The sequence below is a fragment of the Grampus griseus genome, assembly GCF_964374135.1.
Source record: "Grampus griseus genome assembly, chromosome: 3".
Classification (NCBI taxonomy): Eukaryota; Metazoa; Chordata; class Mammalia; order Artiodactyla; family Delphinidae; genus Grampus; species Grampus griseus.
The window spans coordinates 124,674,704-124,899,575 of record NC_139019.1 but is presented as its reverse complement, the minus strand read 5'-3'; the positions used below and the strand labels follow the sequence as shown (position 1 = coordinate 124,899,575).

Below are 224,872 nucleotides of genomic sequence, written 5' to 3'. Positions count from 1 at the left end.
GTTTTCCTGGCCTGGGACTATTTCCTCCATTGCTTTGATGGGCAAGTTGAAATTAGCCCTGGCTTCGCCAGATTGCATCAGTAGTTTGTTTAGTATATGTGTGTATGAGCACAGAGGAAATACGGTGTAGTGAAAAAACAGCGGGATTGGAGTCTGAAAACTTGTGTGTGATCTCTTGCTCTTCTAATTACTAAGTGTACAACTTTAAGCCTTTGAGGTTTGCTTGCTCATCTGTGCTGTGGGAAACCTCATACTGACCTCATAAGGCTGTTAGGAGGGCAAATGAAATGATGGTACAAACCCACTTTGTAATCCTTAAATAGCTGTGAGCCGTTATTGTTTGCCAATTCCTCTTTGTTCCTGCCCACTTTTCCAATTTGAAAAGGTCAGTTTAAATTCTAAAGCAGACAACCAACGATTTACAAGTGGGTTAACTTCTAAAAGTTCACTGTTTGAATTCTGAAACACTTGGAAACAAGGCTATAAATTGTAGTCAAGTTTCCAGGCTAGCCCATTTATACTTTAAAAAGCATAATATTTCACTTGAAGTAAATTTTAAAAATATGTAAAACATAACTGTTGCAAGAACAGATGGAGGCTTTGAACTTTTAGAAACTTTAAGAAACTTTCAGACTCTGGATGTTTAGAAGAGAATTGGAACAGAAAAATCAAAAAAGCTAAAGGGAATTTATATGCACCTATGGAAGAATTTTTGGAGTGGAATTAACTGAGCTGTGGTCTAGGAAAGATGTAAAAATGGGATTAACTGAGCTGTGGTCTAGGAAAGATGTAAAAATGGGAGAACACAGTCTGTGCACAGTTTTCCTAAGGATTAACAAAAAGAAGTCACTCTGAAGGTGTAGTGGTTCTGGTTTAATAATTACCCATAATGCCCACTAGGTGGCACTGTTGACTAAATTGACTACAGCTTGGTTGCTGTTAGGAAACTGGGTGAGGTGGATGAGGAGGCTGTGGGTTTGGGACAAGGAATAACTATATATTTTTTTCTGTACTTTTCCTTTACTTAGGCCTATAGTCACCATAAAAACTATCCCCACTTTTCATCAGTCCACTTAGGAACATTTGTTACATTCTGTGCCAATTTCTATTGGGAGAACTAATGCTAAGTAGAAATGATCTCCATCCTTAAGGAACCTACAATCTAGTAGAGGAGATAAATATGTACAAAATAATTTAATTAAAAATTATTATGTGAAAAGTGCCAGAGGAGAGATAAAGTGTTCTTGGAATTCATTCAGACAAAGCAAGAATATCTTACTGATCATGGAGACAGTAATGGATGACAGACACTTGGGTGAGCCTGCAATGAGAAGATAACGTTACAGGCAGCGAAAACAGTGAGAGCAAAGACATAGAGATAGAAAACTGCAGGATGTGTCTGTAAAGAAGTTTGGTCTGGCTAGATTGTAGGGTATCAGGTGGGAAGTGCTGGAATGAGAATGGGGATGGAAGTTGTGGATGCCAATGCCTGGTTTCTCCTCCCTTTTCCACTTCCCTGTATGAATGCAATTCTCTGGAAAGGATTTTTAGGATCTGCCTCATATCTTCCCTTTTCTTATTGTTGTACTAAGTTTTCTAGGTTTGCCTGGTACTTGTCTAAAGGAGTCTGTGTGGAGAGCTCCAGCTCTGTAAAAAGATATCAAATTTGGTCCCAGTGAACAATTCCAGGAAAAAAGCTTTCAGCTCCCACATGCTCCTAGTCTTGTGAAAACAAATGATACTCCCCATTCTCATTCTTAGCTTATCAGGTACAACTGGGAAGCCCTGGGAAAGAAAAATTTGGAGGCTAAATGTTCTTTGTCCTAGTGAGAGAAGCATACTTTAGCCTTCTAACCTGTCACTTTGCCTCCAGGTCTGCTTCCATCGTGGCTGCTACAGTGACGGTTCCATGGTTCCAATCAGATCCCCCTTAAAAATACTTGATGGCTCTCCTTTGCCCTCAATGTAGAGTTCAAATTCCTTACTATAGTATTTGGGGTGCCTTCCTCACTAAGCTCCAACCCGCCATTCCTCAGAGCAGACAAGCAGTGATCTCAGGAGACCCTGGGAAGAGTAAGAAAAAACATCGATTGGGGACTCAGATCTGGGTTCTTGAACTGACTCTGTTACTGTGTCACTCTCAGTTCTTCCACTGGGTCATCAATGTATAATTTCCTACTTAGGTCTCTCCTTACCTCTTCATGGCCCCCCAGATTGCAAGTACTATGAGAGTGGGTGCTGTGTCTTACTTGTTGCGAGGTCCCTAGGGCCTAGCACAGTGCCCGGAACCTAGTAAGTAGTAGCAAGTATTGTGGGGTGAGTCAGTGAATAAATGCTCAAGGACTCAACGAGGTTTCTATTAATGCAGGTATTTTTGGGGTGGTCTCCTTTATCCTCTGGGATTGTTTATTTGCTTATCTATTTGCAGAAGAAAATGAGATTGCAATGATGTGTTCTGGGAGCAATGCCTCTGTGTTTCCCAGCCCCACTGCCTGCTGCTGCGGACATGCAGCCCAACCCATGGGGCTTCTTCTTGGCTCAGGGCCCTGCTCCCAAACTCCTTTGTGCAGGGTGAGCCCCAGAGCCCCTTGCTCGAGTGTCTGCCCAATGCTGGTCGCTGGATGAAAACCTCTCTTTTTCCACTCAGCACAATGTCCCCATTATAGCCCCTATCCAGGGAAATGACACATGCCTGCTGGTCCACCCTGGGCCCCGGAAAGCAGATAGAGATCTGAGTGGCGGCTGCTGGGAGAAGGAGAGTTTCATGGCTGGATGAAAACCTCTCCTTTTGTTGTACCTTCAGGTTTCGGTTCCAAGGTACCTGGCTCCTACCTGCACCCAGGCCACAGGTTCACCTTCAACTGTCACAGAGCCCGGAGCACTGTTGTGTCTGGAGGAAAAGGAGCTTTTATTCTTGTGCCCCAATGCTGCACATCCCTTCCCCTCAGGTCCTTCCTCAAGAAAAGAGCACTCTTGGCTCCTTAAGTGAGGCTCACAGGCCGAAGTGCCCACAGGACCAGTCAGGGGAGGTCTTTGTGTGAGCTGACCACCTGGCAAAGCAGAGCACTCTTGTTCCAGCTGAAAGGCCAGGAGCCAGCAACTCAGGGAAGTGTGGCCAGGGGGAATATGGGCCTGGAGTGGCCAGATCTTAAGACTTTTCAGAACAACCCGGGAGTCCAGATTTCAGCTTTTGATTTTAAAATGTTGGTAACTAAGTTCAACTGTTTTAAAACATTGCAAGCGCCAACTAAAATACCCCTGTGGGCTTAAGCTGGCATACAGCCTATGCCTTTGGAACCCTGAGAAAAACTGTGGGTCCATGAAGACTTCTAGAGAGTCTGTCCAGCTGGGTGCCTCTACCTGGGAGCCAAGGTGATACCCAACCCTTAACACTGCAGCAGGGACTAACTCTCTTTTGTCTTTTTTTTTTACGATACACGGCCTCTCACTGTTGTGGCCTCTCCTGTTGCGGAGCACAGGCTCCAGACGCGCAGACCCAGCGACCATGGCTCATGGGCCCAGCCGCTCCGCGGCATGTGGGATCTTCCCGGACCGGGGCACGAACCCGTGTCCCCTGCATCGGCAGGCGGACTCCCAACCACTGTGCCACTAGGGAAGCCCCCAAGGGACGAACTCTCTTTTGAAAGGCTGTGCTGCATTCTCCCTGTTCATTTCTAGGCTGCAGGCTGACGCCAGGGTGCAGAGTCCAAAGCGAATTTCTTAAACCTGGAACTAGAAAAACTTTAGAGCTGAGAGGAGCCTGAGAGATAAGCCAGTCTGATTGCTTCGTTTGTCCGATGAGGAAACTGAGGCCAAGAGAGGGGAAGAAAGCTTGCCTGAAATCACACAAGATCTTAGAGACAGAACCGGGAGTGGTGTCCAGGGCGCTAGACTTGATGTCAGGTTCTGCCACATACAGCTGTGAAACCTTGAATGAATTACTTATCAAAGACTCAACCATGAATGAATTACTTATCAAGTGCTCAATTTCCTCATCTGTAAAATGAGGATGAAAGTTGTACCCAGAGGATTAAGTGAGATCTGTAAAGTGCTTAGTGTAAAAATGCAAGTTATTGTAATCAAGTGGGTTTCCTCTGGAGACATTGTCAGATGCTTATGGAAATACTAAGGAACACTGAAATCTCAGCCACACATCCAGGCTGCCCCCTGCAGGGAGTTTTGTGTAAACCAGACCATTGGAAATGTGATAGATTCTGCCAGCTTCCTCCTTCCCTGTAGGAACATCTGATACCCTTAGATACGAGGACTATGGAGCTTCTAGCTCCTGTTACCCACAGAGCCTGAGAAGGGGTGGCATTTTGTAGGTATATTTTAAAAAATTAAGTAGTGCTGTTATTTTGTCAGAAGGACAAATTGACAGTTTCTCCTGATCCAGGTGGGCAAGACCCTCTGTGCTAGGCAGTCCCATTTCTCTTGTATGACAATGAATTCTTTATCTACAAGAGAGCTTTGGGAGCAAACAAGGCTTTTGGTGCAGGCCCTACAAGCACTTTCTATGACTGACCGAGGCACATTTTGACCTCTTCACATGTGCTCACTAGGCTTCCCTAGTGAGTCCCATGGCCCGTCGGTGGCTCTGGCGGGGACAGATGCCTGCACTACTAAAACTGGGATCGCGTGATCTCCCTCACACAGAGAGCAAAGCTGACAATATTAATTCACCCTGGGGGCCACTGTGTTTGTCACAGCTGTGTTAGTGGCAAGTGACATAATCACAACTCAAACCAGCTAAAACCAAAAAGGCAATTTATTAGCTCAGAAGGTAACCGGGGATTTGAAGGGTGAAGTTGGATTTAAGGTAAGCTTAGATCCAGGAACACAAACAGAGTGGTTACTTTCTTTCCATCTCCTGACTCCACCCTCCTCTGTTTAGTCTTCAGGTGGTGTCTCAATCTGTAGCAAGGAAGGCCACAAGGCTCCAGGCCTGCACACCTTTACTGGTGGAAATTAAGGTGAGAAAGGCTTGCCTTTCATCCTGTAGTTCCAGCACCGGCCCAGAGGGGGCACTGATTGGGTGAAGCACCTGATCTAAGAATGGGGGACATGATGAGCAAACACACCTCCCCTGCAGCCAGGTGCTCTGCCTGAAGCACATCATTCAGTCCTTACCAGCTAATGAAATAAGTGCTGTTATTCCTGTTTTGCAAGTCTAATTTCATGTGGTGTATTAGTTTGCTAGGGTTGTTGTAACAAAATACCACAGACTGGACTTCCCTGGTGGTGCAGTGGTTAAGAATCTGCCTGCCAATGCAGGGGGCATGGGTTCGATTCCTGGTCCAGGAAGATCCCACATGCCACGGAGCATCTAAGCCCGTGCACCACAACTACTGAGCCTGTGCTCTAGAGCCTGTGTGCCACAACTGCTGAGCCTGCGCTCTAGAGCTCGCAAGCCACAACTACTGAAGCCCGCGCACCTAGAGCCCGTGCTCTGCAACAAGAGAAACCACTGCAATGAGAAGCCTGTGCACCACAATGAAGGGTAGCCCCCACTCGCCGCAACTAGAGAAAGCCTGCACACAGCAACGAAGACCCAATGCAGCCAAAAATAAAACAAACAAAAAAAAACCCCCAAAACATATTAGTACCACAGACTGGGTGGCTTAAACAATGGAAATTTATTTTCTCCTGGTTCTAGAGACTGGAAGTCCACAAGCCAGGTGTTAGCAGAGTTGGTTTCCTCTGTGGCTTCTGTCTTTGGCTTGCAGATGGTAGCCTTCCTGCTGCCTCATCTCCTGGTCTTTCCTCTGTGCACCTACATCCCTGGCGTCTCTCCCTGTGTCCTACGCTCCTCTTCTTATAAGGATATCAGTCAAATTGGAATAGGGCTCATCCTCACAGCCTCATTTTAACTTATCACCTCTTTAAAGGCCCTGTCTCAAATACAGCCACATTCTGAGGAAATGGGGGTTAGGGCTTCAACATATGAATTTGGGGGGGACACAGTTTAGCCCATAACCCTTCCTAGTAAATGGTGAGCCTGAGATTTGTACTCAGAGAGGCTGAGTCTAGCCATGGTGCTGTCATGTTTCTGCCACAGCTCAGGGTAGTGCCCACATAGGCAAAGTGTTTACAACCCAGACCAGCAGTGGGAGGGATGGTATTCAATGAAAACCTTAGCAAACAGGAAGTCCCTGGTGGAATATGAGAGTTTTGGCTCCCTGGGTTGACTGGGGCTGACCAGGTCCTGCCTGATTGTCAAAGTACTTGTGTTTTCTTCCCTGAAGCATCTTCAGTTTGTTTTCCTTTAGCTTCTCGAAGACCAGTCCTCGTGAAGAAAGTGAGGGAATACTCATCCTTACTTCCCTCCCACTTCTGTCAGAGGGAACAATATTTCCCAAAGTGTGGAATTCAGACTAGTGCTGAATATGTAAGGTAAGTGTAGATGTGACTCAGGCCAACATATTTGAAGAGTTATGAATTTATTTGAATTTGCATTAACAGCATAAAATCGGTCCTTATTTGATATTGATAAACAGAAGAGTTAGGAACGAGTCAATTGAAAGAAAAGTATCACATAAATAGCATTATGTAAATAAATAATCTGATGAAACTTGTAGAGGTGGTGTTTGAGTGACTGAAATTTGGGAAACACTAGGATAGTTTACCCCCGAGGAGGAAACCCTTTTGGTCATGGGCATAGATGTCCACCTTACTTTTTTGACCTGATTTATCTGTACACTTGGCCCTTATTTGCCCTGAGGACTAGCCATGGGGGCAACTGCAGGCCTTTGGTGTCTCTGCCCGTGCACCTGTGCCAATCACATTGGAGGCCAGGTGAAGAGGCAAGTGGACGCTTGGGTGATAGTGAGATGCCAGCCCTTGTCGTCATGGCTTCTGGGTTTTATTTATTTAGAGTCTTGCTCTAGGGCTTCTAAATAGCTTGGCAGTGGCCCACAGCTCTGTATGTAAAAGCAGGTATTTATCACTGTGAGATCAAGAGTTTTGGCAACTTGAAGTCTGATGTGGAATAAAGTATTTAAAATTTAGAGGGCTTCCCTGGTGGCGCAGTGGTTGAGAGTCCGCCTGCCGATGCAGGGAACACGGGTTCGTGCCCCGATCCGGGAAGATCCCACATGCCGTGGAGCGGCTGGGCCCGTGAGCCATGGCCGCTGAGCCTGCGCGTCCGGAGCCTGTGCTCCGCAACAGGAGAGGCCACAACAGTGAGAGGCCCGCATACCGGAAAAAAAAAAAAAAAAATTCAATTACACATGGGGCATTAACAGAATTGGCATAACTCTGCAAACTCAATTCATAATCTCTGAATTTTAGCCGTGCTTTGTTACCCTTAAATTCCAAGCCCTTCTGCTCTACATTTGGCTCTGTTCAGTGACCAGCTGCAGCTGCTGACACCGTCCACAGCCAGATCCCATGTTTCCACACCAGGTGCCTTGTGAGGACGAGCAGCTCTGGATGCAGGAGAACTGGCTGCTTGTCCTGATCTGCTCAAATGCTCAGTGGGCCTGTTCTGTGGCTGCAAAATGCAACCATTGTATTGGCTTTAAGCTCTAACCTTCTGTGATTTCTGTGGCCCTCCAGGTTGTGTTCTGCTTTATTAACATAAGGTTGCCCTCCAGTGTCCAGAGAGGTCATGTGCACAGGTAAAGGGATCCCTTCTAGAACTTCAGAGAGTCAGACACAAAATGTTGTTATGTCTGTCCAAAAAAAGAAAGATGGTTTATAGCAGCAATTCTCAAACTTCACTGTGTGTGAATCACCTGGGAATCTTATTAAAATATGGGTTCGGGGCTTCCCTGGTGGCGCAGTGGTCGAGAGTCTGCCTGCCGACGCAGGGGACACGGGTTCGTGCCCCGGTCCGGGAAGATCCCACATGCCACGGAGCGGCTGGGCCCGTGAGCCATGGCCGCTGAGCCTGTGCGTCCGGAGCCTGTGCTCCGCAACGGGAGAGACCACAGCAGTGAGAGGCCCGCGTACCGCAAAAAAAAAAAAAAAAAAGGGAAAATGGGTTCGGACTGAGTAGGTTGAGAGGGAGCCTGAGATTCTACATTCCTCACAAGCTCCCTGGTGTCTCCAGTGCTGCTGGTTGGGGACCACACTTTGAGTGGCTAGACTTAGAGCAATTCTCCCCTGCTTCTGGTAGGTTAACAACCATAGTGCGAGCCAGACAGTCTCCACGAAGCCTGCATCAATGAGAGGTGTCCTCCCATTCCCCCTGCATGTTCTGGTCTCTGCCTGCCTTCTCACCTCTTGTTATGTCACTCTCCCCTTCCTTTGCTTTGCCCCAATGCATTTTAGTTCCTCAGGTACATCAAGCTTTTACTCATCTCAGTGCCTTTGCATACGCTGTTCTCTGTGCCCAGAATGCTCCCATCCCCACTTTTCCCTTGGTACTTTGTTGTCATCCTTCAGTAAGGGCATGAAGTGAGTTTCTTTCTGCTCCTCTTTTTTGGTGCCCTATTTGTGTCTCTGTGGCAGTTAACTTTGTGAGCCATCTCTTTTTCTGTTTACTTATTTACAATCTGTTTCCTCTTTTAGACCAGAGCTACATGAGAGCTCACACCTGCCTTGCACACACAGTTGTATCCTCAGTGCTCCTGCTTCACAGCAGATGCTCAATAAGTAAATATTTGCTGGGCCTGTGTGTAGCCAGGGAGCAGCGGAACATTCTTGAGTCTACTTTTGCAAATTTGAGCCACCTGTTTCAAGGGGCTGTGGTGGGGATGATACTAGAAGAATCATAGAATGAAAGGTCAGAAAAGGAGCTCCCTTTAAGCCACATCTCATCATCAGAGATGTCAAAATGTGAAAAAAGTATATATCTTAGAATGGATGAAATAAAGTAAGTGTAACGTTTCTTAAACAGTTATGTCAAAATTTGCAACATTAAATTAAACAAAGAACTTCATAGGACTTTTGGCAATGTGCTTGTGATTCTCTGAGGGGAGGGACAGTGGCTGTGGCCAAGACTCTGATTCATTTACCCAGTGGCCATTCCCTGTCTGCCCCATTTCTCTTCTTTGCCAATGGGGCACCTGCCTCCAACTATTGAGGCTGAAAATGCCAATTACTCAATTTCCCATCTGTTTTTGTAGCAAGGGCATGAGCCTCTTCCGCAGTTCTGCCAGCAGAACCTGCAGAGAAGCCTACTGAGGACTTCTGGGAAGGTTTTTCTGCTTAAAAGAGACACTCAAAGGGAAATTTCTTTCCTGTTTTTCGATGTGATTGTGTGAGGACATGATGCCTAGAGCCACAGCAGGCTCTTGTAAACCTGAGGAGTCACACCTGAGAATGGTGGAGGGGAGCAATGGAAAGAACCTGGGCAAGGATGGAATAAAGAGGTGCCAAGAATCTGGGCTCCCGACAGCATCACTGAGCTGCTCAATCACTGAGCTGCTGAATCGACTAGCCCTGCACCTTGGACCTCTCTCTGGTTGTGGAAGATGATATGTGTTCTCCTTGTTTAAGCCACTTTTTTTTTTTTTTTTTTTTTTTTGCGTTACACGGGCCTCTCACTGGCGTGGCCACTCCCATTGCGGAGCACAGGCTCCGGACGCGCAGACTCAGCGGCCACGGCCCACGGGCCCAGCCGCTCCGTGGCATGTGGGATCTTCCCGGACCGGGGCACAAACCCATGTCCCCTGCATCGGCAGGCGGACTCTCAACCACTGTGCCACCAGGGAAGCCCTAAGACACTTCTTTTTTTTTTTTGCGGTACGCGGGCCTCTCACTGTTGTGACCTCTCCCGTTGCGGAGCACAGGCTCCGGACGCGCAGGCTCAGCGGCTATGGCCCACGGGCCCAGCCGCTCTGCGGCATATGGGATCTTCCCGGACCGGGGCACAAACCCGTGTCCCCTCCATCGGCAGGCGGACACTCAACCACTGCGCCACCAGGGAAGCCCCTAAGCCACTTTTAAGAGGCACTCTTTACTTGCAGCTGAAAGCATCCTGACCGATAAGAGTGGTTAAACTGGTTTCTTCAGTCAGTGAGGAGGGAATTGGCTCCTGGCTCCACCACAGGAATTATATGCCCTCTTCAAAGCTGCTTCCTCCTCTGAGACGCAGGTAAGAAGAATGGCTACCTCTTGGGTTGTTACAGAGGCTTAAACGAGATGATGGGTGGAAAATTCTCAGCACAGAACTTGGCACATTGTCGGTACTTAATAATGAGGAACGGTTATTATTACTATTATTTTAAAATTGAAGTATAGTTGGTTTACAATTTTGTGTTAGTTTTGTGTATACAGCAAAGTGATTCAGTTACATATATATGTATTATTTTTTATTCAGATTATTTTTCATTATAGGTTATTACAAGATATTGAATATTGTTCCCTGTGTCATACAGTAAATCTTTGTTGCTTATCTATTTTGTATAGAATAGTGTGTGTCTGTTAATCCCAAACTCCTAATTTATCCTTCCCCCCGACTCCCTTTCCGTTTTGGTAACCATAAGCTTGTTTTTTATGTCTGTGACTCTGTTTCTGATTTGTAAACAGATTCATTTGTATTATTTTCTATATTCCATATATAAGTGATATCATATAATATTTGCTTTCTCTGTCTGACTTCACTTATTGTGATATTCTCTAGGTCCATCCATGTTGCTGCAAATGGGCAATATTTCATTCTTTTTTATAACTAATATTCCATTGTATATATATACCACATCTTCTTTATCCATTCATCTGTTGATGGACATTTAAGTTGTTTCCATGTCTTGACGATTGTTCATAATGCTGCAGTGAACATTGGGGTGCATGTATCTTTTCGAATTAGGAGTTAGGGTTTTGTGTTTTTTGCATGTATGCCCAGAAGTGGGATTGCTGGATCATATGGTAGCTCTATTTTTATTTTTTTTTCTACTTTTAGTTTTTTAAGGAACCTTCATACTGTTTGTTCTCCATAGTGACTGCACCAATTTACATTCCCACCAACAGTGAAGGAGGGTTCCCTTTTTTCCACATCCTGTCCAACATTTATTATTTACAGACATTAAAAAATTTTTTTTAATTTATTCATTTATTTTGGCCACACCATGTGGCATGCAGGATCCTAGCTCCCCGACCAGGGACTGAACCTGCGTCCCCTGCAGTGGAAATTCAGAGTCCCAACCACTGAACTGCCAGGGAAGTCCTATTTGCAGACTTTTTGATGATAGCCATCCTGACTTGTGTAAGGTGATACCTCATTGTGGTTTTTATTTGCATTTTTCTAATAATTAGCAATGTTGAGCATCCTTTCATGTGCCTGTTGGCTGTCTTTATGTCTTCTTTGGAGAAATGTCTATTTAGGTCTTCTGCCTGTCTTTTGATTGAGTTGTTTGTTTTTTTTATATTGAATTGTATGAGCTGTTTGTATATTTTGGAAATTAACCCCTTGTTGGTTGCATCATTTGCAAACATTTTCTCCCATTCCATAAGGTTGTCTTTTTGTTTTGTGGAAAAGCTTTTAAGCTTGATTAGGTCCCATTTGTTTATTTTTACTTTTATTTCTTTTCCTTTGGGTGATTGATCTAAGAAAATATTCTACGATTTATGTCAGGGACTGTATTGCCTGTGTTCTCTTCTAGGAATCTTATGATATCATGTCTTATATTTAAGTCTTTAAACCATTTTGAGTTTATTTTTGTATATGGCTTGAGGACGTGTTCTAATTTCTTGATTTACATGAGGCTGTCCAGCTTTCCCAACACCACTTGATGAAGAGACTTTTTCCCATTTTATATTCTTGCCTTCTTTGTCAAAGATGAGTTGACTATAGGTGTGTAGGTTTATTTCTGGGCTCTCTAGTCTGTTCCGTTGATCTGTATGTTTTTGTACCAATACCACACTGTTTTGATTACGGGAGCTTTGTAGTATTGTCTGAAGTCTGGGAGGGTTATGCCTCCTACTTGTTTTTTTTTTTTTTTCCTCAGGATTGCTTTGGCAATTCTGGGTCTTTTATGGTTCCATATAAATTTTGGGATTATTTGTTATGGTTCTGTGAAAAATGTTATGGGTAATTTGATAGGGATCGCATTAAACCTGTAGTTTGCTTTAGGTAGTATTGCCATTTTAACAATATTAATTCTTCCTATCCAAGAGCATGGGATATCTTTCCATCTCTTTGAATCATCTTCAGTTTCCTTTAACAGTGTTTTATTTTTTAAAATATATTTTACAACTTTATTGAAGTATAATTAACATATAATAAGCAGCACATATTTAAAATGTACTATTTGATGAATTTTGATATATGAATACACCCATGAAATCATCAACCCCCAAAGTTCCTCCTCCCCCTTTGTAAAGTAATCCTCTCTATTCCCCACTCCCATCCCCAAGCAATCCTGATCTGCTTTTTTTTAATTGAAGTATAGTTGGTTTACAGTGTTGTGTTAATTTCTGCTACACAGCAAAGTGACTCAGTTATATGGTTTATCTCAGGATACTGGATATAGTTCCCTGTGCTATACAGTAGGACCTTGTTGTTAATCCATTCTGTATGTAATAGTTTGCATCTACTAACCCCAAACTCCCAGTCCATCCCTCCCCTACCTTCCTCCCCCTTGGCAACCACAAGTCTGTTCTCTATGTCTGTGAGTCTGTTTCTGTTTTGTACATACATTCATTTGTGCCATATTTTAGATTCCATATGTAAGTGATATCATGTGGTATTTGTCTTTCTCTTTTTGACTTATTTTACTTAGTATGATAATCTCTGGTTGCATCCATGTTGCTGTAAATAGTATTATTCATTCTTTTTTATGGCTGAGTAGTATTCCATTGTATATATGTACCACATCTTTATCCATTCATCTGTCAGTGGACATTTAGGTTGTTTCCATGTTTTGGCTGTTGTGAACAGTGCTGCTATGAACATAGGGGTGCATGTATCTTTTTGAATTATATTTTTGTCTGGGTATATTCCCAGGAGTGGGATTGCTGGATCATATGGTAATTCTATTTTTAGTTGTCTGAGGAACCTCCATACTGTTTTCCATAGTGGCTGTACCAATTTACATTCCCACCAACAGTGTAGGAGGTTTCCCTTTTCTCCACATCCTCTTAGCATTTGTTATTTGTAGACTTTTTAATGATGGCCATTCTGATCAGTGTGAGGTGGTACCTCATTGTAGTTTTGATTTGCATTTCTCTAATAGTGATGTTGAGCATCTTTTCATGTGCCTATTGGCCATATGTATGTCTTCTTTGGAAAAAACGTCTATTTAGGTCTTCTGCTCACTTAAAAAAAAATTAATTTTTGGCTGGGTTGACTCTTCATTGCTGCGCGTGGGCTTTCTCTAGTTGCGGCGAGCGGGGGCTACTCTTCGTTGTGGTGTGCAGGCTTCTCACTGCGGTGGCTTCTCTTGTTGCTGAGCACAGGCTCTAGGCACGCAGGCTTCAGTAGTTGTGGCGTGCGGGCTCAGTAGTTGTGGCTTGCTGGCTCTAGAGCGCAGGCAGGCTCAGTAGTTTCAGCACATGGGCTTAGTTGCTCCACTGCATGTGGGATCTTCCCAGACCAGGGCTCGAACCCGTGTCCCCTGCATTGGCAGGCGGATTCTTAACCACTGCTCCACCAGGGAAGCCCTTTCTGCCCATTTTTTGATTGGGTTATTTTGTTTTTGTTGAGTTGTATGAGCTGTTTGTATATTTTGGAGATTAAGCCCTTGTCAGCCACATCATTTGCAAATATTTTCTACCATTCCATAGCTTGTCTTTTTGTTTTGTTTCGGGTTTCCTTTGCTGTGCAAAAGCTTGTAAGTTTGATTAGGTCCCATTTGTTTATTTTTGTTTCTGTTTCTATTACCTTGGGAGACAGACCTAAGAAAACATTGGTATGATTTATGTCAGAGAATGTTTTGCCTGTGCTCTCTTCTAGGAATTTTATGGTGTCATGTCTTATGTTTTAAGTCTTTAAGCCATTTTGAGTTTATTTTTGTGCATGATGTGAGGCTGTGTTCTAACTTCATTGATTTACATGCAGCTGTCCAACTTTCCTAGCACCACTTGCTGAAGAGACTTTTTCCCATTTTATATTCTTGCCCCCTTCGTTGAAGATTAATTGACTATAGGTGTGTGGGTTTATTTCTGGGCTCTCTAGTCTGTTCCATTGATCCGTATGTCTGTTTTTGTACCAATACCACACTGTTCCGATTATAGGAAATTTGTAGTATTGTCTAAAGTCTGGGAAGGTTATGCCTCCTGCTTTTTTTCTTCCCTCAGGATTGCTTTCACAATTATGGGTCTTATATGGTTCCATATAAATTTTAGGGTTGTTATAGTTCTGTGAAAAATGTCATGAGTAATTTGATACAGATCACATTAAATCTGTAGATTGCTTTGGATAGTATTGCCATTTTAACAATACTAATTCTTCTAATCCAAGAGCATGGCATGTCTTTCCATTTCTTTGAGTCATCTTTAATTTCCTTTATTAATGTTTTATAGCTCTCAGTGTATAAGTCTTTCAACTCCTTGGTCAGGTTTATTCCTAGGTACTTTCTTTGGTGTGATTTTACAAGATACGGTTTTTTTTTGTTTTTTTTTTTACATTACCTTACTGATATTTCATTGTTAGTGTAAAGAAATGCAGTCCATTTCTGAGTGTTAATCTTGTATCCTGATATTTTGCTGAATTCATTTATCAGTTCTAGTAGTTTTTGTGTGGAGTCTTTAGGGTTTTCTATATATAGTATCATATCATCTGCATATAGTGACAATTTTACCTTCCAATTTGGATATATTTTATTTCTTTTTCTTGTCTGATTGCTGTTGCTAGGACTTCCAATACTGGGTTGAATAGAAGTGGTGCGAGTCGGCATCCTTATCTTGATCCAGAATTTAGTTTTTCACCATTGAGTATATTATGTTGGCTGTGGGTTTGTCATAAATGGCTTTTATTATGTTGAGATATGTTCCCTCTGTATCCACTTTGCTAAGAGTTTTTATCATGAATGGATGCTGAATTTTATCAAATGCTTTCTCTGGATCTATTGAGATGATCATGTAGTTTTTGTTTTTTCTTCTATTAATGTGGTGTATCACAGTGGTTGAACCATCCTTGTGAACTTGGGATGAAACCCCACTTGGTTGTGGTGTATGATCTTTTTTATGTGTTGTTGGAGTCAGTTTGCTAATATTTTGTTGAGAATTTTTGCATCTATATTCATCAAAGATGAATTTTGTAATTTTCTTTTTTGGTGATATCTTTGTCTGGTTTTGATATCAGGGTAATGGTGGCTTCATAGGATGTCTTTGGGAGTGTTCCCTCCTCTTCAGTCTTTCGGAAGGATTTGAGAAGGATTGGTATAAGTTCTTTGTATGTTTGGTAGAATTTTCCTGTGAAGCCATCTGTTTCTAGACTTTCATTTGTAGGGAATTTTTTGGTTTTTTTAAATTTTATTACAGATTCTATTTCACTTCTAGTGATTAGTTTGTTCAAATTATCTATTTCTTGATTCAGTTTTGGTGGACTGTATGTTTCTAGAATGTTGTCCATTTCTTCTATGTTGTCAAATTTGTTGGCATATAATTGTTCATATTATAGTATTATTTTATGATTTTTTGCACTTATGTGGTATTGAGATTTCTCCTTTCTTATTTTGTTGATTTGGGTTCTCTTTTCTTCTTGGTGAGCCTAACTACAGGTTTGTCAATTTTGTTTACCCTTTCAAAGAACCAGCTCTTGGTTTTATTGACTATTTTTCTATCTTTTAAATCTCTATTTTATTTATTTCCTCTCTGAGCTTTATTATGTCCTTCCTTCTGCTGACTTTAGGTTTTGTTTGTCCTTCTTTTTCTAATTCTTTTAGGAGGTAGGTTAGGTTGTTTACTTGAGACTTTTCTTGTTTTTTGAGGAAGGCCTGTATCACTATGAACTTCCCTCTAAGATCTGCTCTTGCTGAATCCCATAGATTTTGTATGGCTGTGTTTTCATTGTAATTTGTCTCAAGGTATTTTTTATTTTCCTTTGTGATTTCCTTGTCTCGACCCATTGGTTTTTTAGTAGCATGTTGTTTAGTCTCCATGTAATCGATTTTTTTTTCTCATTTCTTTTCCTGTGGTTGATTTCTAGTTTCATGCCATTGTGGTCAGAGAATATGCTTGAAATAATTTCTGTACTCTTGAATTTGTTGAGGTTTGTTTTGTGCCCTAGTATGTGGTCATTCCTAGAGAATCTTCCATGTGCACTTGAAAAGAATGTGTATTCTGGGTTTTTTTGGATGTAATATCCTGGAAATATAAATTAAGTCTAACTGTTCTATTGTATCATTTAGGACCTCTGTTGCCTTATTGATTTTCTGTCTGGAAGATCTGTCCATTGATGTGAGTGAGGTGATAAAGTCTCCTACTATTACTGTATTCCCATCAATTTCTCCCTTTATGTCTGTTAGTATTTGTTTTATGTATTTGGGTGCTCCTATATTGGGTACATATATGTTGATGAGTGTAAAATCCTCTTCTTTTATTGAGCGTTTTATCATTATATTGTGTCCTTCTTTGTCTTCCTTTATGGCCTTTGTTTTAAAGTTTATTTTGTCTGGTATGAGTATTGCGACTCCTGCTTTCTTGTCATTTCCGCTTGCCTGAAATATATTTTTCCATTCCCTCACTTTCAATCTATGTGTATCCTTTGCTGTAAAGTGAGTCTCTTGTAGGCAGCATATTGTAGGCTCTTGTTTTTTAATCCAGTCTGCCACTCTATGTCTTTTGATTAGAGCATTTAGTCCATTGACATTGAAGGTAATTATTGATAAATATGTATTTATTGCCATTTTAAACCTTGTTTTCCAGTTGATTCTATGTTTCTTCTTGTTCCGTTTTCTTTTTGTGGTTTGATGATTTCTTTTATCTTATGCTTGTGTTCTTTTTGGTTTTTGTGGATCTACTGTATGTGTTTGATTTGTGGCTACTCTGCTTTTCAAGTATGTTAACCCTTTCCTATATCTGCTTGCTTTAGACTGATAGTCATATAGGCTCAAACACATTCTAAAAAAAAGATGTCCTCTTTTACATCTTCATGTTTATCCTTTTGCTCTTCCTGTGTTTATCATCACTTTCCAAATAGGTTTTTTTTTTTTCTTTTTGATCTGTATACTGGCTTATTTAAGTGATTTACTTTCCAATTGTAATTTTCTCTTTCCTATGTCTTCTTGCTTCTTTTCTATTTAGAGAAGACCTTTCAGTATTTCTTTTAGGATAGGTTTAGTATTGCTGTATTCTTTTAGTTTTTGCTTGTCTGAGAAATTATCTCTCCTCCTATTTAGTTTTTATTTTTTAAAGATTTTTTTGATGTGGACCATTTTTAAAGTCTTTATTGAATTTGTTAGAGTATTGCTGTTTTTTGTTTTGGTTTTTTGGCCACGAGGCATGTGGGATCTTGGCTCCCTGACCAGGCATCGAACCTGCACCCCCTGCATTGGAAGGCGAAGTCTTAACCACTGGACCCCTAGGGAAGTCCCTCTCCTTCTATTATTTTTTAAAAATTAATTAATTAATTATTTTGGCTACATTGGGTCTTTGTTGCTGTGCGTGGGCTTTCTCTAGTTGCGGCGAGTGGGGGCTACTCTTCGTTGCAGTATGCAGGCTTCTCACCGTGGTGGCTTCTCTTGCTGCAGAGCATGGGCTCTAGGCGCGCGGGCTTCAATAGCCGTGGCATGCGGCCTCAGTAGTTTTGACTCACAGGCTCTAGAGTGCAGGCTCATTAGTTGTGGCACATGGGCTTAGTTGCTCCTCAGCATGTGGGATCTTCCCGGACCAGGGCTCAAACGCATGTCCCCTGCATTGGCAAGCGGATTCTTAACCACTGTGCCACCAGGGAAGTCCCTCCTCCTATTTTAAATGATAATCTTGCTGGGTAGAATATTGTAGGTTGCAGATTTTTCCCTTTCAAGACTTTGAATAATATTTTGCCACTCCCTTCTGGCCTGCATCGTTTCTATAGAGAAATCAGCCTTATGGGGGTTCCCTTTTAATTAACTCTTTGTTTTTTTCTTGCTGCTTTTAGAATCCCTCTTTAACTTTTGCCATTTTTATTATAATATTTCTTGGTGTAGGTCTGCTTGTTCATCTTATTTGGGACCCTCTGTGCTTCTTGTATCTGGATATCTATTTCCTTCTTTAGGTTTGGGAAGTTTTCAGCCATAATTTCTTCACATACATTTTCAATCCCCTTTTCTCTTTCATCTCCTTCTGGAATCCCTATTATGTGTGGATTGGCACACTTTGGTAGTGTAGACCCATATGTCTACGCTACGGTAGTGTGGTCTACACTACTATGCTAGGCCCATAGGTCTCTTATATTGCTTTCTTTTTTGTTTCATTTGGCTTTCTGTCTGCTGTTCTGATTGGGTAATTTCTATAATTCTCTCTTCCAGATCACTTTTTCTTTCTTCTCCATTATTCGTTCTGCTGTACATTACCTTTTCAGCTTTCGTCTTGGCAAATGAATTTTCTAATTTTTCTTGGCTGCTCCTCATAGTTTCTAGTTCCTTTTTACAGTAATCTACATTTCTGTCAATTGCCTTTCTTAATTCCTGCAGGATTTTCATTACCTCCTTTTTTTTAAAACAAATTTTTTAAAAATTAATTAATTAATTTAGTTTTGGCTGCACTGGCTCTTTGTTGCTGCACCTGGGCTTTCTCTAGTTGTGGTGAGCAGGGGCTACTCTTCGTTGTGGTGTGTGGATTTCTCATTGCAGTGGCTTCTCTTGTTGCAGAGCATGGGTTCTAGGCATGTGGGCTCAGTAGTTGTGGCTCATGGGCTTAGTTGCTCCACGGCATGTGGGACCTTCCCAGACCAGGGCTCGAACCCATGTCCCCTGCATTGGCAGGCGGATTCTTAACCATTGTGCCACCAGGGAAGTGCCATTACCTCCTTTTTGAATTCGGTGTCTATTAGCTTGAAGAGGTCTGTTTCATTGTTTCTTCCTTCAGGGGAAATCTCTTGGTCTTTTAACTGGGAGTGGTTTCTCTGCTTCTTCATTTTACTTATATTTCTCTTACTCTGTGAGTTTAGGAGAAACAGTTATCTATTATAGTCTTAGAGGACTATTTATATGTGGGAGCGTCCCTGTGTAGCTTGTGTGGGTTTAATAATTTTTTGGCATGCGGGCTGCTTTCATTTGGATGCTTGCCATCTATTTCCTCAGTGTGTGCTGGCCGTTATCCCCTTGATAGGGGGTGTGTAGGTGCGTGGTCTATATGTGCTCCCAGGAAGTTGGGTGCAGTGATCGGCGCATGCTCATAGGACTCTCGGCGGCAGCAGTGGCCCACGCCCACCTTTGGAGCCTGAGATGGCAGTGGTGCCTCCCGCCTGCCCCCAGAGCTCGTGTAGGCGGTGTCCTGTTGCCTGAGAGCGTGTGTGCAGAGAAGAAAGCTCCTATGGTGGTCCTGCCCCTCTCCTTGCCTGCCCCCCAACAATGGTACCTTGTCTTTCTAGCAGGCCCAGGCTGTTTCCTGTACACCCTCTGTTATGGTGTACAACATCCTAGCCCTTTCAGGGGGCTCCTCCTTGCAGCCAGTTCCAGTCTTCTCCCCAGGTCTGATGTCCGAAGCCCAAGCCTCAGCACCCAAACCCCTCCCGCACCAGCAGACCAGCATCTCAAGCTGGGGAGTGCAGGGCAGTGGCACTGACTGTCTGTGCATGTCTCTCTCTGCTTTGCCTTCTGTATACTAGTTGCTGCACTCTCCTCCAAGGCTCCGAAGCTCCACCCTCTCCCTGCTGATCTCCCCACCAGCGAGGGGATTTCCCAGCGTGTCAGGACCTTTACTCTTTCACAGCTCCCTCCCAGTGGCACAGGTCCCATCCATATTCCTTTCTCTCTCTCTCTTTTTTTTTGTCCTATCCAGTTACCTGGAGATTTTTTTGCCCTTTTGAGAGTCTGAGGTCTTCTGACAGCATTCAGTAGATGTTCTGTGAGAACTGTTCCACATTTATTTTTGATGTATTTATGGGAGGATGGGAGCTCCATGTCCTACTCCTTAGATCTTGATCCGATCTCCTAACAAAGTTTTATAGTTCTTAGGGTCTAGGTCTTCCATCTCTTTGGCTAGGTTTTTTCCTAGGTATTTTTTTTTTTGAAGCAATTTTAAACAGGATTGTTTTCTTACTCTCTTTTTCTATTTTATTGTTAGTGAAAAGAAATGCAACAGATTTCTGTATGTTAATCTTGTATCCTGCTACTTGGCTGAACTCATTTATTCTAATACTTTTTGTGTGGAGGGTTTTCTATATAGAGTATCATATCATTTGCATGTAATGACAGTTCTACATTTTCCCTTCCAATTTGTATACCTTTTATTTCTTTTTCTTGTCTGATTGCTGTCGCTAGGAATTCCAATACTATGTTGAATAGAAGTGGTGAGAGTGGGCATCCTGTCTTGATCCAGAATTTAGCAGGAAGGCTTTCAGCTTTTCACCATTGAGTATTACGTTGGCTGTGGGTTTGTCATAAATAGCTTTTATTATGTTGAGATAAGTTCCCTCTGTACCCACTCTGGTGAGTTTTTTTATTTATTTTTTTATCATGAATGGATGCTGAATTTTTTTCTGAATTTTTGAGATGATCACGTGGTTTTTGTCTTTTCTTTTGTTAATGTGGTGTATCACATTGATTTATTTGCATATGTTGAACCATCCTTGTGACCCTGAATGAATTCAGCTTGATCATGGTGTATGATCCTTTTCATATATTGTTGGGTTAGGTTTGCTAATGCTTTGTTGAGGATTTCTGCATCTATATTCATCAAAAATATTGGTCTGTAATTTTTCTATAGTGTCCTTGGTTTTGGTATCAGGGTGATGGTGGCTTCATAGAATTACTTGGGGAGTGTTCCCTCCTCTTCAGTCTTCTGAAATATTTTGAGAAGGCTAGGTATAACTTCTTTGATGTTTGTAGATGATTGAATCCCCCAGTGAAGCCATCTGGCCCTGGACTTTTGTCTGTAGGGAATTTTGAAATTATAGGTTCTATTCCACTTTTAGTGATCAGTCTCTTCAAATTATCTGTTTCTTCTTCACTCAGTTTTGGAAGGCTGTATGTTTCTGGAAACTTGTCCATTTCTTCTAGGTTGTCCAATTTGTTGGCATATAACTGTTCATAACATTTTCTTAAATTTTTTTCCTGCGGTATGGGTTGTTATTTGTCCTCTTTCATTTCTTATTTTGCTTATTTGGGTCCTCTTTATCTTCTTGGTGAGCCTGGCTAGAGATTTGTCAATTTTGTTTATCCTTTCAAAAAACCAGCTCTTGGCTTATTGATCTTTTCTGTGGTTTTTTTTTTATCTCTATTTTATTTATTTCCTTTCTGATATTTTTTATTTCCTTCTGCTGACTTTAGATTTTGTTTGTTCTTCTTTTTCTAATTCTTTTAGGTGGTAGGTTAGGTTGTTTATTTGAGGTTTTTCTTGTTTCTTAGGGAAGACCTGTATTGCTATGAACTTCGCTCTTAGAACTGCTTTTGCTACATCCCATAGATTGTGTATGGTTGTTTTTTTGCATTATCATTTCTCGTGAGGTATTTTCTGGTTTCCTCTTTGATTTCATCATTGACTCATTGGTTTTTTTAGTAGCATATTGTTAGTCTCCATGTGACAGTTTTTTTCCATTTTCCTTTCTGTGGTTGATTTCTAGTTTCATACTGTGGTCAGAAAAGATGCTTGAAATAATTTCTATCCTATTAAATTGTTGTGGTTTGTTTTGTGTGTTAGTATGTGGTCTATCCTAGAGACTGTTCCTTGCATGCTTCAGAAGAATGTGCATTCTGGTTTTTTTTTTTTTTTTTTTGGATGTAGTGTCCTATAGATATCAATTAAATCCAGCTGGTGTTGCGTCATTTAGTATCTCTGTTGCCTTATTGATTTTCTGCCTGGAAGATGTGTCCATTGATCTTGTTGAAGTCTCCTACTATTATTGTATTCCTGTCAGCTTCTCCCTTTATCTCTCTTAGTATTTGTTTTGTATATTTAGGTGCTCCTATATTAGGTGCATATATTTTAACGAGTGTAATGTCCTCCTCCTGTATTGATCCCTTTATCATTATATAATGTCCTTCTTTGTCTTTCTTTATGGACTTGGTTTTCAAGTTTATTTTGTCTGATATGGGTATTACTATCCCTGCTTTCTTCTCATTTCCGTTTGTGAAGTATCTTTTGTATCTTCTCACTTTCAATCTGTGTATGTCTTTTGCCCTAAAGTGAGTCTCTTGTGGGCAGCACATTGTAGGGTATTGTTTTTTTATCCAATCGGCCACTCTATGTTTTTTGACTGGAGCAGTTAGTCCATTGACATTTAAAGTAATTGTTTCATTTATTTATTTTTTAACATCTTTATTGGAGTATACTTGCTTTACAATGGTGTGTTAGTTTCTGCTTTATAACAAAGTGAATCAGCTATACATATACATATATCCCCATATCTCCTCCCTCTTGCGTCTCCCTCCCACCCTCCCTATCCCACCCCTCTAGGTGGTCACAAAGCACTGAGCTGATCTCCCTGTGCTATGTGGCTGCTTCCCACTAGCTATCTATTTTACATTTGGTAGTATATATATATGCATGCCACTCTCTCACTTCGTCCCAGCTTACCTTTCCCCCTCCCTGTGTCCTCAAGTCCAATCTCTACGTCTGCATCTTTATTCCTGTCATGCCCCTAGGTTCTTCATAACCTTTTTTTTTTTTTTTAGATTCCATATATATGTGTTAGCATATGGTATTTCTTTTTCTCTTTCTGACTTACTTCACTCTGTAAGACAGACTCTAGGCCCATCCGCCTCACTACAAATAACTCAATTTCCTTTCTTTTTATGGCTGAGTAATATTCCATTGTATATATGTGCTACATCTTCTTTATCCATTCAATTGTTGATGGACACTTAGGTTGCTTCCATGTCCTGGCTATTGTAAATAGTGCTGCATTGAACATTGTGGTACATGACTCTTTTTTTTTTAACATCTTTATTGGGGTATAATTGCTTTACAATGGTGTGTTAGTTTCTGCTTTATAACAAAGTGAATCAGTTATACATATACATATGTTCCCATATCTCTTCCCTCTTGCGTCTCCCTCCCTCCCTCCCTCCCTATCCCACCCCTCCAGGCAGTCACAAAGCACCGAGCCGATATCCCTGTGCCATGCGGCTGCTTCCCACTAGCTATCTACCTTACGTTTGTTACTGTGTATATGTCCATGACTCTCTCTCGCCCTGTCACAGCTCACCCTTCCCCCTCCCCATATCCTCAAGTCCGTTCTCCAGTAGGTCTGTGTCTTTATTCCTGTCTTACCCTTAGGTTCTTCATGACATTTTTTTCCCTTAAATTCCATATATATGTGTTAGCATACGGTATTTGTCTTTTTCTTTCTGACTTACTTCACTCTGTATGACAGACTCTAGGTCTATCCACCTCATTACAAATAGCTCAATTTCGTTTCTTTTTATGGCTGAGTAATATTCCATTGTATATATGTGCCACATCTTCTTTATCCATTCATCCGATGATGGGTACTTAGGTTGTTTCCATCTCCTGGCTATTGTAAATAGAGCTGCAATGAACATTTTGGTACATGACTCGTTTTGAATTTTGGTTTTCTCAGGGTATATGCCCAGTAGTGGGATTGCTGGGTCGTATGGTAGTTCTATTTTTATTTTTTTAAGGAACCTCCATACTATTCCCCATAGTGGCTGTATCAATTTACATTCCCACCAACAGTGTAAGAGGGTTCCCTTTTCTCCACATCCTCTCCAGCATATATAGTTTGTAGATTTTTTGGTGATGGCCATTCTGAGTGGTGTGAGGTGATACCTCATTATAGTTTTGATTTGAATTTCTCTAATGACTAGTGATGTTGAGCATTCTTTCATGTGTTTGTTGGCAATCTGTATGTTTTCTTTGGAGAAATGTCTGTTTAGGTCTTCTTCCCATTTTTGGATTGGATTGTTTGTTTTTTTGATATTGAGCTGCATGAACTGCTTGTAAATTTTGGAGATGAGTCCTTTGTCAGTTGCTTCATTTGCAAATATTTTCTCCCATTCTGAGGGTTGTCTTTTGGTCTTGTTTATGGTTTCCTTTGCTGGGCAAAAGCTTTTAAGTTTCATTAGGTGCCATTTGTTTATTTTTGTTTTTATTTCCATTTCTCTAGGAGGTGGGTCAAAAAGGATCTTGCTGTGATTTATGTCATAGAGTGTTCTGCGTATGTTTTCCTCTAAGAGTTTTATAGTGTCTGGCCTTACATTTAGGTCTTTAATCCATTTTGAGTTTATTTTTGTGTATGGTGTTAGGGAGTGTTCTAATTTCATTCTTTTATATGCAGCTGTCCAGTTTTCCCAGCACCACTTGTTGAAGGGGCTGTCTTTTCTCCATTGTATATTCTTGCCTCCTTTATCAAAAATAAGGTGACCATATGTGTGTGGGTTTACCTCTGGGCTTTCTATCCTGTTCCCTTGATCTATGTTTCTGTTTTTGTGTCAGTACCATACTGTCTTGATTACTGTAGCTTTGTAGTATAGTCTGAAGTCTGGGAGCCTGATTCCTCCAGCTGCGTTTTTCTTTCTCAAAATTGCTTTGGCTATTCGGGGTCTTTAGTGTTTCCATACAAATTGTGAAATTTTTTGTTCTAGTTCTGTGAAAAATGCCATTGGTAGTTTGATAGGGATTGCACTGAATCTGTAGATTGCTTTGGGTAGTATAGTCATTTTCACAATATTGATTCTTCCAATCCAAGAACATGGTATATCTCTCCATCTGTTCATATCGTCTTTAATTTCTTTCATCAGTGTCTTATAGTTTTCTGCCTACAGGTTTTTTGTCTCCCTAGGTAGAATTATTCCTAGGTATTTTATTCTTTTTGTTGCAATGGTAAATGAGAGTGTTTCCTTAATTTCTCTTTCAGATTTTTCATCATTAGTGTATAGGAATTCAAGAGATTTCTGTGCATTAATTTTGTATCCTGCTACTTTACCAAATTCATTGATTAGCTCTAGTAGTTTTCTGGTAGTGTCTTTAGGATTCTCTTTGTATAGTATCATGTCATCTGCAAACAGTGACAGCTCTACTTCTTCTTTTCCAACTTGGATTTCTTTTATTTCTTTTTGTTCTCTGATTGCTTGGCTAAAACTTCCAAAACTATGTTGAATATTAGTGGTGAGAGTGGGCAACCTTGTCTTGTTCCTGATCTTAGTGGAAATGGTTTCAGTTTTTCACCATTGAGAACGGTGTTGGCTGTGGGTTTGTCATATATGGCCTTTATTATGTTGAGGTAAGTTCGCTCTATGCCTACTTTCTGGAGGGTTTTTATCATAAATGGGTGTTGAATTTTGTCAAAAGCTTTTTCTGCATCTATCGAGATGATCATATGGTATTTCTCCTTCAATTTGTTAATATGGTGTATCACATTGGTTGATTTGCATATATTGAAGAATCCTTGCATTCCTGGGATAAGGCCCACTTGATCATGGTGTATGATCCTTTTAATGTGCTGTTGGATTCTGTTCGCTAGTATTTTGTTGAGGATTTTTGCCTCTATGTTCATCAGTGATATTGGCCTGTAGTTTCCTTTCTTTGCGACATCTTTGGTTTTGGTATCAGGGTGACGGTAGCCTCATAGAATGAGTTTGGGAGTGTTCCTTCCTCTGCTATATTTTGGAAGAGTTTGAGAAGGATAGGAGTTGGCTCTTCTCTAAATGTTTGATAGAATTCGCCTGTGAAGCCATCTGGTCCTGGGCATTTGTTTGTTGGAATATTTTTAATCACAATCTCAATTTCAGTGCTTGTGACTGGTCTGTTTATATTTTCTATGTCTTCCTGGTTCAGTCTCAGAAGGTTGTGCTTTTCTAAGAATGTGTCCGTTTCTTCCAGGTTGTCCATTTTATTGGCATATGGTTGCTTGTAGTAATCTCTCATGATCCTTTGTATTTCTGCAGTGTCAGTTGTTACTTCTCCTTTTTCATTTCTAATTCTGTTGATTTGAGTCTTCTCCCTTTTTTTCTTGATAAGTCTGGCTAATGGTTTATCAATTTTGTTTATCTTCTCAAAGAACCAACTTTTAGTTTTATTGATCTTTGCTATTGTGTCCTTCATTTCTTTTTCATTTATTTCTGATCTGATCTTTATGATTTCTTTCTGTCTCCTAACTTTGGGGTTTTTTTGTTCTTGTTTCTCTAATTGCTTTAGGTGTAAGGTTAGTTTGTTTACTTGAGATATTTCTTGTTTCTTGAGGTAGGATTGTAGTGGTATAAACTTCCATCTTAGAACTTCTTTTGCTGCATCCCATAGGTTTTGGGTCATCGTGTTTTCATTGTCATTTGTCTCTAGGTATTTTTTTTTTTTTTTTTTTTTTTTTTGCGGTACGTGGGCCTCTCACTGCTGTGGCCTCTCCCGTTGCAGAGCACAGGCTTCAGATGCACAGGCTCAGCAGCCATGGCTCACGGGCCCAGCTGCTCCGCGGCATGTGGGATCCTCCCAGACCGGGGCATGAACCCGTGTCCCCTGCATTGGCAGGCGGACTCCCAACCACTACGCCACCGGGGAAGCCTGGCGATTTGAATATTCTTAAATTTACCAAGGCTTGCTTTGTGACCCAAGATATGATCTATCCTGGAGAATGTTCCATGAGCACTTGAGAAGAAAGTGTATTCTGTTGTTTTGGATGGAATGTCCTATAAATATCAATTAAGTTCATCTTCTTTAATGTATCATTTAAAGCTTGTGTTTCCTTGTTTAGTTTCATTTTGGATGATCTGTCCATTGGTGAAAGTGGGGTGTGAAGTCCCCTACTATGATTGTGTTACTGTCGATTACCCCTTTTATGGCTGTTAGCATTTGCCTTTTGTGTTGAGGTGCTCCTATGTTGGGTGCATAAATATTAACAATTGTTATATCTTCTTCTTGGATTGATCCCTTGATCATTATGTAGTGTCCTTCTTCGTCTCTTGTAATAGTCTTTAAAGTCTTTTTTGTCTGATATGAGAATTTAAAGTAATTATTGATAAGTTTGTGTTTACTGCCATTTTAAACCTTGTTTTCCAGTTGATTTGGTAATTCTTTGTTCCTTTCTCCCTTTTTGTTTTTCCTTTTGTGGTTTGATGGTTTACTTTTGTACTATGCTTGAGTTCCTTTTGTTTTGGTTTTTGTGAATCTATTGTACGTTTTGGACTTGTGGTTACTCTGGTTTTCAAGTATGTTAACCCATACCTGTATCTACTTGCTTTAGACGAACAGTCATATAAGTTCAAACAGGTTCTAAAAGTTCTAACTCAGACTTCCCTGGTGGCACAGTGGTTAAGAATCCACCTGCCAGTGCAGGGGACGGGTTTGATCCCTGGTCTGGGAAGATCCCACATGCTGTGGAGCAACTAAGCCTGTGTGCCACAACTACTGAGCCTGTGCGCTAGAGCCCGCAAGCCACAACTACTGAGGCTCCATGCCACAACTACTTTCTGATCTTTTGTTGTTAGTGTATATAGGAGTGCAAGAGATTTCTGGGTATTAATTTTGTATCCTGCAGCTTGACTGAATTCACTGATGAGCTACTCTAGTAGTTTTCTGGTAGCATCTTTAGGGTTTTCTAGGTATAGTATTATGTCATCTGGAAACAGTGATAGTTTTACTTCTTTTCCATTTTGGATTCATTTTATTTCTTTTTCTACTCTGATTGCTGTGACTAGGACTTCCAAAACCATGTTGAATAAAAGTGGCAAGAGTGGATATCCTTGTCTTGTTCCTGATTTTAGAGGAAATGCTTTCAGTTTTTCACTGTTGAGGATGATGTTAGCTGTGGGTTTTATCATATATGGCCTTTATTATGATGAGGTAGGTTCCCTCTGTGACCACTTTCTGGAGAGTTTTTAATCATAAATTGGTGTTGAATTTTGTCAAAAGCTTTTTCTGCATCTTTTGAGATGATCGTATATTTTTTAAAATATTTATTTATTTATTTTATTCATTTTTGGCTGCATCAGGTCTTAGTTGCGGCACGCGGGATCTTCGTTGCAGCATGCGAGATCTTTCATTGCAACGCACGGGCTCTTCACTGAGGCGCTTCGGCTTCTCTCTAGTTGTGGCGTGTGAGTTTTCTGTTCTCTAGTTGTGGCGCATGGGTTCCAGAGCGTGTGGCTCTGCAGTTTGTGGCACGCAGGCTCTCTAGTTGAGGCGCACAGGCTCTCTAGTTGAGGCGCACAAGCTCAGTAGTTGTGGTGCGCAGGCTTAGTTGCCCTGAGGCATGTGGGATCCTAGTTCCCCACCCAGGGATCGAACCCGTGTCGCCTGCATCGTAAGGTGGATTCTTTACCACTGGACCACCAGGGAAGTCCCCCATATGGTTTTTTAAAAATATATTTATTTATTTATTTTGGGGGGCTGCGTCAGGTCTTAGTTGCAGCACACAGGATCTTCATTGTGGCATGTGGGATCTTTCGTTGCGGTGTGCAGGCTTCTGTCTAGTTGTGGCACGTGGGCTCTAGAGTGCATGGGCTCAGTAGTTGCAGCACATGGGCTCTCTGGTTGTGGCGCTTGGGCTCTAGAGTGTGCAGGCTTAGTTGCCCTGAAGCATGTGGGATCTTAGTTCCCCAACCAGGGATCGAACCCATGTCCCCTGCATTGGGAGGCGGATTCTTAACCACTGGACCACCAGGGAAGTCCTGATCATATGGTTTTAAATTCTTCAGTTTGTTAATGTGGTGATCACACTGATTGATTTGCGTATATTGAAGAATATTTGCATGCCTGGGACATATCCCAGTTGATCATGGTGTATGATCCTTTTAACGTGTTGTTGGATTCGGTTTGCTAGTATTGTATTAATGATTTTTGCGTCCATGTTCATCAGTGATATTGGCCTGTGATTTTCTTTTTTTGTAGTATCTTTGTCTTATTCATTGATTTTAGCTTGGTTTTTATCTTGGCAATTCAGTTGTCTAGTTTTGATTGGTTCCTCTTCATAGTTTCTAGTTCCTTGTTACAGTGATCTGCATTTCTGTCGATAACCTTTCTTAATTCCTTTAGCATTTTTATTACCTCCTTTTTGAACTTGGTGTCTAGCAGACTAGAGAGATTTTACTGTTTGTTCTTTCAGGGGATTTCTGTTGTTCTTTCAGTTGGAGTAGCTCCTCTGCTTTTTCATTTTACTTAAATTTCTCTGTTTCTGTGAATTTAGGAGAAACGCTTATCTACTGTGGTCTTGAAGGGCTGTTTTTTGTTTTGGTTTTTTTAGTCCACACTCTGTGGCATGTGGGATCCTAGTTCCCCAACCAGGGATTGAACCCACACCCCCTGCAGTGGAAGGGCAGAGTCTTAACCACTGGACTGCCAGGGAAGTCCCATTGAAGGGCTGTTTTTAATGTATGAGTGTCCCTATGTAGACTGTGTGAATCCAGTAGTTTTGGTATGGATGTCAGCCATGTCTTTCCTCAGAGTGGAAATTATCCCCTTGATGGGGGGTGTGATTGGTGTTGTGGTAATCTGAGTCTGCACTGGAAGTTGGGTGGGACCTCCTCTTTCCCCTGTGGCTGTCACAGCCCTGTCAGGGGTGGGGTCTGCTCCCCAGTTGTTGAAGTAGAAGCCCTGAGGGTCGGGTTTAGTAAGGCTGCATTGCCCTTAAGTGTGTGCTCTGTCCCCAAGGAGGTGAGTGCTGAAGGAAGTGAGGCCTGTGTGGTCACAGAGAACCTTGTGCAGGCATCCCTGGTTTTGCCCAGAAGCAGCCCAAGGTTATGTCCCTTTCTCCATAGTGTTTGTCCGAGACCTAGTGTCAGGCAGGCACTGGGGGCCGGGGCATTGTGGCTGCAGGAATCAAGGTGGTTGTGCTGCCACTTGGCACCTGGGGTGCCTCTATGATAGGGCTCTCCCAGGGCTTGTTTGCCCCAGATATGACTGCAAGCTGTGGTGTGAAGTAGGCAGGACTGGAGTGTCCCTGCTGGGAAAGGAACCACTGCAAACTCCTCCTCAGGGGCTGTCGCAGGGGATTTGTGATTCTGTGATGGCTATGCCACCTGGTGTGTGCAGCAACATGGTCCATTGTTGCTGGACCTGTTCTTGGACCCGCCCCCGCTATGGGAGCCCTGATAATTGGCTCTGATGTCAGCCCCACTCCTGACATGTGTGGACTCACAAAGTCCACCACCACTGGTGCTGCATCCCTCCGTGAGCACGCTGACAGTGGGGCTCTTATGGTAGACCCATGTCCTGCCCTGCGCATGCTGTAATTGGGGCTCCTATGGTGGACTGTGCCCCTGTGGCATGCGGTAACAGTGGTGGCCCAGACCACACTCCAGGCCCTTCTGGTTATCTCTGCACAGCTAGATTGAGTCCTCTCCCAGGGTCCCTCTCCTGAAGGCCGAGTTTCAGTGCCTAGCTGTTGTGCCTATTAGCAGGCCCTCCTTGACTGCATTTTGGGTTGAGAAGTGTGACGACGTGGCAGCCGTCAAGCGCTGGTCTCTCTCTGCCCTGATTGTTAGCAAGCCAGCACACACACACTCCTCATGAGTAGAGACCAGGCCCTTTCAGCTCCCTATCTGTCCCGGCGGACCTCCCAGCTGGCAACGGGGGTTCCCAGGGTGAGCGAACCTCTCTTCTTTCATAACTCCCTCCCAGGGGTACTGGTCCCTTCCTGATGCCTTATTTTCTTTTTTGTCCTACCTGGTTACAAGGGGATCTTACTTGCAGCTTTGGTTGTATAAGAGATCTTCTGCTAGTTTTCAATCGGTTTTCTGTGAGAATTGTTCCACATTTAGATGTATTTTTGATGTGTGCGTGTGGGGGAGGTGAGTTCCATGTCCTTCTACTCTTGATCTCCCTCCTCTTGTTTGTCAAATAACTACAACACTGAATCAGATGAGGTCAAATGCAGAGGCTGGGTGGTTTACTGACCATGAGTACTCTGACACTCACCATGCCTCCCTACCTCCAGGTTCACTACCTCTCGGAAGTCGCCAGCTCACCTGGGTTTTATTATTATTTTCTGATCATCAAACCTTATTTGTTATTGGAACATCCTCTTCCATCCTGCAGGACCCTGTGTTCTGCAGGAAACAATTTGGGTAATGCTTACCTGGTCAAACTTTATTACAGAAGGAGAAACTGAGGCCAAGGGAGGGCTGCTCTCTGACACTTTTATTTTGAAAAATGTGCATGGTTCAGTCTCTCCCCACGTCACTCATCTTCACTCACACTAGAAACAACAGAAGGACACGAGTCTGGGTTGAAATTATGTGCATTTATGGGAAAAAAATATCCAACAATAACAAAAGCCCTTCAATCTCGCCAAGTTCTCAACCAGTGATAATGAGGCAGTTTCAATGAATGTGTCTGGCTGGGGACATTTCCAAAGGGGTCAGGACAGTTGAAAGATATTGGCCAAAAAGAAAAGATGCAGAGAGGGCTGACATTTTAAATGAGAGCATATTAGACCTCCCTTATGGCCCCTAATCCTATCACCCTTTCAAGTTAGTCTCCTCCCAGTTTACAAAGATCCTTCCTGAACTCCGCTCAAATGCAGTCTCTTCCAGAAAGCTTTCCTTGGTCTGCACCAGCTGCATATGCCTTCTTAGTAATGTCACATTTTCTCGTGCTGTCTCCTATCACTTTCTGCCTCACATCCATCATGTTTGGGTACCTGCCTTACGGTACCCATTGTTGGTAGGCATGCCCCTGAAGTCGGGCCCCATGTTGCTCATCCCAGTATTTCCGTCTCCCTCCCCCATCCAGTGCTCAGTATACAGCAGGTGCTCAGTATACAGCAGGTGCTCAGTGAGGGCTTGTTGAGTTGAAGTCAGTTCTACATTTGCCACCACACATAACCTCTTGAGAGTGATAACTGCCATCTCTACTTCTTCATTCTTCCTCCACGACCTCAGTGGTCTGACTCCAGCCATCTCCAGGAAGGAACAGACCCCACCAGATATCACCAACTCGTGGTTGCAGGTTTGGGGTGGGGAGAAGGTTAAGCTTTCACCCCTGTTCCAGAAGCCAAGGAGGCAGGAAAGGCAGCCACTGGGGAAATCAGTATGACCATGAGTGGTGTTGGCCAATGCTCCATTTTGGAATCTCATAAGTAGTCATTCTTCAAAAGTTTCCCCCATGAACCATGGCCAACTTTGCAATGCAAGCCGAGGACTGGTGGGGGTCTGGTTGGGTTGCTCTGCCAGCCCAGGGACCAGAAGACATAGGCCGGGAAACTTTCTATAGGACATGGCCTATATTACCTTTGGGCGGGGAGTGTTAGAGGTTGTCTGTCTAGTTGTTCGGTTGGAGCTGTGGTGGGAACATTAGCCCTGTGGTGAGTTGTCAGGCACATAGATTGTAGTAAGGCTGAAAAATACAAGCTTCAATAATGGGCCTCTCCTCCAAAGGGGGAAGGGTCAGGAGGTTCTGGGAGCAATGAGGGAGGGTCCCAAGAGGTCCTGCAGCTCCAGTGCTAACGGGTGTCCTGCTCTGTCTCCTGCTTCCAGCTCCCGCTCCCTCCCTCTGGTTCTCCACATAGGGGCCAGGCAGGGGGCCATTGGAAGTAATAGTGCAAGGAAGGGAAGTGCTTTTTCTTTTCCTACCATGAGGCATAGATTTGGACTAGAGAGAGGTGAGGATCAAGGATAGGAGGAGCATTGAAGAGGAGAGGAGAGGCCAGGGCCCTATCCACTTGTTTACTTCTGTAACGAGTAGACATGAAACCCACATTTCTAGCTGCATCACCCCCAGACAGCATTGAGGTCCTAGTCGGGGTGATGAGAAAATTCTTCAGAGCTCTCAAAGGTACTCAGTGACTTGGGGAGAATGCTGTGGATCCTCCCATGAGAGGGCCCCTCTGGGGCCAATAAGGTATGAAAACTGCAGCATCCTCCCTGGAGACTGGGGAAAAGAGCCGAGAAGCAGAGAGAAGAGAGACTCCTTCAGGCACCTCCTTTAGCAAAGAGAGTTGGACCTTAGGGGACTCAAGTCAGGAGAGATGTTTCAGTATAAAAAGGCTTCCCAGTAAAAGGATGGGAGTCCCCACGAACCCCTTCCCAAATCCCATTGCACTTAGAAAAGAGAAAGGAAGGAGCATAAAAATATCTTGAAGATGTGGGCTTGCCTGACAATACAGAAAAGCAAGTCTCATGGCAGGCAGTGTGTCCCATTACACGAGAGGATTATACCGAGCTTCAGTATAGAGACTTTACATATATCTTTATATAAATGCATATATATTTATAGAGCTTCTGCCTAGAACAGCCGGGCTTGCTTCTTCAGTTCATTCCTCTTCCAGAGGGCCAGCCGGTCAAACTCGGAGATGGTCATGCCGAAGACTTGGTAGAACTCTTCCTGGGACAGGTGGCGCTGCAAGGAGGTGGGAGGAGACAGAGGGAACAGCTTGAGGATGTGAGGTGCAGGCTGGGGGCAGGTGGAGGCAGGAGTGGTTCCTGTACGTTTCCTCTGGGTACACTGTGCCTGGCAGTGTCTGACCCATGGAAGGTGTATGATGAATATCTGTTGAATGGATCAGTGTGTGAGTGGTTGTTTCCTGGGAGGGACCTCTGTAGCTGGTCTGGCTGGAAAGGCCTCCCCCGCCCAGTACTCAGGTGGGACTTCTGCTTCACCGAAGTGCCTCTTGATGCATCCCAGTTGACCTCCCCTTTCTGCAGTCCCTGCTCCATGCGTTGTGTCCAGGAGTGTGTATGGATTAATGTTATGGCTCTTTGCTTTGGAAGAAAAAGGAGGCATGCCCAAGATTTTAGGGCGTATTTCCTCTGACTAATTATTTTACAAATGATCTGGAAGGTTGTTCCTTAGGCCAGTCAATGAAAAAAAGTTACTGTCCAGATTTTTCCAACCCCCACTCCCTGAAATGTCCTTTCATCTCTTTCTTATTTGAAAACAAGTATGCCATATAATGAAACATTGTTCTGCATGCCTTGGCAGGTTTTTTAACCCCTTTCTGCCTGCCCTCTCTCCTGCCCCTTCCCATCAGCCTTGAAAGTTGATACATTATCCTAAGCTTTTAGAGTTAGAAATATATGGCACTTAAAATGTGGCAAAATGTGAAAAATTGGTACATTTAGGTGAAGGGTAGATGGATACTCATTTTACAGTTCTTGCAGCTTTTCTGGAGGTCTGAAATTTTATTTTTCAAAATAAAATTTACAATTACGTTTAAAGATAGAAATAGATGGCATATATCCTGCCTGTAAACTTCCTGCATTCACTTGCTGTCGGTAGCAATTATATTAGCTAATTGAGTATTGAGGGAGATTGAATGAGAATCATGTATACAGCCACGTAACAATTAGACAATTCTCTGGCCTATTGTCCCTGTGAATTAATGTTTTCGCCACATTTCCAGAACTTTAGGTAAAAGTAACTTTGATACTTTTTTTAGATATCATTGGCTGCCGATGACTCTTGAGTTGATTTTTTAGTACTTAATATTTAACACTACCACCAATTCCTTGTATTGCGTTTGTATTATGCTCAGTAGTTCATAAATGTACATTCACCCTCATTTTTCTCCTTTAATTCTTCTGACCTGATTTTCTTCTGAAAACCAGGAATTATTTCTACCCAACTGAAAGATGAGAAAAGCAAAAGTCAGAGAATTAAAATGACTTGCCCAAGAGGGAGGGAGGAGAGGAGACTAGGTAAATAGCAGAGCTGAGACCAAAGTCCAGGGCTTCTGATTCCAAATGCAGTGTACTCTCACTGCCCCTCTTGGTCAATCCCATTAAGAATTTCATAAATATGTCTTTCTTTTATGAAAAATTTCAAAAATACACAAAAGAGAGAAAGTGCACACCCATGCCCATCATCCAGATTCAAAGAGTTTTACCACATTTGCTTCACCTGTTTCCTTTGCTGAAGTGTCTTAAAGCAGACACTGTCTGTTCACTCCTACATACAGCGGTTTGCATCTCAAAACATACTGGCTATTTTCTTACATAATCACAACAGCATGGGCAAGGAAAAAATGACAGTAATTCCACAGAATTACCTAATACCTGTCTACAATAAAATTCCCCTAATTGTCTCAAAGTGTTTTTTTTATAGTTGGTTTGTTTGAATAAGGATTCAGACAGCATCCACACATCACATTTGGTTGTTAGACTCCACCAGTCTAGACAGTGCCCCTCTTCTTTTGTTCATGCTATTGACTCGCCCAAATCTGTTTTACTTGCACTCGAGTGCTGAAAACTGTGTGGATATGAGAGCATTCTCTGCTCCTTCCATAGTAAAGACTGAGGGGAACTGTCTCATTTGTTCTTTTTGTTGTTGTTGTTATTAGAGAGTGATGGTTACTACTGATTCTCTAGCTGGCTTTCTCCACTGTGTTTAAAAATTTTTTTTTTTTTTTTAAATAAGACTCAATTTAAAGGAATGGCAGACTAAACTACTCAAGTAAACACTGTAGGACACACTGAGGGAGTCTGAGGCTTTTCTTCTCTCCTCCTGTTAAGGGCCACGTGGAGCCTCCTTTCTCCTCTGAGTTCTCAGAGCACACAATGGCAGCCCTGTCCATTTGACATTCACCGCAGATTTTAAAGCATAAAGGTTAAGTGCATAGGCTTTACAGCCAGGCAGATAGGAGCGTGTGACCTTGGACATGGTAACCTCACTGAGCCTCAATGTCCTCTTCTGAGAGTGGCAGCATCCCAGTACCTACCTCACGGATATTGTGAGGGTGACTGAGATGATGCGGGTCACATGCTTGGCACAGTGGCTGGCACTCAATCACCGGCACTCTCATTAGTGCAGTGATCTCTTCATGTGTCTGTCACATAGCATGGCCTGGTCTCTGTTTCCTTTGATTTCATCTCCTCATCCTCTCTTCTGGGCTCACGTGGCCCCAGCCACACTCACCTCCTGCCGTCCTCCAACACACCAGACTCACTCCTGCATCATGGCCTTGTCAGCGGCTGTTCCCTTGGCCCAGAATGCTCTTCCTTCCTATATAAGCATGGCTAACTCCCTCACCTACTTGAAGTCTTTGCTCAGATGTCATGTTTTCAATGAGATCTACTCTGACCACCCTACTGAAAACTGCAACTCACCCCTCCAACTCCCAACCCCCCTCACTCTGTTCTCCTCTTACCCTTTCCCTCAGCCCGGTTACTTCCCAACATACTATATCCTTTATTTATTGTGTCATTTACTGTCTGTCTCCTCACATGAGAACGTCAGCCCCAAGAGGGCAGGGGTCCTTGTTTTGTTCACTGATATGTTGTAGGCACCTAGAACAGTACCTGGTGTATATAATAGGTTACAATAAATATTTATTGAGTGAACAAGTATCTATACTCCGAGCTCCTTGAGGAGAGAGTCAGGGGTTTCCTTCTCCCGTGCCCTTCCTGAACTGCTGCAGACAGCTAGGACAGTGTCTCTAGCCCAGTGGTCTCAGCTCAGGCTATATGTTAGACATCCCTGGGAGCCTCTGAAAAATACCGATGCCTGAGCTCCTTCCCCAGATTGTGATTTAATTGGACTCAGATGGGGCCCTGTATTGGTATTTTAAAAAAAGCTCCCTAAGTGATTCTGATGCTTAGAGAAGGTTGCGTTTTCCTGGTCTGAGCTTCTGGGTGTCCTGGAGGATGTAGGAGAGCAGTTGGTCCTCCATTACGAACCAGGTTCGTGAACATTTCCACCCCTAAGTGCTGGCTCCAGTGAGCTGCCGTCGGAGCTGTCCCCTTCAGCACCGGCAGACACTCACTGCTAGACTGTGAAACGAAGCCCTTGTTATAAATGTGGGGAGAATCATCTGCTTCCTTCCCTGCTACCCCAGCATGCTAGAGCTGAAAGGACTCACAGAGCTTCCTGACCCACTCACATCTCCCTCCTGCAGCTCCAACCCTCTACTCTGGGCAAATTCATCAGCCGTCAGGTCAGGGGTGGTCCCAAGAAGTGCTGAGCCTCCTCTCTTACAAGCCTGCATTCAATTCCACAGACATCTCCTGACACCTCCCCTAGTCCAGGCAGAGGAAATGGATGGCTTGATGGTCTGATGCAAAGGAGAAAGAAAGGTATTGGATCTGTGCTCTGGACGCAGGGCTGGGGAGGCTGGAGGAAGAGGTTAGCGACACATCCTGAAGAAGGCTTAGGGGAGGCTTTGGGGCACAGGCATCACTAGAATGGGGCCCTGATGAATGAGGAGGCTGGCAAGATGGAAAGGGTGTTCCAGGGAGAGGCACTGGGGTGAAAAGGGCAGCGTGTGCTCCTGGAACTAATGTAACCAGGGACCGGGACTCCATGCCAAGTGGACTGGATGGCTTGAGAGCCCAGTGCCACGGTCAGGCCATGTCTGTGCCTTATTTATGCTGTTCCCACTGCTCATGTTGCTCTCCTGCCTCTCCATCCATCTAAACCTGCCCATCTCCAAAAGTCCATCCAAATCCTTCCTCTTCCTGGAAGCCTGTATCACCCCACCCAGCTTTAGTGGTCTTCTCTGAGTAACAGCAATGAAACACTTATGAAGAATTTTCTACTCAGTACACTGCCAGATTCTGTGTGAAGGGCTCTATGTGTATTGTCTCATGTATGTCATTTGGCAACCTGAGGGAAGCATGACAGTCACCCCATTTTACAGAGGAGAAAACTACGGTTTGGAGAGGTTGTCATGTGGCCAAGCTGTCCAGTTGGGCATGGCAGCATCAGGGTTGGAACCTAGGGAGTCTTGCTTGAGACTTGCTTATATGTTTACCCTCTGCACAGAGCTGTCCCCCATCCTTCCCTGTCACAGGCACTGGTTTTCTATACAATCCTGCATAACACCAGTGCTGTGTTTCTTCTTATCGGACAGACTGCAGGCTCTTGGAGGGCAGGAACCAAATCTAGCCCTTCTCTTATGTCTGCAGAAGCATCAGCCCCATTTGGAGACATGCTGTAGCTGTGCACCACAGATGCTAACTGAATTGAGGAGGCTGCATAGAACAGCAGGGAACAGTCTTGGGCTAAGGAAACCAGGTTGGAATCTCTGCTTTTTTAACCAGCTGTGTGACCTTTACGCCATTCATTCTGCCTGCTCTTCCCAAGCTGGGTTAGACCAGGCAATTTCTGGAATCACTTCAAACCCAAAGGTGCCTGCTCAGTTTTCTACACATACCTCTAAACGCGTCCGATCCACATCCTTGGGCAGTCGGTTTCTCCCTCTTGTGGTCACCAGGAGCAGTTCATAAGGGTAGATCTAAGAAGAGAGGAGGGGGGATATTTGTAGGTTGGGTGAGGGTGGTGGGCTTGTACCTTCAGACATATTTTGTGTCTGGCTGGGGCTCCCTCCTCTGTCCAGAAAGAGCCAGAGATTAAAGTCTGGAGGAAGGGCTGAGTATGTCCTTTTTCGGGCTTCCTGGCAGCCTCAAGGCACCTTCTCCCAAAAGGCAAGGCCCTGGAGTCCTTGAATACTGCCAGGGATGAGCTTGGTTGCATTTGGCCTTAATGTGAGCACAAGGGCTCCTGAGTGTAAATGTCTCATATCTGTGATTGGCAAGCCTCTAGAGAGTCTCCGAGGCCCGGGGGAACTGTCTGGTTTCAGGAGGCAAGAGATGTAGGGCAGGATTCAGGGAAACTGGGCCAAGGAGGCACTTGAAATGCTAGTCTTGAGAGGACCCTTGGGGTTATTTATCGATGTTCCCTTCCCTGCATAGACAGTGCTGTCATCTTCCTGCTGGTCCCCAGTGTAGCAACATGCAGGGTCCCGGAGACCCCCAGGGTCTGTGTATCTTTACCTTGTACTCTGTAGAGAGAAAAGAGACACACACAAAGTAGAAACCATCAGTCTTTGCTCTGCATCACTACACTGGCCTCTGTCATAGAGACACTGTCCTTATTGAATTCATCCCAAATCAAGGATGATTTGAACACAATGGAGAAAGGGGTTGGGCTGATCCAGAGATAGGTTTTTAGGGGGAAAATGACATTTCAGATATTTAGAATAGAAATAAGAAGAGTCTGGGACCATGAAGCACATGGGTGAGATCCTTCATCTTCTGGGGGGAACCCTCCAGGGTTTGATGTGGGCCTGCCTTCCTGCCTGAGCCTGCTTGTAGGAGCTGGAAGAGGCTGGTGGGAGAGCATCACTGGAAGAGAGCATGAGGCTCATGGAATTTTTTCTTGGAAGAATGTGCATTTGGCTCTGAGTATTTCCCTCCACCCGGGGCTGGCAGGCAACTCTAGCTCAGCAGTACTGGGAGAACAGCAAGCACTCTGTGATGGCTCTGGGAATCCAGATGGGACAGATGGCCTGGAGATCACCCAAGGCCAGGGACTTGAGAGGATGAGAGAAGAGCAGGGGAAAAGGGAGGGAATGGGAAGTGAAAGGGAACTCGGGGTTTGCACAGAGCCCAGCGTGGGACGAGAATCGTCTGTCAAACGGGCTATTATGAGCAGTGCATTATAATGAGGTCCCTGTGAAGTCCCAGGAGAGGCCGGCACTCACCTCGCATGCCCCAGTTGACAGCGTTCATGCTGTCGTAATGGAATAGGTCTGCGCTGGGTGTCTGCAGGGGAGACAGAACCAGGGCTGGCCTGAGGCACACTCACCTCTGCCTCCCTGAAGTACTCACCCATCTCCAGAAAATGCACTGGGGCTGGTGAGACACGGGGCCCTCTCAGAAGCCTCGGTCTCAAGGTGGAGTGATTTACTTCACTGCCATATGCCTAGTGCCTAGGCCTGGCACATAGTAGGCACTCAGTAAATATTCATTTATTAGTGAATTACAGCTCATGCTTTCTTTTATTACTCAAGTATCATTTTTTCTGAGATCTGCCCTGACAACTCTATCTAAAATTGCAAATCGCCCCTTCCCCAACTCCCAACCTCCCTCATCCTGCTCAATTTCCCCCTCTTTTTCCATAGCACTTACTACCTTCTACATTGTGTATAAGGTGACTTGTGTACTATTTACTGCTTGCTTTCAATTTCTCCCTATAAGAATATAAGCTCCAAGCCCAGGGGTCTTTGTTTTGTTCGGTCACTGAGGTATTCTAAGCACTCAGAGCAGTGCCTGACATACATAAAAGGCTTTCAATAAACATCTGTCTGTTCATGAACAAATGTCTAGGCTTTGGGCGTGCTGAGGACAGGGTCTGTCTCTTCCCTGCTTGGAGGGGGTGGGGCCCCAACACCAGCCGTGGCTCTACTATGGACCTCTGATCCCTTTTGTGTGCTTAACCCTAGAATTGTCTCTTAACAAGTCTACCACTTCTGTCCCTCTGCAGTCTCTTCTCTACACAGGAGGGATCCCATTAAAAATCTGAGTTGGGGGCTTCCCTGGTGGCGCAGTGGTTGAGAGTCCGCCTCAACCACATGATGCAGGGGACACGGGTTCGTGCCCCGGTCTGGGAAGATCCCACATGCCGCGGAGCGGCTGGGCCCGTGAGCCATGGCCGCTGAGCCTGCGCGTCCAGAGCCTGTGCTCCGCAACGGGAGAGGCCACGACAGTAAGAGGCCCGTGTACCGCAAAAAAAAAAAAAAAAAAAAAAAATCTGAGTTGGATGGTGCAGCACACCTACCGGAACCCTTCTGAGTCCTTACCAGCACACAGGGCCCTAATGACATCTCCGTCTGGCTTCATCTCCACGCTCACTCCATCCCAGCCACACATCCTCCCCACCCAGGGACTCTGACACTGTGCTTCCCTCTATTAGGGTGGCTCTTGCTGGTCTTGGAGAGGTGAGGTCCCTCCCTGCACTCAGGCCTTTGTTTAAATTCACTCTCTGACCTTCTCTCTCTTTGCCTCCTTGCTTTGTCTTCCATCTGAGCACTTATGACTGCTGACTTCAAGTCACACATGCACTTATTGGTTGTCTGTCTCCCCAGCTAGAATGTGAGCTCCACAGGAGCAGCGAATTTATTCACTGCAGGACTTCCAGCACTCAGAACAGTGCCTGACACTTAGTAGGTGCTCAGTAAATAAATGTCTATCTTAGTGTCCTTCCCCTTTCCCCCATCACTTGTCTATTCACAGAGCCTCTCCTTTTGCCAACAAGACATATTTTTCATCCCCTTTTTAGTCCTTAAACGACCTCACAGCTTCCATGAAGGTTTTACGCCGCAGGACATCTAAGAGCTCAGAAGGCTCCAAGCCACAACGGGTGAGTGGAACCCAGCAGTCAGGTGTGGGCTGTCGGGGGCAGCTGGCCCAGGCTCGAATCCTGGCTCAGCACTTACTAGGAATGAGAGCTCAAGCAGGTCACTGAGCCCCTCTGTGCCTCCATCTTCATCCACAAAATAGAGTTATTAAAAATAGTAACTACCTTGCAGGGTTATAATGAGTGAGTGCTTGTAAAGTGCTCAGCATGGAGTAATTGTGCCAGAGATACTAGGTGCTCCCAGCCCCTCTCACAGGGGGCTCTTTTGTTAATGCACCTCTAGCCCCAAGGCCTCTGTCCAAGTTTCACCCGTAAGTCATCACTCCTGAGCTAACACAGGAATTGTGAACCTCTTGGGGATAATGTCCCTGGAACAGCCTCTCTTACCCTGTGCAGCCCGTTTCTTCTGTAGGCAGGCAGGGAGGCAGATTTGGAGATGAGGGGGTCTGAAAAGAAGGAGCCAAGACAATTACCAGGGGCCCCAAGCCAGGGTTTCCTCTCCCTGAGGTCATCTGGCTACAAATGGCCAATGTTACTTGTGGGAAGGGTGACAGACAGGGACCACCAGCTCCTTCCACTGCTCTCCAGGCTTACAACTAACAGTCTTAGGGGTGCCTCACCCTGGCAGAATTCTAGGCCCACCCCAAGTACCCACTCACAGAGTCTTCTGGTGTTAACCTGCACACATCTATCCTCCTATGATGGACCCATGTGTCCTGGAATTGGGGTCGAGCTGGAACTCAGACAGGCAGGCTCCCACGTGGGTGGAAGAGGTATGTGCTCTTTCTTTCTCTCTGGGAGCTGTTGGGCATGGCAACACTGGTTCCAGGACCAAAGATTAAGACCCACTATCTGACAAACACATGGGGTGGACTATTTCAGATGGGGACTGTGCTGGGACATCCACGTTGTATGGTCATCACAACTAAGGGGGACCTGCCGCTGACTCAGCTCTGGCCCTCACAGAACATGATGGGCTGAAGGAAGGGCAGGCAGAACATACCGCTGTCAGCCAGGTAGTGGGACCGAGGGGCTGCAAGAGAGGGAAGCCAGAGATCAGCGTTCATGGAGACAGACAGAAATTGCTCCCATACCTGGGCCACCCTGGCCGGTGGGGAGGAGAGCCCTCCTTCAGTACCTCCTTTCCCACTGGTCAGTTTCTAACTGTTGCACCTGCACCCGATCCTCCCTCCCCCACCCAGCTTGTAGCCCAGCACCTGGCACAGTGCAGGTGCTCTGTGATATTTGTTGCACAAATGCCATTGAATGGAGCTGAATTTTGAGCAGTACTGGTGCAGTGTACAGAGCCAGGGGTTGAAAACAGTGCCTCTCAGTGGTGAAACAGGGAAACAGCCCATCAGTTCATCCTGGCTTGGCCATTAATAGATACCCAATTTCAGATAAGTAAATCATGCTTTGTTTTCTTATCTGTAAAATGGGAGGGATAGTGTCTCCTTTATAGGGTTATTGTGAAGAATATAGGACACAATATAGTAAGGTGCTTAGCACAGTGCCTGACAGATAAAAACCCTCAATAAAACTGGCTTTATCATCATCACCACCACCACCACTGTCATGTTTGAGCTCACCTAGAATCAAGGTGCAGTACAGCAAAGAGGGAAAAGCTTATGGCCTTGAAGTCACTCTATGCTGGGCCTGATCCTGGCTCAGTCACTTACTGGCTTTCTGACCTTGGGCAAGAGGGTTAACCTCAGGTCTCATCTATAAAGTGGGTGATAATAATCCCTCTACATTGTGGGTCTTTGTGAGGACCAAGGGTGATAATGTATCTATAAATGCCCAGCACACAGGATTGCAATAAATGGTACCTTTTATTATCCATCAAGTATTGACCTGAGATAGGATTTCCTGGCAGGACTGAATCCCACAGGGGTAAGTAAGAGAGGAGGCAGGAAGAGGATGTGTGAGTCCAGGAACAGGGAGGAGCTTACAGTGAAAGACTCTCAGGGCAAAGTGCTTGAACCAAGCCTCTGCTTGTATACCTCCAGTGATGGGAGGCTTGCTACCTCAAGAGGCATCCTGTTTTATCTTCAGACTATTAGAAGAGTTTTTTCTTTACATGGAAACTGATTGGAAGTCATGGCTTCAGATGACCCGAAGAAGCAGAAGTGACTGCTCAGGACGGAGCATGGTCTTATTTAGTCTGTATTCTAGACCCTGGTGAGGCCATAGAAGGTTAGATTCACTAATGGAAGAACTGATGGGGAAGAGAGTGCCCCCACCCCGGCAGGTTACAGGGCAGTGCTTACAGCCATTTAGGGACATATCATAGCCAGCTGTGTGCAGGGCCTCTCGGCTGCTGGTGGAGCTCCGGGGTGGGGTCCAGGGATCCGCGTAGGAACTGGACCGGGCCTTCATCTCTTCCTTCAGAATTAGTCGGCCAATTCCACTCTGGAGCTGGGGGTGGGGGAGAAACAAGATGAAGTTAGAAGGAAGCAAAGAACACTGAGATGGAACAGGCTTAGGAAAGGCTGAGGGACCAGATTCTCTATAGTGAACCTCTGGCACTTTTTGCCTTTTCAATGTCCCTCTTTCCTTGCAGCACCCATATTTTCCTTTGTGGGACTTCATTTCTCTTCCACAAGTAGTCCTGTGGTCAGGGTGGGGCTCTGGTGGTACGTACCAGAGCCCATATACAATATGTGGGCTTTGTGTGTGTGGCTTCTTTCACTAAGCATAATGTTGTCAAGGTTCATACACATTGTAGCATGTATTAGCGCTTCATTCCCTTTTATAGCTGAATAATAGTCTGTCATATGGATATGCCACATTTTGTTTATTCGTTTGTGAGTTGATGGACATTTGGGCTGCTTCCGTCTTTCGGCTCTTGTGAGTAGTACTGCTAGGAACCTGCGTGTACATGTATTCGTTTGAGTACCAGTTTTCAGTTCTTCTGGGTATATACCTAGGAGTGGAACTGATGGGTCTGTAAACAGAGAACGTCACCTAACATGGGTCAGTAAACAAAGGATGTTGCAGCCATCCAGCCATCAGCCTCTGCAGCCACCACCAACAGTATACCCTGAGAGGATTCAGAATGGAGTAAAGCAGGATACTGGGCCTAGGTAGTTAAGGTGCATATCACAGGAATGATTTCAGTGCATCTTCCCGTACACAGAAAAGGGCTAAATTCATTAACGTGAGATGTCTGTTTTTTTCTTTAATTAGAATCTTTTGACGGACGTTTGACTATCTGCTTTGTTTTGTTTTGTTTTTGCAAAAATTCCTTTATATCCTGGTTCCTCCCTTACCTCTTCAGAACTGTCCCTCAGAGCTATCTGAGAGGCTGTCTCCCGGGCTTAGGTCCTTAGTATGTCTGCTGAATAAAACATAATTCTCAACTTTTAGGTTATGCAGTCAACAGTTTTGACAGCTACAAAGGGACCCAGAGCAGACTTTTCTCCTTTGCCTGAACTCTCCAAGGATCCAGAGCCTAGGTACCAGCAGAGGATTCTTGGGCCCATCTGCCACCTCAGAGAGTCTGGATGAATTTGGGTGAGTCTCTCCTGATTCTCAGATCTCCTGTTATTGGCTGATGATCGTAAGTTTTATTCAGTGATGTTAAACTCCTCACTGGAAGAGTAGTAGGTTATCCTTGAAACTTAGTTTCAAGAAGAGGTACCTGGGTTATGCTCAGTTGAAAGACACTGAGTAAGGTTGGACTGGGTAATTAGGTGGAAGACTGGCCTGTCGTTTTTCCTTGAATTGGCTACTTTAATAGAATTTGTCAAAATAAAAGTGAAGGTATCTCATGAGAGCTTTCAGCTCAGAAGGAACATCACCTCCTGGCTGGCAACAGCTTCCTCAGGCTGTTCAGTGTCCCTGAACACAAACTTGTGGGAGCGGTAGAGGCAAGTCCTCATACTGTGCAGCTGTCCCTAAAGGGAAACCCACATTTTCAATTAAACACTTGCCTGCCAGGGACATGCGTAAGAGCCGGCCACTCCATAATCCGAGTACCCATGGTGGTTGTAGGCTACTGAAGGGAGAAACCAAGACTCATAAAAGGGCTAAAATGAATCTAGGGTAAAATCTAGAGGAGTTAAGCTCACAACAGCACATTGGCTCACCACACGATCATCACTAGCGATTTTATCTCCACAAACTGGCTCTGGAATGGGGAACAAAGCTTTCAAAACAAAAAGAAAAAGGAACGACAGATTGCCAGCTTCTAACTAATACCCCAGCCAGACATATATGTACAACACGTATACTTACAAGTACTTACTTAATTGGGAATTAAAGGAAATCTCGCCCTGAAAATGACTAAGATGAGGCTCTTCTATTGCATACGCAGTTAAGTTAGAGAAAGCCTGCTTGATAAAACATCTTTTCAGAATTCTGACCTTAAAGAAACAAAAGCCCTTCTAGGGGGAACTTGCATTTCTCTCCCTGTGTCTTTGAGATGTAAATGTTCTACCTGATTTTCTTAGGCATTTTGTGTGTATGTATGTGTATATGTCTGTTTCTGTGTTTTGAGTACTTGGTCTTTGCCACCTGGAAGGTACACATATGGTATACAATTCGGCAGCCAACCGAATAGACTGGGATTCTGAGCAGTCTTTTGTCTGACTGTGCCAACTCTCAGGGGCTTTTGCCCTCTTAACCTTCCTTGCATTGGCCTGTGCAAGGAAGCCCTTTACTTTCTTAGGCTATTTTGGGGAGTAAACTTTCTAGGTTTTGTGAAGGCTACATCTTCATACTCTGTTGTGGGGACTTCTCTGGTGTCTTACTGGTTTGCATCAATAAGATACATCTTATTAATGGCCACATGATGAATCCTTTATATTGGAGAAACTTCTAAGTTGGCAAATTTTAAAAGAGCTGTGTTACTGGTACTTATAAGAAAAAAACTTAGAAGGTGGAAAACATATATTCGGTTAACCTAAGAACTTCCTTAATTGAAAACAACAACAACAAAAAACTGGTTTGGGAAGCCTTATTTGTGGTCTCTGCTTCCCCTCAGTGAGTCTTACAGATGCTAATAAAAACATTAGGATAATTCATGTTAATTAGGTTGATTAACAGGGAAGTAAACTGAAGAGAAAGTTTAGAGACTTCTTCCCAAAAAGGTGGAAATTTTAAAGGGACTTATCCCAAAACGATAAAGAAATCTTTAGATGATACTTTAAAAATGGGATAAATAAAATGGATGTTAATGGGATTAAAACAAAGGTTTGATAGAACATCACGTAAGGCTGGATGGAACAAAGGGGCCCTCTATAGGTCCCCAACATTAAAGGGCCCCAAACAAGTCCACTCTATTTACCCCACTTAAAAAATATATATATTTAGGGACTTCCCTGGTGGTCCAGTGGGTAAGACTCCGTGTTCCCAATGCAGGGGGCCCAGGTTCGATCCCTGGTTGGGGAACTAGATCCCACATGCATGCCACAACTAAGAGTCTGTGTGCTGCAACTAAGAAGCCCACATGCCACAACTAAAACCCAGCGCAGGCAAAATAAATATTTTAAAATATACATATATATTTAAGTGGCTGGAAGTAAATTACACTGAGATACCTGGCCAAAAATTACTTGGGGCAACAGTTAGGCCGATTAATCAAGTAAAAGATTGACAAAAGGGCCTGAGTCCCTTGGCTCAACCCCTCACTGGGGACCCCAGAGCCTTTTATTAAAAATAGATAAAAGAGTCAGAGAATAAAAAGAAAGGAAAGCTTCTAGAACTCCTTGAAAGACCAAGGCTTGATGATTGGGTCCTAATGGAAGATAAAGGTAAAGGTATAAAAGTTGATAGAATTGAGATGCAAGTTTATAAAAATTGGTATACCTAAATGGGCTTTATATAAGATGGTTATTTCTCTTTTGTTTAATTATATTGTGTGATATACATGTTTCACTGGGGAATGCTTCATAAGACAGGGAGTATGAATCTGCCCCTCAGGAAATATTATTAAACATACAAAAGGAAACCAGTAGGGTTACCTGAGCCTGTATAATATAATGTAAAAACTGGGAGCAATATTCAGGGGCTAATAAAAATAATAATAGAGATTTTGCTCTGGGTCTCACCTGTGCACTCAGAAAAAGGACCTTTGTTGAATGCCTTATGCAAGCTTTTGAAAGCATGATAAATTAAACCCTAAAATTCTAGAACATAGAACTCTTGAATTTTGGCTAAGTCAGAAATCTTCTCACTGATATAAAAAAGCAAATTAAACAAAGTACAGTTGGGCAAATCAATCTTTTAATATCATTTAGGCAGCAGACCAGTTTTTCTGAGAATTAAAAGCAACTGTCTTTGTTTTGCAAATCTCTGCAAATAAGAAATGTAAATACAGCCCACATTGATCTGAGACTGAGCCTAATTAGCTCAATCAGGTAAAACCTGAAACCAAGGAGGAAAAAAAAAAGCAAAAAAGTCCTTTTAAACTCAAACTGCTGGAAAGGCTCCCTCACCCCAAATCTAATTCATAGCCTCCTTAAGGGTTTATCAAGGATAAATACAAATCTTAAAAGTCTTTTCCGCAAATAGCAAAGCCTTAGTCATCTGAGCAAGCAAATTTAACTTATTCCAACTGTTATTTATAAACTAGTAAGTTTATACTGTAATACCTGATTCATAACTAAGTTTTTAAGGTGAAGCTATGAGATCTCTAGTTAGGTCTGTTTATATGTCTGTGTACATATTATACATATGAGATGTCTCTACCTCCGGAAAATACTGTTAAAATTAAATTTATAAAAGAGTTCCATTTAATTGACTTAAAAGTAAGTGCTTACAAATTAAATACTTCTAAACATAAAAGAAACTGGCCAGAATGAATTTCAGGTTCATGTATCTAGGAAATATTCAATATTAAATTAATATCTGGTATTAAAGCTAGCTTCAGCTTGCTGGTTTAATCAGTCAATACAGACATATTTTACTTGGTACACCTTCAGTGTACCAAGGTTCACTGAAGGTTAATAAGTTCATGTTATTTCTGTTGCAGTTTGTCAGCAAAAAAATTAACTTGGTATGATGATATTTTCATAAATTATAAAGGAAAATAAGAGTTTTCAGGTGAACTCTTTAGGAATAATTATGCTTTGGGTATATTGATTTAAAACAGTTTGTCCAGATTTTTGGTAACTTAAAACTTTAGAGTTTTTCCTATTTATTTTTAATTTTTATTTTATATTGGAGTATAGGTGATTTACAATGTTGTGTTAGTTTCAAGTATACAGCTAAATGATTCGGTTATACCTATACATATATCTGTTCTTTTTCAGATTCTTTTCCCGAGAGGTTATTATAGAATATTGAGTAGATTCCCTGTGCTATACAGTAGGTAGTTGTTGATTATCTGTTTTATATATAATACTGTGTATATGTTAATCCCAAACTCCTCATTTATCCCTCCCCCCCGCCACCACGTTTCCCCTTTGGTAACCTAAGTTTATTTTGAATGGCTGTGAGTCTGTTTCTCTTTGGTAAATAAGTTCATTTGTATCATTTTTTTGGGTTCCACATATAAGTGATATCATATGATATTTGTATTTCTCTGTCTGACTTACTTCACTTAGTATGATAATCTCTGGGTCCATCCATGTTGCTGCAAATGGCATTATTACATTTTTTTATGGCTAATATTCCGTTGTAGATATGTACCACATCTTCTTTATCCATTCCTCTGTAGATGGACATTTAGGTTGCTTCCATGTCTTGGGTATTGTAAATAGTGCTGCAATGAAGATTGGGATGCATGTATCTTTTCGAATTATGGTTTTCTCTGTATATATACCCAGGTGTGGGACTGCTGGATCATATGGTAGTTCTATTTTTAGTTTTTTAAGGAACCTCCATACTGTTCTCCGTAACAGTTGTACCAATTTACATTCCCACCAACAGTGTACGAGGGTTCCCTTTTCTCCACATCCTCTCCAGCATTTATTGTTTGTAGACTTTTTTTTTTTTTGTGGTACGCAGGCCTCTCACTGCTGTGGCCTCTCCCGTTGCGGAGCATAGGCTCCGGATGCACAGGCTCAGCGGCCATGGCTCATGGGCCCAGCTGCTCCGCGGCATGTGGGATCTTCCCGGACCAGGGCACGAACCCGTATCCCCTGCATTGGCAGGCGGATTCTCAACCACTGCGCCACCAGCGAAGCCCTGTTTGTAGACTTTTTGATGATGGCCATTCTGACTGGTGTGAGGTGATGCCTCATGGTGGTTTTGATTTGCATTTCTCTGATAATTAGTGATGTTGAGCATCTTTTCATGTGCTTTTTGGCCATCTGTATGTCTTCTTTGGAGAAATGTATATTTAGATCTTCTGCCCATATTTTGATTGCATTGTTTGTTTTTTTGATATAGAACTGCATGAGCTGTTTGTATATTTTGGAGATTAATCCCTTGTCAGCCACTTGATTTGCAAATATTTTCTTCCATTGTGTGGGTTGTCTTTTCATTTTGTTCATGGTTTCCTTTGCTGTGCAAAAGCTTTTAAGTTTAATTAGGTTCCACTTGTTTATTTTTGTTTTCATGTTCATTACTCCACGTGTTTGTGTTTTTTACAGGATTTTTTCCTGTAACTGATTTCTAGTCTCATAGTGTTGTAGTCAGAAAAGATGCTTGATATGATTTCAGTTTTCTTAAATTTACTGAGGCTTGATTTCTGGCCCAGGATATGATCTATCCTGGAGAATGTTCCATGAGCACTTGAGAAGAATGTATACTCTGCTGCTTTTGGATGGAATGTTCTATAAATATCAGTTAAGTCCATCTGGTCTAGTGTGTCATTTAAGGCTGTGTTTCCTTACTGATTTTCTGTCTGGATGAGCTGTCCATTGATGTAAGTGGAGTGTTAAAATTCCTCACTATTATTTTGTTACTGTCAATTTCTCCTTTTATGCCTGTTAGCGTTTGCCTTATATATTGAAGTGCTCCTATGTTGGGTGCATATATATTTTCAGTTATTATATCTTCCTCTTGGATTGATTCATTGATCATTATGTGGCATACTTCTTTGTCTCTTACAGCAGTCTTTATTTTAAAGTCTGTGTTGTCTGAGTATCACGACTTCAGCTCTCTTTTGATTTCTATTTGCATGGAATACCTTTTTCCATCCCCTCACTTTCAGTCTATATGTGTCCTGAGGTCTGAAGTGGGTCTCTTGTAGATGTATATATGTGGGTCTTGTTTTTGTATCAGTTCAGCCAGCCTATGTCTTTTGGCTGGAGCATTTAATCCATTTACATTTAAGGTAACTATCGATATGTATGCTCTTACTGCCATTTTGTTAATTGTTTTGTGTATTTTTTTTAAACATCTTTATTGGAGTATAATTTTTTTACAACCGTGTGTTAGTTTCTGCTTTATACCAAAGTGAATCAGCTATACATATACATATATCCCCATATCTCCTCCCTCTTGCGTTTCCCTCCCACCCTCCCTTTCCCACCCCTCTAGGTGGTCACAAAGCACTGAGCTGATCTATCTGTGCTATGTGGCTGCTTTTGGGTTTGTTTTTGTAGGTCTTTTTTCTTCCCTTCCTCTTTTGTTCTCTTTTGTGATTTGATGACTCTCTTTAGTGTTGTGTTTGGATTCCTTTTCATTTTTTATTTGTATATCTATTGTAGATTTTTGGTTTGCAGCTCCCATGAGGTTTTGATGTAGCAGTCTATATACATATACAAGATTTTTTAAGTGGCTGGTCTCTTAATTTGAAATGAATTTCCAATATCCTGCAGTTGTACTCTCCTCAAGATTGCTGGTTTTGATATCATATTTGTGTGTGGCTGATTTCCTACCTTTAGTGTATGTTTGCCTTTATTGATGAGTTTTCCCATTCATAAGTTGCTTGTTTCTAGTTTTGGCCTCTTCTTTTCTGCCTAGAGAAGTTCCTTTAGCATTTGTTGTAAAGCTGGTTTCATGGTGCTGAATTCTCTTAGCTTTTGCTTCTCTGTAAAGCTTTTGATTTCTCCATCGAATCTGAATGGGAGCCTTGCTGGGTAGAGTAATCTTGGTTATAGGTTTTCCCCTTTCATCACTTTAAATATATCATGCCACTCCCTTCTGGCCTGCAGAGTTTCTGCTGAAAAATCAGCTGTTAACCTTATGGGGATTCCCTTGTATGTTATTTGTTGCTTTTCCCTTGTTGTTTTTTCTATTTTCTCTTTGTCTTTAACTTTTGTCAGTTTGATTAATATGTGTCTCGGCGTGTTCCTCCTTGAGTTTATCCTGTATGGGACTCTCTGCATTTCCTGGACTTCATTGAGTGTTTCCTTCCCCATGTTAGGGAAGTTTTCAGTGATGATCTCTTCCAATATTTTCTCAGGCACTTTCTCTCTCTCTTCCCCTCTGGGACCCCTATAATGTGAATGTTTGTGCATTTAATGTTGTCCCAGAGGTGTCTGAGACTATCCTCATTTCTTTTCATTCTTTTTTCTTTATTCTGTTCCACAGCAATGACTTCCACCACTCTCTCTTCCACTTATTCATTCTTCTGCCTTGTTTATTCTGCTTCTGATTCCTTCTTGTATGTTTTTCATTTCAGTTATTGTATTGTTCATCTCTGTTTCTTTGTTCTTTAGATCTTCTAGCTCTTTTTTAAACATTTCTTGTATTCTCAGTCTGTGCCTCCATTCTTTTTCCGAGATATTGGATCATCTTTACTATCATTACTCTGAATTCTTTTCCAGGCAGACTGCCTATCTCCACTTCACTTTGTCGTTCTTCTGGGTTTTTATCTTGTTCCTTCGTCTGGAACATATTTCTCTGCCATATCATTTTTTCTAAATTTCTGTGTTTGTGGTCTCCTTTCCACATGCTGCAGGATTGTATTTCCTCTTGCTTCTGGTGTCTGCCCCCTGGCGGGTGAGGTTGGTCCAGGGGCTTGTGCAGGCTTCCTGGTGGGAGGAACTGGTGCTTGCCCACTGGTGGGTGGATCTGGGTCTTGTCTCTCTGGTGGGCAGGGCCATGTCAAGGCGTATGTTTAGAGGTGGCTGTGAGCTCAGTACAGCTTTAGGCAGCCTGTCTGTTGATTGGTGGGGCTGTGTCCCCCGCCCTGCTTGTTGTTGTTTAGCCTGAGGTGTTCCAGGACTGGAGCCTACAGGCTGTTGGGTGGGGCCAGGTCTCGGTGCCAAAATTGTGCCCTCCCTGAGAACTCATGCCAATCAGTATTCCCTGGGGCCTTTGCCGCCAGTGTCCCTGCCCCCACAGTGAGCCACAGCTGACCTCCACCTTCCCTGGAGACCCTCCAAGATCCACAAGTAGTCCAGGCTCCTGTGGAGTCACTGCTTTGTGCTGGGTCCCTCCAAGAGTGGAATCTGCTTCCCCTTGTCCGTGGAGCTCCTGCACTCAAGAACTGCTGGCCTTCAAAGCCAAATGCTCTGGGGGCTCCTCCTCCCAATGCCAGACCCTCAGGGTGGGGACCCTGACGTTGGGCTCAGAACTCTCACTCCTGTGGGAGAACCTCTGCAATACAATTATTTTCCAGTCTGTAGATCACCCACCCGGTGATGTGGCATGGGATTGTTTGTGGCATGGGATTTGATTATATCGCAAAAACGCCCCTCCTACCATCTCATTGTGGCCTCTTCTTTCTCTTTGGGTGTAAAATACCTTTTTTGGTAGGTTCCAATCTTTTTTGTCAGTGGTTGTTCAGAAGTTAGTTGTGATTTTGGTGTTTTTGTGAGAGGAGGTGAGCTCAAGTCCTTCTACTCCACCATCTTGTCCGGAATTGAGATGCTTTTAGTTTGGATGCTTTCTGCCTCTTTCCTTAGTGTGTGCTGGCCATTATTCCTTTCAAATGGTGTGTGGATGTGTGGCAGCCTGTGCACACTCCTGGTATGGCAGGAGCAGCAATTGGCGCCTATTTGCGGGTCTCCCAGCAGCGGCAGTGGCCCATGTGCCCCCAGGCCGGTAGGCACAGAGATTGTTGTCTGCTCCTGTGTCTCTTAGCAGCAGTGATGGCCCACGCACTCCCGGGACAGCAGGGACCATGACGGGTGCCTGCTCGCTGCCTGTGCGTACTCTCTGGATGGTGGGGGTGGGACTGGCGCCTGCTCCCGGATCTCTTAGTAGCAGTGGTGGCCCGCACACTCCCAGGACAGCAGGGGCGGTGACTGGAGCTTGCTCATGGCCTGTGCGTGCTCCCCAGACATTGGGTGCAGTGAGTAGTACCTGCTCGTGGGTCTCTTAATGGTGGCAGTGGCCCCCACACTCCCGATAGCAGGGACAGTGCTTGCTGGCTGCTTGCGGGTCTCGTATTTGCGGTGGTGGCCTGTGCACTCCTGCAACAGCGGGGACAGCACTTGGCACCTGCTCACGGTTCTCTTATCGATGGTGGCTGCCCGTGCCTGCCTCTGGAGCCACGATGGCAGTGGTGGCTTGCGCCCGCCCCTGGAGCTCATGTAGGTGGTGTCCTGTTGCCTGAGAACGTGCGCACAGGGAAAGAAGCTCCTATGGTGGTCCCACCGCTCTCTTTGCATGGCCCCCAACAATGGTACCTTGCCTCCATAGCGGTCCCAGGCTTCTTCCAAATGCACCCTCAGTTGCCACACTCCACCCTCTTCAGGCTGTCTCCGCATAGCCAATCCTGGTCCTCTCTCTGGGTCTGACCTCCAAAGCCCAGGCTTCAGCACCCAGCCCCTGCCCATGTGGGTGGATGAGGGTCTCAGGCTGGGGAGCACAGGGCGGCAGTACTGACCATCTGTGCAGGTCACTGTCCGTTTTGCCTTCCAAAGACTGGTTGCTGCACTCTCCTCCGAGGCTCTGAAGCTCCCCCTCTGTCCAGGCTGATCTCCCCACAGGTGAGGGAACCTCCCAGGGTGTGGGAACCTTTCCTCTTTCACAGCTCCCTCCCTGGGGCGCAGGTCCTGTCCTGATTCCTTTCTTTCTTTTTCTTTTGTCTTATCTGGTTATGTGGAGGTTTTCTTGCCCTTTCAGAAGTCTGAGGCCAGTGGTGTTTAGATTTTCTGTGCAAATTGTTCCACCTGTAGATGTATTTTTGATGTATCTGTGGGAAGAGGTGAGCTCCATGTCCTGTTCCTCTGCCATCCTGATTCCTCAGCCCTTGCTAAATTAACTTAAGTAATGGGAATCCACTGACTATCCAGGTCACTTCAAATAAGATAAAATACTCAAACATTATTTGCTAAACAGGTCTATATTTACCTACTTTTGTCTCCTTACAAGAAGGAAACTAAAGATGTTTGGGTTTACTAGACACAACTCTTGTACCACATTGAGGAAAGAAATTATGCTATGAGAAGATGTATGTTTCTAGAGGTTAAGTGATATGCCCATCAGGAATGCTGGTATGACAGACAGTTCACAATTACTTGCTACTTGTCAATTTTCACTAGAGATTAACGTTTTTAAGGGTTAAAATTATAATATGTAATTAAAGCTACTAAAGATAATAAGGGAAACATTTCAGTATGCAAGGAAAGTAGGGTGTGTTTTTTTCAGCAAAAGAAGGTATGAAGAATGGAAGTGCATTTTGTTAAGTGGAAAGAATGATTTTGTCCTAGAGCTGGTTGTTTCTGGATGGAAAAATAAGGGACAGAGTAACAGGAACAGAGAAAGTTGTGGAAGGTTCGTACAAAGGGAGCCCTGAAAAGGAGTTTTGTACATGGTCAGGCTGGGATTGGATTAAATTTAATTAGGTAAGTGGATATTACTATTAAAAGTAGGCTGGTGAAAGACTGGATTTGGTTCCTCTGTTAAGAGAACAAAGTTATCTTGAAATACTGCTTTTGAAAACAGATTTTGTAAGTCATCTTTGTTTTTGAAATCTTTTTTTTTTCTTCTCGGTATGCGGGCCTCTCACTGTTGTGGCCTCTCCTGTTGCAGAGCACAGGCTCCAGACGCACAGGCTCAGCAGCCATGGCTCACGGGCCTAGCCGCTCCGCGGCATGTGGGATCTTCCCGGACCGGGGCACGAACCTGTGTCCCCTGCATCGGCAGGTGGACTCTCAACCACTGCACCACCAGGGAAGCCCGAAATCTTTTGTCACTTTAAGTGAATAAGTATTGTTTCACAGTGACCTATGATCCTATTTGACCAAGTGTTTTGAAACCTTTTTGATATTTTTGACAAAACTTCCCAAATAACAAATTCTAACTGAAGTTCTTTTGACTTCCAGATAACTCTGGGATGCTTCAAAGAAACCCTGCGACATCTCAGAGAGAAACGTTAAGCTAATTAGGCTAATTTGGTATGTTAAATTACTTGAGAAGCACTGTCAAGTGATTGGAGATAAACCTTCTTAGGTTATATGGTATGGGTAAATGTCATTAATACAGATATTCCAAAATTATACGGAATTCCTAAAAATCTGGTATGTCCTGGTATAAGGTTATCAGTCATAATTCTAGATGTTATCTTAGGATGTTGTATGTCACAGAAATATCCAAGTTTCTTGTCAATTACATTATAATCAATCAGATCTTTAACCATGCCACTTTAAGTCTTGTTGTTTATACACAATCATTTTACTCTGATGCTTTTATATATGAAGATCTTAGTGAAGATTCATAAAAAGCACTTTTGATAAATACAAGTTTTTGATAACTTTTAGATCTTACTCCTGAACTGGGTAAGAAATTTTAAAAGACTAATGGAAAACCTGACAACTTCATCTAGATGAACAGGAATTAATTACAGGGACTGAATGAATTGATGAACATGACTTATAATTTTATGACTTTTTTCTGAAATATACTGGTTTTTAATCTCTGTTTTCCAGAAAACCTTCCCTCTTACGCTAACTATGACCTTCAACAAGTTGATAAAGTATACCTTTGTAAACGAAGATGAAACATTTATCTTTTTCTCTCTACCTGATCCCTCCAGAATTTGGCTTCTCCAGTTGGCTCCCCTGTGGACTTGATGGCTTATTTTGACCAGATTACAACTAGTTATACTGTTAAACTGTTACACTGTTTTAGTTTGTTCTCGGCATTTTCAAATTACTTATGCCTTGTGCCTCTCTCTGCTGCACTATCAGTTTATTAATGTTACTAGCTGTATTACTTATGTCCTGTCTGTTTTATGAGATTGTTATCTCTTACATTACCAAAGTGTAACCAAGCCTCCAGCAAAATTAATGACATCTTGAGTTAGTTGATCATGTACATAACTCTACATAGAATAATTGTAGTAGTGCAATTCTAGATCTGGGAAGAAGCAACGAGGGAAAACATTTCCTGGATCACAACAGACTAATAAGACAGGTGATCCAGAGAATTTTAGATTATCAACAGGGTCTAATCCACAACAAATCAGCACATTGAGTGGCCTAGCAACAGAATCTTCCCGTGATCAAGGGATGAGCCTTCCTAGCCCTGAGGGACAAAATTGGTCATGAAATGCCTCCCAAATACTGGTTGAATTTATGGCCAAGAGGAAGCACTGTGAGCAAAGACTGTCACCTGCCGTATCAGTAAACAAGCCATGAAGCCATCAACCTCTGCAGCCCCCACCAATGGTGCAGCCTGAGGGGATTCAGAATGGAGAAAAACACGATACTGGCCCTAGACAGTTAAGGTGCATATTAAAGGAATGATTTCAATGAGCCAAGGGCCTTGCATCTTCCCATACATAGAAAAGCACTAAATTCATTAACTGTAGATGTCTGTTTTTTCATTAATTAGCAGCAATCTTGTGATGTTCGACTTCCTGATTTTATTTTTGCAAAAACTCCTACGTATTCCTGGCTCCTCCCTTACCTCTTTGGAACACTCTCTCAGAGCTATCTGAGAGGCTGTCTCCTGGGCTGAGGTCCTCAGTATGTCTGCTGAATAAAACATAGTTCTCAACTTCTGGGTTGTGTGGTTGGTTTGTTATTTTCAGTCGACAGTTTCTATGGTAGTTCTATGTGGTAACTTTTTGCGGGACCACAAACTCTTTCTCAGCAGCTGCACCACCTTCCATCCCCAGCAGTGATGCATAAGTCACTGGCATCCACTGACCACAACGTGAGAAGAACATGCTTGAGCATGAGGCCAATGCAGAGGCAATCCAGCGTAAGAGCAGAGAGAGAGAATTTCCCTGTGGCAATTTGTTTAGCAGCTGGATCAAGTTGTACCTGCAGCTAATCCTACCAGTTGACTTTCCAGTTTTGCCAAGTTTTGCATTTCTCTTTTCTATCATGAGTGAGTTTGGATTTGGTTTCTGTCCCTCACAAATGAAAAAATCCTCAGTAACATACCATCTAAGCATCTCATTCAGTGGTGTGGCCTGCTTACCTTGTGCATGCTGCGGTCAAAATCGTCCTCCTCTCCTCCAGACGAGAACCTTCTGGCTCGGGGCACTGCCAAAAGACAGCTAGGATCAGCTCCCGCCCATGCTTCCCACTCAGCCTGCTCAGGCGAGAGGGCATGAGGGGCAGTACAGCCTTGACAGGTGGGGGGCCTCTTGGCTCCACCAGTTTCTAGCTGAGTGACCCCGCACAAGTGCACTTTGGTGAACTGCCTCCACCATGGGTCTCCCTATACTGAGATGGCCAGCATCCCTTCCCATTCTTGGGCTGGAAAGTGCAGGTGAAGCTGACTGCCCAGACAGATCTAATAAACCTCAACGTTGGGACTTTTCCTGCCGCTGGTAGGAGAAAAAGCCCTCTTTCTGCCAAGGATGGGAGGTAATCTGGACCTGCCAGAACTCGTCTTCCCATGATAAGGGCAGAATCAGCCTGAGACTGGAGCCACCCAACCCACAGGACAGGTCAAGTCCTGATGATGTTCAGCTACCTCTAGATCCAGCTATGCCTCAAAAACTTTCAGTCACATGACCCAGAAATCCCTGTTTTGGCTTAAGGCTTTTGGAGGTGGTTTTTCTTTTTTTTTGTTTCTTTGTGTGTGTGTGTGTGTGATTGAAACAGTCTCATCTAAGATCCCCCTCTCCCCCCTCATGCCTGTTGGGTCTGGTCTCTCTTGCCTGTGCAGCCTCTGAACACTATCTCCCATGGGCACTGATGACTGTCCACTTTGGGTTATAGTTGTGCTTGTGTCTTATCCCTTTTCTAAGTGGAGAATTCTTTGAGGGCGGCACAGGGTCATCTCTGAGCTCCCATGAAGCTTCGTTCAAAATGGACATTCATTACTAAAGGTATGTGTTGAATCAAAGTGGCACCTGCTGACAACTCCTCCACATACTTAAAAGAAACAGCCTGGGATGTCTGGTTAGGTGGGATGGCACCTTGAGGACCATTAGGACCCCTTGCCAGGGTGCCCGTGAGAGACTTCCATCTCCCAACATCCTCTCTCTTCTGTTCTCCAAACCATTTGCCACCTACAGCCAAACTGGTCTCTTAAAAACACAAATCTGATCATGTCACCACTTTAAACAACTTCCTCCTATTTTGGATAAAGACCAAAATCCTGACCTCAACCCACAAGGCCCTGTGGGATCTGGCCTCTCATCCCCCACCCCCTCCCCTCCCTCTCTGAGCTCAAGGTTGAGCTGACAGCCATTCCTTTGCTCCAGTGGAGCCTACCCTCCCATCTTGGGTCTTTGCAGGTGCATTTCAACACTCTGCTGGCTTACCTGCTCCTCACCCTTCCTGTGGTAGCTGAGGCTCTGCATCTGAGCAGCTTTTGTCATCTTCCAGACTGGACAGCATGCCCCTACCATCAGTGCTTCTACCTCCTGTACCTCACCTCCCTCTTCAGTTGGGGCCGATGTCTCATACACAAGGGCAAGGACCTGATCTGGTTTGCTTCCTAGTATCTCCCTAGGGCCCATGGCTGCCCTTAGTACCTGTTTGCTGAATGAATAAATGAACTATCGTGTGAAGGAGTGGGCAACTGTCTGTGCTGGCCCTGTGTCCCTGGCGCAGGTGATGGGGCTCTGGTCCTGGCTCCCCTGTGAGGGGTGATACCTTTGGGGGACCCGTGGTAGGTCCAGTACTCAGACTCCGCAGCATAGTAGGGGTCTGGCGAGTAGGCTGGACTGTACTTGGAGGCCTGACTGATGTCTTCACTTGTTTTGCTCTTGGTTGCTGTCGACAAATCACCTGTAAAGGACCCAAAGAGAGAGCTTCAGGGAGGCAGTATGTCCTAGAAGAGTGTACTGGACATACTCTCCCTTGTCTCAGCCAGGCTCCAGCCCTGGGGAGTGAGGCCATGTCCAGGCCAGGGTCTGGGACACGGAGCATCAGAGCTGGAAAAGCACTGAGGCCAAGCCTCTCATTTTACGGTTGGGAATCTGAACACCTGAGAGGGGAAGGGTCTTGCTCAGACCACACAGCAAGTTAGACCAGAACTGGATCAGACCCCAGCTCAGGGCTCCTTCTACCAATTCCACAGACTCTCCTAAGTGAACACTAAGGCCGTGGCTCCTTTAAGTAAGATTAGACAGGTCCCAGGTGAGTCCTTCCTCACCCTCTAGAAGCCAGCCTTGTGGATTCGAGCCACATCTTGGGTGGGATCGCCAAGCAGGGCCTGCTGTATGTTGAGTCAGGTCACCTTTCTCCTCATACTGAAATGACACATCCTGCTTGGGGGAGACTAGATGGCCTGAGGGAAGGAGCACTGGCCAGGGAGTCAGCAACGCTGGGTTCTGGTTCCAGTTCTGCCACTTAACTCAGCTGTAGCACTGGGCAAATCGTGCTCCTCTCCACCTCAGTTTCCTTGTCTGTATCAGAACTGGTCTGCTGGCTGAGGTGTCATCCAGCTCTAAGCTTCCCCCTGAAGTCCACAACATGGGGGTGACCATCAAACCCACCATAGGCACAAAACCTTCCAAGGCAATGACTGTCACGCCCAAGACTGGTGAGAAACTGACCAGGTCAGAGAGAGGGCTGGGGAAAGGAGATGGGGCCGCTGATCATTTCTCAGGAGGGAGAAGCTACAGTGACAAGCCCTAGGCTCCGTGGAGCCAGAGCAGCAGAGGGTCCTGGGATGGCTCTCAGCCAGCCAGCAGCACTTGCTCCCAAAGCTTGCAAATCCTCTTTGATGTGGGTCCTGTGCAGCCCCTCCCACTCCAGCCGTTTCATCCACCCTCTTACCTGCACAATCCACCTCTAGCCCAGACTCCTCCTGAGCCTGCTTTGGTGCTGCCCCTCAGTCCCACCTACAAAATCCCACAGTCCTGAGGGGCTTGGGACCTGGGGGCCTTTTCTGGATGTAAATCTAAACTACCTTTGTCAGGGTTGGTGCCTTTCTGTGACCACTGGGGTACATGGCGTGTCCTCCGCAGCCACAGGTAGATGTGCACTGCTCAGGACTCACCTGGACCCCAGCCCAGTCCGCTCTGAAGTCGAGGATGTTTATCTAAATTGTCAGATCGTAAGCACCCAGAGCCACTGTTTATACTCGTACCACCTCCTCCATCATCCCGGTGAGTTTAGATCCCAGTACAGGGCTGCTTCTGCCTGTCTCCATGCTCGTCCAATTCTGTGTTCCCCCTGTGATCCCACAGGCACCCATAGGTACCTAAGGGTGATACAGGGTGGCAGCTGCGCCTCTGCATCCTCAGAGGAAGGGGAGTGCTCATTCAACTGAGTGCTTTTGCAAGAACGAACAAGTCTCAGTGGTGGCTCCCACAGGGAGCACAGGTAGGAACTGTGAATGGAACTGGTTACAGGGCAGATGCGTAGGGCAAACTCTTAGTATTTCTAATTAAGGAAGTCTAGGGCAGGGGAGGGGGCCAAGGTATCTGTTTTTTAAATAAATCTCTTGGGTGCAGTTGGCCCACAGACAGTTCTGTAAGAAACACTATATGGATGAATGAATGAAGGCGCCCTCAGCTCCTTTCTCATCCGTATCCCCTCTCCAGGCCTCCGTCTACTCTCAGGACATGGTGACTGAGAACAGTTTAGAGCAGTGGTTCCCAAGCTGGGCTGGACATTAGAATCACCTGGAGAAACTAACAAATACAAAATTTGGATTCATTAAGTCTGGGGTGGGCCCAGGAATCTGTGTGCATTCCACATGATTCTAACGAACGTCCAAGTTTGAGTACCAGCACCTTGGAGTGTCATTCTCCCAGGGCTACATGCATTTGACAAGGGTTTCTCTGACCATGGGCTTTAGGATAGCAGACAGCAGGGCAAGGGGGGTAGTGAGGAGATGGTGGGAAAGGATGTAGGGGATACAAGGACTTCCTTGCCGTTTTGAAATGACACCAACCCCCTCCCCAAGGCCACCTTGAGTGACTGGGGGGCAGCCGACAAGAAGGACTGAGTTGCAGCCTTGTCTGTGTCCCTCTGGTGGCCCTACAGAGCCATCTGCACAGATGATTAACTGCCCCTCCCCCTGCCTGGCCAAGCCCTCTCTGCCCCCGACCATACCATGCCGTTTGTAGATCGGGGGTTTCCGGTAGATGTTACTTTCTCCAGCTGCCAGTCAGACCGGGAAGGGACAGTGGGGAGGAGAGAGAAAGACAGGAGAAAAGGAGACAGCCAGTTGGTCAGTGGGTCCCAGAAGAGAGAGGTGGTTAGCAACTTCTCCCAAGGCTCTCCCATCTTTCCCCCAGTGGACTTCCTCTTCCAAAGGTGAGCTTCCAACCTCATCCCATCAGGTTCCAAGAAAGGTGAGGGGAAAGGAATGGATGGATTCAAATGGGGCTGAGGCAGGGGCTTGGGGCTTGGATGGTGGGCATGAAGGCATAAGGCAGGCGCGTGCTCAGCAAGACCCCATGCGGGAAGGTGCCCACCCAGCAGCCATGCCTCATTCCACGTGGGCGTCCCCAGAACCTCACAGCCACAGTTAGCACTCTCACCCCCTCCTCCCCAGTAGGCTGGATGGGACCTTTCTGGGGCAACCTCATGCTCACCACCTCCAGCCATGCTGGCCAGCTGCAGGCTCAGTGTTTCAGGGCCTTTGGACTTGCTGTTCCCTCTGCCCAGGATGTTTTTCCCTAGGGTCTCTTTTGGCTTCATTGTCACCTCCTCCAAGAAGCCCTCCCTGACCACCTCACATAGCCCAGCCTCCCCCATGCCATCACTCTATTGCAGTGCCCTGTTTTATTATGTTTAGCACCTATATCTCCTGAAATTATCCTTTTACTTATTTGTTTACTCATTTATTAGCTCTCTCCCCACATTAGAACTTAAACACCCTGAAGGATCTGGGCTGGTTTGAGCACAGTTGCACTTTCAGGACCCAGAACAGTGCCTGGCTGTCCAGAAGGAACAACATAGGCTCAAGGAAGCTAAGTAGCTGGTCTGAGGTCACAAGCTTATAAGCAGCAGAATCAAGGATTCAATCCCAAAAGCCCATGACCTTCAGCACAGTTACTGCCATGTTCCATCACAGCCCTTGGACATTCAAGGCACTTCCCTGGGCTGCTTCCTGGTGGTCCTAATCAAGGCTGGTTCTGTCTAGGGAGTGGGCTAAGGCCAGTGGGTGTGTCGGAGCTGGAGGCCAGTTAGTGCGGGTGACTGGTTAGGGAGGGTCCCCAGCACCCAGTTTCTCCTCGGTGCCGGTGTAGGGCGCCCAGCGACCCCACAGAGCATGCACCCATGCCAGGAATTCCGGGCTGGCAGCCTACCTGGGATGTGAAAGTGCTTGGGAGCCTGGTAAGAGGTCGGAGTGGAGGACCTCACATCTAACTGGCTATGGTATGGAGAGCTCCGGCCACTCTCGGGCCCTGGAGCACGCAGGCAGTGGTCCCCAGAGAGAGCAGAGGCACAGAGAAAACAGGCATTAATGCAGTGGCGGTGGTTACGGCAGCAGTGAGGTGATGACAGCAGGGATGGGGGCTGTGCTCTCATGCACCGGGTCTGCAGAAACAGGCTTGACCCTGTTGTCTTGCTTCACCCCAAAGTCAGATTTTGTGGGTTGTAAGAGTCAACAGCACTGAGCTTCAGGAAGGCATCCTTGCTCCTCTTAGCTCCCCACCTGGGCCCCTCCCTTAATTGCTCTGCCTGCTTCATCCCTAACCTCAGGGTGGCCCTCAGGTGAAGGCCAGGACACTTCCCCATTTCTGATCCTCTGGTTCTGCCTTCTGGATGGGACAGGACAAAGGATGAGGATGGAGACGTTTTCTACCAGCCAGGATGGCTGGGCTTCCTGCCACTCCCCTCCCCGCAGCAGCACGCCACCCACCTTCTTGCTGCATCTCAGTACCATGTACCCTTCTTCTTCCCCTGCCAGTGGCATCTGCAGGGACTCAGTGAGGCCTGGGTGGCCATGAGCCTCCAGAGGACCAAGTTGTAATGGAGATAACCCAGGGAAGCCCCATGCTGTCTCAGCAGCTGGGGACATCTAGGCACTGTGTTGTCACCCCTGGCTCTTCCTGTCCCTTTGGGAGCTTCCCCCTTCCTTACCGGAGCGGTAATAGTGATGAGGAGAGCGGGAGAAGGTGGGGGACATGCCCTGCCGGCTGTAGGTGGGGGAGTCGATGTATCCTGGGCTGGAGGCCCGTCTCTGCCGGAGGTCCAGGTTCTCATAGATGTCCTGGGAGAGGAAGCAGGGCCATAAGCAAGATCTGCAATTAGGGGGGCCTATAGCCCAAGGGTCCAGCAGTCAGGTGGGGAAGTGACATGGAATCTGGGATCCCAGGGGCTGAAGCACCATTTTGCCCTTCTGAATACAGAGACCCCCTCCCTGGGTTACATGCACAGCCTGAGGAAGGCTGCAGAGACTTTCCAGGGCCTTCACCCATCACTCACATGCCCTTGAATGGAACCCGTGGGTCAGGACCCTGGAATCCTGGCCAAGGATCACAGAAGCATCAGGGAGGCCATCTCTGGGTAGAAAGGTTCGCTCCCAGCCATCTCTATACCCTTTAAGCCACTGCCACTTCCTCCAGGTCATGCTTCTAAGTCTCCCTGTCTCTGCTTGCATTGGGGGAGCACCTTCAGGGGCTTCAGTGGGTGGGGGGTGGAAATTGGGGGTCTGCTTGGTCAGCATAAAGGACACAACTATAGAAAAGGTCTCCTGGAACCAGTTTAATTACCTGGGAGTAGGGAGATAAGGTCCCCAGCGACTTGGAAGCGAAGTTTGAAGGCAGCCATGGAAGGAGTGAAAGGAGAGAGGAGGGCAAGAGGGAGGGACAGAGAGTGGTTACAGGGAGCAGAGAGAAGCCTGCAGCTGCCCCTTGTCCCCCACCCCAGAGAACGGCCTCAGCTCCCCAGAATATCAGCAGTGCTCACGGGTGGGAGGAAACCTTGAGACTATGCTCTTTTTACAAATGGAAAAAACCACAGCCCAGAGAGGGGATGAGATGGCTCGGGGGCCCTCAGGGAAGAAGCGGTAGGGTCTTCACCTGGGCCCAGGCTTCCCCACCGCAAGCTCAGAGCCAGTTCATGGCCCTTCCCTGTGCCTCTACCAGTTCACGCCCTTCTGTGGCTCATAAGGACAGGACCCAGGGCAAGGCTCCCAAATGCAGGGCCAAGGAAGGGCCAGGCTGATGCCATCAATGCAGGAGTTGGGCCTGTGGTGGGGGGCAAGCTGGGGATGGAAGGCACTGCCTGCAGAGGGGATGGCGCTCAGCTCCAGGGCACCCAGGCAAGGCTGGACCGTCCATCCCATGCTAACACAGCTTCTTAAGTTTCCAAGACAAGGCAGAAGTGCAGACTCTTCTGTGAAATCTCCTAATGTTTAAACGTTGACAACTCATTTACATTTTAAAAAGACACTCTGTGAGTGAAACAAAACAAACCTGGGGGCTGGCTGTGGCCCCAGTTTGCCATCTCTGGCTTCAGGAGAATCAGCTTCTACCAAACGCTTGGCCCCCTTTTCGTGGTCCATTTCAGAAGCCAGAACTTAAGAGAATCTCAGCATTAGGCTCTTAAACCAAATGGAACCCCATTCTCCTTAGAGAGGAAGGGGATAGTGGTGAAGTACGCATGAGGCCAGGGCTCCTTCTGAAGCCCCAAATGATCTCAGCTCAGGGGCCTGGGGTGGGGTGAGAAAACCTCCTGGGATGTAACCTGTCAGGACCTCCAGGGTAACAGCCACCCTGCCTTCCCCAGGAAACACTTTCTCTTGTCCAGCAACCATTTAATGATTTCAAAAGCCTTCTGATGTGTACTTTTTATGAGTGTCTCTTGCTCTGAGCACAGGGGCTTAAGGCCAGGGGCAGCACACAGAGAACCTACCTAACTGGGGGTTATAAACCTAAGTGGCCACTGAGCACAGCTGGGGATGAGAGCCGTAGGCTATGTATAAAATCTCTCCACTGTAAGAGAAACAACACCTCAGGTGATAAGTGGTCACAGGTTCTTGGCTTTTATGTTGGGGTTCTCAGAGAGTAGTGGAGATCAGGGAGAACTGGGGAGCCCATGTCCTGCCTATAGAGGGAGCTGCTCCCCATCTCTAGGTGGTGGAAAACACTGGTGTAGTGTTCCCAGCTCCGATTTTTCAAGAGAAGCCAGATTTTGGATGAAATTACTTGATGTTTAAGTGTCGACTGTAAATACCAGTTTAAAAGAGTCTGGGGGCCAACACTATGGAGGCTGAAGTCTCTGTGATGGAGGGGCCTGGGGACCCTGAGGGCCCTCCTCTCCTCCAATAGCCCCAGAGAGAGGGCGAGATGCCGTACCTCTCCATAGCCACACCTCTCCAGCATCTCGTCGGACGTGTATCTGGAATGAGGCTCGTAGGAAATGAGGTCGGGGCGTTGTACCTCGTAGATGGACTTAACCTTGGGGAGAGCTGCCAGGTCTTTGTAATTAAGGATCTCATTATCCACTTTAGCCTGAGGAAGAGGGAAATGGACAGGAAAGAAGCAGAAAGATAAGTGGAAAAGGGGAGAGGAAACAAAAGCCAGGCACAGAGGGGTATGAGCTTCTCCAGCTAGGATGGAAGACTCGCAGAATGTGAGAATAAGACAGGTCATTCATTCCACCTGGGCTCACGCTGACACCACATTGACAGAACATATGTGTGAGGTCCTGTGCTGTATAGGAATGATCTCCTCCAAATGTCAGGATGCCTCTGTGTAGTAAGTGTCAATATTATTCTTATTTTTTAGGACAGAAAAATTTTTAAATTTGTATGGAAACACAAAAGACTCCAAATAGCCAAAACAATTATGAGAAAGAAAAATGGAGCTGGAGGAATCAGGCTCCCTGACTTCAGACTATATTACAAAGCTATGGTCAGCAAAACAGTATGGTACTGGCACAAAGACAGAAATATAGATCAATGGGACAGGAGAGAAATGCCAGAAATAAACCCACACACCTATGGTCAATTAATCTATTGACAAAGGAGGCAAGAATATACAATGGAGAAAAGACAGTCTCTTCAATGAGTGGTGCTGGGAAAACTGGACACCTACATGTAAAACAATGAAATTCAAAAGAATCTAAATATACATTTCTCCAAAGAAGACATACAGGTGGCCAAAAAGCACATGAAAAGGTGCTCAACATCACTAATTATCAGAGAAACATAAATCAAAACTATAATGAGGTATCACCTTGTACCAGTCAGAATGGCCATCATCAAAAAGTCTACAAACAATAAATGCTGGAAAAGGTGTGGAGAAAAGGGAACCCTCCTACACTGTTGGTGGGAATGTAAATTGGTACAGCCACTATGGAGAACAGTATGGAGGTTCCTCAGAAAACTAAAAATAGAGCTACCATATGATCCAGCAATCCTACTCCTGAGCATATATCTGGAGAAAACCATAATTCGAAAAGATACATGCACCCCAATGTTCATAGCAGCACTATTTACAAGAGCCAAGACATGGAAGCAACCTAAATGTCCATCGACAGAGGAATGGATAAAGAAGATGAGGTACATATATACAATGGAATTATTACTCAGCCATAAAAAAGAGTGAAATAATGCTATTTGCAGCAACATGGATGGACCTGGAGATTGTCATGCTGGGTGAAGTAAGTCAGACAGAGAAAGACAAATATCATATGATATCACTTATATGTGTAATCTAGAAGGATGATACAGATGAATTTATTTGCAGAATAGAAATGGACTCACAGACTTAGAAAGCAGACTTATGGCTGCCAAGGGGGAAAGGTGGGAGCGGGGAGGAATAGACTGGGAGTTTGGGATTGACATATACACACTACTATACATGGAATGGACAGTCAACAGGGACCTGCTGTATAGCACAGAGAACTCTACTCAATATTCTGTAATAACCTATATGGGAAAAGAATCTGAAAAAGGATGGAGATATGTGTCTGTATAGCTAAGTCACTTTAGCTAACTTAGCTACAGTACACCTGTACACCTGAAGCTGACACAACATTGTAAATCAACTATACTCCAACATAAAATAAAAAGTAAATTAAAAAAATATGATTCCTGTTTTCCAGATGAGGAAACTGAGGCTCAAAAGATTCTGCAACTTGTACCGCTTAGCCAGTAGGGCTGAATCCAGCCTTCCAAACCCCACACAGTGAGGGCATCTTCATTCACAGCATCCTTGAAGAAGATGATGAAGGTTGTAAAGACAGAATTAATCACGGCAGTAAAACACTAGCTAACACTTGATGACCACTTATTGTGAGCCAGACTCCATCCTAAGTCCCTCATATGGTTTAACTCCGTTAATCCATACAACCACCAACTCTAATAGTACATACGAATATTATCCTCGTTTTTGCATAAGGAAACAGGCACAGAGACATCAGTGAACTCGCCCAAGGTCACAGCTAATAAGTAGCTGTACCAGAATTCAAACCCAGGCAGTCTAGCCTGGGAGCCTGCCCCCTCCACTGGCCTCTCCTGGCTTCCCAGGATGGCGAGTTCACCGTCTTAACAACTGGCAGAGGGCTGCACTCAGAGAGCTGCTCCTCGCATCGAACTGAAGTGAGCCTCTACCTACCACCTGCCTTGGCCTGAGTGCAACCCTCTAGAACCACAAGGACTTAGACAGCTTCCCCTGCTCAGGACAGCTTCCATCTCGTGGCTCCTGAAGCCACGTCCTTTCCACATCTGCGTCCTCCAGCCATTCCCTCTGTTTCTGGTCACCCGGTTTCTGCTATGGTCAGTCAGGATCTGCCCCCCAAAACCACTGTGTCTTACAAGGTCCTGAGATGAGGGAGATTAAGAGAGAATCCAAGAAGACTGTATTATCCTATAACGTTCTCCCAGTGTCTGGGCGGCCAGGTAAGTCTCAGGGCCAAGACTGCCATAGAGAGAGCAACTTTCATAAAGACCTTGGGACTGTTGATGTTTTAAACACTTCCCAAGGCCCTTCCACTCCTTCATCCCCATCCCATCCTACTGCTGTCTGGACACCGTGCTGTTCATTGTCTGCTCACCTGAGACCCACTGCCCACTCCTCCTGGCCCTGGTCTGAGCTCTGAGGTCCCACGGACTGTGTCACAGGCTCCCTGGCTTTCAGCTGGGTTTGGCTAATGAGGGGCACCTGCAGGCTGAGGCTGAGTGGAGAGAGGGGCTGTGTACATGTCTCCCTTGCACCCGCCCTGCCCGGCCGTGATGGACTTGGCTCCCGTCCTGGCTGCTCTGCCACAGATGCAGCTCTGGCCAGCCCTTCCCTTTAGGCTTAGGGTGGTGACAGCCTCCTGCTGTTGCTGACTCTGGATGCCGCACTAGGTCTTGTGGGTCCCCTGACCCTGCCCACAATTCTGTACACACTCCCTCCACACTTAAACCCTTTGAGGTGTGCCATCTCATTTCTGCCAGAGACTGCCCAGCCCAGACACCCACAACTGTACCAATTCGGCAGGGTGTGGGTAGAGCGAACCTTATTAGGAGAGTCCACTTGCTGAATTGACTGCTGCCTTTTATCATGGGATGTTAGATTTTGACCTTGAGAGCTCTTGGCATCTTACAAACTTGTCAATATTTACCTGGGCACTTTACTCCAAACCTCAAAAATACTAAATTTATATTTCTTCCTATACTTCCTTGTTTACTGGGTTATAAATGAGCCTTAGGTCTGGAGGCACAGTGAGGGAACAGGGGCATCCTAACATAATTAGCCAGGAAGGAAGGAAGAGAACCCATTGGGCTGGAGATGATTCTAGCAGTCAGTGGGGAGTGGAGCAAAGTTTGAAAGAACTTGCCCCCTCCAGGTTCACTGATCATTCTATTTTAATACCAAACCTCCGTATTTATGAACGCTGAACCAATACTGGATCTCTCTGCCTGTTACTAAATGTCCCAAAAGTGGTTGGATGGATTCTTCCCTGAATTTGGAAACCATGTGTGGAACGGTCTGACTTAAAACGTGGCTCACATGACAAGGGCAGCCATTCCCCAGAGCAGCTGGAGGGGAGAGCAGAATATGGGAGGGGAGACACAGGCCAATGCTGGGATATGCCAGGGGTAACTGGTCTCAGTGGATAAGCCCCCATTTGAAGGGCACAACGGCAGGTGTCTCCAGCTGCTGCTGTTCACCTGTAGCGGGGCTGCTTCTCACAGGGGCAACTCTACGAGCTTCCTCCAGAATGCCAGGGTGAACGTCATCTGGGCCTAACTTAATTCACAAAATTTAAGGCGGCTTCCCAGAAGCACAGGGAGGCCAGCTGGGGGGTAGTGGCATTCTATGCAGCTGGGTGTGTCTGGTAACGCTCTTCTGGAGACATGCGCATGTTTGTCAGTAACCTTCTCACCCTGCGGGCTCTGAAACTAAGCTCATTAATCCTACTGTGGTCTGGCCCCATTCACAGCACCAGGGGAGCTATCATCTCTCTTGTTCTGGACTGGAATCTTCAATGAGGACAGCCTGTGATCAAAGTCTCTTCTCTTTTGTGGGAGCCACATGGCCGTGCTGACCCATATTGAAGTTGCAGTCAATGATAACTCTTACGTCTTTTTTTCATTTGAACAGAGGAAGAAAGGAAAGGAAATAGTCTCATCGATGGGCATTATCCAGGGATCGAGGACGAAACTGAATGTGGATCTGGAGTGAAATAATGATGAAGCAATGGTGGGCAGGGCCTACTCAGGGCTGGCTTGTTTGGGGACTGTCTCTAGAGCTTCTCATGAGGAGTGGGTTTCCTGCTCTGCACCACTTCCCTCCTTTCTGGTCTTCATGGCCCTTTGACATGAGAAAGGCTGCAAGAGGTTTGCTGACTGCCAGGCCCCTCCCCTGCTCACTGCAGTCCTCTCCGGCTCTGCGTTCCTCACCTCCGTTACCTAACTTCTGTTTATCTCTCGGGCGTGGGCTTAACTGTTTCTTCCTCAGGACTCTTCTCCCAACTGGTCCTAGACTGTCAGGTCCCTCTGTCCATCTGCAGCATCATCAGAGCACCCTGCACTTTTTCTCCCTGGCACTTATTAGAATGGCATCTGATTATCCATGGACTTATGGGGTCAACGTCATGAGGACAGGCAGGTGCAGCTCGCCAGAGCCCAGCACTTAGCCCAGAGGAGACATTCAAGGATGCATTTGCTTAATGAATGAATGAATAAATTACATATCCAAGGGACCTGTGAGGTCATCTGACTTAACTCTCGTCCGTTCTGCCGCATCCCTGCAAATGAGGAGTGTCTCTGTGTTTCAATGCCTCTGGGCCTGGGAACTCAGACACATGTGCGTAGTTTGCTCCATCCCTGGACTTCTCACACGACTAGAAAGCTCTTCTTTACGTTTGCAAACCCTTTATAGTCATGTTTCCACATTCATATGGCTTCTTCCTCCTGTCTGCCTCTTTATCACACGCCACTATCTCCACATCAACATCCCCCCCAAGACCCACTCCAAACACCACTCTGACCCAAATTTCACTTTGCCCTGGTCTCAAGGACTCAGGGGGAAGAGGCACATCATTATTGGTTTCAGAGCTTCTACTGAACTTGATGTTATCCCCGTAACTATTCACAAGGCTGTGGGTTCCGTGAGGGTCCATGGCTTCCCTGTCCCCGACTGCATCCTCAGGACCTAGCACGGAGTCTAGCACATGACGGGCACACACTAGACATTGGCTGGATGGAAACCTGACTGCTGTCTTTGGCTGTCCTTAGAGACTCTTTAATTAACAGACCTGGGGATGAGCAAGGCTGTTCGGTGGAGGAAAAGTGATACATACGCAGATGACTCGGTTGGGTGACCCGATGCTAGATCCAGGGGGTGAGATGGAAGTTTCAGACGTCCGCCTATGCTGTGGGAGAGATGAAGACAGAGGGTGAGAGACGGCATGTCCAACCTTGTGGGGAGGGGGGAGATGCGGCTATAAGAACGCAGTTCTTCGGGGAACATTAGCAATACTGCTGAAAGCACTCTCTGGCTGTTTCTGTACTGTCTCTTTATTTTCTGCCTTTTTAATCAATGTCTGATTGTGAATGAAATTGGAAATGCACAGGCCTTTATGCTGTTGAACAGGATTTTTTTTAACATATTTTTACTTGGCCTTTTAGATAGGAAGCTACTCATAAAACTCTTCATTTTGGCTTATCCCAGTCAATAATGGATTTACTTTAAAGGAATAAAACTGGTTAGCATCATTCCTTAGCAGTTTGTTTATACAAAACATAAAGGTAGGTTAAACGTCATGTAATTGCACAACATACTGATTCTTTTTGTAGTGTATCCATTGCAAAATGACATCAACCTAAGTGAGAAACTTAAAAAATCTTTCTCTGGACAATGGCAATGATGGACTCATGGCTCCTTTAACAGAACAGCACGAAGTTTATCTTGCTGCATCTAAGAGCATGATGTGGTTAAAAAGTAAACAGATTGGAAATCAAGGACCACCGGTAAACTATGCGATGTTAGGGATCCTGAATTCCTGATCTGTGAAATGCAGGGGCTGGTCTCAAGGACTGCTACATTCCCTCCCAGACCTCTCATCCTGCAACTTAAAGCATTCTAAGTTGGACTATATAGCACTGTTTCCCAAACTGTAGACTGTGAGCTAGTGTGGCTCTGGGGAGATGAATTTTGGCAGAAAATTTGATAATACTGAGTCACAGAGCGAGAGAATAAAATGTAAAATTCTACTTCAGTCCCCTTGGTTAGATCAAGGAGGAAGTCTTAATTTGGTCCTAATACATTTCAATAACAATTGCTAATTCCACCTTCCACACCTCACCCACCCCTCCTTTTTTTTTTAAATAAAGAGAGTTCAGGTAACATGATTTAGCTAGAATTTCTAAGAGTTATTGTTATGAAATATTTCATTTTCAATGAATTTATTTTAGGGTTAACCTTCTATTTATAAAAAATAATACTGGTTTTCCACTGGGTGATATAAAGTTTTATTTTAAAATAAGTTTGATGAAGTAAAAAGTAGTGAGTTGATGTAAAGAAAAAAATGAAGCATATAATAATACGGGTGATACACAGATACAGCAAAAAGCATCGGGGTTGTAGAGGGATAACTGAAATTTGAGAAATGCCAACAAAGAGAAGGAAACTGTGGAAGAAAAGGACAATAAGGTTTTCTTAGACCTTAAAAGGGAGAGGCCTTGGAAGAAACAGGGGAAAAAACTCACAGCTCAAAAAAAATATGCTAGACCAGCTCTTTCACAAATGAAACAGACGAGATGGCAAAGGGGATAATGTTTAACCAGCTGGTCAGAAATTGTACACATGTGTTTTTAGTTGAGATTCTAGCAGGTAACTTTAATAGCATCCCAAGGGCCAAGTTGATATCTGGGGGCCAGAGTGTAGAGACACCCCAGCACACAACCCAGGTCTCCCTTCCATACCATCAAAGACTCAGGAGCTGTGCCCCACCCCTCTTGCAGTCCTTGGATCAAGAACCCAGATTCACAGGACTTCCTAGTACTTGTCAGAGCACAGTCACTCAGAGGGACACAGGTCCTCAGCTGCTCTAGCGTGTGCCTGGGGACGCTGGCTGTGCTTCTGCCTGGCTGCATTACTGTGGGCAAGTCACCGCCCTCTTTAAGGCCTTGGTTTTCTCACAAGCAGAGCAAAGACACAATTCCTAACCCACCTGCCCAATGGTGTTAAATCAAATCAGACGGTGGCTGTGAAGATGCCTTGCAAACTGTCCATTTCTGTGACAATTTTAACCACTGTTATTAATGACCTTCGGCTGGGGAAAAACCATGGCCTACGTGCCTCAGAGAGGTCACCATCTTGGTAAGTAATGGGAAGGGTATAGCCTCACCCCAGAAACACTAAAAACTCACATTCATACAGTGCTTTACCGTTTTCAAAGTGCTCTCACATCCAACGTCTTAATCCCTTCAAAAACCCCATTGAGGTGGATGTTACTATTAAGGAAATCCAAGGATACAGGCACACATTTGAAAGTGTACACACTAAGGAGTGACTCTCTAGTAAAGCACAGTGCCCCCAGCCTGTGGCTAGAAGTAGCTGGTTTGGTATCACCACCAGCTTGCTTACCTTTAACTTCTTCTCTGCCCGGGCTGCCTGTTTGCAGATGGGGTGCCAAACCTCAGAGCCTAAGGGGCCAGGAAAATAACAAAGCCTCAGACCTTTCACACCTACTAGAATTTGGGATCTCTCCCCATCCTCCACCTCCGTTTACTCCCCTGCACAGCAGCCAGGAGGACCCCCTGGTTTTCAGATCTCTGCCGCCACATCGATTCAACCACCCATGCACTCTGCCTGTCCAAACCCTGCCCTTCCTCGAGGTCCACCTCTCACATGACATCCTGTGACCCTTCTTACCTGCCAGCTGGGAGTGACTTCTCTCTCCTCTATGATCCATCGTTCTTTGTCCCAGCAATATGGTCTTAAAACATAGTAGCTTGTGGATTTATCACTCCCACTAAATTAAGAGCTCCTTCTGGGTGGGAGCTGAGCTTTCTTCATTGCTGGGTCTCCCATGGCATCCAGCATGGGGCTTTGGTCTCAGCAGAGGCCCCGTACATGTTTGTGGGGTGATTACATGAGTGGACGATCGGCAGTGAGTGACACGGAGCAGGTGGTCAATAAATATTTGTTGAATGAATGAATGGCAGTGGAGGTGAAATAAAGTGACAGACTGCGGTGAACTCCAGCCTTCCTTTCTCTTCAAAGGCTTAATGACAGTCTACCAGAGCTATCACATTTAAGGGGAGGGGGTGTCATGATGTATATATTCTGCTTGAGAGCACTATCCTGACCTCCTAATTTCTAAGAGACTCCAGACTCTTCAAACTTAGCATAGTCGTCTGCCCACATTCTCTTGTGGATGGGGGTCCAGTTGGCCAGCCCCAAATCGGAGAGGCCAATTTGGAAAGGCATGAGCAACAGGTGGCTGGTCATGTGCTGAGAAGAAGCCCCAAATATTACACATTCCCCAAAGAAAGGACAGGTGTCCTGGATTAGAGGGAAAAATAGGAACATATTATCCCTCTGGTGCCACTGCTCTTGTAATCAACCCTGAAAGGAAAGGAGCCAGCAAATGGCTAGATTCCTGAGCACCCAGATGGCATCTGTCTGACTTCGTTTTTAGAATATCTTTTCCATTATGGTTTGTTGCCTGGAACCCCTAGGACTGGATACTGGCTAAGTGACAGGGGGGTGGTGTAAGGTTGAACAATGAGGCCTAAAAACATGGTGGTGAGAGGAGGGGCCCAAAGTAAGGAGCCCTGCTGGGGCTCTGCTCCGTCCCACTTGCTTCATCTGAATAACAACGAGGAGGGCTTTGGATGGTCTTGGAGATTATATCTTAAAAATCCTAATTCTAGGGCCAGTTTTGTCACTTGTGGGATGGGGCTCTGATTCTTCTTTGCTGATGTTCTTGGGTGTTCCTAATGGGTTCTGCATGAGATTACTTCCTTCGAATGTAAAGTGCAATGGCTCTCAAAGCCCAGTAGAGGGACTCTGGGTCTGCAGCTTGATTCGGCAATCTTAGGGTGTGTCCACTACCAAGTGGTGGGGTTGGGATCCTAGCTTCGGGAATTATTAGGGAGAGCATTTCTGGTCCTCTCCGAGTTGCTGCTGAATCCACCAGAAGTTGTTTATTGCAGTGGCTTTGGCAGGAAGCACGTTACAGGTCACTGTAGGAAATGGATGAGGTGGACACAGATGCCTCAGAAGGTTGTGAGATTAAGTGAAAGAGGCAGAGGCACAGGGAAGGTAAAAGGTCAGACAGAGGTTCTCAGAGGGGGAAATGGTGTGTAAAGCGAGGGCATCAGACTAGATGGTCTCTCCGTGCCATTGACGTATCTGTTCTGAAATAAGGCTGAACCACAGATGGCTTCAGCATTCTGCATACAGGAAAGCAGGTTTTTATAAGAAGTGTGTGTGGGGGGTGGATGGGTGGGGGAGGGATCAAAAGGGAGAAAGAAACTATAATTAGAAATTTTAAAAAAGCAGAAGTTTGGGTTTTGGCAGTAGATCATTTAAATTAAAGAGGGAAAGGATTTGTTGGAGGTTAGCAATAAACTTAGGTAAATGAAGGTAAGAAAAGATGATTTGTTCATGAAGACCCCTGTAAGATTAGGGTCTGCATATGTCATCAGTCAATAGCTCTCATCCTAAAAGACTACCTGATTCAGAAATGAATGAGTGACTGGTTGGATCCCATCTTCGTATTGTAGAAAAAGAGACAGACTGATATGCACCCACAGGACAACGGTAATCAGGATGGAGAGGTGACTCAAAATTAGGCCTTAAGGCAGGGTCTTCTCCATGGAGAAGAGAAGACATAACAGAATGGGGAAAAGGGTTTTTGAATATTTTAATGCCTCTCTGTGGGAAGAGAGATTAACTTGCTCATCATGTCTTATAAAGTAGAACAAGGATTAAGGGCAGGGGAGTGGGAAGTACGAAGTATTGGGTGCACTTTTTGCTTGTTAGACTCCTGATTCCACGAGTTACACGCTCATCCTCTGAGACTATCACCCACAATTCCAGATTCTGCAGTTAAAACCTCCTGTAAATGTGATAGAAGTGAAGGATTAGCTATTTCTGTATCAGCTGACTCAGAGATAGAAACCTAGATCTCCAAAACTGTCCCTCAGCCAGGCATTAAGGCTGTTTTTAATCCTTAGCGGAGTCAGCATTCAGCCTTCTCTCTCTGACTGGTTACAGCACACACCATACCTGTAACTCTGTGGATTATTTAAGGTTTGGGAACCCACCCACCTCTCTGCCAGGCCTGTAAATTCAATTTGCTAACACCATTTTTTTTTTTTTTTTCACATTAGTGGAGATTACAATACCAAAGCTGGAGCTGGTGCCACAGTCTTCCAGAAGCCCAGCCAGGCTTACAGACACAGCAGGGACTGAAACCGGCCCACCCGAAGGTTCTGTTTGGCCAACGCAGTGCTTTTTGTTTTGTTTTGTTTTGTTTTGAAGTATTTTTGAAGATGAATGCTTTCAGACCCTGCTGTCTGCCTCCTGGCCTTTCTCGCTCGTTTAAGTAGGCATTGAGTTTTCAGCTTCTGATCCCAGCCAGGTTGTTAGGTTTCTTTGGATTTCTCTTGATCGTAACAGGGTGAGGTTTCCGAGTTCTGCCTTTATGGTAGAAGCACTATCTTTCTGACACAGCCTTGCTAGGACCTTGGAAAGGCTCCTTTAAAATCCACACTCGAATAAACAAGTGTGGTGTATCCATATAATGGAATATTATTCAGCTGTAAAAAGGAAGGAAACACTGACACATGGTACAATGTGGATGCATCTGGAAAACATTACGCTAAGTCAAAGAAGATAGACACGAAAGGCCACAGCTTTATGAAATACCCAAAATATTGTCTTGACACAGAAAGCAGATTCGTGGCTGCCAGGGGCTCAGGGGAGGGGAATGGGGAACAACTGCTTAATGGCTATGGGTTTCCTTTTGGGGTGATAAAAATATTTCAGAACTAGATAGAGGTGGTGGTTGCAGAGCATTGTGAATGTACTAAAAGCTCCTGAAGTGTTCACTCTGAAATGGTTGATTTTATGTGAATATTACCTCAATTAAAAAAATTCCTCCCCACCCCCATCATTAGGGGGACTACTTCTGTGAACCATGGGGCACTCTTCTCTTCACTTGCTACTAAGTGTTCCAATCTCAGCAGGAGGAAAAGAGTGAGCCCTTTTGTTGAATTTGACACGTAATAACAACAATATCATTGCTATAATCTTGGTCACTGGGAAATCTTCACCATATATGAGGCAATTTATATATTATTTAGTGTAATATTCTTAAGACGTTCCAATCCTGGTTACATCGTTTACTAGCGGCATCGTCTAGAGCAAGTCAGTTACCTCTCTGTGCTTCAGTTTTCCCATCTAGAAGATGGGATGATTACAGTACCTGCCTTGTACATTTGTTGTGCGGATTCATGAGTTAATGTACGTAGAGCACTGAGAACAGTGTCTGCCAAGAGCAGGCGCTATGTAAGTGTAGTTGTTGTTATTACCTCCTGTCCCCTACCAAAACCCCCTGTTTGCCAAGATCTAGTTTGGGTGAGGGGAAAGGAGTAATGGAGAGACTTGAAGGTGGTGGGTGGTGTTTACTCTCCTACTCCCAGAGCAGAGGGCTGGCTGGGCAGGTGGAGTCACTGAGCAGAAGCTGGGCTTAGCTGCCGGCGCACCCTCCTGGAAGGTTGGGCTGGTGCCCAGGGATGAGGCACCACGGGAGAAGTGGAAAAGACCGGTTTGCCTGGACCTGACATGATCAAGTGGGCTTGAAGCTTAATAAAGAGCTTAAGGGAGAAAAGTGCTTGGCTACTGTGATGCTGGTTACCATGAGGATATCAGGCAGGACAAGCAAAAGAGAATGGCAGTCCCGAGATGCCCAGTAATTCACAGGATACTACTAATAACAGTTAGGACCATAATTCAAATGTATTGAGTGCTTCACCTGTGTCAGGCACTGAGTATTCTTATTATTCTTATTGTTATTATTATAACTAATATTTAGAGAGTGTCTGTGCCAGGCCTTATGCTATGTACTTTATAACAATGGTAATTGAGTAAAAAATAATAATGATCAATAACATATGCTGAGCCCTGTGCTAAGTGTTATCAATAATGATGGTAATATTGACAGTAACCAGCATTTATTAGTCATGGCTCAGGGGAATGGCCATTTCTACACGACTGGGTGTTTATCATGAGCTTGCACTGGTGGAGCTGGTGGCGCCAGGCTCTATGCTAAGCCTTTCCCATGCATTTGCTCATTCAGTCCTCACTGAGCCTGCTGACATAGGCCATGGTTATCACCGTTTTCAGAGAGGGAAACTGGGGTTCGGGGAGCTTAGATGTTTTGCTTGCTCGCCCATCGCTGTCTCCCTGCCCTGGCCTGGGTGTGGGAATGCAGCCAAAGTCAGGCTCCTTGGAGTCTCTGGGGCTTCACTGTGCCCACGGTGCCCAGGAGCTGGCCGTGCCCTCCTTCCCCTGACAGGGAGGCAGTCAGTCTGGATCAGGAGAGCATGAGGCCATGCACAAAAAGGAGCAGGGAGAAGACCCACTTGCTGCCCCCGTGGGCCCCTCAACCCGGCTGTGCTGCTCCTGGACTCTCCTAAGTTCTGTGAGCTCATCAGTCCCCTTTTACCCAATGCTGCTCGAGCTGAGTTCCTGCCACCTAAGAAGTCCAGACCAATAAAACATCTCATTGACCTAACACCCGAGCATCTGACAAGTTCCTGACTTGCCCGGCAGGCAATTTTGTTTCCCAGAAAACAGAGGAAGCAACCAGGGAAATTGCTACTCTGGACCTAATTCTGACCAACATGGACAAACTGGCTGGTGAAGTAGATGTGACATGTAACTGGTGAGAAAACTGCCACGCTGTCTTGAGTTTGTGGCGTGAGGAGCAAGTTGGAAACAGACTCTCTACATACAAACCTTAAGCTACTATGCTGTAATATTTTCTGTATGATTCAAGATGTTTGGTAACCCTAAAAATCTAAAACAAATTTGCAGCTCATCAAAAATGAAAATGCACTCTGTTTAAAATGAAATATGCTTCGAAGACTCAGACTTGAGGAAATGTCAATTTAGTTCAGTTAACAGGCTACATTCGAAGAGTCTAAAATTATGTAGCAGGATTGGGGAAACAGAAGATTTAAAGTTTTTAAGCATAACTCCTACAACCTAAGCTGTCAGTAGAGAGATCCAATTTAAAATAACAATGTTAAGCTACTAAATTATAGCACCAATATTACGTTAGTGCCTTTTAAAGTGTGGTTTGACGAGATGTGGAGATGATGACTGAGGGCTGGTGTCCACAGTCCATAATGATGGGCGGCACCTCTCTTGAACATCTGTCAGCTCAGGGCACCTCTTATGAGGTACTTGTCAGAGGGAAATGAGGCCTCAGCTAAATACCAATGGCTTCTCCACCTGAGCCAGAAAGACACACCTCCTGGTACCAGGATCTTATATCATCTAAACTGAAGAAAAAAAATATATGGTCTGAAATAGAGTCAGTTATACAAGAGAAGGCTTTGGTGTAATTATCAAAGAAGCTTTCAGGGCTCTGTTTTGGATTTGCATTAACCCAGAACTAAAGCTTTTCACTTTATTTTGGGCCATGGACAGCTCTGAAAAGTTGATAAAAGTTACAGACCCTATCCTTAGAGAAACACACCATATGCAAAATCTGGCAAGCAATGCCAGGGGGATTCATCAAATTCAGAAGGGCAATTATGAACCACAGGCTAAGAATCCTGATAATAAATGGAAAAAATTGCCTTTAACAAACCAAGCAAGACAGGCCAGCTAACCTTGGCTCAGGGATATAACCTGTCTATGAATGGCTTTTAGTTCACAGGGTTGTGAGGATAAAATGAGATACTGCATTTAAAAGTAAAGTGCTTGGCACATAGTAAATGCTCAGCATATATCAGCTGGTGGCATTTATTATTATTATTATTAGGACCTACAATTTGTTATAATACTTTTCCTTAGCAGCAAGATTTGTCCTAGGATCTCATAAATAATTTCCTGCCTGGTAGGTTTTAATTAAATATACAAATGAGAGCAGAGACTTATTCGAAAACATACAGCTTAAATCCTATGTTTCCAGTGTTATGCTCTGTCTCAGGTCCGCAGAATAGGAGTGCATTTAGTGTAGACAGAAGGAGAGAAAAAAGCCTACCTTTCCTTTTTCCCGGGTACAGGCACATTTAGAACAAGAGCAAAATCTATCTCACAAACCACATTTTGGGTTTAGAAAAATTCCCACAGATCCAGCAACTGTAACCTTTGTGATATTTGTATAAGTTTTGCCCTTAACCTGCAGCATTTTGGTTAATATGTTGCTGCATAAAATCAGTGACCTAATTTCCTGGTGAAGCCCAAATGAAGGGTTTGGACAATAAACAGATTAGAAATCTGGCAACTTTACAAAAACAGTTAAAAGACTGCACAACAGAACTTGAAACAAATAAAAGAAAACTTGCTCCTGTCTCCTGGCGCCCCGGAAATTCTTATCCAGACAGATGTCAGACTTCTCCCAATTAGAGTCCATCAGAAAGCCATTACATAGCAATTAAAACACAAACAAACTGACCAAAAGAACCTCCTGAGGCTGGTTGCCAGTTACATAGTATGTCCGGCCATGGGAATGACAAGACAGGGTTTGTAAGATTTGCAGGCTTCCTAACCCACTCTCTTGTGTGCACGTCGCTTTGTGGGGCACTTGGCATCTTCACATTCGTCCTCCCCTCTAATATTCTTGAGGCCCTTGTGGAGAACGCTTGCTCTCTGCGCAGCGGGTATGTGGGCCTGCCTCGGTTTCTCCACCGCGTTAATGCTTCCTGCCCTGTGGGCCTTCGCACCTGCTGTTCTCTCTGCTGCCACACTCTTCCCTCCCCCCCTCACGCTCCCACCTCCTACTCAATGTCAAGGTCTTGGCTTGCAATTTCCCTTCCTCGGCATAGCCCCTCGGGGCCTCCCAGACTAGATGAGGAGCCTTATAACATACTCCAGTTACTCTCAAACCTCCCCTTCACAGCGTTCATCGCAGCTTGTCACTGCGTGTTTGCACTTCTGTTTGATTAAAGTCGGTCTCCCGCTACTGAGAGTAAACTCCACCACAGAAGCAAGCACCCCTGCCTCGTTCATTTCAGGGCGCCTGGCACAAACATGCCCTCAGTTTGAGTGGATGAATGAAAGACGGTGTAATTATCCTTATTTTACAGGTGAAGGAAGAGACCTCAGAGAAAGAAGTTACTTCTCAAGGTCACAGCCCATTAGCAGAAGTGCTGGTGCTTGGACCCAGGTGTCCTCCTGGCTGGTTCTCACCACTCCTATGCTGCCTGGAAGGACAGTTTTCTTGCCATTTCTGGGGAATATAATTTTGAGTCTTGGTACCCCTGCCTGGAGAGGGTGTCCAAGGCAAACACAAGGCCAGCTCTCAGTGATAGCAGAAACCCCTGGTGGCTGCCACCCCTGAGAAGCCCACAGCCCGAGTCAGCATGACTCTAGCAGCAGATGGCCTGGACCCCCTCATTCCAGGATCACTCAGCATCCCTCGAGGCAGGTCCTTGAATGCCCTACAATTACTCCCACTCTCCCAGAAGCCCGGGTTGGGGTGGGGGGCAGGGATGGGGATAATTAAGGAGGGGGGTGACAGGCCCTTCTTTATCACCAAGAATGTCTCCACGTCCTGGAGGCATTTCTGCTGAAGGTTTGATTGTGCGTTCTCTCTCATGATGACAAAGCTACTCCATCACTTAACTCTTTCAGCATTCTGTGAAGTTCTGGTCCAAAGCAGGGCTTAGAAGATACTGATACATGAGGATGTGAGCCCCAGGAGAGCAGGGAACTTGTGGGACTTGCTCACGGCTACGTCTCTGGTTGTTAGGACAGCACTGGGCACACAGGCAGTGCTCAACAGGTATCTGCTATATGAAGGAACTAAAAGCTTTCTGTGTGTCAGGAACTTACTATATTGCTTTATTATAGGGACTGTTACTAGCCCATTTTATGGCCTAGGCAATAGGGGTTTAGAGAGTTAAGAGATTTACTCAAGGTCAAAAACTTACTAAACAGTGGAGCCAGGATTCCAAGCACTAAATGGGCGATTAGGATTGGTAATTCAGGCAGTAAGGGCAAGACCTTGATTTCTCGTGATATGAACATGAGAGCAGTTTCAACACTAGGAAATATCTTCATCAAAGAAGGGGGAGAGGAATTCATGCAACAAACTTTCAGACCAAGCGCAAAGTCCAGATTCTCAGGGTCCATGAAGATACCACACAGTTTGCTGAGACTCATGTGGGCTTCCCAGCATATAACATAGGGTCCTGCAGCAGGAACCACTCAGGGATCCAGGCACTGAGGGATCAGTGCTCATGGAAAGGGGGAGGCCTAGTCCTTCAGAGATCAGAGTAGAGGGCAGGGCTTGGGTCTCAGGAGGCAAGATGGGGAGAGCCCTGGAGTGGGAGTCATAAGGCCATGTCCCCCTTTGCCCCCTGTACCCTTGAGCTCTCATGCAAATCTCTTCGTGTCTCTGGGGCTCACTTTCCCCATCTATACAATGAGGGTTGTTACTTTACAGCCTAGAGTGACTCCTGGGATCGATTCACCTCTAATACCTGCATGACTGTACATACAAGTAAGTAGCTGTAGAGTCTCACAGCATCTTAGAAATGGTCATCTCGCTCAGTCCAACAAAGGAACCCTGCTCTAACATGCCCAGGAGGTGGCATGAGATTCTGCTGAATAGCTCTAGGCTGGTGGTTCTCAACCCAGGTTGATTATGCCTCCTGGGGGACAGACATGTGGCAACGTCTGAGATATTTTTGGTTGTCACAATGAGAAGGGGTACGTTTTTGGCATCTAGTGGGCAGAGGCCAGGGATGCTACCAAACACCCTGTAGTACACAGGGACGTCTCCACACGGAAAGATTATCTGGCCCCATATGTCAACAGTGCTGAGGTTGAGAAACTGGCTCTAGGCAAAGGGGATTCATTACATGTTGAGGGAACTCCTGGCATGGGCATGTGTGGCTAGGACAAGCTTGATAGGAACATATGCTCCTTGTAATGGCCCCCCTGACCTTCCATCTGCCTTGTGGGGAAACTGGGAGGAAGGTTTCTCCCCAAGAAATGCCCTCCCCAAGACGGCTATTCAAACAGCTGCGGATGGCTAGTACAGCAATTCAGCCAACAGCGATCACCTGTAGAGTGAGCGCATGTGGGTCAATGCCAGGGCTGAGGGGCCAACGTCAGAAGCAAGATTCTCAGGGAGATGGCCAACGGCTCAATGCAAGCTGGAGGAGACCAGGTGCAAACAAAGGGCTGAGGGGGTTCCAGGAGGAGGGACTAGTGAGTTGTGGGTGGGGCTGGGGCCATTTGGGGAGCTTCTGAAGTGGGCAGTGCCTAAACTGAGCCTACAATGGTAGGCGCTCCAAAGTAAGGCACACAGGACACAGTGTTCAGGACACAGGTGAAGAGCATCTACTCGGAGGCACTAGGACCATGAGATCATCCGAGGGGCTGAACACCGTCCCTGCCACAAGGTCCAGGCTGGCCAGCCCTGCCCACCTCCCACCTCATCTCTCACCTTCTGGCTGCACCCCGGACACACTGGCTCCTCTCGGTCTCCCACACTTGCCATTTCCTCACCGCTCCCCCAGAGGCTGGCAGATTCAGTGCCCTCAGGTTGGCGAATCCCATCCCTCCCCTCTTTGCCCAGTTAACACCCACTCGTCCTTTGAACCCCAGCTCCCGGCCCACTGTCAGGGAACCTTCCCTGCTGCCCTCCCCACCCCGTCATGTGCTCTCACAGTCCCACACTCCTCCCCTTCGTACAGCTTCTTACAGTTGACAGGTATTTGTGTGACTACGGACCATGGTCCACCTCCCCCCTGGACTACAGGGCAATGGAGGTAGGGTTGAGGTTGGAATTCACTGTGGACCCTGGTGCAGAGCCTGCACCTGGTGGGGGCTCGAGAAAGAGTATTTGAATGGACGAAGGAATGATTGGAAGTTGGCTTGGGCAGCTGAAGTGTTGAGTTTGTTCAAGGCAGTTTGAGCCCTCAGTGAGAGGGTCTTAACTCCTAGGCTGGAGTGTGTGTATCTCACGGGTGAGCAGGGATGGGCCCTGGAGGCCTCTCGAAAGGGGTCTGCCGAGAACACTGTAATGCCTGGGAATGATGGACTGGGCAGAGGATGGAGGACTGAGCAGCACCTGGGGACTAATTAGGAGACTGGTGCGAGGATCCTGGGGTCAGAGGGCTGGACCCCGGGAAGCGGCAGAGGGAAAGCAGCTCTGATTTGCTTCTTGGAGACTCTTGGTTCCCCCCCATTCCTTTTGGTGCATCCTGAGAGTCTGTGGGAAGACTAAGCAGCAGCCCGGTGGGATGCTCTGAGATGGGGGGGGGAAGGGATGGGAGAGGGAGGTGGGGGTATGGGGGCTGTGATGGTGCAGACACTCTGTAACTCAGACATCCTCCTGTTCTCTGACCCTTTGGCCCCAAGCAGCTCAACCTCCCACCCACTGGCAGAGCCAGGGCAGTCTGCTCAGAGAACTGCCAGGGAAGCAGGCCAGCCGAGCAGCCGGTGGAGGCACACAGGGACAGAAGGCAGATTACACGTCACTTCACATTAGCCACACCGGCAACTTTCCCGAACCACCCAGAGAGGGGCAGATGAATCACAATTCTGAGGACAAGCCAAAAGCACAGACAACACGGAGATGGAAGGAGACTGTACCTCCTTTCTACTCATGAGGGAATAGGAATGCCTTGCAGAGGGTCAGGTTTGCTCACCTGTGAGGTACATCTCCTCTCCTTCAGTGAACATCTGGTGGCAGCGTACACATCTGGCACAGGTTGGGTGGTAGTGCTTCCCTCCTGCCTATGGAAATAAAAAGATAAAAGAGGTCAGAGCTGGGGCTGCCATCCAGTGGGGCAGGTTGGGTTTGAACATTTCCTAACTCATTAGTGTCGACGGCATCTTCATGGCCCTGAAGCTGGTTGGGAGTCTATGCAGGGGAGTCCAGAGCAGTCTAAAAGTTCACCAGAAGCTTGGTGATTCCATACCATGCGTATCTGATGGCATTCAGGGGACTTCCCTGGACACCTGTACTTCTATTCCAGCAGTGAAAGGGCCATTTGAAGCCCACTGGTCCTACCTCCTTATTTCCAGATGAGAAAACAGCCTTACTTTGAGGACATCCCAGCATGTCCCCAAGAATGAGCCCTTACCACCAGAGGTACCTGACATGGTTTTAAGTGGCACAGAGACCTTCGGTTTAATGACACTGGATCCGTGAAAAAAAAAGATGTCCTTTTTAATCCTCTATCAATTCTTCTAACTTTTTCCAAGGAGAAAGTACCAGTTTGGTATAGTATGTCTTTAACATCTATCCAAAACTTAATAATCTACCTTTTTTTTTTTTTTTTTTTGCGGTACGCGGGCCTCTCACTGTTGGGGCCTCTCCTGTTGCGGAGCACAGGCTCCGGACGTGCAGGCTCAGCAGCCATGGCTCACGGGCCCAGCTGCTCCATGGCATGTGGGATCTTCCCAGACCGGGGCAAGAACCCGTGTCCCCTGCATCAGCAGGCGGACTCTCATCCACTGCGCCACCAGGGAAGCCCACTAATCTACCTTTTTAAGAATAAGAACAGATGTGAGGCTTGGAGACTCCACTAGGGCTATATTTTCTCAGTCACTGGCAATATGGCAAGTGATCCTGGTTTTCCTGTTATACTACATAAGTTTTCTTGTGTGTAAAGGAACCAACTTGAAGATAAGTTATAGCATTAAGTAAGAATGAGCACACGAGGCTCATAGGCATGGAAAAAATTGTGAAAGTGCCACACTTTTAGGGCTCAGTGGACAAACAAGGGCACCCACAAAGCCAGGACCTATTGGGGAGTCTCTGACCCTCAGGCAAGTCCCATGACTGCTGTACCTGGGAATCTCCACCCCATCCCCAGTTCACCCCAGTCTGACTTTGGTGAGCCCCCTTCCCTATTCCCACTTTCCTTCCCTACCCATTATTTCAAGTAAAAATGGAAATGATGTGCAGCTGAGAATTCCTCTCTTGGGGGAAGAAACAACCCTCGGAGAAGGCTGTGACTCAAGGTCCCACTGGAAGCCAGGAGCAATGTTGGAGCTGCTCCCTGGAGGGCCGGTCACCAGCCCAGTGCTCACTTCCAGGCCAACAGTTCTGACACTGCGGTCCCAGCCAAGAGGACCTGGCACATGAGGGCCCTTCACTGGCAGCTCTAGAACTGCTATATGGGAGGGGCTCGGTGCAGCGATTGGGTTGGAAGGTGGGGCTCATTTTGAAGGTATATGTTGCACGTTACAGCAGGGTTTTATTGGGGGGGGGATATAACCTGGGGAAAATTGATGGATACTGGGATGTTGTTAACGGCCCCCCCAGACATCACTTGGTCTGATGTTAACGGGTTCCTTCCAATTCAAAAAGTATAACTGTATAATGCTGAAGGCTTCTCCCTGAATCTTCTGGGGTGGGGGAGGGTTGGTTGGGCACGGACTTATCTATTCTGGAGAGACTTGATTTATTCTAAAAATTTAGCAAGAATGTGGAAAGGGCAGATTTTTTAAAAAGGAAAAAAAAAATCCAAAGTCCCTTTTTTTCAGTCTTGGTTGTTTGCATGGCTCCCACCAATGACAGAATGTTCTTATCATCACCAAAGCAAACTGCGTTCAAACTTTGGAAGGAGCCTGCTAATTTTCCCAAGCTGAGATGTCGTGGGATTGATTCTCCCATACCATGACAAGGATAATCGTTTTAAATAGTAGTCTCTTCCTACTTTGTGTCTCTTTATCATTTCAATTATAGACCTGTTTCTAGGATGGCAACAGCACGATGGCAAAACTGAAGCTGGCATCTTCCTAAATGTCACGCCCCAGCACCCCACTCCAGCCGCCAGAGGCTTTGTGCCCATCTAGCAATCCTGCCATGAATGGCACTAAAAACCACCTGAGGGAGTGGGGAAGGGAGGCTGCAGAGCAGCAGGTACCAGCAAAAGGAAAACCAAGTCAGTGGGATAAGATGAGACATTCTGTCTGTTAACAAGCCAAAGTCTAGAACATAGTGAAGAAAATGGCAAAGAATCAGTACCTGGAAAATGGGGCCCTACTGGAGAGGTCTGAAAACCACAAGCAAGGTTAGGCAAGGCAGCACAGGGACACAGGGCTGTGGTTCTCCTTGGAGAGGACACAGACCAGGAAGGAAGGAGTGTGACTGGCGCTCAGCACGTTGAGGTCTGTCACTGAGCAGGGGTTGTGGGGTGGCCTGGGGAGGGAATGGGAAGGGGAAATGGAATTTAATTAAGTGCCTATTGTGTACCCAGAAATGCACTGGGCCTCGCAGTGGGCAGCTGTTGCTTTGGCCTGGCAAATATCCTTCCTCCTTCCTCCTTCCTCCAGAACTAGCATCAAGCTTTTCCTTGGTGGGATTGACTACCCATTCCCCATGTCAATCCATGTGGTTATTCCAGCTCTATGGTCACAGCTACTGGTTTGGAGATGGGCCTGAGATTCTCCAATGAGGGCCAGTCCCAGGACGCTTGCTGAGCTATTAGGAAAGAGAAAACTCGCCTTCCATCGGAAATGCTGGCTGATAGGATGTAAGCCTAGAGCAATGGTGTCCAATTTCCCCATCATATAGAAGAGGCTTCCTGAGAATAAAGCCAACACAGAAGAAAGTGGCACCAAGAGGGCAAGATATTCCAAACGCATTTGTTTGAGTGCTGGATCCAGCTGTGCCTGAAGTAAGAACTCCTCCTGGGTTTTTATTATGGGAGCTGATAAATTTCCTTTTTGGTCTGAGCCAGCTGAGTATAGTCTCTGTACTTGCAAGCAAAAGAGTCCTGACTAGCTATAAAGGAAAAACACACTCCTGTGTTGGTCCCTTACTCTCAGACTACTACCATACTCATAGCACTTCTGATACCAGCTATGTGGGTGTTTTTTTTTTTTTTTTCTCCCACACCAAGCAATTCTCTATGACACCAGCTGGGTGTCCTATAATTTAATTTATTCTGACACTCTACTCGGAGAGAACGTCAGACCCCACAGGTTAAGGGCTCAGACCCACAAGACTGTCTGCCCCCAACCCCAATTTAGATGCCAATCATAAGTCCCAGGTTGTCACCTGTATTTCTTACTGACCAGCTATAAATCAGCGTTCCCATGACCCCCATCTTGGGTTTAATAATTTTCTAGAATGGCTCACAGAACTCAGGGAAACAGTTACATTTACTGGTTTATTACAAAAGGATATGATAAAGAATAGAGATGAGCATCCAGGTAGAAGAGGCACAAGGTATGTGGGCAGGGGAATGGGGCATCAATGCCCTCTCACTGTGCACCGCTCTCCCAGAACCTCCACCTGCGCACCAACCTGGAAGCTCTCTGAATCCCGTACTTGTGGGGTATTTACGGAGGCTTCCTTGCATAGGCAGGATCCATCACTAACTCAATTTCTAGGCCCTCTCCCCTTCCTGGAGGATGGGAATTGGGGCTGAAAGTTTAAACTTCTAACCATGGCTTGATATTTTTCTGGTGACCAGCCCCCATCCAGGAGCCCACCAAGAGTCACCTCATTAGAACAAAATATGCTCCTATCCCTCAGAAAATTCCAAGCCATTTAGGAGCTCTGTGTGTAGGAACTGAGGTCAAAGATCAAATGTTAGAACAAAATATGCCCCTAGTGCTCTTATCACTTAGGAAATTAGAAGGATTTTAGGAGCTCTGTGCCAGGAACCAGGGGCAGAGACCAATATATATATTTTCTATGATTTCACATTGACATATCTACTAGGAGTTAATAGCAGTAGTATTCTCCATTGATAGATAAAGACTCTAATAAGACTGAGAGGAAGTGACTTGGTTAAGGTTTCATGGCTAGAAGTGATAAAACTGGAATCTAAGTCTGTTTCACTCCAACTGTGTATCTTCATACATCACACTGCCTCAAAGGCCCTGGGTAGCTGAGAGCTGTTGGCATCTGTGTGGGATACGGGAGCCACTCCACTCTCTGGAGTCCCAGATTTCAGCTCTGTCTTTACTAGAAATTCTGCATGTGACCTGGGAAAAGCACCACATGTCTTGGGGCTCACTTTTCTTATATGTAAAACGAGGAGGGTAAACTAGTTGATGGCTAAAAGTCTCTTCCTGCTCTAAGGAAAAAAAAAAAAAAATCAACACGCCCAAGATGCTAACGGAGCCTCGTACAAATGTAATCAATTGAAACCCAGTCACAAGAGCTGCCCAAGAAGAGAAGGCTCTCACTATGCTAAATGACAGTAACATGCCGGGGAAAAGACAGCCACCGACACGATTTCAGAGCAGCTTGGAAATGTTGGGACAAATTCCCGTCTACCGCCCTGGCCCTGCGTGTAATCGAACTCTCTTCCTTCTCGAACGAAAAGTCTGCTTTTATGATCTCTCGTGCCACTGACCCTTTACCCCACCGCAATGTGGATGCCCCCTGCCCACAATCCTGCAGACTCAACAAATGGTTCTCCTGAAGGTAACCTTGCCCCACACCTCACAGCTTTTCCTCAGCTGGCACATCCCTACCTGCTCTGTAGAATCTACCCAACACCCTGACTGACTCCCCATCTTTTCCGGAGCTCTGTCCTCTCATCACCCCTTCCCAATCTCCCCCCACATGCCGACGGCTGCTCCTCATGCTCTGACAACTTCTCAGCCCCTTCTGCCCCCTGTAAGCGCCACTCCTCAAGGCTGCTTTGAGCCCACTTCTCTTCCTTTCTCAGAAATCCTGATGACTCCAATGGTGCCGACTATTACTCAAATCCTAGCATTTTTGAGACTGGTCCCTCCAGGCCTGAGCTTTGTCCCTGAGCTCTGATGCACATTCTCACTGTCCTCTTGAAACCTTCCTGGAATTTCAGCCACACCCCACCCCAAAGAGAACTCGGTATGTTTCTGCCCAGATCAGCTTCCTTCCCTGCCACCCCCAGTTCTGCGGATGGTGACACCAGACTTCCTCTCACCTGGGCTTGACACTCTGGTTCAAGTTTTGGCCTCTTCCCTTTGATGGTTACGTCTACAAGTTGCCCCATGGTTGCAAAGCTACTGGAATTCTACTTCCACAGTGTTGTAGACAGGGTGGTTGCCCCTTCCACTGCCACTGTACCTCCCGAGTCCTTCCTGAGGGGTCAAGGGCTCCTCGCTGGTCTCCCACTTCCAGTTTCTTTCCTCTAAATTTAGCCCATGTACATCACGTTATCCTCCCTAAGATGAAGCTTGAAGCAGGTCACTTCTGCTTGGCCTTTCTAGAACACCCCTGCCCCTGTTGCCCCGTAAATGACAAACTCCTCACCCTGGTATCAGGCCTTCAGAAACCTGGGCCCAAACCCTCCCTATGTTTCTGTTTCATGCCTTTTCCTCCACATCTCACTCCTACAGCTCCTTGGAAATGTCTGATGGTTTATCCACTCTGTGCATTTGTTTATCTTATTCTGATTCCCTACAATCTTGTAAAAGCAATCTTACTACACTGCTCTTTGGTTTAAAATTCTCCCATGGCTTTCCACTGCACTTGCTAGAAAACAGAAACTTCTAAACAGGTCTACAGAGCTTTATGTGACATGCCCTTTAGGATATACTCCATCCTCCTCTAGTCCTGATTTACAGAACTCAGGCACACTGGCCTTTTTCTCTGTTCCCTGAAAGGGTCAAGCTCATTCTTCCTCCAGCTCTTCACATGGCGGCTTCCTGCTCATCCTCAGGGCTCAGCTTCAATGCATCTCCTCAGAGAGTCCATTCCTGGTTGCTACACTTTCTCCTGCTGAGCTGAGATGCGGCTGCAGAATCCTTCTCAACACACAGCTGACTCCAGGTAACCACAACCGACTGGCCAGATTAGTCAGAATTAATGATTCTGTTCGCAAGGCCTGACCCAGTCTGTCATCCCTCAGCCACTGTCACACGAGAAAACTGTGGCCTAGAAAGGCAAAGATACCCCAAATCTGAGCATGAGTTAGCACCCAACTGTTTCTACTCTTAGGCTACTGTTTTTCATTTGCACCAAACTCTTTCCTGTTTCTGGTTCCTCAAAGTGGGTGGTCCCAAAGCATAGGAAGACAGCTTCCTGGGCCCACAGGGTGTGGGAGGGAAGGCCAGCGAACGAGGGCCCAGGCGAGGGCTCAGGCAAGGGCTCAGCAATGGTGCTGCAGGTTGTCTGTCATGGCAGAGCGAGCTGTGCATCAGAGGTGGAGAAGAGCTGTTGCCATGGTGATGGACCAACCAAAGAAGGGCTTAGGGAATAGGCTGCTAGACAAGCTGGTTCTTAAATCAGCACATTACCAAATGCTTAAAAAATAAAGCAGGGTTGGGAAGAAAATCATAATTGTCACTCCCCAGTAATCGAGCTGGGTCTAAATCTAGAGAAGCAACTGATATTTCCAACACAGCATTTTTGGAACAAGGAATAATTTTGTCCAGCTCCTCATTTTGGGGGTACCCAGAGCAGATATCTGCTCAAGGTTATGTAGCAAGCTAAGCTGGGGTAGAGAAAACGGGGGAGGTAGAGGCTATGGAAAAAGGGATGTGGGGTGACTCTCCCCTTCCTCAGGGATGACTTTTTGGAGTCACAGGCCATCCTGCCCAAACATCTTCAGAGTTCCTTGTACCCACTCACCTCCAAGACCCTGCCGCTGATGTATCGGTCACAAGTCTCGCACTTAATGCCAAACTGGGAGTGGTAGTCAGACTCGCAGTATGGAACGCCATCCCTGCAAGAGGAAATCCACACAGGAAGAGGAAGTTAGGGGGGTTTATGGGGGTGTCACGTGGAGCTTCCCAGACCTGCAGGCAACTGTGACTGGGCCAAGATTAGAAGCACTCAGGGAACTGTTAAAAATGCCAATTCCCCAGACACCCTTCAGATATACAAAATCAGACGATTCCTGGGATGGGGGGATCCCAGGGAACCTGCATCTTGACAAACTCCCTGAGCGTGCCTGGGAACCACCGGTCTGCTGCTGGCTGTGAGTGTCCCTTTTCCACTCTTCTTCCTCTCCCTCCCCACAAATTCTCCAGACCTACTTTTTCCTTTACCCCAAACGGCTCTTTTAAAAATTCATTTAAAAATAAAATTTTATTTTATTTTATTTAGAATAGGTAATATTTGCATTTGGCACATTACAGAGGCACAAAGGGGAAAGCCTTTATCCCCCTCTCAGCCTCGGCCAGTTTCCCTTCCAGGAGGTCATCAATATGATCAGCAGAAAACAGGAACCCCCTCTCCCCCGACCACCTCCTAAGTGCTCTATTCTTGCCCAGTGCTGATGACTTATTGGGCAGTAATAAGATTACTGTTAGTTATTCTCATACGACCCTCTACTACTAACAGCCATTGATATTTATTGCTTGGTGTGTGTCAGGCCCTCTGAGGGTGTTTTACATAGGTTATTTCATCTAATCCTTGCAGCAGCCCTATGAGGTTGGAATTATCAGTCTCCCCAATGTATGGATGAGAAAACCCAATTCAGATGACCTAGAGCTGGTTCAAACCCAGACGGTCTGGTTTCTCCCAGGTTGTCCTGAGAATTAAAGGACATGGTTCCAGCGTGTCCCAGGGCTCAGCACAGCGCCCGGCTTAGAGTGAGTACTTGGCAAATGGCAGCTAGGGGAATCCTCATGATTGCTGAGGGGGTCTTCAAGGAGGACGTTTGGGGCTCAGCTTTCAAGGGCCCATGTGGAGATGGTTGGAGCATCAAAGAGCTCAGCCCTGCTCCAGCCCTGCCTAGCTCTAAGGACCAGATCTGATGACATCTCTCTGAAGTGCTGATGCCATCTTTCGTACGCAACAGAACTCGCTCACACACACAGAGGCCTAAAGAACAGGCATGTCCAGGCTGCTGCCCTGTGGGCACTGCTAGGAGCCCACCCTGGGCAGCAGAGCCGTCAGTGTTTCCTGAAGGAGAGTTGGCAATGAGGACCCGTGCTCAGCAAAGTCACCAGGTGAGACTGTTGTCTGTGGGTCCACGAGACAAGCTTCCCCTTCCCCCAACCCTTCCACACTGTGTGGGGATGGGCGGGTGACCCTGCAGGGGGATAGGCATTTGTCAGGAGGCGGGCACAAGGAGCCAGAAAAATTTGGGTATAAATGCCAACACCTCCTAATTTGGACCCATGAGGTTGTGAGGCCTTCGGGAATTTGAAATATACATGATTCTAAAAAGACGCAGATGGTAAAAATGAACATTAACCGGGTACTGATTAGGTACAAAGCACAGATCTCTGAGCCCTGACACAGCCCTATGAGGCAGGTCGTCTTCTTAGCCCTGTTTTTATAAATGAGGAAACTGAGACTCAGAGAAGTTGAGTCCCTTGCTGAGGTCAAGAGGGCTGGGCTTCTAACCTGGGCATCAACGCCACAGCCAGGGCCTCTAAGCATCTGACACTCTGCTGGCAGATGGATGAAGAGCCCAGAGTCCGGCTGCAGAGGCCCAAGGCGTGGTGGGCAATCTGAGCTGGACCTGCTTGCGAGGAGCTCTGAGCAAACCCTTACTCCCCCAGAGAATTTGGACTGAGGCTCACAAACTCAAGGACTCCTGGCTGGCAACTCACCAAGGGCACTCGTTACTTGGCAGGCACAGAGGTGCATGCCAAACTCCACTAACATGGCCTTCAAAGCTCTCGGGGCTGTGACCTCAGCTCAACCTCTGCAGCTTTGGACTTCACCTGTGCACACACCCGAGTTCCCACAAACTGGATGGATGTGTCCAGCACCTCCCTGCCCTTGCCCAGGCTGGGCATTCTGCCTACAAGCTTTCCTTCTTTACATTTTCAAACCTTATACCCCTTTTCAAGGTCTGGCCCAAATATCACCATCTTCCATAAAGCTCTCATATATTCCAGATTCCACTTCTGCTAGTTAGAAGTGAATAGTCACAGCCCTTCGCTTAGACCTCTGACACAGACAAGGGTCGTCTAGCTAGCATCTATCTCCCTTTCTGCCAGCAGCAGTACCTCGCCTGGGTTTTCCTGGGAACCACCCCTTTGCACTCGCAGTTACGAAGAACTCACAAACAGCTGCTCTCTGGCTCGAGGGTTGAGATCCTCCTGGCCAGTGATTGGTCAAGAATGGGCATGTGACCCACCGGTGGCCAAATCAGAGGCAGCTGTGGGACTTTTGCTGGAGTTCTTGGGAAAGAAGCCTCTCTCTCTCTGCCAGGTTTGCGAAGCTGCTAGAATGAAAGCCTGGAGCTGCTGGTGATCATCTTTGCTACCATTTGGGGAGGGCCTGCTTGAGAATGAAACAAATGCAGAGGAAGGTAAAGCTGAGAGGGAGAGAGAGAGAGAGTGACGCTTCTGAAGTACTAATGACATCTTTAAGCCCTTGGATTCATCCATGCCAGAAGCCAGAATGCCGCTGGCCTTCCCATTTCTATGAGTCAGTAAACTCCCATTTTTGCTTTTTAAGGGAGTTTGAGTTGGGTTTTCTGTCACTTATGATTGGAAAGGTCTTAAAGAACAGAACTTCTCTTGAGCTCTCAATCACGTATCCCCTGGGGGCACAGTTTCTTATGTATATAGCTTATCTCTCTTATTTTTTGATAGCAGAAACCATGCATGCTACAAATTTACATGCTCACTGTGTCCTAGCATCGGGCCAGAGGCGATACCTGAGAAGTGTCTGGATCATAAAGTGTCAAAGCTGTGAGGGTCTGTGGCCCTAATTCTTTTTAGGTACTTGAGTATGTAAACGTGGTCACAAGGGCCTAGCACAAGGGGGCTTGTCTAGTGCTCAGTGTGTAGGCTGGGCCATCTTCCCTGACAACTGTGTGTCCATCATCTCTTATCTCAATTCATTCAACAACTGTATTGTTGACTATGGGTTGGGCATTGTGCTACACAGCAGCAGAGGATTAAACAAGTCCCGCCCTAGTGAGGACAGACACTAAATATAATCATTGGAGCAAATTACTTACTGCCTGAGACAGTTTCTACAGCTTTTCAAATGGGGATAAATATCTCATGGGGGTAGTCATGGGACTTAATGTGATAATTCGTGCGCAGCAGTTAGTACATTCCTTGTCCACGATAAAAGCTCAATAAATGGTAGCTAGTATTATTAACCTTACTAAAAAGTTAACACGGATAAATATACAATTGCAAATGGTGTTGGCCTGTATGAAGGAAAAGAATAGGGCAGAATGAGGCCAACTCTGAGGAGAGGGTGTGGGACCCGAGACCAGAAGGGAGGAGCAAGCATGTGCGGAGCAGAGAAGAGTATCTGAGGCAGAGGAAGCACCGCGTGAGGGCCCAAGGTGTGTGGGGTGCTGTTTGCGGCCAGAGTGTGGTAGCTGGATGGAAACAGAGGGAGATGCTGCTGGGGACTCAGGCAAGGGTCATGTGCAGCCAGGTCTGGGACCATGCAGAGGCCAGGCGGGCGGGGCGGGGAGGGGGAGAAACCCACTTGCTGATGTACTCCCCGGTGAGGATGATGCTGCAGGTCTGGCATTTGAAGCAGCTGACGTGCCACTGCTTGTCCAGAGCCAGGAGTGACTGGCCGTGCTTGATCTCCTCCTTGCACCCAGCGCAGTCTGCAAAGACAAGAGGATGTGCTGAGCAAAGCATCCTGGGCCCCTAGAGCCCTGCCATCATCACACACCTGAGTCAAGGAAACCCCTCCTGGAATGCCAGCTTTTCCACAACTGCTCCCACCCTGGCACTGGCACCTGTCGAGACTCTGCCAGGTGAGGGAAAGGCCAGCGGAGCCCTGGCCTCTTGATAAGTGGTCTTGGTGTGAGGGAGAAAGACAGACCTCCCAGGGTTCCTCCAGAAAGTTCCCTGCTGGTCATCCTGACAACTGTTCATCCAGAATGGACCCTGCACTGCTTCTGCTCTCGAGTCGCTAACTAAGCTCATGCAAGTCTCTGTGACCCAGGGACATGCAGTATCAGTGTCACCTGGGAGCTCAGAAATGTGCAGCAATGTGGGCCCCACCCAGATCGATTGAATTTTTATTTATTTTTAATTATTTTATTTTATTTTTATTGAAGCATGCTTGATTTACAATGTTGTGTTAGTTCCAGGTGTACAGAAAAGTGATTCAGTTACATATATATGTATATATATTATGTATATACGTATCTTTTTCAGGTTCTTCTCCATTATAGGTTGTTACAAGATACTAAATATAGTTCCCTGTGCTATACAGTAGGTCCTTGTTGCTTATCTATTTTATGTATAGTAGTGTGTACCTGTTAATCCCAAACTCCTAATTTATCCCCCTCTTTCCCCTTTGTTAACCATAAGTTTTTCTATGTCTGTGAGTCTGTTTCTGTTTTGTAAATAAGTTCATTTGTATCATTTTTCTAGGTTCCACATGTAAGTGATATCATATGATATTTTTCTTTCTCTGCCTGATTTACTTCACTTACTATGATAATCTCCATGTCCATCCATGTTGCTGCAAATAGCATTATTTCATTCTTTTTTATGGCTGAGTAATATTCCAGTGTGTGTGTGTGTGTGTGTGTGTGTGTGTGTGTGTGTGTGTGTGTGTGTGTGTGTGTGTGTGTGTGTGTGTGTGTGTGTGTATATATATATATAAAACACATCTTTATCCATTCATCTACTGATGGACATTCAGGTTGCTTCCATATCTTGGCTATTGTTAATACTGCTGCAATGAGCATTGGGGTGCATGTATCTTTTTGAATTAGAGTTTTCTCCAGATATATGCCAAGGACTGGGATTGCTGGATCATATGATAGCTCTATTTTTAGTTTTTTGAGGAACCTCCATACTGTTTTCCATAGTGGCTGCACCAATATACATTCCCACCAACAGTGCAAGAGGTTCCCTTCTCTCCACACCCTCTCCAGCATTTATTGTTTGTGGACTTTTTGATGATGGCCATTCTGACTGGTGTGAAGTCACACCTCATTTTTTTGCAGTTTTGATTTGCATTTCTCTAATAATTAGCGATTTTAAGCATCTTTTCATGTGCCTGTTGTCCCTCTGTATGTGTTCTTTGGAGAAACATCTATTTAGGTCTTCTGACCATTTTTCAATTGGATTGTTTTTTTGATGTTGAGCTGTATGAGCTGTTTATATATTTTGGAAATTAAGCCCTTGTCGCTTACCTACTGAATTTTATCAAGATCTCCAAGCACAGTAGAGTTTTGCTCAATGGCAAGGGCCCTGTTTGTGATTTGTGTGTTTTGTGGTTAAATCTATTTTCTTGCCTAGCACCGTGCTCAGCACATAGTTAAGAACTCAAAGCAGATTTGCTGAATGAGCGTGAATGAGCAGGCCTCATAGCACTCAGGCAAAGGACAGAACTTACCACACACACCTCCTCCCCCAACATGATTATATACCAAACATTTGCCTCCCCAAGCAGCAAGGATTAAAGAGTCTGATGAGATCGTTCCAGAGCAGAAAGGTGCCCTTGCTCTCCGTTCCCCTCACCCTGGACTGTGCACTGGGGCCAATATTGAATGTAGGGGGCCCCAGAGTCTGCCTGTTGCTCAATCAGTGTCTGCGGAGGGGCAGGAAATAGAGGCCGTGTCCAAGATACTTGGGAGAAGCGGGAAATTCAGGCCTAGACGACCGGATGTCCCACTCTGGAGGAGGAAAGGGTCATGGTGCAAAGTTTACTAGAGGACAAGCCTGCCTCCTGGCACCAAAGCAAGTGCATACTTGGGAGCAGTGGTGAGAAAAGAGACGGCTATCAAGTTGGGAGAGGCTGGCTGAAGCTCTCACATCCAGCTGGGAGCCTGTCCTGGGACAGGAGATGAGGTGTCCATGTGTCTAAGAAGCGGTGTGCCCAGCAGGCTGTGGGGAGGGTCTGGGCCCTGATGAAGTGTGGGTATGAAGCAGCTCCCACAGTCCGCGCCTCTTGGCCACACAGCACCTTTCTAACATCTCTTAGTGCAAGCTGCGGGCAGGAAGGTCTCCCATTGCAAAATGCTTCAAGTCCCAGGCCTTCAAATGGGGGCTGGGAGAATAGTTTTAGGATTTCTTTTCTCCTGGGATAAGTCTACCCCCACTCCATCCTGATCATCACAGTCTTCAGAATGTCATAGTTTAGAGAGGTCAGGTACCCCCTCCTCTTTTATAGACAGATGGCCTCTGAAGTGACTTGCCCATGCTCCGAACAGTAAAACCCAAGGGCTCAGGCGTCTGGTCCAGCTTTCTAGGCCACAAATGCTGACCGTGTGTCTCTGTGGGCCTCGTTGATAGGGTTAAATGATTCCACTGGGGCTCAGAGTTCACAGAGCATTTGGCCAAAGTCCCACCCAATGCAGGAATCTACAGTATTCTCAACAGGGGTGGGCACCTTCCTCTGTGTCATCGCTTTCAGGGGTAAGCAGCTCACCCTCCCTTTTTTTTTTTTTTTTTGCAGTACGCAGGCCTCTCACTGTTGTGGCCTCTCCTGTTGCGCAGCACAGGCTCTGGATGCGCAGGCTCAGCGGCCATGGCTCACGGGCCCAGCCGCTCCGCGGCATGTGGGATCTTCCCGGACCGGGGCACGAACCTGTATCCCCTGCATCGGCAGGCAGACTCTCAACCACTGCGCCACCAGGGAAGCCCTATTCTCATGTTTTTAACTCATACTCTGTGCATTATCCAATCTCTGATATGAGGTCAGAAGCAATATTCCTGACGTAGGAAGGCCTGCTGATTCCTCCTGAGAATTCTGGCTTACCTGCTCCACATGCTTTTCCTTTCATGTTATGCTGCTCATCCTCCACTCTACAGCTTCATATTTATCAGGACCTTTTCCTCCCTCTTCTCTCAACTTTCACTCTTGGCCACGCAGCAGAGTCTCAAACACCCCATCCGGGAGCCTGGGTCTGGTGTAATAAGCAGGGTCAGGAAAACCACACCCTGTCCCAAGTTGGATTCTGCAGACCCAGCTGTCCACTCCATTCCTCCTACGTTCCTCTTTATTCCAAAATTACAACCTTCAGCTGGCAGAAAGTGTGATGCCACCACTTGTTCCTCCTAAATCCCTCAGTTTACTGGAGACTCTAAAGACCCCAGACAACTATTTTTAGTTTTTTTGACTGTGTCATTCATTCCACTTAGATCAGCAAAAATAAGTGGGTTTGTGAGTCATAGCAAGCTCCCCACCTCGTTTTAGGCAACTAATCCAGGGAGACAGGACCCTTCCTATTAGCAAGTCATGTCTCTGGTATAGGGTGTTAAGGAAATAGGCTCCAAAGCCAGACTGCCTGGGCTCACATTCCAGTTACATTATCATTATCTGAGTGACTTTGGGCAAGTCATTTATGCTGTCTGAGTCTTCGTTTTCTCATCTAAAAACCACTACTCTTATCTCCCTCATAGAGTTATTATAATGATTAAATGAGATGCTATATATAGAAAACTTAGTGCAGTGCCTGACAACAGTAATGGCCAATCAATGTTAGCAATAGTGATGGTGGTGGTTTTGGTGGTGATGGTGGTGGTGCTACTGCTGCTGATTCTTCTCAGTGAGGTCTGTGCAGTGCCTGGCAATTGTCACCGTCAATCAATGTTAGCAGTGGTGATGGTAGTGTTGGTGACAGTGGTGCTTGTAATGATGGTGGGGGTGATTGTGAAGATGGTGGTGGTGGTGGTGGTACTTATGGTGCCGATGCTACTTCTGCTCCTGATTCTTCATGGTGAGATCCGTGAGGAAACATTTCTTCCGCCTGTGATAAGTAATACAATTCTTTTCTCTTGACAGTTCCTAAGTATTCTTCTTGATCTCTTTTGAGTAGATACTGCTCCCGCTTTTCCAGAATGTCTGTACATTCCAGGGATGAAACTTCACAGTCCTGTAGCTCAAGAACACAGCAAGTTTTCCTGCTTTCATTTTCCTTCTCCATGATATGTTCTTCCCCTTAGCACTCTCTTGAATCTTGTTTTAGTTCCCTCCATCTTTGGGGAACTAAGCAGACCTTCCAACTTCCCCTCAAGTCAGGAGGCTGCCTTGCGTTTACAGCATGGATAATGACCACCTTTGGGGAGAAAACATTTCTATGAAACGTATGCCCTGTAGCTCCACACATGGATGTCTAGACTTCATGAGTAACAAGATGAGCCATGATCCTAGGCATCCCCCCGGAGACGGCCCACGCACTCACTTGCTCTTCTGCACTCACTCTTCCTCACCTTCTTCACCTCCTGATCTGCAGAATTATGGTGGACACAGCCTCTTCTTGTGGACATGCTCCCATGCAGGGCTCCCGCACTTAGCCAAGGAAATCTCCCACCTGTCTGAGATTCCCCAAGGCACGCAGTACACGCAACACTGAGTGAAGTAATAGTGAAGTAATAGCAGATTCAGGAATCTTATTCTCAGTTCTCCTTTGGGATGTTTCCTAGACTAAACCTCCAAGCCAACAAAATCCCTCACTTTATATTTAGAGAGCATTTTACACACTATGACGTATGCTGGTTTGATTCCCGAATACTGATACACTTGCTTTCCACAAAGTTGGGTAAACTGAGCCACGGGGAGGCTACATGATGGCTGTGCATTCACACAGAAGGATGGCCGCCTCCTGACTCCAGCCGGCTTCCCTCTGTGAACTCACACGTGGTCCCACTGGTGTCTGGGCACCTTGGTAGCATCAGCCATGGCGCCGTGGTCCTGCATCCCAGCCTTGCTGTCATTCTGGATGACGCTTTCAAGGAGTTATGAAGGATAACAGTGTGTGCACTCAGCCGCCTCAAGATGGAAACCTGATCAGAGCGGCCAATTTTTCCTGAGCCCCACCGAAGACACTGACGGAAAGTCTGGGAGCAGATCTGATTCAACTGAAAAGAAAGGAAGGGCAAGTGGGGGAGCCTCCCCACTGGCTCCCATGCTAATGGAGCCCCCGGGAGCTCAGCCCTGCTGACTTGGGGTATTCTGTGCCCGCCCTCCTGAGCCGGACACAGCCTCAGCATGCTGACTCTGCTGGTGCCGTGGCCAACAGCCCCCATACCACACAGTGATGCCGCACAAGATGCTAATGGGCTTTCATTGATTCTGACGACAAGGCCGGTGAGAGTGTCACATAACATGAAAGAATGCCGGAGCTTAGCTTGGCTTACCGAGACCCAGGGGGCTGTGTCCGTGTGTGTGTGAGCACATGCAGTCAGTGGCCTGACAAGGGCATCTTGGAACAGTGATTTGGATATCTTACGGCTAGACACGTTTGAATGGAATGGACATTCCACAAATCAGAATGACTGTTCCGAGGCACTATTGATCCTCAGTTCCCCTCAACTCCCAATCTATGTTTTGGTGATAGAACGTGACCTTTACGATGGCCTGCCAAGTGTCCCCCTCATCCCTAGACAGTAGTTCTCAGTCTTAGGAGCAGCGAATGAATCACCCAAGAAGCTTATTAAGACTGTAGATTTCTAGGTCGCATTCCTAGAAGTCCAGAGTGGGCCCAGAAATCTGTATTTTTATCAGTCCTGCAGTGAAGCTGATATCATGGTCCACGGAACACACCCTAAGGGGCACTAGCACAGCCCTTGTGGCCTTCTCTCATATTCCCTCTTTTGTTAAGATATGTCTGCATCTTTAGTGGAGTTTGTAAAACTTGACAGCCACTGGTGGAAAACACTTGATCAGCTCTGTTGCGATGCCCTTGGGAGTGTGGACCAGAGGGGAGATAAGGAGCCCTGCTCATCCCAGGAGAACCACCCAAGTGGCCAACACATGGCACAGGCCATCCCTGTTCACAGTTGGGCAGCCTGTTTTCCCTGCGCTTGTGCTTTGGGAAGTTTGTGAGTCTGGGCTGTGTGCCAACTGGGTCATACTTCAGGAGTCCTCCAGGGTGGGAACCTCCCCCACTTCCCTCCAGGCTGCGGAAACAGTTAGCGAAGCTGGGACAGGAGAGCCCTGGGAGATGGCACTCGTGGACGGCGACGTGCCCCGTGGGGAGGACTCACGGCTTGGTCCACGGATCTTGATGGGCTTACTGCTCGTCATGGACTGGGAGCATGTCTGACACAAACATTCCTTCCCGCTGAAGGTCACCTTGTCTCCAATGGGGAAAGGCTTCCTGCAAGAGGGATGAAGGAGAAATTCAACACCACCTCTCCAGAGGGTTGTGTCTATAAGTGACTTGACAACACATGTGCCTGAAGACCTTTGGTAGCACACACAGCACACATAGAGCACCAGGTACATTCAAGTGCTGTTCACGGGGCCAGGCTAAACCACTCAGTTAGGGCCAGGACCGGAACTGGAGACCCAGTTGGGCCATTTACATGATTTTTGAACACTGGGCAAATCATGACACTTATTTGGGCTTACATTTCTCTTCTATAATGAAGAGGCTAAAAATGTCTCAGAGGTACTTCCTCTTCCTGGAAGGACTTCTTCCATCCCAACTTGACCTATCCCCTGTATGTCAGGAAGAACTCATTCAACTCCCCAACTTGCCAAAATTTCCTTCTTTCACTCCATAGGAAGTTTAGACATCCTCAAAGAACCTCTTCCTCTGCTCGCCTGCATTTGCACAGTTTGAGTTCCACAGCTCAGGGGTTCAAGCTCATCATGTCCTGCCTCCCTAACTAAGTATAAAGCGCATAGAACCCTCAGCACAGCGGATCCCATCACACAGCAGCTCTCGCTCATGCGGTCTGGGATGACTGTTAATGTGGACTCTGAGTTTATGCCCCCGTAAGCCTGCAGTGGCTCCACTGTCCTTACATTAGCAACATGAACAATGGAGGGAGTGCCAGGGAGGGAGGGGAGCCGTGTTCTCATCACAGCCCAGGCACTGACTCATGGTAAAAGGACCCGGCATGACCTTGGGAAGGCACCTATTCTCCATGGGGCTTCACAAAACCTCCACTTTAGACCATACGAACCCTACTGTGCAAACTTCCAATGGTTCTGGGATTCCAGGTCTTAAGGGTTGGATGAATGAATGAATTCCACTGGGTGATAATATTTTCTTCTGCACTGTGTCGTTAGTCTCAATCAGAAACTCTAATTGGTTAGTTACTCTAACTGGTAACAAAGAGGTGGTTATTTTACGAGGAGAATACTTAATCTATAAATGACTTTCCCAATTAAAAAATGCATACATATACTCCAATCGTGCTTTACTTATGACTTAATCAGAGCAGTCCATTAAATTTTAACATATCTGTGGGCAGGGTTGAGGTTTTCTTTATTTTTTTCATCTCCTTAATATGGTGCTTAGCATACACTGGGCCCTTAATGTACATTTGCTAAGTTAACAAGTGACGGGGACGCTGAGGGTGGGGAGGAGGGAAGGGGTGAGCTTTCCATCACCTATCAGAGGTCTTGAGAGGCTAGATAATGATCATATGATAATGAAGAGAATAAAAGTGGACACAGTTTGGTACCAGTCATTGAGATAAGGTCTCTCTGCCTGTACCATCTCATTTATCTTCATGGAAACCCAATGAAGTCGGACTGGCTTTGATGTCAATTCACCAATGAAGCGGAGGCTTACAGAGGTGGGGTCACCTGCCAGGGTCCTGGAGGAAGGCTATAAACAGATATTCCAGTACCGCATGTGGCTGAGGGTGTGAAAGCCTGAGCCAGATTCATGGATTCCAAACTGAGTTTTGAGAGGCCAGGGCCCTCAGTGGTTCCTTCAGGGACTTTTGATGGGAAGTGGGAGGCTGAGTGTTGGGGCTCAGATCCTTACACTGCCTTCATCTCGGACAAACTAGTGTTTTATACTAGATCACGTTTGACAAACAGGATTCAGCCGCTAAATGTTGGAAAACCACTAGCCTGTCAGGTCCTTCCACCCCTGAGATTAGAGGACGCAAGTGTCCAGCAAAAAGCCGAGTAAGCCCCGGATCTGCCTGGGAAAGGCCATTTCTTCCCTTCTGCAGGATCCCAGGCAGAGGGTCCCCGCCCCCGCTGGCCTGCTGCTCACCTGCACAAGCTGCACACAAAGCACTTGGGGTGGTAGGTGCGGCCCAGCGCAGAGATGACCTCGCCCGTGATAAAGTCCCGGCAGCTGTCACAGCGGGTGCCGTAGAGTTGCTGGTAGTCCTGGGTGCAGATGTACTCCTGGTTCTTGAAGAAGAAGCCTGACTGAGCCAGGCCACAGCCACACACTTGGGGAAACAAGGCGGGAAACAAAGGCACGTGAGTTCAGGGGGGGTCTGCAAGCATGAGGTTCTCGCTGCGGACAAGGCTGCTGTCTGACTCAGTCGTAAGTGGCCAGGGAATGGTGATGCATGGGACGTCAGGGGCCTTTGGGGCCAGTGCTCCTTAAAGGATGGCCCGAAGACCACTTGCCTCAGAATCACCTGGCGGGCTTCTTGAGATGCAGCTGCCTGGACCTAAATCAGACTCCCTCGGGTTGGAGCCCAGGCATCTGCATTTTAGCACACTCCCCAGCTGATCCTGATGCATGCTGAGACCACCCATGCTATACAATCCTCTCAAAACATGGAGGAAAAGTTTAAAGCCATGTAGCTCACGCAATGCAACGCAGCTGGTGGTGTCATGAGTTTGATGAAAGAATCATTCAGTTAAAAATGCCCTGGGCATTTCCTACGTGTATGAGTCTGTGCTAGGTGAAGACGAGTTATGATGGCAACGGGATGTATGATTTGAAGATTATAATCCAGCTTCACCATAGCCATAAAAGGTAGATCTGTTCCCAGGCAGGAATGATAAAACACAATCCTTGAGATCCAAAGAGCTAACAATGGATGCAGAGGGAAGACCACATAGAACATACATTAGTGGGGACAGGCCATGGGCTGGTGTAGGTAGCAAGTGCTGTGAGTGGGAGGAATCAATGGCTTTCTGGAGGAGGTAGCATCTAAGTTGAAGGGAAGGAATGGAATGAGCTAAAGCACAAAGGCAGGAAACTACAGGCGATATTTGTGTGGAGATGGGGCTAGGGTAAGGGTGGTGTTTTTAGAGAGTGGAAGGCAATATTACAGGAAAATATTGCCAGGCCAGTTGGAGGAAGAGGGGCCAAGTCCAGTTTAAGACGTTTAGGCTTTGTGGGAAAGTAGGAAGCCATGGATGGTTTCTCCCCTAGTTTTTAAAATCTTAAATTATTTTGAAAAATCTCGGACATATACAACAGTAGAGAGAAGATTATAATGATTCCCCATTACCCAGCTGCAGAAATGATCAATTGCACTGATGACTTCTGAACAGAGAGGCAACATGATTTCATAAGGTACTTTATAAAGTCTTTTGGGATATCCTTGTAGACAATATGAAGTAATATAGGGCAGATAATAGAAAAGCAGGTGGATATAATTATAGGTGTCTGAACAACTGAATCATGTGGGACTCCCCTCCCCCAAAAGACTTAGAAACGTGGGAAATGAGATTTCCCTCTGAGAGTTAAGTTATGAAATGAACACATAATGGGAAGAGCAGGAAAAGGCTAAGTTTCTTCCAAGAGATTGAATGACTCTCAGGGCCACCAGAACGGCTGAGTTTATCGATGCAGCTAAAGCAAGGATGGGTCAGCCAGGAAGGGGCTGGTCAGCAATCAAAGGAAGGCCACTTGAGAGCTCATTCAAATCCCGAGACCAGCTCCCCTTGTTCTGAGTCTGACAGTTTGACTTTCTACATAGGTTGCCTTTGTGAGACAAGCAGCTGATCAGGGCAACATGAACTAGTACAACGGAGAGTTACAGCTCTTGTTTATGTTAATCAACAGGCACTCGGGTTTTATACGTCGGTTTCCCAAAAGATGTGGTTAGCATGACTCAACTTTACCAGGTGTGATCCACGGTGGGGAAACCAACAAGATGTTTTCCAAGCCTGTAAGTGCGAGGACCTGGCCTGAACTGGGTGACATCACCCCAGTAAATACTCTCTTATCTTTAATAGGGAACGTTGTTTTGCAAAAGCAGCCAGGTTAAAAGTAGGAGGGACTTTTAGGTGAATGTCAGAAGTATGTTGCAAGTGTTTGTTCACTCTGCAGGCCAGAGGTAGGCTCCAAGGGCCAAGGTGAGGGAGGAGGGCGGCTCCAAATGTCACAGCACCAGGGGAAACGGTCTAGGACCATGAGAGACTCTGCTCTGGGAGTCAGACCACCTGGGCTATCTAACTCTCTGGGTGACACTAAACTTGGTCCTCTGTTGTCTGGGGCCTCTGTTCACTTCTGTGTAAAGAGCAGAAACTGGACAAGAAATGACCTGAGCTTTTCTTCTGACACTGACATCCTGTGAGTCTAGGAGAAGGTAGGGCACATTTTAAATTCCACGTGAGGTAGAGCTGGCAGCCGCTGGGGACCACCCCTGCAGAGAGGCAGGGCTTATGAGTAGAAGTGGTGCTGGTGGTGGTGGTAGGTGGGGAAGGGTCCAACTTTCATCAGGCTTCATGAAATCTCATCACAGCAAACAATGCCTGGTCTGGAAGGCAGGCGAGGCCAGAGAACAGGCTGTGCTGGGGTGTGCAGGTGGCAGATCAATTGACTTCATGGCTGTGGAATTAGTCAGGCATGGCCTACAACCTCATTGGAAACAGCTCCTGTTTTTTCCCTTCTTTTCTCTCCTTTGTGTCCCCTGCCAACTCCACTTCCAGAGCTACCTCTCCCAGTGGAGAAAACCAGGAGGCCATACGAAAACTTGGAACAATCAGTTCCTTCATTTCCCCCAAGGAGCTGAAGGAGGAAGGTAGAAAGGATGTAAAGGTTGATAAGAATCCCAGGGGTTCCTGGAAATACAGTGGGGAACACGGGGTGGAAGGAAAGCTGGACCAGCATGACAGATATATTTGAGGCTCAGCAGAGCTCTGCATTCAAATAACAGGAAAGGCCATGGAGAGGGTCTGTAGTATGGAAGTGATGTGGAATTAATACATCCAGGGCAGTCATTATTTTGTGAATCAGAAAAATACAGTCTATTAATTAAAAGAAAGATTATATAGCCTGACAATGGGACAGAATATGGGAACTCAGAACTGCTTTCAGAAAACACAGACTGCTCACTGTAAACACAATGCCTAAAATAGGACGTGCACACAGCCCTACTGTGTTTCAGTGGAAAATGTACTGTTTTGAGGGTCACTGGACCTTCCTCCATATTCCCATTCTAGCACTCAGGTGCTGTGTGACTTTGAAAAAGTGACCTCACCCCTCTGGAGCTCAGTTACCTCATTTGTAAAATGAGGGGGCTATGTGGTAACTGAGGACACATCCAGATCTGAGAGTCTAGGATTCTGTCATATAATTCTGTTGATTTTCAACTTTTCAAATGAGACAGTTTTATGGAATTTCAAAATCAAAGTGTTGGAAGGGCCCCCGAGGGTGATCTCATTATTTTAAACATTTAAATTGTGAAATATATTATACATACAGAAGATGTAGTAAATATATATGTACAGTGTAAAGAAAAAGAATAAAACATGCTCCCAGCTACTCACTACCGAGTTTATGAAACAGAACATCACCAGCAGCTCGGAAGCCTGTTCCCATCTCCCTAAGAGCGCCCTGCTTCCCACACCACGCCCCAAATTGTGTTTATCATTCTCTTGCTTTTCTTTACAGTTTTACTACCTTTGAGGTATCTACAAACAATATATTGTTTAGTTTTGCCTGTTTTTGAACTTTATATGGATGGAATCATACTGCATCTACTCTTCTGTGTAATTTACTGCTTCATTCTCTCAGTATTATGTTTTTGAGATTCATCCATGTTGATGCATGTAGTTGGGGGTCATTCATTTTCACTGCTGTGCTGTATTTCATTGTCTGACTATATCACAATTGATCTATTCCACTGCTGAAGGACATCCAAGCTGCTTGTGGGTTTTTTTTTTCCTTTATGGAAATGCTGCCTTGAACATTCTTCTATTTGTGAGGTGATGTCTCACTGTTTTCCAATAAGTTTTTCCCATTTACATTCCCACCAGCAGTTCTCACTGAGCTATATTATCACAGATACCAGGTAATACCTAACATCTTATATTTAGTTAACATGGTACAGGTGAAAGGATGTTCTATTGTGATTTTAAATTTAATTTCCCTGATTATTAATGAAATTGAGAATGTTATTACCTGCTTATGGACCATTTGTGTTTTCAAGGTTTATCCACATGGAGCATGTATCAGTATCCCTTTTCTACAGCTGAATAATATTCCACTGTATGGATATACCACACTGTACTTATCCATTCACTGGCTGATGGATATTTGAATTGTTTCAAACTTTTGACTTTATGAATAATATTGCTATGAACATTTGTGTACAAGTCTTTGTGTGAACATACGTTACTTGAGTGTAAGTCTAGCAGTGGAATTTGGAATTGTTGGGGTTATATGGTAACTCTACGTTTACCCCTAGAGGAACTGCAAGATTGTTTTCCAAAGCACCTACACATTTTACATTCCCACGAGCAAGGTATGAGGGTTCCAATTCTTCCACATTCTTGCCAACACTTGTATTATCTGTCTTTTTTGATTATAGCCAACTGAGTGGGTGTGAAGTTTATCTCATTGTGGTTTTATTTGCATTTCATTGATGGCTAATGATGTTGAGCATTTCTTCATGTGCTTATTGGACATTTATATAACTTCTTCATAGAAATGTCTATTCATATCCTTTGCCCATTTTGAAACTGGGTTATTTGTCTTTTTTATTATTAAGTTGTAAGTATTCTTTATATAGTCTAGATACAAGCCCTTTACCAGATATATGATTTGCAAATTTTATCTCCCATTCTGTGTGTTGCCTTTCACATTCTTCATGGTATGTTTTGAAGCAAAAAAGTTTTTAATTCTGATGATGTTCAATTTATCTATTTTTCCTTAGTTGTTTGTGCATTGGGTGTCATGTCCAAGAAGGCTTTGCCTAACTTAAGGTCACAAAGATTTACTCCTATATTTTCTCTTAAAAACTTTATAGTTTTAGCTCTTATGTTTAGGTTTTTGACTTATTTTGAGTTAATTTTTTTGTATGATGTGAAGAAGAATGCAAATTTTTTTTCACATATATATGTTCAGCATCATTTGTTGAAGACTATTCTTTCCCTATTGAATTATTTTGGCTGCCTCGATGACATTCAACTGACCATAAATATAAGGGTTTATTTTTGCACTCTCATTTTGACTCTATTGATCTATATGTCTATCCTTGTACCACATTGTTTTGTTTATTGTAGCTTTGTAGTAAGTTTTGAAAGTGGGAAGTTTGAGTCTTCCAACCTTGTTCTTCTTTTTCAAGATTGCTTTGGCTATTTTATATTCCTTTCAATTCCATATGCATTTTAGAATCAGTCTGTCAATTTCTACAGAGAAGCAAGTGGGGATTTTTATAGCAATTACATGTGTTATGAACTGAATAGTGTCCTCCCCCAAATTCATATGTTGAAGCCCCAAGCCCTAATGTGATGGTACTTAGATAGGTGGTCTTTAGGAGACAATCAGGTTTAGATGAGGTCATAAGGATGGGACCTTCATTATGGGATTAGTGACCTCATTAGAAGAGACACCAGCAAACTTGCTCATTCTCATTCTCCCTCTCTTTCTCTCTCTCTGCTCCTCCCTCCCTCCCTCTGTGATATGTGAGGACACAGTGAGAGGGAAGCTGTCTGCAAGCCAGGAAGGAAGCTCTCCATAACCCAACTATGAAGGCACCTTAATCTTGGACTTCCAGCCTCCAGAACTGTGAGAAAATACACTACTGTTGTTTAAGCCATCCAATCTATGTTATTTTGTTATGGCAGCCTGAGCTAAGATAGCCTAAGTTTGTAGATTGATCTAAAGAATATTGCCATCATAACAATGTTAAGGCTTCTGATCCATGAGCATGGTATATCTTTCCATTTACTTAGTCTTTAATATTTTGTAGTTTTCAAAGTATAAACTTTACACTTTTGTTAAATTCTTCTTCTTGTTTTTCAATGTAGCTCTCAAAGCATTTCCAGATCTTTATTATTTAAGAGAACATATCACTCCTCCTAGGTATATGGACAAGAGAAATCATATATATGTTGACCAGATGACACATAAAAGAATGTCTATAGCCACATTATATGTAATGCTGGACACAACTCAAATGCTCATCAACAGTAAGAAGCATAAATTCATGGTGGTATAATATAATCACACAATGGAACATATAGCAATGAGGATGAACAAACCATAAATGTATGAAACTACAAGACTGACTCTCACAAACAAAATGTTAGCACAGGAAGCCAGATGTAAAAGAGTACCCACACTGATTCTACTTATATGATGTTTACAATAGGCAAAACTTATTTATGATGTTAGAAGCAGGACAGTGGATACTTTTGATGGGGGGCAGTGACTGGTGGGACATACAAAGTAAGTTTCTGGGGTGCTGGTGATGTGCTGTTTCTTTTTTTGTTGTTGTCGTTTTTTGTTTGTTTCTTTTGGTTTTTTGTTAAAATTTTTTTTTACTTTTTAATTTATTTTTTAATACAGCAGGTTCTTATTAGTCATCAATTTTATACACATCAGTGTATACATGTCAATCCCAATCGCTGAATTCATCTCATCCCCACCCCCACCCTCCTGCCGCGTTCCCCCCTTGGTGTCCATACATTTCTTCTCTACATCTGTGTCTCAAATTCTGCCCTGCAAACCGGTTCATCTGTACCATTTTTCTAGGTTCCACATATATGCATTAATATACGATATTTTTCTCTTTCTGACTTACTTCACTCTGTACAACAGTCTCTAGATTCATCCACGTCTCAACAAATGACCCAATTTCGTTCCTTTTTGTGGCTGAGTAATATTCCATTGTACATATGTACCACATCTTCTTTATCCATTTGTCTGTCGATGGGCGTTTAGGTTGCTTCCATGGCCTGGCTATTGTAAATAGTGCAGCAATGAACATTGTGGTGCATGTGTCTTTTGAGTTATTGTTTTCTCTGGGTATATGCCCAGTAGTGGGATTGCTGGATCACATGGTAATTTTTAGTTTTTTAAGGAACCTCCATACTGTTCTCCATAGTGGCTGTATCAATTTATATTCTAACCAACAGGGCAAGAGGGTTCCCTTTTCTCCACACCCTCTCCAGCATTTGTTGTTTGTAGATTTTCTGATGATGCCCATTCTAACTGGTGTGAGGTGGTACCTCATTGTAGTTTTGATTTGCATTTCTCTAATAATCTGTGATGTTGAGCAGCTTTTCACTTGCTTCTTGGCCATCTGTATGTCTTCTTTGGAGAAATGTCTATTTAGGTCTTCTGCCCATTTTTTGATTGGGCTGTTTTTTTAATATTGAGCTGCATGAGGTGTTTATATATTTTGGAGATTAATCCTTTGTCCGTTGATTCATTTGCAAAATATTTTCTCCCATTCTGAGGGTTGTCTTTTTGTCTTGTTTATGGTTTCCTTTCCTTTGTTTATGGTTTGTCCTTATGTCTTGTTTATGGTTTCCTTTCCAATAAATACTTTTGCTGTGCATAAGCTTTTAAGTTTCATTAGGTCCAATTTGTTTATTTCTGTTTTTATTTCCATTACTCTAGGAGGTGGATCAAAAATGATCTTGCTGTGATTTATGTCAAAGAGTGCTCTTCCTATGTTTTCCTCTAAGAGTTTTATAGTATCCATTCTTAAATTTAGGTCTCTAATCCATTTTGAGTTTATTTTTGTGTATGGTGTTAGGGAGTGTTCTAATTTTATTCTTTTACATGTAGCTGTCCAGTTTTCCCCACCACTTAATGAACACACTGTCTTTTCTCCATTGTATATCCTTGTCTCCTTTGTCATAGATTAGTTGACCATAGGTGCATGGGTTTATCTCTGGGCTTTCTATCTTGTTCCATTGATCTATGTTTCTGTTTTTGTGCCAGTACCATATTGTCTTGATTACTGTAGCTTTACAGTATACTCTGAAGTCAGGGAGCCTGATTCCTCCAGCTCCATTTTTTTCCCTCAAGACTGCTTTGGCTATTCGGGATCTTTTGTGTCTCCATACAAATTTAAAGATTTTGTGTTCTAGTTCCTTAAGAAACGCCGTTGGTAATTTCATAGGGATTGCATTGAATCTGTAGATTGCTTTGGGTAGTATAGTCATTTTCACAATATTGATTCTTCCAATCCAAGAACATGGTATACCTCTCCATCTGTTCATATCGTCTTTAATTTCTTTCATCAGTGTCTTATAGTTTTCTGCATACAGGTCTTTTGTCTCCCTCGGTAGGTTTATTCCTAGGTATTTTATTCTTTTTGTTGCAATGGTAAATGGCAGTGTTTCCTTAATTTCTCTTTCAGATTTTTCATCATTAGTGTATAGGAATGCAAGAGATTTCTGTGCATTAATTTTGTATCCTGCAACTTTACCAAATTCATTGATTAGCTCTAGCAGTTATCTGGTGGCAGTTTTAGGATTCTCTATGTATAGTATCACGTCCTCTGCAAACAGTGACAGCTTTACTTCTTCTTTTCCAATTTGTTTTCCTTTTATTTCTTTTTCTTCTCTGATTGCTATGGCTAGGGTTTCCAAAACTATGTTGAATAAGAGTGGTGAGAGTGGACATCCTTGTCTTGTTCCTGATCTTAGAGGAAATGCTTTCAGCTTTTCACCATTGAGAATGACATTTACTGTGGGTCTGTCATATATTGCCTTTATTATATTGAGGTAGGTTTCCTCTATGCCCACTTTCTGGAGAGTTTTTATCATAAATGGGTGTTGAATTTTGTTGAAAGCTTCTTCTGCATCTATTGAGATGATCATATGGTTTTTATTCTTCAGTTTGTTAATATGGTGTATCACACTGATTTGCATATACTGAAGAATCCTTGCATCCTTGGGATAAATCCCACTTGATCATGGTGTATGATCCTTTCAATGTGTTGTTGGATTCTGTTTGCTAGTTATTTTGTTGAGGATATCTGCATCTATATTCATCAGTGATATTGGTCTGTAATTTTCTTTTTTTTGTAGTATCTTTGTCTGGTTTTGGTATCAGGGTGATGGTGGCCTCATAGAATGAGTTTGGGAGTGTTCCTCTGCAATTTTTTGGAAGAGTTTGAGAAGGATGGGTGTTAGCTCTTCTCTAAATGTTTGATAGAATTCACCTGTGAAGCCACCTGGTCCTGGACTTGTATTTGTTGGAAGATTTTTAATCACAGTTTCAATTTCATTACTTGTGATTGGTCTGTTCATATTTTCTATTTCTTCCTGGTTCAGTCTTGGAAGGTTATACCTTTCTAAGAATTTGTCCATTCCTTCCATGTTGTCCATTTTATTGGCATAGAGTTGCTTGTAGTAGTCTCTTAGGATGCTTTGTAATTCTGCGGTGTCTGTTGTAACTTCTCCTTTTTCATTTCTAATTTTATTGATTTGAGTCCTCTCCCTCTTTTTCTTGATGAATATGGCTAAGGGTTTATCAATTTTATCTTCTCAAAGAACCAGCTTTTAGTTTTTTTGATCTTTGCTACTGATTTCTTTGTTTCTATTTCATTTATTTCTGCTCGGATCTTTATGACTTCTTTCCTTCTGCTAACTTTGGGTTTTGTTTGTTCTTCTTTCTCTAGTTCCTTTAGGTGTAAGGCTAGATTGTTTATTTGAGATTTTTCTTGTTTCTTGAGGTAGGCTTGTAGAGCTATAAACTTCCCTCTTAGAACTGCTTTTGCTGCATCCCATAGGTTTTGGATTGTCGTGTTCTCATTGTCATTTGTCTCTAGGTATTTTTTGATATCCTATTTGATTTCTTCAGTGATCTCTTGGTTATTTAGTAAGGTATTGTTCAGCCTCCATGTGTTTGTGTTTTTTACGTTTTTTTTCCTGTAATTCATTTCTAATCTCATAGCATTGTGGTCAGAAAAGATGCTTGACATGATTTCAATTTTCTTAAATTTACTGAGGCTTGATTTGTGACCCACGATGTGATCTATCCTGGAGAATGTTCCGTGCACACTTGAGAAGAAAGTGTAATTTGCTGTTTTTGGATGGAATGTCCTACAAATATCAATTAAATCTATCTGGTCTATTCTGTTATTTAAAGCTTCTGTTTCCTTATTTTCATTTTGGATAATCTGTCCTTTGACATGAGGTGTTAAGGTCCCCCACGATTATTGTGTTACTGTCGATTTCCTCTTTTATAGCTGTTAGCAGTTGCCTTATGTATTGAGGTGCTCCTATGTTGGGTGCATATATACTTATAATTGTTATATCTTCTTCTTGGATTGATCCCTTGATCATTATGTAGTGTCCTTCCTTGTCTCTTGTAACATTCTTTATTTGAAAGTCTATTTTATCTGACATGAGTATAGCTACTCCAGCTTTCTTTTGATTTCCACTGACATGGAATATCTTTTTCCATCCCCTCACTTTCAGTCTGTATGTGTCCCTAGGTCTGAAGTGGGTCTCTTGTAGACAGCATATAGATGGGTCTTGTTTTTGTACCCATTCAGCAAGCCTGTGTCTTTTGGTTGGAGCATTTAATCCATTCACGTTTAAAGTAATTATCAATATGTATGTTCCTATGACCATTTTCTTAATTGTTTTGGGTTTGTTTTTGTAGGTCCTTTTCTTCTCTTGTGTTTCCCACTTAGGGAAGTTCCTTTAGCATTTGTTGTAGAGCTGGTTTGGTGGTGCTGAATTCGCTTAGCTTTTGTTTGTCTGAAAAGCTTTTGATTTCTCTATTGAATCTGAATGAGATCCTTGCCGGGTAGAGTGATCTTGGTTGTAGATTCTTCCCTTTAATCCCTTTAAGTATATCATGCCACTCTCTCCTGGCTTGTAGAGTTTCTGCTGAGAAATAAGCTGTTAACTTTATGGGAGTTCCCTTGTATGTTATTTGTCATTTTTCCCTTGCTGCCTTCAATATTTTTTCTTTGTCTTTAATTTTTGCCAATTCGATTACTATGTATCTTGGCGTGTTTCTCCTTGGGTTTATCCTGTATGGGATTCTGCGCTTCCTGGACTTGGGTGGCTATTTCCTTTCCCATGCTAGGGAAGTTTTCGACTATAATCTCTTCAAATATTTTCTTGGGTCCTTTCTCTCTCTCTTCTCCTTCTGGGACCCCTATAATGCAAATCTTGTTGCATTTAATGTTGTCCCAGAGGTCTCTTAGGCTGTCTACATTTCTTTTTATTCTTTTTTCTTTATTCTGTTCCACAGCAGTGAATTCCACCCAGGTCACTTATCCGTTCTTCTGCCTCAGTTATTCTGCTATTGATTCCTTCTAGTGTCGTTTTCATTTCAGTTATTGTATTGTTCATCTCTGTTTGTTTGTTCTTTAATTCTTCTAAGTCTTTGTAAAACATTTCTTGCATCTTCTCGATCTTTGCCTCCATTCTTTTTCTGAGGTCCTGGATCATCTTCACTATCGTTATTCTGAATTCTTTTTCTGGAAGGTTGCCTATCTCCACTTCATTTAGTTGTTTTTCTGGGGTTTTATCTTGTTCCTTTATCTGGTACATAGCCCTCTGCCTTTTCATCTTGTCTATCTTTCTGTGAATGTGGTTTTTATTCCACAGGCTGCAGGATTGTAGTTCCTCTTGCTTCTGCTGTGTGCCCTCTGGTCGACGTGGCTATCTAAGAGGCTTGTGCAAGTTTCCTGATGGGAGGGACTGGTGGTGGGTAGAGCTGACTGTTGCCTTGGTTGGCAGAGCTCAGTAAAAGTTTAATCCACTTGACTGCTCATGGGTGGGTCTGGGTTCCCTCCCTGTTGGTTGTTTGGCCCAGGGGAACCCAACACTGGAGCCTACCTGGGCTCTTTGGTGGGGCTAATGGCAGACTCTGGGAGGGCTCACACCAAGGAGTACTTCCCGGAACTTCTGCTGCCAGTGTCCTTGTCCCCATGGTGAGACACAGCCACCCCCTGCCTCTGCAGGAGACCCTCCAACACTAGCAGGTAGGTCTGGTTCAGTCTCCCCTGGGGTCTCCCCTGGGGTCACTGCTCCTTCCCCTGGGTCCCAATATGCACACTACTTTGTGTGTGCCCTCCAAGAGTGGAGTCTCTGTTTTCCCCAGTCCTGTCGAAGTCCTGCAATCAAATCCCACTAGCCTTCAAAGTCTGATTCTCTAGGAATTCCTCCTCCCATTGCTGGACCCCCAGGTTGGGAAGGCTGACGTGGGGCTCAGAACCTTCACTCCAGTGGGTGGACTTCTGTGGTATAAGTGTTCTCCAGTCTGTGAGTCACCCACCCAGCAGTTACGGGATTTGATTTTACTGTGATTGCGCCCCCCCTACCGTCTCATTGTGGCTGCCTCTTGTCTTTGGATGTGGGGTTATCTTTTTTGGTGAGTTCCAGTGTCCTCCTGTCGATGATTGTCCAGCAGCTAGTTGTGATTCTGGTGTTCTTGCAAGAGGGAGTGAGAGCACGTCCTTCTACTCCGCTGTCTTGGTTCAGGGCTGAAAATCTCTTGTTAAATTCATATGCATTTTATTTTTGATGCTATTGTAAATGGAACTGTTTTCTCAATTTTATTTTCAGATTGTTCATTGCAAGTGTATAGAAATACAATTGATTTTGGTATATTGATGTTGTACCTTGAAATCTGATGAACTTATTTGCTAGTTCTAATAGTCTTTTTTAGCACATTCCTTAAGATTTGTTATATACAAGATCATGTCATGTGCAAGTAGAGACAGTCTTACTTCTTTTTCAATCTGGGTGACTTCTATTTCATTTTCTTGCCTAACTGACCTAGAATGAACCTACAGTATAATGTTAAATAGAAGCAGTAAGAGCAGACATTCTTTTCTTATTTTTGATCTCACAAGGGAAGCAGTCTTACAGCATTAAGTATGATTTAAGCTGTGGGTTTGCCTTTGTTCTTGAAAGATAGTTTTGCTGAATACATAATTCTAAATTTACAGTTACTTCTTTCAGTACATAAAGGTATTATTCCACTGTTTTCAGATTTCCTTGTTGTGACTAAAACTTCAGCTGTCAGCTTATTTACCATTCATATGCAGATGATTTGTCTCTTATCTCTGGCTACTTTTAAGACGGGTTTTTTTGGTTGTTTTTGGTGATCTGCAGTTTCACCATGATGTGTGTAGGTAGATTTCTTTTATATTTTTCTACTGGGATTCATTATGTTTCCTAGATTCAAGGATTTGTGTCTCTCAACAGTTCTACATAATTCACAGATGTTATCTCTTCAAATATTGTCTTCTTACTCATGTTCTCTATTATACATCTCTAGAACTCTGATTAGATATATGTCAAACCTTCTCACTATATTCTCCATGTATAAAGTTCTCTTTTATTTTTATCACTTTCTTATATTTCTGAGCTACACGTATATACCTCTCTGCTAAATCTTACAGTTTATTAATTATCTCTTCAGCAACATCTGATGTGCTATTTAATCCATATGCTGAGTTTTTAATTTCAATTATTATACATTTTTATCTCTAAAATGTACACTGTTTCAAAATAACAAAGAACTTTGTTATTTCTCTATTGCCTTTCTTTATGGTCAGGTTCATATCAAACAACCTGTGCACTGAGCTACCTGCTTCATGGGGTGGTCAAATCCTACATAGATGTGGTGTTCATTCACTTTCTCCCTTTCCATCTCACAGGGTAACAGAATGCAGAGAAAACCAAAAAAGCTGTACACACGCTAAAAAGTTAAAAAAAAAAAAAGATACAAATGAACTTATTTATAAAATAGAAACAGACTCACAGAATTCAAAAACAAATTTATGGTTATCAAAGGGGAAACGTGGCGGGGGGATAAATTAGGAGCTTGGGATTAACATACACACACTACTATACATAAAATAGATAACCAACAAGGACCTACTGTATAGCACAGGGAACTCTACTCAGTATTCTGCAATAACCTACATGGCAAAAGAATCTGAAAAAGAATGGATATATGTATATGTATAACTGAATCACTTTACTGTGCACCGGAAACTAACACAATATTGTAAATCAACTATACTCCAATATAAAATAAAAAATTAACTTAAAAAAATGTTTACGTTGTTTCTTTTTCACATATGCTGTGTTATTTGTTAAAATGTGTGGGGTTTTGCTCATTTTATTCTGGTTTGTCTTACTTGTTTAAACATATTGAATGTAGTTATTATATAATGTCAGAAAATTCCAGTCTATAAAGTCTTTGAGGTTCCCTGTCTACTTTCCATCATTTCTGCTGGCTCTCCCCCATTATGATTTGTACATTTTTGACTGTGAGTTATTCGTTTTGCTAATAATATTATCTGTAGTAATTCTTTGAGGTCAGGAATAAAGCTGTGTTCCTCTAAAGAGGATTATCCTTTCCTTCTGGCATTTGCCAAGTGTGGGACCACTTTCTTTTAAATTGTTTCACTTTTTTTTTTAATGCCAAATATATAGCATGAAAATAGAATGTGAATCCATATACAGGGTGGATTATGGGTAGACTTTTTTTTTTTTTTTTTTTTTGCGGTACGCGGGCCTCTCACAGTTGTGGCCTCTCCCGTTGTGGAGCACAGGCTCCAGACGTGCAGGCTTAGCAGCCATGGCTCACGGGCCCAGCCGCTCTGCGGCATGTGGGATCCTCCCGGACCAGGGCATGAAATCGTGTCCCCTGCATCAGCAGGCGGACTCTCAACCACTGCACCACCAGGGAAGCCCTGGGTAGACATTTTGATACAAGTTTTATTCTCTTCTACCCAGTGCCCAAGTTGGTACAGGCAAGTTTCAGTGCTGTTTCCTTCTCCACTTTACTTCTCATCCATCTATACACTGAGAGGAAGTTTTTGTAGGGGGAAACCTCGACTTTACTCAGAGGTCTACTGTTAGAATCCTACTTTGATTAGGCTCTAGGCTTTGACTCCTGTTCTCCATGATCCATACAGCTATCAAGGTAAAAGCTCAAGGTCTTCAAGGTTTAGCAGAAACCATGAAGATTAAATCTGGCATTGGCAGTCACACCTGGATATCTGCTTTTATTTTTATTTTTTACCTCTACAGATTCCTTCATTTCATGTCAGTACAGTAGTCCACTTTAAAAGGGTTGTAAAAGAAATTCATAGAAATTTTAGATTTTTCAAATGAGAAGGCTATTTAAGTATGATTTAAGCTGTGGGCTTGCCTTTGTTCTCGAAAGATAGTTTTGCTGAATACATAATCCTAAATTTACAGTTAGTTCTTTCAGTACATAAAGGTATTATTCCACTGTTTTCAGATTTCCTTGTTATGACTAAAATTTCAGCTGTCAGCTTATTTACCACTCATATGCAGATGATCTGTCTCTTATCTCTGGCTACTTTTAAGGGTTTTTTTGGTTGTTTTTGGTGATCTGCAGTTTCACCATGATGTGTGTAGGTAGATTTATTTTATATTTTTCTACTGGGATTCATTAAGTTTCCTAGATTCAAGGATTTGTGTCCCTATATTAGGAATTTGTGTCCCTAATCCCTATACTGGCCACTGCTGGAAACAAAAATACACTCTAAGCAAGTTGACATTGAAAATATTCAGAAAAATAATAGTCTCTTTTGTTTTCAAAATCTCCATTAAAAGAATTTCTATGATCTCCCTATGGTAGACTGTCAAAATGGCCAAATTCTTCCCTTCTCTGTATTCACACCATTGAAAACTGATTCTGCAGGTCCTCACACAAAAGGCAAGGTTTATTTCTCCATGTTCTTGAATCTGGGTTGGCCATTTGACTTGTTTTGGCCAATGGGACAGTAACAAGTATAACACAAGCTGAGGCTTGAAAAGATCTTGTTTACTGAAGTCTGCTCTCTTGTTGAATTTGGAACTCTGAGACCACCATGGAAATGAGTCCAAGCCAGTATGCTGGAGGACGAGAAACCAAATGGAGGCACTCAGGTCAACTGCCTGCCAACCACTGCCAGCTGACCCACCATAACATCATGATGAGGTGAGGAGAGATAAGCAGAGCCAGGTCAGATTGGAAGAAGTGCCCAGCCAACCCAGAGAATCATGAACTAAATAAAACATTGTTTTAAACTATTAAATTTTGGCTTAAAGCAAAACATAACAAATACAACCTCTTAAGACTATAACTGTAGAGTCATGGCTCAAATCTCCTTATAACAATTTTATTCTCATTACTCTTTGCCCTGTTTCAATTTCTGGGGATGTAAAAATGGTCTCCCGCCAAGATACTCTTGCAGGTCAACTTGCACTAAAGGGGTATGCCAATCCTCAGTATAAAATACAAACCACATGAAGTTTTGCCAAGATGGAGGAGTAGAAGGATATGAACTCACCTTCTCTCACAAAAAACAAAATCATAACTAACTGCTGAACAACTATCAACAATAACAACAACAAAAACACTGGAACCTACCAAAAAAGATATTGTACATCCAAAGACAAAGAAGGAGCCACTTTGAGATGGTAGGAGGGGTGAAATTGCAATAAAATCAAATTCCATACCTGCTGGGTGGGTGACCCACAACCTGGAATATAATTATATCAAAGAGGTTCTCCCACAGGAGAGAAAGTTCTGAGCCCCACATCAGGCTCCCCAGCCTGGGGGTCTGGCATTGGGAGGAGGAGCCCTCAGAGCATCTGGCTTTGAAGACCAGTGGAGTTTGATCACAGGAATTCCACAGGACTGGGGGAAACAGAAAACTCCACTCTTGGAGGGTGCACACAAGGGCTCATGCACACCAGAACCCAGGGGAAAAAGCAGTGACCTCATAGGATCCTGGGCCAAAACTACTTGCCAGTATTGGAGGGTCTCCTGTGGAGGCAGGGGGTTGGCTGTGGCTCACTTCAGGGACAGAGACACTGGTGGCAGTAGTTCTGGGGAGTACTCATTGGCGTGAGCCCTCCTAGATGCCACCATTTTCTCACCAAGACCACCCAACAGCCTTTAGGCTCCAGTGCTGGGACACCTCAGGCTAAACAACAAACAGGGCTGGAAAACAGCCCCACCCATCAGCAGACAGGCTGCCTAAAGTCCTCCTGAGCCCACAGCTTCCCACTAATCACATGTCTTAACACAGCCCTGCCAACCAGAGGGACAAGACACAGCTCCACCCACCAGTGGGCAGGCACCAGTTCCTCCCACCAGGAAGCCTGCACAAGCCTCTTGGACCAGTCTTATCCACCAGGGGGAAGATAGCAGAAGCAAGAATTATAACCCTGCAGCCTGTGGAACAGAAACCACAATCACAGAAAGCTAGACAAAATGAGATGGCACAGAAATATGTCCCAGATGAAGGAACAAGATGAAATCACAGAAGAACAACTAAATGAAGTGGAGATAGGCAATATACCCGAAAAAGAATTCAGAGTAATGATGGTAAACATGATCCAAGATCTTGGAAAAAGAATGGAAGCACAGACTGAGAAGATACAAAAAATGTTTAACAAAGAGCTAGAAGATCTAAAGAACAAACAGAGATGAACAATTCAATAACTGAAATGAAAAATACACTAGAAGGAATCAATAGCAGAATAAATGAGGCAGAAGAATGAATAAGTGAACTGAAAGACAGCATGGTGGAAATCACTGCCATGGAACAGAACAAAGAAAAAAGAATGAAAAGAAATGAGGACAGTCTAAGAGACCTCTGGGACAACATTAAACACACCAACATTTGCATTATAGGGGTCCCAGAAGGAGGAGGAGAGAGAGAGAGAGAAAGGACCTGAGAAAATATTTGAAGAGATAACAGCCAAAAACTTCCCTAGCATGGGAAAGGAAACAGTCACCCAAGTCCAGGAAATGCAGAGACTCCCAGGCAGGATAATCCAAGGAGGAACACACCAAGACACATAGTAATCAAATTGACAAAAAATAAAGACAGAAAGAAAATATTAAAAGCCACAAGGGAAAAGCAACAGAAAACATACAAGGGAATATCCATAAGGTTATCAGCTGATTTTTCAGCAGAAACTCTGCAGGTCAGAGGGAGTGGCATGATATACTTAAAATGATGAAAGGGAAAAACCTATAACCAAGAATACTCTACCCAGCAAGGCTCTTGCTCAGCTTCAACAGAGAAATCAAAAGCTTTACAGACAAGCAAAAGCTAAAAGAATTCAGCACCACCAAACCAGCTTTACAACCAATGGTAAAGGAACTTCTCTACGTGGAAAAGAAAAGGCCACACATAGAAATAAGAAAATTATGAATGGAAAAGCTCACTGATAAAGGCAAACATATAGTAAAGGTAGGAAATCATCTACGCAAATATGATATCAAAACTGGCAATTGTGAGGAGAGTACAAATGCAGGATATTGGAAATGCATTTGAAATTAAAAGACCATTAACTGAAAACAATCTTGTATATGTATAGACTGCTATATCAAAACCTCATGGTAACTACAAACCGAAAATCTACAGTAGATACACACAGAAAAAGGAAAAGGAATCTAAACACAGCACTAAAATTAGTCATCAAATCATAAGAGAAGATAACAAATGAGGAAGGGGAGAAAAAAGACCTGCAAAAACAAATCCAAAACAATTAACAAAATGGCAATAAGAACGTAGATATTGATAATTACCTTAAATGTAAATGGATTAAATGTTCCAACCAAGAGACATAGACTGGCTGAACGGATACAAAAACAAGATCCATTTATATGCTGTCTACAGGAGACCCACTTCAGATTTAGGGACACATACAGACTGAAAGTGAGGGGATGGAAAAAGGTATGCCATGCAAATAGAAATCAAAAGAAAGCTGAAGTAGCAATACTCATATCAGACAACATAGACTTTAAAATAGGCTGTTACAAGAGACAAAGAAGGACACTACATAATGATCAAGGGATCAATCCAAGAAGAAGATATAACAATTGTAAATATATATGTATCCAATATAGGAGCACCTCAATATATAAGGCAAATGCTAGCAGCCGTAAAAGGAGAAATCCACAGTAACACAATGATAGTGGGAGAATGTAACACAATGATAGTGGGAGAATTTAACAATCCAGTTACATCAATGGACAGATCATCCAGACAGAAGATCAATAAGGAAACACAGGCCTTAAATGACAAATTAGATCAGATGGACTTAACTGATATTTATAGAACATTCCATCCAAAAGCAACAGAATACATTTTCTTCTCAAGTGCACATGGAACATTCTCCAGGATAGATCATATCCTGGGCCACAAATCAAGCCTCAGTAAATTTAAGAAAACTGAAATCATATCAAGCATCTTTTCTGACTACAACACAATGAGACTAGAAATCAATTACAGGAAAAAATCCCGTAAAAAACACAAACACATGGAGGCTAAACAATATGTTACTAAATACTCAATGGATCACTGAAGAAATCAAAGAGGAAATCACAAAATACCTAGGAACAAATGAAAACAGAAACACAATGGTCCAAAACCTACAGGATGCAGCAAAAGCAGTTCTAAGAGGGAAGTCTATAGCAATACAATCTTACCTAAGGAAATAAGAAAAATCTCAAAGAAACAACCTAACCTCACACCTAAAGCAACTAGGGAAAGAAGAACAAACAAAACCCAAAGTTAGCAGAAGGAAAGAAGTCATAAAGATCAGAGCAGAAATAAATGAAATAGAGATGAAGAAAACAAAGTCAAAGATCAATGAAGCTAAAAGTTGTTTCTTTGAAAAGATAAACTAAATTGATAAACCTTTAGCCAGACTCATCAAGAAAAAAAGGGAGAGGGCTCAAATTCACGAAGTTACAAATGAAAAGGGAGACATTACAACTGATATCACAGAAATACAAAGGATTGTAAGAGACTACTAGAAACAACCATATTCCAATAAAATGGACAACCTAGAAGAAATGGACAAATTCTTAGAAAGGTAAAACCTTCCAAGACTGAACCAGGAAGAAACAGAAAATATGAACAGACCAATCACAAGTACTGAAACTGAAACAGTGATTAAAAAACTTCCAACAAACAAAAGCCCAGGACCAGATGACTTCACAGGTGCATTCCATCAAACATTTAGAGAAGAGTTAACACCAATCCTTCTGAAACTCTTCCAAAAATTTGCAGAGGAAGGAACATTCCCACCCTGATAGCAAAACCAGAGAAAGATATCACAAAAAAGAAAATTACAGGCCAATATCACGGATGAACATAGATGCAAAAATCCTCAACAAAACACTAGCAAACTGAATCAACAATACATTAAAAGTATCATACACCATTAAAAAGGATCATACACCTAGATCAACTGGAATTTATTTCAGGGAAGCAAGGATTCTTCAATATTCGCAAATCAATCAGTGTGATAAACCACATTAAGAAACGGAAGGATAAAAACCATACGATCATCTCAACAGATGCAGAAAAAGCTTATGACAAAATTCAACACCAATTTATGATAAAACCCACCAGAAAGTGGGCATAGAGAGAACTTTCCTCAACATAATAAAGGCCATATGTGACAAACCCATAGCTAACATCATTCTCAATGGTGAAAAGCTGAAAGCATTCCCTGTAAAATCAGGAACAAGGCAAGGATGTCCACTCTCACCACTTTTATTCAACATAGTTTTGGAAGTCCTAACCATGGCAATCAGAGAAGAAAAATAAATAAAAGGAATCCAAATTGGAAAAGAAGAAGTAAAACTGTCACTGTTTGCAGATGACACGATACTATACCTAGAAAACCCTAAAGATGCTACCAGAAAACTACTAGAGCTCACCAATGAATTTGGTAAAGTTGTGGGATACAAAATTAATACACAGAAATCTCTTGCATTTCTATACACTAACAATGAAAGATCAGAAAGAGAAATTAAGGAAGCACTCGCATTTACCATAGCATCAAAGAGAATAAAATACCCAGGAATAGACCTACCTTAGGAGGCAAAAGATTTGTACTCTGAAAACTGTAAGATGCTGATGGAAGAAATTGAAGATGACACAAACAGACAGAAAGATATACCATGTTCTTCGATTGAAAGAATCAATACTGTCAAAATGATTATACTACCCAAGGCACTCTACAGATTCAATGCAATCCCTATCAAATTACCAATGGCATTTTTCACAGAACTAGAGCAAAAACTTTAAAAATGTGTGTGGAAACACGAAAGACCCAGAATAGCCTAAGCAATCCTGAGAAAGAAAAACGGAACTTGAGGAATCAGGCTCCCTGACTTCAGACTATACTGCAAAGCTAAAGTCATCAAAATAGCATGGTACTGGCACAAAAACAAAAACAATGGAACAGGATAGAAAGCCCAGAAATAAACCCATGCACTTATGGTCAATTAATCTATGGCAAAGGAAGCAAAATATACAATGGGGAAAAGACAGTCTCTTCAATAAGTGGTGCTGGAAAAACCGGACAGCTATATGTATAAGAATGAAATTAGGGACTTCCTTCATGGTCCAGTGGGTAAGACTCTGCACTCCCAATGCAGCGGGCCCAGGTTCAGCCCCTGGTCAGGAAACTAGATCCCACGTGCCACAACTAAGTGTTCGCATGCCACAACTAAAGATTCCACATTGTGCAACTGAAAGATCCTGCATGCCATAACTAAAAGATCCTGCATGCTGCAACTAGGATCCCGCATGCTGCAATGAAGGTCCCCCATGCTGCAACTAAGACCCAACGCAGCCAAATAAATACAAAAAAAAGCTTTAAAAAAAGAATTAAATTAGAACATTCTTTAATACCATACACAAACTAAACTTAAAATGGATTAAAGACCTAAAGTGAGACCAGATACTATAAAACTCTTAGAGGAAAACATAGGCAGAAATCTTTGACACATCACAGCAATATCTTTTTTGATCCATCTCCTAGAGTAATGAAATAGAAACAAATATAAACAAATGGGACCTAATTAAACTCAAAAGCTTTTGCACAGCAAAGGAAACAATAAACAAAATGCAAAGATAACCCACAGGATGAGACAAAATATTTGCAAACAATGTGACCGACAAGGGATTAATCTCCAAAATACAAACGTTTTATGCAGTTCAATATCAAAAAAACAATCCAATCAAAAAATGGGCAGAAGACCTAAACAGAAATTTCTCCAAAGAAGACATACAGATGGTCAACATGAAAAGATGCTCAACATTGCTAATTATTAGAGAAATGCAAATCAAAACTGTAATGAGGTGTCACCTCACACCAGTCAGAATGGCCATCATCAAAAAGTCTACAAACAGGGCTTCCCTGGTGGCGCAGTGGTTGAGAGTCCACCTGCCGATGCAGGGGACATGGGTTCATGCCCCGGTCCGGGAAGATCCCACATGCCGCAGAGCGGCTAGGCCCATGAGCCATGGCCATTGAGCCTGCATGTCTGGAGCCTGTGCTCCGCATTGGGAGAGGCCACAACAGTGAGAGGCCCGTGTACCACAAAAAAATTAAATAAATAAATCTACAAACAATAAATGCTGGAGAGGGTGTGGAGAAAAGGAAACCCTTGTACACTGTTGGTGGGAATGTAAATTGGTACAACCACTATGGAGAACAGTATGGAGGTTCCTTAAAAAACTAACAATAAAGCTACCAAATTATCCAGCAATCCCACTTCCGGGCATATATTTGGAGAAACCCATGGTTCAAAAGGATACATGCACCCCATTGTTCACTGCAGTGCTGTTTACAATAGGCAAGACGAAGCAACCTAAATGTCCATCAATAGACAAATGGATAAAGAAGATGTGGTACATATATACAATCGAATATTACCCTGCCATTAAAAAAGCATGAAATAATGCCATTTGCAGCAACATAGATGGACAGAGAAAGACAAATATCACATGACATAGCTTCACATTACATAGCTTACATGCGAAATCTTTAAAAAAAAATGATACAAATGAAATTATTTACAAAACAGAAACAGACTCAGCCTTAGAAAACAAACTTATGGTTACCAAAAGGGAAAGGTTGGGAGGGAGTGATAAATTGGGAGTTTGTGATTGGCATATATACACACCACTGTATTTAAAATAGAAAACCAACAAGGACCCACTGTAAAGCACAGGAAACTTCAGTCAGTATTCTGTAATGGGGGCAGAGTCAAGAAGACGGTGTGGGAAGATGGGGATCTCGCATCTCCTCACAATTAGGGTGCCTGCCGGATGCTGGTGGGGGAACTCGATACCCAAGGAGATGGGAGGAATTCCCAAACAAACCGGTAGGATGTGGGGGGACTGAGAGGAGAGAAGAAGTGGAGGCCAGACAGGACCAGTGCCCCTGAGGGGTGGCTGAGATAGGGGAGGGGTTCCCACGCCTGGAGGGACCCACAGGAGCTCAGATAAGGGGGGAACATGCCCAGCGTTTCCCCTGCCCATTGGGCAGGGGAAGTCTGCCCAGCTCTTGGGCCTGGTCCATCGCCCTCAGAGGCCCCCTCTGGGCCACGCTGGTACTGGGAGCATAGGACAGAGGCCAGGGGAGAATAGGAGAGGCAGGCAGGAGGGGCCTTCCAGGACTGGAGGGGCGGGAGAGGAGCAGAGGGCATTTGCCCCGCCCACTCAGGTCCAGGAAGCCTGCTGGGCTCCCAGGTGGGGTCCCCCGCCCTCTGAGACCAGAGGCACAAGGCACGCCTGGGCCCCTTCTGTTCCACTGAGCCTAAGCCCCAGACACCCACACCCCCCAGGGCCTTTTCCAGCCCTGTGGGTCCTAAGCATAGGCCCCACCCACTGCCCAAACCCTACCCTTGCTTAGGTCCCACCCTCCACAGCCAAGGCCTTTTCCCCCATTTTTTTTTTCTTTTTCTTTTTCTTTTCCTTCCTCCTCTTTTTTACTACTGTCATACTGTTGTACCTTCTGGTTATTGATTCATCTATATTTTTATTTTTATATTCTTTCTAACATACCTGTTAGTTTCCTAGTCTAATTTTATTTTTTACTTTGTTATTGTCCTTTTTTTTTTTTGCCACCCCACACGGCTTGCTGGATCTTGGTTCACTTGCCAGGGGTCAGGCCGAAGCTCCTGCAGTGGGAGCTCCAAGTCCAAACCACTGGACTAACAGACAACCTCAGACCCCAGGGAATATTCATCAGAGTGAGGTCTCATGGAGGTCCTCATCTCAGCACCAAGACCCAGCTCTAGCAAACAGCCTACAAACTCCAGTGTTGGAAGCCTCAGGCCAAATAACCAGTAAGACAGGAATACAATCCCACTCAACAAAAAAAAAAAAAAAAAAATAAGACGGCAAAAAAATACGTCACAGATGAAGGAGCAAGGTAAAAACCTATAAGACCAAATAAATGAAGAGGAAATAGGCAATGTACCTGAAAAAGAATTCACAGTAATGATAATAAATATGATCCAGAATCTCAGAAATAGAATGGAGGCACGGATAGAGAAAATACAAGAAATGTTTATCAAAGATCTAGAAGCCAGAAGGGAATGGCAGGATATACTTAAAGTGATGAAAGAGAAAAAACCTACAATCAAGATTACTCTACCCAGCAAGGACCTCATTCAGATTTGATGGAGAAATCAAAAGCTTTTCAGACAAGCAAAAGCTAAGAGAATTGAGCACCACCAAACCAGCTTCACAACAAATGCTAAAGAAACTTCTTTCGGCAGGAAACCCAAGAGAAGAAAAAGACCCACAAAAACAAACCCAAAACAATTAAGAAAATACATATCAATAATAACCTTGAATGAAAATGGATTAAATGCCCCAACCAAAAGACACAGACTGGCTGAATGGATACAAAAACAAGACCCATATATATATATATATGCTGTCTACAAGAGACCCACTTCAGACCTAGGGACACCTACAGACTGAAACTGAAGGGATGGAAAAAGATACTCCATGCAAATGGAAATCAAAAGAAAGCTGGAGTAGCAATACTCGTATAAGATAAAACAGACTTTAAAATAAAGACTGTTACAAGAGATAAGGATGGACACTACATAAGGATAAAGGGATCAATCCAAGAAGAAGATGTAACAACTATAAATGTTTATGCACCCAACACAGGAGCACCTCAATACATAAGGCAAATGCTAACAACCATGAAAGGAGAAATCGACAGTAACACAATAATAGTAGGGGATTTAACACCCCACTTACACCAATGGACAGATCATCCAAACAGAAAAGAAATAAGGAAACACAAGCTTTAATTGACACAACAGACCAGATAGATTTAATTGATATTTATACAACATTCCACCTGAAAGTGGCAGAATACACTTTCTTCGTAGGTACACACAGAACATTCTCCAGGATAGATGACATCTTGGGTTACAAATCAAGCCTTGGAAAATTTAAGAAAATTGAAATCGTATCAAGCATCTTTTCTGACCACAATGCTAAGTTACTGGAAATTAATTACAGGAAAAAGACTGTAAAAACCACAAATACATGGTGGCTAAACAGTGCACTGCTAAATAACCAAGAGATCACTGAAGAAATCAAAGAAGAAATCAAAAAATACCTAGAAACAAATGACAACAAAAACATGATGACCCAAAACCTATGGGATGCAGTAAAAGTAGTTCCAAGAGGGAAGTTTGTAGCAATTCAATCTCACCTCAAGAAACAAGGAAAATCTCAAATAAACAATCTAACCCTACATCTAAAGCAACTAGAGAAAGAAGAATGAAGAAAACCCAAAATCAGTAGAAGGAAAGAAATCATAAAGATCAGAGCAGAAATAAATGAAATAGAAATGAAGAAAACAATAGCAAAGATCAGTAAAACTAAACGCTGGTTCTTTAAGAAGATAAACAAAATTGATAAACCGTTAGCCAGCTTCATCAAGAAAAAAAGGGAGAGGATGCAAATCAATAAAATTAGAAATGAAAAAGGTGAAAGCACAACTGACATTGCAGAAATACAAAGGATTATAAGAGACTACTACAAACAACTATATGCTAATAAAATGGACAACCACAAAGAAATGGACAAATTCTTGGAAAGGTACAATTTTCCAAGACTGAACCTGGAAGAACTAGAAAATATAAACAGCCCTATCCCAATTAAAGAAATTGCAACTGTAATTAAAAATCTTCCAACAAACAGAAGTCCAGGACCAGATGGCTTCACAGGCGAATTCTATCAAACATTTACGGAAGATCTGACAACAATTCTTCTCAAATTCTTCCAAAAAACTGCAAAAGGAGAAACACTACCAAATACATTCTACAAAGCCACTGTCACCCTGATACCAAAACCACACAAAGATATCACAAAAAAAGAAAATTATGGACCAATATCACTGATGAATATCGATGCAAAAATCCTCAAAAAATACTAGCAAACAGAATCCAACAATATATTAGAAGGATCATACACTATGATCAAGTGGGATTTATCCAAGGGATGCAAGGATTCGTCAACATATGCAAATCAATCAATGTGATACACCATATTAACAAATTAAGGAATAAAAACCATATGATCAGGCTTCCCTGGTGGGGCAGTGGTAGAGAGTCTGCCTGCCGATGCAGCGGACACGGGTTCGTGTCTGGGAAGATCCCACATGCCGCGGAGCGGCTAGGCCCATGAGCCATGGCCGTTGAGCCTGTGTCCGGAGCCTGTGCTCTGCAATGGGAGAGGCCACAACAGTGAGAGGCCCATGTACCACAAAAAAACAAACAAACAAAACAACAACAACAAAAAAACCCCCATATGATCATCTCAATAGATGCAGAAAAAGCTTTTGACAAAATTCAACACCCATTTATGATAGAAACTCTCTAGAAAATGGGCATAGAGGGAACCTACTGCAACATAATAAAGACCATATATGACAAACCCACAGCAAACATCATACTCAGTGATGAAAAACTGAAAGCATTTCCACTAAGATCAGGAACAAGGCAAGGATGTCCACTCTCACCACTCTTATTCAACATAGTTTTGGAAGCCCTAGCCACAGCAATCAGAGAAGAAAAAGAAATAAAAGGAATGCAAATTGGAAAGGAAGAAGTAAAACTGTCACTGTTTGCAGATACTATACATAGAAAATCCTAAAGATGCCACCAGAAAACAACTAGAACTAATCAGTGAACTTGGTAAGGTTGCAGGACACAAAATTAATGCACAGAAATCTCTGGCATTCCTATACACTAACAACGAAAAATCAGAAAGAGAAATTAAGGAAACAACCCCACACTTACCATTGCAACAAAAGGAATAAAATAAGTAGGAATTTATTTCTAAATAAATTAAGGAGGCCAAAGATTTGTACTTAGAAAACTATAAAACACTGACAAAAGAAATCAAAGATGACATAAACAGATGCAGAAATATACCATGTTCTTGGATTGGAAGAATCAACACTGTGAAAAATGACTATACTGCCCAAAGCAATCTACAGATTCAGTGCAGTCCCTATCAAACTACCAATGGCATTCTTCACAGAATTAGAACAAGAAATGTTACAATTCGTATGGAAACACAAAAGACCCCGAATAGCTGAAGCAATCCTGAGAAAGAAAAACAGACCTGGAGGAATCAGGCTCCCCGACTTCAAACTATACCACAAAGCTACAGTAATCAAGACAGTATGGTACTGGCACAAAAATAGAAATATAGATCAATGGAACGGGATAGAAAGCCCAGAGATAAACTCACGCAATATAGTCACCCAGTTTACAAAAAAGGAGGCAAGGACATACAACAGAGAAAAGACAGACTCTTCAATAAGTGGTGCTGGGAAAACTGGACAGCTACATGTAGAAGAATGAAATTAGAACACTATATAGCACCATAAACAAAAATAAACTCCAAATGGATTAAAGACCTAAATGTAAGACCAGATACTATAAAACTCTTAGAGGAAAACATAAGAAAAACATTCTTTGACATAAGCCACAGCAAGATCTTTTTTGACCCACCTCCTAGAATAATGAAAATAAAAAACAAAAATAAACGAATTGGACCTAATTAAACTTACAAGCTTTTGCACAGCAAAGGAAACCATAAACAAGATGAAAAGACAACCCTCAGAATGGGAGAAAATATTTGCACATGAAACAACTGACAAAGGATTAATCTCCAAAATATACAATCAGCTCATGGAACTCAATATCAAAAAAACAAACAACGCAATCCAAAAATGAGCAGAAGACCTAAATAGACATTTCTCCAAAGAAGACATACAGATGGCCAAGAGGCAAATGAAAAGATGCTCAACATCACTAATTATTAGAGAAATGCAAATCAAAACTACAATGAGGTATCACCTGACACCAGTCAGAATTATCAAAAAATCTAGAAACAATAAATGCTGGAAAGGGTGTGGAGAAAAGGGAACCCTCTTGCACTGTTGGTGGGAATGTAAATTGATACGGCCACTATGGAGAACAGTATGGAGGTTCCTTAAAAAACTAAAAATGGAAATACCACATGACTCAGCAATCCCACTATTGGGCATACACCCTAAGAAAAACATAATTCAAAAAGAGACATGTACCACAATGTTCATTGCAGCACTATTTACAATAGCCAAGCCATGGAAGCAACCTCAATGTCCATCGACAGATGAATGGATAAAGAAGATGTGGCACATATATACAATAGAATATTATTCAGCCATAAAAAGAAACAAAATTGAGTTATTTGTAGTGAGGTGGATGGACCTAGGGTCTGTCATACATAGTGAAGTAAGTCAGAAAGAGAAAAACAAATACTGTATGGTAACACATATATATGGAATCTAAAAAAAAAAAAATGGTTCTGAAGAACCTAGGGGCAGGACAGGAATAAAGACGCAGATGTAGGGAATGGACTTGAGGACACAGGGAGGGGGAAGGGTAAGCTGGAACGAAGTGAGAGAGTGGCATCGACATATATACGCTACCAAATGTAAAACAGATAGCTAGTGGGGAGCAGCCGCATAGCACAGGGAGATCAGCTCGGTGCTTTGTGACCACCTAGAGAGGTGGGATAGGGAGGGTGGGAGGGAGGCTCGAGAGGGCGGGGATATGGAGATATATGTATGCAATATGGCTGATTCACTTTGTTGTACAACAGAAACTAACACAGTACTATGAAGCAATTATACTCCAATAAAGATGTATTAAAAATATATTCTGTAATAACCTAAATGGGAAAAGAATTTGAAAAAGAATAGATATATGTAGAACTGAATCCCTTTGCTCTCCACCTTTGCTGTAACACAACATTGTAAATCAACTATTCTCCAATATAAAATAAAAATTAAAAAAATAAAATGAAATAAAAGCCACACAATTAAAATATACCCCATATAAGCTTCTATAAATAAATTAGGGAATATGAATATGAGATTTATTTGCTCAGTGAAGAGTCCAGTTAGATCCTGGGGAAGGAAATTTGCAACTTTAATGATGGCAGAGGAAGTCAATCTCAGATACATGAGGCTGAAGTTCAGTAGCAGATACTAAAATGAACAGATCTGGGGGTTTCAGCTGACCTTAAATTCAATATACATCAGTGGTGTGAAGTGGCTTCTCGGGAAGTTCATTCAATATCAGTCACATTAAAGAAATGTAGTCCTTGCTGTATTTGGCAGACCTTGAGAAGTATGGTCTGTTTTGGGCAGTAGGCTTTAGGGATGATAGTTACAAACCAGAACGGATCAAGGAAGAAGACTTCAGGATGATTATACAAGTTGGAATCATTTCAGATGAGGCCCAGTTTAAGGACCTGCAATATAACTGTGTATGTGGGGCAGACCTGGCTACAAGTATGTGAAGGGCAGCCACTGGGAAAAGCAACCATAAAGCGCTCATCAAACCCCATGAGGACAAATCTAAAACCAAGTGGAAGTTAAAGGTTTGAGGTCAAACATTTTCTAAACTCACAGAGCAATCCAACATCAGAATGGATTCTCTGTGGAACAGGAAGCCTGGAAGCAAAGTTCAAGAAGTGGAGGCTGGAGTGGCATTAGACAGGGACACTGGGGAGGGAGTGTTGTCCTGTTTGGGCCGGAGGGCTCTCCGGGCTCCTTCAGCCGAGTCCCTGTTTTCCTGCTGCTAGTGAGCCTTCTTCCTTTGGGAATGCTTAGCTGGGTTGAGCTAAGGTTTTATAAATTAGCCATGGGTAAGCTGTCACAATTAGAGGTAACGCAGCGTCCATCTGCTCCCAAATTGCAAACCTTACCAAAGTCAAGACGTACCTTCTCCCTTGTGAAACCTAACCTCTGAGGATTGTCACACTCACGTCAGAGCCACGCCAAATTTTAGCCGTGACAGCTTGCTCTTTCATTGGCTCTCAAACTGATTTATAGGCACAAGCCAGTAGTCTTCTCAGATGTGTAAGATAAGCTTGCAGGATTGCCTTTTTCCTTCTGGGTCAGTGCTTCCACTCTGGGGTCACCAGGCTCCCTTTCTCCCCCACCCCCCCCATATCCCACGGCTTCCCTCACTCTACCCTCCCTCTTCACGCCATGCCGCTGAAGGGAGAATTCTCATTACTGGCTCAAGGAAGGTCATTTTAGGCCTTTGCAGGTATCTCAATTGCCTGTGTCTGTTCTGCCTGCCCCATGGCATGTCCTGGGGTGAGAGCATGGCGAGGAATCTGAGAAGGGTGTTGGGAGATTGGGCCTCCTACCTTGACAGGTGAAGCATCTGATGTGGAAATGGTTATTGTGGACGCGAACCACCTCCCCTTTGCAGGTGTCTCCACATCGATAGCACTGGATGACACTGGAGCTGCCCCGGGGATTGTAAGGATTCTGCTGATAAGGAACTGTAAAGAGAAACAAAGAGATCACCATCCAGAAGGTCCTTATTCTTTAAAAAGTCTGCCATAAGAAATGATTATAATCTTAACTGGCAGAAAAAGCAGAAAGGGTGACAATGATTAGCAAAATACCTTCAATACATCATCAGGCTGAGTATGCCAAGCTAAGACATCTTTAGAAGGTGAATGGCATTAAGATATGAGTCCATAAATCTCCTTAAGTAGGCAGACACTTACGAGTGAGCATAACCTTTTCTTGCAATAACGGAGGCCAAATTCACAAATGAAGAAAAATAAAAGAGGAAGTTGAGTATTTCAAGGTAAATGATCCAGAAATACTATTTCTTGGGAGATCTCTGGATCAATACCAGGCCCCAAGCAAAGGGAATTTAGGTCTTGCCATTGACTCCTGGGTCTCAAGGAAATGGGTGGCTGACTCTGCCTCCAAATGGCCTTTTTGTTGAGCAAGATACAGTCCCTCTCGGCACCTCAGTTTATACGTCTATAAAATGAGGATGGACAATGGTAGTTGACTTTCTATAAAGGCATGAAGGGAGGCACTGTAGTTGGAAGGAAGTTGATGAGGCGACTCACCTTACAACTGCCTTTGAACAGCACTTTCCGTAACATTGAGAAAATGTCACATGTGTATAGTTAAGAAGAAAGAGCTGGTGGAGACTATGAAGGGGCTGAAGTCACTGGGACTGCAGTGCTATGGTCAGCATTTGATGATGCTGCAGACCTGTACTTGCCTTTTGAGGCTACTGATCTCTTGCTTAGATTTTTCTCATGGCTACTTTTCTAGACTTCCTTTCCCTGAAATATACTTTGCTTGACCATTCTATAATCCGGTCATCTAGCATTTAATAATAGTAGGCACCTGTCTAGAACATAAAATTTCAGGGTTGGAAGGGATATTAATAGCTGTCTGGTCCAATCGCATTATATATAAACTGCTGAGATAACTTTGCCAGTGAGGAACCCAATCTTCTCTCTTGGAGGAAGTCCCTAGGGGCCCCAGGGAGAGAACCACTCAATTCCTCAATTTTTACTCAAGGCTGTAGCAACAGTCCACAAACTTCTGCTCATACCCTATTAGGATAAGGCTCACTTTTGTCCTAACTATAAGGATGACCACTTGATTGGAGGGGAATTGGTGTCTAGCATTTAGACATGTAGACTTACTGGCTAAACTCTGAATAAGCATAATATAAGTTAACCTGGACTCACAGAAACCTTGAACTGCCAAGGAACCTAGAGGTCACCTAGTTCAAGGGTTCTTGACCTAGTGTGGTAGCTGTTGTGTCTGTTCACCGAAATTTCAATCTTTTATTCTTGGCACGTGGTGTCTTGCTTGGCAACGAAATGTGGATGGACATTGTGTGTCACTTCCAACTGGAAGCCCTAGGAGCCAGTATGGTATCTGCCATATTGCCTTCCCATAGCCCAGCAGCCACTGGTACCCCCAGATGGTGTGCAGGATGCCTCAGCTTGGATCCCTGGCTGAGAAATCCTAGAGCAGAGCTCTAAGCTAACCCAGGATGAACATCTATCATGAGCCAGGAGGAATATTTGATGGCATATCTTCTAAGATTTTTTTGTTACTGTAGCATACCTGACTGATACACCTGATATCTAATATTTCTCTCTTATGAAATATAAAATTTGGTGTTATATACATTATCCTACAGCTTTTTTCAGATTCTCAAAGATGATCTCCATAACTGATCTCATCCACCCTCCTCCTTTTAAAGTCAAGGAACAGGAAAGCAGGACTTTCGATTACCTCCCACATCTTGAATCATAAGTGCACGGTAGGGCAAAGACCTGGTTGCTTAGCCCTGAAACTACTATTGCTGAAAACATTGCTATCTGAGGTGGGAGAATAATACCTTTCTTACAGTCTTTCTCTCAAGGAGTTCATGTCCCTAAGTTTTTTTTTTCTGTCTTAAATTTAAGACAAAAGTTAAATGAGTTAGCTAGTTAACTAAAATATTAATTAACTCAGTAAATGGGTTAATACATGTAAAGCATTTCAAAACGTGCATGAAGTGCTCCACAAATGTATCCAGTGCTCCACTGGTATCATGACCATCACATCCTCCCCAGAGCTCAGAGCAATCTTTCTCCACCCCCAGAATATCCACAAACATTCTCCTTAGTCCTGTCTCCTTTGCTTCTTTTTCTGATTCCTGCTTAATGTCCCCTGGAATATATTTCACTCTCCCGTCTCCCCCCTCCCCCCAATTTTGGAGAAAAATATAGATTCTATTTATATGAGCAATGTAATGATCTACTACTGCTAAGGGAAACAAAGCTGAGTCTGAAAATAAAATAGGAATAGTATAATCATCACCATCAATAATGAGAGCTCTTGAAAGTATCCAAAGTTCCTCCAGAATCACTACGCAAACTTTCATCTACCTCTTCTAATTGATCCCACCTTATTGTTCAAGAACGAGCAAGATCAATTAAATTGTTCTAATTTGATTTTCTGGGGAGATGGATTAGTGATCATGGTTTTCAGTCAAAACTCAATCTTTGAACCATTCAAATAAAAAGCCATAAAATCAGAGTGAGGGGATGGATTGGGAAAACAGACTTTCTGGGGCAGAGTACCCACGGGCTCCCAGCCCTAACTCTACTGCTCCCTTCAGGATGAGGGTGCTGTTATGGTGATGCTGACTGTGACCAGAGTCCACAAATGTCTGACGTTTATAAATAGTCCCATAAACAGAAATGCATGCATTGTTGGTGTGAGTTCTTCGAGATTGCTGATGTAAGCCATGACTATAAAAGGTCAACGGTGTAGCATGATTTCAGCTTACGGACATGTGAAGACCTTTCCTTATCCAGACAGTGCCAATAGGAACTCTGGGGATCACGGGAAGCTCCACTGAGATATGCCACATCTGCTCTTGCCCTGGAAGCCACCTCATTTTCAGTAAGATTTTGTATTCTCAGTTAAGTCAGCAACTTAATCTAACCTTATTGTGTGTGTGTATGGGGGTGGTGGTGCGGTGATATCTCTTCCCTCCAATCTATAACACCCTCTGAAACTCTAAAATTTTACTGTTGATTTTCTGCTGGTTATTATTTCCATTAATTTTTATCTCAAAGTACTAAAATTCAGTCATGTGATTTACAATATTTATCTATGGGCAAATGTCTTTTGAATTCCAAACTGACTTATACATGAAGTTTTAGACTGCTTTGTGTTAGGAACTGCCTATCCTTGAGAGCAACATTTGAAAGCAGGACATTCGTTCTTCAAAGCCTCAAAGGACATTAGCTCTTCTCACTTGTGAAATAATCCATGAAGTTACCAAGTTTAGACATATGGGTCATGTGCTATATTTCTAAAACGCACGCAAGGAAACTCTGGCTTCTGTTTCATGTTAGTTGGCCAAAAAGTGTACCCAGGAGAGTCATTCCCAGTTACTAGTCCTTAAGCGGTGATGTCCAATAGAATTTTCTGAGATATGGAAATGTTCTATATCTACGCTGTCCAATATAATAATCACTAGCCATATGTGGCTATTGGGCACGTGAAATGTGGCTATTGGGCACTTGAAATGTGGCTAGTGTGACTGAGCTACTGAAATTTTAATTTAATTTTAATTAACATAAATTTACATTGCAATAGCCACATGTGACTAGTTGTTGCCATAGTGGACACGATAGCCTTATAGTTTCACAAATGGAACTTGCATTAAGAATGAAGAAATTAAACTTGGTTGAATCCTATTTATACAAAAATAACATGTATGAATTAATTTGGGAATACCACCTCAGACTTAAGTTATTTCTTTTTATCCCTGAAGAGTTTAAAAATTGTATTTAAAAATAATTTGCAATAAGAACCAGTTACACACACATTCACCCATCCTGAATTTGATCTGGAGACAAAAGCTTCTGCGCAGTGAAATAAATACTGATTGTTTTTTAAAAGGACAATTTTTCAGGTGCTGTAAGACTGAACAATCTTAATCTTTCCAAGAATAAAAGCAAGATAATCAGTTGACAATGGCTATCAGTATACTTTTTAAAAATAAATTTATTTATTCATTTATTTAATTTTTGGCTGCACTGGGTCTTCCCTGCTGCACATGGGCTTTCTCTAGTTGTTGAGAGTGGGGGCTACTCTTCGTTGCAGTGCGTGGGCTTCTCATTGCAGTGGCTTCTCTTGCTGTGGAGCATGGGCTCTAGGCACGCAGGCTTCAGTAGTTGTGGCATGTGGGCTCCGTAGTTGTGGCTCGTGGGCTCTAGAGCGCAGGCTCAGTAGTTGTGGCGCACGGGCTTAGTTGCTCCGCGGCACGTGGGATCTTCCCGGACCAGGGCTTGAACCCATGTCCCCTGCATTGGCAGGCGGATTCTTAACCACTGTGCCACCAGGGAAGTCCCCAGTACAATTTTTTACGAAAGAAAATCAGCTGGTCAATGACTATGAGATTAAAAATTAAGGGTCTGGGGCTTCCCTGGTGGTGCAGTGGTTGAGAGTCCGCCTGCCGATGCAGGGGACGTGGGTTCGTGCCCCAGTCCGGGAAGATCCCACATGCCGCGGAGCGGCTGGGCCCGTGAGCCATGGCCGCTGAGCCTGCGCGTCCGGAGCCTGTGCTCCGCGGCGGGAGAGGTCGCAGCAGTGAGAGGCCCGCGAAAGGCCAAAAAATAATAATAATAATAATAAAAAATTAAGGGTCTGAAACATTAGGTATTCTTCTACATGCTTACCAAATCTTTAGTGTTCTAAAGATGAGAAAATACATCTTAATTCCACAACTAAATTTGCAAGTAAAACTCTTCCCCAAACATTACCAAGATAATTTAAAACTGCTGGAACAAAACAACATATTGGAAGGGGAGGGGTTACTGGCCCCTCTGAAGTTAAAAGGAGCACGAGAGTTGAACGATAGCAGGAAACAAATTCAGCATCCAGTTCCTCTACCTGGCCGTTCCTCTCTCCCTCTGTCGTTCCTCATCTTGTGTTTCTCTCTCTGATGGGTAGTGCTGGGGGTCTCCTCTCTGCAGTCACCTAGTTTTATACAGGATTGGGCAAATCCTGTAACTTCTCTGGCCTCAATTGCGTCCTTAGTCACAAAGGAGATTGGACAAAATGATTTATAAAATTTCCTCCAACTGAAAACTGGTTCTGTCTCTGTGTGTCCTTTGCTGTACATCTTTCTTTCCCTCCATCCTTTCTTTTCTCCATTAACTTTCTCCCGCTTTTAAACTAGACTGTGCTGTATCTTATCAGATTTATTAGTCTCTCTTAAAAGCAGATAATGGCATGATTCCTCTCTCAAAAACAATGCGACCTAAGTTATGTTCTCTTTACTGATGTAGTGCCTGCACCATGTTTTTTCCTCTTCTGAGGGTCACTTAACCTTGTAGATAAAAGTGTTCCCACATCCTAATTGAGTCGTCTTTATAAAATAGTCTTTAAAAGGTAGAAGCACCTACGCAAGGGTGGGGTATAATTAAAAGAGTGACAAAACTGATGTGGAGACAGTATAACAACTGTGAATAATTGGCTGGAAGTGTAATAAAAACAGTGGAGCTTCTGTCTGAACAGTGAAACATCAAGCAGAGCATCAACCGGTTCAGCAATGAGCTCGCAACAGCCTGGGGCCCAGGAAAACAACCGGGTACAGCAGCTGTCACATGCCGCCAGCTCCCAGAGTACTCTTAGTGTGTTCACAGGTATTCACTAAAGACCCAGGAGGAGACGCAAGTGAGGATCCAGGCATTTCACAGGTAGAAAGCTATCCGTCTGAAAGGTTAGGGTGGGGTCTGGCTATAAGAGTTATCTGGTAGTTCAGAAACAGGCCCTTCAATTTGATTTTGGAGTTGAATCAGAACACACGGCACTGATCCTGTTTCCTGTGTAAGACCACCGAGATGCGGGATCTCTGTGTGGGAAGCGGTGCGAAGAAGCTCACGGCACAGAGGTCAAGGGTGTAGATGCTGGAGTCAGGAGGGCTGCGTTTGTGTTGCAGCCCTGCCACTTGGCCAAGTTATGTGAGACCAGTCTTAGCTTGCTCATCTCTAGAGTGGGAATAACTCCGGTCATTTGTGAGTATGAAATTACCTAAGCAATATAAAAGTGTTTAGTACACTGCCTGGCATGTCACTTGGGCTCCATAAGTATAAGCAATAGTTAATATTAAAGAATCTTCAAAGCCATGTACCCCTACCTCCTACTCAATGCAAGAGTTCTTTCTAAATTACTACCCCTACCAGCTTGCCACTGAGCTTTGCTTGAACATTGTCAGATCCGTTTTTGGACCAGTCCAGCTTGGGCAAAGGTTTTCTGGTTTTCCCTCCCTGCTGTCAAGAAAAATGCCCTTGGCTGCAACCCATTCCACCAAAAGCAACCTCCTTTTTTCTCCCCCATCTCCAACTCTGTCTGTTTATAGGTTTGAGCTGCAGAGGTGGGTGGCTGACATGCTTTTGATATATCCTGCAGAGGAATGTGTGAATTGGGTGTTTCCTGTTGTGGGAATGAGAGGCTATGATCTATGTTTTCCTGGGGTGGTGTATTTTGGGCACATCTGCTGTTTCCAGGGGGATGTGTTAGCGTGCCTGTTGTCTGTGCATACTTTGAATAAGTGAGTAATTTGTTTTCTGAAAACTCTGATAGGAAGACGGTGAGAGCTGCTTCTGGTAACCCCAAAGGGTCACACATGTGTCATCTCATTGTGTCATTACATCTATGCTCCTCATGTGAATACCTGGAACCAGACTCTTAGAGCTGAGGTTTAACATTACAACAGGTGGGCTGGGGATCAGTGTTCCAAGATGCAAAAGCATAGGAGAGAGTTTGGAATGGAAGACATGCATGAAGAAACTAGAGGGGTAAATGCATAAGGGAAAGTCTGGGAGGATAATAACAGATATTATTATTCCATTAGGAACTGTGCTCAGCAATTTACATATGTCATCTTACTGAGTTTTCATAATTCAGGAGGAGCTATTATTATTATCATCTTTATTTTTCAGATGAGGAAATGGAGACCCAGAAAACTGAGGTCATTTGTCCAAGGTTACACGGTTAGTAAATGGCAGAGGCAGGATCTGGACCCAGGAAGTCTGACTCTAGAACCTGTGCTCCACTAAGCCCTACTGCCTGCCATGCAGAAGAGCCAACAGTGGCTACCTCTGGGGAGGAAGTAGGCTCTGGGGGGTGGGCAAAAAGGGTATCTAATTTTTTTCCCTCAACAGTAATCATCCATTGCCCAGTTGAATACACACACACACACACACACACACACACACACACACACACACACACATGAATTTTACAAAGATTTAAGAATAATGATGGAGGGTACTAACATACAGACCAGGAAACTGGGAACAGTAAATCAGCCGCTCTGGCAGACGATGAGGAAACTGTGATTGCTGCCCCGGGGCCAGGGGCTATCAGCCTTGAGCGGCTTCCCTGGCATGGGCAGGGACAGCCTGACAGGTGGGCATCTGGGTGCCCTGAGACAGGCAGGCTCTGCAGGTGCTGGCAGCTGCAGCAGAGCAGAAGCAGGCGCTCTCTGGGAACCTCACAGATGGCCCCGGCCTGGCCACAGTTTCTCATGTCAGCAGGTCAGTAAAACAGTCTGTCACCCCAAGACGATGTTGTAAAACCTTTGCTGCAACAGAAACTCCTCCATAGCCTCCCTCTGCCAGGCTCCACAGCGTGTACCATGGTCATGGCGTGCAGCTGGCAACATGGCTCGTGCCGCCTTCCTCAGCAACGTGTTGTCAGGACATGTGTCAGAACTGCACGCTCTTGGCCAGACAGACTGCTCTTGCTTAACAGCCAGCTGCCACGCTATCGCTACAGCAGAGAGGACCTGGGCTAGACCCAGACGGCCTTCCCCAGGATGAGCATCATGGGCCAGGAAATCTGAGCTGAGGTCCACAAAGGGATTGATGTATTTCTCACTCGTTAGTGCAGTCACTTGATAAAATGAGAACTGCATACTCGTTACTCATTTTGCAAATTCAGAAAGTCGACCCGGGTGTAATGTCATAGAATTAACTTTTCACTTTTTTTCTATATTAATCTCATTGTAAAAAACTCAAAACTGTATACTTCCAATTGAATTCAATCAAACACTTTAAGATAAGACAAAAACAAACTCATTTCTTTCTTATAACTCAACTTGGTTCCTACTTCAAGACAAGCAGAAACTAAGTTTCGGTGAGTTTGGCCCTCTGCTCCCCCACCCCGTCCTGTTCACTGGGGCTCGTGTCCCCGCCTTGGCTCAGAGGGCAGGTGCACAGGGTCTCTTTCTAAGGACTCAATGAGACCCGTGTTCTCACTTCTTTGAGATTCTCCTCCCCACCTGTGAGCCAGGCAATGAAGTTTGTTAGCTGTGAGTAAAGGAGCCCTTTCTGCCCTCCCTAATTTACGGTTTCTCTAGAACATTTAACTTTGAGATAAATCCTTCCTGATCTAAGGGCACAGACCTCTGAAATCCAAAAGCCAGGAAGAGACCCCTTTTGTCTCTGCCTTCTGCTGCCCATCCAGGCCCTGAGGCCTCGCTCCCTGAAGAGGGGGAAGGCTCAGGAGGGCTGGGAGGGGGAAATGTCAGTGAATATTTCAAAACTATCATCTTGCTACACTTGGTCATGGGGTTTTAGGAATATAATATACAGAGCTGTGTAAGAATGACTGAGGAATAGACAAGATTTGATGGAGAAGGGGAAAAATCCCAAGGTGTCTACCAGCCTTGGCATTTTTCCCACTTTGGAGTGGCTCCTGTCAATTAACACCAATTCTCTTGTCACTGCTGACTCTGTCCCTCGATACCTTTACCAAGCCCCCAGTCAGAGACTCTGGGAGCTGTAAAAATAGCTAACAGTTAACATGAATTAGGCAATTACTATGTGCCGGGCCCTGAGCTTCATACCTACCATCTCATTTAATTCTCACAACCACTCCATGAGACAGACACCATATGATCTATTTTATATATTTTGTACTTTGTGTATGGGGAATCTGAGGCATAGAGAGGTTAACTAATCTGCCTGAAGTCACACCACACGTACATGTTAGATGCCTAACCAGGCATCGGTAGGACTAGGAGAGGCTCAGTTTTCTCTCCTCTCCTCGGGGCATCTCCAGCAGGGTATCCTTTGCTCAGCATCTCCTGAGGGAAAGGAGACCTGGCCAGGTATCCCTAACAGGGAGAACAGTGCTGCCCCACACTGAGGCCTTGTGGCACCCTTTCCACCTTTTCCTTATCTGAAAACTACTATTTGGGTTTCGTCTGGGGCCCTGGAAACCGTGTTGGAAATAGAGGAACTTCAGGAAGCCAGCAATTGTCTTTGTGCTTTGAGTGACTCAGTCCCTTGGCCTCTGGGCCAGAGGTTTTAATACTTATACAATGTTTGCTTCCTGAGACTCTGGCAGGCCATCAATCTCTGATATGTTGTGGGGAAATCCAAGGAATAGCAGCTGTCACCCGGGTTCCCCTTAACTTACAGATTTTCAGTATCAGAGCAGAGAGCGTGTAGAAAACATCTGTATGTCTAGAGGTTTCCCTCTTTTTTTTCAAAGCTATGAATCCTTTATTGAAATGATGAGATGGCCTCTAGGTTATACTGATTCCATTGCAAACCATGCTTGGAATGCAAACACATGATGGCCTGGTGGTCACTCAGGGAAATCCCTCACACCAGGGTTGCTGGCATTGGATGTGGCTCCCAGACACCTTTACTTGGGAGGCCTGGTGTTTGTTCTTAAATCCTTCCAGAGCACAGCTGTTCCTGAGTCTTCCTTTTGCCTCACCTCTGGCCAGCTTCTCTCCTGCGCTGCCAGGCCTTGAAGGCATGGCGTTGTGATCCCCGCCTAGGGGCCTAGGGCTCCAGAGGTGCTGTGACTGCCCTGGGGTAGGGCCTGGTGTGCCACCTACTTGTGACCCGTCTCTCCCCAAGGTAGTCCCCAGGGCACCTCCTGTCCCATCTCATCCACATTCCCACCTTCACAGGTACAGCCCTGAGGCTCAGAGAAAGGAGAAACTCGCTCAGGGTCCCCAACATGCTGGCCCCACCTGGACTAGCAGGAAAATGCCTTGTTTCAGATCAATGAAGCTTGCAGGGCAGGTCAAAATGAGCTGTAGGTGACACAAGTCAGGGAATTCTCAAAGCCAGCCCACGCAGCCTCAATTCTGAGAAGGTGCGGGTCTCCTGGAGACCAGACACCTCCCCCCAGCCCCCATTTTGGTGTCTAAAGTGCTTATCCCATGGCTCAAAGTTCTACAGGCTCCCCCCATGGCCTCTGCAGTCATCCACTCACTAGAAGCCCCTCCAGCATGATTATACCACCAGAGGGGCTCCCCTTGCAGAAATCTGACCCGCTGGTCAGGCCCTCTCTTCCCCAGGGCTGAGAGGATGGCTTACTATCATTCCACTATACCCCATCTCCTTCCTCTCCACCCTCCTCCCTCCCACCCTTTCTTTTTCCTTCTTTCTTTATCTCCCTCCCTCCCTCGCTCCCTCCTACCTTCCTTCCTTGTTTTTTCTTCATCTCTCTCTCTCTCTCTCCTCTCTCACCCTCCCTCCCTCCTCCCTCCCTCCCTCCTACCTTCCTTCCTTGTTTTTTCTTCATCTCTCTCTCTCTCTCCTCTCTCTCCCTCCCTCCCTCCTCCCTCCCTCCCTCTCTCTTTCTCTCCTCCTAAGATTTCTCTTAATATCTGGTTCTTGCCTGTCAGAGGGAACCACTTCCATCTAGTCTTTACTCTGCCATTAACTTTTGGTGAGGTCTCAGGCAGGGAACTCCCCAATTCTGGGTCACTGTTTTCCCAACTATAAAGTGAAAGGGTTGCATTCTGTGATCTCTCAGTTTCCTTTCAGATCCAGTAGTCTATACCTATTAACAGAGTTGCAACACAAAATACCTCAGGGGCCAGGCAGGTAAAGTCAGTGAAAAATCCACCCAAGGGGACCAAACTGGAGAAACTGGGCCACGGGAAGGGGAAGTTGCTACCCGGCCTCAGCGGATTATTGTCTTGCAAAAACACATCAAGGTCCCAAAGAGGCCTGTCTGTGGGAGCTGGATTCTGCCTGTGGGCCACCTGTTTGGGATCTCTGCATCCAAACAGATAGAGGACCACAAAGTCATTTCCAATTACCATCGAGAGAAGTCACATGCCCACCACATGCCTGTAGGATCTGGAAGAACAGAATTATTTCTGAAATGAGGTCTTGCACAGCCCCAGGCTGGACAAGGGAGCACATATAAGCATGTTACTCTCAAGGTCTCGGTGACATTACTCAGGGACAAACAGAGGTTTCCAAACTTTTTTTTAACCATGACCCACTGGAAACAATTAATTTTGCAAAATGACCCAGTACACAAATATGTGACACAAATGTTTCTCAAACAAAACTTATTCTTAGTACACGTAATATGTACTGATATTTTCTTTCCTTTTTCTATTCCTTTCCATTTCAATACTTTATGCCATTTTATTAAAAAATGTTGTTTGCAACCCAATAATATGTATATTATCAGAAGTGAAAAGAATGATAAAGATTATTCTAGGTTTGCATCGTCCACTACGGTAGCCATTAGTTATATATAACTATTCAAATTAAAATTCGTTAAAATATTAAAAAGTTAAAATTCAGTTCCTCAGCCACACTTGCCACATTTCAAGTACTCAATAGCTACGTGTGGCTAGTGGGAACTCTTTTGGATAACACAGAAAAAAAAAATGTTTTCATTATTGTAGAATGTTCTATTAGACATTCCTGATTTACAACAAGGCTTACAGTCTTGCCAATGAAGAAACCAAGGCCCTTCAAAGAGATGTATTTGAAATTGTGGATATATGGGTTGGGGACAAATGGACATAGTCTCAAAGATGTCTGCCAGTGATCACAAGAAGATTTAGGATGAAGAGTGGGCCCCCTTCAGATTTATCCTCATTATAGGATTCACAACTCAGAGTCCATCCTGCAAGGTGCTGTATCAAAACCCTAACTTTCACAGAAAAACAGAAGCAAATTTTCATTGCTCTATGGGGCATTTATGGAGTAGTTTCTGTGAGCTGGAGAGAGAAGAGGCTCCGGAACCTGTCAGATCTGGGTTCAAATCCAGGTTGTATGATATTGGGCAAGGTGCTGTATCACTGGGCCTTAGTTTCCCCATCTGTAAAATGGGGATAATAGTATTTACCTTTCAGAATTTTTGAAAGGAGAAACAATATACATAAAATTCCAAGCACATTGTCTGGTATGTTCTTACATGCTAAGTCAAAGTTTGCTATAATAATAATAATGATAGTTGTAAGAATTAACAAATGAAGCTAAATATTGTGGAAATGTAAAGATTAAGTAAACAAATCTCCTATTCCACAGGAAATTCCGGGATGGAGTCGGGGAGATTTTAAAAAAAATTGTATCTCTAATGCTACACCCAGCACTTGCTACTAGGAGGCACTCAATTCATACCTGCCAAATGAATAAATGAATAAAATATATCCCTAAATGCTACAGTCTAAGGTACGAGTTGTTAAAGAATGAGAAAGATACAAAAATCAGAGAGATACACGAAACGCTAAGATTTTTATGAATTATTTCTGATTGGGGGAGGAGAGAGAAAGAAAAAACTTGGAGAAAGCACCATGAAAAGATGTCATTTCTATATTTTTTAGTAGGTTGTTGATATATGATATGTGGGTCAAAGAAGTCAAGATACACAGTAACCAAGAAAAAGAGAGAAATAAAAGACCAAAAGATAACAGGAGGCAAGACAAAGAATACACTTTCTTTTGAGATAAAAAAATTAATAAAAATAAAGATCCTCCCTAAAAATCAACAAACAAAAGCTGCTTTTTTATCTTTAGGAGACAAAGCTTCATTCAAAGTTTCAAACTGAATTTGTACGGTCCAGGGTAGGAGGGGAAAATAGTTACGTTCTGTGTGTATCAGCAAGTAGTTCTCAGTTACGGTTTGGCCCATGTATCATGCCCTGCAAACTGCTTTTTTTCATCCATAAATGTAGTGGACATCTGTTGTTTTGCCTCTTCAGCATCTGCTCTCTGCTTCTTCTGGCAATATAACCTCTCTTTCCCATGGGGAACCCAATCTGTGGGTTTTAGGTGGGCTGAACCTATTCCAACACAGATTAGAAAGGAGCACGGGTCTGGCCACCCAGGCAACCCCAATCTTCTTTCCATGTGATTGGCAGGCACGTGACTTAATCCTCTCTGGAGTTTTTCTACAGGAGCTTTTGCAGAAGCCATCTGGCTTGCTAAGCCAGGAGGAGTCAGTCTAAGACCCCTGGCCCCATCCTATCCTCGGGTCGAGAGAAAGCATCATTCAGATGGAGAGAGAATGAACAGGTCCCTGAATGCATCAATTGAGTCTGTGGATCAAGATGGGCCTGAAGCCACCGTGCTTCTGAACTTCCCAATTATACAAACCTATATAGCTCAGCTCCTTTAAAAAAAATGAGCCAGTTTGAGTTGGGGTTTCATCAATTGCAACAAATTACTTTATGTCCTCAATTTCCATCTAAATCATAATCTGCTATCAATTTAAATTAAAGACATTCCAGGACCACTTCATGCTGGACCTCATGTAGCTAAACATGGCCCACAGCATCTTGCTGAGGACACGATGGACCAGGTGGACCTGGTCCCTGCCCTCACATGACTCACTCTCCAGCAGGGGAAACGGTGGGAAAAGTGCTTCAAGAGAGGAGGATGATTATAGCAGACATGATTGACGCCTTCCCAATAGCCATTCCTCTCTTCATCTGCTAAGAGAACCTCTCTCTTTTGGGGGAAACCCATTTTTGTTTATCCTCCCCTGAGCAGCCATGTCTTTCAGGAATGGTTGTGACCTTTCCTGGACTTAGAGAAGGAATCTTGATTGGTGACAACTGATTCTAGTATTCTCATTCCTTTGCCAACGGATTGACTTAGGCAAAGGCATGTGATACACTCCTGGCCAATGAGACATGAGGAGAAATCAGGTGGGGCTGTGGAGTCCTGGGAAGGTTTTCTTCACTCTTCTTGGCCTCTGGAGGTTGTCTACTTGGGATGCTGGAACTGCAGCACTGGTGCCCATGATGAACTCTAAGGGGAGCCACCCAAGATAGAAAGAATCTGGGGGTTTGCAGATGATGCTAAACCTCTGAATTAACCTGCCTTGGATCTGCCCCTCTTTGGACGTGCTGTTCTGTAAAACAGATGTGTCTAGATTGTTTAAGCCACTTTTAGTTGGGGGCTCTCTTGTTGCTGCAGGCACTCTATGGAACCAAGGCTGTGCTATGGGGTCATCCGGGCCATCAGGGAAAGCCTCCTGGAGCCACTCTGGAGATGAACAAAGTTAGCCAAGCAGGGATGGGGTGAGACGAAGCGGTCTTACAGCAGAAGTCAGTGGTGGAAGTGAAACTGGAACAAATTCCTTCATGGCGCCATTTTTTTAAAAAATAAATTTATTTTATTTATTTATTTTTGGCTGCGTTGGGTCTGCGTTGCTGCATGCGGGCTTTCTCTAGTTGCGGCGAGCAGGAGCTACTCTTCGTTGCGGTGTGCGGGCTTCTCATTGCAGTGGCTTTTCTTGTTGCAGAGCACAGGCTCTAGGCGCATGGGCTTCAGTAGTTGTGGCACGTGGGCTCAGTAGCTGTGGTGCATGGGCTTAGTTGCTCCGCGGCATGTGGGATCTTCCCCGACCAGGGCTCGAACCCATGTCCCCTGCATTGGCAGGTGAATTCTTAACTACTGTGCCACCAGGGAAGCCCCTTCGTGGTGCTTTTTGCTACATGAGTGTTTCTCAACGTGACCGGCTAACCACCTGTTTCAGAATCCCCTGGGGTTGGGGGGTCGGCAGAGATGGGCATGGATTGCCAAAATGCAGATTCCTAGGCCCAATAACAGACCTACTGAGTCAGACTTTAAAATTTAAACAAGCTCCTCTGGAGAGTCTTTAAAGGCTGAGACCCTCAGGTCGGGGACTAGAAGACTCACACAATTTTTGGCACTGAGATGAGAATTTTAGAAATCCTGATATATTAACTTGTATCAAAGTGCTGTCACAGACAATGTGCCAATATTCTTCTGAGTACTACAAAATATATTTTCTATGATATGTTTGCCAACCTTCACAAATGTTTAAAAAAGTCAATTGGCATTGAAATAATGTCCTAATACAGCTATATTAAACACACGTTTAATTCACTCAGCCCTGGCAGATGGTCATTTCTTTTAGGAAGAGCTGTTTCTGGTCTATTATTAGTCACCCTCCTTCAGGCAGAGATCAATAACACAGGTGGCTATGCAGACAAAGAGACGAGCAGAAGTGTTTCCTCTCTCTCTCTCTCTCTAGTGTATTCTTTTTTTTTTATTATTTTTTTTATTTTTGGCTGCGTTGGGTCTTCATTACTGCGCTGGGGCTTTTCTCTAGTTGCGGTAAGTGGGGGCTACTCTTCGCTGTGGTGTGTGGGCTTCTCATTGCGGTGGCTTCTCTTGTTGAGGAGCACAGGCTCTAGGCACACGGGCTTCAGTGGTTGTGGCCTGCGGGCTCTAGAGCACAGGCTCAGTAGTTGTGGCTCACGGGCTTAGTTGCTCCGCAGCATGTGGGATATTCCTGGACCAGGGCTCGAACCCATGTCCCCTGCATTGGCAGGTGGATTCTTAACCACTGCGCCACCAGGGAAGTCCCTCTAGTGTATTCTGAGCAATGTAACCGTGACATTGCAGAGCCGGCTTGTGATGGTGTCACTTGCCCAAACCAAAGTCAGTCCTTCAGTGTGATGAGCCCTGAAACTCTTCGTTGGCCTTCACAAAGCCACTCTCATGGTCAATCCATCACTAAGCCATGCAGACGAACCCGTCATGTAGCTCTCCCATTCAGCCTCATTTCCGTCTCCACCAGCCCTGGCCCAACCACAAGTAGCTCTCCTCTGGGTACCACAGTGGCCTTCCTACCAAACATCTTTTCTACATCAGCGGTTCTCAACCAGGGACAATTCTGCAATCCTCCCTGCTCCCTGTGAATCCTAATCCACACCTGCCAGGGGTCATTTGACAATGCCTGGAGACATTTTTCATTGTCACAACTGAGGGGGTGTGTGTGTGTGTGTGTGTGTGTGTGTGTGTGTGTGTGTGTGTGTGTGTGTGTGTGTGTGTGTGTGTGTGTGTGTGTGTGTGTGTATTACTGGCATCTAGTTGGTAGAGACCAGGGATACTGCTAAGTATCTTATAACGTACAATATAGCTCCTCCCCATCCCAACAAGGAACTATCTGGTTCAAGATAGTGTCAAGGTTGAGAAATCCTGCTTTAGATGGATCCCCTACATCCCACAGATCTCAGGTCAAAGCCCTTCACTGATTGCCTTAACAGTACAAACCCTACTGTTATTGGCTCTCACAGTCCTGGGTACTCTCCCTTGACTGCATTTTTTCAGTATGTACTGATATAATCAGTTGTGATTATTTGCTTAATCTTTGTTTCCTCCATTAGACTCTAAGCTTGATGAAGGCAGGGATGGTGTTTACTGAGCCCACTTCTCTAGTCCTAATGCCAAGCACAATATCTGGCATACAGCAGATTTACAATAAACACCTTTAAAACAAATGAACTTACTCTGTGCAAATTCATATGCAATCATGAAACACAATGGTTAGTATAGGTCCTGCCTACTAGAAAATTACATTCCTGTAAGGACTACCTGACTAATCCATATTTCAAGATAACTGTTTTGTAGTAAATCACAATGGCAGCAGGTCGGAAACTTTTTGGTGTCAGGACTCCTATACACACCGAAAATATTATTGTGAACCTCAAAGAGCTTTTGTTTAGGTGATTTACATCTATTGATATTTATCATATTAGAGTCATATCTAAGAATTTTTTAAAAACCAAAAAACAGAAGCATACATTCCATTAGCTGTCAGTGGTGACTACATCATACATCACCTCTGGAAAACTCAACTGTACCCTCATGAGAGACTGAGAGTGAAAAAGGCAAAACACTTCTTAGAATTGTTACAAAAATGATGTTGATCCTGTGGACCACTCAGAGGGCCCCCAGGACTCTCAGGGGTCCCTGAAACATGTGTGAAAACTACTGTACTGTAGGAATCCTAATGCTATAGAGATAACTTCCTGCAGAGGAATCAGGGCAAGCTACTTGGAAATGGCACATCTGAGTTAGCCCTTACAAGATGGGAGGTATCAGGACACCAGCAGAGGCACACACCTCTACAGCTACAGTGGACAAACTATGGCTAGAGAATCAATTCTGGTCCTCTGCTTGTCTTTGTAAATAAAGTTTTATTCGAACACAGCCATGTCCATTCATGTATGTATTGTCTATGGCTACTTTCGCACTAAGATGGCAGAATTGATAGTTATAATAGAGCCCGAAGGACATACAAAGCCTAAGATCCTCACTATCTGGCCCTTTCCAGGAAAAGTTTGCCAACTCCTGTTCTTTAGAATATTTATAAAGCCAAATGTTTCAGTCAAAAATTAACTTGATGTTGAATGACAGTTTTGTTTGTACCACTCCACCCCTAAAATGGACTGGGGGTTAGTGAGTGGGTAAGGAAGGTGAGAAAGAACACACCTCTATCAGGTGGGATAAAAAGACCATTAGCTTAGTGAGCCATCCTGAGACCTGTGCTTCTAATCCTCTAACACACTGGGAGACCTAGGGCAAGTCATCCCAACCTATTTTGGGATGCTGAGGAAGGAAAACTTACCCAACAGTCAGAGCTGCTCAGAGATGAAATGAGCGGCTTTTCTAGATAGTGAGCCTCCTACATGTGGAAGCTGGCTGAGGCTGTGGCTTTACAAATAGGAATCAGATCTTTGAGAATCAGATGAATAACCGTATTAATAGGGAGCTTCAGTGGGTAGGAAGTCATATAAATGAGTGAGTGGACTGGAGTATGATGAAGGGAGGGGGAGAGGTGGCCAAAGAGGCATGGTTCCTACTCGATTTTGACTGACTCCTGCCATGTGGGGACATGAGCTCAGGGGAACCAGAAATCTAGATTTTAAACTAAAATCTCTCATTTTTTATAGCTTGGCTCAAATATTGGAAAAGAAAAAATAAAGAAGAACAGTATGTGAGTCAAGTAAAACACATGTATGGATCATTTTGTCACCCAGGCCACCGGGATAAGACAAACTTTAGTGCTTCTGTCAGCTTAAAAATGCTTTGATACTAAGAGAATAAAAGAAATTCCTTATAATTTATTGAGGGCTTTTTGATTTTCAGTGTGTCTTAACATCTTATTTCACGTTTTTGTATTGAATAGCACAGTCAGGACCAGAACACAGGACTTCTGCTGCCAAGTCTAGTGCTCAATGCTATGGCTGCAGGATCCACTGCACCAGAAAAGAGACCTGAGCTCAGCAGAGTGGGTGGAATGAAATGGAAATGGGCGGTGAAGGTGGAAGAGCTAACTAGGCCAAGTGATCAGGGAGAGAGCTCAGCAGCAAGCTGTGCGGTAGACATGACCAGGGCAGTGTGGACTAGAGAAGACAGTCCACTTGGATCCCAAGAGCAGCTATTCCACCCAGACCTTCCCTTGAATTCAAAGGCCCAGGAGCCACTGGAGCTAGTTTGATCCGGGTTTTAGTCACTTGCGATCTAAGACTTCTTACAAACACAAAGCCTTAAGGAGGGATTAAAATTTTGCACTACGATAGTATAAAAGCAGCCATAGACAATATGTAAATGAGTGGGCATGGCTGTGTTTCAATAAAACTTTATTTACAAAGATAGGCAGTGGGCCAGAATTGACCTTTGAGCCATAGTTTGCCGACCCCTGCTATAGGATCATTCAATGGGCTAGTAGAATAAGTGTGTGTCTATGCTGAATGTCCTGATGCCACCCATATTTCAAGGCCAGCTCACGGGTTATTTGGCTGGGTTATTAGACTAGATGATCTTAAAGATTCCTACTTACCATGAGATTCAAGGATGCTTTGGCCTGAGTTTGCCTTAAAGATTTAAAGGTAGACTCTTAAGTCAAGCTATGTTTGGAATGGAAAGTTTCCTCCAACAAAATGTCTCCAATCATAATTACTAGTTGTATAACTGAACATATGTTGGTGGAAGCCTCAATTCATAGTGAGCCAGTTAAAATGCACGTAAGGGACAGCTAGCAGATCTTTCAAGTTAGAGTCCAGGCTGTTAATTACTTTTGTAAAAGAAATATATAAACACACAGATGGCAACTGTAGTAAATACGTTCAACTACATATAAATATCAAAATCCAGCCCACTCCTCAAGGTCTATCTCATATGCAACATACTTTTGGGAAGATTTCCAGATTCTCCCCTCATCCTCCCTCCCAACATGAGCTCTCTTATTTAAAACCTCATGGCATGTACTTCTTATGACTAAGCAGTGGTTCTCAAACTTGAGCACGCATCAGAATCCCTGGATGTCTTGTCAAAACACAGATTGCTGGACCCCACCACCAGGGTTTCTGATTCAGGAGAGCCAGGGTAGGGGCTGAGAATTTGCATCTCCAACAAGTTCCCGAGTGCTTGCTCATGCTGCTGGTTTGGTGACTACATTTTGAGAACCATTCACCTAAAGCACAGTCTACCCTATAATATTGTTACTTTTGTGCCTGCCTTATTTCCCTAGCAGATCGTACATTACTTGAGGAGGGATGCTGTTGATGTTCATAAACCCTGAAGTATTCTGTGGGCATGCCACAAACATTTAGACACACCCATGGGATGAGTTGAGGGGTTAAGTTTTTGGCTAGGATGAACCTGACAGCTGTTTCCTACAACAGGAATTTCTGGAGCCCACAAGGAAGACAAATGCAGCAGACTTGTTCCCAAGAAGTAACCAGTAACCAGTAAAGGAAATTTCTGTGGCTAAACCACGCTGTAATAGAATTCACAACACTGTCAAGTTCAATATTCTGGTGTAAGACCAAAACCCAAATGAAATCCATTAAATGGTTATGCAACTTTTCCTATACATATTGCAGTTCTAGGTGTGTGTGTGTCTAAGGTGGGGTGAAGTGGGGGTGGACAATGTCGAATAATAGAAATGCTGAATGGGACTTCCCTGCTGGTCCAGAGGTTAAGAATCTGCCTCCCAATGCAGGGGATGTGGGTTCGATCCCTGGTTGGGGAGCTAAGATCTCACATGCCGAGGGGCAACTAAGCCCGCGCCGCAACTACTGAGCCCGCATTCCACAACTAGCCTGTGCAGCACAACGAGAAAGCCTGCATGCCAAAACAAAGATCCCACATGCCGCAACTAAGACCCAACATGGCCAAATAAGTAAATAAATATTTTTTAAAAAAAGAAAAAAATAGAAATGCTAAAGGTTCTCTAAATACCCTTTATAGAAAAACCAAGAATAAAATGTATGCTGGGAATCAGACTGTATTTGGAGGCAGGGTCTTTAAAGAGGTTATTAAATTAAAATGAGATCATTAGGGTGAGCTCTAATCCAATACGACTAGTGTCCTCGTAAGAAGGGAAGATGAGGTTGCACAACTCTGTGAATACATTAAAAACCATTGAATTGTTTATTTTAAAAGGATGACTTTTACGTTATGTGAATTGTATCTCAATAAAGTTGTCATTAAAAGAGAAAAAAAAATAAGAGAAGATGAGGATACAGACACACACAGAGGGAAGACCATGTGAAGATACAGGGAGAAGCCAGCCATCTACAAGCCAAGGAGAGATGTCTCAGAAGAAACCAACCCTACTGACACCTAGATCTCAGACTTCTAGTCTCCAGAACTATCATTAAATAAATTTCTGTTGCTTAAGCCACTCATGTGGGATAGATTGTTATGGCAGCTCGAGAAAACTAATATAGACTCCAAATCGTTATTTTAAATAGCATAAAGAGTATAAAAGCTGCCAGGAAATCAAGACCATGCAATGCCCCAGGAGTAGAAGGTGCCCTGTCCATCTACCCCTAGTTTTGGCCCTATTATCTCCAGCCTGGAGAATCCCCTCAGGTCCTAACTGGCCTCCTTTCCCCACTCATTTCTCCACACAGTCGCCAGAGTGATACTTTCAAAACGCAAATCCAATGATGCTTACTCCTGAAGTGCTGAAGTGCTCACCACTTCAGTGGCATTTAACACCATTTAATGGCTTCACTTTGCCCTTGGGATAAAGCCAGACTCCTTGCCATGGTCGACAAGGGCCTGCATGGCCTGGTCCCTGCCAGCCTCCCCATCTCTTTTCAGACCCTCCTCCCCTCCGGCAGTAGGTGACAGTCACCTGGTTTTCTTTCTTTTCCTTCTAATACACCCTGCTCCCTCTTAACACTGGGAGACTCCCACTCCAAAACAGACATGACAGAGGTGCTTCCACATGCGGATGTGTTATAGGTCCTGAAAGATGCATCTTGAGGCAGACGGCTTTCAGTTCTTACCGCTCTTGCCCCACTGCCTCTGTCAGGCTGGTCACTGGTAGAAACTGTCTAAAGAACAGCCTAAAAGCACTATTTACAATATCCAAGACATGGAAACAACCCAAGTGCCCATCACAGAAATTGGCTTAAGAAGATGTGGTGTGTGTGTATATATATATATATACAATGGAATGTTACTCATCCACAAAAAAGGAATGAAATATTGCCACTTGCAGCAACATGGACGAACCTAAAGAATATCATACTAAGTGACGTCAGACAGAGAAAGACAAAAATTACATGGTATCGCTTACATGTGGAATCTAAAAACTAATACAAATGAATCTATATACAAAACAGAAACAGACTCACAGACATAGAAAACAAATTCATGGTCACCAAAGGGGAGAGGGATAGGGGGTGGGTGGGAGGGATAAATTAGGAGTATGGGATTCACAGATACAAACAGATACTGTACTTAAAATACTGTTCCCTGGGCTGTACAGAAGCAACAAGGATTTACTGTATAGCCCGGGGAACTATATTCAATATCTTGTAATAACCTATAATGAAAAATAATCTGAAAAAATATATATATACCTTTGGTGTACACCTGATATTAACACAGTATTGTAAATCAACTATAATTCAATTAAAAGAACAGCTGAAGACTGTTAAAAGATTTTCAGTGTTGAGTGAGGGGAGTAGTAAGCAGTGAGGCATACCGAGATTTACAAGGGTGTCCTTCCCAAACTAGGCATGGGCGAATCCTGTGACGGGCACCATTCATCTGGGAATTGTAAAAGGAGCTGAAGGGTGACATTCTGGGCCTGTCGGCCAAAACAGAGCAGTCACCTGCTCTGATGGGCATGATGAAAGGGTTCTTTCTTTCTGGTCTGGCTTGCTCACTGCCCTTCCAGACACAAAGAGAAGAGCAAAGCTTCTATCCTATGGTCACTGTCCTGTGTCTCTTTTTATCATCATTTAATTATAGAGACCACACTTTCTGAATGAGATACTGAAACGCATGGTTGGATGCATGGCCTAACGACGGGATGGAATATTTGAAATGAGGACAGTTGTACACAAGGACATTAGACTCACAATGAACGGACACTTTTTACCTTGCCCCATTTACCTATAACCCAAATAAAGCTGGATTTGCCTTCTGCTCAATTTCTATGCACAACTGTATTAAATTTTAATGACTAAAAGAAACACAGCCAACAATCAAAAGTTATAAGAAAAAACAATTCAAATATTTGCTGGCTTCTCTTTCAAAGAACAGCCAAGGGAGAAGGCATCTATTTAACACCTAGCAAAACAGAAGGTAACTCAAAGGTCTTCTCATTCACTGCCTTATTTGATGATCACAAAACATGAGTCAAGTGAGGCAAAATCACTCCACCTATTTTATAGATGAGCAAACTGAGGCTCAGGGAATTGAGATTGTCCCAGACTCCAACCCAGGCCTTTGGACAGCTAGTTCAGCGAGTTTTCTTTTCTACACTTGCAGACACGCATGCACAGATACACACCACTGGACTCCCTTTTCACCATTCTGCATCCTAAAATACTGGGGTTTTTTTTTTAATTTCTTGACACTAATGGCAGCAAAAAATGACTATTGCCAATGTAAGTTCAAGAAATCCCCAGAGATTCACCAGCATTTGATTCCCAAACCCCAGCTAAGTGTGGAGCTCAAACAAGAAGGAACAAACATCAATGGAGAATACACGCATTTTCACTCTCACAGCCTTTCTAAACTAGATTAATGCCTCAAAAAAAAAAAATCTACCAGAATACCTCTCTTCTAGCCAAAGAGGCATTCTGTCCCCAGTCAACTCTAGGAACCCCGGTACAATAATGAACATGTGGGCCAGAGGCCCAAACTCACTGGCACAGGATAGATTTTCAGATGAGAAACAGAGAAGCCCCAAATCCCACTCACATAAAAGGCTTATTGATATTATCTGGTGAAAAGAATACAGATTGCAAGGGAGACAGCAAGGCAGAATTTTGGCTATGGAGGAAGTGGGTGGGAGGAAGGGGTAGACTTCTCTCCTATTTCAAAGCCCCTTAGATTTTCACCAGAGCATTCTCTTAAGTTCATACCCTCAAGTGGACTTTGCTACTGGCTAACAAGCATTTCTCCATAGCACAGAATGATGTCGCAAAAGCCAAAATAATCCAGGTCAGCAAACATTCCAGTGGTAAAACAGAGGGTTTCAGAGAGCTCCTGTGGGCAGATCAGCTGAGGGTGATGCCCAGGTGCCCTGGACTTGGGGCTGACTCTCAGGAAAGAAACAGCCTCAATGAGGGCAATGGCTTTCACATCCAGAAACCCCCCAAAAGGTGATTTGATTATTAGAAGGAGAGAGAGGAAAGCAATTAGGGCTAAAAGGCCACATGATGGACCAGAGGTCTGAAAAGTGCCAAAGAAGAGGATGGATGCGGACACAGGCATTCATTCCACCTGCTCTTGGGCCCTGGGCTGGGCATGGGATGCGTAGGGCCCTGGAGATGGAGGACAATGGCTACGTGATAGATAGTTAGCCTGCTTGTGCTTCAGACTCTTCTCAACCTGGAGATAAATGCAGAACCCCCAGGTCACAGCCCAGCAGAGGGACCACAAAGCAGACCCATAAATAGAAAGTGTCCTAGCCTTCCTAAGGACAAGATGTCCTAGGATTTCCTTGAGTCCCCTGACGCAAAAAGCTCTTCCTTGGTGAGCGTGCTACAGTGATACTAGCATTATCCTGGTGTCACTTTCCTGACACCCACCAAGGCCCAGGGAAGACCTTGCTCCAAGCAGAAAGTCCTGAGTCAGCACGAACAGATTACAAAGTTCATTTGCTAATGTTAATACCATCTTCATTGGTGTAGTTATTTATTGGGCAATATTTACTGGGTAATTTCTATGTGCCAACAACTGGGGAATTTACGCTGGTGAATAAAACAAGCATGTTTCTTCTCCTTTGGGGCTTTACAATTCCACAGGGAAGATACACAGTAAGCAACAGATAATTACAAAGTGTGACAAGAAAGAAGGAAATGAATAAGGCTTGGGGAGAGACAATCTGAAGGTAAACTATTTCAGCTGAGACTGCAAGGAGGCAAGGAATCCAGCCATGGAAGACCAGGGGCCAGAACAATGCAGGTGGAGAAATAGCATATACAAGGGTCCTAAGGCTGGAAAGTACCTGGTGAGTTCAAGGAGGCCAGTGTAGCTGGAACATTAGGGCCAGGAAGAGACCTGCACAAGATCGGTTGAAGAGGAAGCTCTTGAAATGTACAATGCCTGGAAGTTCACCAAGCACTTTCCCAGGTGTGATAATAGTTGAAATAGTCCTTTGAGGTAAGCAAAGATAATAGGATAGACCCACTGAACTGATGAGGATATTAGCAGATGTCACAGAGCTAGTAGGAGAGCTGAGATTAGGAGTCAGTTCTTCTGTATCTAAGCCTAGGAATCTTTAAAAAGGTTTCATATATATATAATTGGGTATAATTTACAAATAATTAAATATATAACTCTTAAATACAAAAAGTTTTGACAAATATATAAATGTAGACAACATCTCAGCCAAGACAGGGCACATTTCCATAATATGGAGATAATCTGCTATAACCTTTTGCAATCAATCATTCCATCCCCCAACCAGAGGCAAACTCTGTTATGATTTCCACCCATATAGATTAGTTTTGCCTGTTCTTGAACTTCTGATAATGGAATCATACAGTATGTGCTCTTTTTTGTCTGGCTTCTTTTACTCAGCGTGCTTTTGAGATTCATTCATGCTGTGGCATGTATCAATAGTTGGTTTGTTTTTTGCTGAGTGGCATGCTTATCCATTTGTCCATAATTGAACATTTGGGTTGTTCCCAGCTTTGGGATATTATGAATTAAGCTTCCAGGAACATTCCTGCACAAATCTTTTTGCAGATTTATGTTTTCATCTCTCACGGATAAATACCTAGGAATGGAGTTGCTGGATCTTAATTAGGTGTGTGTTGAGTTTTTTTTGAAACTGCCTAACAGTTTTCCGAAGTTGTACCATTTTACATTCCTACCAATAATGTATGAGGAATTTAAGCCCTTTCGGCAGGTGGAAAGAGGTGGCTTTAACTTGCTTTTCTCTGATGACTAACGATGCTGAGCATCCGTTTGTAAGTGTCTGCTACAATTTCTTGCCCATTTTGGCTGTTCTTAGTGTTCTAAGAAGTCATCACCTACCTCAAAGTCATGAGATATTCTCCTATATTCTCTTCTAGAAGCTGTATAGTTTTAACTTTTAGTTTATGAAGGTCTATGGTCTATCTCAAATTAAGTTTTGTGTATTGACTAGTGATGAACAGGCTTGTCAAGTATAAGGATGCCTTTATTTTTATCTTATTTTTTACTTTTTAAAAAAGGTCTTTATTGAATTTGTTATAATATTGCTTCTGTTTTATGTTTTGGTTTTTTGGCCACGAGGCATGTGGGATCTTAGCTCCCTGACCAGGGATCGAACCCACACCCCCTGCATTGGAAGGCGAAGTCTTAACCACTGGACCGCCAGGGACATCCCTGTTTTTTTACTTTTTATTGTGGCATAACTTTCATAAAGTGTATAAATCGTAAGTGTAAAGTTCAAGCATTTTACATTTGTTTCCTCCATGTAACCACATTCAGATCATTTGAGGACTTCTTTTTATCATCAAAAATATTAGTTAGGGACTTCCCTGGTGGTCCAGTGGTAAAGAATCTGTCCTGCAATGCAGGGGAAGCAGGTTCGATTCCTGGTCGGGGAACTAAGATCCCACATGCTGTGGGGCAACTAAGCCTGCGCGCCGCAACTACTGAGCCCATGCGCCTAAACTAGAGAGAGAAAACCCATGTGCCACAACTAGAGAGAAGCCTGAGTGCCACAGCGAAGAGCCCCCACGTTGCGAGGAAGATCCTGCATGCTGCAACTAAAAGACCCGACGCAGCCAAAAAAAAAAAAAAAAAAAGTATATATTAGTTAGCCTCACTACCTTAGCATTAGTTTAAAGTAATAGTTATTTTGCCATATTGATTTTTCTTACACATGTGCATTTGACAGAATATTACGCATTTGTGGCTTGGTGCACACATGGATTTTTAAGTTCCAGCAGTAACGCTCTGACTCCCCAGTGGTCTGTTGCTTGCAGTTGTGGAGCAAATGCACTATTCCCTGTGGACACATGGCTCCTGTCCTCAAGGAGCTTATAATCTAAGAGAGGTGCTAGGAAATGCACATGAATAAACCATGTTGAGTTACAGCAAATGACCCATAACCATAAGAATGTTTTAAAACAGGACTGGAGGTCCAGTGGTTAAGACTCCATGCTTCCACTGCAGAGGCCACAGGTTCAATCCCTGGATGGGGAACTAAGATGCCACATGCCACATGGCATGGCCAAAAACTAAAAATAAAAAAAATGAGAGACACAGACAAGAATCCTATTTTTTTTTAAAAAAATAAATAAAACAAGGGTCATGGACTTCAGAAAAGGGAATAAAACCACTTCAGGAGTGGATGAGAGGAAGCTTCTGGCCTAAAAATGGCTAGGATTTTGATAAATGAGGGTAATTATATGAGGTAATTGCCAATGGGGAAAAAGGGTGAAATAACAACAACAGCAAGTACCTTAGTTAGGATCCTTTCCATTGTAATTTACAGAAACCCAACTGAAACTAGGTTAAGCAAAACAGGGAATCTGTTGGTTCTTGCAACTGGGAGGTCTACGGGTGGGGTGGGGTGGGGTGGGGTGGGTAGCCTCTGCCTTCAGATCTGGCTGAATTCTGAGGCTTTACTATATGGTCAGAGCTATGACGTCTTCTATTTTTCAGACAGCTTCTTCCCACATGTTGGACAGGAATGGCCACCAGAACCTCCAGAGCCTCATCTCCTCAGCTCAGCAATATCAATGGAATGAATACTTCCTCCCAGTATCTCCCTATCCAATTCCAGGGAATACTATGGTTGGCCTCTCTTGGGTCTAATGTCCATTGAGGAACAAATCCTTGAGGCACAGGTAGATGGGGTACTCTGACTTGCTAGTCTAGGTCATGTGCCACCCCCTGGGGTAGGGGCAGAACACCATAACTGACAGCTCATTTGTACTGTTACATGGAGTTGGGGGGAAGTTCTTGCAAGGAATCAGATGGAGAGATGATAAAACATGTTGGACAGACAATCTGGCTATTGTATCAATACATCATTAAAAGGGAATGTGGGCTTAGAATAGGAAATGTGAATGGGGAGCAAAGTAGGAGGAGACTTTGCTTTGGACACTGAGGCACTGGCATGGAATATTGCCTTTTATGGCTTTTCCCAAGTGGAGAGCCTCTGGCCTAAATATCAAGAGCTGTCTACTCAACAGACCCCAGGGCAGCCTGTGCAGCCTGGCGTTTAGTGGTCACATGAGTCATGTAATACCACAGTGTGAATTATGGGCTGTGCAGAAAATGAAGGCACACAGGGAATGGAGAAGGCCTTCTACAGTCCTTTCTGGGTTTATCTTTCCAGTGTAATCTTTATCATATTTGAAGTAAACTTCCTTTGTAGTTACAAAGATGAACTAAATAAGAGAGATTAGGCATTTCTGTATCATCATTTTAGATTGGAATTCTCATGTTGGAAGAGGTCTTAGAGGTCATCTAGCATAAGGGTCGGCAAACTGGCCCACAGGTTAAATCCCCCTCCACCTTTATTTTTGGAAATAAATTGTGATCGGATGTCACCTCATCCATTTGACCACATATTGTCATGGGCTGCTTTCATGCCTCAGAGACTGTATGGCCCACAAAGCCCAAAATATTTACAACCTGGCCCTTTACAGAAAAAGTCTGCCAATACATGCTCCCTATTCAAGTAGGACTGTCCTCTACAACATTAATTTCACTGCTGACTCACGCCTGGATCAAAAGAGACAATTCATGGAAAGTTTAGAATATAATTTGACATATAATAAAGCCCTCCTTAAATGTTAGCTAAATAAAAGTCCTGGGTTATCAGTACATACCTCTGCTCCCCTTTCCAATGGAAAGATCAAGAGGTGACTGGTCCTAACCATACCATACGTTGATTAATTTGTATATTGAAAGGGGTTTTCCGGGACTTCCCTAGTGAGGCAGTGGTTAAGAATCCGCCTGCCAATGCAGAGGACACGGGTTCGAGCCCTGTCTGGGAAGATTCCACATGCCGAGGAGCAACTAAGCCCATGAGCCACAACTGCTGAGCCTGCGCTCTAGAGCCCATGCGCTACAACTGCTGAGGTGACGTGCCACAACTACTGAAGCCCGCGCGCCTAGTGCCCGTGCTCCACAAGAGAAGGCACCGCAATGAGAAGCCCGCGCACTGCAGTGAAGACCCAACGCAGACCCAACACAACCATAAATAAATAAATTTATGTATTAAAAAAAGATACCACCATTTAAAAAAAAAAAAGAAAGAAGAAGGGGGTTTTCCCAACACATTCAAATGTATTTCCCTACTTTACTGCTGTTAATCATTATTGCATGCGTGCTAAGCATCTAACACCCATTCCCTTACTCAGCCCTCCCCTATTACTTCCTTCTTGAGAGGAACCTGAAGCTGTGTGTGAGGGTAGGGAGTAAGCAAGTCACTGAAGGCTGCACAGCTAGTCGGTGGCTGAGCTGGAATTTGAACCCAGGCAGTCTGACTCCACAGCTCAAATGCTTATCAAATACACTATCTAAGGCGTCTCGATTTGGTCAGTAACCCAGTTTTCAAAGTATCAGTTCGCACAGTCCCAGCAATCAGAATCAGATAACAGGTCCACTTGCGAGGACAAGAGCAGTAACGCTGACAGCAATGCAGAGTGTGGCTGGGGGAACCACTGCCAGCTCGTCCTCTCTGCCCCTCACGCCTTCCCCTCTCACCCACTCACACCTGCTCCATGGTGCTTAGCCTGCCTCTACTGCCTCTGGGCTCTCCCATCCATCAGGTGCGTGTTGCCAAGGAGATCTTCCTAAATAATGCACAGCTCGGTGGCAGGGGCGGGGGGTGGGGGCAGCGGCGGTGGGGGTGTCACTGCTCAGCTCAAAACCTCTCATGGCTCCTCACTGGCCACAGACTGTAACAAATACTCCCCGGCCTGGCGTGTAAAACTCTCAGAGATCTGATCCTCCCCAGCTCCCCAGCCTTATTTCCTCACTGGCCACCTCCTCATACTCCATAGATTACAGACAACCGGACTTCCTGACCTTTCCCGAAACTCTCTGTATCTGTTTATTTCGCCCTCCCCCCAACAAGCCAGGGGCCGGGGATGCAGAAGTTGTATAACAAGCGATCGTGGAAGCTTGCCTGGGAGAACGGATGGATGAGCCCATCTGGAATGCCCTTCGTCCGCTTCCAAGCTACTTCTCAAGGTCTAGACTGAGTGCTACCTTCTCCACAAAGTATTCCCCAGGTCTTCCAGGGGAATTTGGCCTGTCTCCCTCTTCACTCTGTCCTTCCCTCTCAGCGCTCAAGAGGGTTTCGCCATATTTTAGCCACACATGCTCATGTCTGCCCCTGGGTGATGCTGGAAGGAGGCCGCCTGAGGTCACACTCTCTGTCCTGTGCATCTCCGATCCCACAGCGCCTGGCACATCGCCATGCACAGAGCAGGGATTTGTGTCATTGCCCTAGTGAACAGGGGAGCAGTGCTGGGACATCCAACAGGAAACAAGACCAGCCACCCTAACCCATACTTTCCCCCCGTGACTCTCGTCACAGTAAAATGGGGAAAGACGGTGAAAAGGAGGAAGAAGGGAGGAGGGAAAAGATCCTCGGAGTCAGCTCGACATGGTTTCAAACACCTGCCCCACCACCTCCCAGCTCGTGTGACCTTTGAACCTCATTTCCCTTTTATGCAAAATGGGAGTATTAAATATTCCATGTGAAATTCATCCATTCACATATTCATTCACGGCTTCGTTACTTGTTAAATATGAGACTTAGGGCCAGCGACCTCTTTTCTGAGCCTCGGTTTGCACCTCTGTAAAATGAGGATATTATTAGCATCTACCTCACAGGACTTCCGTGAAGGTTAAGTGCATTCATGTCTATGAAGAGCTTAGCACTGTGCCTGGCACACAGTTAATGCTCAACAAACATGAACTGTCACTGGCAGTTATCACTTTGTGCCAAGTGCTGTAATGAGTTTGGAGGACTCAGCAGTGAACAAAACAGGCCTGTCACAGAGCCATGATGTGGCTTATAGTCCAAAAGGGAAAAGAGACAGAAATGAAGAAAACAAGCTAATGGCTAAAACAATTACCGACTGTGGTGAGTTCTGTGAAGGATGGTGAAAGCCAACAACACAGAGGGGGACCATCCTTAGATACAGAGCAGGGAAGGGCCATGCAGGATTGTTGTAAGGATTAAATAAATACTATCTGTAAACAACTGCACTCAAATAGGCTGTAATTGGAAAAGAATGCCTCTTGATTAGGAGGAGGAGAAAATGGGTGTGAGGCTAAGGCATCTCTGATGGTGCTTGGGCTTCTCTTTGTTTCTGAAATGCTGCCTCCCAGGTCCCTTCTCCCTACATGTAGAGGGCCGAGGCTCTGTCTCTGCCCTTTGAAAAAGGAATTTATGGTCATCTGAGGTTCCTACACCCTATAATCACAGGCAATTCTCCTTGTAGAACATCTCATGCTGACTGTGAAAATACCTAATTATACAGTTGCCTTAGATCATCCTTGGATGGGCAGGGTCTGGATCCCTGGGCTCTTTCTCCAGATTTCAAAAAGCAGGAACAGACCTCGGGCTGGCCCTGCCCCTGCACGCTGAGAGCAGCTTGCTGTGGGAAGATTGGCACTCGGTGGAGTGTGCTTCAGGTGCTTAAAATAGATCAACTGTGTCATTAGACTATTGCAAAGCAGTCCTTTCATTGGCCCTGCTGGTGCCGGCGAGGACAAGAGATAACAGCCCATGGAGAAAGACCTGTGCTTTGCACAAAATTAAGCAGATGCGAGGAAAAAGCTTTTGAAATGATACATGCAGTAGGGAGTGGCATTCTGCCAAAAGAGGGGGTGGGCCTGTGGCACGAGCACACAGCAGTAACCACAGCACAGGGGGCAATAAGACAGCAAAGTGGAGCCTGTGTGGACCTTCTGTCTGGATGGTGGTGCCCTCAGAAAAGAGGCTACGACTTCTGGGGTGCAGGGCACAACCCAGTAGCACAACCCAGTAGCAAAGGATCATCCATACTCTCTTGGGGACACAAAACCAGAGTGTGGGGCTAACTCCCTACTGCTCCTTCAGGGCCCTCTCCCCAGCGTGTTTCAAGTCCTCCCACAGTTCCTAGGCATGCTCCGCCCTGAACGCACTGCTCACATACAGCCTAATCAGGGTTCTGCAGAGCTGTGCTATGACCGCCTCCTGCCCCTGCAGCCTGGAATCACACTGTTGGGCAGCCCACATGGCTCTGATGCCTCCAAGTGAACCTGAGAGCAACTCAGCTCTCCCCCAACCATTTACTCCAATGGCTGGTGCCACAGACGTTGGGAAGTGATGGCAGTTGAGGAAGGAAGAGTTCAGGCCATGTTTGGGAGGTAGGAATGACCAGATGTGGACACAGACTGAACACAGGAGAGTGAAGGAAAGGGAAATGCAGATGGGGGCTACTTTCTGACTACTAACTTTTGTTCCTGGGTAGATGGAGTTTCTAGCAATCAACTGGGACCACAGAGTAGAAGAAGGTTTTTTTTCTTTTAAAAAGAATAAGTTTATTAAATTTTAGTTTGAATTTGAAGTGCCTTGGAATATCCAGGTGGGCAACTTAGCAAATGGTCATAAAAATGAAAGTAAGAGAGATCTTCATAAAGAAAAAGAGAGTGGGTTTTTTAAATTAATGAATTGATTCAGCAAGTATCTTTTAAGCACTGACAATGTACTAGGCACTGTGCTTTGCCTTCTATGAATGATTTGCTAGGCTGATTTCTTCCAGAGAAATGAAGAAAAATCTGCTCTCAAGTGAAGAAATGTTAGCATTATCCAATTTCTCACCTTTCTTTCTCACGCAGGAGACCCCCATCATAACAGAGGAGAGGTCTTGAGTAGCCATTTAGGGTCAATGTGTGACCTTTCAGTAATTATCCCTTAGCTGGGTGGGTATATAGACTGACCTTACTGATAGAGAGCTCATGCTGTTGACTAGATGTCCTCCACTGGAACAGGCATGTCCCATATGTCACAACAATCTCTGGAACGGTCCAGCCTCCCAGGGTACCTTCCTTTGTCTGGAAAAGGTACCCAGAGCTGGGACCAGTTATCCAGAACTGCTTTCCTTTGGTCTATGTCCCACCCCCTACTAACAGATTCCCCTGGAAGTGAAACTGACCTCTAGGAGATGGGGGTAGGACATTGTTTGCCCAACTGTAACCAACAGGATATGATCTCACCCTCTGGGAATGGGTCAGCTGGGGAAATAAGGACACGAAGCAGGATTTTGCTCACTTCAAGAGTACTTTACAGCATGGCATTGTTAATCAATTGCTAACTCCAGACAGGACTGTCTCCTATGATGAACAGATATGCTGCGGTTTCCTCAGATCTGTGTTTGATGTTATATGGATCATCTACTAGACTAGGGTTAAAAAATTCAAACGCCCATATATAAAATAGATAAACAATAAGGATTTACTGTATAGCACAGGGAACCATACTCAATATCTTATAATAACTTATAATGGAAAAAAAAAAAGAAAAAAATATATACACGAATCACTTTGTTGTATACCTGAAACTAACACAATACTGTAAATCAATTATACTTCAATTCAAAATAAATTCAAATGCCTACAGTGGCAAGGTAACAGAAAAATATTAAGCTGTCCTTGTGCAATGTAATAGGAAGTGGTGGCAACTGTGGCTCTCTAGAGACCAGTACATGTCCCCCTGAACGCAGGCAATTCTACTTACTGTTGTCTGTCATGTAGGAACATAGAGGCAGGGATGCAAGGTCTTTCAACTGTTTTTAAAGAGAAGCTAGAAATCCCAATTTTGATTTCTGAGTGTTTGCAAATAATTCAAACTCACTGAAAAGCTGGTGTAGGGCAAATAAAACACGTCTCATCATGCTGGCCACCAGCTGGCCCATTTTGGCGGACCCGTATGATCCACGAAAGCAAGGACCATGCCTGATATATTTACTGCTGTGTCTCCAGCAACATGCTCGGCACAGAGCTGGTGGTCAGTAAATATCTGTTGAGTGAACAAATGAACAATCCAATTCTTATTATCCACGCTGGACGTTCCCAGGAAGTAGGTAGATTGAAAAACACTACCACGACTGTAAATTCCATTTCACTGTTGAAATGCTACACTTGTGCATAATGACCAGAATAGGGGTAAGGTGGGGAGTGTGTTTTCTGCAGACAGACTGACTGTGGAACACTGAGTCAGCGCGGTCCTCTTTTCTGGGCACCTTCTACGTGTGAACACTCCCCTTCAAGTTCTCAGGGGCAGGCTCCACCTCTGCTGGTGAGAGCCGGTAAAATGAGGGTTTAAACATCAAGACTAGGTGGATAACCAATTATCAGCATCCTACACTAGCCCTGGGGAGTGGCCGGTATTCAGGAAAACTGATCCACAGGGAAATATTTTCCTTGAGGAGTCATTTACTTAACAAACACTGTGTTACGGATTTAATTGTGTCCCCTCAAATTTGTATAGAGATGTCCTAAGCCCTAGTACTGCAGAATGTGACCTTATTTGGATATGTGGTCTTTACAGAGGTAATCAAGTTAAAATGATGTCATTAGGGTGGGCCCTCATCCAGTAAGACTGGTGTCCTTATCAAAAGGGGAAATCTGGACACAGAGATATGCACAGACAGAAAACGAATGTCAAGAGACAACAGAGGGAAGATGGCCACCCACAACCAAGGAGAGGGGCCTGGAGCAGATCCTTTCCTCATGGCCCTCAGAAGGAACCAACCCTGCTGACACTTTGATTTTGGACTTTCAGCTCCAGAACTGTGAGACAATACATTTCTGTCATTTAAGCCACCCAGTTTGTAGTACTTTTGTGTTACGGCAGCTCTGGCAAACTAATATACACTATTTTTATTCGTTTTATAAACATTTGCTATATGCCAGGCACCATTTTAAGCAATTCACAACTCAACTTATTTATTCTTTATAACAACTTTGTGAGAGAGGCACTATTACTACACCCACTGTGATTATCATTCGAGATGAGGATCAGAGGTACAGAGAAGGTAAGTGACTTCCCCAAGCACACACAGCAAGGAAAGGGCAGAGCTGGAAGGCGAACCCAGCTGTGCCCTTTAAAAACAATTTAACTGGCGAAACACCCAACAAGTAAGAGGTACTCACACACTTCTGGTTGTTTTCTGTTCTTTACAACGGTACTGGCTAATGCCGGGTATTAGCCAGTTGTTGACATTCACGGACACCAGATGTTATCTCAGTCAGATAAAGCTTTTGCCAGATAGGAGTGTTGGCGTTCAGAACTGATATCACTTCCTTTATGCAACGCAAGTACTCTTGAAATCACATTGTGATTTGCAGAGATGTGTTATACTCATTTTGGACTGTTTTAACCTTGTTCCCTATATTATTCCTCTAACCATCCCTTAGCCTTAAGTGGTCATTTGTCAACAAGTGCTCCATTCATTTGGGAAGCACTGTTTAAAAACAAATCTCTATTCTTATGAAGTATACAATCATCTCTATTTCATCTGTTTTGCAAATTTAGAATTTCTTTAGAGAGTATCCTCCTGTGTTTGTGTTTACAATGGATCCTTTCCTCTAGGAATTCTTAGCGTTCCTGACCTGGGCAATGACATTAGCAGAGGAAGGTCATTGTGCTCCTTGTGCTGGGTGTCTTCAATGCTGAAATCCCTTGCCTCCCCAGATCCACTCTGCTCCCTCTCTACCCTGGGAGGCTGACCATGGTGGGCCCATCAAGCCAGAGCCTTCCTTGCCCTCTGGCTCCTGGTTGGATCGGGTACCATAGGAAATCCAAGGGAGGAAGGAGAGAGAGGTCAGGATATTTATTCCCCTGGTTCCTTCCTTGGGGTGTTGCCATGAGCTGGCTGCCTTCCGGGAGCCAGAGGCCACAGCTCCTACCAGGCAGTCCCTCCCCTACAGCTTACTGGGTCTCTGGCTTCCTTTTTTTTTTTTTTTCCTTTTTAGGTCTGGGGGCAGGTGTGGTAAGAGCGGTAATGGGTCGCTGTTACTAGCCTCCCAGTCTTGGGCCATCCTGGCTTCTCCTTGTTTGTTTCTCTACATCCTTCTCACACACTTGCAAAGACTCCTCCTGTTTAACTCCCCTCAAATTGCACATCTGTTCCCTGCCAGGACCCTAAGACAGACTCCTCTTCTCTTTCACCCTATAAATCGATCAGGTGCAAGGCCATGCAGACTTTATTTTCTAAAGCATTTTTCCACTTATTTCTATTCTTACAGCCACCCAAATCCTGGCCATCAGACCTTTTCTGAACTAGGCTAATTGTCTCTCATCTAGGATCTAACTTCCTGCCTTGCCCTTTTAGACTCATGCCATATACAATACCAGGTTAATCATCTTCCTGAAGGCTTCCTGAAAGCCGTGGCTCTCTTAGGTACAGAACCCAGCGCTGGCCACAATACCAGCAAAACAGGCTAATTTTCAACTAGAGGGTTTGGCTCTTATGACACCATCATTTCAGAACTTTGTTCTACTCAAGGGCCAACTCAACTTAAGATTCAACTTCATTCCCTGAGACCCACCACCACTGAGTTTCTCATGTTATTTCACTTAATCGTCACAACAACCCAACTGGCACTACTGCCCACATTTTATAATGATAAAAATTCAGGTTGAGACATGATGTATCCTGTCCAATATTATAGAGAGACTACATGACAGATCTTTAATTTGAACTCAGGAATCCATACCCCAAAGCTTGGGCTTTTACTGCCCCAGTGTGCTGTCTGCTATCCCATGACATCTTTGTGAGGGTTATATGACCCCTTAATGTTCTCTTCAAAAAAACAAAGTCTACTCCAAAAAAGTAGGTTGTTGGCATGTCAATCCATGATAACAACCAAGGAAGGGGCCATCAGAAGAAGCCAATGAAATGAGGGAGAATGGCTCTTGGTACCACTGTACATGGTATGCAGGACGCTCTCCAACCTCAAGGATGAGCCAGCACTGGCTCTGTGCCTAGGAAAGCCACAGGCTTCAGGAGCTCTGGGAGTTCCAACCCAAGCAAAGCACAGCATTTTACGACACACAGAATTGACTCTGGTGCTCAGGGCCTCTGATGCTCTGGGGTCAACTCAGTCTCCCCTGGCTTTGATTCCCAGGTCTTGGGAACTCCTGGGGCCAACAGGGAATGGGAGACACTGACAGGGAATAACCAAAGGCTTACTGTTGCCTAAGAAAATGCACATTAGGTGGTGAGGCCCTCATGGCTCTGGGGATCATGTGAGAGCAAGGGGTCTGGGGTCAGCTCTTTTCTTGCTCTGTAGGTTCCGAAAAATGAGACACAGGGGTGAGTGTGTGATGACACAGACAAAGCTCTGAAGGAACAGGGCCAAGGTGCACAGAGGAGAACATCATCGGGGACTGTTAGCTGGACTGGGGCTGGGAAGGTAAGGAGGGGCCGTCCTGGGTGAGCAGGGGTGGTGGGCAGAGGGGCTGGTGCTGGTGGCAGGGAACTTTCCAGGAGGGAATTGAAGGAGGCAAACATGACAGGAACATGGAGACTGTAGAGGCACATGTGGATGAGGTTGGGCTGTGAGCAAGGCTGGGCCACAGGGGACCCTCCAGGCCTTGCTGAGGGGTTTCCTCTTGCATCTTAAGAGCAATGGGATCTGCATTTTAAGCGAAGTGTGATGCGGAGGATGGATGAGGAGACTGAAGGGGGCTGCAGTAGGTGAAGGGAGACTAGTTAGGAGGCTGCCTCAGCAGGTTGGAGTCAAATAACAGATCCCTGGAATTAGGTTGGGTGTGCAGGGGGAAGGAAAGGTCGGACAGTAGACACACCCCACAGAGGCCAAGGTACAAGTGATGACTCTGTTTTCCCAGAAGCCCTTGGCCCAGGGGAGGTACCATCTCAGTACTAGCCCTGGGTGGCCTGCTCATGCCTTTGGTGTCTTGTTCTCTCTGCAAGGAGCCCTCCTCCCCTTTTCCTTACTGGCTCAGAAGGCTGGAGCCCACCTGTTGCATTCTGCCAGGTCTGGACCACCATCCCACTCTACATCTCCAAAATTACCCATTTCTCTCACAGCCCTGCTTTGTGGTGTGCTAAAGCACAGCTAGAATTCAGAAGAAAGAATTCTGATGAAACTAAAATGTACTCTGAGGAGTCACTGACTTGGCACTCCCCTGTTTTTGCCATCTGAGACGTGTTTCTTATTAATAAAAAAAAAATTTACAGGGGCTTCCCTGGTGGCACAGTGGTTAAGAAGAATCTGCCTGCCAATGCAAGGGACACACGTTCGAGCCCTGGTCCAGGAAGATCCCACATGCCACGGAGCAACTAAGCCCGTGTGCCACAACTACTGAGCCTGTGCTCTAGAGCCCGTGAGCCACAACTACTGAAGCCCACGAGCCACAACTACTGAAAGCCCGCGCACCTAGAGCCCATGCTCTGCAACAAGAGAAGCCACTGCAATGAGAGGCCCGTGCACCACAACGAGGAGTGGCCCCCACTCGCCACAACTAGAGAGAGCCCGTGCACAGCAGTGAAGACCCAGCGCAGCCAAAAATAATAAATAAATAAATAATAAATTAAAAAAATTTACATATACTTACAAAGCAATCTCTCACAATCCTGTTTAATCCTCAAGATCACACTTCCACATTCCTTTCAATTTATGACAAAGATGTGACATCCGAGAGGTTGAATGACCTGCTCGCTAATTTCATCAAGTCAACAATGACAAGAACCACAATGACTACTGCAGTGACAATGACAGCCTGGCCACCATCGCTGACATGATGCCAGCTATGTCCCAGTTACCACTCTCTGAACTTTACACGACACATGAACAATTATCTCCATTCCACTCTGAGGTAGGTCCCATCATTCCCATTTTGCAGATGACACAACCATGCTGAGGAACACACAGTTAATAAGTGAAAACAGGAGAACTAGAACCTGGGCCCACCTGATTGCAGGACCCACCTGATTGCAGGGCCCGAGCTATATCAACTCTTATGAGCTGTAAGACTGTAGCCGAGGCTCCTCTTCTCCAGATGAAGTGATTAGCAGTGTAATAATAAGCGCATGCTTTGCCCCCACCTCAATGGTGACATCTGAACTGTTGGTTAGGCATGGCACACACTGTCGAAAATGCTATGCATCCAAGTACGTTTCAAAGTCCAACAATCACCTGCACTACTTGAAGAAGTTATTGAACATTAGCTAAAAGGTTTCACCTGTAAAACTGGAGCAATAATGCCCATCTCACAGGTTGGATGTGAGAGCCTGGGTAGATGGTGCAGGTGAAATGCATAGCCCAGTGGCTGGTAAAGAGTGAGGACTCAGTAAGTGGAAGTGAAAGAAAAACCGAGGAACAGTTTCTCTTAGGTTCAATTTCAGGCATGATGAGGACTGAGTTAAGAATTTCACATCCTAAGGGGGAGAGCATTTTTGCTTACATCAGGTCACTCCAAGGACCTCATGCCAATGTTCTGTCCCTGTGACCTTATGACCCTGTCACTCCTTCACTCCTGCAATGTCTGATTTCTACCCTCTCCTTTTGCAGACTCCCAGAGTGGGGAGGAACCTCAATGATGATGAAGCCCAGCCTCTAAGCCTGAGCGTGAGTTTCTCCAGTGTGCCCCCAGGCAGCCCTTTAGAGAAGCACTTCCTCTTAGGGAACCTCAGGGGCCCCCAAGACTGTCCAAGTCACTCTGTTTATTTCCCACCAGTCCCAGAAAATAAACACACTCTCCCCACTTAGAAAAAGTATATGAGGCTGGAATGGCATTTTTGTTAGTCCTCTTCTTCTGCAGTATTCAATTCTATTGGTTGTTATTTGAAAATTTAAAAGAAGTAAAATCTGTTTCCTTCTTTCAGGAATACTCAGTGTTGCTAATGGGACGAGAGTTCCTTATGATTCCAAAGAGAGAAAAGGGCAGGGTCTGTTGCTTGTTACCTTATTTCTTAGTTCCTTGAAAAATAAATGAGCCACCTTTCTCTTCTGTCGTTTAGTGAGAAAGGACTCCCATAAAAAATTTTTTCCCCTAGAGACAGTGAGAAGCGACAGGCAGTTTACATCCTTACTTGTCTGAGAGCACACAGATGCAAATATGTGGCCCATTAGGTGATCAGTTCTACCTAATTTTGCTCTTTTCCTGAGCCTGGTGTGAAGCCGCGGCCCTGTTCCAGATTGTCAAAATCAAGAGGCAAAATTCTTGGGCTGTAAGAGGCAGAGGGAGTCCAGCTACACTCGCTTGCTTAGCATAGCTATGTAATACACAAAGGAAGACAGCAGAGAGATGAGTCATACAAATACATAGTAAATAAATATATTTCATTTCCATCTCCCTGGCTTTCGCTTTGTTTTCCCCCCTTCCATGCCATAAGCCTTAAAATGGAGGGAGGGTGAGGAAACTGGGTTTGGTCTGGGCACAGCCTCAGAAGGTATTGATTTCTATGGCCTTGCTTCTCAGCTCTAGCTTTTTTAGAAGAAACTTGCAGATTCTTAGATTAGAAGGACCTCTAATTCAACCCTTCTCATTTCACAGATGAGCAATTTGGGATCCAGAGAGGAGATGGCAAAGTCATAGACCCAGGGAAGTGAATGTTCCTAGGGGTTCTCTGGTTTAACAACCCCGCCTGCTGCTAAATAACCCAGACAAGCAAAGCTGGCCGGGAGGCAGGAGGGGGGACTTGAACCCCGAACTCCTTCCAGGTGGCACCCATGCCACCCGCCCCAGCAGGTGCCCATGGTCAAAGGGACTATATTGAGGAGAAAGGGATTGGGCCTCGTATTTCTTACTGCATTTCTCAGCAGCTGAGGCTCAGCCCAGCAGCAAAATGTCTGGTGCTGGCTCTGCAGAGCAGTTGCTGCTTCTGGGATGTTAAGAGACCTTAGCCGAAGGGCTTGTCTCTTTTCTCTCATTCTCATGATGGCTAAAGAGCCTGCAGGTGTGTGAAAAAATCAGCCCTGTGCCCCTGGGGCTGCCTGCACACAAGAGCAGGATATTTCACAATCTCCAGACCCAAAGGTGGCTTCCTGATGATTTGTTTATCAAACTGCTCGTTCCTATCCCACGGCCTGCCCACATCCACTCACCCACCCACCAGCCCGAGGCCAGCCTCCCTGCTCCTCCCGGCTCCAGGACAAGCAGGGCCTTCCTTGGCTTTCCAGCTGTGAGCCCAGAGGTCTCCTCAGAGCCCCCCGAGTCAGACAATGGCCACACTACTGCTTCCGAGGCCTTGCCAGGCATTGCTAGAAGGAGACAAGCAGCCTTCCCCACACAGACAAGTGGCGCTGCCAATAAAACATGAGCACATCATCATGAAAAGCCGGAGCCACATCCCTGTGCCCAGGAGGGAGCACAGAAAGGACCAAAGAGGAGTCTGGGGGCCATGTGTCCCCGCGTGCCAGGCTTCTTCCTCCTTCCAGGCAGCCCCAGCGCCGGCTCCTGCACCTCCCGCCCCCACCCTGTTCCCATGGCAAAGAAGAGGAGGACCCACTTACTGCTCGTGTTCATGGTGATGCCTTTGCACTGGGTCTTTCAATACAGAGACTCCAGATGCTTTTTAAATCTTGCGATCTTCCGACCTCACTCATCACCTGGGGGTGAAAAGGGCAGTCCAGTGTCAGCTCTGTATCCTCAGGTGCTCTCTTTCTGCTGTCCCCCTCTCAGTCTGGGCTGTAGCCCCTGGCCTTGAAGACGAGGGGGCTAATAGGCGCAGGTGAGAGCAGCAAGGAGGAGGAGGCAGAGAGGACGCGGGAGCCGGGTCCGTCCGCTCCTGGGACCCGACTGCCGGGCAGAAGCAGGGCTGGCAGCGCCTGCTCGCGCGCACCCCGACTATTGCAGCCCAGCGGCTCGGGAGCCCAAAGGGGGTGTGGACCACAGGGAGGCAGGGCGGGGGCAGCGCGCGGGGCGCCCGGCTCCGCTGGACAGGGCGTCCCCACCCGGGCGCCGCGAGCAGCGACCCGCCCCAGGACCCACCTCTCGGCCAGCGTCGGGAGCCAGAGGCCCCTGCCCGGGCCCCTGCGACCGGTTCATGAATCCTGGTCCTCGTCTGCGGTCTCGAATTCCAAGGCGAGCAAAGCGAAATAGGAGAGCTCGACATCCATGATGCCGGCTCTCGGGGTGGCTGCGCAGGGGGCGCGGCCGCTCGCTGCTGCCACCTGCTGGACGCGTCGGCGCGTGTCCAGGCCCCGCCCCGCCCGGGCTTCTCCCTGGGTGCTGGGCTGTGAAGGGGGCGGATGGGACCCTGTGTCCTGCGGCCAACAAAGGGGTGCTTGAGCGCTGTTTCCCCCCCTTGATTCTGGGTTCTAAGGACTAGACCACGATAGGAAAATAGACCCTTCATGGGGAGGGTCTGTGAAGAAAGGATTGGCTTTGCAGGAAGACAGCGTTCACTTCCAACTCTGCTTCTCACCAGCCGGGTATAGTCTGGTCTTGAGCAGGTGACTGCTGTCTCTGCCTCTTCGTCCCCAAGTGTAGAAGGTGGCGACTGGACACGTGGATAAGAGATTAGGGGTTCCTCCAGTCTGCTAACTTCTGTCCCTGCCTCCCCCTTCATACTCCTTATCACTGACCCATTTGTTACAATATTTTTCATCATCCCTCTTCTCCGTGAGACTATTAGCTCCATCAAAGTATGGGTCTTGTCAGTTGGCATCACTGCCAGGCCCTCAATACCTAGAAGAGCACCTGGCACATAGTGGGTATCAATAAATATTTGTTGACAGAACGCCCCAGGTCTCTCCTGGATCTAATATCGTGCAGCCCTCAAGAGTAGAAGCTCCAGGAACGCCCGCCTTGAAACTCCCTGTCTGAGGCAAACAGCAGGTGAGTACCCTCATGACTCAACCTCACTGGTTCACCCAGTTATGTATGGCCAAAAGTTTTCTTTTTCCTGGAATCAGTTTTTGTAGGTGTGTATTAAAGAGACCTAAATTCTGATTCTCTTGGTCATGGTGAATTCAGTGAGGTGAGATTTTTTACATTCCCCTGACTACTTGCCCTGTCACCTTCTGAACCTAGTTCGTCGTCACAGAACCATGATTTTGGAGTGCAGAAGAACAAGACTGAAAGGACACATAATCCCTGTCTATACCATGTCTCTGGTTAGAGCACGGGTAGAATAAAAAAGCTGTGAACACTCACACCCCCAATTTGTAGACAAGGAAACAGTGGGTCAGAGAGGCTGAGCCACCTGCCCTCAGACACACAACATGTGGTGGCAGAACTGGACTAGAGCTTCTCGTTTCTAGGTTGGTCCCTTGTGAGAGTGAGTCACTGCATCAGAGTCTGAGAGGCCAGGGTAAGGGTAGGTGGCCACCCTCTTAAAACTGGGGAAAGAACATCTTTTAGGTAAATACAATGTTTCTACCTTACACAGGGTGAAAAACTTTGATATGGCTCAGGACTCCAAGATGTGACAGCCATTAAAGGATCTTTAGATAAATTGAAGGGTAATGGTTGAAACACGTTTTGATAGCTTATTAGGAGTTGTTGCCATTGGAGGGGGAACCTCCTCACAATTTTGTTTGTATAATAATCACCTGAGAGATCTGCAAAAATGGCTCCTGGTTCCCTTGCTCTGCATTTGAAACAAGCATCCCAGGTGATTCACCACTCTTTGCTACTGAAAAGGCCTAGAATAACTTTGAAAACATAGTAGTGCTTAATACATACTTAAATGATTCCCAAAGATCTCTTTAGAGACCCCCTACATTTTCAGATTGAGATTCTTTATTCAATTCCCAAGTTACATGTAACTTGCTAGGTTCTAATTTCTTTTCCCCCTGGGAGAAAGTTCAGGTAAATTTAATATGTAAAATTAAGACTTTTCAGTGAACATATTTAGTTATCACCCAAAACCTCAATGTTCAGAACTTTTCAGATTTCAGGTTTACATTGTCAAATAAAAGCATATCATTCATTCAGCAGTCATTTATTGTGTGTCTACTCGGTGCTAGGCCCTGTGCTGACAGCTGGGGATACAAGAAGACAGACAAGGACCCTGGCCTCCTGGAGCATAAATCTTTGGGGAGGAGTGAGGATAGACGGTAACTAACTAAGCCAAGTGTGAATTAGGTAAACGAGATGGTGGCTTGGTTAAGAGCTCAGGAGCAGTTTCCAGCCTGGCTGATTTTCAGTCTTAGCTCCATCGTTTACTAGCAAGAGACTCAGCCTCTATAAGCCTCAAATTCTTCATCTGTAAAATGGTTATAATATGGTACCTACCTCATGGATTGTTGTGTGTATGATAATATTCAGTGTAATGCTTGGCAAATGAAGACGATGTATGCTAATTATTAATATCATCCCTCATTTATACCTACCCTCAGAGACAGTCCTGTCATTTTCTACTGATGTAGAACTTTTGGGCTTTTCCATAGAGTGGTGGCCATGAAAATATGCCTCAGAATTTTCCAATTACAGGGGGCTTAACTGACCAGTTCTTCTTGTCTAGGGTTCTTTTAATACTACATCCAGCTGGGTGCTGATGAATTCAGCTCTTTGGAGAGACCATTGGTCCAGTCTAAAAGCTCCAATTAGCTTCTGTTGGGGAAACAATCTTATCTTCCCTGCGCAGTTATTAGGATAGGAAGAAAAGGGTTAAAAGAGGCTAAAAAAGCAATACCCGTGAGGATGTCCACAACAATCAGAGGCAGCCGGGAAGGACGCAGGAGGAAGCTGGGGGTGGGATCCTTGGTGGAATCAGCTGTGAAAATCATCAGGAAAGCAGAATCTTGGCTCTGCCCTCACAAGAGAATGGAGCTGAGAACCGCAGAGCAGAGGGTCCCTTTGTTTGGAAGTTTGTTTTGAACTTTATGACTCCAGAATGGAGATAAACAAGTCTCACTCAGGCGAATGCTCCTGGTGTTGGAAAACCAGGTGGCAAAACCATTGGGAGACAGATAATGGGAAAGAGGAAAACTTGGGGGCTTCACCCAGGCCGCTGCCCCCACTATGCTTCTCTTCTCCTCAAAGAGCCCCCTTCTTTCCTGACTTCCTGTCCCTAACTGGGGTGGTCCCTGGCTCTCCTCTCCACTTTCTGCCCCCTCATTGCTATAATTGCCTAACACGGCCCTAGGCCCCAACTTTTCTTTCCAGTTGCGTTTCTCTTGTTCCCATCCAGCTCCATCCTATACTTCTGTCCTCCACATCAGCCTGCCCCCCTCACCCCACTCCTGTGCTGCTCCTGGCCATTCATGAGTACACTCTCATCCATCCTCATTTTGAATACAAAAATCCTTCTGGCCTATGCGAGGTGGGAACAGTGGGCAGAGATAGATACTTGTGATCTGACAGTTTCTACTTACCATCCCTAGACTATTTGAATATCCCTCCAAGAGGGAGTACTATACTTATTTTTATTTGAAAAATAATATGTAGTTTTTAATGACATGAGACAGATCTACATGCAGCAGTGAGGGAAGATTTTCACTGTATATGATTAAGTAAGAAAAGAAAATTGCAGAAAAATATATACAGTATGTCCTTCTTTAGGATAATGTATATATGTGGGTATATTGTATTATATATGATATAATACATATATAATACAGAGAACATACAGCATATACAAAATATATCATGTAAAATAGTTAAAACATTTTTTCCACAAATGGGATCCTATATAGGTGCTACGTATACATAGATCTATAATGCATAGAGAAAGACCTGGAAGGGCACACTCCTAATTACCAGGCCCTCGGTTCAGGTGAGATTTTGGATTATGTAGGTTTAACAAAATCATTTGGACACGTGTAAGACGAGAGATTTTGGCAGTAATTTATGTAAAGAACTAAGGTATGCCTTCCTTTTTTAGTTCATTCATTCATTGTTCATTTATTCAACAACTTCTGATTGAGTGTTTCTTCCATGCCAAGCACCGTGTGGCCAGGAACAGTGGGGAGGACACAATACATAAACACACAGACTTATTATTGCAATCTGCAAAGTAAGAGAAGAGGGGGCAATCATGGACACTAAGGGATGGGTGTCTCCCTAACAGGTGACATTTGAGCTGAGGCTAAAGAGGAAGGAACCACCATCATGATTTGGTGTAGGGCTGGGGGAAGGAGAGGGTGCAGAATTAAGCGGCAAAAGAGAATCACAGGTCCGTGGGGGAGGCAGGACAGGACACAAGTGATGGGTCTCAAGGCTTCTTTGTGGAAGAGCTGAGTGGAATGCAAATAGTCAAGACCACGTTCAGGATTAATGGACCTGGAACGGAAGTGGCTCCACTGGGCTGGGAGGTTGGAGGGCCTGGTTACAGTCCTGATGCAGCAGGATGTGAATTAGCCTGGAGGCGGTGGAATAAAATGGTGTGAATTAGAGTCCTGACTCTGCTCTTCACAGCTGTGTGACCTTAGGGAAGTGACTTAACCTCTCTAGGCCATAGCTTCTTAGCATGTAAAGCTGAGATTATAGCAATACCTCCCTCACTGAGAGCATCAACAGCAATGACAGATATAACGACTTAGCACCATGTCAGGCATCCAGTACATGCTCATACACCTGGCTCTTATTTGCTTTGGAACAACCAGACTGACTGGTAAGGTGACACTCTCTGGGCCAGAGTTTCTACATTTACAAATGGAAGACTGGACCACATGAGTTCTGAGGTTCCTTTCACTCTAATGCTATTGGTTCTAAGCATTTGAGTGTCCTGTGGTTGGAGTTTGGCAGAAGGTCTGACCATGTTCTAGGCTGGTGCAGGGACCCTTGATCCCCCAGGTTTGTGATGAGACCCAGGTCTGAGTGAAGAGTCATCTTCCCCCCAGGAGAGGTGTGGTAATTCCTAACCCCATGTCTGCACCTCTTTTCTTCCTGGGGAAGCTCCCAAAACTAAGTGGAATTGGCAGGACACAGGCCTGTTTTTCTGGTTGAGACAGCTTTGTGATGGGGGCCATGCTTTTCCTCTTGTTCCTCATATTGTTTTGTGGAGAAATGTTAAAAAAAAAAAAAATCAAAGGGGTTCCTGAGGTCTTCGGGAAGCTTCGCGGGGGGGGGAACAAAGGAACTGGCTTTGAGATCAGAGTGTCGGGGGCTGCAGCGCTGGCTGCGGGGGGCTCCGGGCAGACGGTCCCACTGCAGGGTTCTGCTGAGGACTCAAGCTCACATCCGACCGCAGCTTGAACCTCCTTCCTGACAGCCACCCTGCCGGCAGAAGCAAGGAGCTGGGGTGGAGCCAGCTCCGGATGGGAATCTGGGAGACATGAGAGCTGGACTCAGGCCTGCCGTTCCCTTGGCCAGCCTTCTCTGGGCTCAGTTTCCGTGTTGGTACAACCTAAAAGAGACCTCAGTGAACCTATCCTACTCTTCCACTTTACGGATTAAGAGATTGTCTTACCCAATTATTATTCACCAATAATTTCTCTTCTGCCTACGGTTCTGCTGGTAGTGCCCTCTTCTGCTGTGCTTCCCTTAGATAAAGTCAGTCATTTCCTTAAGGTTCCCTCAAGTCTCATCTTCTCCTGGAAGTCACCCTCTGGGCTCAGATCAGTCATTAAGGGGGCCCCCTTATCTTAGACCCTCCCTCCCTTTGGCTCCCAGCACAGAGGGATTCCTTGGCCTTTCAGTGAGTTTGCCCATCTTGGAAACTGCACACATGCTGTTTGTTCCCTATACCTGGTTTGCTTTTCTCCCGTTTCTTTGCAAAGCTAGAATCTCCTCATCCCCTAGGTCTTAGCTTAATTGCCACTTCCCTAGAGAGGCCTTCCGTGACCAGCTAGCTAAAGTATCCCAGAAAGTATCTTTAATTAATGGGTGGAGTAAAAGCCTCTCAGACAACATGGACTTATTCACCCCTTCTTAGAGCTCAGTTACATTAGCTCCCATGGCATCTTCCCCCAAATTTGGTTCTCTTCTCTCTTTATTCACTTGGCTCTTTAAGAGCTAAATTCCATTTTTTAAAAAAAAGAATGTCTATATGTGTATAACTGAGTCACTTTGCTGTACAGCAGAGATTGGCACTACATAGTAAATCAACTATACTTCAATTTAAAAAATAAATATCTTTTTAAAAAAGAACTGAATTCTATCTCTGAATATGGTCTTCCACTAAACCCTTTAGAATCTGCTGAGGATGCATGCCCTTCCCAGAATTAAGGATTACAAATGGGTCTTCACAGCTACACAGCTGGGAAGAACAATGCTACCCTGTGCACAAGAAAAGGACTGGGAATCAGAAGACCTGGGTTCCAGGTTTGCTCTCACATCCTAGCTATGTGACCTTGGGCAACTAATTAATTCTTGTTGTCTCAGCCTCCTCAGCTATAAAGAATAACAGCGTCCATTAAACATTATTATATGTATTATAATCCTCCCTTTCCTGTGTGTATCTCAAAGTTGTTCCAGGAATGAAATGAGAAACTGTGTGCTTTGTAAATTAAAGTGTATGCAGAGTAAGTAGTGATTATTTTTCCCTCATCTCATTATAACTTAGCGATTCAAGCTCAGTTATTTACTCAGAATTTGCAAAAGGTGACATCATATCCCTTGATATCCAGGAAGGCCACGGAAAAGGGCAAGCAGAATGCAGCAGTATGTGTGCACTAGACATTTCCCCAGGAACACCATTAGAGTGCATGCCACTGCCTGGAGTGATACATTGCAATCCATGGGCCTCCTGCAACACCTTATAACCTCTGAAAGGGAATCAAACCTCTACTTGTGAGAGAAACCTACAGGTTCACTACCTGGGATCATCAAGGTTTAGATCGCTATTACAAAAATAAGTTCCTCCTCCTATGGAGTCCCAAAGGCGGTGGGAATTGCCTAACGTCATGCAGTGAACTAACGGTGAGGAAAGGTCTCCGGGGTCTAGATGACCACTAGATTGCTAGAAATTCTCATGACTGATTTTCTTCCATTTGGGAATTGCATCTAAGAGTAAAGTCCTCCTTCTGTCATAGAGGAATGCCCACAAAGGGGACAGAAAGGAAATCCCATTGCAGCATTATTTCATTTGTAATACAAAGAGAACGGGAAACAGTTTAAATGACAATCCATAGGGAGGTTGTGGCATATCATACCAAGGAATATTACACAGCAATTAGCAAAAATGAGGTGGGTGTTTATATAACCTGAATAGCTATTCAAGACCTATTTTCTGGTGGGGGGCAAAAACAAATTGCAGAGCCACTACATACAGTATGCTACAATTTATTAAGATGAACCCATAAAAATCCCACTATCTTTTTCCAGGAGTAAACACATGTGCATTTTAAGGCATAAGAAATGGTCTGGAAGGCTTCCCACTTAACTGATAATAACAGCATTCAGCTCTAGGTGGGACAGAGGTGCAGGGCTGACAAGATGACCAGGATTGGAGTAGAGGAGTTTAGGGGACATGAGCCTTAGGGACCATGTTTTATTTTATTTCATTTCTTTCTTTTTTTTCTTTTTAAAGAAACGTATTCATGAGTTCCTGTATGATTAAAAATTAATAATAATGATTAAAAAACTTATCTTCAGGGTCTATTGAGCCCTTCCTCTGGGTTGGCAGGGCTGATTCATGATTGACTGACGTTGTATGGGTCATGGTGACTAATGGGAAGGGAGGGTCCACTTTCCATCGCCATGCTTTCTGGTCACTCTGCTCCTGGGGGCTCCCTTGGCCTTTGGAGGCCTATTCCATGCCAGGTCCTGAGAGTGAGCATAGCGTGGCCAGAGTCCAGTGCCGCAGGGTCCTCCTGTAACTGACCTGGTGACTCAACATGATGGGAAGGTCTGCCCATCACAGAACTATAAAAACCGTGAGCCTGGAGGCTCCAGTTCAAATCTCAGCCCTGCTTCCATATTCCAGGGGGATGTCGGGCCAGTACCTGCAGTCCCAGCAGGCTGCCTTGCCCAGGCTCTGACCTTCTCTCCTGGCATCTCCCCCTCACTCACCCTGTTCTACCCACACAGGCTTCCTGTCTGTGCACCCTGCCTCCCACCCTTGCCCTGAGCGTTCATGCTGCTGTTCCTTCTGATCTGAACTTCTTCCCTCCAATGTCCATGTGACTGGACATTCTTGTGCAGTCCGGACTTATCTCTAGTGAAAGTTTCCTCCTCGAGAGGCTTTCCAAGTCATCCTTCCCTGGCAGTCCCTCTCTGTCACAGTGTGCTGTTTTATTTTCCCCAGAGAATGGACACCACTGGAAGTTATGTTGTTCAATTTGTTTGTGCACTTTTACCCACTGTGTCGTCCACTGGAAGCTAGGGGCATTAGGAGCAGGCACCTGTCCTGTCCTCCTCTGGAGCTCATGTACCAAGAATAGTGTCTGGCACATAGTAAGTGCTCAGTAAAGACTATGGGAACGTGCAAACTTTACAAGCCCAGTGAGAAGAGTGCACTTGGAGAAGAAGGACCCAAGTTTCCTTCCAGTCCCCTCCAGTCTGGAGTTGAATCCCTGAGTCAGGCCGGATTGGACAAAGGGACAAGCCCCATGGCTCCTCTTCCCAAGTTGGCCACCACAAGGCTGAAGGTGTGGGGCTTGTGACTTAATGCCCAGATGCTTTAATTTGCTCATCTGGAAGATGAAGGGATTGGACTAGATGCTTCTTTTCAGCTCCAAGCTTTTACTATGCTATAAAATATAAATGGTTTGGGTCCATGTGCTCAAATCAAGATACATGCTTGAATACACTGTCTTTAATATGCCCTTAATATCAATTTAGTGTTGTTTTTTCCCCCCATTTTCCTCTTTCTCATAAAAAATGGAATGCAGAGTGTGTGGCAGCATGGTCTCTAGTGCACTGTAATACGGAGCCCTTTATGCAAAATTCATTATTGAATCAAAGGCTGCAGTTTTCTCTCCTCATTTGTTTCTTTGCTCTCCAAACAATTTTCAGCGTTGACATCTTTATTAGTGTCCTTTGGCCTTTTAGCAGAATGAAAATTCTGTGTATCTAGTCATTGGGGCCGTATTTTGAATATGACTAAGTGGCTATACAGAAGAATACGGAATTTTTGTTCCAAAACCCCTCGTTCAGGTACATGGAGTGGGGAGTAAGAAGGGTGAGTCCCTGAATTCCCATGCAGCAGAAAGGAGCTGAGTCAGCTTGGTCTCTGGGGCCAGATCCTGACTTCAGTACTGTGTCTTTACTTCTCATTGGAGAGGTAACTGAGCAAGGTGCCCTTGATTTGGAGGCTGGAGGCCAAAAGCATTATAAAGCTTCCTTTTACTGAGAGACTGCTGTGTGCCAAGCACTGGGCTAAGGGCTTTGCAGACATTATCTCACTTAACTTAAATTTTTCCAAGCGCCCTATGAGGTAGGAATTGTTATTACCCCATTTTTCAGATGGAGAGTTTGAGACTTAGGGTCAATCAAGTGTCTAAGCTCATGTAGGAGTGGAGCTCAGATTGAAACCCAGGCTGTCTGATGCTAGAACCTACAGTCTTTCCCCCTACCGATACTTGTACACGTGTAGTACAGGATTTAATGCATATCATGCAGTGAGGTCTGGCTCTGCTAGGACAAGGTGCAGTTAATAAAAATAATCCCTAACATTCAAGTTTCTAATTAAGATTTTAAAAGTAGCAATGATTTCAAAAAATGATTATGTTTATAACAAAGATACCATTCATTCCTTCTATAAACACACAAGCACTTGCTATGTGCCAGGAGAATATGTATACTTTGCTGCCCCAAATAGAGACAGTCCCTGCCCTCATGGGGCTTATAGTCATTTGACACCTGAGGAAATGAAAGTTGAGACATTTTGCACAACATGTCCATTTTCATCCACCTTGTCAGTGACAGAACTGGCATTCAAACCCAACCATGGGACCCCTTAGCTACTAAATTTCCTGCTCAAAGGAAAGCAAGAACTCTAAGGTGTCCAATTTGAATAACTGCCTATAATCTCTTTCCCCTGATCTGTGGAAATATTCGAATAATTATTCGATAAGTTGCCAAAGATATGGATCAGTATGAGTGGATGGAATAGGGCAGGGTTTCTTCACAGAGGCACCACTGATATTTTGGGCTGGATAATTCTTTTCTATGGGGGCTGTCCTGTGCATTGCAGGATGTGTAGCAGCATCTCTGGCCTCTACCCACTGGAAGGCAGTGGCCAGCTGTGACAACCAAAGATGTCTCCCAATATTATCAAATGTCCCCCTGAAGGCAAAACTGCCCCTGGTTGAGAAATACTGGAATTAGGTAATGAAAAATAAAGCACTCACCAAAAAACCCTCCGTTGCTTCACGCCAATGTAGTGTTACATATATGGGCTGCACATCATATCAGAGGTTAGGACCCCAAATCTCATTTAGTTAAAATAATTCTCGGAATGACTTAGAAGCCTGGGGTTGTGGTACGACCATAGTTTGCTCAGGTGTGATTATTTTTTCTGCAGCTCAAATGCCCTGCCTGTGCTACTCCCCTGCTGGTTAAGTCTTTAATTCTGGCATGGATCAGAAGATTAAGAAAGGAGAGCTAGTCATTGAAAGACCCCTGAAGTCTATACTCTGTCCCTCATCCCTGTGAAAGGAACCCCTGGGACAGTATTTGCCAAAATTTCAGCTAATCAAAATCGTCTAGGAGGTATATAAAAAATTTCCATTGACCTTCTCTCCAGAGATTTTGATCGCCTGTTGTGCTGTAACCCTTTAAGGAGACACCTCCTGCTTTCTTTCCAAGGTCACCTCTGCCACCCCACACTTAGCTATGAATTTCTCCTCCTCTTCTCGTCTCCAACCACCTTCTTTTTTTGTTTATTTACATATTTACAATGACACATTCACAAGTAAATTATAGGTGCTAAAAACCTCAAATAACACAGAGTTCTTTAAAAAAAAAAGAGTACGGTTATCCCTTCTCCTACCCCCACCCCCTCACCGGGCTACAGGAGGCCGGGATGCTGTCTGCCCTGCTCACTGCTGATCCCTCATCCAGCCCAGTGAGGGGCACAGGGAGGGCACTTGATGCGCATCTGTGGAATGAATGAACAAATCGCTATCATCAGGCAATGTGAGCCCTTTCCTATACAGCCGAAGTCACATATATAGTGTGCTTCTGTACGTAAATGGGACCACACCGTATGTGCTATATACAGGTTTCTTCAGTCTTTGCCTCAGAGTATGTCTTAGAGGTCTTCCCTTGACTCTCTATCTAGACCTGCTTCATGCTTTTTCACTGCTGACTAAATGCACCATCATATTTGCCCACCTCCACACTGATGGGCATTTAGGTTCCTTCCATTTCTCACTATTTCCAGCCATGCTGCTGCACGGGCTGTGGGTGCCCAGGTGCCCAGGAAAGACACCTGAGGTGGACTCGCTGGATGGAAGGGCTCCCCCTTGCTCTCCCATTCCCTGAAAACCTGACTTCCTCTTCAAGATAAGCTGGACTGAGGAGAAATTCTCTTCCCTGGGAGTGGTGGGGAGTGTCAGACCCTGGGCTTGTACTTGGCAAACATACACACACACCCCATCCTATCCCAGCCTGCTCACTAGGGAACCTACTTTTAAAACATGAACTGATTAATTTGTCGTGTTTTGTGGAAGCACGCTGAACTGAGAGTCCTGAGGTTTGAGGTCTGAGGGAGGCTTTGCCACAAAATTGCCTAAAAGTGTTGAACGAATGACTTAGTCTTTTTTTTTTTTTTTAGCGGTACGCGGGCCTCTTACCCTTGTGGCCTCTCCCGTTGCGGAGCTCTGGACGCGCAGGCTCAGTGGCCATGGCTCACGGGCCCAGCCGCTCCGCGGCATGTGGGATCTTCCCGGACTGGGGCACGAACCCGTGTCCCCTGCATCGGCAGGCGGACTCTCAACCACTGCGCCACCAGGGAAGCCCTAGGGCTCAGTTTCTTTATCTTTAACTGGGGCTGGGGAGTGGACACGTTACTGTAAGGACACTTTCACGGCTCACCTTCCAGGGTGAGGCGTCAGTTGCCTGCCCTTGACCCCAGGTTGGATGTGGGAGCCAAGAAACAGGAAACTGACGTTTTGGAAAGAGCAGTCAGCAGTCCTGGGTGAGGTCAGAGCTGGCAGCGCGGTGACCTCTGCCCCGGTCAGCAGGTCAGCAGCCAGGCCTCCTCCCTGAGCTGCTGGGCTAGTTCCTCAGCTGACCCCTGGCAAGGGCTCACTTTCACCCCTTGCAGAGGAAAGTCTGGGCGTCACCTCGCCCGTGATGTGGTGACCTATCTGCACTTGTGACGGCCGCGTGTCTACACCGCACAGACGCGGATCAGTCTTCCTGGCAGAGCTTCGGGCACTGACCAGAGTGGTGAGGACCAGGGTCCCGCAGTTCCCCTCCTGGGCTCAAGCCCTGACTCTGCTGTGCCCAGTGAGCGGGTGAGCTGGGGTGAGTCACCCAGACTCTTAGTTTGCTGATCTCTAAACTAAGGATAATGTTAGTATATTTCTTATGGGGCACTGTAAGGATTAAGTGAAGATCCTTTTCTTTTGTTTTTTACTTAATTGATCAAAATGTATTTATATTATTACACATAATATAAAAAGTTTTCATCATGAAAATATAAAATTTTAAATAAAACATTAGTTGTAAAAACCAAAGAATTGGCATCTGGGAGTCTTGATGTGGAAGGCAGAGTAGAAAATAGTTGAGAGATAAGCGGCCGTTGGACTAGGGCTGTAGGTGAGCCTTCAGAAAGGGCCCCTTCTTGCCAGGTGGGTCTTTGCTAAAGCTGGACAAACTTCATTCTGAAAGTTACACAATAGTAGGGATCTTGGTCCATTTCATTTCTTGGTCTATGCCTAGTGCCCAGAAAAGCATCCAGCACAAAGTTGGTGTTCTGTAAATATAGTTACTTTTTGGTTTTTTGTTTTTACTGTCCTATTTTTCTTTCTTTAAATTACATTTTTGCCAGTTTTATTGAGCTACAGGTGACATATATAACATTGTATTAGTTTTAGGTGTACAAAATAATGAATTATTTGTATATATTGCAAAATGATCACCGCAATAAGTCTAGTCAACATTCATCACCCCACATAGTTACAAAATATTTTTTCTTGTGATGAGAACTTTTAAGATCTACTCTCTTAGCAACTTTCAAATATACAAAACAGCATTGTTAACTATAGTCACCATGCCATACATTACATCCCCTGACTTATTTATCTTATAACTAGATGCTTGTATTTTATGACCACTTTGACCTATGTTGCCCACCCCATCATCCCCTACCTCTGGCAACCACCAGTCTGTTCTCTGTTTCCATGAGTTTGGCTTTTCTGGATTCCATATATAAGTAAGATCATACAGTATTTGTCTTTGTCTGAGTTATTTCAGTTAGCATAATGCCCTCAAGGTCCATCCATCTCGTCACAAATGAGAGGATTCCCTTCTCGTTCATAGCTGAATAACATTCCATTACATACATCAACATTTTCCATTTATCTGTCAGTGGACATCTAACTTGTTCCCAGGTCTTGGCTATTGTAAACAATGCTATAATCAACATGGGGGTGCAGTTATCTTTTCAAGGAGTGACAATTTACTTCAGATATGTACCCAGAAGTGGAATTGCTGGATCATATGGTAGTTCTATTTTTAATTTTTCAGGAAGCTCTATACTGTTTTCTGCAGTGCCAGCACCAATTTACATTCCCACAAACACTGCACAAGGGTTCCCTTTTCTCTGCATCCATGCCAGAATTTTTTAATCTCTTGTCTTCTTGATGGTGGCCACTCTAACAAGTGTGAGGTGATATCTTATTGTGGTTTTAATTTGTATTTCCCTAATGAAGAGTGATGTTAGCGTCTTCTCATGTATCTGTCGATCATTTGTATGCCTTCTTTGGAAAAATGTCTATTCAGTTCCTCTGCCCATTTTTAAGTTGAATTCTTTGGGGTTTTTTTTTTTGCTATTGAGTTGTATGAGTTCTTTATATATTTTGGATATCATCCCCTTATCAGATATATGACTTGCAAATAATTTCTCCCATTCCACAAGTTGCCTTTTCATTTTGTTGATGGTGAAGTTTTGTTTTTTGCATGGAGTACATAATTACTGCTCATTAAGTGTTTTTATTATAACATTCAGAACAGAGCATAGCTCCTAGGCCAAGTAGGTGGTAAATAATTGTTTGGTGAGTATATGACAAATGCATGAATGAACTAGAAGCGAGGAACCACGCTCTAGTTCCATTTCTGCCCTGACTTCCTTGAACAGCAAGGCTACAGCCCCTCCCAACTCTACTGGCCTTCCCCAAACATGCCTCCAGTTTCCTATCCTGGCATTATTACTAGTGGCTTTCCCTCCACTTGGAATGCTTTTCTCATTTATTTCTGCTGTCAAAATTCTATCCTTCAAAAGAGGAGGGAGAGGAAGAAAAAAAAAAATTCTATTCTTCAAGACACACATTACATGCCACGCCCCTCCCATGAAGCCGTCTTTTTTTCCCATTTGGAAGTGTTTCTTCCACCTCATATTTTCAATATATTCCTCTGTTGATGATTCCCAAATTTACATTTTCAGTTCAGATCTTTCTTATGAACTCCAAACTAGTCTATTCTACTGTCTACTTAGCATCTTCATTTGGATATCTAATAGACTCAAACTTAATATGTCCATCGCCCACCCACCTACCCATCCCTCTGTTAAATTAGCTTCACCTGCAGGTTCTCCTATCTCAGTTAAAGACAACTCCATTTTTCTAGGTGCTCAGACCAAAACATTAGTCACTTTTTTTTTAACATCTTTATTGGAGTATAATTGCTTTACAATGGTGTGTTAGTTTCTGCTGTATAAAAAAGTGAATCAGCTATACGTATACATATATCCCCATATTTCCCCCCTCTTGCATCTCCCTCCCACCCTCTCTATCCCATCCCTCTAGGTGGTCACAAAGCACTGAGCTGATCTCCCTGTGCTATGTGGTTGCTTCCCACTAGCTATCTGTTTTACATTTGGTAGTGTATATATGTCCATGCCACTCTCTCACTTCATCCCAGCTTACCCTTCCCCCTCCCCGTGTCCTCAAGTCCATTCTCTATGTCTGCGCCTTTATTCCTGTCCTGCCCCTATGTTCTTCAGAACATTTTTTTTTTTTTAGATTACATATATATGTGTTAGCATACGGTATTTGTTTTCCTCTTTCTGACTTACTTCACTCAGTATGACAGACTCTAGGTCCATCTACCTCACTACAAATAACTCAGTTTCATTTCTTTTTATGGCTGAGTAATATTCCATTGTATATACGTGCCACATCTTTATCCATTCATCTGTCGATGGACACTTAGGTTGCTTCCATGTCCTGGCTATTGTAAACAGAGCTGCAATGAACATTGTGGTACATGACTCTTTTTGAATTAAGGTTTTCTCAGGCTATATGCCCAGTAGTGGGATTGCTGGGTCGTATGGTAGTTCTATTTTTAGTTTTTTAAGGAACCTCTTTACTGTTCTCCACAGTGGCTGTATCAATTTACATTCCCACCAACAGTGCAAGAGGGCTCCCTTTTCTCCACACCCTATACAGCATTTACTGTTTGTAGATTTTTTGATTGATGGCCATTCTGACTGGTGTGAGGTGATACCTCATTGTAGTTTTGATTTGCATTTCTCTAATGATTAGTGATGTTGAGCATTCTTTCATGTGTTTGCTGTCAATCTGTATATCTTCTTTGGAGAAATGTCTATTTAGGTCTTCTGCCCATTTTTGGATTGGGTTGTTTGTTTTTTTGTTATTGAGCTGCATGAGCTGCTTGTATAAAAACATTAGTCACTTTTGATGCTTCTCTTTCTCTTACATCCTACACTTAATCCATATAGAAATCTTTTGGATCTACTTGGATATATGCACAATCAGAACACTTCTCACCACCTCCACTGCTTACCACTATGGTCCAAGTCAGGGCCAATAGTCTGTACCCCTGTCTTTCTCTCAGCCACAGTCAATTTCTATAGAGCAGCCAGCGTGATTCTTTATAAATTAAAGGTCAAATCATATCAATCTTATGCTAAAAATCCTGCAGTGGCTCCACCTTTCACTTAGAGTAAAAGCTGACATTAAAACCAGAGTCATATCTCTCTGACTTCATTTCCCACTACTCTCTGTCCTGTACATTCTCCTTTTGTCCCTGTAGATTCATTCTCCAGCCTTTTCCACTCTCCTCTCTTTGCCAGGAGACTGGCCACAGGAATCTTCAAACATGCTCCACTGCTTTTGGCTTGGAGTTGATCAGTCAATGGCAGGCACTGGTACAGGATGGGGAAACGGGAACTGAGAGACGTTGGGGTATTTAGTCCTCTGTTTCTTTTCTTGCTAATCCTGGTTGTGACCATGACTGTGTTGCTTTACCAAAGACCACATCTGCCAAGCAGCCCTCTCCTACAGCCAGCCCTCCCAGGTCCAGAAATCCTGCTCTCTGCTGCCCCCTTCTGGCCCAGGAGTGCTAAAGATATCCAGCTACTGCTACCTCTCCAGGCCCTGACCTTGCTGATTTATCTTAACTCTGTGACCAACTTTGTAGATAGCCTTTTTACTTAACACTCTTCAATTACTCCTTTTTAAGGTGCTCTCTGCTTTCTATATAACTTGATCACTTCCTCACCTTGGCTCACTCTGTTCAAGCAACACTTTCCACTCTGGGCTTCCTCTAGCATGCTAGGCACACGCCTGCCTCAGGGTCTTTGCACCGGATCTTCCCTTTGCTGGCATGCTGTTCTCCCGGAGATTCATGCATCCCTTCCTCATGTCCTTAAATCTCTCCTCAGTTGTCACCTTCTCAGTGACCACATCTCTCTCTGTCCTAATATTCATAAAAATTGCAGTCCCTCTACCCTGGCAGTTCCAGTCTTTATTTTTTTTTTACTTAAAAAAAAATAGGGGCTTCCCTGGTGGCGCAGTGGTTGAGGGTCTGCCTGCCAATGCAGGGGACATGGGTCCGTGCCCTGGTCTGGGAGGATCCCACATGCCGCGGAGCGGCTGGGCCCGTGAGCCATGGCCGCTGGGCCTGCGCGTCCGGAGCCTGTGCTCTGCAACGGGAGAGGCCACAGCAGTGAGAGGCCCGCGTACCGCAAAAAAAAATAGGACGTATCCTCTTATAACTCACTACATTACTTATTTATTTGTGATTTTTCACTATCTTTATCCTCTCACTGGACTATAAGATCCTTGAGGGCAAAGGATTTCATCTGTTCTTTTCACTGATGAATCTCCACTACCTAGAACAATGCCTGGAATATGGCAGGTGATAAATGCATGTTTGTTGAATGAGTAAAAGTTTCAATATATTCCACTTTGTTCTTATCTCTCAATGGATCCCACCATGTTTTCCCTTGAAATGTATAACCCAAGTGCATAACTCACTACTCCAACTAAACTGTGAACTCTCCAAGGGGAAGAATTAGTATTTACACCTGAGGTTGCAAAGCAGAGGCCCTTGGGCTGGACTTGGCCTGCAGGAAAGTTTGTTTGCACTAAAGTACTGGCCCACACAGTGTTTCAAATATCATTTTGATTTATCTTTCCAACATTAAAAAATGGGGATATTTCACTTAAGATGTAGATTTCTGGTTTCCATGCCAAATCGGGTCTGGTCATATTTCACATCGTGTTTCTTATTTTCTAACCGTGTTTCTTATTTTCTAACGGTCAAGCAGGGCTTTCCTCTTTAGACTGGGCATGTCCGCTCCCGTGCATCAGGGCTGTACCTCTTCCTGTTGTTTCCCTGACCCCTATAAAGCTTGTGTCACCCAGCCAACTCCACTAACTTACTCATTTGCTTGGCCCTTGTAGACACAGGAGTTTGCAACCCCTGATGGTGAAACATATCCCAGGGAGACAATAAATGTTTAATGATAATGATGTGATACTGATGATGGAGAAATACGGGTTGAATTTCGACTTCTTTTATTCTTTTTTCTTGTAACTTCTCTTCATCTACTTGTTATATCAATTAGTGTTGATGTTGATGTCTCCAGATATAATTATATCCCCAGATATAATTCTTTTTCTTTTTCAAGTTACATCATTTTACTTTTTGCATTCTCAAATTCTATAATTAGGTACATACATAGTTATGATTATATGACTCCTGAAGAAGACCTGAAGGACACCGAGGGCACTTTCAACCAACTTGACTTAATTAACATGTATAGAACACTTAACAATAGCAAAGTAAACATTCTTTTCAAGTACACATGGAATATTCACCAAGACAAGTCATATTCTAGGCCACAAAATAAATCTCTGCAAATTTATAAGGACCAAAATAATACAAAGCATGTTCTCTGACCATAATAGCATTCAACTAGAAATGAATAAGAGAGAGATACAGCCAGAAATCTCTAAATAATTAGAAATAAAAAGATACACTTCTAAATTACCCATGTATCAAAGAAGGAATCATAAAGGAGATCCTAATACTTTGTGAGTTAGACATATGAAAACACAACCTATAAAAATATGTGTGATATAGCTAAAGAAATGCTATAGGAACATGTAGGACGTTAATTACTCATAAAGAAGAAAAGTCTCATTACAATGAGACTTAGCTGCCACCTTAAGAAATTATAAAAAGGAAAGCAAGTTAAATACAAAAGAATCAGAAGATGGAAATAAAGAGCAGAAATCAACAAAATAGAAACCAGAAAAACAGTAGAGAAAAATCAATGAAACTATAATTTATATTTATAAATATCCAGTATGTTCAATTTAAAAAGAGAGAGAGAGAAAGTACAAATTACCAATATCAGAAATTAAAGAGAAGACTTTAGAGATCCTATGGAAATTAAAAGGTTAATGTGGGAATATTATGAATAACTTTATACTAATAAATTTGAGAATATACATGAAATGGAAGAATTGCCTGAAAGACCCAAACTCCCAAAGCTCACTCAAGAAGAAATAGATAGTCCAAACAATGCTATACCTATTAAAAAATTAAATTTGTAGCTAAAAACTTTCCAACAAAGAAAACTCCTAGCCCATATGAGTTCAGTGGTCAATTTTACCAAACACTTAAGGAAAGAATAATACCAATTCTAGAGATGTTTTCCAAAAGTGGAAGAGGATGGAATATTTTCCAATTTATTTTATGAATCCAGTATCAACCTAATACCAAAACCAGACAAAGACATTACATGAAAAGAAATCTACAGCCCAGACATAGATGCAAAAGCCCTTGGCAAAATATTAGCAAATTAAATCCAGCAATATATAAAAAGGATAACACATAATGAACAAGTGGTTTTATCCTTGTAATGCAAGGTTAGCTTGATATTTAAAAATAAATCAAAAAGGAAAGAAAATTAATCAATGTAATCACCGTATCAACAGATAAAAAAAGAAAAATGATTATTTCAATAGATTCAGAAAAAGCATTTTAGCAAAATTCAACATCCATTCATAATAAAATCTCTCAAGAAACTAGAGATAATAGGGAGTTTCTTTAACCTAATAAAGATCAACTATGAAAATGTATAGCTGGGACTTCCTTGGTGGCTCAGTGGTTAAGAATCCACCTGCCAATACAGGGTACACGGGTTTGATCCCTGGTTCGGGAAGATCCCACATGCCATGGAGCAACTAAGCCCGTACGCCACAACTACTGAGCCTGCGCTCTAGAGCCTGCGAGCCACGACTACTGAGCCCATGTACCGCAACTACTGAAGCCTATGCGTCTAGAGCCCGTGCTCCTCAACAAGAGAAGCCGCCGCAACGAGAAGCCCAAGCACCACAATGAAGAGTAGCCCCCGCTCGCCACAACTAGAGAAAGCCTGCGCTCAGTAACAAAGACCCAACGCAGCCAAAAATAAATAAATAAATAAATAAATTAAAAGAAAAAAAAAAAGAAAATGTATAGCTAACATCATATTTAGTGTATGAAAGACTGAATGATTATCCCTAAGATCAGGAACAAGGCAAGGATATCCACTCTCACAACTATTCAAAATTGTATAGAAGACAAGAACAAGAAATAAAGGGTATTAAGATTAGAAGGGAAGGAATAAAAATTGTCTTCACTTGCAGATGACATGATTATCTGTGTAGGAAATCCTAAAGACTCTACAAACGATATGTTACAACAGTACCAAAGACATGAAATACATAGAGGTAAGTCTAACAAAATACATGCAAGATATATATGCTCACATTTACAAAACATTGATGAGAGAAATTGAACTAGACCTACAAAAATGGAGAGACGTACTGCATACATGGATCGGAAGTCAGTGTTGTCAAGATGTCATTTCTCCCCAGATTGATCTATAGGTAAATGCAATCCCAGTCAGAGTATCAGCACCTGGGTGAGAGCTGGTGCGTGCTCTGGAGACTCCTGACCACTCCCATGAGGCCAACGCCCAGAGCCTCCTTAACACTGAAGTGGTCCTCCCAGGATATAAACTGGAACAGGCTGCTGCCCTCCTTAATATGCTCCTGAGGCTTCCATGTAGCTGTGAGAATCAAGTTCAGAATCCAAGCAGCCAGAAACACAGGCCCTGTGTTTCATGACCTGGACCAACCTTCTCACAGCATGCATCTGCTTACTCTCCCTCCAGGAAGACTCCAGGCTTCTATTTTGGGACAGATTGATTTAGAAAACTTTCTGTCACTAAGTGGAAATCTGTGCTCCTGTAACACCCACCCTGGATTAAACTCCCAGAGACCAGAGAAGTACAATCTCTCACTCTCATGAGAGACTTTAAGCACTGAAATGTGACTATTCCCTCTGAGTTTTTTCTCATGTTTGTTAAAGGTCCTCTGTTAACGGAGGTATTCCTTGATGTACTGACTTGCTTTACTATTAGTGGCCATTTTCTCAAGAAGTTCCAGTTGATAAATGTCTATTTTAATATCTGTCACCTAGAGCTGAATGCATGGTCCCATCAGAGGGCTCAGAGTACAGCAGAATTTGCCATTTTGTTATCTTACACAGTAAGTCTCCTTGTTTGGTCTAAATTGCATTAATGTTTGGTAGCCTCATTTACGGATAATTCATGCTTGGAACTTGAGAGTACCTAAAACTCTGATGTGTTCCTTTTATGTGTTGTTTTTTAGCCATTTCCCCAGCTGTACTTGTGTCGTATTTTTGAGTGTATTTTGAGTTAACATTTTTACATGTATTTTATTTGCTTGTTATTTACTGTGACATTTCCTTCAAACTTTCTGAGACAATGGTGAATTCTGTTTTTTCCTCTGCACTCTCTGTCCTCCCTCACCAATGGCTTTTTTTTTTTAACATCTTTATTGGAGTATAATTGCTTTACAATGGTGTGTTAATTTCTGCTGTATAAAAAAGTGAATCAGCTATATGCATACATATATCCCCATATCCCCCCCCCACCCCGTCTTGCATCTCCCTCCCACCCTCCCTATCTCACCCTTCTAGGTGGTCACAAAGCACTGAGCTGATCTCCCTGTGCTATGCAGCTTCTTCCCACTAGCTTTCTATTTTACATTTGGTAGTGTGTATATGTCAACGCTACTCTCTCACTTCGTACCAGCTTACCCTTCCCGCTCCCCACGTCCTCAAGTCCATTCTCTACATCTGCGTCTTTATTCCTGTCCTGGCCCTAGGTTCATCAGAACCATTTTTTTTTTTTGATTCCATATATATGTGTTAGCATATGGTATTTGTTTTTCTCTTTCTGAGGTACTTCACTCTGTATGAAAGACTCTAGGTCCATCCACTTCATTAAAAATAACTCAATTTTGTTTCTTTTTATGGCTGAATAATATTCCATTGTATATATGTGCCACATCTTCTTTATCCATTCATCTGTCGATGGACACTTAGGTTGCTTCCATGTCTTGGCTATCGTAAATAGTGCTGCAATGAACATTTTGGTACATGACTCTTTTCGAATTATGGTTTTCTCAGGGTATATGCCCAGTAGTGGGATTGCTGGGTCATATGGTAGTTCTATTTTCAGTTTTTTAAGGAACCTCCTTACTGTTCTCCATAGTGGCTGTATCAATTTACATTCCCACCAACAGCGCAAGATGGTTCCCTTTTCTCCACACCCTCTCCAGCATTTACTGTTTGTAGATTTTTTTGATTGATGGACATTCTGACCCACGTGATGTGATACCTCATTGTAGCTTTTTTCTTTTTTTTAACATCTGTATTGGAGTATAATTGCTTTACAATGGTATGTTACTTCCTGTTTTGTAACAAAGTGAATCAGCTATACATATACATATATCCCCATATCTCCTCCCTCTTGCGTCTCCCTCCCACCCTCCCTATCCCACCCCTCTAGGTGGTCACAAAGCACCGAGCTGATTTCCCTTTGCTATGTGGCTGCTCCCCACTAGCTATCTATTTTACATTTGGTAGTGTATATATGTCCATGCCACTCTCTCACAGCTCTAGGCACTGGGGACACAGCTGTGAGCAAAATAATACAAATTCTCTGCCTTCATGGAGCTTATATTCCAGCAGACGAATGCAGCTCCTTGTGGCTCCCTGCACCGTTGGCTCACTGGCCCTTCATTCCTTCACACTAGTCATATTCCCTCCTGGCACAGGGCCTCAGAGGGACAGGCTGGTCTCTCTCTCTGGAATTCTTTTCCCTCTTGTCTCTGTAACTCTTAGGTATCTTTCAGAAATTAGCTTAAAAGTCACTTCTGTAGGGAAGTCTTCCTTGCTTTCCCCACCTAGATGAAAGTCTCCTTTGATGTGCTCTGACAGTACTGACCTTCCTCCCTGTCACAGCTCTTACTGTACAGCCATTTGTGTTATACTCTGATTGACCTCTAAGTTCTCAGTGGATTTTGGGTTCTGTGAGGGCAGGGGCTCTGTTTTCACTCAACAGTGCCATGAGTGCCCAGTACAGAGTAGGCACCCATTCAATATTATTTAAAGGAATGAATTTGTGCCTTCATCCAAGACTATTAAAATTTGGCCTGGAATGGAATGAGAGCTGCGACTAAGAGCCTGATCTGAAGATAGCATCCAAGGAAGCATTAAGTAATTTATTAGTAGTCTTTAAATCAGTCATCAATCTGTCTAATCTTATTTGGATTCAACCCCTATTTTTTTCCATCTCATTTGCAAGCTCTCATGGGAGGCTTTTCTAAAGCTCAGCTCACTGTGTCAACTGCATCCCCCTGCTCGGCCGACTATCCAAAAAGCAAGTGAGGTTTGTTTCATGCAACTAGATTTCATGCATAGCCTTAACATACTTGGTCCTCCATCCTCTCACCTGTGAGATGCTGGGCTACATCAGGTGAATTCCTGGATTCCTTCTGACAAAGACTGGGAGCCAGTGCTGGGGGTTGGCTCATTGATGCTGCTGGGGGTGAGGTGAGATGCTATGCTTCCAGCTCCAGCTTCACCCGGATAGCCAGGGGAGGTGTTTGCAGACAGAGGCTTGGTGGGGACCCCTTTCCCAGTGGCAGATGAGTCAGTGTGGGCCAAGCCAGTCAGGGAGGGAGCAGGAATAGCAGCTTTGAATCCTGGGATGCTCTCTGCCCTCCTCCCATGCCTTGGCTGCACCCACAGGAACCAAACTGTGTATCTCAATCCTAGAATGGGTGGAATGTGCCACAGCCTGATAGGTATGAAGCAATCTGCAGAGAGGCAGGGAGGAGCTCTACTCCCCAGTCAGAGGCCTGACAGTGCAAGGACTACGGGTCCTGAGGGCTGGGCTGCCCCTCCCATCCTCCCTGGGCCTCCTGCTGCAGCCAGGATATCAAAGGCTGCGTTGTGCTTTGAGAAGGACTTTGGGTCCTTCATGTATCTGGCGACCCAGAATAGCCAACACAGTATTGAAGGAGAATAACAAAGTAGGAGGACTGACACTACCTGACTTCAAGACTTACTATAAAGCTACAGTAATCAAGACAGTGTGGTATCGGCAAAAGACAAATATATCAATGGAACAGAACAGAAAGCCCATGAAATAGACCCCCATAAATGTAGTTAACTGATCTTTGACAAAGGAGCAAAGGCAGTACAATGGAGCAAAACTAGTCTCTTCATCAAATGGTGCTGGAATATCTAGACCTGTATCTGTTCTAGACACAGACCTTCCATTCTTCACAGTAATTAACTCAAAATGGATCACAGACCTAGATGTAGAATGTGAAACTATAAAGCTCCTAGAAGATAACTATAAAGCTCCTAGAGAGAGAATGGGGCAGACGCTTTCTCAAAGACACAAATCCAAGAAGCTCAGCAAGAGAAATTAGAGAAAATTGTATCTAATCACATAATAGTCAAAATGTTGAAAACCAAAGGTAAAGAGAAAATGTTGAAAGAGTTAGAGAAAAAGACCCACTACACATAGTGGGATGTGACAGACTCTCTCCTTGGACCAAACTTGAATCAAGCGCCTCTGAATCCTCTTTCTGACTAGGATCCAACCGCGGGATTTTTCCTTGGTCCATTTAGTCCAGTTTTAGCAAGAATCCTGCTGAGTCAGTTTAGCAAAATCCCTCACTCAGTGTCTGATCACTCTCCGTATCTGATCAAATTCCTCATTCCCAATCCTCAGTATCTTATCACCCTGGCATGGCTTCAGCAAGAATCCCCCTATCCCTGATTCTTTCCTCTTAGTAATTTTCCATTTACTGACCCCATCCTGTTCCTTGGCTGTAAGTCTCCACTTGTCCTTGTCGTATTTGGAGTTGAGCCTGATCTCTCTTCTCTGCTGCAAAACCTCACTGCAGTAGTTACTTCTTGAATAAAGTCTTTAACAAGTGTCATGAATAATTTTTCCTTAAAAAAGTCCATTCCAAAGACCTCTGACTTCTCATCACAAACCATGGGAGCTAGAAGCCTGTAAAACAACACTACAGGGAACGTCAGAATTGATTTTTAAAAAGTGAGACCCAATTGTATGCTATTCACCAGATACATATTTTAAATACAAAGATAGGTTAAAAGCAATTGGATCGAAAAAGATATCATGTAAGGTGTAAGCATAAGAAGGCTGAAGTGGCTGAAATGGTACATGAAAAGACATACAATCAGTAATGTGTGTGCTGATAACAGATCTTTAAAATATACAAAGAAGCAATTGAGAGAATCAAGGGGAGAAACAGAAATTCTATAATCACAACTGGGGATCGTAACACCCTCTCTCAGCAATTAAAAGGACAACAAAATAACACACAATTGAAAGAACACAGAAAATCAGTAAAAATAAAGATGACCTGAAAAACACTTGCTCATTTTGACATAATTAATATTTATGAAACACTAAATCCTGTAACTATAGAATAGACATTTTTTCTCATTTACATGGTACTTTTACCAAGACAGATCAAATTTGTGGGAGAATATGACTCATGCTCAAACTCATACCTCATCTGCAGATGATCTAGACACCACAACCAAATATATCTTTGTATTTTTGTAATACAAAAATTTGTAAATACATTAACTTTGTAAATACCTCAACTTTAACTGGGACATTTCCTTAATTACAAATCTTCCATCACTCTCCATTGCCTACAAGGTTAATTTAAATATTTTCAGGCTGACATATAAAAAGTTGTGCAATCTGGCTGCCATTCTCACCCCCCTGTCATGACTCATTATACTCCACTCCATACCATTATTTTGGTCACAGTTGATATGGACTCTATATTATCAGTCAAACCTACATTGCACATTTGACTGCCAAGTCTTCAGACATTTCTTTCCCACAACTTTTATGCTCTCCCTCACATCTTCAGTCAGGCTTGCCTGCATCCTCCAAGGTACAGCTCAGTTATCTTTTCCTTCACCGTGTCTCCTCTGATCAGAGGCTGGAGCTTCTCTCTCTCTCTCTTTACTGAGCTTCACTGAATTGAGATTCTGTCACCTGTCACACGTTGGTCAACTGGCTGATTCTTGATAAAATGACCTGACCTTGAGGAGAAGGGACCTTTGGACTATGGCTAGTTACAGTCAGAAGCAGAATTTGGGGCAAGCATGGAGCAGGCAGGCAAAGCGACAGCCACTTCCCAGCTCAGCCAGTCTGTAGGACTTGACATTAAAGAATTAATCTGGCTCTAAAAATTGCAAGAAGTAAATTCCTGAAGAGGACATGGCTGGTTGGCTTTTGAAACATCTCAAATAGTCTGTAAGTAAATCTAGAGTAAATGTTAACTATTCCTCTGAAATGCCATATGAAGAATTTGGCTTCTTTGTCTCCAGGGAGACCCTTCTTTATTAGATAACCAATCAAAGCTGGCAAAGAATTATTGATCACCTACTGAGACTGGCGGCTTCTTAAAAATAAGGAACTAGCTTTGAGCAGCAGCAAAGAAGCAGTTCAGAGTATAGAAGTACCAGATACTCTACTCCATAGCTTTGGGTAGGAGATGGGAATTATCTGCTTACAGCAGGCTCAGGCTGCAGGGTTTTGCAGAAGGTAAGTAAGGATACTGGGGCACAGCACCAGTACTGCTGTGTTGGGAAATGGCTCACCTACCCTCTCCACGGAGGACAACTCATGATAGGAAAGTTACGGTGACAGAGCAAAACCAAGCAAAGCAAGGGGATGCCGCCTGATTTGATGCATGTTTAACATCTTCCAGAAAATAGTGGCTTCGTGTAGATTTACGCAGGAAGCGACCTTGTGCAAAGGGTAAAGGGTCAAGATGGCTCAAGTTTGAAAGGAATAAGGGAGAGATTTTTCCACTACAGTCTTGGAGATCTTTTGTTCTCCACACTTAACATCTCTTCCAGTGAACACTACAGACTCTCACTACTCAAAGTGTTGTCCATAGACCAGAAACCTCAGGATCACCTGGGAGCTTCACCTCAGACCTCCAGAACTTGCATTTAACGTGATTTCAGACAAATTGTTTGCACATTAACGTGTGCAAGCAGCACAGTCATCATACATACCCAAGGACCAAATCTGGACCCACAATAGCCAGAACAAAAAGAAACAGGTATTTGTCTCTTAGAGATCAAGCCTAGAAGGAGGAAAATGTCAGTCCATATAAATCATGTTTGTAAGTGCGCTTAGAGGGCTAGAAATTATTAGAATTTTAGAATTTCATAGTTTTCAGTCTGCTTTTTACAAGAAAAAGCTTACTGGCCATAGGATGAGAAAGAACGTAGGGCAAGCATCAATGTTGGAGTAAACCCTGGCTCTTGTGTGGGTTGTGTGCAGTCCGTTTTATGGGAATTTGAGCCCAAGGTAGAAGAACTTTAAGGAAGGCGCCAGGAGATTGCACTCAACTTTGTAAGTCTGGAGCATTCCCATCCTGAATGTTTTAGAAGAGGCTGAATTTGGTTTGGACATCTCATTAAGCATTTAAGGAGACCCATAACATGTTAATAAATGTAAAGGTAATTTCAAAACAACTTATATCTCCTAACTTAGGAAAGCACATTCATTCCAGAAATTTTCTAGCTGCCCCCAACCCTAACTCTCTCGTGTTCTTCCGATCCCACCACCAGGTGGGGCTAGTGTGCAGCCAAGGTGAGAATCACTGATCTAAACCACTCCCTCGCTTTACTGCAGGGGGAAGCGAGGAACCCAGGAGTGAGAGGGATGACCCTAAGGCCTTGGGTCTGGAATTCCAGCGTCCTGACATTAAATCCAATGGGTGCTGCAACCAAGGTCCTGGTGAAAGGGAGAAAGAATAAAGAGGCTGGAAAATAGGCTTGGTGGGGTAGAACTGGGAGGATGCCTCTATTTACAGAACAGAGGAAGAAAACATAGCAAAAGAGACAGGAGCAGGCTGAGAGGAAGGAACCAGCCACCAGGGAGGTGAAGGGACGGTTAACACTGTCGCAGGCCTTAAAGAGGTAAAGCGAGTAGACGGAGGAAAGGCCTTTGGGACTGGCCATTGGGAGGTCATTCGCATACAGCGCAGCTTAATGGTTTACATAGTTCCAGGGCCAGGCTGCCTGAAAGGCATTTTGGGGCCATGTGAGAACATCATGTGTCTCCGTTAGCTTACCAGCTCGGTAACTTTGGACAATTTATCTTTCTATCTCAGTTTTCTCATCTGTAAAATGTGTATAAAATATTAGTACTTGCCTATTGGGACTGTCGTAAGTTTAAATGAGCTAATACATGTAAAGCACTTAGAATGGCACCTGGCACAGTGTGTGTGTATCATCAATATATATTAGTTCTTCTTATTATTGTGGTTATTGGTGGTGAGCTTTGAGACATGATTTTAATTAGATGGTGGGAGAGGTGTCTGATTTTATAATGTTCTTATGGGGTTTTGCATCTCATCCAGCATCTCTGCAGAATAATCTCCAAGTTAGCAGTTACTAAAGAGTTCAGAAAGATAACTGCAGTCCTGTTTGCAGAAGTGAGGCAGACCTAACCAGGCCTTACTGAGGCCTTTTTGTGATAGAATGGATTGTCTACCCTGGTACTCCAGTATCTTATACCCCAACCTGAACTTCAGTAACCCAGTACTACTAAATTAAACTGATCATCACATTTTAGCTGGCTTAGTTGTACAGGATACAATCATCCTGCAGAACATCATCCCCTGTATCGCAGTGCTGGCAAGAGACCTACTCCTTACTTGCACAGAGTTGCCTGTTGGCCTCTACCTGGTCGCCCGTGGGACCCCATGCACCAGGAACTGCACATTCGGTAGGGAAGGGGAAAGTGGACAGGACACAGGGAGGGGTGGGAGAGGGAGAAGAGAGGGAAACTGGCTCATTGCACACTCTAGAAATCACTCTCTAGATTACAGATACCCCGAAACACAACAATTGGAGGAAAACCCCACAAACAACCTGCTACCAGCAGCAGCCAGAGTGTGGAAGTCCTGGGAACCAGCCCTGTGTGCTGTCCTGTCCCTGTGATCGGGCCACTGGGTGTCACTCTTAGTGTATGTTCATTTGGGGTCAGGTTTCTGAAGATGGTCCAGCATTTGCTGAAGTCTCCATCCTCTTCCCCCAGCTTCCCTCCCTGTGCTGGGTGTACCGCCCCTGGAAGGCTTTTCTGACCACATGGGCAGTATACTGAGAGTAAAACCGCCCCAGAAGCTGACTTCTGATCTACACATGGGGGAATAGCCTGTCTGTCATGGAAGTAAGCAGAGCCCAGCAATAGTAACTAACTTATAGCAGCGGCAGCTTGAAAACGAGTTTTTTTTTTTTTTGGCTACATTGGGTCTTCGTTGCTGCGCGCAGGCTTTCTCTAGTTGTTGCGAGTGGCCTCTAGAGCGCAGGCTCAGTAGTTGTGGCGCACAGGCTTACTTGCTCCGCGGCATGTGGGATCTTCCTGGACCAGGGCTTGAACCCATGTCCCCTGCACTGGCAGGTGGATTCTTAACCACTGCGCCACCAGGGAAGCCCCGAAAACGAGTTCTTAAAACATAGAATTTCATTAATTTTGTCATTCGTCATTGTTATTTCCTTCTTTCTATATTCTTTATTTTATTAATTTATATTCTTATATTTTCATTTAATTCTTTCATTCTGTAAAATCGAACACTTAGATGAAATAGAAATTAAGCGCAGAAAGAAGGACTGGGAGGAAAAACAAGAACAGATAAAACGTTTAGAGAAACAGAAATCATGTTTAAAAAAAATCTTTTACTGTTATTTACCCTCTTGAGAACTTAATGTACTTTTTCAGTATGAAGATTCATGTCTTCATTCTGGAATATTCTCAGTCATTTTCCCTGTGAGTACTGACTCCCTTTCAGCCTTTCCTTCTGGGAGTTCTATTAGATTATGCTGGGCCTTTCATTCTATTCTGTCTCGCTTGGTTAATCCTTTTGTAGTTTCTACAGCTACATTCTGGGTGATTGCTGCAGATCTGTGTTCAGGTTCCTGGATTTTTTTTCCTCTGCTGTGCTGAATCTTGTATTTAACCTATCCAGTGGATCTTTAATTGCAGTGCACTTTTGTTTGTTTCTAGGAGTTGTTATTTGGTTACTTATCAAATGTGTCTTTTTTTAAATCAAATTTGTATTTTATCAAATCAAATTTTGTCAAAAAAATTTTTGGTTGCTGTATTTGGCTATTGATCAAATTTGTCTGTCCATAATGCTCTATTCTTTCATGATGGTTCCTAATTTTAAAAATCTTTTAAATTACTTTAACACATTTATTTTAGGTCTCTTTCATTTCCTGTTCTTTTATTTCCCATTCTTGCTATGCTAATTCACTGGCTGGTTACAACTGCTGGTCCTCCCTCCAGGTAGTTAATTTCCTTTGAGATTTGTATCTCTTTAACTGTGAACTACCCTGAATGAGTCTTCAACATTTAAAAGAAAAAAGGGTGGGGGGCTTCTAATGAGCCTTGCACTGTGAAAGTATCCTTATAGAGTAGTTTTTGCAATTGTTTCGGTTGTCTTCCTAGAGAATCAACATCCAAGGGCCAGTTTTAATCACTTACTCCCCTGATTGGGATTCCTGTAGAGTGCAGGGTAAATTCAGATCCTACACCTTCTCAAGTAGCAAGTCTGGAGGTTTGATTTTTTCCTCACAGATGCATGGCTTCTTCGGGGTTTCCTTGGAAGGCGGAAGTAAGTTTTCTAATTCCTTTTTTGATGGAAAAACAACACTTTCAGGCTTCAAGCTTCATGCAGGGAGCAAATGTCCAGCTCTCCTGCTTTACATAGGCCCAAGGTCATGTCTAATAAGGGAGGGTGGGGTGGTGGTGGACATTAGAAGACCAGCCCAGCTCTGAGGACCAGTGTTCAGGCTGAGAACCCTCAGGGTCCCCATGGCATCTACTCCCATGAACTTGTAGGACTCTGAATTCCGCACTTGTTTCTGGCTCTCACGGATTTCCCTTTCTTTCTTTAAAGCTAACTGTGTATTAAAATATATATCTTTGTAACATTTTATCCTACCTTGACATTAAGCCATGCAGTTTATCTTCTGGTTTTCTTATCAGAAGTTTTCAAACAGGGTCCTCTGAGCTGTGGGGGCAGAAGGAAAAGTGACAGCGTTACTGACCCTTCCCCACTCGAAACCCTTCCCTCTACCTTGGTTTAAACAGGCAGCTCTTCTTGTACTCTGCTCTACAAGAGACTAGCAGTGTGACTCTGGCAAGCACTTAATCTCTCTGTGCCTCAGTTTCTCCATCTGTAAAAAGGGAACAATAACAGTGCTGCCTCACAGGACTATTGTGAGGATTAAATGAGATAATATACATGAAGCAGTTATGTTGTGCCTGGTTCAAAATAAACACTCAGTAAGTGATCTTTTTTTTTTTTTTTTTTGGTGGTACGCGGGCCTCTCACTGCTGTGGCCTCTCCCGTTGCGGAGCACAGGCTCCGGACGTGCAGGCTCAGTGGCCATGGCTCACGGGCCCAGCCGCTCCACGGCACGTGGGATCTTCCTAGACCAGAGCACGAACCTGTGTCCCCTGCATCGGCAGGCGGACTCTCAACCACTGCGCCACCAGGGAAGCCCAGTGAGTGATCTTTGAGCTTTGAATTACTGAGCTCCAAGTTATATTTCTTTTTAAAAATGATTCTGAACAAAACAAACAAACAAAAAAACAGTATCTTTTTAGATCTAGATGGGCCTTTCAAAACTATCTAGATATATTCTAGACTGGATACTTTCTAAAAGACCTAGTTTGAAAATTCTTTACTTCTACATCAACACTATAGTAGGAAGGTTAGTTTTAGCCAAGCTTGGAACCTAGCAGGGTGGGCATAAAGATCTCTATTGTTTATGATCATTTTCTTCCAGCCCCCTGACATTCTTTCAACCCCACTTCCCATCCCTTAGCAATTCTATTCTTTTCTTAATGATTTACAATGAACTTGTTGTAACATTTGTACAAGCTTCCTTCTGACTAGAGTCAGCCTTGCTTCACGGTCTCTCAACGTGTGTCACCTGTCCCCAGATTTTTTTGCTAAAATCGCCTAACTATAATGTCATTTAATGGTCTAACTTTACATATATGGTAACCTCTTCTACATTTCCCACGGAAGTGGGGACTATGTAGTTTCAAGGAAAAGACAGGGTTAAGGGAAGGGCTTTGCTTTGTTTCATGAAAGAAGGTGATTTGGGGAGGGGCACTTTCATTCCTGCTTTGATCTACTCAGCAATTGTTCAGCTCAGTTCTGCACTCATGAACCAGTAACAGCTTTTCTTACTTGGGAGCATGATACATTATGAACCAACGAGATGATGAGTCAGGGTTCAGCCATGAGCAATGTGGGTTGATGGTCTTCCACCACATCCCAGTGTGAAGCGCAGAAAGTGGCAGTTCTATGGCCTTAATTCAGGTGCAAGAACTCTATCATCTTCAGTGACAAGGTGAGATGCTCTCTTTGGGTCCAGGGAAGAGACAGGAAATCAGAGTACGCCTGCTTCTCTGCAGGTTGCTCATATTGATATAACATCTGCATAACAGCTATGTTCCTAGTATCATCTGAAGGTCCAAGCCCTTCAAGGTCAATAGGGTCTTTTTAAGTGAATAGGGTTGTTCCAGTGCTACCAAAAATTTGGAGCTATGGTCACAGTTGAGTTGGTGACCTGGATAATAGTCGATGGGTACAATTGGTATGAAACATCCAGGGCTACACAGAGCATGTTGTCAAATGTCCAGTGGAAGTAGAGAGAATATTAAGCCAGGTGCATCCAACCTCTTAATGCTACTGTGGTTTGAAGATATAATGTGGTTGAGAGTAGGATAGAAGTCTCAGTATCAGAAGGTTGTGATTATTTGAATGGAAGGCTGGTGACCACATCAGCTTACCATGGAGTGTCTCAGCTTACAGCACAGTCTAAGCAGCAAGTCTGACATTCTAATACTCAGAGAGGGTGGTCAGAGCCAGTCCTGGAATGTTGTAGATATCATGTCAAAGGCAGGACAGCAGGGAAAGTATGGGCTCTTTCTTCCCAGTCTTTTAAAGGGCCAAAGCCTGACACTTTCTTCAGAAGGCCAATAGCTGCCTCATTGCCAAAATAAATCAGGGCCTCCTTGGTCAAAAGCAAGGCTATGTTTCCATCACTGTAAGTTAACTTATATATATGATGTGAAGTAATGACCCAACTTCATTCTTTTGCATGTGGCCATACAGTTGTCCCAGCACCATTTGGTGAAAGAGTATTCTTTCCTCCATTGATTTGGCACCTTTGTGGAAAATCAATTGATCATAGGTACATGGGTTTATTTCTAGACTCTCAATTCTATTACAATGATGTATCCTTAGATAGTACCACACTGTCATAATTTCCATTGATTTTTAATAACTTTTTTTTTTTTTTTTTTTGCGGTACGCGGGCCTCTCACCGCTGTGGCCTCTCCCGTCGCGGAGCACAGGCTCCGGACGCGCAGGCTCAGCGGCCATGGCTCACAGGCGCAGCCGCTCCACGGCATGTGGGATCTTCCCGGACCGGGGCACGGACCCGCGTCCCCTGCATTGGCAGGCGGACTCTCAACCACTGCGCCACCAGGGAAGCCCGCTTTTTAATAACTTTTGAAACTGTTGGTTCTTCAACTTTGTTATTGCCAATAGCTTTGGCTATTCTGGCTCCCTAAAGTCTCCATATGAACTTTAATATTAGCTTGTCAATTTCTATTAAAAAAGAGAGCTTCTGGGCTTTTGATAGGGATTGCATTGAATCTGCAGATTAATTTGGGGGTATTGCCATTTTAACAGTATTAAGTCTTCCAAATCCATGAACATGAGATGTTTTTCCATTTATTTATATCTTTAATTTCTTTCAACAATGTTTTGTAGTTCCCAGAGTATAAGTTTTGCATTCTTTTGTTAAATATATTTCTAAGTGCTTTATTATTTTGGGGGCTTTGGTAAATCGTTTTCTTAATTTCATCTTTGGATTGTTCCTTGCTAGTGTATTGAAAACAACTGATTTTTGTACATTGTTTTTACATCCTGCAAACTTACTAACCTTGTTATTAGTTCTAATAGTTTTTTAAAAATTGGATTCCTTATGACTCCACTTATTGTCACCTGACACTAGAGATAGTTTTACTTCCTTTCTAACCTGAATGCCTTTTATTTCATTTTTTTGGCCCCAGTTTCCTTTAAATCTTGCGATCTTCCGACCTCACTCATCACCTGGGGGTGAAAAGGGCAGTCCAGTGTCAGCTCTGTATCCTCAGGTGCTCTCTCTCTTTCTGCTGTCCCCCTCTCAGTCTGGGCTGTAGCCCCTGGCCTTGAAGGCAGAGGGGGCTAATAGGCGCAGGTGAGAGCAGCAAGGAGGAGGAGGCAGAGAGGACGCGGGCGCCGGGTCCGTCCGCTCCTGGGACCCGACTGCCGGGCAGAAGCAGGGCTGGCAGCGCCTGCTCGCGCGCACCCCGACTATTGCAGCCCAGCGGCTCGGGAGCCCAAAGGGGGTGTGGACCACAGGGAGGCAAGGCGTGGGCAGAGCGCGGGGCGCCCGGCTCCGCTGGGCAGGGCGTCCCCACCCGGGCGCCGCGAGCAGCGACCCGCCCCAGGACCCACCTCTCGGCCAGCGTCGGGAGCCAGAAGCCCCTGCCCGGGCCCCTGCGACCGGTTCATGAATCCTGGTCCTCGTCTGGGGTCTCGAATTCCAAGGCGAGCAAAGCGAAATAGGAGAGCTCGACATCCATGACGCCGGCTCTCGGGGTGGCTGCGCAGGGGGCGCGGCCGCTCGCTGCTGCCACCTGCTGGACGCGTCGGCGCGTGTCCAGGCCCCGCCCCGCCCGGGCTTCTCCCTGTGTGCTGGGCTGTGAAGGGGGACGGATGGTCCATTGTGTCCTGCGGCCAACAAGGGGGTGCTTGAGCGCTGTTTCCCTTCCTTGATTCTGGGGTCTAAGGACTAGACCATGATAGGAAAATAGACCCTTCATGGGGAGGGTCTGTGAAGAAAGGATTGGCTTTGCAGGAAGACAGTGTTCACTTCCAACTCTGCTTCTCACCAGCTGGGTGTAGTCTGGTCTTGAGCAGGTGACTGCTGTCTCTGCCTCTTCGTCCCCAAGTGTAGAAGGTGGCGACTGGACACGTGGATAAGAGATTAGGGGTTCCTCCAGTCTGCTAACTTCTGTCCCTGCCTCCCCCTTCATACTCCTTATCACTGACTCATTTGTTACAGTTATTTTTCATCTCTTTCCCGAGAATGTTAGCTCCATGAAAGAATAGATGTGTCTGCTAACTTTACCACTGTACTTACGTTCCCTCCTAAACCTATATTAGTGAATGCCCACCCCATAGTTGGTGCTTAATTAATATTTGTTGAATGAAACCCCCAGGTCATCTTCAATATTTCTTCCACTCTCCATACTTCAGGGTTCTATAAATGTAGATTGTATTATTCTTTGCTAAAGTATTAATTAGGAAAACTCCATGGTGCCCTGGTCAAGAGCCCAGCACTGGATTCATCCTGTCAGGCTCTGAATCAGGGCTCCATCACTTGCCAGATGTGTGTCCTTTGGAAATTTACTCAGCCTCCCAGGATCTCAAATTCTTCATCTGTAGATGGAGATAATGACTGTACCTGCCTGACTGGGTGATTGTGCTGTGTCAAACAAGTAAACTCATTGAAATACTTAGTATAGTGCATCCACATGAAGCCGTCAATATACGTTAACTATCACTATCACTGTTTACTTGCACCCATCCGGTTGGAAGTGAACCGGTGACCAGCCCACCATCTCTCTTTCTCCTTGGGCGGCCTGCTAGACCTTTCCCCCATCCATTCCTGTCTGTTTGCATTTCCCTGCCTGGGAATGGGTGGTGAGCTCTGCTGCCATGGGGATTTCAGGGTGTGGTCCTTCCTCTGGGCCAATTACGTTGCCAAATGAGGCTGGCTTGTGTCCCTGTTTCCATCTCCTTGCAGTGTAGTACTCAGGCAGGGACCAGGCAAAGAGGAGCAAGCTTCTAGTTGCTTCCCTTCTCAGTCTCCGGCCCTTCTCATGCAATTGCAGTAAGAATCTAACTCTGTCTCTTTATTTCACAGGCTTGTAAGTATCTGAATCAAAGTGCTTTCAAAGCAGCATAAATTCATATATAAAGGTGCTATGGTCATGAGTCCTTTCTCTCTATTCCAGGCTGAGATTAACTTCCTTCTCTAGGACTAAACATTTTCCCCAGTTGGGTGAACTCAGCTTAATGAAACACCCCAATGCTTCCCAGAACCTCACAATTAACAAAATACTTCCAGGGATCTTTCTGATTTTCTCCTCCCAACCACTCTGTAAAGCCCACAAGGCAGGTGTTACATTTGATAGCTAAGGAGCCCCACCCTTGGATAGCAGCTCAGCCTCTCAGCCTCATACCGGGGCAGGGGGAGCTCCAGATTTGAATGTGGGAACCCACACCTCTTTGTCTAGGGTACTTTCCACCTTACCCAGCTGGCTGTGATGAATTAGACTGCTGAAACTTGGACCATTTAAAAACCTCAAATAACTTCTAGTGGGAAAACAATCTTCTTTTCCCTGCATAACTATGAAGACATGAAGAAAGGGGTCAATAGAAATTAGATGGTACTACCCCCATGAGGATGTCCACATCAATTGGTGGCCACTGGGAAGGGGTAAGAGGAAGCCTGCGCTGGGTTTCTCCATGGGGCTCGGCTGGGAAAGTTGTCAGAAGACCTGTATGTTGGTTCATTCCCTGCAAGGGAATGGAATCAAGACCTGGGAGCAGAGGATTGCTTTGTTTAGAAGTTTGTTTTGAACTTTGTTTTGATTCCAAGAAGGGTGATGAACAAGTCTCATCCAGAAACAATAAAATATTCCTAGATGTTGGAAAACCACCTGGTGAAACCTTTGGGACACACTTCTACCTTTAACAAGGGGAAAGAGGAAACGTCTCTGGGCCAGCTTCACCCATGGCTGCCGCCTCACCCTTCACAAGCTGCTGCCTGGGCTGCCCTCATTAAGGCTCTCTACTCCACAGAGAGCTCCTATCATTCCTTCTTGAGGGGTCCTGCGACAAGTCAGGTGAAACAGGCCAAGTCAGAGTTGTCATTCTCACAATGTGGGATGATTCCAGTGCTGAGAGTGAAGCAGTAAGCAAATTAATGTATGGGATAATATATATGATCCTATTTAGTAATGTTTATATATATATAATGTGTAAATTATATATATATATATATATATATATATATACACACACACACACATATATATAATCTTTCTCACAGAAATGGGATCATATAGGCACTTCCCTGGTGGTCCAGTGAGTTAAGACTCCACACTCCCAATGCAGGGGGCCCGGGTTCGATCCCTGGTCAGGGAACTAAGATCCCACGTGCATGCTGCAACTAAGAAGCCCTCATGACACAACTAAGAATCCTGCATGCCACAATGAAGATCCAGCATGCCACAGCTAAGACCTGGTGCAGCAAAAATAAATAAATAAATAAAATATTAAAAAAAAAAAGAAATGGGATCATATATACGAGTGTCTGGAATGCAGAGCCAGAGGTCTGGAAGGATGCTCCAAATTGCCAGTGGTTGCCTCCAGAGAGGGGACTGAGCTTTGGTTAGGGGTGAATTTGTTTGAAAGGGGACTCACATTTTTACTCCATATACAGTTTGAGCTTTTCCATGCATATATTACTACCGTAATGATGCCATTTTAAGCAGAATACCCGGCTTTCCTGCAGGATGGTGCTTGCCTCACCCCTCTCTGCAGGGGCTCCTTCTTGTCCTGCACCTTTATAAACACCTCCGAAATTTCCCTCTGCAACCTCCACCTTTCAGCTCTCCCTCTCCCTGAATCCTCCTGAATCTGCTGGACATTCTTCTTAGGACCTTGTGGCAAGCCTGTTTCTTTTGGGTTTTTTTGCGGTACGCGGGCCTCTCACTGTTGTGGCCTCTCCCGTTGCGGAGCACAGGCTCTGGACACGCAGGCTCAGCGGCCATGGCTCACGGGCCCAGCTGCTCCGCGGCATGTGGGACCTTCCCGGACCGGGGCACAAACCCGCGTCCCCTGCGTCGGCAGGCGGACTCTCAACCACTGCGCCACCAGGGAAGCCAAGCCTGTTCTTATATCCCTTTCCACTCATCTTGGCCTCTTCATCCAGCCGGACTCTAGGGCACCCATTTTGGTGACTCACCAGCCACTGATTCTCTCACCCAGTGTCTCCCTGCCACACCCGCTTTGCCAGCTGGGAACTGTCTGCTGTCCCTCCTTTGTTTCAAGGCTACTGGAAGAAAGACATAAGCTCCCATGACTGGCCCCCTGCAAACTCCTAATAGCCAGCCCAGCCCATCCCTCACTGTGCCCAGCAATCCTCTTATTCCTTTCTAATCAGCTTATTACACTGCCCCACGTACCCTTCCCCGCCTTCTCCCTGTTTATATTGTGGCCTTACCTGTGGCCTACCCCAAATGCCCACCTCCTTTCTCCACATTCTTGACGCCTTCACACATCACATTCTCCAGCTGGCCCACCTCAGAAGAACCCTGTCTCAAGACAGGCTCTGTGGGTACACCCTCAGGTCCACGCCGGTTTCCCTCCCTCTGGACCCTTCCACATCAGCATTCTTCTCCTTTTTGCATCTCTAGTCTATTCCTCTCTGGTTCATATTGGTGTGATGCAGAGCTTTATCCTGGCTTCTAATAGTTTCTTTTCCCCCAGTGACCGAGGAAACAAGGCATGCGTGGTGAGTGCGGTGGGTCTCCCTAAATTCTCACCTATCACCACTGGCCCACTCCTGTCCCAATTCTGGGAAGCTTTCGGGGTTGACAGCTCCCAGGTGAGTCCTTCTTTGGGGCTTACCTAGAACTGAAGGGTGCCATCTCCACCTTGTGCCCCCTTCTGGGGCAGCCTGCCCTCAATGACTGGTTTCTACAGGAATGTAACCAGTCCAGTGACTGGTTGTTACTGGGCACCCTTGCCCCAGTTAAGGACAAATCTGAAGGGCCATGCCTACTCCCTGTATGAACCAGTGGAGGACATTGTTGGGTCTGCATTGCAGCCCACTCCTCCTTCTGCCCAGTCCTGTTTCCCTCATCCCCTTTCTGTATGGATTGTGTGAATCTGTCTCCACAAGCTTCCTGCCTGCAAATCGTCCAGAGTCTGCTTCACAGGAACTGACTTCTTTTTTTTTTTTTTTTTTTCCGGTACGTGAGCCTCTCACTGATGTGACCTCTCCCGTTGCGGAGCACGGGCTCCGGACGCGCAGGCCTAGCGGCCATGGCTCACGGGCCCAGCTGCTCCGCGGCATGTGGGATCTTCCCGGACCGGGGCACGAACCCATGTCCCCTGCATCGGCAGGTGGACTCTCAACCACTGTGTCACCAGGGAAGCCCAGGAACTGACTTCTATAGCAGGCTTTTCAAATTTGGGGAGAAATCTTGAACATGGGTGAGAAAGATCAATAGACTGATTTCATCTGCTTGGAATATAGAGGCCAGTCTGAGAAGATAAACCTCCTTGAATCATTGTAAACTTTTGGATTCTGTAGCTTAAAAAATTCAGTTGTACAAATAAGATGTGAGAGATTTTGGCATTTATTTTAAAAAGAACTAAGGGATTCCTTAATTCTTTAGTTCATTCATTCATTCACACAGGAGAGTCTATTCTGTGCTAGGCACTGTGCTGCACAGTGGGCACGAGGCAGCAGATACGTGAGAAGGGAGACGATAAGCAAAACGCCCAGACTTACGATTACAATCTGTGAGGCAAATAAACAAGGGGCAGAAATAGAGAATAAAAGGGGGTTAGCTCTCAGAACAGGTGACATTAAATGTAAGACTGACAAGGGGCCTGCACCATTTTCAAGTGGATGGATGCTTGGGCCGTCAGAGGTAAGGAACTCAGGGGTCTGCAGGATCAATGCTTCCATGCTCTGCTAAGTGGAGGCCTCCAGTCATTGGAGGAACGGTTACAGGGGATTTGCTCATGGCCTTGCTGTTCAAGGTGTGGTCCAAGGACCAGCACACAGGTGGCACACCATGCTCCCAACAGAGTTTCCCACGCCTTCCTAGACCCAGGATAAGGATCTGCATTTTACCAGTTTCCAGGTGTATTCATTTCCTAGGCCTGCTGTAACAAATTACAAACTTGGTGGTTTAAAACAACTCAAATTTCTTATCTTAAAGTTCTGATGTGAGAAGTCTGAAGTGGGTCTTACTGGGCTAAATAAAATCAAGGTGTTGCCTGAGCTGCGTTCCTTTTGGAAGTTCTAGGCAAGAATCCATTCCTTGCTTTTTCCAGCTTTTAGAGGTTTCCCACATTCCTTGGCTCATGGTCCCTTCTTCCATCTAAAACCAGCATTATAGTAGCATCTTTAAATGACTTCCTCTGATTCTAACCTCTGCTTCTAGTTCTGCCATCACATCTGCTTCTGACTCTGACCCTCCTACCTCCCACTTATAAAGATCCATGTGATTACATCTGGATAATCCAAATCTCCGCTTCTCAAATTCCATAACTTAAATCATATCCAACGAAGTCTGTTTAGTTGGGAAAGGTAACATTATTCACGGGTTCTGGGGGTTAGGGCATCTTTGGGGGCCATTGTTCTGTCTACCACACCACATAATTCACATCCATGTTAAAGTCTGTGAAGCCCTGGCCACCCTATTTAAATGGTTTTTCTTTCCTACTTTCCCTGGGTGCTCACGTATTGTTGAAACCTTTAGGTTATAATGCATGTATGATAAACTTGTTTTGCTTGTTTTCTTGACCCCTGTACATATGTGGTTCTGTGTAGGTTAAAATAATTCTGATCTTTATTATTAGACAGGGGTCTAATTGACGAAGTTGTTGGTTCATGTCTTCCTGGATGTCTTAAGTGGTGAAAGCTACTCTATGTGCTGGTGCTGGCTGGAATGTTTGAGAAAATCCATCTCTGCCAATTACTAATAGTAAGACCTTGGAGAAGTCATCTGACCTCTCAGACAACCCTTATATTACTTGCAAAATGACAGATCCAACCCCTATGTCACAGATATGGTGTGAGGATGAGGTGGGATGGAGGAATTTGTCAATAGGGAACTCCTGTACAATTGTAAGTTGTTATTTGGTTATTTGTGGACCTTGAGGAATAAAAGCGACGCTCTCAGATTCTTTTCACAGTGTGATGCCCCTGCGTGTGCTGCCTTCTTGTGCTTAAGGCTTTTAATTAACTTTGGTGTGGATCAGAAGGAAGGAAATATACATCCCTGAAATACATACCTACCTGCCCTTCATCCCTGTGAAAGAAATTTCTGGGGTATTATTTGCCAAAATCTGGATGCACAGTAGAATCACGTGGACTGGATCTAAAAGAAGACCTCCAATCACACCACGTCCAGAGATAATGATACGTAGAGATTGGACAAGATCTAGGCATCTGAATTTTTTTTTAACATCTTTATTGGGGTCTAATTGCTTTACAATGGTGTGTTAGTTTCTGCTTTAAAACAAAGTGAATCAGCTATACATATACATATATCCCCATATCTCCTCCCTCTTGCGTCTCCCTCCCACCCTCCTTATCCCACCCCTCTAGGTGGTCACAAAGCACTGAGCTGATCTCCCTGTGCTATGAGGCTGCTTCCCACTAGCTACCTATTTTACATTTGGTAGTATATGTAAGTCCATGCCACTCTCTCACTTCGTCCCAGCTTACCCTACCCCCTCCCTGTGTCAAGTCCATTCTCTACGTCTGCATCTTTATTCCTGTCCTGCCCCTAGGTTCTTCAGAACCTTTTTTTTTAGATTCCATACATATGTGTTAGCATACGGTGTTTGTTTTTCTCCTTCTGACTTCCTTCACTCTGTATGACAGACTCTAGGTCCATCCACCTCACTACAAATAACTCAATTTCATTTCTTTTTATGGCTGAGTAATATTCCATTGTATATATGTGCCACATCTTTTTTATCCATCCATCTGTCGATGGACAATTAGGTTGCTTCCATGTCCTGGCTATTGTAAATGGAGCTGCAATGAACATTGTGGTACATGACTCTTTTTTTTTTTTTTTGCGGTACGCGGGCCCCTCACCGTGGTGGCCTCTCCCGTTGTGGAGCACAGGCTCCGAACGCGCAGTCTCAGCAACCATGGCTCACGGGCCCAGCCGCTCCGCGGCATGTGGGATCTTCCCAGACCGAGGCATGAAACCGTGTCCCCTGCATCGTTAGGCGGGCTCTCAACCAGTGCGCCACCAGGGAAGCCCCATGACTCTTTTTGAATTATGGTTTTCTCAGGGTATATGCCCAGTAGTGGGATTGCTGGGTCGTAAGGTGGTTCTATTTTTAGTTTTTTAAGGAACCTCCATACTGTTCTCCATAGTGGCCGTATCAATTTACATTCCCACCAACAGTGCAAGAGGGTTCCCTTTTCTCCACACCCTCTCCAGCATTTATTGTTTGCAGATTTTTTCATGATGGTCATTCTGACCGGTGTGAGGCGACACCTCATTGTAGTTTTGATTTGCATTTCTCCAATGGTTAGTGATGTTGAGCATCCTTTCATGTGTTTGTTAGCCATCTGTATACCTTCTTTGGAGAAATGTCTATTTAGGTCTTCTGCCCATTTTTGGATTGGGTTGTTTTTTTGATACTGAGCTGCATGAGCTGCTTGTAAATTCTGGAGATTAATCCTTTTGTGAGTTGCATCATTTGCAAATATTTTCTCCCATTCTGAGCGTTGTCTTTTCGTCTTGTTTATGGATTCCTTTGCTGGGCAAAAGCTTTTAAGTTTCATTAGGTCCCATTTGTTTATTTTTGTTTTTATTTGCATTTCTCTAGGAGGTGGATCAAAAAGGATCTTGCTGTGATTTATGTCATAGAGTGTTCTAGGCATCTGAATTTTGATAAATCTCTCCAAGTGAATAGAATATGAGCTGTCTCCTGACTCAGTAGGATGATGTAAGCTTGGGATCCTTTAATAGAAGTACAGTAAGTAAAACAAAGGAGGGGACAGTGCCTCGGAGCTATATACAGAATACAAAGCTGTACTGGCCAACTGGATGGAGATCTGGACACCCCACTTCCAGAGGAACCTGGACAAAGTCTTCACTGGAGCAAGACATGAATGGTGTGGGGACTCAAAACTACATTACATAAGGAAGAGGGGAAAGAACTTAAGGGAAAATGGCTGACTCATCCAATGTCACCCAATGAAATTTATCAATGAAAACACCAGAAAAGAAAGAAAGATGGAGAGAGACAGACAGACACATTTCCTTTTGCTTTAAAAATATTTACTAGGTCACAAAGCCAAATATCATAATGATAAAAATAGTTAAGCATGAGATTTTGGTTTTTTTTCCTTAAGTAAACAGCTTGTAAAATTCCTGTCTGTTGAAAATGTTAGCCAATGTAGGAGTAAGGACTGGAATGCAACTAGGGTGGCCTAGGCTGGATGCCTTTGCCCGAAGTAACCAAAAGGAACCTTTCTGATTTTCTCTGAGGACAGGCAGATCTGGTTTTACTTGGAACTGAAATTTTGTCTCTGTCACAGCTGACAGGCACATTTTGCTCACCTAGGATGTCCCTTTATCCTCAGAGTCCTGCCAGCTCCAGATGCATGGAGAAAATGCCTAAGACTAGTAGAACAATGCACACACACACACGCAAGATGTGCACACGTGAAAAACAAACATCTATAAACACCTGTATTCTCACAACCACTTTTGAGGGAGAATTTTTTTGTTACCTCCATTTAATTATTATTATTATTGCTGTTTACAAAGTTAGAAACATGCCAAAGAGCATACAGCTTGAAAATGGCAGAGCCAGGATTTGAACTTAGGTTGTCTGACCACAGATCTAATGCCCAAGTTGATTGCTGAGACCACAGGGTGGTGGTAACATTTCCGTTAACTTATTGGCCAATAGCTTGTCTTGCCAATTCTTCTGCCCAGAGAAGACAAGCCCCAGGGCTGGGAGGTGCTCAGGTGGGGAAGGGCATGCCCTTCTGTGTATCCATAAAACCGACTGTGCAGTCGGCTCTCAGGTAGACTATCTGAGTAGAGATGTAGCACCTTCAAGAAAAGAAGAGGGTTCCTCTGCTATTAGTCATGGATCCCAGCCCCATTAAGGCGCTTAAACAGGTTGCTGGTCAGGTGGAGGCACTAGGTCAGGGGAGGAGGGTGTAAGGCCCTGTCTGTAAGACTACATTCCCAGAAAACAGCGTAGTTATTTTCACGGCATCAGCCCCAGAAGATGATCCGTGGATTAAAAAGTTGCCTCTTCTGGGAGCTAAAATCAGCTACAGGCAGTGCTCTCTGAAGACCATCAAGAAACTGTGAGGAGTTTCAGGGCTTTCTCTTACTGGAATACGCCTTCTTACTTCGAAGATGCTGCAGACATTGTGTCTGGCATTCTCCAGTTGATATCGTCCTTCTATGATGCTCAGTACGAGAGACCATCCCTCAAGTCAGATACAGAGTGCTAACAGCTTGAAAGTCACCCTCTCACGACCACCCCTGACACAGTGTGCTTACCTATGCCTCTCTCCTCCTCCTCTTCTTATTCCACCTTCTTCTCTTTGTTCCTATGTTTTGTATTTATTATGACATCACCATGAAACATTCTAGCTGAAAAACTTGTCATAACACAGAAGTACGTAAATAAAAAGACATCATGTTCCTTTTCCCCTACTCCCATTCCACCCTCTCACCGGGCTACAGGAGGCCGGGATGCTGTCTGCCCTGCTCACTGCTGATCCCTCATCCAGCCCAGTGAGGGGCACAGGGAGGGCACTCGATGCGCATCTGTGGAATGAATGAACAAATGGCCATCATCAGGCAATGTGAGCCCTTTCCTATACATCCGAAGTCACATATATAGTGTGCTTCTGTACATAAATGGGACCACACCGTATGTGCTATATACAGGTTTCTTCAGTCTTTGCCTCAGAGTATGTCTTAGAGGTCTTCCCTTGACTCTCTATCTAGACCTGCTTCATGCTTTTTCACTGCTGACTAAATGCACCATCATATTTGCCCACCTCCACACTGATGGGCATTTAGGTTCCTTCCATTTCTCACTATTTCCAGCCATGCTGCTGCACAGGCTGTGGGTGCCCAGGTGCCCAGGAAAGACACCTGAGGTGGACTCGCTGGATGGAAGGGCTCCCCCTTGCTCTCCCATTCCCTGAAAACCTGACTTCCTCTTCAAGATAAGCTGGACTGAGGAGAAATTCTCTTCCCTGGGAGTGGTGGGGAGTGTCAGACCCTGGGCTTGTACTTGGCAAACATACACACACACCCCATCCTATCCCAGCCTGCTCACTAGGGAACCTACTTTTAAAACATGAACTGATTAATTTGTCGTGTTTTGTGGAAGCATGCTGAACTGAGAGTCCTGAGTGTTTGAGGTCTGAGGGAGGCTTTGCCACAAAATTGCCTAAAAGTGTTGAACGAATGACTTAGTCTTTATGGGGCTCGGTTTCTTTTTTGCGGTACGCGGGCCTCTTACCGTTGTGGCCTCTCCCGTTGCGGAGCTCTGGACGCGCAGTCTCAGTGGCCATGGCTCACGGGCCCAGCCGCTCCGCGGCATGTGGGATCTTCCCGGACCAGGGCACAAACCCGTGTCCCCTGCATCGGCAGGCGGACTCTCAACCACTGCGCCACCAGGGAAGCCCTAGGGCTCTGTTTCTTTATCTTTAACTGGGGTTGGGGAGTGGACACGTTACTGTAAGGACACTTTCATGGCTCACCTTCCAGGGTGAGGCATCGGTTGCCTGCCCTTGACCCCAGGTTGGATGTGGGAGCCAAGAAACAGGAAACTGACGTTTTGGAAAGAGCAGTCAGCAGTCCTGGGTGAGGTCAGAGCTGGCAGCGCGGTGACCTCTGCCCCGGTCAGCAGGTCAGCAGCCAGGCCTCCTCCCTGAGCTGCTGGGCTAGTTCCTCAGCTGACCCCTGGCAAGGGCTCACTTTCACCCCTTGCAGAGGAAAGTCTGGGCGTCACCTCGCCCGTGGTGTGGTGACCTATCTGCACTTGTGACGGCCGCGTGTCTACACCGCACAGACGCGGATCAGTCTTCCTGGCAGAGCTTCGGGCACTGACCAGAGTGGTGAGGACCAGGGCCCCGCAGTTCCCCTCCTGGGCTCAAGCCCTGACTCTGCTGTGCCCAGTGAGCGGGTGAGCTGGGGTGAGTCACCCAGACTCTTAGTTTGCTGATCTTTAAGTAGGGGGTGAAGATTAAATGTGGACTTTTCACAGGAACATGAAAGAGCTCAGTAAGCATTTATTATTATTAATGTACACAACAAAAATAGCCTTTAAAGTAAGGTGACCAGTAATGTTCAATGAATAAACAGATAAGCGAATGAACCAGAAGTTAAGAGGCTTACATCTCGGCTCCCTCCATCAGTCCTTCGGCTCATTCAAACGGAATGACTTTTTCCTAAACTTGTCCCCAGTGCCAATCGTAGTACCTTTGCTAATGGCTTTTCCTCGGTCTGGGATTCTCTTCCCACCTATGTCTGCCTGTCAAAATTCCATCCTTCAAGGCCCCCCGTCACACCTCCTCCATGAAGCTTTCTTTGCTGTTCTCATTAGGACATGCTAACCTTCTCCTTATGTCTCCAGTATATCTCTGTATACTGATGATTCCAGTAGAGGCCTTTCCCCTGAACTCCAGACTTGTGTATCCTACTGCCTGTTCAATGTCCTCAAGCCGATGGAGAATAGACTTCTTATACTCAACCTGTTCACCCAACCACTCAGCCAAGCTTGCTCCCCCTGTGGGACCCCCCATCTCAGGTCATGGCTACCCTGCTCCTTGTAGGTGCTGAGGCCCAAACATGGGGAGCCATCCTTCACTCCTCCTTCTCTCACAGCCTGCATCTCATTCACAGGCAGTTCTGCCTCTACCTTCAAAATACGCTGGAATATTGCCACATCTTACTACTTCCACTGCTACCACCCTGGCCCATGCCACCCTTTCCTCTTGCTTGGATTATTGCAGTAGCCTATGATAGCTCCTCTGATTCTTTCAGATTGTAAGTCACATCATTCTTCTGCTCAAAACTCTGCAATGGCTGCCATTTCACTCAGAGTGAAAGCCAACCTCCTTAAAGTGGTCCAGTAAACCCTGCATCTTCAGGATGCTGTTACCCCTCCCCTTGTACTGGATAATCTTCAGTTATCCTCTGGAATCACCTCTCCACCCTTCTCTCCCCTGCTCTGTGCCCCCCGGGAGGCTGGCCTCTACAGGGCTCCTCAACTCAGCTCTCTCAGCCTTTGGCTTCCAGTTGTGTTCAGTCAATGGAAGATGGGAGGTGAGCGGATGGAGTATTTATTCCTCTGCCCCCTGTGCACATATGGCCTTGGCTAGGCCACAGATGTGTTCCACTATTAATAACACAGCTCCTGTCATTAGTCCTGGCCTGCATCCAGCTCTTGCTAGATTCCAACAGCCATTCTCTTGTCCCGTCAGGCTTCCCTTCAGGATGTTAATGGCTTTTTAGTCTTCCTAACCCTGGGGTGCCTCACCATCCTTGCTGGTTTTCTTTAACCCTGCCCACACTGTTGTAAATAGCTTCTTCTTTAAACTCTCTTCAGTTACTCCTTCGGGGGTACCCTCTGCTTCCTGCCCCGTTTTCACTCTGCTCAGGTTGCGCCCTCCCTTGCCCTCCCTCCAGCACGCCCGCACGCCCCTGCCTCGGGGCCTCGGCGCTGGTACTTCCCTTTTCCTGGCAGGCTCTTCTCCTGGATGCCCATGATACCCTCTGCCCCCCAGGTCACGCAGCTGTCACCTTCTCAGTGACAACTCTCTCTCCGCCCTTTTGAACACTGCAGCCTCTCTACTCTGGCAGTTCCATTCCTTTTTTCTGTATCATTTTCCATCTTTTTAACACACTGCACAAGTTACTTATTTACTGTTTCTTGTCTTTCTCCCCTCACTAGAATGTAAGCTACACAAGGGAGAGTCTTTTGTCTGTTTTGTTCACTGCTGTATCCTCACAACTTAGATCAATGCCTAGGTATAGCAGATGTTCTATAATTATTTGTTCACTGAATAATGTGATTGAATAAGTGACCTGTTGTTCTTCTCTCTCATGTGGTCTACATTTGTTTCCTTGGGCTGCCCTCACAAAGTGTCACAAACTGAGTGGTTAAAACAACAGAAACTTACTGTCTCATAATTCTGGAGGCTAGAAGCCCCAAATCAAGGTATTTGCATGGCTATGCGCCCTCTGAAACCTGCAGAGGAAGGATCCTTGCCTCTTCCTAGCTTCTGGTGGTTGCTGGCAATCCTTGGCATCCTTGGCTTGCAGCTGCAGAATTCTAATTTCTCCATTCATTGTCACCTTCTGTGTCTCTATCTCTTCACAGGGTGGGTTTATTTTTTGTTTGTTTTTTTAAATAAGGAAACCAGTCATATTGAATTAGGGCCCTACCCTACTCCAGTACGAACTCATCTGAACCTAAATAATTACATCTATGACAATCTGTATTTCCAAGTAAAACCACATTCTGATGTACTGGGGGTTAAGTCTTCAATACATCACTTTTGGGGGCCACAATTCTCCCCATGACATGGTCTTTCAGTTCTTCCGCTGAATTGTCGTACCCAAGTGCATGTATTATTGTCCCAACTAGATTGTAAATTTTACAAGAAAAAAAATTCAATTTTTCATCTGAAGTGGCAAACTGGCTGGTCTTGGGCTGGATTTGGCCTGCAGGCATGTTTATCTGTCCTGAAGTATTGGCTCACACAGTGATTTGCAAGATGTTCTGAATCAGTTTGTGAATATTTAAAAATTTGGAAACTTTACCTGAAAATCTGGGTGTCTGGTTTCCATAACAAATCAGAATGCCTGGTCACACACCAGAGGAACATTGTACCATGTTTTCACACACACATATATATATATATATATATACACACACACACACACACACACACACACACACACACACACATATATCTCCTATTGGATTTGTTTCCCTTAGATAACTTTGACTAATATGCTCTTCATTCAAAAATATCCATTGCTATTACCCTGGTTCAAGCCATCATCATCTCTCTCCCGGTTGTTACAATTGCTGCATACTTGGAATTCCAGCTGCAGCCTATTTTCCAAGGAGCAGCCAGAGAGACCCTTTAAAAATCATAAGTCAGTCACATGACTCCTCTATTTAGTGTCCTCCATCGGCTCCCATCTCACACAATGTACAAGCTGAAGCCTTTAGATGGCTTTCAAAGTCCTACACAACCTGGCTTCTTGCTGCCTTCACTGACCTCATCTTTTTCCGGTCCTGCCTCACTAGACTCCGACCACACACACTTTTCCTTTAGCTTTCTAAGCAAGTTCCAGCCTTAGTGCCTTTGTACCTGCTGCTCTCTTGTCTGGAAAGCTCTTTGTTCTTGCTAATTCATCTGAGCTATCCATAAGCAGAAGAGCACTGATTTCCTGCATCTCAAGAGAAGCAATAATGACTTTTTCCAAAATGAACCGTTTAT

The 224,872-nt window shown here is 44.5% G+C and overlaps 1 protein-coding gene across 1 annotated transcript; it reads right to left on the bottom strand.

Moving 5' to 3' along the window:
* Positions 1 to 31,146: 31,146 nt before the first annotated feature.
* Positions 31,147 to 175,830, bottom strand: ABLIM3 (actin binding LIM protein family member 3). Its single transcript, XM_082650673.1, has 21 exons — positions 175,694 to 175,830; positions 175,216 to 175,311; positions 134,018 to 134,155; positions 103,564 to 103,747; positions 101,588 to 101,700; positions 95,115 to 95,241; positions 91,329 to 91,422; positions 84,448 to 84,535; positions 73,184 to 73,242; positions 70,896 to 70,967; positions 63,237 to 63,366; positions 61,257 to 61,304; positions 58,845 to 58,979; positions 57,214 to 57,278; positions 43,266 to 43,413; positions 41,999 to 42,028; positions 41,383 to 41,441; positions 39,341 to 39,401; positions 38,631 to 38,638; positions 38,012 to 38,092; positions 31,147 to 33,261 (listed from the first exon to the last, which is right to left on the bottom strand). The coding sequence occupies exons 2-21, from the start codon at positions 175,226 to 175,228 to the stop codon at positions 33,148 to 33,150; spliced, it is 1,767 nt and encodes a 588-aa protein (XP_082506799.1). The 5' UTR covers positions 175,229 to 175,311; positions 175,694 to 175,830; the 3' UTR covers positions 31,147 to 33,147.
* Between the last annotated feature and the right edge of the window lie 49,042 nt (positions 175,831 to 224,872).

What these genes read in the sequence shown, in the direction of transcription:
- ABLIM3 (XM_082650673.1), bottom strand. An exon ending in TCATCACTATTACCGCTCCG is followed by an intron (nt 61,305 to 63,236) that starts GTAAGGAAGGGG and finishes TCTGACTGGCAG; the next exon opens with CTGGAGAAAGTAACATCTAC. An exon ending in CCACTACCTGGCTGACAGCG is followed by an intron (nt 41,442 to 41,998) that starts GTATGTTCTGCC and finishes CCTTCTTTTCAG; the next exon opens with ACCCCCTCATCTCCAAATCT.